Source organism: Anomalospiza imberbis, chromosome 14 (genome assembly GCF_031753505.1).
Source record: "Anomalospiza imberbis isolate Cuckoo-Finch-1a 21T00152 chromosome 14, ASM3175350v1, whole genome shotgun sequence".
NCBI classification, from domain to species: domain Eukaryota; kingdom Metazoa; phylum Chordata; class Aves; order Passeriformes; family Viduidae; genus Anomalospiza; species Anomalospiza imberbis.
The window spans coordinates 1617353-1826686 of record NC_089694.1 but is presented as its reverse complement, the minus strand read 5'-3'; the positions used below and the strand labels follow the sequence as shown (position 1 = coordinate 1826686).

The following is a 209334-nucleotide window of genomic DNA, read 5'->3' as shown; positions in this document are numbered from 1 at the left end:
TGGAGATGGAGAGTTAAAGGTGAGAGAGTATTGCTGTTAGCCTGGTAATCTCCCACTGCCACATTTGTGCCCTTTCCTTATGCCAGAGCTGGGGACACTACAGGTGAGGACTGGCTCAGCACACTGACCTGGCAGAGAACTATTGATTTGTTTCCCCTTATTAGTTTTGTATCACAAAATACGCTAAGGCTGCTGAACAAATCCACTTTGCATGGATAAAGTGAGGGAAATACAAACCACTGCCACCCTGAGAGTCACCTCTTCTTACACTAAATCCAGTCTAATGTGTGTTCCTGGGGCTGAGCCTCAAACTCATCTTCAGCCACTTGCGTGATTAAAAATAGACAATTGTGCGTGTGCAGGAGAAGATCAGAGTTTGTCTTGCTTCTCACTATTTTAGCACATGCCATCTTCATTCGTTTATAAAAAGGACTAAGTGGACAAGCAAACAATTCTGATTACAAGTTGCAGAACTTTGCTTTTCACAAGTAAATTCAGTGTGAGCAATATTTAAGGAACTAACAGACACAAAAAGAAGAATAATTCAGAACAAACCAAAAATGTCGAAGAAGAGCAGATCCTTGTTTTCTGCAGTATTTTACACAGTCCCATCTGCTGGAACTGTGCTGAATGACAGGGATGCATACTTGACTTCAGAGCCAGGTTTTTCCCGCGGAGAAGATAAACATGTAGTTGATTTCAGTGAAAGTTACTAAAGACTCTCAAGTTAAACCCAAATATTCCATGAACCGAAATCAACATAGGGAGTATACCAACAACATCCCTGCTGAGTGTCATTCTTCTCATTCCTCAAAGCTGCAATACCTGCTTTTCAAGGTATTGAACTCAGTCAGTCTTTTAACCAGCGTGATGAAATTATATAATAGAATCAGTTTACATACTAAATAACTGCATCATACCACTGGTTTATCTCCCTTGAAAGAAGCTGTTTAAATCATCCCACTGTTAGCTCCTGTAAAAGGATGCACTTGTCCCTCTATTGTCCCCAAAAACGGGCTTTCGTGGAGTTAGCAGAGCCATGGAGAAACCTTTGGTCCAGATGTGGGGATGCAAGTCCCTCCATACGCCCCCAATAAATGACATGTGCTACCCACAGGGCAGAACAGTTACATACGAAGTAAAAATCCATCTCTTTCTAGTAAGTGAAACTATTATTAATGTGCTGAACAGGCAATGACCATGGGTGAACATCCCACAAGTTTTTAACTTATTCTTCCATTGAACAATTGGAACAAAGATTTCATAACATCATCTTTAGCTTTAATCAGGCCTTTTTTTTGTCCATCTGCCTGGAAGCTCTTCATTAGCATTACTAATACCTTCACCATGTGCATTATTTCCATTAAAATGAACTTTATTTCCACCCAGAAATCTGCTCCTTGAAGTATGGGCTATGGACAGAAACATTTCACTGATAATTATTTATTCCCTGCACTGTAGAATTCTTATTTGTTAGTGTTTGTATCATGTACAGAAATTATAAACATTGTGATAGAGCTTTCTTTGCAAACAAAATAAACAAAGTAGGAAAGTTCCCAGCCTGACCATTAAATGCCCAGTTTGGTTCTGTCGTGCTTTGAGTGGCCCTGGGCAGCTATAGACATGTGGTTTGTTAAGAAAATTGCTGTGGTATTTAGTTTTTGTGAAAAGCTGTGAAGATGTACAAAAGCAGGATAAACAGAAATGTCTCTAGAGCTGAATGTGGTCAAGGGAAGCCTTGTAGTAAACGAAAGGAGTTTATTTTGAACTGTTCAGTCATGTTTGAGAAGCAAATTGTGCTCTGAGATACGAACATCAAAGGATATTTTCTAAACAATTTGGGGAAGATGCCACAGCAAGATAAGCTGAGAACTCAGCCATGGGGCTGTGGGGAGATGTGCAGAACAGAGAGGAAAAGCCTGCAAGGGGAAAATAAAAGTCCCAGTGTGGAGGTTTTCAGTTTCCTTCTGCAGAACTGAGGGCAATGACAGAATTGCACTGTCAGAGACAAACAAAACAGAGGTGCTGGGTGCCTGAAACACCAGAGATGACAGACAAAGAGTGAAAAATGAGTAGCTTTTACTGAGACCTTGAATACTCTATTTAAATCCACAGTTACTGTTGGGATTTGACTCTAAATCAAAAAGACGTATTATATTGTTAAAAATTGTAAGGTAGGGTAGCACATATGAGTAATAATAATTGTATGTTTAAAAACTGAGATACAGTGTTTAGTGGCAATGCTAACTTGTTTTTTTTTTCTCTATACAGATCATCTCCAGTTCTTTCAAGCTTGGAAGAAAATTCATAAAGTATGATGAGACATAAATGTGTTTTATTCACATTGAGCAGTTGTGTCCTAGGATATAAAATGTTGGGAAAAAAATAGAAGTACTAATGCAAAAAGTTCTGATTATTCTATGGAATAGAATATTTGAAAGGTAAAGGAAAAAAAGAGAATAAATTATTAACTAATTACCATTACTTCACATATCAGCAGTTTGCTTAGTTTTTCTTGTGGGAAAAGTCCAAAATCAAGCAAAATAATTTCTTGTAGTTTTTACATTGTCCTCTGTAATAATCCTGCACTATTTTTTATACACTCCTTGTTTCTAAAAAGCATGAATGGAGCAAGAACTATGTTTTCTTACTGTTCTCTTAAAACCTGAAAGCAGAAAATCTTTTGGAGAAGATAAACCTCATTGGGATCTAGAATTATAGACTGAGGGGTCAAAATGGAGAAAAGAGTGGCAAGACAATTCACCTAAATCAGTTCATTGCTTCAAGGAGGGGAAAGGCTTGTAACAGAGAAGTAGCACTTTGGAAAAGATAAACCTAAAAACTGTATTGGTATTTTGTTTCCTAGGTATTAGGGGAGCCTGGCCTGGAGTAAATGAAAATCTCTAACGAATTTTTTTCAGATTAAAACAGTTATTCAGTTTGATGAAAAAAGAGCCTTGACACAAGTAAACTTCATATTTTTACTGTATCATTTAATAATGGTAGAGCTTGTCCAGCACTAGATTTTAAACCTGAGCTGGATTTAGTCAGTCAGGTTGAACTGGAGGTTTGCTGTAAGCACAATTACCTCCCCAGAATATTCAACATGAAATCTTTCCTAAACAATAGGTGGGAAACCCAACTTCCTCTTCCTACAAGGCAAAACGTGTAAGTTATCTTGGAACTGAGAAGTTTAAGGCCATATAAATGAGCTGTGGTGCAGCCACCTCACAGCTGGTTAAAAACAAACTGCAGCCAGGGACAATTAACCTTGCTCAAGTGTCGTCCTGAGCCATTTAAAGGAATGTTCAGAATCAACCATGGTTTTAATTCACATCTGATAAAATGTCAATGGAAGAAGTCTTAATGTACCTTCAAAGCACTAATACATTTCTTACATGTGTGATAGTAACTTCTTGTGGCTTCATTTACAGAAACACTACAGACTGTTCAATTATTGCCTCTAGAAAGCCAGGAAATTATGGTTTAGATTAAATAAAGTTTTAGCAAACAAATAATTCTTTGAATTATCAGTGAGTGGATTTTCTGTGGATTTGAGTTTGCAAATAAATAATATTTATTAAGTAGTCTAAGAGAGCATTGTTTAAAAAGTGAAGTAATTTTGTCAATAGAGACTATCTATTCATATGCAATTAACGCTCTTCATTTATTTTAATTGCTTAGCAGTTAATACTTCTAATCCTATTTTCCCACCTGTTAAGATAAGCTATTCAACCCCATGCTTTTCTTGTTATTTACCACATTCTCATGCACTGTAAACAAGCTTAGACTGATTTCTGTCTGAAGATAAATTCAGGAATTTTTAAAAATTCCTAAATGTAAATCGATTCCAACTATAACTGCAAAAAGGAGGAAGAGACAGGGGAGTAAAAACTGACTGCAGTGATGACAGTGATCAAGGAGAGAGAAAAGCTTCCAGCTTAACAGGAGCAGGGGAAGGACTGTGGTGTGTTCTCTGTGGTACAGTGGTTGTGCTAATGACATAGAATTTCTGGATGAAAGGCTGGGAATGTACTGCTGGGTGACTTAGCAACATATTTCCTGTTTGTGGTTAAGTTAAATACTGAGTGTTTTCTCTTCTGGTAGTATACAATTACTTTTTTTTTTTTTTTCCCTCCAGTGCAGTTAGGACAAAGACTACAACACTGTTAACTTTCCTCTTCAGTTCTAGAAATGTGGAGACCAGAACATTTCCCAGGGACTGAAAAGTGAATCGCTGCTCTGGTGATCTGTCAATTGCGCTTTTCAAGCAGAAGCCTATGCCTTGTCTGGCAAATGGAAATTCTACCACTGAATTATGAATTCTCATGCATCCAGAACCATTTTCCTTTTCAGATGTACTTGGAGTGAGTGCCTTCTGCAACCTTGCATGACTGAACTTTTGGTCTGTTTAGAGGGAGAGTGTTAAGAGCTGTAAGGTCTCATATTGCTGGGTTAGCCAGCCATCCTCAAAGGCCTACTTCATCAGTTCAGACAGAAAATAATGCACGTTTAGGGATGCTCGGAATGCCTCATGCTTATCAGTGTCTGATCATTTTGCTGTCAGGTAATTGTGTGATCTCCGTGAGCTGCTGTGGTTGTGTGACTGAACGGGACTGAGATTACACATAAGGAGAAATGTCAGCACCTACAGAGCAGCGGCTTTTTGGAGTTAGATGTTTGCAGTGTTGTGAAATGATATTTGTAATAAATAAATAAATAGTTCGGAAATCCATTTGCTTCAGAGATGAAGCCAAGTTAAGAACACTTTGTAAAACGACTCATTTCCACCCTCAGGCCACACTGTTGCTCTCAGAGTTGAGCCAAAATTCTGCATTGCAGTGTCTGCCAAAATGAGGTTTGTCTGCCTGCCTTAGGCAGAGTTGTGGTTTTCTGGAGGGTTTTTTGTTTGTTTCGTTTTGGTGTTGAGGGGCTTTTCCCCGTCAATTTTTCCTAATTGGGATAGCTACGTTATTTCTCTTCGCTCCTTTTGTTTGGAACTACCTGCAGAGTTTATATGGTCATAAAGGTCCTTAGGTCATACATGGAATATTTGCTTCTCAGTCCTGGAAACTGGAGTGCAGTGGGGGAAGAACACTAAAATGCAGCAGTATGACTAAAAACAGTTTCAAAAAGAAAACAAGAGGCTTTAACTTCTGCTGAGGAGGCTGTGAAGTGGATCTAATGACACTTGATCTACGGCAAGCTTTTCAAAAGCAGGTCTCCAGCAAATCCTGGAGCAATGTTTTGTACAACACAAACAATTTTAAGCCACAGCTGAAATCTCCAAATGGAGGCTTGCAAAGCATTTGCAAATCAGAGTTAAAAAATGAAATAACTCTGGTAAGCAAGCAGCCATCTGTCCCAGGAGAGCAGGCAAACCCAGGAAGGGGAACTAAGAGCAGCTGTGGGATGACTTTCCATCACATGATGCAGCTGCAGCCTGATGGTTGCACATCTTTTCTCCATCACTCAGACAAGGGTACATTAATTACAATGTACCAGCACTAAACCAGCAATCCCCCTGTGATGTTTTCAGCGATGTGTGGTGTCCCCACACCTGACTTCAGTGTTTTTTTCCCATGTTTTGCTAATATCAGGAATGTGATCTGAGTTTTACTCCATCAAAACTCAATTAACTCAAGGCCTGACTGTACATTTGCTCAGTTTTCTCGATTTCTCACATGTGCACTTGCTTTCACTCACACCACAAATTATTTTTGGCATGTTGTGCCAGCTGCTCCTGAATCTTAGAGGTCAGTTAGTGTACAGGTTTTACTGAAGAACACTTGGCTAGTGCAGTATGAGCAGCATTGTGGCAAATTTAGAAAATTTGAGGACAAAAAGTTCTTGAGCACTTAAGAGTTATGCTGAACAAACAGTGCTACAGAATTTGGTTTAAAAGCTCTTAAATTTGTGCACACAGATGCCAGGCTGTTGGAAATTCTTCTCTGTTTTCTCTGAATGTGGACTGACTGAACTTCATGCTCCAGATATGGGTGCTGCTTAATACAGAAAAATAGAGACAGCAGAGAAAACCCAAAAAGGTCATTAGAGCTAATTGAAAAGAAGAAAAAAACCAGATTTGAACATTTTTTTAAACTAACCATTGCTAAACCGTTGCTGTAGAATGATATCCTATAAACTATAAATGGATGTAGTTGGAAATAACATTACATTGCCTGACATTGCAAACAAGTGTTTAAATTAATGATCTTGATTAATTTCATAATTTCAACTTAGGTATAAGATGGCATCATAAACTATGTCCAAATAATTATTGTTAAAATCATCAGAATGAAAAAAAGGAAGATTTATACAGGAAGGAAGAGATGAATCTCAAAGGAAATTTTAGAACAGAGAATCTAGACGGAGCTGGCCTATTTTATAACCTCCTAACTTCTGCTGCCAGGATTCCAGTTTGATTTCAAGACACCTGCCAGTTTTAGAGCTGTCATTTATTTGAAAGCTGATATTGTCAGATTTTATCAACAGGTTTTCATTGCTGGATTTAAAAGATAAATATTTCCCCCAGTACTCAGGTAAGCCTCAGAGAGTCGCAAGAAATGCAGAGAGCCCCCTGAATCTCGGGCTTTGCATCACTGTGTATGTGTTAGACAGAGATCAGAAATTCACTATTCTGTCTTGTTTGCCTTTTGGGACTCTCTCCTAGAGGGCAATAAACGGATACATTTCTATCTGAACATGAACTCCAAAGGACTGCCCTTGTCCCACCAAAACAACAGATCATGATGAGGTTCATGACTGCTTTCTCAACATAATTTAGCAGGTGTAGATTTAGCTATACCAAGACAAAATGTGTATTTTTCTTTAAAAAATAACCACGGTATTGCAATGAAGACATCTGTCAACGTGATGCCTTTAATAACCAGACATGTGACCCATGATTTTCCTGTCCATGCTCATACAGAGCATCCTGAGAGTCCTTCAGCTGACACAGAGAGGCTTGGCCGAAGGGATTCCGGAATCCACAGAAACGGTTTAAGCAATTTTTCACTGTTGCAAGCCATGGGCACGGGTAGATGAGTCAGATATCGTTCAGCTTGGAGAAGACAGAGGCAGCTTGGGCTGCTCGAAGCGGCCTTCCAGAACCTGCCGGGAACTTTCACCAAACACCGGGCAAGACAATTTACAAGAGCACGTAGTGACAGGACACGGGGGAATGGGTTCGAGCTGGAAGAGCGAAGGTTCCGATTCCGCATTAGGCAGAAATCCTCCCCTGTGAGGATGGGGCGGCATCAGCACAGGCTGGCCAGAGCAGCTGTGGCCGCCCCACCCCTGGGCGTGCCCAGGCCAGGTGAGACGCGGACTGCAGACACCTGGGCTCGCGGCAGGTGCCCCCGCCCGGGGCAGGACGCGCTCTCCACGGCCCCTGCCAGCGCCCCGGGCCGTACCCCGGCCCGTCCCCGTCCCCGCTCCCGCTCGGGGCCGCTCCGAGCGCCCCTCAGGGCTCCGCCATTTGCTGCCGCCGGCGCAGGGCGCAGGCGCGCGCCGCCCGCTCAGGCGCGGTGGCCCGGGCGGGCCGTGCGCGTGCGCGGCGCGGCAGCGGAGCCGCCCCGGGCGGAGCGGGCGCGGGCGCGGGGGGCCCATGGGGCCGGTGCGGCCGTGAGCGCTCGGCTCGGCTCGGCTCGGCTCTGTTCGGCCCGGCCCGGCCCGGCGGCAGCCCCGCGGAGCCATGGACGGACACGCGGCTCCGGGCGCGGGCGGCGAGGAGCCGCTGAGCTCCGGCAGGATGAACGCGAAGCGCGGCGGGCGCGCCGCGGAAGAGGAGAGCCGGAACAAGCCCAAGCTGGTGAGCGCGCTGGGAGGCGGGCGGGGAACGGCCCGGGCTCGAGCCGCGGCAGCAGCAGCAGCAGGAGGGAGCGCGGATGCGCCGCTTCCAGCGGGGAATGCGGGACGAGGGGCGTGGGAGCCTTTCCGGGGATTAAGCGCTCCGCGTTCGCTCCCGCCGGGGCTCCCGGGGCTCCTGCACAGGCAGCGCCCCGAAGGGCCGGGCCGCCGTGCCGCCGTGCCGCGCTCGGGGCCCCGCGGGTTCCCGGGCGGTGCCGAGCGCGGGCGGCCGAGCTGCCACGCTCGGGAGGGGACAGCGCCGGGGACAGCGCCGGGGACAGCGCCGGGGACAGCGCCGGGACAGCGCCGGGGACAGCGCCGGGGACAGCGCCGGCGCTGCTCCGCTGCCGCTGCCTCTGCCCGCTCCGCCGGCAGAGCCGGGCGCGGCCGGCTCGGGCTGAACAATCCAGAACGCCGTGATCGTGATGCAAGCCACGTGCTTGCCAACGGAACCTCTCACTTAATGGGAAAATAATGTGAGAAACTGGGTGGTGCCTTACGGTTTTTTTTAAAGTAAATCCTCTTTAGGACTGCAGTCTGTTCATTATGGCCACGCTCTTTGATTTTTTTTACTGGCAGACCTGATAAGTCCAAATACACGCGGAGTTCAAGGCAGCATCACTGGGTTGTATCCCAGTTCATAAATGCTGCAGTAGCAAAACCAGCTGCCGTGACAGTGTTTACCTTTGATTGTTTACACGTGTTAGTTGCACGTGTGGGATCAACCCTATTTAGCTCAGTTCTTGGTAGTATTTCCAAGAGCAACTGTGTAGCAGACACTTAAAACTCCCTGACTCTTCTCCTTGGAGAGAGTACTAAAGTTGCAAACTTTATTTAACCTGTTGCAAGGGCTTTCCCCGATGCTGGTAAAACTAAGTCAGTATTGAAGTTTTCTCACCGTGTGTTCCTTTCAGTGAGTATAGAGCTTTTAGATAATCAGCCTGACAACTGCAGTTTGGGGTTCTTGTTTGTTTGGGGTTTTTTCTTGTTTCTTTTTTTTTCTTTTCTTTTTTTTTTTTTTTTTTTTTTGTTGCTGCACATGAAGTTAGCCTTTAGGGAAGTTGCTACATATATAACATTGAGGCATAAAAAGGTTACTGAAAGTTATCCTTGTTTCAGAGGATGACAGAAGCATGAATGGCTTGAACTGTGCTTGTATTCAAAGTGACAAAGTGTATCTTGGCAAAAGATAAGCAGATGTGGTGTCTTGTTTTGTTTCATGGTGTTATTGGAAACAAACTCATGTTTCCTTGCATAGGATAAACTTTGTATAAACAATACCTTTGGATGTGTTTATAGTACCTCTACTATTTCCTGGTAAAATACCGAAGGCTGCCTGGAGATTCCTGCAGGGAACTGATTCAAAAATCACTTAGGGAAGTGCTTCTGTTGGAAGCTGTGAACATAAATTTGAATTTTGCTCTAGCAGAAGAGAACTCTGTTCTGATAGAAACACATAATTTGAAAAATCAAAGTGAAATGAGCTCAAAATTGGATTGAACAGAATGACTATTTCCATTGCATGGTCTATTCAGTTATTCTAGAATCACTAGAATAAACTTTCATTGTTCCATTGAGTGGAAAAAAGAACATTATGTTAATATTTGACTTCATTCACGGCAGTGTGCTTTTGTTTCTTGAGGGGGTGGATGATTGCAGTCCAGCAGCACCCTGGATCAGAGCAGGGATATGTTACTCAAATCAGAGCCTTCTGAAAGATAAGTTTTGCCCTGGGTAAGTGACTGGCCTTTGATGATATAATTGAGTGAGTGGGTTGAATAGGAAAGCAGATTTTTTTCATTCTGGACATGATGTGCACAAATAGTGTATAAACCTGTCATGAACAGAGATTTACTTTGAGGGAGAAAAAAGTGTGGGATTCAGGTGTGCTTTCAATTGAATTGAGGTGACTGCACAGACAGATTTACCAATTATTACCATGGGTTTGTAAGGGAAGAACAAACTGTAATCAGGGAAAAGCTTCATCCATTATACAGGAGAGGAATCCTATGAAGTTTTTGCTGACTTTATTTTGAATGAGGAATTGCTTCTGGGGCTGGCAATGTCTTCAGGCACTGGGAGAGCACTCTTACTTGCGCCTCATCACTGTTCTCTTCTTTGTGCAAGATAAAGGTGTGTCTGGGACTTGTGGCAGAGAAGCCACACTGTTTGTGCTGTGCTGAGTTGTCACTGAGCTCATATACAAAGTTCCTCACAGCTGGGTGTGGAGATTTTCTTGGTTCATCTTTGTAACTTCCAATCCATCGGGTTTCACTGGAGCTACAGAGATGAATCAACCTGCACTCCCTGTCATGTGTTGGGTGTAATTCAGGGAGCTCAGTGTGCTGACAGGAGTGTGCCTCCTCCCAGAACTTATTTCACACATCAGGGGAGTGCTGAGCAAGGGCTTGCTGGGAGAGGGTGTGCAGCTACACACAGAGGAGAAAGTATTTTTGGTTCCTGGCACAGCAGCTGAAATTAGACAAATCCTTGGGAAGAAGTCCAGAGGAATGATTTTTATGTGATAAAAATGGCTCTAGGTGACAGAGGGCTAGGAACTGAAGTCATTATCCTGAGGGAAGGGAAACTAGAATAGGAAGGTGGAAGTTTTTGGTTTCCCTGTTCTCTTCATCTGAAACTAAAAGGTGTGCAGTGCTGCTTGGCCTGTAGAAGTGTAGTGGTTTGTTTGGGGGGGTTTAAGGGCTGCAGCCTGATCAGTGGCACTTTTTCCTGGTGGACAGGAAGTAGGACTGGCTGCTGAGAGAGAATCTGTGCTGGCAAGGAAAACAATGCTTTAAAGTATTTCTCTGAAAGACAATTGACTATATACACACACAAGTAATAAAGGTGAGCTGTGTCAGAACTACTGATTCCTTTTTTTTCTGCTTTAGGTAGTTGGGAGAGGTGTTCAGGTTTCATACAATTTGTTGAATGTGACTGAGCTGCACAATGAGAATTTAGTTCCAGTTTTTATAGTAGTGTATAAACTGGATTACTTTACTAAAGTTTGATTTCAGTGTTAAGAGCACCTGGACTCAACTGCTGCTGGGGAGCTCTGGGTTGGTATTTTAGGGTTTTCTTTTCCTTTTTTTTTTTTTTTTTTTTTTTTTCTGGTTTAAGGACTAGAGGTTGGAATAAGTGCTTGGTATTTTTTTCGTCATTTTTGTTTACAGTGAAATGGGCAGAAAAAAATCTAGATTATTTTGGCAAACAGTCATCTGATCTCACATCAGCCCTGAGAATAGGCTGGCAGGCGGTGGCAGAGAGCAGTTCTGTGGGTTTGGCAACATGCTAATTTGCTTGTTTTAAAGCATGCCTCTTCTGCTAGGGCAAACAGACTAAATTAAGGTTGTCAGGGAGATTGCTGGGATTCCTCTGTTGGTTAATGCTTAACTCAGATGTTCTTTGCTCTCCTCCACGCTTCAGTCACATGGGGAATAGATGATTCTGTCAGGGACCTAGGAAATGGGAAGTGCTTGAGAGTGCCAGCTCTGGTGTAGCTTACCAAGTTGAGCATCTTTTTGGTTGAGAAGTTGAAGTCAGACTTTTGACAGAAGTTCATGGCAGAAGAAGGGGAGACAGAGGTCATAAAAAGGAGCTGGAGAGGAGACTAAAAGGGGAAGATGGTTTAAATAATTTTTTGGTCAGAGACACTGAAATCACTGTTTTTGGAGGTTTTCAAGTTCTGAACCTGGATAGAGTCTTTAGCATGCTGATGTGAATTTGGTGGGTGGCCCTGCTTTTTGGGCAGGAGTTTGGGCTGCCCTGAGAAAAGAACATGATCCTTTCAAACATCTGTGGTTCTGTGAGTCAGCGCTTGAAGAGAGGTGCTGTAACAGGATTTGGGGTGCTCTGGGAGTGTTAGAGAACTGCCTAACTAGAAATTAACATGGCCAGTGGTTCTTAATTCCAGTTAATATCTCGTGTCACTTTAGGATTAGCAGAAGCACGTGGTGGTGAGAGCCATGCTAACACACTCTGCTTTACCCCCAGGTTCCCTCCAGGTCTCTGTGGGAGCTGTTCAGGGCAGGATTCTCCACTTCCTACAAACCACATTTCTGAAAGGGGCTGCCTTCTGAGTGTGATGTGGCCTTTGAAATCAGATTAGGAGAAAGATGTTGTGTAACTTGCAAAACAAATTATTAGGGGAAGAGAGAGCTCCTTTAATTGGAGAGCAGGTGGATTTGGTGATTCACCCAAAGAGCATCTCATATTTTGTTTTAAAAGCAGAAATTGTTTGTGCTTTACCCTGAAGTCTTTTAAACCCCCTGAGCTTTGAGAAAATCTAGGAACTCAACATTCTGACTAATGTGCCATACATAACCTGGCATCAAACACTGGGATAAAAGTTTTTATGAAGTCACATTAAAACAGAAATAAGCTGTGTGTGCTTGGGAGAGGTTTCCCAGCTGTGTTGCACCACCCATATCAGTGCAGGAGTGGAGTGATTTAAATTGTGCTTATCAATCCCTGTCAGACAGACTGTGTGCTGCAGGACCCGCCAAAAAAAAAAAAAAAGGAGTGTTCTTCTTGGATGACTCCTTTAGATATCTGTGTACGGCATACGTGAACTATGAGTCAGGTTGAGCAGAGATTTTTGGCAATCAAATCAAATGTCTTACATTTGAAATCATAGTGTCTGAGTGAAATCTGTGCATGCCTGCAGAGAGTTCTTGTTTCAGGTGTGTGCTTGAGGAAGAAGTGCACCAAAATGCTTGTGTTCTAAAAGAGTCTTGGTATTACTAGATCAAAGTCAGGATATTCCAGCAAGTGAAGTTGTTCTGGGGTGACTTTATGATGCTTGTATCCCCATTCATCTCTTTAAGCCAAAAATAAGTTTTGCACCTTTAAGACTGGTCCTGAGAGTAAAGAGGGGGGAAGAAGAAGCACACAGTTTTGTTTTTTTTTTTTTTTCCCTCCCAAATTTGCCCTAAAACAGAACAGAAGTTATCAAGGGTGCAACCATTACTGAAGAGTAAAATTCATGTCTCATGGAACTTGTTGTTGCAGTGCTGCTGACATGGGAGGGTAGGGCAGGCTTGGTGCTGATGTAAATGCTGGAGCTTTTAATGGGAATTGCTGTTGACACTGTGTGAGGTGATAGAGACGGTGATAAGCCCATCTGTGGTAATTAAACTTCCTGAACTACTCCTTGTAAGACAAAACTGTAGAGCACTTCTGTACACTACAGGAAGCTTTGCAAGCAGAGCAGATTCCACCCAGGCCGAGTGAAAGGCAGCGGTGAGAGCTGGCAGTGTGCACAGCACGTGGAGGTGGTGCTTTCTGAGACTTTGGGCAGCATGGTGCTCAATGTTCAAGTGTTCAAGGACGAACTTGGGTTCTGGTGTCACAGGTAGCTGGAAAGCTTGCCAGTGACCTGGGATTGCTGGTGACCCAGCAGAGGAAAAGATCTGCCTCTCCCCTTGCAGTGGGCTGCAAGTTGACTGTGTGTTTTCTGTGTCACTTGCAGTTCTCCAGAGGCAAACAATAAAGCAGTAATGGCTAATAACATCCCTCTGATTCTTTTCATCCTTGTCCAAATTCAGAGTACAACAAGCAATGTCATTTGCTGCTGGAGCAACTGTCAATTTCAGTTTGCTCTTCATCAGTTTGCCTGTTCAACCTTGAAGCACAAGAAGTTAGGAAATTACTCAAATGAATGGTTTTAGCAGTTGCTTACAGCTTTTATGTCATTATTCCTTACATTCATTATGTTTGAAAAAAATAATGCAGTAACTTTGTTTAGGAGGAAATAAGGGTTTTTTCTTAAAATCTGCTATGATGGTGGAACAGATCATTTTGAGAGATTAACAATTAAAAAACCTTCTTTAGTGTAGCAATTGATAAAGTTCCAGGTAGACAAAGGTAACTTGCCTTAAACTTGCATGTTGGTTTTGTATCAAACTGACCTTCAAATCTTGTGAATGAAGTGGTTTTTGCTGCAGCATTGGAGGAGTGAGCACCCCAAGGATTCCCACTTGCACCTGTAGCTTCCTACCGGGTAGATAGGTGGGATGTTTGTGACAAAAGTAGCATTAACAGCCTGCAAGGCAAATATGTTCTTGTTTCAGGTGTATGCTTGAGGAAGAAGTGCACCAAAATGCTTGTGTTCTAAAAGAGTCTTGGTATTACTAGATCAAAGTCAGGATATTCCAGCAAGTGAAGTTGTTCTGGGGTGACTTTATGATGCTTGTATCCCCATTCATCTGGTTAACCCAAAAATAAGTTTTGCACCTTTAAGACTGGTCCTGAGAGTAAAGAGGGGGGAAGAAGAAGCACACAGTTTTGTTTTTTTTTTTCCCTCCCAAATTTGCCCTAAAACAGAACAGAAGTTATCAAGGGTGCAACCATTACTGAAGAGTAAAATTCATGTCTCATGGAACTTGTTGTTGCAGTGCTGCTGACATGGGAGGGTAGGGCAGGCTTGGTGCTGATGTTCAGGTAAATGCTGGAGCTTTTAATGGGAATTGCTGTTGACAAATATGTTATACCTGGGAACAATAACTTGTGTGGGAGAAAGGCGTGCCAGGTAAAGAATTGGCTTTTTAGGGAGTGGTATGGGCTCCAGCACTGTCCCTGCTCCCCTTGGTGCTCTGCTGACGAACCTTTTGTGTGGCAGTGGGACAAACAAGGTCATGAAGTGAACCTCTCAGAACCACTCCTGTGCTCTTTGCTCTTCTTTGATTATTTGCAAGAACCAATGAGCCTGGAGTTGTGGCACATTATAACTCCTCCTAGCGTATGATTTGTCTAAAGTTCATCCACCAGTTCCATGGAATTGTGTCTGCTTTTCAGCCCTCCTCTCCTGATCACTGCTTAGCTGGGCATGGTGTGATAGCAGCACAGATCTGAGAAGGATCTGCTGTGGCAGTGAAATGATATTGTGATGTACATCATGATCGAAATCATGGACTCTTCTGATTTTTAGAAATGACAAAAAACCTTGGAAGTTCAATTCTGGAACAAGCCACACATGGGAATTTTGTGGTTTGCTACAGCTCCTGAAGGTTTTTGGTTCACCTGGGTGTGGTAATATTTGGCCTGAAGGTGTAGTGCATAGTGTAATCACCACACCTTCTGTGTTGTGCGAGGCAGAATGTTCTGAAGAGTTTCTAATGGATACAGGCTCCTCCCATGTAAACAGGAAACTGGGGAGAGTGAGGGAAGGCTTGTGTTCACTTCCTTTGAGTGATCCTCAGAGAAAATCCTTGGAGACAAGAGGGTATTGGAGAAAATGATGAATGTGGTGAATGTCTGATGTGTCTGCTGCCTGCAAGTGTTCTTTGCATAGTGTTACTAGAAATATTTTCAGTTTGTAACAGTTTAAACTTGTTTCAGGGGTGGAAAATGTTAATGTAACAGTGACTGATTAAAAACAATGTCATTGGAAGAAGTACTGCCTGGTATTCCTTAGTGGTTTTTGTGTATGTGTAAATATATATATTAACACACTTACTGCTGCCCTACTTAATGTAGAAATATGAACTTTTCTTTTTATAACATATTTAGTTTGTCCCTTTGTGTCAGAATAAATACAAAAGAACTTGCTTGAGGATTGTGAAAGTTTGAGTGTTGCTACCTCACAGTTTAGAACAGGTTTCTAAATGAAAAGTTTAAAATATCTGGGGAATAGTGCTGTAGAATTCCAGCCCCTGGTGCTGCAGCACAGTTGCTCTTCAGCCAGGAGAGCAGCAGCTGAAATTTTAGGTTCCAAAGGCTGAGAGAATTACAGGACTGGTGGGTGCAGGTTGGTTTGAGGGACACAGGCCGGTTCTTTGTTCAGGAATTAGCTGGTCAAACATTAATAACTTTGTCATGGCTGGAGTCACATAAACAAACTGCACCATACTACGTGTGCAGGCATGAAGATGAGAAAAAATAACCTGAGGCCTTCAATGTCCCGTGGACACCTTTTTGTCACAGGTAGTTGGTTATGTGTTCAAGGTGGCTCTATATAAATTCAATCCCCTCTCAGGGATGGTGGAACAAGACAAAATAAGTACTTGGTCAGGAAAAGTGTTAGTTCTGCAGTTCATTACTCCTTCTTAAGATGGTAAGAGCTAATGATGGTTGTTATAATGACCTTTAAGGATGCCTGTGGTTTAGTGTTTTTAATGAGTGTAGCTTTGTCAGGAACAAATACCAAGCCAACATGAGATTCATTAGATTCTAGCCCCTAATAACAGAATATAAGCTGTCAATTCTTATGCAGTATAAAGTTTTCTGCCTTCTTGTCTGCATTTTGGTTCTTCGTGTTCTTTCTCTTGCTGTGAATTATTTTTGTCTATTAAATTTGAGTAACTTCTGAAGTACTTTGGTTTCATAATGGAGCTGTGCTGGATGTTTGCATTTGTAATTGTGCGAGTACATGAGTAGATGAGAACTTGACAGTTATTAAGAGTTGCAGTGGTTGTCTGTCCCAGTTGTATTAGAATAGGGAAGAATTTCCATAAAGAAGAAAGAAGACAACAGCACATCAGGTTGAGAATAAGCACTGCTGCCATGTATGTTTGAATTTTTGTGCCAGCCACATTTAGTGGGTGAATGAGAAACAAAAGGTTTGAGCAAAAGGCTGGAACTCAAGGGGTAACCCCACCTTTGATGGCCAAGCTCCACAGCTGCCACAGAAGTCAGCTCACTGCCATCCTTCATCCCTGCCCCTCTTGGGGAGCTACACAGTAGCTTTGCTGTCTCATTCTGTACACGCTGAAGGAAATTCTACAGTAACAAATTCACAGCAGTGAATTTTGTTGTCATCCTCCAGTTCATTGTAGCTTGGTGGAGATGTTCCCAAACTAGAAAGGTGAAGAGTGCAGCACAAGGCTTTGGTAAAGTTTCTGCCTCTACACCAGAAAGGCAATTTGCATTTTTAATATGCATTTATCTTTGAAATTCAAAGCTTGGGTGGATAGGGCAGGCTTCCTAAATCCATTAAGGTTAGTTTATAGTGTTCTGTGAGTCAGACTAATTGCTGAATGCCTTCTAAGATAAGCAGTAGTCCCATCAGTTAACATTTTATATTTCAAAAGAATTGTTTTGTGAGAAACCTTTATACAATTCATGTGAGTGTTCTGGGGTAGCCAAAGCACATTGAGCACTTTAATATTAAAGAGTAACATTTTTTTTGTTTTTGCTTATCTCTTTTAGCAGAAAATTAGATTCTCCATAATCTATGACAAGTTTCTGTAATTGTCCTGAATTCCAGTTTCTTCTTAATAGGGACCCTCACCTGTACTAAAGTCAAATGATACAATGGGATTCCTCATTATTAGTACAATGTAATTCCTCCCTGTTCACATGGTGCTTCATTTCCTACTTCCCCAAAGGACAAATAATCTTCTAAGGATGCTGTTATAAACAGGAAAGAATAGGGAAGAGAACAGGAAGACCTCGAGTGTGACACAGCAGCTGTACATTGTTCAACCCAGTACTCTTTGCCTGTTGAGTTATGTTATGGTCCATGCCTGTGGAAATTATTTAACCTTGAATTTCAGTTCTGTGAGGAAAAGCCAGAGTTCCCTGCTATGACAGCAGCACTACTCATTTTTCCAAGTTTTAGTATTACATCATTTATTATTAAGGGTGAAAAAAGTGGCTTTACCATCAACTTATTGTAATGCAGGGATCAAATACTGCTCTGATTAAGTACTTGCTCTTTACTAGTAGGTCTGTCTTGGAAGACAGACAACATTACTCTAAGAAGTTGTTGACATGATCCCTGTGACCATGTTCCAAGTCAGCTGGGTACAGACAAAATGAATGTTCTTCACAAGGAATTCCAGCTCCTTTGGCTCACTGCAGCCCTTCTGCTGCCAGTTTGTTTGTGGGCTGTGTTTTGGTTGGTTGGATTTTCTTACTACTTACAAAACAACCCAAACAAAGCAGATACACATGTATCACTTTCTCAAAGTCTATCTAAGGCAATCTATTCCATTCTCAAGGAACTGCCCAGTATCCAATGAAGTTCTTGCAGCTTGCTGTGGGTGTTCTGCTTTATTTTAAGTGTATCAGTCCTCTCCCAACAGTTGCATTTTGCCAGTTGAACTTCTCAAATGGTTTTGTAGGAAAATCCAAATGGAGTCTGACACTTATTTCTGTGTTTACTGTACCCACAAGAGCAAGAGATGTTCTACACAACCACCAGCATGCAGTGAAAAATCTTACCAAAGCTATCTCTGCATAGAAGAGAACAGAAGTTTACAGAAGCTGAGCCTCTCCCTGTGCAGGGCTATTGGGCTGTCCTTGCATGCACTGTCATAGAAGAAGCAAGTAAGCTGAAATAAAAAAAAACGTGTGTAAGTATTAGAGTGAAGAAATTTCTCAAAGCAGTTTCTGCTTCAATTTTTAAGATCATTTCAAACCAGCTCTGTCAAATCAAGTTGCTCCTCTTGAGAGAAAATACTTAGGTTACAACAAAAGATTAATTTCAGGTTCAAGATGTGTGATTGTGGTTAAAAGGGTAAAAACTAAGATTGCAGTTCAGTCAGAGCAAAGGTGAATCTTGTCACGATGAAAAGGTGTCTCTTGAGGAGGTGAAGCATAAAAGGAGGCCTGTTTCACTCCTCTTCACTGGCCCACCTCAGGGCTGTGGAACAGCTCCCACTCAGTCCCAGCAGCTCCCCAGCGTGTCTGGATGAAAAGCTCAGCACCTGCACCCAGGAGGGCCAGGAGCAGGGGCCAGAGGTGGGCAGCAATTCAGTGCACATCGAGTATTGCTATTAGAAAAACTGCTTTGTGCTGCCCCGGGATGGAAGCAAAGAGCTCAATCCCACTGCTTGCATCTCAGCATAAAATTGAGATAAAGTCTGCTCTTACTTCAGGAATTGTTTTGACATAGTTTTTCCAGTTTAACTATTCCAGAATATTTCAAAAGCACTTCACAATAATATACCAAAAAAGCAATAGTTCCCTAAAAGCTCAAAGCTCAAGTCAAGCACATTTTTGAAAAGCAGCAGAGATCCAGTGCTGAGCGTGGTTCTGCTAGGCACACTTTGCAGGAGAGCAACTTGGCTCTTTCCAAAGTTTAATTTGTATAAGTTTTAACAGCAAACTGTTTGTTTGAAGTGAGGAGTGTAAAAGCTGTAGAGCATTCTGAGGAGAGACTGTTTTGCTGGAATGAAAATCATGCTGTCTCTAATGAAAAGCATGCTGCACCTGCACAAGGCACTTTTTCAAGATGCTGAAAGCGATCCTGTGGTACAGGATCCCCGGGGAGCAGAGCAGGACCCAGGTCCTGGCTGTAGCAAGGGCTGTGTGGGGAGCTCTGCAGTTGTGCAGCTGGGTTGGGAACCCTGCTGCTCCTGGCTGCTGCCCTGGCTGCTGTGGAGGCTTGATGGGAAGTGTTTGGATTTCAGCCGGGGCTCTGGAAAATGCCAGAACTTCCTTAATCTGCCCCTGCACTGGCAGATGTTTCTGCAGTTGTCTGACCTGATCTGAGTGTCCTGCTGCCACCCTTGCCCTGTCTCTCACACCCTGCAATGTTGTTGGCTTAGACTGACATGGACCTGCAGCTTTTGGAAAAAAGCTTATCATTTTCTTCTGTTTTTTAAAGCTTACTTATCAATGAGCACCGAGAAACCATTGTCTGAAACAAACTTTTCGAAACAGTGATGGCAATTTGAGCTTCAAATTATATATGTGTATATATATATATATATATATATATATATATGAAAGTTAGTTCAGATGTCTTCCTCAACTCCTTTTGTATCTTCAGTTACAAAGCTGATGAAATTGACTGTTTGTTTACAGTGATTTTTTTTTTCAATTTCTGAATTAATTTGCTTTTTTATAAAACCTCTGCCCCTGGCATTTGTTGGGGGAGTGTCTGATATGATCCCCATGCCTCTGGCACGTGTTCCCTCCCCTTCTGTTTGGGAGCAGTGTTGAGGCATCTCCCAGCAGGTGATTAAGGATTGGTGCCCTCTGCTGTTAATGATTTACCAGCCTGGGTGACCCTCGGGCTTTATTTAGCATGAGGTATTGTCAAACTTATTTCTGGAACATTGCTCATTTGTGGATGGTCATTCTCCTGGGGGAAAAAGTGGAGAAATTGGGCAGAGCTGGGAGGTGGTGCCCTCCTGCCCTGACTCAGGGATGCCAACAGTTCTCCATCTGCATTTTGGCAGCCCATGCATCCCTCCGTGCTCAGGCTCTAGGTTAAGCCTTAATTTAAAACGTTGAATAATGCACATTCAAGGAGTTTGTGAAGCAAGCAGCTGCAAGGCAAACAAGATTTTTTCCATATGGTGTCATATAGCCCAAATGTAAATGTACAACAATAGTAACAAAACCATTGGTATTGCTCAATTCAAGTGTTTTTGAGAAAGCAGATGGATTACAACAGTCATTTCAAGGTTTTTCTGAAAGCATGGTGAATGCTCCTCAAAGTGTGAAAAATAATATGCTAAAGCAAACATTAGTAATAAAATTAGTAAAAATATAATTCACAAAATGTCAGGTATACTTCATCATGGGTAAAGATCTTGAAAGGCCTAAATGGGTGTGTAGTCCTGGTTTCTGCACATCAGCTTGTATAGCTTGGGTATCTTTTCACCATTTCCTAGGTGCCTTTTGAGAATTAATTGCAAAACTGAATATGTTAACAGATGGTTAAATTGTCTAATGGGAACATTATTCATTCTGTGAACTGAAGAACAGAGGTTGTAGGAGTGAGTTCTATTTTGTGACTAAGACCTCAATTCAAGGTGCAGACAACCTTTTGTACTTCAAATATTAACCGGTTTGGGGTTTGTCTCTTTAAACTCCCTGGGGTTCAGGTGCTCACATGGAAAGTTATTCCTTTCCTGCTTGTATGCAAATTAAAAAGCTCCTGTCCTTGAGTGGAGTTTTACTGTGGCTTTTGCAGGTGTTGAAGTCGAGGTAAGTTTTAGAAAACAGCAATATCAGCTCAGTTCAAACCAAAAAAACCAAACAAAAAACAAAACAAACCCCTTAAAACATGAAAGTTGAGAGAAGGCCAAGTTTCTGGTTATTGCCCCTAGAAAATGAGCTTTGTGGGAGCAGTGGGAGCTGCTCCCTGAGCTTGCAGCCTGGCTGCAGAAATGGGTGTTCCAGCACACCACGGCTTGCCTGGGCAGTGGAGTGAAAATTGCTGTTAAGTTTAGAAGTTACCCAGCTGATCATTGTTCATTCTGCATGTGGTGATCTGGGAGTTACTGCTGACTTGATTTTTGTGGTGAGAGTGAGATTCCTGAGCATAACCATTAAGAACATGGCAAAGTAATACTTAAATATAATCAATCCATGTAAACGCACCTCAGTGTGCAACTCATGGGCAGCTTAAGTGGTTTGGAAGGTTTTATTAAAACACAAGTTAGAAAAAGGTATAAAAAAGTAGACTTGCTGTGAGTTTTGTATTAAAAGTTGATGCAATCACCTCAAGTAATTGAATTCTGTGAATGTGGCATTGTTGCTGCTGTAGCCTGCATTGTTTGCATGAGGAAGCAGTGATTTCTGCATCAGGAAATGTAGTGATCCACAAATATCTTTCTACTGTTTTCATGTGCAAGATTTCAATTACTCTGGATATTAACTTGGCTGAGACCTTTTGAGATAAAGGAATTGTCTGGTGCAGGTGCATTAGTATATGCTATTATTTTTGTGTGCATTACTGTCATATCTGTCTGTACTTATGAAAGTAGCCAGATACCCAGAGTAAACTAAGACTGGGAATAGTGAATAGAAAATGGTATTAACTGTTGATGGACTGGAAAAGCTGTGTTTGAAAGGGAGAAGCTTTTTTAAATCATCTAAGTACAGAACTAAGTCAGTCAGTAGGAAATAGTTCTTCGGTAGAGCTGCTGAAGAAATTCTGTGGTTTGTGTTGATATTATAACTAGGAGAGAGAGGTGATCTACAGCTGTCTTAAACTGTATATGTATTAATAGGTATAAATATAAATTTGATATCCCTTATCTGCAAATGTTTCCTCAGATTTTTGTGAAGCAGTTTCCCTTGGGCTGCTCCTGCAAACAGGGACTCAGTGTCTTTAACAAGCTAGGAAGGTATAGATTTTTGTCTTGTGTTGCTCTGGCTGTCTCATAGATGGCAGAAAGAATAATGCTAGAGGACTACAGAATCTACAATATCTTAAATTTCCTTCTGGGGAGGTAAACTACTTTTGGGTTATGTTCTGAAATCAGCCTGGAAGTGCGATTTCTTTGTTAGTGCAAGAGATTGTCAAAATTGTGTGAGGATCTGTGGCTACAGAGCTGCCTTGACTTTGCCTCCAGCTACTTGCAGTGTCTCTCCTACCTGTTAAATGTGCTGCTTATCTCGAGTGGCTGCTGGCAGCAGTGGAGCTTGTGCACCAGAAGGATATCTGGGAAGAGTGTTTGCAGGTCTGAAAAAATGCAGTGTGCTATCTTGTTTTAGTAGTCTGTACTTTGCCCAGAGCAGTTTGAGTGACAAATGCAATATAAGTGTAGAGATGGGGTAGTTCTGGCAGAGATTGACAGTACTTAAATGAGAAAGGGAAAAAAGTTCTCATACAAGTAGCTCCTAAAATACATATGGAGTTTCAGAACTTCTTGCTTGCCTGGCTGTCTCTCTATTAAAAACAGGGTTAGGCTTTACTTAATTTTTCTCTGTAATCTCAATTAAAAGGTTTATTTACCAGAGTGGTGAGTGGACATCTTAGTTTTACTTTCAAGATGATAAATTCCATACTAAGTCCAGGTGAGGAGAATACAGCAGAGGTGTAAGGAAGGGCCTTGAGATGTGGCAGTTTGGAAGACGAAAGGTTTTTTTTTTGCAGATGTCTGTGCTGGGTTAGGCTCAGGTGGAGCTGGTTCAGAACAGCCCATGCGGTGCTGTGTCCTAGATTTGTGACCAAAACAGCACTGACAGAAAGAACCCCAGTGCTTCAGCTTCTGCTGCACAGCCCTTCCCAGTGTCCAGGATTTCTGCTTCTTGTGAGCTCTCTCCAGGAGCAGGGTGGGTGCTCCGGAGGTGGGGACAGAGCTGGGACAGCTCATCCCCAGTGACCGAAGACATTCCAAAACTATCACATCATGCTGGGCAGTAAAGGCAGGGCTGCAGGGGGGAAGGGGCAGTTTTTCCCAAATCATCAGGCTTCCCAAATCATCAGGCACTCAGAAGCTGGGAAGGCATTGGCCTGCTGATGCCAAGTGATGGCTTTGTTATTTGTTTCTTTATTTTCTTTATTCCCATCAGTTATTACATTGTCTTTATATCTCAACCATCAAGTTTTTCTTGCTTTTGTACTTCTGATTGACTACAAGATCCTACTGGGAGGGGATGAGCAAGGGGCTGTGTGGGGACTGACCTGTGAGCTGGGGTCAGTCCTCTCCACTGTCCCACGGGTTTCTGAATGCTTCTCAGGTTCTGTCCCCCCATGAGTTCCAGACCTGAACTCCTATTCATGACTGCTTTGTGGCAACTGAGCAAAGTTCATGAACCAAATGCTTCCTCGATAATAGTGACTGTTGATACTGGTGCAACATGGGTGGCTTTTTCGGCCCTGAATAAAAATGTAACGCTGGTGATTGTTGCCAGCAGGATTTTCCTGCTAGGGAAGAAGTGAGGGGGCAAAGGGAGCGAGGGTGGTTTGTGCATCATCCGTTCGGTGGCTTCAGCCAGTTCATCTGCAGGCTGCCGTGACTCAGTGGCCCCGAGCACTTGGCAGGAGGCTGCAGAAGCTTGGGCACGGGAAGGTGCCCGGGCAGGGCTCAGCTCTGAGCTCAGAGCCCCGTGGCTCTGCTGACGCACTCCAGTCCAGGAGTGGGTGCTTGTTTTGGAAACCCTCTGGAGAGCCCTGGCTGCTCCTTTGTGCAGTACTGGGGCTGCTGCAGCTCTGCAGGCTTCGGGTGCATCAATGCCATACCCAGAGGATAGGGTGCAATGGCATCCACCTTGCTTTTTCACAGAAAAAATGGACATTCCATGTCCACTGGCCTGCAGTTTTTTAGAACACTTAGTGGAATTTCAAATGCTTTTTAATGTTCAATTACATGCAATAGACTCCTTTATTCTGAAGCAGTAGGTAACACTGTCTTTTTTTTCTTTGATTTGTGTGTGTTGTTTTTTGTTTTTTTAATAGAATATTCAAATAAAAACTTTGGCAGATGATGTGGTAAGGTCTTTGTAGCATCTTAATTTGCAATGGTAACTCCACGCTGCATGCTACTTTACTCAAATGTTGTGGACAAAATAACATTCTTACAAGGATATTAAGCACTAGACTTCAGAAAGTTGAATGATTGTTCCTAAAGATCTTAATTTGTGGCTTCAGTTGAAGAAGATTAATCTTGATTTCTATTTGGAGAAATTCCCTTAAGCATTTGAAATACTTCAGTAATACTGTGGCTATGTTGAAACTGTTACTCAACAGCTGAAGTGTTATTTCTCTTGACCTTCTCTTTACCAGTAAATGGTCTGCAGTGGCTCTTCAAAGTTGGTTGCCACATGACTCAAGTGGAACCATTTTGGGTAATAAATGTCTACTGAATGCCAAGGACCAAGTGTGTATTCAGTAGCACTAACTTGATACAGCTGAACACTTTGAAACTGGTACCAAAGTATTGTTTCAGAAACTTGTATCAAAATTGTTTTCATTAAAATTGCAACCTTATATTGCATATTTAAAATAAAGCCAGACTGGTTCTTTAGTTACTGACTGTCTGCACATCTGAAATGAGGAAATGGTGCCTGGTGATCACATAGGAGATGCCTTTGTGTCTTTCCAGTGATCTCACCAGTGCAAACTCATCAAAAAAATTTGTTATTAATAAGTTATACTTAAAACAGATGACAGTATGGTGAAATTGGATCTTAAATGACTTTTGTGACTGTTGAATGGTCAATATAAAACTGCATTTGGCTAATTTTGGATACTGCCTTTCAGGCATTGTTGTATCCTTAGCCTTTTCACTGGGTTATGCCCTAATTTTAGTTTCCAAAACTGCAATTTAAAGTCTTCTAATAAGATAAAAAATGGATTAAAGTAATGTTCTTTTTTTGTAAAAGACATTAACAGTATCCTTGTAGGTATTGTGCTTCTGTCCACAAATATAAAAATATCTAAGGAACAAGAAAACCCCTGTACCACTCATCCCTCAAAAAAAAAAAAAAAAAAAAAAAAAAAAGTTCAAAAGAAATTCAAAGGGAATGCAGCTTATCTAGGGACACTTTCCTTCAGAGATTTAAGGTAATCTCATGGGATCTCAAAAATAACAACAAAAAATGAACAACAAAAATTAATAAAAAGAAACAAAACAGAGAAATAATCTTTCTTCTCCATACTCCACAGCTCTTGCTCTAGTGTCTCCACTCTGGACTCACTAATCTAAAATGAATTAAAATTTTTGCAAGCAAAGTCTGTCTCCATCAGACATTTCACACCTCAGAGAGGTCGTTTTGTTGTAGCCAATGTAAATTTTGGTTTACATGTTTTGGTGGAGATGGCACTGACTGCTGTGAGTGATCCTGGTAACCCTACATAAGCTGCTGTTAGATGAAAGCACATCTTCATAAGGCTGTTGAGTGCCTGAAACAGATACAGGAGTAGTTGTGGATGCAAACAGTCCTTTGAGGAAAATTGCTATATGCATGATGTTCTCAAATTGAACATATATATATATATATATATATATATATATATATATAAATACAGATATTAAATCAAAAAATTCAGACTTGATTCAGAATAGAGTTCTATGTTACACATACAACAAAAATGGCCTTATAAGGAAGGTGCTGGTTATTTCCAATATTAACCCAGTAACTGAGCATGCTTACAGCCCAGGAGTGGGGACTGGTGTCAGCCCTAACCCGAGAGCGCCCTGGCAGTGTCTGGCCGTGTGTTTAACCATGGGTGCCTGCTTCTGTGTGAGCAATCCTTCACCTGCCTTTCTAAAGCTCAGCACTAATTCCAGGAGTTCCTCCTCAAAAACTCTTCAAGGAGTTATGAGCTATGCTTGGAGCATTAATTCCTCTACAAACTTTCTTTTACTTTAGCAGGAATTTTTATAAGCCTGATGAACTTGTGAGTACCTCCTTCCCCTCTCTGCCTTTTTCAGTTGTCTTCCAAAGACTCAGAGCTCTTCAGGTGAAGGAACATTGGACATTACTTTTGTGGTACCATATCTATTCACTATCAGGATAATTAGTAATGGGAGAAGATGAGCTGACGATTTTTGAAGTGCTAAGAGTTTAACCTAGCTGGCGCAATTTTAGATCAGTGAGAACTATTTAAATCCCTTCTGCATGTGACCTATCCTGAGTTTACCTTAGATGTTATTGTCTTTCTGTGCAAAGTAATCTCTGAATATTAGAGTATTTTTACTTACAGTTCAGTTTAACTCTGCTGCTTGAATTAACTAAAAACATGTGCACTGCTGCCATGCAATTGGCTGCTTTTCTCTCTATTTCTGCTTATTTTTGAATGTCTTTGCAGCGTGACAGAATCACAAGCTTCAGAAAATCAGCTGTGAAGAAAGAGAAGCCTCTCATTCAGCATCCTATTGACTCTCAGCCTTCCATTAGTGAGATCCCACATGCCCAGGCACTTGTTGATGAGCGCTGCATGAACTTATCAGAGAAAGAAGTTATGGATCTCTTTGAAAAAATGATGGTAAGATGTGGGTATGGGGAGAACTGTCCTGTTCCACTGGGTAGCTCTGCTCTGTTCAGTGCAGCTGTGAATGTCTTTTGAAGGATTGGATAAGTGTTAATTAACTCTTGCTTGATTTGCTTGTTAAGGGATTAGTTTTTAACTTTTCCAAGTAATGGTAATTGAAGCAGACAATAGGTCTGTCTCACAGACACTAGCAGTTCTGTGACAAGGCTGTTCACCAGCAGTGATTGCGGCAGCATTGACTGCTCTTAGGTGCCAGTCTGAAATTACTTTGACTTTTAATGGCAAGCCTAGTCATGACTAGTAATGACTGCATTGTGTTTAATCAGTTATTAAGTTAAAAGAAGTGTCTTAATAGATTTAATCTAGCGGAGCATTTTGACTTTTAGGCTTGTTTGAAATCCATCAGTTGGAACAGTTTATCCTCTGCTCCTTCCACAAGCTACTAATCCATGTAATAACAGCCTTCTGATTAGATAGTGCAGGAATGGTGTCCACTGTGATAAGATTTCACTAAAAACACAGGAACATCTCAAGAGTTGGCACTTATGCATCAGCTTGAGGTTTAGAATTGTTGTACTTGTCCTCTAGTTTTACTTCTTGAGCCAAATTTCACAAATGTTAACTACCCTTGATGCGGTTTAAATTTTGGCTAAGTCTCAAAAACAATGAACACTTGAGGTGACAGAATTAAATGAGGAAATCAGGTAGGGCAAAATCAAGCACACGCAGATAAACTGGAAAAAGTCACTCCTGTTTGTTTGAAAATTAATTGTTTAACACAAGTAGCTTAAAAAAAGAACAAAGACTGCTAAAAATCCTGAGATGTGTTCCTGATGTCGTGTGCTCTGGTTCTTTGCAGGAAGACATGAACCTGAACGAGGAACGTAAAGCTCCTTTACGAGACAAAGACTTGAGCACAAAACGTGAGATGGTTGTCCAGTACATTTCTGCAACTGCCAAATCCGTAAGTACTCACCCAAGGAAGGAGCTTAGCTTGGACTCTTATGCTTTTCAAGCTTGAAACTTGATTTTTTTTTTTTTGTCTGGATTTATCTAAGAGGGGTAGGAGAAAATAAATGTGTACTTACCAACACGCTTCTGAATGCTTGCAGCTGCATCTGAACAGTTAGTTTGCATTTCCCTTGCTGGGCGATGTAAAAATTTGATCCTTTCTTGGAAACCATAAGGAATTGCAAATCCAATGATGTAGTGTCATGGATGGAACCTGAGCATATTTCTGTGCAATTCATCTTAAAAATTTTTGGTACTCAAAGTTTCTTTGTGGTTTCAGTAGCGATGTATGTGCTACACTCTTAGTGAAAGGATGGTCTTAAGACCAGTTCCAAATTATATTTTAAATAGAAAAAATGTTTTGACTTTTCATTGATGTTGATTATTCTCTGTAATTTAATTGATTTATTAACCCTTCATGCAGAATTTTTGAAGTCTGTCTTCTTTGGGGTGCAAGAAGTGTGAGGAAATTGCTGGATACCCCAACATTTTTGGGGTGGAGAAATACAATTTCAAATAGTGAAGAGCTGCAGTTTATTTTCTGTAGTTGAACTGTTCACACTAACTAGTTATAAAATACACCAGCAATGCTTTATGTGTGTTAAAAGTTTTGACTATGGCAAATACAGAAATAAGTAAAGATTGTGTTGGTGTCTGCCTAAGGAATCTTTAAGCATGAACTACAAGCAGTACAGTTGACTTGTCCCTTGTTAACCTTGAAAATCATCTCTGCAGAGTTCACTTTCAAAAATTAAGATGACAATGACATGCAATTATTATGCAAATGCCTTGCATGAAACATTATAAACTTCAGCGAGGAGAAGTTTGTGTTCTAATGGTGATGAAATGGTAATGAAAATGGTGATTTAAGTTCTGAGAGGAGTGATGTTCCTGCTTGAGTTCATCTTAAACAAAATCCAAAGGTCTTTAGTGTGTGCTGGAAGGAATCCAGTGCTTTAAGCATGGCCCAACTAAATGTACAAATTACTGGAGAATTATTCAAGCTTATGCAGTGAATGTTATGAACTATGAACTAGACTGTTTTTGGGAGCTGTTAATTATGCTTTGTGAGGTTTTTATCTTCACTTGATGATCAATATTAAATCTGGAATTTTTCTTAGTATGCAAAAATACTTTAGTGAAGCAGCTGAAAGTGGAAGTAGAAATGGAAGTATTTGCATTTTTTCCCAAAAAGTAGTTGAACCATGGTGATGTCTGTGATGTACACTGCAATTGAAATGTAGCTGCCTCAAGCCCCAGAACTGTGCAGCTGAGTAAGGAAAGCATGGCTACCATTGCATGGCTCACTGCTGAAATTCTAATGCATTGCATTGCTCCCCATGTGTGCTGCAGCATGGGAAACGTAACAGAACTGGGAAGACATTTGTCTAAATGTACTAATAATTTAAAACCAGGTCATCCTAAAAGGTCCTCGTACATGAATGTGCACTTTGGGCTTAAGTCAGTACTAGTGTGGATGTTTTACACATTGCAAAGTGTTTTTCCTAGAGGAAAAGCCACTCCTATTAAAGTTTGTGTGCTTCAGTACGTCCTCCTTGCAATTGAATCACAGCATTTGAATGGAATCTTTCAGAAATATACATTATCTTTCTGTAGTGTTATCCTAATTTAACTTCTAAATAGCTAGCATCTTGATCGTTAAGAAAAAAAATTAAAATACAGATGTTAATTTTAAATGTTGATTGGGATCTTACGGTGGCACCAAACCTCATTTTCACTTGTAATTTCATCTTCTGTTCACTGCAACTACTATTCTGCTCAATGAATTCAAGCTGTAGTCAATCTTTACTGCATCATGAATTGTCAAACTTTTCTTTCTTCAGGACTGTCTTCCATGAAAATGCTGGTTGCATTCAAAATTATCTGTCTTTAGATTTTCTACCTTTTTCTTTTGTCACAGATAATTATTTGTCTTCCTTTTTTACACTGAAACTACTTGGACCTTGTGCTTAGAGCTCACAAAACACATTTAACAGTTGATGTGACTTTTCCTGCAGTTCATTTCATGTTTGTTTTAATTAGGCTTTTGAGCTCCCTCCCTTCATGTGAAAATATCACTCTCATTTGCTGATGTTGTCTTAACCAAATTATTTTAAATTTGGTGCTTCATTTTCTCTGCCTGTGTGCTGTCTGCAGCATGTTGACCATGCTTTTCTGAAACACTTGTCTTCAGAGCTCTGAGAAAGGAACTTTGGCTTTCACTGGGTGAAGACAATTTTCCTTGGGTATGAGGACGTGTTGAAACTGATGAGCTGGATGCTTTCATGGGAAGTGATTTTCTGTGCTTCTCATTCCTTCTCTCACTTGAAGAGAAAGATTGTTGGCCATGGAAATTATACCTGAGAACTGGTGAAGGATTGAAATTCCGTTTCAGATCTGAACCCGGTGACATTTTGTGCTGTACTGAATAGTTGAACATGGGTGAGAGGAGAAGAGATTGTCTGGTGATGGCAATCCCTTCTTGTGCTTCTAGAGGAAGCTTCTTCAGGAAGAGAAGTGTTGATTGTGAAAGACTTGCAGGGACTTTTGTTTCTGAAAGAGTTCCTAAAGGAAAAATGGAAAAGAGTAGGAAATGAAGCAGGTAGAGGCTGAGCAGAGACAGTCACATTCAGATCTCAGAACCAAAGCAGCTGGTGATCAGATAAAAGTGGTTATGCAAGGAACTGGCTGCTGTCAGCTTGCAGCAGGTGAGCTGAGCAGGAGAGGCTGGAGCAGATGTCCGTGCTCCTGGTGTTCCCGGGGCGTGGGCATTTGTGCGGGGTGACAGAACAGGGCACAGATGTGCTGCCTGCCTGCAGTTTCCTCTGGGGAAAGTCACCTTTTTGTTCATGTATACAGAGAGATGCTGTTCCATGGTAAAGAGAAGATGGCATTCTGAAAATCACTGTTTAATTATCCATGTAATTAAAAGCATCCATACCGAGCAGTTGAATAAAAATGTCATGTGAGATTTTCTGAAATGCAAGTTGGAGTTATAACTGTAGGCTATGTTTTTGATTAGAGAAACTTAATTAAATTCAGTGGTGACATCATCTAAACAGATCAAAAGCTCCATAATAAAAACAGTTGTTACACACAGAAAGAAGTCAGTATGCCATTAGTGTGTTCTCAGTGTCAAATGTAAAGTATCTGACCTGATAATTTTAACAAATGGCATATTTAATCTTTCAAGATGTAGCTGTCAAGACAGGTATTTAGTTATTTGTAGGTAAATGTGTCAAACACTGAAGATTCAGCAGCAAAACATAAGAATTTGAAATAGTTGCTCCTGCTGTAGAGCTGCTGTTTTCCTGTCAGAGAAGCTGTAGCCTCTAAACAGGTGATAAAGTAATAAAAGAATGTAACTACTACTAATGATTAAACACTGTGTGTGTTTAAAAAATGTGTGTGCAACTACATCCTACTAAGTACTGTGCTGTGTTTATTTATGCATTATTGTTATCTTTTTTACACAATAACCTCTCTTGGCTGACCACTGCATGCAGATAGTCGGAAGTAAAGTTCCGGTGAGTACGAACATGAGAGTTTTGTTTTTTCTTCTGAACTTCCCCTTAAAGAGATTAGGCTGCAATATTTTGGACTTCTCTCGGGGTTTTAAAAGTTCAGTGGGCACAACTGAATCCTGGTTTTATCAAAATAATTGTCAACCACCTCAATCATGTTTATCTTACCAGTATGAGATCATTGCTTACACCTTTGGGGGATTTCTTCAAGTTTTCAGGAGTCTGTTACCAAATTCAAACTCACTGAGCTCATCTCTTCATTGTGAGCAGCAAATATAATTTAAGCTTGTCTTTTATTGAAGGCAGGCACTTGAAATTTTAAATTGACAATATTTGGCTTACTTCATTCTGTTTAGATGTGGAATTTTTTTTATGTTCTAATTGTTATTAGTCATAGCTTGTCTTGGAAATGCCACCTTCAGCAGATCAATGTGACCATAAGATTAATTTAGAGGATTCAGGAGGTCAATATGTTTAAGATGAGATCACTGAGAGCATAACTTTTCTCTTATTAAGGACTCATCTACATTTTATGTTGTTTTCATTGAATTCAAATATTATAGACAAATATTTGGGACTTAATTTATTGGAGTGAGTTCAGCAAGTGTGTTTCCTAGTAAACAGGATTTTTTGGGAATAATTACATATGGATTTCAAATAGTGATTGAAAGCCAAGATGCTCTTTTAAATTATGGATGGACTTTATTTTTGATTACAGCCAAAACAGGCTTTTCAGGTACAGCAAGGCTTGGTCATATTCAGTAATTAAATTCCATAGTAGAGGTAATAGAGAACAATCTGTGACTTAAAACTGTCCAGTCATTGCCTCAGATGTAGTAAGGTTTTTCTCCTACATACTATATTCTTGTATATTTTTGTCTTGGCTTTGTTTTATTCAGTGGCCTTTAAAGAGACTTTTATGTTCACCAGTACTTTTTAGTTTTGTGTACACTATTCTTCCCCTAATTGAGGAAAATGTCTTCATTGTGCTTATGCATTTAAAAGTATTTGATTTTTGAGGGTACAAATTATTAATTTTCCAGTTCAGTGTGTTAAAACCAGTTTCAAATAATCCCTGCTGCTGTGTAATTCCCTTTTGGTGTGAATTAGCCTGAACAGCTGCTTTGTGAAGAGGTTATTTTATAAAGCAAGCTGATATTCCCACAATGGGTAGGGGGGAAATTCTAAGATGTTTTCTTCCCCATGCCTTTGAGTTCAGGGTCTGATAGAAAGCAAGAACAGCTCTGCATTGAAAGCATGTTTTTGTGCAAATAACTTGCTAAATACTAAAATAAGAAATGCTGTGCCTGGAGTATGGCTTCTGCATATTATTGCTTAACGAGCGCTTGCACCTCCGTGTGCTTCTTCCAGGATTCATCCTTTAGGGGCTCTTGGCTTCTGCCAGCACGTGGAGCTGTTTCCTTGAAGATTTACAGGTCCACTGTGATCAGGGAGGAGAGGAATTTTGGGATGTTCCTGGTAGTGCTGTTGGGTTCTAGAGATGGCAGAGAAGAGGTTTCCCTGTTCATGGAACTCGGGAGCTTGAACTTACTGGAGTTTGACATGGGATCCTCAGCACTGGTGGTGCTGCTGTGTGGTGCAGGCTCTCGTCTGAGTTGGCACCAGTGAACCATTCTCTGCCTTAGTTGTAACACTGAAGGTGACCAGTCATGAAGGAATTTCTAAGATTTTCATTCTTAAGCATTGGTTTTATCTCTGAACATTCTGATGTGGGGCCCAACCCTCTTCAGTTTCTTTCTACTTCACTTTTGCTTCCATCTTTATTAGGTGTTCTCCTGTAAAACATTTTTCACTGAGACCTTACACCTCAAAGTAAATGAGAAATGTTTGTAGTAAAATCTGATCCATATAAAGCCATAGCAATTCTTAAAAATAGTATTCCAGTCAAACTCTCTTTGAACAGGGAAATAAAAGAAGTAGCACCTGGTTCAGCATTTGAGTTAGCATGGCTAGAGGTGAGAGTGGATTGAGACTGAGACATTGATTGCAGGGAATAACAAAAAGTACTCCTGGTAAGCTGAAAATTCTCTGAAAGATTTCAAGAATGGATTTTTATGAGCTGTCTTGAGTGACCATCCATTTTGAAGAGGGAGGAAAATAAGGAAGAGGACTTGATTCCTTATTGCTGTGCAGTTAAAGGTGCCTTTTCAAAGAACCAGTGAAGAAATGTGCCTGTCCTGCAAGCCATGGGGAAGGAGCCTTAGCAGAGCACGCTGCCAGTTCTTCTGTTGATCTATTTTTGAGAGAGTTATGGCTCTTCTGAAAATAAGGGACTAGGCAGAGCAGAGGGGCTTCACCAATGGCCTGGATGGCACAGAAAGAGGAGGCAGCAAGATCCCACCCTGGTTTAAATACAAAACAAAGAGTAGCAAAGGCTTCAGTCCAGAGTAGAAGTCTGAACTGGAGGCTCCTGTGGAGCTTACAGCAGACTGCAGTGGAAGGACAAACTCATTTCTTGGGAGAAATCACTGTGTTGCATTCTGGAGTGCTGTTCAGGGTCTAGCTTAACAGGCAATGGCATTGACTGAAGTTGCCATTGTCTCATCTCTGTACATTTTGTGGCTCTCAGCAGCATTTCTGTTCTCTTCTTTTGCCATTTGGAGAATGGCTGAAATGACAAAATTTGTGCCCAGCTAGATCTGTACTGTGTAGATGATGTGCATTAGTTACACATAAAATCTTTTCTGATTCCCATCCATCCAATGGGTAGGGTAAAGCTGTTTCTTTTTCCTAGTTCTTTACCTTATGGTCCATCAGAGTGATGATTTTTCTGAATTTTGATGATTTTTGATGTATTAATCTGATTTACAATCAGCTCCTACTCCTATAAATAAAACCTCACCCATTTATTCCTTTCTCTTCCAGTGGAAGAGCATCTCTTTGTTTAGGCTGTTGATGGTGACTGATTCTAGTCCCTTTATATCCTTCTTACTCATCTTTGCCTTGCTCCTGTGATGTGATGCCCAGCTGAAGGTGCTTTGCATGTCAGCAAGGAACATCTTCAAAGCTGACACAGTGCAGAGAACCCTGTTGTCTCACTCTGCTGTCACAGTCTCTCCTGGTTTTGTTCTGAATCTGAAAGTATATTGTGAACTCAGTTCTGGTTTGTGCCTTCAATCGGGCTAGGTCAAAGTCTTTAACTTAAATTTAGCCAAGTCATTTTGTCATCAGCCATACTTAGTGTATTTTTGGAAAATGACTGGTAAGAATTTGAAGAGAGCAAACCAAAAGCTTCATAAGAAGTGGAGCTGTGTGAAAGAGAGACAATTGGAATATTTGTGGTGGAAGTGATACAATTAAAACCAAATGCATATAAATCCTCTTCTAGGAAATGCCTTTACATCCATGACATCTTTATCGGGTTCTCTTCAACAGGCCCTTCAGAGCTAAGGAGCTTTAGGAGCTGCAAATGAATCAAAACTACTCTTCTGAGATAAGCCTGCTGCAACTTGTCAGAGCTGTGCAAAAGATTAGTTGCACCTTTTGGAAAAGTGTTTTGTCTTGTTCAAGGGTTTGAGTGCTATAGCTCTAAAAACTCACATTCAGGTATTTAATAGTGAAATACTGTGTAAGTAGTTGTTCTTCTGTAGTGGCACTTCAGCAGGAGGGAGCTCTTTGTCAAATCTCCCGTATGATTTTTTTGCAGCAAACAAGATCCTCTAGACATCTCTATTAGGGGTCAAACATGAACTATGGTACAGCAAAAAATTGGCTCAGGAAGTTGCATGAACTGGGTTTTTTGTATGTCTCTCTTTATGATTATTTCCAATACAGTGTTGTGAAGTAGAAGTACAATACACTCATTAAATATGTTAATGCAGCTGAATGATGGAATTAAATTTTAATATTCCATTTGTAGTACATGGACTTTTACTCAAAGAAGTGAAAAAGAGTCCAGCAAAAATAGTTATCTTTGTAATTTAAAACCAAAAATATTAAACACTGAGGACAAATTTTAATCAAGTTAGCTGTCTTGAATGTACTGTGATTTGGAAATTCATGTGGAAATACTAGTTTCTGTTTTATCATCTAAATACTGTTAATCACTAGAACACTCAGCAGCATTCTGCCTTCTGTGATAGGGGGGACTAAAAAACAGCAAGCACGAAAGTACCCTGTCCTCACAAGAATATATCCATGAACTGCGGTCTGGAATTTCAGATGAAAAACTTCTTAATTGCCTGGAGTCCTTGAGAGTGTCTCTAACCAGCAACCCAGTCAGGTAAGCAGAGCAATTTCTGCAGTGGTTTTCATCATGCTGTTTTTGCTAAGCAGGAGAGTTGTGGGCTTTGGGGTTTTTTTTGAAACCAGAGTAATTATGCTAATGCTTGTTGACAGGAGAGCAGTGTTCTCAGCACCCTGGATCAGGAGAAGTGAAATGTTTGCAGCTGTCTGCAATATCTCCTCACCTTTCACTGTGGCTTTCAGCAATTTGTACTCGTTGGAACCGTTTGCTTTCATGGCTGGTCAGATCTTTTGGGAAGTGAGGCCAAAAGTGGAGCCTGTGAAGGGATGCACAATCAGTAACGGAGAAATAGCTTTGAAAGTTCTACATTTGATTGAGAAATAATTAAAAACATTTTTCTTTGGGTTTTTTTTCCAGCTGGGTTAACAATTTTGGACATGAAGGTCTTGGGCTTCTGTTGGATGCATTGGAAAAGCTTCTGGACAAGAAACAGTAAGGACCTGGATCATTTGAAGGGAGGGATGGGGAGGTTGTGAAGATTTTCCTTATGTGATCTTCCTCTTTCCTTTCAAGGCAAGAAAGTATTGATAAGAAGAATCAACATAAACTTATCCAGTGCCTCAAAGCATTTATGAACAATAAAGTAAGTATTATTTTAAATTCACAGACTTCTGTCATGTTTGGGTTTGAGTTCAACATGTATATAACATGGTAAATGTTGGAGAGGGAAGGAAAGCTCATATATCCAGTGTTTAACTCTTTGGAAATACAGGTCTTAAACTAAGTGTAACTTATGTTGAGAGTCTCCTTCCTGAAACTTTCTGCATTTTTTCTTAATTTTGTTAAATATTACTGATTTTTGCAAGTAAAATGTTTGATAAAGAGAGGATGATAGTATAAATTTAAAGTGAATTTGGAAATGAATTACTTGGAAATTGAAAAAAATAGCTTTCCAAATTCAGATTTCAATACAGGATTGTTAATATAAAATACTTTTCACCTGATTTAAATTGAGTCACATTTGATATCTTTTTAGCTGCAGTTTTTGAGTTAGTAGGTCATGGGTAAAGGGTTAAGTTGTATCTGATTTGTTTCTGAAACAGTTTTCTCAGGTTTACAGAGTATGAGTACCTTCTAGAAGCTGATGTGTGAAACTTGTAATTTTGCTTTATTCATAGCAAAATCTGAAGTCTTATATTTATGTATCCTCCTCAGCAAATAAAACTGCATAAAAGTTACTTGTGGTTACTTCTGCACATTTAGAAAAATCTCACAGAAGAGCTTGTCCAATGAAGTGGAAGAAAAGCAGATTTTTCGTACTTCTGAGGTGTTTCAGATATAGACAGAAAATAAAACCTGGCTTGTCTTTTGGTGGGTACTGATTTGCCAAGGTCCAGGTGTCCTCCTGAGGAGCTGAATCTCTGTCTGTCAGGAGAAAGCCTCCAGGGCAAGACTGGGGGCCCTGGCCTGTGTGCCCCAGCAGTGATGGCCTGGGGTTTTGGTGGGGTTTTGGTGGGGTGCTGCCAAACCCCTCTGGGAGGGAGGGCTTGGGAGAATCCCTCAGCTCTTATGTTGGTGATGAGTTCCCAAAGCAAGCACAGCCTTTTCACCATGAGCTTTTTGTTTCTCCCAGTACGGTTTGCAAAGGATTCTAGGAGATGAAAGGAGCCTCTTGCTGTTGTCAAGAGCAATCGATCCAAAGCAACCACACATGATGACTGAGACAGTGAAAATCCTTTCTGCTATCTGCATTATTGGAGAGGAAAACATGTGAGTGAGATATTGAAGCTTTTTTTTTGTGCTTGTGAGTTGCTAATTTGGACACAGGTGAGAAAAGTTGTCAGTGAAACAAATGGAACCTGTTAAGTCTTTAATAATGTGGTTTAAAATTAAAGATAATTAAAGACCTGTTAAATAAAGAAAATTAAAGACCTGTTGCCTTAATTAAGTATTAAATCAGAGAAGATCAAATGAGCAGAGACCTGCACACTGTGGCTGAAGTGGAAGGTGTGAAAGGACAAATCACCTTTCTACCACAGGAACCAGGAGTTTACATTTACAGCTGGGCTTTGGAACAGTTCCACTCAGAGTTATTTAGCCCTTGCCCATGAGATTTTTAAAAAAAGGTGATCACTTGGCATATGTTTCCTGTAAATTCACCACTGTGTTTATGTAGTGAAGGTTGAAATGGGCAAACTTCGTGTCTTCTCTGCAATAAGTGGATTAAAACATTCTGATTTCTGAAAGGACAATTTATGAGAATTTCCAGATGTTAAACATGTCAACTGTTATCAAGTGCATAGTCTTGCAGAGGGAGGGATTTTTAACCCTCATTGGTTGTTTCATTGCTGAAATAACAATCCAGAGATTTAGTCACCCCCTTTTTCTTATTTCAGCATGAATCTTGTAGACATTTATAACACTTGGTTCTTGGATTGTTTTCAGCTGTCTGTAGATAAATGCATTTAAACTCTGTCAGTGCACTAAGCCTTGAGTTGTGTGAGTATGTTTAAAATGAGCAAGTTGGCTGTGCTGTGCTCTCCTGACAGTTTGTCTTTCTCTTAGCCTGGACAAGCTCTTAGGTGCTATAACCACAGCTGCTGAGAGGCACAGCAGGGAGGAGCGTTTCTCCCAGATTGTGGAAGGCCTGGAGAACCACGAGTTCATCCAGCTGCAGGTGAGTTTGTCTTTGTGTGCTTCAGCTGAAGGGCTGAACACTGTGTGTGGCTTGGTGATCTTTAATTCACGCACATCTTTTAGTGCTGTGGTCAGTAAAAGAGGAGAGATAAATACCAGTGGCCTACTGGTACTAGATTTTCTTCTTGTTAGTGGTGGGAGGCCAAGGAACTCACTTCTTGTCCCTGAAATAGGATTAAGAAATCTTGACCTTACTAAAGAGAGCAATTAGTGATATTTCTTCCCTTGGATGCCAGGTGTAAAGCTCAGGTAAAAAGGTGTAAAGCTCAGGTAAAGCTCTGGTGCTGGTACTTTAGGCAGCAGTACCTGTGGCCTCTTAAATATTCAGATATATGCTAATTATGGCAGGTGTAGCATGGGGTGTGCCCATTTTTGGCAGGGTTCCTTTTGGGATGAGTGAAGTGCAGCAGGATATTATTGGTACTTTTGTCACACTGTGTGTGTTCAATGTGTGCCTCTCACCAGCCACTAGTGCCTCTCTGAGAGTAACCTAGTGAGCTTTCAAAATTATTTTTATAAAAAAATAAAATAATCTGTGCCAGTGGTTTTTACTGTCATGACTTAGATCGTGTTCATTGCTGCTTATGTGCCCATGGATAGGGGTTTTTATGCTCCGTGGGTACCAGAGTTTTGGTTGGTGTTAAGATGCAAGCTTTTTTTCCTTGGGATTGGTTGAGTTTTTTTGGTACTGCCATTTTTGCATGGAGGCCAAGTGGCTGAATATCCTAATTAGGGATGACTTTGACTTATTACCTTCTCATTATACAGTAGTTGTGCACATTTTGTACTAAAATTTATTTTTCAGCTACCTTGGCTGAAAGATGGAAAAATACAGGCAGAGCAGGTATCCTTGGGATGCCTTTTTCCAGTCTTGGCTCAAGTGCACGTCAGCTGTAGCTGCCCTAATGCTGTGTTTACCATCAGCACCTCTTGTTTCAGAGCTGATGAGCTAATGATGGCCAATAAGTTTCTATAAATGACATTCTAATCTTAATAGTGCTATCACTGAAGAATTCATTCTGGAGTTGTCTCCCACTCCATGACCTTGTTGATTTAAGGCAAACAACAGCCACCACCCCCCATTCCTGCCAGCCTCCTCCTCCCAAAGCTCACTGATACCTCGGTGAAGGCACAATTGCAAGACTCATTACCTTGGTTCTGACAAAATCCTTCTTTGCTGGGAATGTATTAGCACAAACCATTAAGGCAGAGTCTCTCTGGCAGAAGCAATCAGAGCAGATGGCACCTCTTCTCTCTATTAATTTCAGATTGGACATGTGCTTTGGCTTGTTAAGTCATGTCATAGTAGTAAAATAACAAGAATCATTCAAGCAAGCACGATGATACTGCATTATCTGAAGATGCAGCTCTATCAAGAGAGTGCCTTTGAAAGGGTGTTTTAATAGAAATTTGAGACTCCATAAAGTGTTCTATTAAGGCTAAATAGTGAATGTAATTAAAACAGGAAGGTGCTTTTTATCTGTTTTTTTTCCCTCTGCTGCTATTGATTTTTTCCCCTACTCTAAAGCTACTTCTATTTGCAGTTAACATCTTTTACCAAACTTGGTATTTCCCTTGAGTCCCATTTTAGTCTTTTAAAGTGGATCAGCACTTTTGGCGTTGTGCTGTTGTCTACCTGTTTTCAAATAAATCAATTAATGTGCACAGCTGTTCAATTAAAGCATTAGCCACTATCCTGAGACCAGGCATTTTGCACAAATGCTCTGCAGGAATGGAAAAAAACACCTGGTGATGTGACTAATTTGGGTATGGGTGTTTATTGGGTGGTTATGGTGTGGGGTTTTTTAAGTTTTTAGTTATTGTAGAAACAGTTTGTTTTCAAACTGGTGAATGCTGAGGAAACAGAGAAGGAGGTACAATGGGCAACTTTAGTTTGGGAATAACTAGTGGCTGATTTCAGGGTGTGAGGCCCTGGCACAGGGTGCCCAGAGCAGCTGGGGCTGCCCCTGGATCCCTGGAAGTGTCCCAGGCCAGGCTGGGCAGGGCTGGGAGCAGCCTGGGACAGTGGGAGGTGTCCCTGCCATGGCAGGGCTGGCACTGGATGGGCTTTAAGGTCCCTTCCAGCTCAAACCAGTCCATGATACTATTCTGTGATGATCATTCTTATGTCTCTCTTTTCATACAGTGGAAGCATCCTGATATAGAAACAGAGCAGTATTTGATGTTGCTAAAATAAACCCAAGTGTTGCATGTGAGCTGCATAATAAATAATTTCCATCTCTTTGGTTTTATAGTTCAACTGAAACAGTGACTGAAGGATTGATTTCCATTCTGTGTTTCTGATTACAGGTAGCATGTATGCAGCTCATCAACGCCCTTGTTACATCTCCTGATGATCTTGATTTCAGGATACACTTGAGAAATGAGTTTTTACGTTGTGGCCTGAAGAAAATATTGCCTGTAAGTCATTTGTGTCCAGGAGCTGATCACTGTCTGCTGTGAATGTTGAAGATAGCCAAACTGTTTAACCAGGACAGCAGATGGGAAGGATTGGGGGTGCAGAGGGGTCAGATTATCAATCCAAATCTGCTTTCAGTCTACAGAGAAAATCCAGGTTTTCATGAGCTGTATAAACCAGAATAGTAGTTGAAACAAGTCAATATATTAGAAATTAGATGAGGGTAGCCAAATTCTGCATACTGAGCTCAAAGCACATGCAGTGAATGTGAATCTGGCTGTGGAACCAATCTTGGATTAATTTATTTGTAGATGTGGTTCCTGTCTTTTTCTGTAAAATCTGTTTCTCTTTAATCTGCCTGCTGAGAATGCATTGGGACATTTTAAGGAAAAATCAAATCAGAAATTCATTCTGAGACTGCATGTCTGTCTTCATGCAGCTGCACAGACAGGAATATTTCTGACTTGGGGAGAGATTTGTAGCTCTTAGCCAAGAAACCATTCTGATGCTTACATCAAAAATAGGTGTATTTAAGATACTCATCACTTTCTTACAAAAGATGAGATTATATTTGTCTGAAGCATAATTTATTCTGCTATGACTTTTAAGATGTGAAGTTTCAAATTGTCAATTTGTCAGGAACAAAAACTTCAATTTTTGGCTCATTCAGCCTTGAGACACTTTCTGATGTGTGATGTTACTTTTTCTTAGGGATATTTTTAAGGTTTATATCATGTAGATATATTAACATGATCTACTGGCTTTTTTTGTTGTGGATCATCTGAAAGCTTCAAGAACTCAAGATTTTTTGGTTTTGTTTTTTTTTTTTTTTAATCTGTTGAAAGGTATTTTATAAAATCAATAAATGCTTAAACACTTTGGGAATTGGGGATGGATTAGGTAGCAAAGAAACTCAATTGCAACAAATCCTGACATGATAGAAAACTTGGGAGAGTGTACCAACATCTGCCATGCAGATCTGAGTGTAAAAGTAATTAATATTTGGTGATAACAGTCTATTTTAAGAATGTTGAACAGCTAATGTGTTGAAAAAGAGTCAGGAGGGGGATCCAGAGCTCTGGCTTTTAATCTGTTCAGATTCAGAGCTGCCTGCTCTGCTTTTCAAGCACTGGAATTGGCACAAGCTGCTCCTGTGCTGGGGAGCACACATGGCTGCACCCAGCCATGACAAATCCAGCTTCCATTTCCATCAGGGAGAGCATTCCCATCAGTGCATGGGAAGGAACTTCTTTTATGTGCTTTGCCTGGTAGGAAGCTCAACTTGGTTCATCTGGGAATTAGGACAAGTGCTTGTATTTCTTAAAAGAAAAAGCACATTTTCCTCTGCTCCAAATGCTAACTTGTGTGGGGTTTTTTTTCCTCCTCTCTATTTCTCCTTGTACTATGGATGCTTTAATGCCATGCTCTAGGTTAACTGAGGAACAGAAATTGTAAGCAAGTCTTCTTTACACTTCTTTAAGCTTCTGAAGCTCATGTCAGTTAATGTTTTGAACTATATCTATTGTGGTTTTTTAATGGAATTCTGACATTAAAAAGCAGAAACTGCTGTATCCCACTAAGAGAAATGGATTCAGCTGGAAGTCTTGTTTGTTCTGTAGCCCATACCTGCTCTGTGAGCTGATATTTTGCCTTAGTTTTTCTCAGTTGAATCATTATAATAAAGCCCAGGCACTGGGTTAAAACTCATTGCTGTTCTAAAGGTTAATTTCTTATATTTCATCATGATGCAGTCCTTCAAGGGGGGGAATTCTTGCTTTAAAAAAAAGGAAAAAATTAAGATACACTCTACCTTGAAAAACAGGCCTTGAAAGATAAGGAAAATGACGAGCTTGATATTCAGCTGAGGGTGTTTGATGAGAACAAAGATGAAGACCACTTTGAACTGTCACATCGTCTCAATGATATCAAAGCTGAAATGGAATATCCTTTAAGGAAATGCTGTTATAACTCGTGTCGCTTCAGAACTTTATTAAATGGAAATTACAGTGCTCTATGTGCAGGTTATTTGTCTCAGCTGTGTGTCTTACCAGGGGCTTTGTCAAGCAGATTTCTCTCCAGTTGCTTTTTTTGTTGGAAAATATTTGGATAATTAGTGCTTAAATTTGCATGTCAAATGTAAGTCATTGGGAACTGAATTAATTCTTCATAAATAACACTTATTAAGCTAAACTCTGGATCATAATACATGAAGAGATAAAATTATACCCGTGGAAGATCATAAGTTTGAAGAAAAATGAGTTTTGATAATAAAAGGAACAAAATTTCTTGTAGGTTCTGAAACACTACAGATGTGTGCCTTTTCTAGCTGTGAAGGAGCAGGAAATTCCAGGTTACCTAAGTTCAGAATAGCTGCTTGCAGGTTTTAGGAGGAAGCAGAGGGAGGTAGAGGCAATCAGTGGGAGGACTATAAAATCCCCTGGAATGTTGTTGTTTTGCAGAACAGGTAATTACAAGTAAGGGTCATCTCTAGGAAATGAAAAAGATTGACCAGTGTGTGTTTGCAAACAGCCTGGCTGAGCTCAGAGTGGAAACAAAGCTTTGTGTGAAATATTTTTACAGGATTCTAAAAGATGAAGTCTATAACTGTCTATGACTGTTCTGGTTCATAATGAAACATGCCCTAACTGATAAACAGGGCACAGAAATTCCGTGCACAATTTTAGTGGAAAAACAGTATTTACTGCTAAGAATAGGAGCTCAAAGTGTGGAGGGGTTTTACTTGAACAATATGGGGGATGTCTGGGGAGCTGTGTTTGGGTGGGGTGGCTGTTCTGTGCTGCAGCAGGGTTTTTTGGGCTTCTGGTTTTTTTAAGTTTCTGGGTTTTTAAGTACTGTTATTTTCTTAACGATGCTTGCACTGATGTGAGCGAAGTATTTCATCTGCTGTACAATATGGTGAAAGATACTTCTTCTGAAAATTACTTCTTGTCAATTCTCCAACATTTCCTCCTGATCAGGAACGATTACTATGTCCGGTGAGTGCCAGCTGCCAGGCTGGAGTTTTTCGGGGGAGTAGGGGCAAGAATAGAAATTAACACCCTGGTAAACTGAGTAGCTCATGCCTAAAAAGTCACTCTGAGACTGATGTTTTATTTATCTTTCACTCCATGTTAGTGATAAAAAGATCTTGGTAAATATAATTGTGTTTATTTCAAAGACCTGAAGCTTGGCCTAACACCCTCATCCCAAAAACCTCTTAACTCATTGGGCACTTTTTCTTTATTCAATTTGATACCTTCATTGCTTCAGAGAACATGGAAGCTGTACAACTGATAATTGAAAATACTCCCACATGCCTTGGATCTGCTCTTTCCAGTGTAAACTTCTCTTATGTGCAGCATGGTGTCATAGCAAGGTTGAGGCATCATATCCAAAATATTTACAAATAAGAGTTTGAACTTGATACTTCTTCTGGCATTTGTAGAATTCAGATATTAGGGGTTAGTTGTCCCCCCTCCCCAACTGCATAAAGGCTTGTTCATGTTCTTAATGCCTTGTAAATGTTTCCTGTTGCAGACCTCAGTATTACAAGATCATAGAAGAATGTGTGTCACAGATCGTGCTGCACTGCAGTGGCACGGACCCAGATTTTAAATACAGAGGAAGGATGGACATCAATTTTACACATCTTGTTGGTTTGTACTGTTTAAGCAGTTTTACTTTGTGTTCTTCTGTCTAGCCTTACACTGATTGAGAATTTTGTCAGTGGTCTGGAAATATGCATGTAAACTACAGGTGTACTTGTGGAGTACCAGACCAATGCTGTAGCCTTTAATGAAATGAGACCAGGTCAAAAAATAAAGTGCCTGTTGCTTTTGTGTCATGGGCTCCCTGGGTAATGATGGTTGGGAGCACCTCAGAGCTGTGATATGTTGGACTTCACTTGTGTGTGGTATTTTATTTAAATTCTAGATGCCTGTGTGGACAAAGCTAAAGTAGAAGAGAGTGAAAAGAAAGCAGCAGAATTTTCCAGGAAGGTAAGTCCTACTCATGGTGTGGAGCAGAATCCTGACAGGAGCACAGTCAGCTTGTTTCCCAGCTGAAACTGAGAAAGAGTGGCTCTCACAATTCCACTTGTTGCTCTCCTGTCCTGAAATAGTCTTAATTAAATAACTTAAGTGCAGGTATAAGCTTAAAAAAAATGAATGAATGTGCTATATTAGCTGCAGTAGGCTGAAGTTCATGTATTATAGAGATGTGTATTGAAATAATTCCAAATTTTGGTATTTTTTTTGCTGGTCTGGTCTATTAGGCATTTTCAGGCCAAAAAGCCTGAAAATGTTCTTGAACATGATGACTGTAGATTTAATTTTTAATGAATTTCAGCTTGCTGCAATAGATGTATACTCCAGTTTGGTTTGAGAAGTCTGCAGTGTTCTCTTGGAGGGAAAAACCTGTACTGAACAGCTGGATCTGGGTGGTTCTCTGTCATTGCCTTGTTGATGGAAGAAATTGTGGTACCAAAAGTGAACATGTTAAAAAATTCTGCTGAAAAACTTTCAAGTGCATCAATTGCTCCAGCTCTGATAGTGTTCAAAGAATTCCTGCCAGTGTAGGCTCTGGTGTGGCCATAACTGGACAAACTCTCCTGTGCTGGTTAAATCTTTACAGTTTGATGAAGAGTTCACAGCTCGACAAGAGGCACAAGCAGAGCTGCAGAAACGAGAGGAGAAAATCAAGGAACTCGAGACAGAAGTCAAACAGCTCCGGACCCAGGTAATGACAAAATATCGCATTAAGTTCCACAGCTGAGTTGATTTTTTTTGAGAAGGAATTGAGAAGAATTTGCCTCGGAGTAAGTTGTTTGTCTGGAGTTCAGAATGTCTGCTATAGGTGTATTGATTTGGTTTGCAGCCAGCATAAGTTACTAAGGGTAGTTAATGGAGGTGCTTTTTACAAATAGTAGTATGTTCAACCTGCCCTAGCTACCTGCTTTCTTGAGAAAAAATTCTCCTTAGCCTATAAAAATCTTGCATCCAGCCTGATTTTTTTTTTTCCCTGCAGGTATTTGTTTATGCTTTCACATTGCTGCTTCTGTATCTTTTGCAGAAAGTTTTTGTTTTGGAAGTGTTTATTTTTAAAGGCTTTTGGGTTTATATATATTTTTTACTCTTACACTTTTATATAAGCCTTTTTTTATTTTTTTATACCAGCTTTAGGTTTTAGACAGGTCATTTATACCTTTTAGGAACTAACAGATATTGTGGTTTAATGCTTTTGCCTCAGTCTGGTTTATTTTGTACTCCTTCAATGCTAGGCAAGGTCTGCCTGTTGCTTTTTTGTCTTTTTTTTTTTTTTTTGCTGTCTTGAAGCCTGTGATCTCACTTCCTATTTGGACACAAAGGTGGAGACACAGGCACTTCTGTTTTTACTTCCTTCTTGCCAATTTTCATGTTTGTTACAAATTCCTACAAGCCAGTGTTACACTGAAATGTGACAGTGTGTTTTAATGAGTTCTCCAGCAATTGTTGCATTACAACTCCTGAGCCAAAGAAACACATTGTGCCTTGTGCAAAGTAAAAATGTACTTTGAGTCCAATGAATTGTTAATCCTGTTTTATTGATTCTAACACAGTTCAGATTATCCAGACATGACAGGGCCTTCACAGTAATGCTGACCGCTGGTTAATTAACCATGTAATTCTGGTATCTGTTCCCTTTTCTAGTGTTATGTTCCCCACAGAATATGACGACACTTATTTTTAGCTGCACTCACCCCTCTGATGGTTTGACATGCTGCTGTTTCTCTTCCTTATTAATTAGTAAGAATTTATTAGAATGGATATTGTGATTACTCTTCCTCTCACCAAAGCAGCACCCTCAGACAGATTCAAAAGCCAGCAGGACAGGTTGTTGCACACCCTGCATCCCTCCAGATGTCAGAATTGCTATGAACTGGTCCTGTGACCTCTTACACTGCAATAGCTGCTCCACTGATTGCTGGGGAAGATTTTCCAGCAGCAGATGAGTGTTGTTAAAATTCAGCATGGTTATTCTCATCTCTGATGCCCCAGCTTGCCGGGGTATCCTAAGTGGGATAAATGTTTTGTGCATTGGTAAGAAATAAAATGCTGTTCTGTTCACTTAAATGTTACTGCTACTATTAAATTTTCTTTAAAATTGAAACAATTTGTTTTTATAAAAATGCTAGGTTATTCAGTTTACTTGGCAGCTTTATGGTACGTGGTATAATCTATTGTTATTGTTTCTCATTTAAATAGGAGAACAGTTGCATTTCTCACTTTCTTGAGATGCAATTGGCTAAAACCATCCTGGTTGGTTCAGCTTCGTATCAAACTGCCTCCTGTCACTGCTGAAAGGAATTCCTCTGTTGTGTTCCAGGGTCCAGGCCTGAAAGAAGTCCCAGGACTACCTTCAGCCCTCCCGAGTGAGAACGTCCCACCATCTCCAGCGCCTTCACTCCCTGGTGGAGCCATCCCTCCTCCTCCTCCTCTCCCTGGTGCAGCAACAATTCCTCCTCCTCCTCCCCTGCCTGATGGAGCAGTAATTCCTCCTCCTCCTCCCCTGCCAGGTGGAGCAGTAATTCCTCCAGCACCTCCCCTGCCAGGTGGAGCAGTAATTCCTCCAGCACCTCCCCTGCCAGGTGGAGCAGTAATTCCTCCCCCCCCTCCATTACCTGGTGCATCCCTTCCCCCCCCGCCCCCTCCTCTGCCAGGTGGAGCCATCCCACCGCCCCCTCCACTGCCCGGTGTTCCCCCACCTCCTCCTCTACCCGGGGGAGCAGGGCCTCCTCCTCCTCCTCCTCTGCCTGGAGGAGCAGGGCCTCCTCCTCCTCCTCCTCTGCCCGGGGGAGCAGTCCCTCCCCCGCCGCCTTTCGGGGGGCCCCCGATGCCACCCCCTCTGGGAGGGGCTCTCTTCGCTCCCTTCCCGATGGTGCCAGCATTGCCACACGGGATGAAGGAGAAGAAGAAGTATAAGCTGGAGGTCTCGATGAAGAGAATCAACTGGTCAAAGGTATGGCAGCAGGTGTGGGGATGGTATCCTTCCCCTCCTGCACTGCACAGAGGGGCTCGGTACTGTGTAGTGATGGATTTTTTAGTGAGATTCATCTTGGCAGAGCTCCTTGTTGTACCAAGTGTCCCAGGAAGCCAGCTTACATTGTATCAAGTGCAGTGAACATCAAGAGCAGCTTTGCATCGAGTTGTATCTAAATATACATTGATCTCCAAACTATTCTAAAGCAGCTTTCACACATACCTAGCAAAGCAAACCAACTTCAGCTTTTTAAATTCGTGGCGTTTAATGTTGCTGTGAGCTCAGAGATGGCTGATATCAGGCCTTAATGTTACTTGTTGATTATTTATCCCAGATATTTATTGGTTGTTCTCGGTTAGTGATGTGCCGGAGCAGGGCTGTGGCCACTGGGAGGAGCCATGGGACTGCTCAAGGGAAAGGTGTGGGCATCATGAGCTTCCAGTGTCTTAGCTTGATTGTATTTAATCACATTTAATTTTTAAAATCATCTTAAATTCTAAGCATTACTTGAGCAGTAAAGTGAAGCACAATCTTAAAGCAGTTCCCTGTTATTCCTTGCCTCTCAGTATATCCAGTCCCTCTAACAGGAGAAGTTGTACAAACATCCAGGTGTGTGCTGGGGTGTGTTGTTTTAAAACCCCTTCTGGATCAGTGGAGCCACTGCTCCTTCCATATAAAGAAAATTCATGTGGAGTATTAGATAATTGCAGCTGTTCTCAAGACTAAATCATTGCCTTCTAAAGTTGTGGTTGGCAGTTTTTTAGTGGTAAAAAATATGATAGATATGTTGATGTTTGGTGTAGAAAAAAGTACCAAAATCACCAAATCATCGAGGCAAATGAAAGGACTTTTATGTATTCCATGTTGTGTGGTTCCTCTAAATTCTGAGTAAAAGGCTTTGAGGTAACAAAACAGCAGAATAATCCCACCAGTCTTGGAGGAGGAATCCAGAAGGTTGAGAGAGAGCCTGTGTGGAGATGCATGGCATGCCAATTTATAATTTCTTTTGGCAGAAGAATTAAGGCTTCAATGATTTGAAATGATTTCAAAATATTTGGAGATGTGCTCAAACAATCTTAAAGTGTATCTAAGGGTTGTAGTTTAAAAACAGGCTTTCAATATATTTAACTAGAATGGTACAAAACAGCCTGCCATGTTTTTAGAATATTAATTTAAATAAATTTTAAAATCAGTTTGAAAATCTTTACTTTTTCTGTAATTCTTATAAAATAATCTACATAAAAGGATAAGAGAGAACTTTCCTTCTTCATTGTGGGAGGAGGAATTAAGTGTCTTGGGGAGAAAGGACAGGATCAGGATGCACTGCAGGAGTTTTGTAGCTGTGGGACATAGACTGCTGTCCTGTAAGCATGGAGAGAAGCAGGCTTTTATTTCATAATACATATTGGTAATTGCAGCCAATGTCATTGTGATCAGTTCCATTGGGTGTTTGTGGGAATGATTTCTGAAGTGTCTCTGTGAACACTGGCTGTGATGATGGGAAGGAACTGCAGATGGACGCTTTGCTTAAGTGCTCTGGGAACAGTGCCAGAGATCTCCTGCCTACTGAGAAAGTGGAAAGTCTGTTTGAGCGTCACTTTTAAAGAGCCGTCGTTTGAGAAATAAAATTCTTACTGTTTAATTTAGTCCCCTTTGCTGTAACTGTTTTCTCCATTAGTGTTGGATTAAGGTAGTTTTTTAAAATGTCTTCCCTGGAGCTGCTGGTAAAGCAGGGCTGAAAGGTGGAGGACCAGGGTTTTGCAGGGAAATTGGAGTGAGGCTGACAAATGCAGTATTGCTAAATTCCCTGCATATCATCTTAAAGTTAAATAGCCCTTGGAAATTATCTGGCATGTAAACAAACTTATAAACAATAATTAATAATGTGTTCAAAGCTGTTAGAGGAACCTATTTTGAAAACAGAGCAGCAGTTCTGAGTCATACGTGAAGAGTCAAGTTTTCTTTCAGCTTCTATATTGCAGAGCATTTTCTTCCTTTAGTATAGAGAGTGGAGAGCTCATCCTGAGTCTCTGCAAGGTCCCCATGGCCTGTTCATTTCCTGGTAAGTTGTTCCGTACAGTTCTCAGCTAGCAGGGAAAAGAAGTGCTGAAGAGTTGGGGAACTCTCTGGAAAGTAATCAAGAGAGAGCTAGAACACTTTGAAAGCCAGCTGCTGTTATTAGTTCTGTTTGGAAAACTTGCTGAGTGGGAGAAGTGCAATAAAGGCCATTTGTGGCCAGAGGGCAGCTCAGCTCACCGTGCTTGTGCAGGAGCAGCAGGGAGAGAACATCCCAGACCGGGGCTGAACTTCATCAGCCCGATTCTCACAGAGCTTCTGTAGCATTTATTTTAACTTGGCTGTTGAAAACCCTCCTAATTGACTCTGGAGATGCTGTTTTTCTTTCAGATCGAGCCTCAAGAAATAGGAGAAAACAGCTTTTGGGTAAAAGCTGAAGAAGATAAATTTGAAGACCCGGAGCTGTTTGCAAAATTGGCACTTACCTTTGGAACCCAAATGAAAGGTACGTTCTTACTTTGCTCTTTATTGTGCTTTTATTAAGTTTAAAACTGTGTAATGGCAGTTTCTTTTATGCTTTGTGCAATACCATGGAATTCATTTGATGGTTTTATAGCAGGAAGATGATTTAAAACATATATTAAGCATAACAGTCTATTACAAGAATTGCTCCCCCTTCACTTTACAGCATGAGGAGAGGAACCTTTTGGCAATAATACCTTTTAAAAGTTCACTGTGTGTTGCAGACTGATGTGAGTTTTCTTTTAATGAAATTATAATTAAATTTACATTCTGATCCTAAAATCATGTTTATTTACATTATTATTCGTAGCTGAGAATTTCTAGGATAAGAACAGCAATTTTTACTAACACAGTGTTAAAAAAGATTAACTCAGGAAGGGCTCTCAGAGGACTGTAATGAACTATTTCTTGAGCAGATTCCTTGAATTATTTCTGAATGTGTTTTTTCTCTGTGTCCTTTTGAAACCTCTTCAAAGAGTTGGTCATGGCTGTGTTTTTCATAAGATACATTCATATTCCTTTCAGTCGTCAGTGAATTTAAACCCTTAGAATTCTCCTTTTGCAGCACGCCTTGGAACCACTTTCTGGTCTAAATGTTCAGCTATTCCATGCAGTAATTTAACATTTTTTCCATGCCCAAGTTGGATTGACTCTTGGTTCTTAGTACTGCAGGGAGGTTAAAATGATGCGGAGTTGGTCACTTCCTTTGGTGTGACAGGAAGACCTTTAAGGGAAGGAATGCCCAGCAGCAGATGACAGAATGGCATGAGCCCCTTCTTAATGAAAAGGACAAGCTTCTGCCTTGAGCTGAATTCTTTCACCAGAAACCTGAAGAAATGTTTCAGAATTCCTGAAAAGCTGCTTTGTTAAAAATGCTGAAAAAACCCTCTTGAAATGTTGACATAGCTGACAGTTTCCAATGAGAAGAAATTTTTGTTGACATAGTTGTACAGTTGTAAAACTAGGAACAACAGAAACTCCTCAAATAGCTTAGTGTGCTGATAGCCTTGCAGATATTTTTCCTTGTTTGGTTCTCACTTAATGTTTGTAGAAAATAAGATGCCATAGCAAAGGATGCACATTAAAAATGCTGCTGCACAATACCCAGGTTATGAAAATCTTACTTGGCTGACTCCTGCAGAAAGGCAGAGCTGTCTGAGTTCAAAGGTTTTTTAAACTTGAGAACCTACTGGAAGTCAAAAAGACTCTTGGAGCATTTAGTTGCAGCACAGACCCAAAGAATTGCATGCCAGAAGCAACTTTTCCTGCAGCTGCCATCTGCAAAGGGAAACACAGAATGATGTTCACTTTTCTTCCTCCCTTTTTACCTTAAGCAGCTCCATAATGTCCCCAATGCTTATTTCAGGCATCATCTGGGATCAGCTTTCCCTCTTGCTTTATTCCCATTTCATGAGGTGGTCTCCAAGTACTTTACAGGAGAGTGATAAAAAGCCAAATAGAAATGCATGTGATATTCTCTCAGGAGCACAGTCAGCATGTAAAACACACAAAGGGATGAGTGGAAGCACACTGACAATTGCCAAAAGCAGTTTGGATGACTTAGTGTTTACTGTCTTGTATTCTGTGGAATTTTGGAATGCCAGTGGGAATGGTAACTGAAGTAAAAGAAATGGTGGTGTGCACATTTCTTCAAGATTTGTGATTTCTGAGTTGCAGCACTGAAATTTGATTAAACCTCTGAATGCTATTCATGATTCTTTGGTACGATGAGAAAAACACTTGGGGAATTTTTCTCATGTAAGGTGGTTTTGGTTTAGGGTACTCCAAAAATGACTTAAAGCTGGCTATCACTAAGCTGTCAGCTGCCTTGCTGTTTGAGTGCTGTCTGCTCTAGAGGAATGCAGCCAGAGCTGAAGGGGTGTGGTACTTCTGGGGAGAAATATTGTTGTGAAGTTGAACAATAATTTTTGCTTACTATATTATTATCCAGTGTAGTTATACATCTCAGGAAACCTGGGCTACTGCTTTTTGATGGAGTTGGGCGTGTGTGTGACTTAATTCTGTTCAATGTCCTAAAACCCCCAACAACTGAAATTAACAGTTTAAAATGCTAGTGTTCTTGTCAAGAACCTACTTAAATCCTCAAAATCATTTCAGCAGGTCATTTTATGGCAGGCACTCTTTTACCAAACTTTGCTTTTGTCCCTTAGCTGATAGGAAATTTTCTCTCTGGCCACCAGCAGAAGGGAGAGCCCCAGCAGCACTGTCATGTCTTCAGTGCTTGCTGGACCGTGATGTCAGAAAGCTCCTATTTAATCGATGGGATGGTAAATCCATGTAGAATTGAATGCTGCAGTGTCTCCTGACAGGTGCAGGTAAAGGCTGCAGTGCTGTGACTCTGCAGCCAGGTTGTGACACATCCCACACTCAGGACTGTGACAATACTCAGTGCTGGGCCTGCTGCTATCCAAATCATTTCTCACTGGTTGATTGATGGTCTAATTGCAAAACACTGCAAAGCAAGTTAATGCCTTCTCCCTAAAGGATCATGTTAATTTCTGCCTCTTGTAATTTAGGTTGTGTATTTTGCCAGTCAAGAATGATAGTAGTGCTCTGAAGAAATTAATTATGTGTACAGTAGGTCTGTAAAGGTAGTAATTAGTACATAATAGTCTGTAACTACTGGGATTGTTCCAATACAGAATTCATTATCCATCCAACTTGCCTCAAGGGAAAACTTCTCCATCAGGGTTCTGTTGCTTTACAATTAGACTTTTAAACTACAACTCAACAATCATTTTCATATGTTTTCAAAACTGAAGTAAGGTCTTAATAGCTGAGTTGTGTTTTTCACATCATGGGAATTTGAGTGGGAAGGGACAAGAGAAAAGACAAACTTCCATGTAAGCTGTAATTGAACAAAACATGAACAAAGTGTTCAGGTTTTGATTTTCTATGTATAATGTATATGATATGTACCTAAATAATGTGTATAATGTATATAAAGAATATATGATAGATCAGTGCACCATTAAACTTGAAAGAAAACTCTTTGCATTCATTTGCATTTGGGACTTGTAAATACAAGGAGCAGCAATTAGTACTTTTAGAAAAATGGCTTTGAGTTTGCTATGCTGAGGAGCCCAGATCTAATTCATCAGAGAACTTCAACATTTGCAAGCTTTCAGTGGATGCAGCTGTGGGCAGATTTCCTCTAAGACAGCTGCATTTGTAGGTGTGAGGCAGCAGGACTCAGCTGAATGCAGAAATCTCTGCTGTTAAGCATGGCTGTGTTGCACTAGCTCAGCTACCTATGCTGCTTTGTCAACAGAAAAAGGAGGAGAAACCTCTGGACTCGCCAGGAATTTGCTTCAGGATTGCAAACTGCAGGTGGCTCCCTTGGTCTGCTGATGATTCAGGCTGAGTTTGTTGGGTTCCTTTCCCTCCTCAGCCTCTCCCTTGCAGAAGGGTGGGAATGCCAAGCAGAGGAGGATCAGCTGTGCAGCGTAGGGTCAGCCGGGGCTGTGTGGCTGAGGAATTTCATTTCCTTGGGTTGCGCACATAGGTCATCACCCTTCATATCTGTTTCACACAGAAGTGCAGCAGATTGGTTTGTTTTCATCTCTGGATGTATTTGAAATGGTTGTTTTTCAGCAACAGAATAAAGTACCATAAAGAAGGAGTGAGTTATTAGTTTACTATTTTTCACTTTCCTTTTCTTCTCCACTGGATTTATCCAGTAGGTAAACTCAAACTCAAGGGTGAAAAAAGCTTTGCATGGTTTAAACAAGCTGCTGCCTGAAATTAACATCTAGCATAGATTTATGCATGTGTATCTCTGTATTTTGATATATTTTATATACATTTTTTAATTCTTAAATCATTAGAGTTATTTTACAGTCCAAGTTTTCTCTCCAGAGCATCAAGACCTATTTCATTCATCACTGGACAGCAGGAGTGATATGAGTATAGTGTTCAGAAGGGTGTAAAAGAAAGCAAAAGTTCCAATTAGGAGAAAGATTGTAAATATTATTTCTTAACCTTTTATTTCAAATAACATTTTAATGCACTCACCTTTCAATAACTTAATTTCTATGTCAAAGGCAGTTTGTAATATGGAGTGACTAAGAAAACATAATTTATTTTGAAAAAAATATCCTATGTAAAATACATGTCCTGTTGGTGTGACCTACTAACTGTAGTTGTTTTCATCATGTGACAGTGAATGAAGAATACCCCAGATAAAAATCTAAATCTAAATAATAAATAAATAATAATTAATAATAAATAATAAATAATAAATAATAAATAATATCTATTTAGACTTTTTCAGAAGTTAGGTTCAGTGTCAGTTGTGCTATTTTTGTTTATTGTCTTCTTCTCCTGTAAAATTTTATATAAATAACACTTTCGGAATGCTCTTGCTTTAGGGTTGGGCAGAGGCAGGAATTTCACTGCAGGTCTCAGTGTGGCACACTTGGATTGTGTCTCTTAGGACTCTGCTTTTCAAACTTTGTGCTAGATTCCTAAGGGGGAAAAATCAAGAGGGATGGCTCAGATGGATGCAATTTTCCTATCTCCAGTTTGTTGTTCCTGGAACTTCTTTCTTTGCATCTGCAGCAGAGTTGGAGTTTTTTCAGAGTATTGTTGTTCCATAAAAGGGTTCTGAGAGAGAAGTTTGGACATTCTTAATCAGCATTACAGAAAGAACTGCAATAATTGCACCTTCAGAAAAACAAATGCAAACAGCCTGTGTGTGAATTTAATTGTATTCAGATGAAGAGACAGGTGGGAAGTAGTTGGAGGTCTGGGCTGTTTGAAGGCTGCTATCATTATTCATGGATTGCTTGCAGGTACAGCATAATGTATTCCCCACAATTCCTGGAGCAATGGGGTTCGTTTCAGAATCAGCATTCTGTCTGTTCTGAATCCAGGTCAGATGCTCTAACGTGGAGGCCATTCCTTCAGTTTTACTCTAATTGGCAGTGCTTAACCCTTTTGGAACATCACTGGGACAGGTGAGAGCTCCCTACTGGAGGCTTGAGGAGCAAGGATCTGAAATGAGGAATCCTGCTGGTTCCTGAGTGACTGCAGTAGTTCTGCAGGTACAAACTGATTATCCACCTGCCTCGTCAGTGCCACGTGGCAAACGGAGATGGGAGAGGCTCTCCTGTGTGTGTGTGCCTGCTGCAAGGCCGTCTTTTGGTTAAGAAATCTCTGGCTTTGAAAAACTTCTGAAAAATATTAGTGACAAAGCCCCTGCTGCTCAGATTTTCTGCAGGTTTCAATTAGTAATTTTGTTAGAAAGCTTCACCAGAAGAATTTAAAGAGAATTTAAATAGAATTGGAGTGGGGACAGACACGTATTGTCTAAAAAAAAACCTCTTCTATGTATTTATAACAATGTTGTGACTGAGTTGTCTTAGTAATGTGTTATATTTAAGGTGGTTGCTCACAGGGTTCTTGTATTAATTTGTTATACCTCAACTCTCAGAATATGAAAATGATAATCTTGAAGAGGAAAGATGGAAAAGCAATTGTGACTGTAAGGAAAAGCCAAGGGAAGGGTGAACTCTGAAAGGCATCGAGTTTTTCCTACAAAGGAAATGGGTTCAATGGGATTTTTCCAACCTTTAAAGTGTTGGAGGTCCCCGTTAGGGAAGCGTGAGAATCACTGCTGGTGACACACGGAGAAATGTTCATTACCCACACGTTCCAGGAGGCTGGAATTCCAGCCCACTGTGTGGTAACTCTGGTGGTTGTTGGTACCTTCTGTACCTCCTCCATGCCTCGTTCTTCTCAGGAGCTAGAGCTTTGGTGTGGATGAGCTTGCTAAAATCCAGCAGGGGAAGAAAGGCAGCTCTGCATTCCCAACTGTCTGATTGAGGCACGGTGATGCAGTGCTCAAATAAAGCCCAGCACATTTAATGAGAGCTGAGGACAGAGACACATGTACTGGCACTGCAGAGACAGGGATTGTGTACAAAGACTAATTAGCATGAAATATGAATACATTCATGAAGTAGTCTTGATCTATAATGCTCTTACAGAGAGTTTTTTTTTCTATGAAATCAATGAAAAAGAAATTCAGAAGTTGAATTGAAAAAAGAATCTGTGTTGAACTGCAAAAAGAAATGGGGTTTGTTTGTTTTTAAACAAATAGAAATCTATATTCCTAGAATAAAACCCCTTCTGTATGAATAAATAAAGAGATTAGACTGAGAAGAATGCTTTCTCTAATGTCAAAACAGAAAAAATAACCTGCAAAAGATGCTTCTCTTCAAGTATACAACTGCATTTTTCATGGGAATTTAGGTTAGATATTCTAAAAATCTATTTAATGTGAATCGAGTTACTCTCAACATGAAGTGTTCAAGGCCAGGTTGGGTGGAGCTCTGAGCAACCCTAGTGGAAGGTGTCCCTGCCCATGGCAGGGCTTGGAACAAGATGATCTTTAAGGTCCCTTCCAACCCAAACCATGCAGTGATTAGATGATGAAATCATTCTGTGGATTTGACAGCAATCCTTTGTTCAGTGAGCTGTCAGGATTATCCACCGTGGCAGTTCTCCTGGGGCGTGGCTTCTCTCTGTTGTGCAACAATTGATATCTGTAAGTGTACATGAAATACACTGCTCATGGGCTGGAGGTCACTTCTGGGCCTGTGTGCAGTAGCTCTGTGCAGAATGGTTTTGAAACCATTCCTTTTGCCCTCTGATGTGGTTGGAGCTGTAGATAGCTTTTCTGGCAGCTTCCTCAGTGTTGGTGAAGGAAACTCCAGCTGAGTGTTCCAGTGCAGGTTCTTCAGCTGAACATTAGCTGGGAATTCGTGACCTGAGTGAAGTAGGGGAGAATAAAAAGTCTTGTGGAAAGGATGGAGAGCAGACCAGCTACTTACCAGGACAGTTGGTTCTGACTATTAAATAGATTGTGCACCAATATTTCACTCTGCTGAAAACTTCCAGCAGACTTCTGGGAATAACAATGTATTTGCTTAAATAAATAAAACCCCACTGTAAACAAAGCCGTGGTTATAAGGAAAATTTATGGTCTTTCTTGTAAAACAGTTCTTTCCAGGCTGCATTAAAGAGCTGCCCCCTGCATCTTTCAGCAGAACAACTGTTAGCACATCCTGCACTTCCTCCTAAATCTACTTTCTATCAAAAGAAATAGAATGTGGATTTTTTTTTTTCCTGCAGAAGCATAAACTGACAAATGTGTCTGATTCATGGCCTGGTTTCAGTTGCTCACTGTGCTGACCTGCAGTGATTCTGTGTTTGTAGAAAAATGATGCCCTCTCCACGGATTTTATGTTTTATGTGCAAAACTGTTTTTTCCTTTCTTATTGCTGACCAAAAAACCCCAAAAAATGTCATCTGCTCTTGACATGGAGCATTTCTCTGAGTGATAGTTGCTTCACCTGTAATGCTGTTCCAGGCTGCTTTGGACAGAATAGCTGCTATTGCAAGAATTTCTGCCATTTATAGTAGAGCAAGGACAGTTCTGTTACCTACATGAATGAGGGTTCTTTGGAGAAAGAGACATTCAAAAGCTATCTAAAGGATTAAAAGTTAACAATCATGCTATTAAGATTCTGAATTCTTTGAGAAATTGAAAATACTAGGTGCATAGGCATTAGTACAGATAATAACAAATGTATCAGCTTTTTGAATTACTTATTAATCATCTTAAATGGATGTAAAGCCATAATTACAACTCTGTATATTGTGGGTCTTGTGCAACATGAGAAACTGAAATGTCCCTGAAACTTCTTCCTTTCAGGTGCTTTATTCTGTCCTGTCAGGTGGGAATGTATGTGATTATTGTAGAATAACTACTGAATAATTTCCCACTGGGAAAAGGCCGTGGCTTAAAGGGTTTCTAAAAGCAAGAAGTCCACACAGTAGAAGTCAGTGTGGAATTATCATTAAGTTGCACATTCTGAATGGGAGTACCTGTGGAGTAAATGTCAAGCATTCCTTTGACTTTTTTTTTGTTGTTTCATTGAGGACTTGGATCATTAGCACAGAGACACTGCCTTCTTAATGAATCACTCTAGCCAAATTTGGCTTGTGTTGGTCATATAAAAGGTAAGCAGAGCACAGGTGCTAAATTCAGGACGTCCAGTGGATCCTGCCTGCGCAGTGTGCTGAGGTGAGCAGTGGAGCCTGGCATTGCTGCTGAAGGTGAGAGACTGGGAGCTGTGTGTTCTGCACTATTTTTAGTCTGCTACCATGCAAGCAGCTTAATTTAGTACCCTGCAGGTCCCCTAGGACTAATGCTGTGATGTGGCAGTAATTTATCTTGTGTGTCTTGAAGGCAGATAATCATTGCCCGTGTGTTCTCTGAGCACCTGGGTGTGTTCACAACACTTTGGGGTACCTGGACCCCAAGAAAGCCTTTCCAAGGTAAATCTAGGGTGGTGGTAACACCACAACCATCCAAGGCTGACTTCAGGCTGGTTGAGCCCTGGATTTCATCTTCAGCAGGTGACTGAGAGCAGCTGCTCAGTCTAAAGAGTAAATACATGTTAATATGTATTAAATGTCTGCTGCTGGATGTACGCAGAATCGATTAAACAGAGATACTTCTCAGCTGCCCGCAGTTGATGTTTTTTCCAAGCCAGAGGTCACATCTTTACACACAGTAAAGTCTTCATTGTGTTTTGTCTTCAGTGAACTCAGGATCTTTCAGCATTTATAACCTGTGCCATTGCACTTCTCTGTATTTCAGACAGATGTGTTGCTCTGCAGAGTTTTAACCCTGCTGCTTCTGGTCATCCTGGTTTGCTGCCTCCTTTTTCTCTCATTGAAAGTCTCATTAATAGCTAATTTATATTTATTTCTCTGTGTTCTCAGAGACTGCCCAAAGGGGCAGACCCAAATGGTGCACGATCCACAGAAGACACAGTAAAGCACCCATCTGGCCATCACCCAGAAACGATCAGTGGCTCCAGCCCATTAGTGGGGGGCGGCTGTACTCAGATGTGGTTGTCACCAAATGCCTGCCTGGCTGTTTGTTTCTCAGGGTGACATCAGAATGCCAGAAACACTGTCCCAGGGTACCGGAGCTATTGGGATGACCTTGTGAAGGTGGTGTTAGTCAGAGTGATGGGGACAGTGGGCAGTGCACCGTCCCTGTGCCAGCGTGGGGCCTGTTCCCTCTGGTGGGGCTGCTCACCGCACAGAACTCTGCTCCAGGGGCTGCAGCAGCCCGTGCCAGCGTCGGTGCTGGTACAAGGTGAGCCTGGAGGGGCTGCTCACTGGCTTTATTTGATGCCATCCACCGCAATGCCACAGTTCTAAACGTTTGTTTATGGAGGACTAATTTCCCAGCATTTTATCCTTATTTCTATTGATCAGCTATCAAAGCTCTGCTTACCAGTCAACCTCATGGGGTGCTGACTTTTGCTACTGGAATTAATGGAATCTATTAAGGCAGATCATTTGCCAATTATTTTTAATATGATCCTTTTACCCTGTGACGCTCTGCTTTGGCCCTGATGCCTATGAAAGCTTCTTTTTGAGTTCTGTGGATTCAACATAACAATAAATACCAGCTAATCTTATTTTTTTTCTCCTAATAGGAGAATAGAATTCTTTTAACTAAACATAAAATCAAATTTCTTGTGTACTAAGTCAGTGGAAATGTAACATTTTATATTTGATTGTAGGGCAGAGTATATAACCAGGGTGGGCTACATTACACTAAAAAGTCAAGCTATTTGGAATTCAGTATGTTTATGTATTTTGCATGCATGTTTATTTAAAACCTTGTTGATAGAGAAATGCTTTAAAAAGGAAGAGAATACTAAAATGTCTGTTTGGACGTGTGTATTTTACTTAGTGTTTCAGTAGTTAGGATTGTTAAATGTCAGATATCAGAGTGATAGAAGAAATTAATTTATCACTTCATTTTTACTAACACTTTAGTGTGTTCCATTAAGCACCAATATCTAATTAACTTGACTGTATAAAAGGATTTTTGCATCTTGGGATGTTAGCTTCATAATTTGGAAGGTTCCTTTGGAAAATGTGATTCCCCATAAGTCTGTTTGTTTGTGAAGGTGAGCTTTTTATGGGCTTCATCAAGGGGAACAGTGGGTGAACTAATAATTCTATTTATTAGACTTCTCACAGTAATAAAAGAAAATGAGTTTGTTAGAATCTTGGTAAAATACGACAGCAGTTTAATGACTTTTTTTTTTGAGTCTTGATACTTTTTTTTTTTTTTTTTTTTTTTTTTTTTTTTTTTACTTTTGAGAATTGTATAGATAAAGAAACTCATCAGAATCTGGGAAATAATTACAGCTGTCCTGTCTCAGTTCGGTGGTGATGGTGGCCTGATGTCAGAGGAAAAAATATAGCTGGGCCATGTGGCTGTTGAAATTAGAAATGCTATTATCATGTATAAATATAATAGTTTACATATTTCTCTTGTAGGTAGAGAGAAATAATTAATTGATCTTTAAACCAGTGTAGTTAGAGAAGTAATAATTCCATCCTCCAATCCACAATCACCTTTAGAATTCTATAAATACCAGGTGTTTGAATAATACTGGGTCTTTTTCTCTCCTGAACTTACCAAACTTCTGTGTACTCATTTTGTGTCCATTAACAATACTTCATTTCAATATTCATGGGAAAACGGGAGAGGAGAGGTCATGGAAAAGGCCACTGGGTTTTATTCCAGCTTCTTACAGCACATCTCCCACACTGGAAATGGGGCCCACGGAGGGTATTTTCAGTTTAATCCTTGTTTCCCTGCTGTCGTTTGATCGCTGATGTTCATCTGTATTTCTGTGGCCATTTGTGTGTCAAGAATTGTCAATATTTGCTTTTACTGTCTCACAGAATCTTCCACAGGCAAAGCCAGTTGTGAAGTTGGGTGTGGGCGTGTTTGGGATTTTCTGTGTGTGCATGGGGAGAGGAGTTGTTTTGGTTGTTGTCTTTTTTTGGATTTTTTTGTGGCCCAGGCATCTCCTTGATGCTGTTGACAGCAAGGTGAAAGCAATTCCCAGTACAGAGTGGGTAATTAAGTCCACTTTGGCTGTACAACTTTGCTGCACAAGTTCTTGCTAGATTGACAATTAGACTATTTACAATCATTTTTAGGGCAATTTTAACAGAGCAAAGAATGTTTCATGAGAAATTAATAGTAGTCATTAAATTTGGTGGTCGAATAAAGTAGCAATCAATTATAAGAACAATTTATAAGAGTACAGATCCCCTGTTACTTTTTTTTTTTGCAAAACTAATTTGTAAAACTAAGTTATGATCTCTTTTATTCTTCCACAGAGCATAATTTGTTGGGTTGATGCCACTTCCTTCAGCTTGATTACATTAATTAGGCAAAAAACATACAAGATTGCAAGAGGTTCCATGTTTTTTCCTCCCTGGTAGTTTTATTTTTTTATCTTGAGAGCTCAGTGTAAGATTCACTTCTAGATCAATTGCTTGCTTTATAATAATTCTTTTTTTATTGCTGTACCAGGTATTGAGCTCTTCTGATTGCAGAAAGGACAGAGTGACAGCAGGAGTGCTTAATTAATTTTGCTTCAGGAATTGGTAACTGAGTGATTTTAGGTGAACTGAAAAATGCCAGGTGGCATTGGGAATAAACATGAGATCCCACAGCTGCTGCCTGAATTGACAGGAGGCGTGGCTGACATCTGCTGATGCTCTTGCATTTCTCTCTGGATATTTGGGAAAACTGTTTGCTGGTTGTCAAAGTTAGAGCCCAAATGACAGAGTGAAGCTGTAAATGCATTTGGATGCCAAACATCCTTAATCCCAGTTCATGGATTGTGTGGCACATGCTCTGCAGGATCCAGGAGAGTGTGCCTTCAGCTGTGAGAGCCGTGGCCTCTGCCAGAGCCTCTCCTCTGGGATCCTCTGAACGTTCTCTGTCACTGGATGCAGGGCAGGTGAGGGAATTGCTCCTTGGTCACTGCTCTGTTGAGCTTGTACTGTGGCTTTCTCCTTGCTGCCAGCACCAGGGCTCTGCTTCTCCAGGTGACAAGGGACAGGAGCAGAGGAAACGGCTTTGGGTTGCACCAGGGGAGGTTTGGATTGCATCTCGGGAAAAATGTCTTTGCAGAAAGGCTTGGCAAGCATCAACTCAAGCTGCCCAGGGAAATGGGCATGCTGGAGGTGTTCAAAACCACCTGGATGTGGCACTTGAGCACGTGGTGCTGAACGTGCTGCTGCTGCTTGGACTGCAGGATCTTAGAGGGCTTTTCCACCCCGAAGCCTTCCACGAGTCCATGGACACGTTTGCACTCGTTGATGACCAGCAGGTTGTTGGTGCAGTTTGGCCTGAGCACACAGAGTTTGTCCGAGTCCATTCTGTGCCTGCAGCCAGAGCTGGGGCACGCTCATCTGCTCCTGCAGGTGTCCATCTGTTCTTGCAGCTGGCTGCAGGAAGGTCAGGCTGTGCCCCAGCTCAGCTCCCTGTCCCACTCCCTGGGTCATCCCAGCCTGGGCATGCTGTGGGCACACCAAGGGACACCCTCGGGGTGGGTGTATTGCTGAGGCAAGAGAGCAACTGCAAATTTGAGACTGCTTTGTGTTTGACTTGCCTCCTTCTCCCCCTTCATTTGACTTTTATTTCCATTCCTGAGTGCCTCCAGGAACAGCATGGAAATGGGAGCCCGACTATCTGTGGCGTTCCAAGATGATCAATTTAGCCAGACTTGGAGAAGTTTTATTGTGTTGCAACAGAATTTGCTGCACTTCTGTGCTACAAATTACTTTCTAATCTTTTGGTGGCATTCCTTGCTCTTTATTTCATTTTTCTACCAAGTCATTTCACGTCAGGAGGTTTTCTTGGGAGGGGGAGTAAATTCAATGTAATTATTACTTTCAGCTGCTCAAGTCTACTCTTGTGTGTGTAGTTCACATCCCTTGCAACTGTATGTACACTTAATTTTTTTCTCCTACACTCCTGTAGCCATAGCTCTTCTCTCAGGTAGAGGCAATAACAAAGCAGTTAATTTCTTTTGTGTATTTACTTCTACTGCCAAATACTGGTAAATGCAATTGGGAAGCCACTTGCCAGATGGAAATAAGATGAAATTACTAATTCATTTCCCATGACAATATGAGGATGTTTTTGTTCGTTGTGTGAACAGACTTGACAGAAATTGGAGATTTCAGCTCAGGTTAAGGTAGGTTAAAGTTCACCTAAATAACTGCTTTCTCCATGCTGTAATTCAGTGCACTCCTTTTTAGCTCCCTTTAATTTTCATCCTCATCATATTCATGACTGACAGTTTTTGCTGTTAATTCTTTATTAAAATTATTCATTGATAATTTAAAGAAAGAAGGGAATTTCATATGAACTGAACATTTCAGCTTACAATAAAATGTTTTATCAGCTTCAATATCATTAAATAAAATCATGTATATTTCACAAAACTAGTCATGGCCACTTCAAATGTTACTCAGTCGCTAAATTAATGAGCAGGTGTAAAATGATAATTTTCAAGAATAATGTGTGCTTCCTTTTTTTTTTTTGCTACAAGTAAAAAAGTACAAGTACAGAAGTGCTGATGGTAGGATTTTTTCCTAATTAAGTCTCTAAAGTATTTCAACCTGTTTGTGTATGTTCTTTGCCATGACTATCACTAGCCTTGCTTAATGTGTTTTAAGCTTACATAAGGTTTTGTTGAGGGTTTTGTACGCCCTGGCTGGGTTTGGAGGGTTTCAAGCAGGGCACTTGCAGTGGGATTAGATGAGTTCCCAGCTGAAGGTCTCACTGAAGGCACAGCTGGAGCTGCCCATGCACTGGGAAATGTCAGCTCAACGGCAAACAATGCCTTGCAGCTTCTTGCATCAGCTTTTTCCCTCCAACACTGATAAACAAATGTATTATTGCTAACTTAATAGAGCTCTAAATTAGGAAAAAGTTAGTTATGTAGTGTTGGTGTTTATATGTGTGTGCTGAAGCTGGCACGGGCTCTCCTCTGGCTTTGTCATGGTGGCTCTCCTTCTCTTTCTCTCTTCTGTCTGTCTGAGGTCAGGTATAAAGAAAAGCCCACCCAATACCTTCTACCGGTCTAAACAGTGCGAGATAATTCTGCATGAGTGGCTCAGCAGAACACACTCACTGCTCCCGACCTGAGCTGACCTGTTCCTCTCAGTGTTCTGTTGCTTCATCAGCAGAGAATAAGGAAGGTTCCCCTCTGCTACACCTTTGGTTGTAAATTCTGACCATTTCTGGCATGGAAACCTGGGTATGGCAGCACCAGCTCTTGGTGCTGTCTGTAAGACTTGTTGGTTTGGAAAAAGGCTGATTTTGAATGAAGATCTAAGCCAGTACCATTATCAAAGTGCTGTAATGAATAATCACACACTGAGCTCCAAGTTCTGTATGAGGGAATACAGCTGCTTTAGCTTCCAGATTGATTTTTCATCTTGCTTTTCTGAACTGCCCTGTGCTGTCTGCTATAAAATCCTTCTTTCATCTCTCCCTTTGGTTCTGTGGCATCAAACCAAAAAGTGTCTTATTTTTGAGCAGGCGCTTGTGAAAGGAGAGCCTGACGAGGGGCGAGAGGTTGGTCAGCAATGGTGTATCGACTTCTGGAAAGTATCAAGAATCTTTTTAATTGAGATCATTATTTTTCCAAATTCCATAATCCGAGGTTGTGTTACAGTTGAATCACTGCTGAAATGGGTTGTGTGAGCAGAGCCTCTGGCAGAAGAGGGATGAGCTTTGGAGAGCTCTCTGATGCTCCATGTCATCTCAAGCATGGCTGGAATGGTGGTGGAGAGATTCTAGGAGCTGTCTCATCTAGAAATTTTACTAGTGTCTCTTTCTGCCAGTGAATTTGGGCTTGGTAAGATGGGTGTTGATGCTGTATTGGACTTTAGTGCAGTCACATAAGCATCTGGTTCTAGTGTTTCTCTGGTTTTTGTCAATTGGCATGAAGTGAACTTTGAAGTGTCATGTGTGGGAAGAGAGAACTTTTTGGGAAGGACATTTCCTCTGGCCCTTTTCCAGTAGAAAAAATTAATCTACCCCAGACATCTGATGTTTGTTAAATGGATGATCTATAAGTGTGGTGTTGCAGCCCTTCAGGCCCGAGCAGGTCAGAGTAGCCGTGGTTTGTTACCTTTGGAGTGTGTGATCTGCTGTGGTTTAAATGTAGCTCCTGATTTTACAGCCAGTACAGGAGTGCACCTGCACACAGGTGAGGAGGGGTGACAAGGGAAACTCCTTCTGTGCCCTGTACAGGCAGAGTTCCTGCTGTGAATTCTGCCTCAGCTCACCCTCTGCATGTCTGCTTATAAAAAATATATTGTGTTTAAACCCCAAACCACTTCTCCTTTTTGATACTGTAGCAGCTGAATAACTTAATACCTGTTTGGCATTGCCCTTGAACTCTTCTCACAGAGGTGTTTGTCACTTGCTCTTTCTGACTTGTGTGAATTACCACTGTAGGAAGAAAGTTTCCTTTCTGTGAGGTGCTATTTGGTAACAACACCATTTATTGCTCTTGTTTTCTTTTCAACTGTTACTTCTGCAGTCTGCAAGCCAAGGAGCCGGGCGTGTGTTTCGTGCAGGGCTGTCTTTGGTGCTCCCAGCCCCTGAGACAAGTCTGGGACCCTGTTTGTGGTGTGCAGTGCTTTAAAGACTCGATCCATGGAGGTCTGCAGGGTTTGACTCTTGGCAGATCGAGTTTGCAGCAGGTCACTCATCTTCTTGAGTCCCTCTTCTCATCTGTCTCAGCAGACACAAGGCCAGGCTTTCTCTCTGCTGTGATAGAACAGAACTCACAATGTTTGTTGCCTCCCCATGGGACAGCTAATTTTTAACTCTTGGGTGGTTTTTTGTTTGTGTTGTTGAGCGCCTGGTCTTATTTCCTTGTTTAATGAGAGCAGTTAGTGATTAGGGCCTGGTTAGTGGCTGAAGAGTCACTTTGGGGTTTGGAAGGGGCTCAGTGCAGCTGGGGGTGGCTGGCTCAGGGCTGGTACGAGCTCCAAGCCAGCTGCTCGTGGCCAGCCTGCAGGGAAGTGAAGGCAAGGGGAGAGCAAGTGTTGCTTTGTTGTTCAATCGTGTTTTTGTTCACTTTTCTCTGATTGAGGCTCTTCAGAGGTAGCTGGGGCTGAGGGCACTGCCTGGTACTGGCTTAGTTACTGCTGGCATGAACATGGCCAAGATAAAGTGATTATTCAGGGCTATAAGCCAGCAGAATTCCTTTGTGCCAGATGTTTTCCTGGTGGTAATGGATGTAAGGAGACAAATACCTGGTTTCTACATTCTTTTATTTTTTTTTTCTTATGAAAAAGATTGAAAATGAGGTTTTATGTTACTCTTCACACTAAAAATTAACTTTTTTTCCTTAGGAAATACCTGTAATTAAACCCATGATGGCTCATTACAGTGCAACAAAAAATAGTGCTCAGAGAACAAAACTGTATTCAGTCTGCTTGAAACTTCATCTTAATTTGACTTTCCAGTTTTTTCAGTTACTTTTGAATGACTTACAATATTCATTAAGTTCAATTAATGTTAAGCACATTAAGATTCTATTCCTTCAGTGCCAAATATGTTATGTGACATTTAAAAGGAAATAAATCCTTGTTAATGGGTTTACTTAATGCTTAAGAAAATTCTGCAAAAATTGACTGTTTTAAATTATGCAAAAAATCAGCTTATATTTTAGGTACTCCAATGCCACATTTCCTTCCATATAATTTAAAGTGCTGAATATAAGACTAGTAAATCTTGCTAATTTAAAAGAAATCACTCTAAAATATACACTGTTTTCTTAGTTTTGCTCTTTTCCACTGACAGCGTAAATAATTAATGAAAATATACCTTTGTTCAGTGTGATAAATATCAAATGATTTATGTTGTTGGTTTTGGATGAAGACCTTACAAATATTATTAATATTTCAGTAGAGGGCACTCATGTGCTTCAAGGTAACACCAAATCCCTGTATTTTTAAAAATACTTGCAGTGAATTGGAGCTGAAGTGAAATTTCATGGGGTTAAAATAAATAAATATTACTTGATAGAGCTTGGGAAAATTGTTCATTGTCATATTTTTATTTCTTGCTCCTTTCAATTTTGGACATCTCCTTTGTTTGGTTGGATACTTTACAGTAGGTGGAGGCAGTGCAGTCACTTTGCCTTGAACTGATTGTTAAAGATGTATTATTATGGCTTGCTAATGGACTTGCTGTTAGCTAAGATGGAACTGTTGTAATAATGAATAGAATTTAATAAATACCTTCCTTCCAGCCAAAAAGCCTGTAGAAGAATCAGAAGAAAAGAAAGCAGCCCAGTCAAAGAAGAAGATTAAAGAATTAAGAGTTTTGGATGGAAAATCTGCACAAAATTTATGTAAGTGATGTGAAGGGCAGTAGGTCAATGTCTAAGTAGCATCTACACCTCACTGTTTGTAAATTGTCTTTTTTTGTCTACAGGTGCAGTTGCTTTTTCTAAAAACTGCTGATTTTAACATGAGCCTTAAACTCCGTGGTGTTTAAATCCACGTTCTGAATTCACTATATAACTTGGGAAAAATGAAAAAAAGTAACATGGAAAAATGATTTAATGAGTTACTGGGGTTTCTGTCAGTTAATTCTCTCCATTTACTGACAAAATTAACTGCTCATGACTGGAAGTGCAATTAAATGATTGCTAATCTGGGCAGAGCACAGTGTGGGTGGGGTTTAGAGCCACTCCTGATTGTTCCTTCTGCTCAGAGCAGTGAAGGAATAGAGGTGCAAGGGGAAGGTATTACCAGATACAGGGGTGCAGGTACTGCTGCTACAAATGGTAACAAAACCAGCCCAACCTGCCTCTTTCCCCCTTAATGATGGAGGGAAATCAATCATTAAGAGCAGTAGAGTCTTTTATTCGAATCAGAAACACCATAAATGTCACTAGTCCAACTGTGCCCATGGCAAATAAGTGTGTAAACCCAAATGTGGACATTGTTTAGTGCCACATCCGTGAGCAGAAAATGAACTATGACACAGCTGATAGAAAATTTCAGATTTTGACAGCATGGATGCAGGATAATCAGCTGTAGTAGTTAGGCTGAATATAAAGCACTTTTTAACAATGTTATGCTGATCCATCTGTTAAGAATTCTTTGTAGTTTACTGAATGGGGCTCTCTTGAGATTTTATAACATTCTGAGATCAAATTGCTTTGAGAGCTCCATCTTTGAAGGGTTTGCATTATGTGTGTCTCTTGTATAAGTTCAGTTAACCTAAAAGTGGTAGTGTTAGGGCATTTTTCTTACTTTGCCCAGCTCTTCATTGCCACTTTGATGTGAAATCTTTTCTAGAATGTCACATAAATATCATTGACCCAATTGTAAGTGCAGTGCAGCTATTTATACATGGTTATAGAAGCAGTAATAATAAGGGATAAGAGATCTGTTATTGGCTGAGTAGGAATGCAGATGTCATTCATAAAGATAAAACTTTATTGGGAAGTAACATTGCATTTAAATCAACTGAGGCTGGTTTAAAAGTTAAAATTGTTGTCACTGATTCCTTTTTATAGAAAGGAAATTCATTATTAGTCAAACTGCAGTAGTGTGCCTATCTAGCATTTGTTTATATGGGAGACTCCTTAACTGTGAAACAGTTTAGATGGAGATGTGATTTTTTGGTTTGCTAGAAATGGTTTGCCTCTGTATATCAGTCTTTTTTGACCTTTTTGATTCTAATGATGTATTACTGAATTTCAGCAATATTTTTGGGTTCCTTCCGTTTGCCTTATGAAGAAATAAAAAATATCATTTTAGAGGTTGATGAGGAGAAGCTGAGTGAATCCTTGATTCAGGTATGTGAAAATGCCTCTGCTTTTGGTTGTAGCTCCTTTTCCACATGAAAATGGCAGGAAGGAGTAAGAATTGAAGAGTAGGACAGGGCATCAGCTGCAGGGTATCAGTTGTGTTTCCTGTTCCCTTGATTGCACTTCTGCTTTTGAATATGGCCACGTGTAGCACAAAAACTGCCTTTCAAAGACACTGTTAACAAAAGAATTCCTGGGAATTTCCCTTTCCAAAAAGAAATCTTTGAAAATTCTAGTGTTTCATCTTTGAAGAGATGCTGAAGATGATTCAGGGTGGTGCACAATGAAGTTTCAGGAGTCTTCTTGTGGAAGCAGCTCTGCCTGTCTCTAGTGAGAGATGAAACTCCCTGAACCTTTCAGGACACTGCTGCAACTCCAAACCTATCTGTAAATCTGCTCTCAGGCTGGTTTAGTCTCATTTTGAGCCCCAAATCTCTCAGCTGGGGAGTAGAAAGGATGGAGTACAACTTCTGTACATCCCTCTCTGATTTGCTCCCTCTAGGAGAAGTGTGCTCGTGGCCTCTGAGGAGTGAGAGTGCAGCACAGAACCATGGAAACCCTAAAAGTCACAAAGGTTTAGCAGCCCAGCAGTGCTGCTGTAGTTTTATTTAACAGCATACACAGATTCAGATTCCTGCTGCCACACTGGGTCTGGATTTATCCTTTCATCTTTCCCCTGTCTCCTGTTTGTACTTTCGACCCATTCACCCAAGGTTTTCTAAATTATTTCTTCCTTTTTTGGACCTGCAGAATGGTTATTCTGGGGACTCTGGTCTAAACTGAGTTGCCTCAGTATTTGAAAATAGGTGCAAAGCCCTAATTTTATTGAAGACTTGGTTTATTGATCAGAGATGTCAGATCAGATGATTGAGAAACCTTCAGGTTTAGTAAAATCAAAAATCAAGGAACAACCCCCCTTGGATAGCTGAAGTGCAGAGCAATTTCATATTGATCTCCTCTACTACAAATACCTTATTGTTTGGATTTCGACTGTGTAGATATGAAAATGTTATATATTAAATGCAATCTACACTTTGAAATGCAATATTTTAATGCATTGTTTTAAAAATATTATATATTAAATGCAAATCTACACTTCTTAAAGTGTAGATTTCTTAAAACAACTATTATTCTGTCTTAATATAAATATTATCATATCTGTATTTTGACACCTTAAGATCATAAAATAATTCACAATTTTCCTTGGGGACATGGAAAAGCAAATTGAACATTTGCCTGAATTCCTGTATATTTGCCATCCAAAAGATCTGTACAATTTTGGGTTGTTGACCTTTTCTTTGTAAGGTATTTTTAAGTGTACTTTGTGCACAGATATTTTGAATGTCTAATGACTGTAATTTTTTTTTTTGCTACTTTTGTCATGTTTTGCACAGACCAGTTATTTCTTGATTGATATTTAATGAGCAAAATGCAGCCATTAGGGCAAAAGGAGATTGTAGAGAGACAAAACTCCTTGATGCTGTCAGACCCTGAAAAATGATACTGTAACCTTTTAATACATTCTTCAAATCAGAGACTGCAGCAGAGCAGTTGATGTCTGTATTAAATAATTGCTGCTTTGATTTGATGTTTATATAATGTTAAAGCTGCGTAAATAAAATAAACGTCCCGTAATTTCCTCGTGCATTTCCATGTTGTGGTATTTTAAGCGTGTTATTTTTAATATCTTAGGTAGTTTAATGTAACAAATTTGATATAATGCCTTGTTTGTTTTAGAACCTGGTGAAGAATCTTCCTGAGCAGAAAGAACTCAATGCCTTAGCTGAATTAAAAGATGAATACAACGATCTTGCCGAGCCAGAGCAATTTGGAGTTGTGGTATGTATTAGTGCAAGGATTGATAACTGCACAGCTCCTTTTGGGCACATAAAAAGAAACAAATTTAGGAATAAAATCTTTTTGTTAGTGTTTTTGCAGGACCTGCAGTAGGGAAAAAAGTTCCTATTTCCTGATGAGTGGTAACCAAGAAATGTCTTTAATATGGGCAGGGCTGTGACAACCAGACTGGAAGCAGACCATCCTCAGGGTCCTTTCCTGGCTGCACCCCTCTGATTCTGTGATTCTGGGTGTTTTTCAGGGAGGAATTACAGTATAGCATGGCACTCAGGTGCCAGACCAAATCTTCTGTCTGCCTGTCTTGCCTTGAATGTAAACAGTTCTGAAGGACCCTCTGCCCTCAAGCAGATAAATTTCCAAGAGCCCATGGCAGACCCACTTACCCCACGGCATTGAGAACTCTGATAAATTTGTTTGTATCAAAACCTGTAAACAGCTGAAAGAGTTAATATGTCCATATCTGTATTTGATATGGATGCATGCACACACCTATAAAACATCTGTATTTATACAAACACAAACTTGCAAAATGGCTCAAGGAGAGGTGTGAATTTACCCTAGAATTAAAACTGTAGCTTGTGTTCTGCTCCTCTCAGTGCCTGGATCTGTTCAAGAGCAGGGCTGCCAGAATGGCTGGGGCCTCTCTTGGAAGGAAGTTCCAGCATTTGCAGAAATTCTTTAATCCGTGCCTGGGGGTGAGGGTGGGACATGAGTTCTGTGCCAGCCCTTGGGAATCACTTTCTGCTCCTGGTCTTCCAAAGAGCTCGGGAGTCTTTAGGGAAATGAGCTCCTGTTTTCACTTCCCTGCTCAGCCTAGGAGATTAAAATGATGATGAGAGCCTCTGCAACGTGCTCCGGATTTCTCCCCAGCTCCACAGGAGCAACGGGTGCTCTTGCTGGATTTTTAAGGCATTATGTACATTAAAATGCATTAAAACAGAAATAGAGGCCTCTTAAAAGACTTTCTTTCTAAAAAGCTCTGATTTGAGCATAATTTGGCTTCAGAAGTGCATTTTGAGTGCTTTTTTTTTAAAATTATTTTTCAGTTGGGGAAGTAACAGAATATGATTTGTCCTAATGAGATTTTTGGAGAGGATTTAGAAAATTAAAGATATCAATGGCTTCTTTTGAAAAACTCTAGCCTATTGATTTTTTTTTTTAAATAAATGGCATAAAGTTCAAAAAATCTTTTATTTCCAAATGAAGATGAGGAATTTTGATAGAAGTAGGATACATTACTTAGCCTTACTGCAAGAAGTAAAACATTGCCATTTATTGATCAGTAACAAGCTAAAAATCTCTATAAATACATATTAGCTGCTTTCTTTGAAGCGATAGTAGCATGCATATATATTTAAAATATAAACATATGTATTATGTCTTTAGACAGACCAAAACTTATCTATGAATGTGTGTATCATGATATATGCATATATTATATATTATTATATATATACATCTATTTATGGGTATATTCCCCCATACCTAGGGGGACAGAAGTGAGAAAGTTTTGTCAGACAAAGTGAGAAATTCCTTGGGGTTTGTGCAGGGAGAATATCTGGAGTGTGTTGAAGGGAAATGCTCAATGGAAGCAGGCAAGGTGGAGGTATTAGGACAAAAAAACCCTCTGATGTTTGGGAATTCTGTTCAGTTTCCTGCTTAAAATCAGCAAAGAAATTGGCAAAATTGTGCACAATGACCTTGATTGAAAGGGCTGTGTAGGCATTCTTCCACTTGACTGCTGTAAATTCCTTAGTGCTTGCCCCTGATGGTTCTGACTTGGCTCATCTCCTGCACTGCTCCCTCCTCCTGGCACACATCCCCTTCTGCAAAGAGCAGCCTGCCTCGTCCCGGCTGCTCTGGGTTCGGATGCTGACCCATATCTGGGGCTCCTGGGAGTTGGGGTTCCTACTGGAGGAATGCCGTCCTTTTCCTCTGCTCCTTGAAAAAGCCGGAGAAGTTCCTTTATTTCCCAGCAGTCCCAGTGTGGCCACTGTTCCACAGATTGGTGTTTCTGAGGGAACACTGACTAGAGGAAGTTGAGAGAGTTTCCAAGCATCTAATGCAACATTAATTAGCAAAAACTGCTTAATCAAACATCTCCAAATGGTGCTGTTTGCCTTATGAAGGAACCAAGTTTCCTGAAGCTTGTTTGCTTATTCAGCTTTACCATCTGCTTTAATAAAAACCAGTACTTTGCCTTATGGGTCCTGCTTCTGCCTTATTTCTAGAGGCCTCTAGCTGCATTGCTGGTGCTAAAATGCTGAGTTTGTTTCTGATTATGGTATCGTGGAACTGGCCATTAAAGTGGAAGAAATGCAGCTGAACTTCAATTCTTGACTGAAGTTCTTTTTTCCAGTGTGTCAAATTAATTTTGGAGTTTCTCATTAATAATAATCTTAACCTTGGCTTTAGGAATAGAAGATAGATTACCTTAAATAATATTTAAAGTGTGTCCCCTTATTTTTATGTAGATTTAGGTGTGTTAATTATTAAGATATGCTAATTGGATAATCACTTTGCCCATCAAATTTAATAAAGGTTGGAATAAGTTGCTTAAAATTCTTGTAGAAAAACCATACTTAGTAAAAGATTAACTTATTTGAAGGAACCAATTAACTTAAAATTCAGCTGATATGTAAATGAAAATTAGAACTGCATTTTCATTTAGATGAAATGTTAAAATCAATTATATATTCTAATTAGTTATTGGAACTTTTTGAAGTTATATCCTGGGATCAAAAAAAAGCACCACAACTTCCTATAAAGGAAAGTTTGCATTGATGTTGAAGTAGAGCAAGAAAAACAGATGAACTGAATCAGCTAGGCAGAGTTACCTGAGTTCTACACGTAAACCTTGTGCCCAAGAGTTAATTTGTTTATGATATGGGAACAGCTGCAGCTTCAGTAAGGAACTACATTTCCACTTCAGTGCCAGCTGAACATTTTTAGTGTTACAAAAGCATAAATTTGACTGCGGAGTTGTATAAACTTGCATCTTCTGTGGCTTTTTTTTCCTGTGTAACCAGTTCAGCTGTCATGAGCAGTCCTGGCTGGGAGGCAGACAAAGTGGGGAGAATTGTACAAGTTTATTGCACCTCCATTGGTTTAGAGTCATTCAGTCTTTTAAATTGAATTTATTGGCTGCTTGTTTTGCCTCATTGTAATTTTGTGAGCTGCTGCAGAATTAATCTTCCTAGAACGTTTCCAGCGAAAAAAGGCAACTTTAATATAACATAGGTAAGAGGCTAAGTTGTCTTAGTAAGTTGACAAATTTTTATTAGAGGAATGTCAGCTTTTTCTTAGGAAGTGAGGCAAATTTAATTGTGCTTTTTGCCTTTCTCCAATAGCCTTTGATCCTCGTTTTAATACAGAGCTTGAGAATTGAATGATGATAATAAAGCAAAAAGAACTGAATAAAGAACTTGATTAGGTAGAGAGTTCAGACAAGACCTTTATGAGAGCCCAGAAGGGGAAATAATGACATGCAGCCCATCACTGACAGTCAGCTGGAAAAGAAATATCCATTTTCTTGCCTCTTTAACAGTTTGCAGGGGAAGCCAGTGCTTGCTGTTCCATGCCCCTGTTGGAATGTTTCATTTCTTACGTGCCTTTGACACTAATTTTATTTAGAGCCTTAAAGAATTTGAGCTTTCCAAGTGAATGTAGGCTTTGCTCCTTACCTGACGCGAGGAGATCGCTCCAAGTTCAGTATGTGATCCCTCTTTCTCTGCCACTGAACACGTGGATTTAGGAACAGGCCCCCAAAAGGGGAAATCAGGGCAAGGTGGGGCAGGAGGAACTAAAATAGCATTTGTGGCCATCTTCTACTGATACCTAAAGGGCATTATGGGTATAAAAATGTTCTGGTTTTAAGGAAACAACCCACGTGAAACAGCTCTTAGGAAATTGTCAAGATAGTTTTAAAATATTATGTAGGTCAGGGAATGGAATTAGAACTTACTGCTGGGTTGCTGGTCAAAAGCTAATAAATGGTCAGTGTTCCATGACCCTACACAGTATTAAAGAAGAAAGGATGCCTCTCTGAAGTTTAAGGATTATTCTTCACAAATGTTTATGTCACACTCTCCTGTGGGCTTGTACGTGTTTTGTTGCACTCTGGTTTTGGGATCTAAAGCTTTCGACAATTTTTTTCTGTGCCATTTTGAGTAAAAACAGCAATTGGAGATTGTTCTACAAAAGTTAAAGCAAATTATGTGATTAATTTTAATTTCCATCTACTGCAGATTAGTGTAAGTAGATCCTTTCAAGGCAGATGTTTTCAGTATGATATTTTTGAAATGCAGGATGATTAGAAGAATAATGTTTCAAGACTTTCAATGATTTTGGCTTATAGAGGCTCAGAGAGAAATTTGTGACAATGGAGATTTATAAAAAAAGATCACTAGTTCTGCTGAAATGCTTCTTTTCTGATCCTTTCCTTTTCCTTGTTCCAGCCTGATCATAGGAATTGTTTGAGACCATCTGGAGCGCCTTCATGTTTATGTTCATTTTAGAATGAATTCATTATTATTCAGGCCACTCAAGTCCTTCCTGTGAAAGTTATTGCTGCTGCTTCTGGTAGCTGTTGGGAGATAGCACTGGTAGAAAAATTGTGGGTCTTTAAAGGACCATGGCCAAATTTTGGCCAACAGAGACAGGAGCAAAATCTTCCTGTTTTGCTGGTCAAGACCTGTGATTTGTCGCATAGCAAAGCTTTTCTGGCTAAGTGCTTCAGGAACGCCCCTGATGCTGAATACATTGGGGAAGAAATCTTTCTGTATTCTGCTAAGTAAAATGAGATAGATTTGGAACATAACCATTCTTGCAATTAAATTAAAAATTTCAAGTGGTTTAACAATGCTCAGTACATCTTTTTTTCCTAATTTAAATTCCTCTGGTGAATTACCGTGTGCTAAGTGGGAGGAAATAACTCTGATCACTCCTGCAAAATCTGACAGACATGGCCATATTTTGTTACCTAGCCTAGTGAATTTGGTCTTGGGGATTTAAATTAATGAATCAGCATTGTAGATTATTTTCAGAATCTCTGTTACAACGTCAGGATTTATAACCTCCCATCTTTTTACCAGAGCAGGAAGGAATGAGTGCTGTGCTCTCTGTGGCCCAAGTGCCCGAGACACAGAGGCGCTGGGGTCCTGGGGTGCCTGGAAGCACAAGGCAGGCAATGCAAACACGCAGAAGCTGTCAGCCTGCTGGCTGCACAGCGCTGGGGGTTTGAGCACGAGCTCTCCTCGTGGCTCAGCGTTTGGTGGCTTGTGTTTTGCTGTGACCCTGGTGCTTGCAGATGAGCTCGGTGAAGATGCTGCGCGCGCGCCTCAACGGGATCCTGTTCCGGCTGACGTTCGAGGAGCACGTGAACAACATCAAACCCGACATCATGGCCGTGACCCTGGCCTGCGAGGAGCTCAAGAAGAGTGAGAGCTTCAGCAAGCTCCTGGAGCTGGTGCTCTTCCTGGGCAACTACATGAACTCTGGCTCCAGGAACGCTCAGTCTCTTGGCTTCAACATCAGCTTTCTCTGCAAGGTAAGCTGCGGGCGCAGAGCCCTCAGGTGAAACGCGGCGCTCAGGAGGGAGTGCCCAAAGCAGGGAAAGCATCACTCACTGAAGTGTGATGTGAACAATTAATATGTTTTTTGAAAAATTTCCCTTATGAATGTATACCTGCAGGTCTGATTAACAAATCACAACAAAGGCAAGAATTTTTAAATATAGGTAAAGACAACAATACAAGTCTTGGACTATTGATTTTTCCAGTTGTCATTTCAGTAAACTGCAATGAAGAGCTAATGGTTTTAGCTCTTCCACTTAGAGCCCCCATGGTAATTCAACCTAAAACACCTATTGCTTTTGCAATTGCTTTATCTATGGACGTATTCAAACAAAATGCATCTCAACAGAATGCTTTGCTAGCTAATCAAACTGACTGCACCTCTGTGTTTGGTCATGGACAGGGAGTGCACAGGGAGCATTCCCACCAGTCCTTGGGTAATATGAAGGTGTCTTTATTTTTGCTCCTAAGGAACGTATTTCAGCCTTCAAGCTTGTCTAGCAGAATTTGGGAGCCTTTATTTTGCATTTTGTTATAATAACTCCTTTTTTAGTTATATAGGTATAATACAACTATAGTTATATAGTTATAATAACTCCTTTTTTAGACCAGTGACTATCATTTAGTGGACTTTCTGCCCATGGTAAGAGAATTTTATTATTTTTTTGAGTCAGCTGTCAGCAAGGTGGAAGATGTCTGTGTGCACACATCTATGTGCAAAATACACACACTTCATGATGAGGAATCCTAATGTGATGAATTCACTTTTCAATGCAACCAGAGTTTTCTATTGATTTTTTTTCTTTTTGCTTGTTTCTTGAGCAATCTTAAAATTAATTGCCTGTTTACTGGATGCAGTACTTACATTATCCAGTCTGAAAAAAAGAAGAAAAAAGGCAAGTATTGATCTGGGATAAATACTTGGTTTTGGAAAATAATTTTATTACTGTTGGTCATTTTGTACACAGAGATCTGTTTTGGATACAACTTTTATTAAAACATGATCAAGGAAATAAAATAAAGCACAACTCCAGCCTGCCCGGACTGAGCTAGAAGGCTAATGACTGAGGAGTAATTGCAAATCCTTAAGAACAGATTATCTCTGGATGTTATATTGCAGTGTATGATGTTACTGAAGATAGAAATTATCTACAGCCTCTGGTTGTACAGGTGAACAACCTTTGGCAGAAGGCAGAGAACTTAGTTTTGTTCAAATAAGAGACAGCAGCATCAGAATTCCTGGGATGTATGATGACTGGCCAGGGAGAGCAGCTATCCCTGTGCCTGCACCACAGCATCTTCACTGCCTGAGCATGGAATGCTCTGTGAAAACAGAAATACAGCAGGAGAAGTGCTCAGGCTGAGGGAGGCTGCTGCACTAATCCACTAAAGGTGAAGTTTGCTGTTTAACATGTCCAGAGGATCCAGCTGCTTTTTGAACCCCCAGTGCAGCAGGAGCCCCCTCAGGAGTTCCCAAATTCTGCTCTGTGGGAGTGGAACTGAAAGGAGAGAGGTTTGTTTTAGGGATGTGCAGGTACAGCTGCTGGTGCTGGGGAGCTGAATTCAAGGGAGGACCAACAGCTCAGTTTCAGTGAAGGTTTTGCAGCCTTCTGGCTGGATCAATGTGTGTTCATCTGGTAAGTGCTGCTATGATGCTTTTTGTTCATAGTGCAAATAGAACAAGGCAAGCTGTTTATCCAGTCGGAGCATTACTGATGAGGGGACATTTATTGTCCAGCAGCCCTTGTTCTGGGAAGGGGGGAAAGATTTCTAGGGTAGGAGAAGGTCTATAATCTCATAAAAATCAATAGAGAGCCTTTTTATAGCTGTAATAAAGTGTCACTCCAGTGATGGTTCGTACATAAATTTTTCCTTGCATTGGCTGCCAGTTTAACCCTCACACCTGAGAGCTGCCTCCACAAGTACCTGGGAGAACCCAACCCCATCCTGGCAGTGGGTTATGGTGTGACTGGCATGGGTTAAATGCTTTACTCTGTGTAAAGGCAGAGTTTTGTTCTGCTGGTGTTTTTCTGGCTTCCAGAATTAAACACCTTACTCTGTCTCCCTTGATTTGGGTGGTTGTGCTGTGTTGTGCTCTGTGTACCTTGGCCTTTAATCCTTTCCCAAGCAATGGATCTCATGGTTTTGACCCTCAAATTAATGCTTCAGCATTCAGCTGGAGCTGCTTTCTGCAGCCCACACTGATCTAACAATTTATTTCATTTATTTTTAACGGAATGTGTTATTTCCAAATTCCGTCTCTCGGGCAAAGAAGGGCGATAGACTCAAAACCTGTATTTTAAAATTTGAACACCACAGTGTTAAAAATTTATCCTGAATCATAGAATGATAGAATATTCTGAGTTGGAGGGGACCCACGAGGTTCATCAAAGTCCAGCTCCTGGTCTTATAAGCACAACTTAATAGCCTTTTTTTGCTTTTCATCCACTTGGCTGGAGTGTGTAGAACAGCAGAAATCAGGCTAAGCCATTAGGTTCTTTACAAGCCAAGAAACCTATTGGGCAAAATTACTGCAAGAAAAGATGAATATACAAAATATTGCATTTATATGCAAAAAAAAAAAAAAAAAGAAATAATGGGTGTGTTATTGAATATGAGTGTATATTGAATATGAGTGTATATTGAATACAAGTACAGGGTGTGAATACAGACACAACCAAGCTGCCACCTGTCCACTTCCTACCTTTCATTTCTATTTTTATATTTACATATTGTGTGCTAAGCTACACTCAAACAGCACCTATCTTATGTGTCATTATACCAGTGGGCTTAGGACTTGATTTTTAAAGGACAGATATTGATTCTAAACATCAAGAAGACCCATCTGCATCCATTATGTTAAAAGTAAAGATTAATATAGCAGAGACTTGTTTATGATTGGGCCAAAGAAATGAATTTGATACATTTGTTCAAGATCTAAATACTTGTTTACTACAAGGTGCCAATGCTGACTCTTGTTCTGATGCTGCTCTTGGTGGCAAAACATGTTCCTGTTGTAATTTGAAAGCAAAATAATTTTGTCCATTTAGAAAAAAAAGCGCTTTATCCACTTGATGATGTCAGAGAGATCAAAGACTGCAAATCCCACTACTGTTGTTCACAGACAAATTGAAATGCAATTTCTTTTTTCCATGCAGATGTTTAGCCAGTAAATCTACTATTTTTTTAAAGTCAGAAGAACTTCTGTGTATGTAACACATTAAAGCCCTTGAACTGCATACCATTACTGAGCATTGTTTAGTCTTTAATCGCTGAATTGGTATGAATTAAATTGCTTTCTTAATTGCCTAAATACCTTATATTTTTAAAAGCCTGTTTTTCCACTGCACTCATTTATTCCTAACAGGGTAATCCTTAAAGCTGAAAGGCCTCTATTAAATTGAACATCGATGGCAAGCCTGTCATGAGGATTATAGAATTAGAACTTCAAGTGATTTAGAGAATGAGAAAACAAATAGGAGATTTTACACACGCATTTATGTATTCTTCTTAAATAAATCCTTTATTTCATTTGTTGTGTATGTTGTAGCTTACTTCTGTGTAAGAACTGTACTAGATGAGTAAAATTCTGTTAAAACAATTCTTTCCAGATGTATTACTAATTCTCTGTCAAGTGAAGAGTGCTCCTCTCAAACTCTTACATACACCTACTCTGTCTTGCCTTTGTGAATAAGAGGAAATCACTGCTCCTGCTAGATCTTCCTCCAGCTCACACATCCCTTCTTCACATCTGCACAAAAATGGGCAAACTCAGAAATTTGGTCTTGAATTTCTTCTCTCATTCTCTTAAGTTCATGATGTTCCTTTGTCTAGACATGTGCACTGTGCCATGGGATTCAGCCATAAGGTTTTTGGAAACGTGCCACTGGTCCTTGATTCTAACAGCTAGTTCAGAGTTTTATTTTTATTTTTTTAACTAAAAAAACTCATTTCAGCAGTTCATGCACTCAGGCTAATGGAGAACAGAGTCTTATCACTTCCAAGAATACTGATTTGTTTCAGGCCACTAAAAATGCCTCTGCAGTTGAATGAAGAGCAAAAATAGACATTTACCTGTTACTTCCCATTGTGCACAGTTTTCCTGCAGCTTTTCATAAATGCAGCTGGATACATTACATTTCCTTTAGCTACAGTCAGGATTACCTTTGCTGTTTTGTTATTCTCTGTTCTGGCAAGGCAGGGTACATTTATTTTGTGTATCTCTATAGAATTGGTCTCCAGGTCTTTAGCCTAACACAGCATGGTTTAGATTTTGCTCCAAGAAAAAATAGTGGATTTACAACAAGGAGTTTCTTTAGTTTGACTGGTCAAAATGCAGATTCTGGCTGTTAGCATGGTGTCCAGCTATGCAGCATTTCAGGGATTCCTGTAGACATTTGACATTTATGGCATTAAAGGAATGCTCTAATTTCAGTTCTGTTTAATTCTGTACACAGCTATTTTTTACCTGGGGGATTTTGAACTGGCAATGCTAAAATCTCAGAACTTTATGGACTGTCTTCAGATCTTGTTCTCATAAAAATTAATCATTCTTGCTTAAAGTACATCATAGGGTAAATTCCTTTTGTAGTCCTAAATTATGAAGAATTCAAGACATTTTGTTTCTTAAATAACCTGTTTATTTGCAGGCAACCCATATAGGTAACTTTTTGCTAATGAGTTGAAGCCTGCAACATTCACTTTATTGAAATATTTTAAGAAATTTTTTTTTCTCTTTTTGTTTTCTCCTTTGTTCACTTTTTAGATTCGAGATACAAAATCATCAGATCAGAAAACCACCCTGTTGCATTTTCTGGCAGAAATCTGTGAGGAGAATTACCGGGACATCTTAAAATTCCCAGATGAACTGCAGCATGTTGAGAGTGCCAGCAAAGGTAAGCAAACAGACAGAGCACCTAAAGATAGCAGTAGTTTGCTTTGACATTAAATACTTCCAGCATTTCATCTGAGATTGTGGGATTATGTAACCTGTAAGCATTGATAATCCATGTGGATTGTGCTTTTCTGGTATTTATTGAGCTGAGAAGTCAGGAGGGAAAAACAGAAATAGAGCAACTCCTCTTCTTCTGTGGTAGGCTGTGAAAATAATACAGTTTATTTCAGTGAGGTGCTTTGTGCCAGCAGTGCAGGGATGGTGTTGAGTGTCCCATCAAACCTCTGAAGAGTGAGCTCTGAGTGGGCAAGGAGCCTCCACACACAGCATTCCTCATTTCCACACCTGCGAGGGAATAACACATAGCTATGCTATTTATTTGTTATTATTTATGCAAATAGATCTATTTATTTATGTATAAAATATATCAATATAAAATCTATCAATATATAAAATCATATATAAGAAATATGAATATTTGTTATTTATGCAAATAAATAGCTTGCTCTGGAAAAATCCCAGAGTAGATCTAGTTTAGCTGTGCTGCACTGGCCACAGTTAATGATTATTTTTGGTTGGTCAGCAGGCCAGGCTGGGGATGTGGTAGCTGAACTCGTCTGTTGGATACATTCTCATGTGGCACAGGCTGTGCTGCTTGGCACCCTTGTTGCTGTTTTCTGCTGAGGCAGAAGTAGGTGGTAGATGAAGATAACACAAACTTTTAAATTGCCCGTTTCATCAGAAGATAAATATAACTATTACTATAACTATAAATAAACATAAATATTATTATAAATATAAATATAATCATGGATATAAATATAAATAATATAAATATAAATATAAATAATACAAATACAAATACAAATACAAATACAAATATACATACAATTATACATACAAATATAAATATATTCATAAATATAAATATAAATATCATCACAAATATAAATATGACTATATACCTGGGGGAGCACGAGAACATGAAGGAAGATAGAGGTGAGGAGTAGCTGGCTGCACATTTCCTCCAGCCCTGTCCAGGTTTTCTCCTGGAGATTTTTGTCTCCTTTTCTCCAGTGCTAGCAGCCAGTGTCTCTCTTCAGTGCAGTGATTAGCTGTCAGATCCTGTGTTAATTCGGCCATCATTTGCTCTCATTTGGGCTCTTCTGGAGCCCCAGGAGCCGGGCAGCAGTTCATCCATCAGCCCAGCTTTGCAGGCTTTCACCTCACACTGCTTCACACTTCTGTGTCTGTCTTTACCTTACTTTATTTTTTTTTTTTTTTTGCTGTTTCTCAAACTTTGCGTGCACCTTTCCATGCTTTTTTCCTGCATATGACCTGTGTTTTATTTGTGTGGATTAAATGTGTCCCTGCCTCACTTTGCTGCAGGATGGATCATTCACTGAGTGCCTCTGGACACAATGGGGCTGATTTGGGATTATTGGGGTGTCTGTGCAGGGCCAGGAGCTGGGCTCTGTCATCCTTGTGAGTCCTTTCCAGCTCAGGATATTCTGTGATTCTGTGGGCTAACATATTAATTAAGTTATTTATGCAAGTAACAGTTTGGCATCTTATCTAAAGGCCAAAAATGTTTTCTCCCACTTGATAATTCTTTTCTGGAGGTGACTTTTCATCTTTTTCTTCCTTTCTTTGCAAAGTCTTCTGGTTTACCAGGCACTTTTGATGATCTTTTATGAATTTTCTTCTGTGGCTGACACTTGACCTTGCTGCTTTGAGATTTTTATAGTTTGCTTCAAAGCCTCTGATGTTCTGTAAGTTGACTTGAGGAATTAAACTGGAATAGTCAGTAAAGTTTAGTTAAGCTGTAGCATCCTAAACAGAGAAAACATATTAATGGGAGCAGAGCCTCTAATAATTCTGATGCTTAGAATACATACGAAAAAGATTTTATTGCAGTTCAGTTTGTTTCATCCTGTAAGATAAAAGCTGCATTTCCTATAAACAGCACTGACTTCCAGCAGAGCATAAATTCCTGTTCATTTTTAATGACCAAAGCTTCTCTTTCAGCCCTTCTTTGCTTTCTGGAGCAAGGCAGATTTTTGGCAGAATAAATGGGATTTGTGCAAGTTGCCTCAACTGCTCCCCGTGGTCCTTCTGGGGGCTGGTTAATTGTAATGTTCATCTGCTCTGTCACACGTGCTGCTTTTCCTGTGTAGGAAGGTGAAGTGCTTTGCCTGGAGGAGATTTGCACTTCCTATTTATTGTTGGGTGGTTTATAAACCAGTGGTTTTGGGGATGGACAGTTGGGTTCATTTTTCCTGTGGGAAGCCTCTTTTTGGAATAAATTGGCTGGATATGAGGATGCTGGCATCAGTTATTCATAAAATAGGAAGAAATCTACCAGCAATTATTATCTCTGCATGAATTTTAAATAAGGAAATATGAGCTAGGCAGGTGAGTGCCATTACTTGAGATGGATGCTGGTACTTTTTAGTCAGGAGACAGCCTCGTAGTCTGGACTGTGCATAACCTTCCAAATGCTGCACTTGGCATCTGCAACTTCTTTTCAATCTTGGCTGCGTATTCTCACTTCCATGTAAAGCAAAAAAAAAATCCTGTTCAGCTTAATTTTCATATAAGATTAAGGAACCAGCATCTGAACAACGGCTGATTTTTTTTTTTTTTTTTTTTTTTTTTTTAACAAAGAGCAGATAAAGCATAAAACTGGATTTTAATATGGAAAGGTCAATGGGATTAGATGAACTCCCCATGCATGTACTAAAATCTTCAATAATCTGATATTAGGTATAATAAAATAGTTGATCTTTTTAAAGATGGAAGATCAGCCTGCAGCTTTATGAAAAGTAAAAATAAATTAGGAAACAGTTTTATTCTGGAAAATACAAGCAAAGGTCAAAGTGATTAACTATCTAGAGATCATTGGAAAAGCTTTTCTTCCTGGAAGCAGACTGTGAAAGGAAAAGCAATGAAAACTCCCAAGGCTGTGATGCAGTGCATTGTTTGATGTCAGGGATTTCCTTTTCCCCCTTTCTCTCCTTTTCCCCCTTTCTTTCCTTTTCCTTCTTCACACTGAGTTCTTTGCTGATATCAAGGTGTGCCATTTGATAGTTCTTTTAAAGTGGTGTTGAAAGAAAAATCAAGTGAAAGGTGCCTTGTGGGGGTGAATTAGGTCTGTGCAGTGGACTGAAAAATACCAATATCAGCAGCACAGATTTGTCACTCACTTGGACACTGAAATTTATTTCATTAATTTGCAAGCATATGGTTCTGATGGTGGAGGCATCTCTCTAGAAAGGCCATTAGCAATCGAAACACTGGGGAATGCAAATATGTGTGTACTTTTTATTACAAATACTGTAATAAAATATTAATTTTGGGATTTTATACAGGTACTTCACTGTGATTTAATGGCATCATTTTAGAATGGGGGAAGTATTTTAAAACATCCTGTGGCACTGTCACTTTGAAGTACAGCAATTTAAAACCTGCTCATAAGCAGCAGCCGTTTTTCTGTCAGACAAAAGTTTTATAGTTTGTTGCAGCAGAAAAACCCTGGGTTTTAGCAAAGAGATCTGCAGCATTTCCACCTTGCAGAGTTTAAATTGCTGAAGCAGATTTTGCCCAATCTGTCTCATGAGTGGTGGAAGGCAGAAACCTCACAGGTGCTTCTTGTGTTGTAGTTCCAAGCAGCAATTTCTCCAAGGGATCCTTTTGGAGCCTTGCTAAGATTCTGGATTGCCTCACACTCTGCAGAATGGCTTAGTGAATTCTCCCAGCCTGTGAAGGCTTTGAGGATGTTTTTTAGTTGCCGTCTGTGTGTAATAAATGCTGTAGAGAGCTGTGGTTGTTCTGCATACTGGAGCTACATTTTGAAGTTATAATTTGGAATCTCCATTAAGCAGCTTTCTGTATGGCTTGCATTTTAAGGCTCTGCTCCTCTCCCTGAAGTGTAGGTATCAAGGGCAAAATGAAAGAACAGTCCAAATAACTCTCATGGGCTGTTGCTTATTAAAGAAATTAAAGCATTTAAGAATTTCTGGCTGTAGTTAAACCAATTCAGAAGTGAAGATTGCTTTAAATGTCTTAAGTTGTGTAATCCATTTAGAATTCCTTAATACAAGCCTCCAGAGAGAGGCAAAAGCTACAAAATGGCACTTTGTTCTTTCTTGTCCTGCTGATGTGTGGTGGAATTTGCACTTTGGTGGCTGTGAGGAAGGCTCTGGCCCCTCTGGAAGTGGGTCAGGCAGTCAGGGAGGCCAGCCTTCCGCTGGATGAAGTTGTCCAAGCTCTCTGTGAGTTCTTCTGTCAGCAGCAGGTTGTGTGACAGCAGCTCTGTTCCTCTCTGTGCCTTCCTTACTTTGTGTTTACTTGTCTCCTCTGCTTCTTTTGCAATTTCTTACACCCCTGCCAGCAGCTCTGCTTCAGCATGCTCCTTTAATGCATACTGATTCTGTAATTATAAGCTCAGCTTCTGAGATCTTGAAAGACATTTGTAATGAAACCAACATCAAAGTAGGGTGAGGTTCTGGAGAGCTCTGGAGGTGATATCCCACATTGCTGGGAGAGCACTGCTGATTGCAGAGCTCTTCTCACCCAGCAGCTCCAGTGCTCCTGGTTGTTCTTCTAAAACTGGGACATCTGTTTCCTAAAAGATTTGTAGTTGTAATGTGAAAAGTCAGTTCCGCTAAAGAAGTTCTGTTCTGTGGCATTGTCTGCTGTTTGGGCAGTGAGGTAAACGTGGAAGGCTGGGGGAAAGGCTGCCTGTGACAGGGGAGAGCAGGAGGGTGGCACACACAGAGTGCCTGAGGCTGAATCCCCCACTGAACTCCAAACCAGGAGTGCTTGGGCTTGTTACAAAGGGCTCTTCCATGAAAATTGTCTTCACCTCTCCTGCAGGTGGACAGGACAGTGACAGCAGTGCACAGGTGCTGTGTCTGTTTAGCCAGGGCAGGGAAGTTGCTGTGGCAGCCTGAAAAGGTGGAGCACAGCTGTGTCCCTGCCTTCTTCCCCTTCCCCTGCAGTGCTGGGAGCAGGCAGAGCCTCTGCTGGGCGAGGAAACCTCAGCATGCCAGTCAAAAGTGCAAAGGCATGTCACTATTGGACACCGAATGAGCACACAGAAGCTTGGTGAGTTCAAGAGAGGAAAAAGGCTAATTTTATTTCTGACCTCGCAATGTATAGAATCCCAAAAGTGGCAGTGGATTGGAGGAAGGAATTGCCACCTCTCCAACCACGCTGGTCAAACCAACAGTCCATTAATTCTCTCCTCCCACAAAGAAGAATGCAAAACAATCATTGTTTACATGAACAGTGTGAGAACTCCAGTAGAAATATGTAAATGTCAGAAGGCATAGAAAACTTTTAAAAGAACTTTAAAACTTTCAAAAGAACTATAAAAGAAAACTTAACACTTTTAAAATTCAGGGCAACAAAGGCACATCCATGAGTGAAATCTGTCTGTCAAAAATTCTGCTTTGAAGCTTCCTCAGACCAAATTCCAGTACACAGTAGCAGGATACAAACAAAACATTGCCATTTGGGCTGACCTGCTCTTACTCCTAAACTTGCAAATGTGCAGGGAAGATCCTGTCAGGGAAAAGGTCTGTTCTGCATGGTGGGTTGTTGTTTAGCACCAGGACTTTGTGTCAGAAAGCTTTCCCAGATTTTGGAAAAGGAGGATGATGACTCCTCTAGCTGGGTAAGGTGGGAGCTGTTCTTCCCCTCTGACCCCGAGGTGTTCAAACATTTATTGTCTTAACAAACAGAAACTTACTGGGTATGAATTGAGTAATCAATGCTTGGGATTCCTGCAGATTATGTACTTGCTCACCCGTTTCCCTCCATTCCTTTGTGAAAAACTCTTTCCATCTGCCCTCGGGCAATAAGAAATAAATAGTCATTAGTATGCTTACAATGTAGTTAGGGTACAAATACTGTCTAGACTTAAAAATCCATGAGTTAATTTGCTTCTTACAGACTTGCTTTTGCTTACTGAAGTAATTGATGTTGCTGGCTTTCACTTCAGAGCTTTTTCCAGCTGTGGACATGGCCATCCCGGTTCTGCATCATGATCAGAGACCATTTAAATTTCTTATGCAAGAGGCACTGCAGCTAATCAACATGTATCATTTCACCTCTTGTTGTGGGGAGGACTCTCAGTCTGATGCAATCTTATTTTAGAAGGGATTACTCTGACCTTTGGTACTGTTGCTGTATTAATGTAAATACAAAATGCTTAGCTTGACTACAGGGAGCAGCTAGTGCTTGCCATCAGCATGGGATTAACTGCTTGGAGCATTTTTCTGGGACCAAACTGCTCCAGCAGACACTCGCTAAGCCTTCCTTAGTGTGCAGACTGTGCAACTGCTTTCTCCAAAATGAGTGGATAGGATTGGTTTGGGTTTTTTTTTCAGAGGAGCAATTAATATAAGGAAAATAATAAGGTAAAGGAAATTATTGCCTTCCATGTCAGAATAACATTGTGCCATCTCTTCAGCAGCTGTGATTTTCTACTATAATTAAATAATAATATACAAAATAATCTTTTAATCAGTCCAAGATTTAATGATGCATGATTAAGTGAGTTGCATTCAGTACTTGTGCAGAGACAATACTGGTGGATCTAAGAGCTTGTATTGCTGTGTATTTTATTCCTGACAGGAATAATCTGGACAATACATTATTACACATCACTTTACCTTGTCTGTGATAGTTCTGTATGTTACAGTGATTCTGTAGTGAGTTGAAACACAAGTTTGACTTCTGCTCTTGGCTTTTTTCTTTGTCTCATAAATCCTTTTCTCACCAGGGTTTGAGGTACACACATTCAAGGTGCTGCCTTTCTTTCCACCTTTGAGCTGCAGGTGCTGTCTGCAAGCCAACCTTTTCTTAGGGCTAAACTGAGGGCCAGACTGACACAATTTGGCGCAAACTGAGAAATTTTGCTGGTGTTTTCCTCTCTTTGGCCTGGAAGATTGGTCCATATATAGGTTTTGGGGTTTATGTGGGTTTCCCCCAGGCTGACTGGGGAGAACACTGCAGTTCCTCCAGGCTGGTTCCCCCCCATCTGCAGGTGTTCACAGAGACTTTAGAAATTTAGAAATTTAGAAATATATAGGTTTTGGGGTTTATGTGGGTTTCCCCCAGGCTGACTGGGGAGAACACTGCAGTTCCTCCAGGCTGGTTCCCCCCCATCTGCAGGTGTTCACAGAGACTTTAGAAATTCCATCCCTGCCTCTTACCTTTGAATTCCTTCTGAACCTGCTGTCCAAGGATCCTCATCATTCCTTCCTGAACTCATTTATCCTCTGTCTTCACTGTTCCCTGAGTCAGCAAATTTGACTGACTTCTGAATTCTCAAAGTTTTCCATCTCTTGGATGCTGCCCGTCCACTTGTGGGTGGGAGTCCTCAGTGTCCTGTAGGGCTGTGAGGGTGGAGGTCCTTTACTGCTCTTGATCTGTTCTCATTTGGAAACGTGGCAAACCTTTGATCCTTGCTAAGACAAGGAAATAAATGGCCAGGCATCCTTTAGGTTGCTTCCCCTTTTTTTGGGGTCTGCTCGTCCTTGAGTGTCTGGGGCTTCCACACAGGGCTTTTTCTCTGGTGGGTTTTGCTGTTGGGCTTTTTTTTCCTTCATGTTTTCCTCATTTTCTGTACATGCCTCATGTTCCTACCTCAACATCAGTTATTATTTGTGTATTGGATTTAGCTGGTTGTTCTCTCTTGCTGCAGCATTAAGTGGAATAATATTGGAATGGCTGCTCCAGAGAGGCTTTGTCAGTAAGAGCCCTTGCTGCTGAAGGCCAAAGGCTGCCTTTCATGTCCATTTTTGAGACCGGTTCTGTTAAATGCCTAATTTTCCTGTGGAGTGATGAGCAAATGGAAGGTGAACAAGCCTCTGTCTTTGAGGAGTGCAGGGGACAGGCTGTTCAGGGTGTGCATTTTGAAATGGTTTCAAGGAAATGGCTTTGTGCTGCAAGTAGAATTTATGCTTTCATAAATTAAAACCTTGCAAGAGTTTGAAGAAATTTACATGAATTTCCCTGAAAGAAGAAGGTATTCATGTTGATTCCTTTGCACATTACTGAAGTAGTAAATCTCTAATAAAAGGGTTTATGGGAGGAAATGCAGATATTTTATTATAGTCTATATATATATGTTCCCTGTTCTGTCATCTTTTGAAATTTGTCTTGCAGAACAACAACTGCATAAATTATTTGAGCAGAAACTTGTACATTTGCCTGGGCCAGGGGGAGAAAAAAGTGAACAGAATTCCACATTCTACAACATTTTTTAGCTAATTGAGTGCGAGTACAGAAGTTAATTATGGGAAGCACCGCTTTAGGATGCAGCCTTCTTGCTTGGGTAGAGTTCCTCCCTGCTCTCAAAGCCAGTATGTTCCTAACCTGGGCCTTTCTGAGCTCAGTTTTATACAACAGTGTTACTGGAAACACTTTCCATCCATCTTAATCACAAAGTTCAACAGTTATTTGTCATTGCTTGCTGAATTTCTCGGCACTTTCGAATTCCAGACAAAAATAAACTTACTCTTGCTACATGGTCATGCATTTAAGTATTTTCAAATTGCTGCAAACAGTTAAACTCCGTGTTATGTTGCCTATTTACTTACCAGCTGCTATTCTTTTTATGAGCAGAATGACCATTTGCATCCTTCTCATTTATTTTTCAGTTCCAGCATTTTCCTTCAGTGCTGTTTGTCCCCCTCTGCAACTCCACAAAATAAAAATAAAACTCCACTCCATAAAAATATTACAGTAATTCAAGTTCTTCAGTTCAAGCAAAAATGTGTGCTTTGATCATAATATCAAACGATTAAACTAATGCAGCCAGAACCTAAAAGCTTTGATATTTGTGTTATTCAGAGTGCTTTAGTGGTTGATTTCAAGGTTAACTCTCAAATGTGAATTTAAAAGCTGCAAGGATTCTGTGGCCAATATAGATTCCCACCCCAGTTGAATTAAGCTTAAAAAACTTCCACTATAATTCTAGGATTACATGATTAGTAGTTCCTTTGGTAGCCAGCATAAAATGGATAAAATTGGAAATAAAATCAAGATAATGGCTGCTATAAAGGCAGCTCTGCTGGTGCCATATGTATTTGAACACGCTCGTGAAATCAGTGTTACGGCTGATGTGAGTCCTTACTTAGAAAGAACAGAAAATTGATTTTCTTCTGGGAGCAGCTCCCTTATTTACCAGATTTTTCATTCCTGTGTGCTGTTTTTCAGTCCATCGTGACTCAATTTCCTTCTACTATTTAACCTCATGTAGTCTTTTTTTTTTTTTTTTTTTTTTTTTTTTAATAGCGAGAAAATAGAAAAATAAATGGTTCTTTAGAAAGTACTTAGTGGAACTTTTGGGCAAACTGCTTTCCAGCAAAAGATAATAAAAATTCCTTAAAAAAATGAATCGTTTGCTTTTCTTGGCTGCACTGAGTGAAAAGTGTCTTGGGATTCTCTGCTTTTTCTTAAGAGCACTGAGTTGAGAGCTGTGCAAGAGGAGACAAAAATGGGAGAGAGGCTTGGGTAGCAAAAGGCAGCTTTGACTGAAGAGCAAGGGTTTGTCCAATTGTTCTGTGTGATAAAAACCAGCCTGGCAAATGGGCCTCCTGGATTATGCCATAAAAGTCAATATTTCCAGCTGAGATTGACGGAATTCTCAGCTGGACCAGGACTTTCTCTGCAGAGGCTCTCACTTTTCACCCAGGTCTGGAATTCCTCTGTGACGTGGGGTTGCTTCACCTCCACGATGCTGCTGTCATTTTTTGCTCGCAGGATGTATCAATTAGGGCTTGTTTGATCCAAATTGGCATCCCAGTGCTTTTCATTAGAATAGCTTGTCACACAGCAAGCAGGAGTTCTTTACAGTCCCCTCTTTTTTTTTTTAATTAGTGTGCTGTACTCTGAGTCCTTTAGTTCCTTTTGATTATCAGCAGCTCTTATTATTCAGACCTACCTTTGCTGTTAACACAGCTCTGGGCCCCAGAAATCAGTGTAACTTCAATATAAGAAAAAATATTTAATTTTTTCCCCCATGTCTATCCTTTAAATCATTCCTGCAACAGAAATGTATGTTAATAAGATCATTCATTTAACCAAGTACATGCATTACGAAGATGAAATCTCTTTGAACTCTAGTTAGTTTTTAATCTTTGAATTAGATTTAAAAGAATATTAGAAATAATAATATTAGAAATATTGGAATTTTTACCATAAATTTAAATAGAAATGGAATAATTTGAACTAATGGTAGAATTAAGTGGTGACATTTCAATGTTAAATATGATGATCTGGTATATTACAGTAGATATTTCCACTTTATTTTTATGAAGGGAAGGATTTTTTATTAGCTGTAATTCAGAAAAATATGAGCCTGCTTAATGGGATCATTCTCTTTCAGACTATTTATACTGACATTGTTTTTTCCTCTTCTGATACCCTTTCTGGAATCACTTTATAAACTCTTTTCTTGCCCTTAGTTTCAGCCCAGACTCTGAAGGGCAACCTTGACTCGATGAACCAGCAGATCCAGCGCCTGGAGAAGGACATTGAGAATTTCCCTAAAACCCAGGATGAGCACGACAAGTTTGTAGAGAAGATGAGCATATCCTTTTGGCACGTCCCCACTGGTGATCTGAGCATTCTGGTCCTCTGCCTGAGTACTTGCAGCACTTGAAAACAGGTTTTAAGTCTCTCTTCATGCATTTCTTGCAGAGCAGAGAAAAAGGCATCAGTGGACGTGGTGAATGTAAGCAAGCAGAGAACTGAGGAGAGCTGAAAGCATCAATAATCAGATTTTCAGGGGGTGCCCAGACAGCTTTCCTGAAGGAATTAGTTGCTGTGAGCAGCCATAACCTCAGTATGGGGATTTTTTTTTCTGTCTGAAAAGAATTATTGAATCAATTTTAGAAAAATACCAACAGCAAAGTTCATAAATTTATTATTTTAGCTCCGGATGTGTTTTTTGACAGACAGACTATTAATTTTGTTAATGGTTTTAAGCTACATTTCTAACATTTTAGAGGAATATTTGCATTTGTTTTCACTCTGAAGTGTTGTGTCCCTTAATTTCTGTAGAGAATAGGGACTGTGGGTTCTTTTAGCACTACCAAGTACGATCTGTGGGGGACTTTAATATGATGTCAGTCTAGCTTGTTTTTGTGTATCTAGCTTCCACTTTGTTCAAAAGTTTAAACAAGTCTACTGAAGATACAAGAAACTCACAAACGTGCAGCAAAGACTGAAAAAAAGCCCTTTAAAGAAAAAAAAAACAATTCCCAGGTTTTTATTGTGCTCAAATCCCAGCTCTGTGTGGAAATGCGGGGAGCATTTGGAGTGTGGTGCCGAGTCCAGGGCGTTTTGTGCGTTTCCAGAAGCTCAGCTCTTCCTGTGACATCTCTCCTCTCTTGCTGCAGCAGAAGGGGTGGCAGAACTCGTGGGTTTGGGGTGTTCAGAGGAAAGAAGAAGGAGGGGATTGATGTTCAGATGCATTCACAGCTGCTCATCACGTTCGGTAGGTGGATGTAATGCAGATTTCTCCCCTCTGCTGTGTCTGTGCAAAGTCAGATTTTTGCAGGATTTACCATCTGAATGGAGTCAGTGACAGAATTTCACAAGTAGATATTTAACATCTCCTCTGTATGGATTTATTTTAAGTTTCTGACAAGGCTGCTGGAAAGTAGCTTAAGGGAGACAGCTCCTGACTAAGTGGAAAATTGTTTCTTATTCCTTCCATCTTCCCTTGCACCTTGACTTACGTGCAAGGTTCAGGGACTTGCTGCTGGTAATCACTTTTATCAGTTCTGCTGTTAAACAAAGCTCATTATTATTTCCCTGAGCTTCATTCACAACAGAAAATCTTTCAATATTGCCCTGTAATTGTTCTGTGCCTTGTCACCCCATCAGTGGCTGAATTCTGTCACGTTGGCCCGACGTTTATTCATAAATTAAACCAATTTATGATATGCACCTTTACCACTGTTTTTTTTTTCTTGGTAAGTTTGACAGCTCTGCTTTCCAGGTTACAGAAATTGTTGTTCAGTTGTATTTTTGTTTTGCTGCCTGTGTGTTTACTCACAGACATGATTAGCATCACTCAGATGATTTGGTGAGGAAAAAGAGCCGAGTAGATAATATTTAACATTTTTCTCTCTGCAGCTTATCACCTGAATTTCTTAGAGAAGAAAAAGTTTGTCTGACAGTGCAAAAGAGGAAAAAAAAAAAACAAAAAAAAAAAAAACCCAAACTACGAATGTTTCTTTGTGTAGGCAAAAATAGGAGGAGCCTATGAAATGTTTGAAAGTGAATTATTCCCAGTGTCCTGGGCAGCCTGGCTTCAGTGCATGAGCCTTGATTCCAGTAGATTCCAGCCCCTGGAACCGACCCCCAGAACTGTGCATGCCTGCCTGCCTTTGGCAGCCCTGGCACTTGGGGGCCTGACAGCAGAGAGAGGCTGCAAGCCAGGAGCTGGTTCCACCTGGGCTTTGTGTTTGCATGACGAACAGATGACCCGATAAATGCTGTGCTTCTACTGCAGAAGTCATCTCCCTTCAGATCAAGTGATCCAGTTTGTTTCTGCTTATCACTGAATATCTTCAGGTTTTCTACACTCCCCTATTTTTTATTAGATTGAAGGATGATCAGGGAGGGTGTAAAAATGACACCCTAGTCTGCAGCATGTATTTCTTTGATTTCCTCAGCTGCCTGAAGATTTGTTGGTGATGGCACATCCTGAGATTAGAAAGTTACAGAATTTCAGGCTGAACATCTCTCTGAGTGGTTCAGAAAACTTGAGATGTCTCAGTAGAGTTTTAGGATGCAGCAATTATAATATTCAAGGCATAGTTTCTCATTCCTGTCATAAACAAAGCTATTTACCAGTAGTTGTGGATGAGACTTTCTGCAGAGGATGTGAGAGTGATACTGCTTGGAGTATCAGATTGATGTCGGAGGCCAGTGAGAAGAAAAATACCATTCATAATATGAATTTGTGATCCTGAAATTAATAGTCAAAACACAGAAGCAAATTCTGTCAAACAATTTAAGTAATCTTAGTTTTTCTAATATTTTTTTTTAACAAATAAGCTTTTGGTGCTGTGAGTGACAAAAAGATGAATAGAAATTCTGCCTGCATTTTCTTTTTTTTTTTTTTTTTTTTTTTTTTTTTTTTTTTTTTTTTTTTTTCTCCCTTGGTCAGTTTCTAAGCAAGATAGTTTCTCCCGTCACTTAATCAGTTTTTTATTCAGCACATACAGTTATTCATCTCAGTGCAGTGTGGCTGAAGAAAATAAAGGGATTAAAATAGTCCTTCTGTGAATTTCTTGCTATATTAAATAACTTAAGTGTGATTCCTGAAACAACTTTTCCATGATCTGATCCGTGACTGGAATTGTGTTTCACCTGCAGATCAATTTGTAAATAATTCAGCTTTAAATGGGAGAGGTTTCTTTTATAATTAGCCCTGCTGCATGCAGCACTGGGGAGTCTGATTCAACAGTTTAGAAAAGTAATTACAGACTATGCCAAATCTGGCTCTCACTCCTTGTTTTATTCCAGTGTTTGTGCCTCTAATTGAAGATCTTCTGTAGAGTGCAGAACTCTGAGTTTTCTGTTGGCTTGCTGTAGGTGTATACACGGATTTCAGTGATGTTAAAGCCTGGGTGTGTGGCTGGGGATTGAGAAAGGTGTTCACATTCATGGACTTCAAATGGAAATGTTATTAACAAAAATTAAAAACAACTGAATTGAAAAGCAATTTCAGAGGGAACAAATGGAAAGTTGTACAGAGTTAGCATTAATATTGATTTGGATCTATAAATACATGAATAATAAATATCACTTCTTTTCCCCTTCCAACTCACACACAAACTGAAGTTTATTCCTCTGGAAAACAATTTGTTCCTCTAGAAATAAGCAGGAGCTTTGAACGCTGTTCCAAGGGGCAGCAGGGCACATATTTGGTCACTGGGTTCATGCTTTTTGTTATCCTGCTACCTGGACAGGAATAACTTTGGCTGTGTGTGTTTTATGAAATACCTGACATGAATTTATTTCTCCAGTGTGTCCCACCTGAGCCTTAAACGGATTTTGTGTGGCTATTCTGCTTTTCAGCTGGATCATTTGCCCTAATAAGAGACATTAACATGCCCAAACTTATTGAAATCTTTTGCCTACCAGAGCAACCCATGCTGCCACGTGGGTTTTCTAACTGATTGCACACATGTGAAGAATTCAAAGCGTTTTTTTTTTAAAGAATTGCGAAATTAAGGGAATGATGAATGAAAGACCAAAAATTACTGCAGATAAAAAAATTCAAAGCACTGTGCATTCATCTTATCATTAAATGGAACAGCAGCAATTTGTGAACCAATTTTAATTTCCAGTAAGGAACACCATTCATTAGAAGAGAATCCTTTTTATGGAATAAAAGAGCTGCCTTCCTGACAGGCATGTATCCTGACCTGATGTGCATTTATGCTCCCTGTTCCATCTAACCACCATTACAGCCTCACAGTGAAATATGAGGGGTTTATTTCCTCACTTGATGCACTTCAGTTGTACAGAAATGATCTGGGGACTTTGATGCAGTGGGAACGTTCAGGATTTCATGTGCATTAAAACCAGCTGACAATTCCCTTGTGGATTTTTATAAACTTTTTGATCTCACTAGCTGCAAAAATGCCATTTGAAAAGAGTTTATTTGCAAGTGCAACTCTTGACTAAAGGAGAACTATAGTTATTTATCCATAGAAAATACTTTTCCTAAGTAATGTGTAGGGAGAGAAGTCTACCCTCCTGCTTCTTGATGGGGCATGGATTTTATTTGCTATATTTTAGGTTGATGTCACATCACAGGAATCATCAGAGTGTTTTCTTAGAGTGTTGAGCATTTCTTTAAATTGATTTCTTCTGCTTCCAGTTCAAAACAAGCTCTAAGGGGCAGGAAGCAGAAAGTTGCAGCTGTTTAAGATGAAACAATGATGAACTTGTTAAACCTTTAGGATTTGCTTAATATCAATAAATTATAATGAGCACCCAGCATAGGAGGAAACTTCTATTTGGTATTGATTTTCTAAGACTTTGTAATTTTTGCAGTTATTTGCATTTAAGTATGAGAAATTATTTCTTAGAAAACAAACTTGTGATTAATTTAACTTTCTATTAGCTTCATACAAGAAAACACCTGTTTTTTCCTTAATTAAAATACTAAGTGGAGGAAAAAGACTCTGCAGTGCCTATTGAAGGCACAGCACAGGAAAGTAATGATTTATTTACTGTTGAATCTGGTTTTATGAGTTTTACGTTTAAATGGAACATGTTTTAAGCAATAATTACAAGCCTTACAATGCTGCTTTGCAGTTAATTTTAGAATATAAATTGTTCAAGTTTCAAGGAACTTGTTGAAGCAGAGCCTCTATTTATTTGAGTGCCACGAATGCCATTATTTTTTTTGCCCTGCTACAGACTCGTGTCAATTTGAATTAATTGGTAATAAGTTAATCAAATGTTCTTCAGAATATCCACCTTGCACCACCTGTTCTGTAGGGTTTTATGCAAATTGGTTAGCATGAGCAAAGGAGAAAGGATCACGTGGGTGCTGTGCGTTAAATTTTGCATCTAGGATGCTCTGTTCCGGGTTCTTGGAGCTCTAGGACAGCCGGATTTGTGATTTGAGTATTAGATCTGAGATCCCAGCGATTTGCTTGGCTCTTTGACAGCCCCCAGTCTGCGTGCCCCAGATTTGCATTGTTTTGTATTGCCCCAAATGCAAGAAAAGAATCCCTAAAATGCACTTTTGAGGAGGAAATTGACAGTGTATCATCTTCTGAGAGGTTACATTTAAAAACTTTTTATCTCTGAACACTCGCCTGATATTTAAACGGGGCTGCCAAAGCAACCAAGGCACTCTTGATTTCACTGCTCGTGCTTGTAATTCTGAGAGGTGCAACTCAGGAGCTGCTGGATTTCATCAGCTGCCAGAAAATCCCCCTGCTGAAAGCACGGTGATAGTAGATAAAGAATTAGTTTGTACAAATAATCTGCTTTTCTTTTCCAAACTAGAGGCTCTTTTGGAAAATTCAGGGCATCGGTGAATAAACAGAGTTTTCCTTCTCTGTTTTTTTGCATTGCTAATTGTTTCAGCTCGTGGCATCTCAGCAGTTTGAATCCTATTGAAGAGCTGACCCTGCCAAGTTAAAAATCAGATTACAAGCAATTTGGGCTATATTTAGTTACTTATATTCAATTGACATTATTCAGCTTTAGGGGAAAAAACCACCAGTATTTGATGTTGTTGAGCTCCAGTGTACTTCAGCTGCTTACTTCATCTTTGGAGAGTGTGTCTCCCCAGCACATAAAGTGATCTGTGTGTGCAGTGCTGCTTTTTATAGGTAAAAGTTTGAAAGTAAGAAAATTAGTGTGTCAGAAATATGGCCAGGACCTTTTACAGTTAGAGGGAACAACATCAGCAACACATTCTGAAATGTCAGCCCTGAGCAGCCCAGCAACACTCACACAAACAATCCCAGAAGCTGAAATGTCTTTATTTGTTTATTTATTTGGAGAGCTTGTTGTTCACTGACAGTTGTGATAGAACTGTTGCCATTCAATTTGATTTCCACTGAGAAATGTCCTCTGTGGCATTTACTAATCCTTTCATTTACCTGATTTTTCACCCTGGAATAAAAGGAAAAAAAAAAAAAAAAAAAAAAAAGAAAACAATGCCCCCACTAAAAGAGCTTTGAAATATTTGCATGACTGGTGTCACATTTGGTGTGACTGGATGTTTGTCATGAAAGTCAATGGATATAATTGAGTTGAGGTGAGGTTAAGTGTTCTGGTTCTGCTGCAGATAAATATTCCAGACCTGCAGCTCATTACCCCGTGTGTTTGCTGGGATGTGCAGCAGGTGAATACTGTGAATCTTTGGACAAAGTTAACTTATAAAAATATAGTGCTGAAAAAGGGCAAATTATTTTGCTGTTCTGATAGAATGACTCTCCTTTTCTGGTCATGGCTGAAACCAGTTGTTTGGTTTTTATTTAATACACTAAATGGCAGTGTTGCTAATTATTGTCCCAAATAATCATATTTCTAAATTAGTGGGGGGAAAAAATCAATCAATTTGTCATGATCCCATTAAAACCTAATTTCAGAATTGCTGTGCAGGTTTCTACACTGGCCATTTAAAGGGAAATGCTTTTCCTTCATTTCCTCTTGTGCTTTGAGCATGCATGGTTACTAAGCTGTAACCCTGGCAGAATTAGATATTTCCCAATTAAAGATGAGTTTAACCTTGTGGAAAAACAACTTTAATCTCCTTCTGCTTGGTCAAGTCCAGTTTCCCTACTGAGAGGCAGGATAACATGAACATTTCTGTGGTGGGAGATGCCTGAGGAATTCAGGTTTCAGCAGTTCTAGCCTTCATTTTTCTGCCCTCTGCTTTGTTTATCCTGAGTAAATTCTAAGAGGGATGTGAGAAATCCTGGTGGAAAGGACTGTCAACCTGCCTTCTGCTAAATCTCAAAGTTTTAAAAGTCAGCCTGGAATCACAAGGGCTTCTTGTGGGGTGTGTGGAGCAGGGGGTTTATCTCGAAGCAGAGCACCACACCATCATTCCAAACCTGGAGCTTTGTTTTACTGCCCCTTTTCCTCAGCTTTAACGAGCCATGGTGAAGCTTCTGGGATCAATGTGGGTGGGTTTAATCACTCCAAGCATGAAATTCTCCTGAAGGTCTACTGAAATTCTGTATTTTCCTCTGTGGTGCACTAAGCATCCAAAGAATTGTTAGTCTGGTTTTATTGCAAACCATCAAGTAGCAGAGGTGCTGTTGAGATATTTCATGTGAATTGTTTCATTTGATGTAGTCTGCATGTTGCTCAGTGAAATGGAATTTGAAAAACTTTAAATTGGTCAGGTCTCATCTGGCAAGATTCCAGATGTTTATTTTTATCCTAATATGAGTTTTTTTACAGTACTCTGCTTGGTACCTGGATTTGTTCCCTTTATTATATGTATGTATTTTAATATCTTTATGTTCATTGTTGGGAAAAGAATCCTACCCAGGCCTGCATCATGAGCTATTCCATTCTTTTATGAAGAAAACAAGATATAAGCCAAGAGGGAGCTATTAGTAAATCAGTGTTTCAGTGCTTGACCAGTAATGTGAAAATTGTTGATTTGCTTTGAGACAAGCTCGGCCTCAGACTCCAAGCTGCCTTAGGGGTGTGAACACAGCCAGATGAGAGGTAACAAAATGTTCAGCAAATAAGGGACCATTCAGGGCCTTCAGGGGCCGCTGGGAAATCCATTTTTATCTGCCTGCTTCAGAGAGAGTCTGGAACAAAATTTAGTCTAAATTACCAGATAAAAAAATCAGTAAATAATTCCTGTACGAAAAAGCAAAATATGGAAGGTTTGTGGATCAGGAATCATGACCTAATAGTGTGAGGAAAAACTTTGGAGAGGTTTTTCTCCACTCTAATGGAGAAAAATGGAGAAAAACAGTAATGGACTTGTGCATCTAGGAGGATGTGGTTTATGGCAGGATAAATTGTGCACTGTCTGCTCTTTTTTATGAGGTAAAAATGCAGAAAGTCAACACAGTAGGAATGGCAGTGGTAACAATATGTTCCTCATAAAGTAAAATTAATTAATTGGAATATTTGCTAAGGGGTGTTCTTTATTTTGTGGTGCAGAGATGGCACTGTGAGAGGGTTGATTTCATGGGTTTATGTTTGTGGAGATGCCATACACCAGAGAAGTCAGGGCACTCTGAAAATTGCTGGGCTGGGAGGGTGGTGGAACCTCACAGAAATACCTGTGGGCAGGCCTGGGGGAGGAGGAGTAAAAGCAGTGCACAGAGACAAAAAACATGAAAGAAAAGTGTTAGTAATTCATCTTCATGAAAAATCCTCTGAGTTTTATAGGAATATTGAATCTGTGAACTTACCTAAAACCTTGTGTTTACATGCCCTCAGTCATGTCTAATAAAAGCTTTTGTAAACTTTCCCAGATGGTGAATTTACCCAGTTCAGCTGGATTTTCAGGGTCTGTGGGGACTCATTTTTTGTTACCTTGCTGTTGCTCTTTAAAGGGGTTTTCTCTCCTTGTTTGCCCCTTGTACAGAAAGAATTAAATCTCTTGTCTTGTCAGACTCAACAGTGCTGTTAAAAGAACTTTCCACTCCCTTTCCTATCACATAATATTTCTTTTCTTTATTTTTTTTTCCTCTTTGATCCATCTTAAAGCAAAGTGAAAATGCTCACCGTGTTCCAGGTGATAACTATAGGATTATTTAGGTATAATCTTTGCTTGGATTGAATTTGAAAAGCACCTAATAACGTGTCATGTTTTACTGCACAGTGTTCATTTCTCTTACAACTATTTGATGTCAGTAAAAAAAAAAAAAAAGATAAATCCCTTTGGAAAATGATCCTTTCTATTTTTACTGGTCTGGACTAAGGCAGAGTTTTCATAAAGTTAATAGTTTAAAATACAAGAACTTTGGAGCATTATAAATGAAAATTGTGTTAAGTAAAGCACAATATCAATTTCCTTTGACAGTTTATTTCTACCTTCAGATTTTCATTCCTTTTTACAAAGGGAAGCCCTGATATGAGGAGACAGAGGATTATATTGATTCTTTCATACTGGGTTGTAGTAAGAATTCTGTGAACAGACGTGTACAGATGTCTGTACATTCCATTGCAGTGGGAATAAGGAGGAAATTGGTGAATGTCACAAAGGGGAGGCAGAATGATGTGCAAGAGGTGTGACAGTCAAGAACTTCCAGTCCCCTATTTTTCTCATTTTTATATGTCCTGTAAATTGTATAGAATGGGCTTTTGTACGTTTAATTGCAGAGTTCAGATCAGAGATCTCTGCTGGATTTTTGGTTGAATTCCTAAGGTGATGGAGCCGTGCCCCAGGAGGGAGCCCTGTTCTGTTCTGCACCCTGAGACATCCCCTGAATTGTGCTGCAGAGCTGAGGAGGATCCAGAGAGGACTGGGGACAGGGAAGCAGGAGAGAATAAAACGAGCCCGTGTGGGCTGGCTGGGGACAGAGAGCTTTGACAGCAGTCTACAGCAGGTGGAAAATTATACAGGGCAGAAAATCACGTAAAGATTCCATAGAATAAAACTCCATGAACAGAAATCTACTTCTGTACATGTACCAGAGATTTAATGGCTCCTTGTTTGTGAATCATTGCCTGGGGGAAACTGGGCTTTCATCCTTAAATTTATATTAAACCAAGTTGTCCAGATCACTGAAAGATATTTTTTGTAAAGGATTGTGCTTCATTAGAGTGATAATCCATTAGAAATCCATTCCCTAATTATTGCATGCTTATTTTATAATCAGAAATTGAAGGGGAAATGCACTCTATAAATCCCTGGAGCTTCAGCTTTTAGATACCAAAATCAAAGTGCCCTGAGATTCTGCTTTGGCAAAGCTCTTGGTGTTGATGGAGCTGCTTTTTGCCCTCCACACTTCTCCACACTCCAAACAGAAACTTTTTTTTTTTCAAGGCTCAAGTGTTTTGGAGGGGAAGGATGTCACTGAGCACCAAGAGGTGCTGTGAGTAAAGGAAAGCTGGATTTCAGATCCTCATTGCCTGAGAGTCTGCTCTTGGCTTTTCCCTCTGCCCACAAGAGTTCTTCAAGGGATATTTTCAAGTGCCTGTTGTCTGAGATAGAATGTTGAGGGCTAACTTCGCTTTCCTGACTTTTCCTTGGTTTAACCCCAGTCACTGGGGCCAAGGCTGTTTGTGTGCAGGCAGTGGTGAGCTGCTAGCAAATAACTGCCCAATGAGTGAAAAATCCCAAAAACATGGGACCATGTCTGGAGGGGAAAGAGGAGTGGAGGGACATACACCACCTTCCTCAAATCATATTTGATGTGTGGTTTTACGTAGGCACCTGCTATTCAGAATACCACGTAGCTGCAAAAGAAATTCATTTTAGTGTAGACTTTCACTTTGATTTTCTCCTGTGCTTGAGTTTGCGAACATTTCATTGCAACAGTTGTTTGTCCTAAACAAATCTCAATTTGAATAAAGGTATTCTATGCTGGTTTTTTTCCTCAGGTGACATAAAATTCCTCCTTGATTTGGAACATCTGGGCTCTTGAAAGATTGTATAATCAGCAGTTTTTTCAGATTTCCCAAACTGAGAAATTGAGGATTTCTGCCATGGCAGCCCTAAAGGAAACCTAAAATTACAGAGGGGAATTTCTCTTTTCCTTCCCCAGCGTTTACCAAAAACTTTCTCTCGCTGAAGTAACCATCAGATCTGATTGAAGCTTGTGAAAAGCAGGTGCAGTGACAGCTCAGACATTAATTAAACCCAGCTGAAGTGAGGAAAAGCTGCATGATCAAAGAGAGGGAACGTGGCTGCAGCTTCCCTGAAAGATTCAGGGCACACCAAGCTGTAATTATTGTTTAAGGCACCGGATTGTGTGATCCTGAGGCAATAGAATATTTCTAGGAGTGTCCACCAGGCTTTTGCTGAAATACCTAAAAACTGATTTTTAATGTTATTAGAGCGTGTCAACACTTTGTGTTATTTGAAACAGTCACAACTAATTTGAATATAATATGCAAAACAAATTTTACAACAGCATTTCGTTTGTACAAGCTGCATTTCCGTTGTTTCCTTCTGGTTTTTATTCATCTAAAGAGATTTTTATCTAATTGTTCTCCAGGGAAGGGATGCTACAAATCCATTACTCTGGCAACATTTTCTGTCTGATATATGCTTGACTATCATGTTCTCTGTGTTGCCTTCTAATTAATGCAGGAATAGTGATTAATTGTTTGCCACCAGAAAATAAAAATGATAAATTTGAGTTTGGAAAAAAGCTACAAATGCCACTCTTCATACTGTTAGAAATGATTTAAAAATCAGTATATCACAACTGAGAATTAAGAGCTAGATGATTTTTTTGTCAGGCACTATGAAGGCAATTTCAAAGTTCTGATGGTGATGGCATCAGTGGAGATAAAGTGTTGGTTTTGCCAGGATGAAAGGTGTGGTTTGCTTTCAAGGGTTGTAGAGCTTTAAAAAACTCTCTTTAAAACAGGAGTATGGAATTCAGGAATTATTTCTCTATGACAATAACGGGAAGAAATTTCTGAGTTCAGCAACTGTTTTTTTTTTTCTTTGAATAATAAAGCCTACAAGTAGTTCAGGTTGATTTAGGTTAATGTCTAACTCTAATTTTGGAGTGTTTTTTTTTTTGTTTTTTTGTTTTTTTTTCCTTAAATATAGATAAGATCTTGCCTTTTCTCTAGCCTGTGGCTTTAGAAATTTTGCTTTCGGTGCTCTCTTTGGAGAGCCAAGTGCTCTTATTTATTTTTAAAGTTTTCTTTTTGCTACCACAGGAAATTCTTAATTTGCCACCTAAAGCTTGGAGCCGACTTTCCCAATTTGAAACGGTTCAGGTTTTAAGTTCTGTGGGGCTTTGCTCCTTGGACTGAATATTTTATAAAGTAGGCCCTTGTTTATCTGTTTTTGCCCAGAGACTTCCTCTGGGACTTTTAGAGAATTGAGCAATGCTCTTTGTGTCCTCGCTAACAGAATTATGAATAAAAAAGTAATATTGAAATGATGTTGACAAAAGCTTTCTCCTGTGCATAGCAATGCGGCGGAATCAATGGAAATTGTCTTTTCATTGTAGAGAAGTGTGCAGCAAAGTTAGGAACTGAATTGATTGCTTTGAGCTGGGAGGAAGTAAACACTGACAGATTTTTTAGTGCTTACCAAGTTGAAAGTTCTATGGCCATTAGGCACAAGTCAGCAAGCTTCATCTTAATTACCATGAATTAATTGTTAGTCTGAGATTCTGGGAGAAGGAGCAGGTCCAGCCAGGGTTGTTCCTGGATGGTTGTGACCTTTCTGTGCTTCATTCCCACAAGACAAAACCCACTGAAATCGTGTCTTACAATGAATGCGGCTGTGTTACATAATTCTGAGAGTTAGTGGTAATTTCAGGTACTAATGGAACAAAGAGGGAGGAAGAGCCCTCCTTGCTCCAAGACAGCTGAGAATCCACTGTTCCACTGTGGTTTGCTTTGTTTGGGTTTTTTCCTGAGCTGTTCTGTCAAACTCTGAATGATGAGGTAATTTGCTTTGTAATGAGAAGGAAATTCTCACACTGAGCTTTTTATGGTATTTTATTAAGGAATCTTTAAGCTTTTCAGAAGCACATGATTTTGTGCACACAGATAAAGCTGGGCTCCTGCTATGGCTCTTGGCTTCTTTGGGTTCTGATTTGGGTAGAGTGAAGTGTATTGCAATGAAGAGTTCTGCCAGTTTTTTTTTTTTATTATTTTTTTGTTTTGTTTTGTTTTTGCAAAGGCTTCCAACAGGAGGAAAAGATTAGGGATATAATTGTGATTCATAATTATCTGTGTATGCTCCAGAAGTCTTGGCTGCTGTGCAGTCACAGAGATGCATTATGGATGGAGTGAGTGATGAAATTGTTAGCATGTGTTTACATCCTGATAGCAGGTGAAAATAGAGCTATCAGTGGAAATGACTTAGTGCTATTAAAGCTGAATTTCTGTCTTCAGTTAATAAGTTCTGTTTGCATTGCCACAGTTCAATTCAAAGAATGCTCCATTATGAATGAGCTGGGAGATTAGAAACCAAGAGCTCCTTCATTAAAGATGACACCATTGACTCAAACTTTCTCTTCTAACAAGTTAAAACAGATATTTAGCCTGGTGGTTCCTCAAGCCAGAATCCTGCTCTGCACTGGTATGCAAGAAAATGTGGAAAAAACAAACTTCTGAATAAAGTACTTTCTGCTGCTTGAACAAGCACCTTTAAACTTGCTAGTGAAAAAATCTGGTTTTTGTTGTGGTTTGGAGTGGCCAGAGTGAAACCAAGTTTAGAGTTTTTAAATGAGCACTTGGGAAAGCTTCAATCTCTCTTCAGGAAAACTGTTGGAATTAAGGATTCCTATTGCAAAGTTGACCCACCTCACATTCCTCAGTAATTTTTTCATGAAACAGTGTTGGCACATCTGGCTGTGCTCCCCTGGAATCACTGCCTTGGCTGCATCACTGCATTTCCAGGGGATGTTTTAAACTAGTAATATTTTAGATGTAGGAGGGTTGGATGAAGCACACACAGTGTGACAGTAACTTTGTTAATATTGCATGCTCTATGACTGGGAACTATTGCCTTTACAGCTCTGCCTTGTCTTCTTCAAAATTAAGCACAGTTGAAATCCTCAATTCTCTCTTGGCTCACCCCGTTCATCCGTCTTGCTGACATCCCTTTGTCTTGCAGGCCATCTGTTAAAAATATTTCTTACTTGCAGTTTGGTACTTAATAGATAAAAAATAATAATGTTGAAATTACAGTGTCTATTTCTAGAGGGGTGCTTTAAAATATCTCCTTTCAGTAGCAGCACTGGGGTTTTTTAGTGCTTACTGTTGTTATTTGTTATGTGAGTGCAACATCAGTGGAGAGCTGGGAGCTCTGGCTCCGAGAATAGGCTGCAAATCTGGAATTGTCCAAGTATTTTTCTTTTTTTCGGTCATTTTTGGGTTTGTATTACATAATGTGAGATTGTTTTTAAAGGATCCACTGAATTAATTTGTACATTTATATTTCTTTTTGGTGAGTTGCTCACGACAGCAATCTGCTGACTCTAAGGCAATTTGTGTTTTTCTAAAATTTCTAGACTGTGCTCAATAATTCAGTAATGTGCCATTATTACCTATTTAATGTATTCTTGCCATTAAACTTTCATTTCCTTTTGTGCAGTTAAATGTCACCGAAGACTGAACTGCACCAGGTTTATCTTGAGATGAGCAGCTCAACAGTCCAAGCTTGAAATTCTAATCAAGCAGGTTAAACTTGTTTTCAATAAACTGAGAATGAGGTGTTGCCACTGCTGTGGCACTATATAGGCAGATATTGTTTCAAAATCTTGGTTTTATAAATTAATATCCATCACTGAGTGGGTTTCTGTTTCTAAATGAACTTCAGGAGCTAGCAGCTTTGCTCTTAGGCCACCGAGGCTTTAGTTGAGAGGATTGCTTGGAAAATTTGATATTGATAAAGTTTTCAGTCATACTTTTAAGAACCAATTTTTAACTGCTTATTTATGTACTCTCCCTGTAATATCCAGGTGGAATATTTGGCCCCTTTCCAATGGAAGGTATTTTCAGCTCTGTTGTGCTTGCCTGTAGCTTGTGCAGGGACAGCCCTGAGGTCCTCAGCAGCATCAGGAGCTACAGGAACGCTGTGAACAGAGCATCCACCTGAATTTCCATGCTTTATTCTGCAGTTTGCTGACTGCTTTCTGCAGGATCCCTTCTGGGTTTAGTCTAATCTCAAAAAGAAAGGGTTTTTGTTAGGATTTCTCTGTGTGTCTCTGGCCCCTGTGTGGTTTGCAGGCTCTGAAATGAGAGGGGCAGGTCTGGGGAGAGGCTGGGGCAGAGCTCTGCCCTGTTCCCCACCAGAATTCCCATGGAAGGAGCTGCCAGAGGGAGAAGCCACGGGCTGCAGGGTTTCTGCAGCTCAGGGAATCTCACATGCCCTTTGTTCTTCCATCAGCCTCAATCCAGTGTCAGCAGAGCTGCTTTAATCCTGGAGCAGATGTGGTTTTCCCAGGGATTTGTGACTTTGTGGCTCCAAACAACCCCACAGAAGAAAAGAGCAGACTAAATTGCACTTGCTTTGAGGCAAACTAGTATTTCCTTTAGTAGCTTGCACCCTTCCTCTATTTGCAAAATAATTGTCTTTTTTTTTTTTCCCCACAGAAAAGAAAGCACCACATTTTTCTGTTTAAAAGCATTATGTCAAACTTTTAATGATGGCTGCTGGGATCTAAGCAATCTCAGTCTCATTTCTAGGCTTCCTAAAAGAAGCCAAGACTTCTGTTGTTCCATGGCGTTTTTTGTTTTTCTCGCTAATAATTTCTCAAAGCTGTTTGTCAGTTTGCTGGGACGGGTGGGTGGATATTTCATTTGTGTAAGTTGGGTGAAATTACAGAGTTGAGATTGTGCCTCAAAAAGTGCACCTAATACAGGCAGCCTGAGGCATGAACTGTGTGGCTGGGCAGGAAAGAATCCACAGGGAAGAATTTTGTAATAAAAGGCAAAGAAAATGAGATGTCATACTGTATGATTTTGTCATTGGTAGTTATGCACATTTTACTTTTAAAATATGTGTGTGAGGTGGGGGACGTGGCTTCACTGGAGCAGTGAGACCATAGATTCTCGCAGCAAACTAAATTTCACTGTGTGTTTTCACAGAATTCATTCTGTAAAATTGTTCATCTCTTCAATTAAAGAGGCCTAAAGTATTAACAAATTTTATAGAGCAGGTTGTATTCTCTGTCAGTGGCAAATCTTCACCATTGGAAGGGGATCATTTAGTGGAAGTGTTGGTATGAACTTGCAGACATTAATAATATTAATTCATAAAATGGTAATTATAATATTACTAATAATATTAATTTATTAAAATGTCACATTTGGAAACATCTGCCCATTTTTCAGTTGTAACCTTTGTATTGAGAGCTCTTTCCTTGTGTACTATTTCCTTTTTTTCCTGGGGTTTTTTATTCCTTTCTTCGTGCTGCATTTGAGTCATTCTCCTTGACAAAACCTCACAGCTTTGCTGAGAGTGCCCGAGAACAATATGAAAAACTGTCCAACATGCACAACAACATGACAAAACTGTATGAAAATTTGGGAGAATACTTCACCTTTGATCCCAAAGCAATAAGCATAGAAGAATTCTTTGGTGATCTGAGCAACTTCAGAACTCTGTTCCTGGTGAGTAATACCTGCAAAATGTTATGTATTTTCTTATAGATTTTTTTCTCCCAGTTTTAATTCTTTCCTTGTATCTCTATTTTTTTGCTGTTATGCTTAATTTTATGTTTTGTTCCATGGCAGGAAATTGGGTGAAGCTTTCCAGAATTATGTAGGTTTTGCTCATATTGTCCTCTAGTGTGTAAGTTGACAGCTCAACTGTGGATAAGGTTGAGCCAAATTTAATTCAACTTTGATATTTTAGCAATGTAGTGAATCAGTTTTAATGGACCAGGGCAAATATTAAAAGTTCACAGTGAAGGATGGGTTTTTTTTTTGTTTTTGTTTTTTTTTTTTTTTTGTTTTTTTTTTTTTTTTTTTTTTTTTTTTTTTTTTTTTGTTTTGTTTTGTTTTGTTTTTTCATAAGGGGCAAAAAAAAATTACAAAAAAAATTAAGACTTTCTGCAACATTTTGATGCTGGCAAGAAGTTTTCCCAGAGGAAAAATATACTGAAATTCCTTTAATCTGTGGGATTTACTTAGAAAAAATAATAAGTCCTGATAAGAATTCAAGAGCAGTCAGATAAGACTGGGGGTAGGGAACCTCCCCAAGCATTCCCTGGAGCTTGCACACGTGTTACATTTGTGCTGCTCACATGGCTTAATGCCTCCCCAGCTTCTCCCAGTGCTTGGGTGGTTGGCTGAAGGATAACTCCAGATATTTGATAACTACTGGGGGCTCATTTTTTCCTCTTTGTCATTCTTTTATGTTCCTGCTAGTGGCTGGCTGTTGGATAAAGCTCCTTTCTTGTGCCATGAGCCACTTCAGTTTAGAGGTTCTAAAGTCCTCCAGGTCGCTGGAGTATCACAGGAATTTACTGCAGCATTTCCACAGGATTCTCCCTTGCCAGTGGAACTCGAGTCAAATTCAAGGCTGGAGAATAAAGAAAAAGCTGTATTCTCTTGGAGCTGCCAACTGCAGAGAAATTGAATAAAAAGTAGCAAGAAGGGTGGTTTGTTGTGGGTTTTCTTTTTTTTTCCTCTTTGCAGTTAAAGATCCACTGGATAATAGCATTCTTTTAATGTTTAGAACTCTTCTGAAGAAGAAATATTTTTTAGAATTTTCGTCCTTTATTCCATTGAAAGTAAACACAAATTTCCATTGTCCTTGAGGACAACTGCAACCTGATCCAAGACCCAGCCCAAAAGGATCAGGCTCCTCTCAAATAATGACTAATCAGTGGCCTGCAGCAAGATGCCAGTTTGTTCTTTTCCTTTTCTTCCCTTTAACTTGCTCTCTCACACTCTGAATCAAGTGGCCTGTAATGTTTTCAGGCTGTCACTTTCTGAATGTTTCATTTGTGTCGGTGGCAGAGGATTTACAAACATCCACCCAATCTGTCATGCCCACATCTGTAAATGGACATAAACTTCCTTTCAGGCTGATTGTGCTGTGGAAGTTGTATGAAATATGCACCTCAGCACTAGATTGGAAAATTTCCTTTTTTCTTGAAAAGTTTTCCTTTTTTCTTAAAATTTCCTTTTTGTTTTTTTTTTTTATCTAAAAACCCCATTTTTAAGTGTTTTAGATTTTGTTTGCTCTCTGGGCTGCCTTTTAATGCAGATGGTCTTAAAGTGGAATTTTGAGTCTAAAAAAACAAAGTTGTTTTTGAAGCAGGAAAAGGGATTTTTGGGTCTAGTTGCATGAAATGCAGAGAGGCTGTTTTGTTCAGTGGAGTGATATTTTTTTTATCTGGTAGACAGTTTTATCAGTGATGACTGCTTCCCTCACGTTTGTGTGAATGCAGCTCTTTGGATAAGGAATTAAATCTTAAAGTCCATTATAAATGTACTTTGAGAACAAGGGCTGTGTTCCAGTTTCAGGCAGTGCTTAAGCAGATGTAGTAACTGATCAGGTGGCAGAATGAGAGATGGGTTTGGTAAAACACCAGTGAAATAAATTGTCCTTTTGTATCAACACTGCTGTTGATTGATGGCTGCTGTGTGCCCTGCAGTGCAACATCCACAAAGTGAAAATCTCCCCAAAATGAGGAGGCACATTAAATGATCAGCAAACTGAGCACTCTTTATTGGTGCCCACTACTCTGGGCTCCAGGATTTTGTAAGATTGATGCCCTGAGCCAGACAGGACAAGAACATCTGTTATGTTGCCTTCATACCAAACAGTTTTTTCCCACAGTGGATTCAGTGTCCTGAGTATAAATGTACCTGTAAGACCCTTCCTTCTTCCCAATATTTGTTTATTACTTGCTTCAAAGGAATTTTCAAGCTCTGTGACTCGCGAGTGGTTTTTTTGGTGGCTTTTTTGAAGTGTCCCTGGAATGCAGCAGGTCATTTGCTACAGTAATACAACTCACTGAATCTGCAATACATAAATAAATACATAATAAACATCTGATTTACCGTGAAATACACTGCATAGTCAGGCTAAATTCCCAGCTTTCAAACTCATAAATTGAGTTTGTAATTCAGCAGTGGTTTAAAAGAAAGGCTCTATTTATTCATTGTTCTCTCTGGTTATTTGTCTGGGAATACACTTCATCCCTTCTGCCTAAAAAGTAACAGTTCTTTAATGCAGCCTGAAAGATAACAGTTTCCAGCTAGCAGGAAGCTGGGAAAAAATAAAGAATAATGAGCAAGAAGTATTTTCTTCAGCGAAATTTCCCAAGAGGTGGTAGCAGAAGTGAAATGCTGTCCTTATCAACAGGCAATATACAGCAATCCCTTCCTCCCCCCTGCCCCAAACCCAAAATACAAACCTTTTGTAAGCTCCCTCAGTTCTCACCTGAGTGTATCCATTCAGCTAGTGCTGAGCAGAATGGGTTTTAGTCATTATCCTGAACAAATGAGGAATTAGGGGTGGGCTAGGGAAGGATGCAGGTGGTGGAATTCACACAGGAGCAGTAACTCAGTTTATTTACAGGGGGTTAGTGCTGCTAGGTAAGTGCTTTATTCATGATGTAAAACACAAGGATGGAATTTCTCTTGGAAGCTCCCCAAAAGGTGCAAAAAATAAATAATAATAAAAGAAATTAAACTGAGTTCAAGTACACTGTGTTGGCAAGTGTAGAACCAACTGCCTGGTTGGAGTTGGGATTTTTTTCTGCCCTGAGTTGTTTCTCTCTTGAGGTGGCTGCCTTTGTGGATGGGGTAAAAGCACTGGATGCCATATTTCAGGGTAGAGATGCCATTGATTAGGGAATATTTTCAAAGGTTATAGGAAGAACATGGTCCAGAGAAAACCATGAAGTTAAATTTCTTAATCTTGAAAGGAATAGGATTTAAAAGTTCTCTTTAGTTTTTGTTCTGTTTTATATTCAGTGCTGGTAGCAGTGAGTCCAACTGAGAAATGTCATTATTTCCAGGCATTATCTTTGGAAGTTTGTAATATTTAAATGAGGATTTTGAATCCTCATTCCACTCTAAAAGCAAGGCATAGTTAGGGATTTTGGCTGAGGCAGAGCTTAAGCTGTTGAAAAGCTCTTGTGAAGCAGTGCCTTCATTACCTGCTCTGAGTGAGGCCCTTGGGGCTGATGCTAAGGCCAGGAGAGACCCTTGCACAGACGATGTGTGCAGGCTGCAGATGCCAACATCTGCACTTGCACGCTTCTGAAAAGCTCTTGTATGAAATGAACCTGACTTCTGCAAAATCTCCACAGTTTTGTTTCACATAGGTAATCTTAGGCTCATCATTCTGTTTGTTCCTATATGCTATTAAGATAATTTGATGATTGGAATCAGTATTTGTCTTAATTGTGATTTCAGATTGATCACTGCATTATTGCAGCTTCATTTAGCGTGCTGATGTTGGAGTCAATTACAGCTCATTCACTTCCTCAAGTTCAGATTTGCTTGCTTAGCACGTGTAGGAAATCCAGGCAGGCTAATGGAACTGGATAATCCTGTCAGAACACAGAGTGGAGCGTGAAGTGGAAGGTGTAAGAAACCTCAAGTTAAAAATTGCAGCTGTGGGAGCGTGTCCCTGCAGCATTGTTTTTTTTTTACATTTGTTATTTCTTTGCAGTGTAATGCCACACACCCTCTGCAGTGCTTCCTTCCACAGTCCACCAACCATGTCTCTCAGGAAGTCTGCAAAATCTTTCCAAGCCAGGCACTTTTATTTTGTTATTTAATTGCATTTGGTCCTTATACAGTACACTGGTGTAATTCTCACAGTCTCTTTTAAAATCTGTCAAGAATTTCTACCCAGAAACTTTGAAACCTTTCAGCAGGTCACATTCAAGGTCCTGCTATTAAAAAGAGTAATTCACTTTTTCTACTGGATTCAGGCTCTTGTATGAACAGTTCTTACAGACTTACCTTAGAATGAATTTTTGTTAAAAAGTCTAAAGGATTGTGCTACATGATGATGTGCCAAAACACTGATTTGTCTCTTCCTTGATCCAGAAAGATTGCTTTTGGAACAAAACAATAATTGGTCTGTCCTGGGCCTTGGTTTCTCTTTTAGGGTTGTACCCAAACAGACAGCATTGGTTTTCCTGGGGTTTTCAAGCTGTGTGTTTTTTTAAAGGCCATGATACAGCTTTGTTTTTGTGTGTGTACTTCAGCTCTGGGTCTCTGTCAGGAGCAACCTGAACGAGGTGAGAGTGTTTATTCTGCTATCCAAATATTGGTGGACATGAGCAGGAAAACCTGTCCCAAACCTGTCCACTCAAGGGCCATTTAATAATGACTCCAACTTACACAGTCGAGTAATTCAGCGGTACCAAGCAGCTTTTCATTGCTTCTGTTAAATTTCTTTGGTTAAGGCTGCAAACCTCCTGCCTGGGCAGTTTTAGGTGGTTTTGCAGCCAGCAGCAGACCCCTCTCCCTCCCTGGGCAGGCAGCAGCAGCTCCCGTTGCCCAGCCCTCAGTCTGCCCTGGCAAGCCCAGGACACTTGTGTCACTGGGGTGGCCCCGCTGCAGGAGCCACTGCCCACGCTCTGCTCTCTGCTCAGGGCTTCGCTGCCACCCAGCAGGAATTCAATTTGTCTGCTCTTGTTTAATGCCAGCTCCTTACATCTCTTTTCCATTATTTCATGGGGATAACAATGTATTTAAACGTGTTATCCTCCAAGGAACACCCATGAAAGATCTTCCTTTTACATGTAAACTGATTGCTCAATCTGCTGTATTTTAACTCTGAATTTCTGTAGATTAACTTCCAGATAATCTGACCAATGACTTCTGGCTGAAGGAGATTATTTTGCTGGAAGTTCAGCTGACATATTTTGCAGTTGCAAGGCAAATTTGGGGAAGGCCTGAGGGATCACAGGCAGCCCTCATTATTGGTGCATGACTGCTTTGTAGCCAGCTGCATCTTTAATATCCAGGGAGATTTGTGCATTACAGTTTGTTTTCTTTCTTCTTGTTTTTAATAATTTACCTTCGAGAGTCTATTTACAACCGTGTCGAAGTGTGAATATGTTTGTCTGTCAAAACTTAAGATATGTGCAGAATGCAAGAGGTGCATTAATTTTTTATTTGCTTCTTAAGGAAGCCAAGCTGTAAACTGGCAGTGCTGAGTACCAGAGCTGCACTTCAGTGAATCCTAATAAACACAAGGGGCAACATCAAACTATGTGCTTCCTCAACTAACTCACTTAAAAAGAGATAATATTCCTTGCTGAATCTCTTTGCTCTGCTAGGAGAGACAATAATTCAGTTTTGGTTTTATTATAACAAAGGAAACCCACTCAAACTTTCTCTAACTTTTAATTTGCTGTTGAATTAGCAAAACTGCTTGCCCTTATGCACCAACCAAAATAAGAGGGTCATGAAAAGCTCATCAATAAAAGGGGTTTATGCATTTAAATATTTCTGTCTGCTGAGATTCGCTCAAAAATTATTTCCCTTTTTGCATGCACTTACATGTTTTCAGAAGACAGCATCTAGATGAGTACTTTTCAAAATGTGTTCTAAAGCTGTTGAGAAGGCATTTATTCTTACCAGAGGATTGCTTCTGTGTCTGATTCCTGGCTGTTAGATTAGTTTACTTTTAATTGGAGAATAAATTGAGTTGTCTAGTAGATCCCTGTGAGCAGTAGTAAGTTCTTTGTCACTGTGGGACTGTACTGCACTATCAAAACTGTGGATTTTTATTCCCTCCTATAAAAGCAATGCCAATTACAGAGCTATTTTTATTTTTAGTCCTCAAACTGATCTTTACCTTATGGAGTAATTCAGCCTGTCAAACCACACAGAAAGGGGATCACTGGCATTTGATAGTTGAAAAAAAACCCTGCTAATCTGGACTAGCACTGTTCTGTATCAGAAGAAATCCACTGCAACTCAAATGTTTGGAAGAGAAAAGGTCTGGGGGAATATAAAAGCATGCCATGAGAGAGAAAAATAACCCTTTGCAGTAGAACTGTAGGAAATGGAACTGAAAGGATTGATATAATTCAGACAGAGCAAATGCTGTAGAAACCACTGTACACCTGAGTCAAAATTCTCTTTATTTACATTAATCATCCGTCAGTTTTGAGAAACTGTGATCAAATTTGTTAGCAATATTAATTTAAATATAAAGTATGCTTATAAATATAGATTAAAATAGATTTATTTTGCTTTCTGCACTGACTTTGATAGCAGGTGGGAGTATGTTCTTGCCAATGATTTATTTCCAGCTTTCTTCTAACTCTGACAAAATGTATAGCAGTAAATGACACAACAAATATGGAATGGTTAAGAGTCCAACTGCCTGATGGAGGGAAGTAACAAGCAAGTCCATTCCAGGAGGTGGATGGGTGTAGATAGATAAAAAGGGCTACTCTTACAGAGTTATCAGTATTTTCTTATATTGCTGTTCTTCAAGAAGATTATTTTTTTTTAAAATGTCTTTTTGTTTTTTTTTAATCACCACTGGGATCCATTCTGTTTTATGAAGTGCAGTCTGAATCTTCCTTCAGATAGATCTCATAGAGTTGGGCTCAAGGAGAATTTCCAGATAAAATAAATTTAGAGCTTGTTTAGTTGAGTCTGCTGTAGATTCCTGGTAGAAAATGTGATGGAATCCATGATCTGACACAGAATGTCAATGTGGCTACTGAGCCACCAGTGCAACCATGGCTTTTCCTATTTGCTGTCTCTCCTAAGTCTGGGGGCATTTCCTCCTGTTCCAGCCTGGGCAGCTGCAGTGAAATGAAGCATCTGTCAGGTGTGATTGAGCAGTGACAGAACTGTCCAAAACCAAAAGGGATAAGGCACTGGCTCTGCCCCTCAGTTGCCTTTTTTCTGGAAGAAAAGGTGTTTGTGGTGTTTGTGCTGCAGCTGGCTCTGTGGTGGGGCAGTGGTGCAGCACCTGGTGTCCAGAGTCTCTGCAAAGCAGGGCTGGGATGTGGTGTTTGACCTCAGGGAACTCCAAAAATGGCACATTGAAATGCTGCCCCTTGCTTGAATGAGTGTTCTGTATTTGGGAGTCTTTGATTTTTAATTTGCTGTATATAGCAAATATATAACCTGTTACCTCAGAGACCCCAGGTATAACCTGTTACCTCAGAGACCTTTTAGTCATAATCTGAAAAGTCAACTATTTTCCACTTCTTCTCCTGTGTTTTCTGAATTTTAGACATCTAGACTGGCTATTTCAATAAAAAAAAATTTTGATGAATTGTGTTTAAATTCTAGCACCTGAGTTTCAGCCACTTGTGATTGAATTTCCATCGTAGTGGACCCTTGGTTTCCTCCCCACTCATCCTCCTAAGAGCATGGCACAGGTTTAAGGTAGACTTGCAATCTTAATAGGGAAAAATACACACATGTTGCTGCTGAAAAAAAAAAAAAAATCCTTCATCATAAATGCAAAGCTATTTCAGTTTCCATTGCTCTGATCAATAATTCTCACATGTACAAATAATGTGGTGCACTGTGTTCCCTCCAAGGTTTCTGAGCAAGCTGCAAGTATTGGCCCAAGTCCCTGGTTTATTCTCCTCTCCTTTCATGTGAGCACAGTATCTGTGCAAACCAGGGACTTTGGTTTTCCTCAGTGTGCAGACACTCACATTCCTTTCCTCTAATGCAGGAGGCATTGAAAGAAAACAACAAAAGGAGAGAATTGGAGGAGAAAACCAAGAGGGCCAAGCTGGCCAAGGAGAAGGCAGAGCGCGAGAGGCTGGAGAGACAGAAGAAGAAGCAGCAGTTGATTGATATGAACAAAGGTAAGGCAGCATTTTTGGCTGAGAGATTATCATTAAAAAGGCAAAACTAAGTCAGGAGTAATAAACTGAAGGCTGTTTCTGATCAATATGAGAAATACTTGCTGACAGTTCTGAAAGCTGGAAAAAGTTCACTTTTCAAAGTGGAAAATTCTGTTTTGTTTCAGCCTACCTGGTCATGTCATTCCATTTCTGCCACTTAATGTGTGTAATGTTCCTCTCAAGGCGTGTTGTTGTGAATTATTGGCGTTTTTGCATTTGTTGCACTTAATTGATTTTTTTTTTTTTTTCTTATGGATTGACTTCCAAGAAGTGTCTTCCTTGCTTTGTTGTTAATTTCATTCTGTAAACATCTCTATAATCAAGGTATTGTGGCAATTAATGTCTTTCTTTTTGGGCTTGGGGGTCTGTGTTAGGATGGATGTTCTCCCAGTAGTCCTATTAGGGGCTGGAAAAGCTAGTTGAGCTTGGAGCCTGAGTACAGAGTGACATTTCAGCACCATAAAAAGCAATGTGTTGAGCTTGTCAGCTGGGAGAATATTGTATTTCACATGAGACCTCTGTGACAGAGAGGAAGGTAAGAAAGCAGAAGGAATGGCATGGGCTTGATATTGATGTTGTGCAGATTTCCAGAAGGTTGTAAAATAGAGGCTTTATTCTTTACCTGACTCCAGAAGGCAAGTAGAGGTAAAATTGGATTTAGGCAAAAGATCACTTGCAGTTTTTTGTTCAGTTTCTATGAGTTTGTGTTAACCTGCTAATCTGACCCAGCAATAAAAACACCTGTCCTTGTTATCCATTTAACAGGCCCTGCTCAGGGCTGATTGCTGCAATGGTACCACAAATCCTGTTATCTTTGGCCTTGCTTGCACTGGCACTGCATGGGATGTTCTGCAGCAGAAATTCTTTTCTATAGATGACAAACTTTTTTTATCAGATCATTTCAAGATTAGTCTAATTTCAGTGTAGCTATAAACAAAATGTAAAATTTAAACAAAGGGGGATGCATAAATACATCTTCTTTTCTTTGTGAAGTTAAACCAGTGAAGGTTTCTAATGAGACTTTTCTAATCCATTCTTTCAGCATATGATTGATATTTCTTTAATATCTGCCACCTGACAAAAAATGTCCATGGTAATAAGGACTCTTTTCTGAGAGTAGGACGAGAAGCAGTCAAACATCCCTTCCCCACCCTCCCTCTGCCAGGGTGCTCAGGAGGTTGATTTGAGGACACGGAACGTTTGGTGGGCTGGTGAAAGGTGAGGAAAGCCCCCTGGGAGGCTGTTGTCAGTGACCTGGGCTGTGCTTTGGGGCCGGAGCTCTCAGTTTGGACTGCAGGTGCCTCGGCTCAGCCCTGAGAGCACACCTCCATTTTTCTGCATCCCTTCCCTTTTCAAGCAGGTGAGGGGACACCACTCTGAGTGGCACAAATCATTCTGCTTTCCATCATGAAAGTCTTTTCCTATGAGATGATACAAGTAAAGTTCAGTTTTGCATTGTAGTCCTCTCTCAATGAAAATGCAAATATATGAATGTCTTTACATGGCCCTATGCACCAAAACTGCCATTTAAATAATGAATGTTTGGAAACCTGTGACACAAAGTTAGTTTAATACTTCTAAATTTTTTTTTTTTCAATTTGTAAATATTTTAAAACATCCATTTCACATATTACAGCTCTGCTGCTGTGGTAGGAGGAGGGCTAAGCCTCCATCCCCAGTGGATTCCATTACATTGCTATTCAATTGACTATTTTTGCCAAATAACTAATTTTTCCTTGATGCAGCTACTTCTGTGTGCTCACTGCTGCTTATATAAATAGTTTGTAAATTTGTCTAAGTGAATGTGACACAGCAGGCTTAGAGGAAGGAGGCAGATGTCCTCTCAAGCTGTCACTTGGACAAGGTGATTTTCACCCAAAGGCTCATTTTAACCTCACCCCCTCTCAGCTCTTTCTCTGCATCTCCCAGAGTCAAATTTGATCTCAGTGCTGCAGCCTTGGAGGTCAGAGCAATTGGCTTCCTGCCTTTGACAGCTTCTTGGGCTGTCCTAGAAGTATTTTTCCTGTTTTCTGACTATTCAGTGGCCACTGTTTTTTGGTCACTGGAGGATCCAGATTAGGTTAGTTATAATTAATTAACTTAAAATTCATATCTGTTTCTTGGTGTAACTATAGAAAAGCACAGTGTGGCCAGAACCAAGAATTGTTCTGAATATTTCCTAGTGATGAAGTAACTCAGGCTTTGCCAGTATTTTGAAGACCACTTTACTCAGTTTGGTGGTTTTGTGCTTTGTGTAACTGAGCTGCCATGTAAACACTACATGTCAACTGATAAAAAACCTGCTGAACATTCCAAAACATTTAAAGATGAATGCAAAAATATATTAAAAAAAAAAAACTCTATAAAAAGGAATATTCCAAAAAGATATCAAGATTGTTAGCATCAGGTGAAAAGCCCAGGTTTCCTGGTGAGGTTTGGAGGCACAGAAAGGTTTGTGCCTTGTGCACACACCCACAGAGCTGAAGTTTCACAGCTCCAATCGTGAGCAATTCTTTCTCCTTATGGGAGATGAACTGGGAGGAGAAGCCTTTCATGACTTCCACCTGATTCAACGTCTGCACAATTCTTGCAGCATTCCTTCTGTGTGCGTGTCTGAAGGAGAGAGAGAAGAAGAACTGGAGAATTCAGCTTCAAAGTGTCTAACTGCAATTCTGATGCAAATGTTATTTAATCAGAAACAGTTTTGCTCTTCATTATATCTGATTACCATGGCAATTAAAATCACCTTTTAACTACCAGTATTCGGATAAAAGATAGAATGAGCTTTCCCAGTCCCAATTAGTGTTGAATTAATTGTTTTGAAGACATATTAACATTCTCCCCTAATGCAGATGAAGATAATGCAAGTGCAGTTCTGTGCTGGAGGTTGATGGATATTCCTGCTTTCCCTTTCCAAGCACCCCAGAGAAGATTTCATGGGTTTTTTTACTCAGACTGGTGTGTTCTGTTTCCTTGAGCTGGTGTTTGATTTCACTGGTGCAGGATATAATTCCAGGGCTTGCTTTTGCTGCAGGTTTCTAATGATTCTGTTCTTTTGTGGTTGGTTTGTCTTCCTTCCACGTCCTTTAGCATAAGCAGAAATCCATACAGAGCTTATTACGAGTTGCATGTTATTTTGTAAATGTCTTTTTGGATCTCTCTATTGGCTGGTGATTGTAGGGGTACCTGGAGTGGTAAATCTTGGGTCTTATTTACATTATAAAGATTATTAGTTTGTGGTGCTGGATGTCAATGAGGCAACTGTTCAAATTCCTGTGGGAAGTCATTATTTTTCATATTGATGTTGATGGTCTGTTTGAATATGCTGCACACCTCCTGAAACCTGATATTCACAGAACAGAAAACAGATTGAGCTTTGCATTAGGCTTAAAGGTGAGCATCTACAGGTTTGAGTTTTCCTTCTCAAAGCAATTCTGCAGGAATTGCTAAAAAACTTTGTGAGATCTGTTTGTGCAGGAGTTTAAAGTGCTCTTGAGAGTGGGGTGAGTGTCAGAATTACTGAACTGCTGCTAAATGGGTCAGAAGCAGCTCAGGAGAAATGCAAATGGATGTGAGTATGGACAGGAAGTTAGAAAGAAATTACTGCTTGAAATTTAATCTCACCTTTAAATGTTTTGCTGTGGAAAAAATTGGTTTTGATAATGAAGATGGCCCATATGGTACCTTCTGATTGAGTTTATCGGGGGGAAAAATTATTAGACTGAAAAATCTGTGATTAGGATAATTGCAGGGAAGAAAGAAAAACTGGATTCCTTTCTCTTAAAAGTAGGTTTCTTGGGGACTATTTACTGAACAGTAGCAAGTAGTAACTTCAGGGAGTTTTCTATGCAAATTCAACTTTTCCTTAGAGAAATTATTTGTGTTTCAAAAAGAAGGTACTGTTATTAATTTTGAAAGTAGCCTTAATTTTGTTTATCTCAATGTAGCTGCTGTATAACAGGTGATATTTTTTGGGACTTGCAATGTGAAAAAGCATTGCAGAAATAATTATTGATCAGCCTTACTGTGAGGCTGGTTCAGGGATCAGGGTGGGACGGGCGGAGGGGCAGAAGAGCCCTTGGCTCTGTGTAAGGGCTGCTCAGGGATAAGAAAAACCCCCCTGAATTATCAACAGTTTCCAGTTCCAAAACACAGCCCCCACCCGCTGCTGTGAGGAAAATTAACCCTGTCACAGTCAAAACCATCATCAGTATTAAATTAGAAAAGAAAGTAAAAAGTCATCAAGAATGTGTAAGAACTCCCCTTTCCTCAAAATGTGTTCCCAAAACTCCTTTTTTCCCTAACATGTGAGAGTTGTTCGATAAAAAGGAACTTCTAAAACTAAATCATTAACCATGATAAAAGCATTGATGAGTTTGGCCTTCCTCATGTATCTGATCATCACAGAAATTAAAAGTAGCTCAGTACTGTAGTTAAAATGTAGCCTGGGAACTGCAGCACAACTTTATTTACAGGTGTCATTACTGAGGTATCACATGGGATTTTTGGGGTGGTTTTTTTGTTTTTTTGTTTTTTTTTTTTTTTTTTTTTTTTTTTTGGTGAGCTGCACAATTTTTTCCTTCCCACACAGAGGAAATCTCTTCCCTCTTGTCCCAGATAATTCACATTACAGCCTGGTAGAGGTGTGCTCCTTGCAGGAAGAGGCTCCAGGGGCCGTGTGGGGGCATCTCAGTGGGGCCACAGCAGACCTTGACCATTGGGACATTTTCTCCCAATAAATAAAAAAAGTGCATTTCAAGCATTGCTTTCAATAGCCTGCCTGTACAACAAAGCACATTTCTCTTCTTCTATTAATTTATTTAAGCCTGAGGTCAGGTTATCATCAACAATATTCTTAATTGGTGTGTAAGCAAGGCTTTGCCTTGTTTTGTAAACCGACATGAGTTGGGGGTTCACTTCTCAGTCACACTGTCCTAACTTGTTCTCCTCTAATTAAAAAGTAAATAAGAGGCACGAGACACCACTCTGCTGCAAGCTGCAGAGCAGGACTGCTTCCTGGAGATATTTATTATGCATGCAAAATGAATTTAGCAAATGAATAAAATGCAAATATATGAGGAGAACACAAAAACACGCTTTCCCAAAGACATTGAGAGCTGACCTTTTTAAGTGGAATATATTGCAATTAAAAATTCTGGTACTGGTTATGAATAAAAAGTCTTGTTTAAAAGTTTCTACAGGACACACATTAGACTTTGAAAAGTGCTTAAAAGTTCAAAGCAAAGCAGGGTAGTAAAAGATGTGAATAGAAGCATAATTTTAAAACCCTTTGGAGCAGCAGGAGGCAGCAGGTGTTACCTAATGTGGTATTTGAATGGACTCTTGCAGTAAGGGCCCAGATTTATGAAGAAAAATCCCTGTAAAATTCCTGTAAACCTTTGCCCAAATGGCTGTGCTGTGCAATACCTACACTTCTTATTCACTTAGGTGAGTTTGCAATCAGTATGTAATAATGAGTACAAGATGCCAGCAAAATATGCCTGTAAATATGTCCAGGTACTCCTGTAGTGAGCAGTGCAGACAGCCAGCAGGGAGGGCAGCAGATCCCCAGGAGCAGCAGCCGTTCCCAGCCGTGGCTCTGAGCTGAGGAAAGCTGGTCCACTGGAGGTGGACCGTGCTTGGCTGAGCCCCGGGGGAGTTTCTGCAGCCCGCAGTTATCCCAGCAGCTGGCACCTTCTGAAATACCACCCTCAAGTTCCATGTAGAGCCCTTTCTGTCACTATTTCTGCCTGACAAGCCTCATGCAAAGCTCAGGAGGAGGCCAGGCTGGGCTCAGGGATGCTGGCAGTTCAGGGATGCTGGCAGTTCAGGGATGCTGGCAGCTCAGGGATGCTGGCAGTACCAGGGATGCTGGTGCTGTGCTGCAGCTCGGCAGCCCCTGCCCCTGGAAGGTTTTTCTCTGTGCTCTGCTGGGACTGCCCAGGTTCCAAAGCACAGGAGGAGCTTGTCTTGCATCCTTCCAGAGGCTGCTTTGTGTGGGCTGAAGAAATTGTGCTGCCTGGAACATTCCGTGTTGGAATCCACCCCCTGGTTATATGAAAGCTTTTCCAGTTGTGATTTCTTTTCTGTGGATGCTGTAATCAAGCTGGTGCACCACTGCTCCTGGAGCCACGGGATCCTGGGTTTTTGTTGCTGTTTCTTTGGCCACCTCTGTAGATTGGAGGCCTTGGGCATTCCCTGTTGAAGAGCTCCTGGCTGGCCTGTGAAGTTACACATGCTCCTTCAGTTATTTCAGTTGATTTTGTTATTCCAAATCTTCTGCAGGTCAGGTCTCTTCAGCAGTGCAAGGAGCAATAATATTGTTCTATGGAAGAAGAAAGTTCTTTTGTCTTTACTATTACCATTGAAAGTGGCCCAAATCTGTTGAGTAGCCCCTGGTGTAAGCCCTGGGCCCTGCAGGAGCACGAGCGTTTCTGCAGCCTCCCAAAAACACACCCGAGTCTGGATCTCCAGGCCAGAGGGCACTATCTCAGTGTAACTGCTGCATAACAATTCTGTAGAACTTGCAATGTGAAAAAGCATTGCAGAAATAATTATTGATCAGCCTTACTGTGAGGCTGGTTCAGGGATCAGGGTGGGACGGGCGGAGGGGCAGAAGAGCCCTTGGCTCTGTGTAAGGGCTGCTCAGTGATAAGAAAAACCCCCCTGAATTATCAACAGTTTCCAGTTCCAAAACACAGCCCCCACCCGCTGCTAAAATTTGATTTAGTGTCAAATGCAAATTAAAACCAATGGGGCTCATAGTTAACACATCAATTCATGACTGAGAATCCTTTTGCAGTCCTCTTTAATACCTGTAGTGAAGCTGGCTCTTTGCTAAGGCCAATCAAAGTAAATTGCCAATTTTTTTTTGCACGTCTCCACACATTTGCTCTCTTTTAAATGCTTGGGGCCAACTTGGAGAAGAAACAATGAGGAAGAAAATTACTTGTTCCAGATGAAACTCCTGTCCTTGTGTACAATGAAAGACATCTAAAAGACATATAATGGTTATGTATTTTATTTCTGCTGACAGAAATGTTGGAAATAAGTTTTTAGTTTTCAAACTTCTGGCAATTTCTTTGTTTTTTGTTTGTGTCTATAAATTGCTGTGGGTGGTATAAAAATGACAAATGGAGGAGGTAGCTGGTACTGTGTGAAGAACTGCAGCAAGAACTATAGGGAAAGACTGAAATTTCTGTTGAATTTTATTTATCAGTTTTAATCAAGGCTCCCTGAAAATGAAGTTCTTTGTCCAGTTCCCACTTAACCACCTGAAGACTGTGATTAAGATGCACTGCTGAGATCAGACCTTGCATGAATTTTACTTTGAGGACGTAAAAATCTCATCACTCTGTCCTGCAGCTTCCTTAATAATGTGTTTTATGTTGTATATTCTGGCATCCCACAACCAGGCTGGCTTTTGGCAGTTGCAGTAATTAGCAGGTAGAGCAGCTCACTCAGCAAAAAAGTTGAAGGCTGTATAAACATTCATGAAGCATTGAAGGATTTTTGTCTTTTTTAATAAACTCTGCCAACTCTCACTTTTAATGAAGATTGAAGAATATTGTAATTTTTCTACACATTAAATATTCTAAGATATTAACTAGCTCTGGGTCTGCAGTCACTGCCATTAAATGTTTCAGACCAACTTGATGTGTATTAATTTGGACAACGTGTATTCGCAGAGCTTTGATTTTGAAGGTAAATTTAATACAGAGCCAACAACAAATCAATGAATAAGCATGGGTAGGATAAGAAGCACAAAGAAAAACAATTATGTTGTACAGTTTAGAGAAAATTCTGGCTTTGGATGTGAGTGGGAATTGAGAAAAGCTAATTTGCTTATTTGTTTTGCAGGAGCTCAGTTGTTTGAGGCTTTTAGATGGGAAGTAATTAAAACTGGTATTTCAGAGTCTTGTGCTGGTTCCTGCACTTGCTCTGCTCCCCTTGCTCTTACCCTGGAGAGAACTCTGGGTGTGTTGTGCAGTGTGTGTAGAATGGGTTCAGGTAGATGTATAATTTAAAGGTATCAAGTAGTTACTCTAATGATCAGCTTGTAGAAATCTGAACCAGGTTCTGTTTTAGGTCTGGATTGAGTCTAATAAATCTGAATGTAACAGAGAACCAGGACAGAACAGCTTATTCATTAATAGGCTGCTTTTACACTTGAGCATTTGAGAGCCTGAATGTGCATTTAACCTCCCACACTTTGTGTGAGTCAGAAGTTTTTTACCATAATGTAATTTTTTTGCATAAAGTAATGTTCTTCCCTTTCCCAGACGGAGAAAATTATATGAGTTTGGAGTCTGAGAGATGTGGATGAAATGCCCACCTACCTGCTGAGTCTAACCTATATTTTAGTTTTGGGTTATAACGCAGGTATGGGAACAGAAAGAGGCATTCATCAGTAGTTTTGTTACCTTTCAGTTCTTTGACCTCTATTTCTCATGCTGCTGTCAACTGTTATTAACAGACTGAAATGCAAAGGAATGTAAAGACTCAAATGTATAAAAAGAAGTAATTTTTCCACCCAGATTTCTATAATACACCATAAAGTCCAGAAATTAAAAGGCCGAGCGTTAGCTTGGATATTGAAAGAGCAAAATAAAAAATTGAGCAGAAGTAAAATTCAGCTGTTAAGAAATGTTACACCACTGACTCCCACTGCGTGATTATCCCCTCTCCATTCTCTCCTTATGTCACCTAAGACCATCCATGCTATTGATGTAATAGATAATTTCTCCAAAGATTTAGTGAATCATGAAGCTGGGAGGCATCATATAAAACATTTTCCGTGTACTGCAGTATCGAACTTTGTGCTGTTCAGTGTCATCAGATGCATTGATTAAATTGACCTGTTTCCACTTCAGAAAAGCCTTCAGACACCTCAGCAGCGAGGCAGCCATCGCTCAGCAGCAGCTGCCTATCTGCACGCTGAGGATGGCATCAATAATGCACAGGGAAACATCTCCAAGTTGAAAGAACAGTAGGGTTGGCATCCCTTTTGCCTGATGGACGTCACCCCCCAGCAGCCAGTGCCACCTGCCCTGCCAGCAGCCTTGCACTGAGACGTGCCTGCCTCTTACTTGGCAGCGCCATGGGAACGGGACAACACTTGGACTTCTGTTTCTTTCTAAAGTCTGCTTTCAGCTGCACTGATTGAGTTTTCTTTTCCTGCTGTTCCCAGAGGGTGACGAGACAGGAGTGATGGACAGTCTGCTGGAGGCCTTGCAGTCGGGAGCAGCTTTCAGGGACCGCAGGAAACGAACGCCGCGAGCGCAAGGTAAGGGCATTTCTGCCAGCTTTGGGCTACGGACGGAGCAGGCTGGAGTTGTTTGGCAAAGATTTGCCAGCAGTTTGCACTGGACACCGTTGGCTGCTGTTGGGCAGTGAGCTCCTGCTGAGTGAAAGCCCAGCACAGTCACAGATTTTTAACCTGCAGCCCCAGGTTACTGTGTGCTCTGAGGGCTCCTGTTGTCTCTGAAATGGCATTTAAACATCCCTGCACTAAGTGTGCTTAGTTCTTACATCTGTAAGTACAGTTAATGCATTGTAGGTGGTGCCATGAGCAGTATTAGGTTCTCAACAAATAATACTTTAAAGGTTCAGCCGATCATCATTTCCAAGCACTGCTCTTGGGTGTGTTCCGCTCTGGTAGGAACTTCCAGTCTTTGTAGTCTTAAAAGTCAAAATACATTAAGATAGCTTCATTTTCCTGAGGAAGATAATAGTATTGGACTGAACTTTGTCCACTTTACTGAGCAATTGCTTCTTCCTGCAAAGCTGATTTTGAGAAAATTTGAGAAGTTAATCAGTGGCCGTGTTTCCTTCATTCCCTTCTCTTCTTATGATATTCCAGTGGCACACACTTTGTGAAATGCATTTACTCTGCTTTTATTTTCATCAAAGCTCATGGTAACTGTGTTTTGCAATTTTTCATTTGAAACATGTCCTATAGTAAAAAATGCAGCCTTAAAAATCTGCAGTTGAAGTTACTTGGCATAAAATCCAAAGCTTGGTTTGGATATGTTTGGCAAAAGAGAGTTATGAATAAGCCATGTTAATCCACCTGATCCTCAGTGAGCTGGGGTTAGGTTCATGTTGGCTGATGAATTCTTTTAGAGGAACAGAAGAGTAAAAGCAAATTCCTTTTCCCTCTTTAGTAGCAAAGGTAGTGCATAATTATTTTTAATTTGCCATATGCATGATCTTGTGGGGAAAAAAAAAAGTGACTTGATTTGTTCATGCCATGAAGTCAATTCTGCTACAGTTCCAGGATCATTCTTAATTCAGGGCTTGTTTCTGCTCTCAGATCAGACGTGAAGGAACTCCTCGATCAAAATTTGTTTTTTTCCCTATCTTGAGAAGTATCATTTTGAGAGATGGTTTCTCTCTATTGTGATTGGAGGGAGACATTTGTCACCAAGTGGGGACAAAGCAAAGCTTTCCAGGGACCAGAGGAGATTGGGCAAAATCTGCTGCAGCTGAGAAAACTGAGAAGATGATTGAACCTGGGTCAAAACCAGGGATTCCTACAAAAATAAGGGACACAGCTAATAAAAAATCCCTTTGACTGATCTGCTTTATGTAGTTACTTTGACTTCTGTGTTTGGAATTTCATTGAGTTAGGTGATATTCCAGTGGGGACCTGGCTTTTAAATTTAAGGAGCTGATTGACTCTGAAGAACTCACTGTGAGAAAAGGACTGGGTCCTCCAGTTCCAAACTCTGACCAACTGTAAGTGTTCTGTAAGAGAAGAAGGCCATAAAGTAAAATTTTCAGGGGTAAGAACTGAGAATAAGATGCAGTAAATGTTAGTCCTGATCAAATATCTCATTGAAACTTTCATGTAAATTTTCTCATGTGGTTTAGAAACATAGGTGACATCTAGTGAGTGTCTACACACCAGAAGGTGCCTAAAAATGTGGCTGTGACATTTCTGAGCAGTGAACTACAGCATGAAAATCCTGGGACCACATTTACAACCTTCCACATCTCTCCTTCAGAAAAGGAGCAGTGGCAGTTTCCTCTTTGGTGCCACTCTGTCCTGTCGAGTTCCATCCAGTGAGATTGGAACAAACAATTAATTCCATGCCTCCTGTGGTTCAGTGAAAGGGGAAAAAAAAGAAATGAAAGGCCTGAAAAGAAGAGACTGGGGGATTTCTGGGCTTGCTGGGACGTGTGGTTGTGATTGGCAAATGGAATAATTCTGTCGGTGGGCAGGGAGCAGTGCAGGGATTTTCTGTGCGTTGTTAGAGCTGAACTCCTCTGGAGTCAGCCTGGGTTTGGGACACTCATGGCAAAAAATAAATAAAGGTGTTGCTATTTCCAAAGTTAGACTTGTCCAGCAAAGTTTTGGGCTTGAACTTGTCTTGGTTACACATTATGTTCTGAGAGGAAAATCCATTAATAGTTCTCTGCCTGTTTGGACACAGATCGCGTTTTTTCTGTGTCAGTTGTGGTTGTAGTTTAGCAAGCAGAAAAAACAACTTCTGCTTGCTTACTTTTTGTAGTTTTGCTAATTCCTTGGTAACAGGTGGCCCCTACAGAAAGGCAAAAAAAACACCCATCTAGACCCCTAAAAACCCACAAAGAAAATGCCCCCAAAACCACTGAGCACTACAGTAGGTTCACCTCTGTACACTTTTCATGTGTGTGCTCTAGATCTGTCTTTTCCCAAACTTGCTTATTCTGTTTGCATCTTCTCCTGGTGAAAATTGAACCCGAGGAGGTTTCACACCCTCACAGTGGCTGCAATCAGAAGATCATGGAAATTTAGCTTTTGTTGTGTTTTCTTCCAGTGGTTTCACAAAGGAAATTTAACTCAGAAGGAGCAATCTGTAGTATCACTTCTAGTGGCATTTTTGATTAGTTTGGCTCAAACCCCACAATTTTGCAAAAAAAAACCCAAAAAACCCAAAAAAACCCACAAAAAAACCCCAAAAAAAACCACAAAAAAAAAACCACACCAAAAAAAAAACCAAAAAACAAGCCAACAAAGCCCGTGTGTGTTCCCTGTGGCTTTAGGTGAGTGGGCTGGAGCTGGGAGAGATTAATTAATTTGGATAACAGAGCTCCAATTACTACAGGCTTACAACCAGCCCAAAGGAGTGTCATTCCACCTCTCCAATTTGCCTTTTTTACAGGGGGTTGCTGCTGTACCTTGTAGAATATTTGTGCTTACATGGTCATGCCTTTAAAATAATTTCTTTTAAACTAATTTCCAGTCAGATCCAGACTGGGTAGGAGGTGCAGAAGGGAAGAGAGGGATTGCTGAGCATTGCAGTACTCCTGCTGGGGAAAATCAGATGGTGAAGTGTACCAGACAGGTTCAGAAAAATAAAACCCGTGTCAAATTTGTTTCACTGCATTATGTTTGTTTGCTAAGCCTGGAAATGAAAAGCTACACTTTAATGGGTTGCATTACAACCCCAGACTTTTCCAGTAAAAATGGTTTTGTTATCAGGTCATGGAAGTAATAATAATAAATTCTTGCCCCCCTCCTCCTGTAAATAGTTTTACATTTCACTCCTGTGTGTTCTTGCTGCTGTAGGCTTCTCAATGTGCAAAAACATTGTGGGGTTCCTCTCTCCTGAGCTCTGTGCTCCACTTTATTGTTTCTAGCCACTGGATTTTAGGGAGAGAGATTGTCCTTTCAGTGGATTGCTTTGCTTAGAGAGCCTACAAAATAATAATTAGAGATCAGTTTCTAGAAATGTTGGTTCCTCTTCCAAAAATACACTTGCATTTTGCAAGTTTGCCAATATTGGTGTAATAAAGAACAGTTTTAGGTGGCATTTATCACAGGGTGCCATTAAAATCTGCATCCAGCACTGCTGCTGCACAATAATCCCTGCCCTTTCTCCTGGCCCTGGGCTATGAAATTATTAAAAGAAGACCAATTCAGGAATCATTTTTTTCTCTAAATTAGCTTAAGCAAATTTCTGCACAGAGCTAAGTATTCTGCTAAGGTTCTTTCTATGAAGTTTCTACGTTTTTTTTGCCATGGAATTTAATTTCTTTTAGAAATGTTAATAACCACTGCCCTCTCCCATATTTGCAAACTCTGGCAGCCTCCCTGATGCCCTGGGCCAGTGTTTCTGTGGCTCTCACTGCTGGGGATGCAGTGCTGCAGGGGACGTGGATGAAGGTTCTCCTGCTTCAGGTCTCAGTGTATTTCTTGGGGATTTCCTCTGCTCTCTTAGCACACATTTTGGATTGGTGTTTAATTCCTGCAGCCAAATCAAATCACTTGCTGCCCTGCCATTATTTCCATGCTAAAAGCACACCTTGAGAGGGAAGGGGAGACCCTGAAGCTCCCTGGTTCAGTCTCAGCATCTGATTGTGTCTTTGGTGGAACCATCTGAAGGGCTTCCCCTCCTTGTTTAACTTTTGCAAGAGGAAAAAGGAGTTGTGCTAATAGAGTGTTGCTATTTTTTAAATGATTTTTTCTAAAATTTTCATATGGCATTCAGACATTTTCATTTAATATATGGGTTTAAGGAGGTGGATAGTTTTCATTGCATCAGAATTCTAATAAAAGGTTATTGTTTTAGGAATATTGTGTCTTCTGCTTGGAGATACAGCTCTGCTTAAAGACCCACTTTTGCTAGTCTACCTTGCTAAACTGATTTTAATTTTGCAGTGATTATATTAAATAAAATCTGGAGGGTTAGTTGGGTTTCTGGGTGCACAGTTCTCATTTGCCTGAACCACATTCAAATAAAAACCTTCAGTCAAAGCAAATTTGCTTTCCTGAAAGCATTGTCAGTCATTCTGGATGTGACAGTTGTCTGAATGAGCTGGGTTTGATATGCTTGCACCTGTGAATTGGTGAGAATATCATAAATGTTAAAATGCAAGGGGGTGGGAGGTGCACTGCATTTGTGCTCAATAAAATGCCTTTCAGAGGAACAGCTCCTTAACATTAAATACCTGTTATGAAGTTGGAAATATCCATTTTGGGCCATAAAAATGTAGTCTTGAGTTTAGAAATCAGTTTGTATTTTAAACTTATTAAACTTTTCAAACGTTTTTGCTTTTAGGAGCTGGGTATTTAAAGACATGTTTGCTATGCAGTTGTGTAATGGAGGATTTTTGCTTACAGTCAGGTGTTGTGGACTAATGGGACTCACACATGATCCAAGTGCTTCAGAATTATCACATCTGCAATAACAAGAGCTAAACAAGATCACTAGTAATAAATTTACTCATTTTGCTATCATGGCACTATTGTAGATTTAAGTTTGCTTTTTATTTCTAAATATAAATGTGGGCACCGTTCAAATAGAATCTCAGCAAATTACCTGAGTCCTGAGAGCTCCATAAAGAGTCCCAAAGCTGTTTAAAAATAGGTATTTATGGTATAATCTATTTTTACTGTGTCTGCATTTTATCTTATGGCTTTTGTAATTAAAGGAGTAGTTAGATAATACATTTTCCTGTGGCCTGGCATGAAAGAAACAGCTTTAATATGGGGGGATTTTACTTGACAGGGGGAGGTGTCTCTGCCCACGACAAGGGGTTGGAAATAGATGATTTTTAAGGTCCCTTGACACGAAATAACTCACACACGGATGCTAGATGTAAAAGAGGGAAGAAAAGAACTAAAAAACTAACTTTCTTTTCTGACTCCACTATATATAGAATAGCAAAAGTGACAGTGGATTGGAGGATGGAATTGCCACCTCTCCAACCACGCTGGTCAAATTAACAGTCTGTTAATTCTCTCTACTCACAAAGAAGAATGCAAAACAATCATTGTTTACATGAACGGTGTGAGAAAATTCAGTAGAAATATGTAAATGTCAGAAGGCATAGGAAACTTTTAGAAGAACTTTAAAACTCTCAAAAGAACAAAACAACACCCTTGCAGCCCAAACCTGAATTCTGTGAGCTTTCAGAGGAATTCCAAGCAGGATGGAGTAGAAATGGACAAAAAGGGACTAAAGAGGCTTCAGCCTGCTCAGACTGGATGCTCCAGGTTTTTAGGTGGACACCACTTTCCTTGGAGCAGGCAAGGAGTGAAGAGGCTCTAGCAACACCTCAGGACCACAGACTGGGTGGACAGAAAGACAGAAATTCAGGAATTCTGTACATTTGCACAGTCGCTTTCACCTCTGTGGGTGTGTTACCCTTCTCTGAAGCATGTGCTGGAGATTGATTTGTTGTCTTCAAAACTGATTTTCTGCTCTTGGTATGCAGGGGATTGTTCGCGTGTTGACCTAGAGCATGTCAAGTGTTTATAAATGTTTGGGGAGCTCCACAGACACAGAGAAATGGCATTGTGAGCTCTGGACTTTGTATCCATTGTGCTGCTTTCTCTGAACCTGAGTTGTTGTTTGCCATTTGATGTATTCTTGTTTCCAACAGGAGGTTTTCCTGAACAAATGAAAATGTGCCATCAAGTGGCAAAGCCACGTGCACTTTCTGCCAAAAGCCCTTCAGAAAGTTATTGTGCTGTGTAATTGTAACTAATTACCTCAGTTTGTTGTTCATCTAAAGCATTTAATTACTTACCCAGGCTAAGGAGAGTTCTGTACCCCTTGCTTTTGTTAGTGTGCCTCAGAGTACATTCAGTGCAGTGGGAAAAGTTTTCCCTGTGAAGTTTCAGAACATTTGCCAAGTTTCAGCATTTTTAAAAATCAGCGCTGGTGTTACTTTACTCATTGAATTGCCCTAACATCCAAAAATAGGAAATTCTAAATTTTTATGCCTTTTGAAGTAAAAACCCACTGTCCAGGAGTGGTGGTGGGAGTTCCATGGGAGCACTGAGGAGTCTTCATTTGCAGCTTGTACCACAGAACATCTGAGCTTCAGACACATGCAGAACTGTGCCAGCTGCTCCAGACCTTCAAACTGAGTGTTGTTTTTAATTTTCAATTTCCGTACATATTTGTATTTACTTATATTTATTTCTTTAAAGTTATTCGTGTCTGTTTGGTCACGGGACTCTGCAGGAACCCAGAGCAGCCCTGGAGTCACACTCAGTGTTTGTTGTGGAGCTCCTTTCTCTTAGAGCTGATCTGGCACAGTTGCCTCTGAACCTCCTAAAAGCCCTTAGAAATCCAAAAACCTTTTTGAAGGTCTTGTGTTGTGAAATAGATTTATAGAAATAAAACAAAGCTTTTCCGAGAACCAGGGAATTCTTCCCAGCAACCAGATTTTTGAGTGATCCAGGAGGAGGCTGCCAAGGTCACGGAGCAGGATTTTGTACAAGTTGGAAGTCACTCACCATTCTGAATTTATTTATTTTTTAATTCACACTGAATCTAAAAACTGTTCTATTTTAATGAGCTGTGTCCTGCTAGATGGGAAGGCCTCCATTTCCAGAGATTGATAGCTGAGTTTTGTCTGCATCTTTATGCAGTAGCTGAAGTTAGAGGAACTTCTTTTACATGCACAGAAAGGATATTCATGCATTCATTTACCAACTACATGAGTAGTAATGAACGATATGCAAGGCTAGCTTCATTTGCATTTGGCCATTTGAATTTTCTTTGTCAGTGCTGACAGTGTTATCTGCAATTATTGTGGAACACTTCTATTTGAAAAATTTTCTCCCACAGTACTGTTTACTGAGGTAAAGCACATTGGCTTTAATATTTTAATATATATACATAATGAATGGAAAGGGAAGAGATGAAAATCACTGTTGCAGTGTGTGACTTGGGAGGGGATTAATTGAAGTGACATTAGGTCCAAATGGTTATTTTGTAGATAGGGAGGATTTCTGTTCCATCCTGTTCAGGGCACACGGTGTCGAATTGAGTCCCCCAACCTCAGCACGGAGCCACTGGCCCAGAGCTCTTAATTGTGCCTGTCATCTGAACTGTAAGAACTTAATTAGTTTCCCTCCTGCAAAGGCAATATTTACCCTATGGGTTATGATGTAACAGAGCAAACTGTGAAACTTCTCATTTCCTTGTGGCATTAGCAGGAGAAAATAAGAAAAACCCTCAAAATAACAATGCTCAGTTACAGAGTACTGATATCATCTTAGGCAATTATGTCATTCTGTGAGAGGCTAGCATTGCAGTTGTCTCAAATAATTTTATTTTCCTGACGTTTTTAGTTTCATAATCATAATAATTTATTTTCCTGACGTTTTTAGTTTCATAATCATAATAATTTGTTTTCCTGATGTTTTAGTTTCATAATTTTTAGTTTCATAATAAATAAATGTATTTTCCTGATGTTTTTAGTTTCATATCCTTCTAAGAGGATAAGTTGAAGATCCAGCCCAGGTGTGCAGTGGCAGAGGGACAGGTTGAGGCCAGCAGTGCTTTTGGAGCAGCTCTGCAGAGGAGGACACCACATGTGGGATGGGCAGTGCAACCTGAATTCTGTGCTTAAACTTCTGCTGGTATTATGGTGCTCCTTAGTGGTGTGCTACCCAAAAACAGAGTTTGGTCTTTATAGCTCATTGCAAGTGGAAAATGTTACGCATTTTGCGGTATGGATTTTGTGATAGCACCCCATCCTTAACTGGAATGCTTTTATGCTTCTAGGAATCTGGGAGAAGATAATTTCAGGGAGCTGGTTCGTGTATTGGCAGGTTGTTGGCTTGTTTTATCTGTGATTTTTTTTGCATTTCTCTACAAAGCATCTCTGGCCATTTATTCACACTATATTGGGCTTAGCAGACTGCAGGCCTGACTTTGCATGGCAGTGCACTCTGTCAGGTGCATTCACTGCTGAGCTGAGGCCAGCTGGGATCCCAGGAGCCCTGTCGATGATGCCTTGGGAAGGCTGACCTGGAGCAGAGGCTGGACAGAGCTGAAGAATAAAGCAGGGATTTGTTAAAGGATCTCCTCCATGGATCCACCCTGGGCAGCACCAGAGCCCAGCCAGGGCTGCACCCAAGATGAACCCCAATGGTCCCAAAATGCACGAGCGCTCCCGGGGGCTCTCCCTGTGATCAGCTCTGCTCCATGGGCACACTGGAGTTCATTGTCCCATTCCAGCTTTAGCCCATGCAGTCCCATCCTGCTTGTTTTTCTCTCTCCAGCCCACGTTGTTTGTGCTCCTGGGCTGAGATTTGGGTCATTTGTCCTTGGTCCCCAGCTGGAGCAGGAATTGTTTTGTCTCCCTGCTCTGTGCAGAGAGCTCACCATCCCCTCATATGAAGCCCAGACCCACACACTAAAGCAGCACAGAATCTGAAAAACATAAAAGCTAAAACCTGAGGCATCACTGAGACCTGGTCAATCATCATTCCAAACCCAATTTCCTGTCAGTATTTCCATTGCACTTCTGAAACTGCAGCACAGGTGGTTCATCTAATTATTGCACATTATTGCCTCAACATAATGTAGCTGAGCTGGTACATTTGTAATGTATGTAGCTCCAAAATTGCTCTCACATCCTGAGCACTATCCATGCTGGTTTAATTGTAGGACATTTGCACTGCTAGGTTGGTTCAGTTTCAATGCTGTTATACTTTAAAGGGGACTGCAATTAGCATGAAGTTATTTTTAATGATGACTAAAACCAGATGTGAGACATTGATGTCGTACATTAATAATAATTCTGATAGTCCTGTATTTTAGAGTAAGTAGTTTCAAATTCCAGAATTGCCTTTATTCTGTAAAAACCAACCTTAAAAGAGCTGGTTTTATTTAGCCATCCTCAAAACGCACTGCAGAAGTCAACCTTTGATATGGTTTGTTGATCTTCTCTGCAGAAGATCTCTGCATGTTACACAGCTGATTTCTCTTTTGGAGGAAAAACTGATATAATAGGCTTTGATATAAGATTTTGTAAGATCATTATCACTAATATATCTATTAGTGTGTGCATTAGCTCATCTCCTTTACCCTCTCATGGAAGTATATAATGTCATAATATTGTTATTTAAAAACTATATACACACTGTATAGTGCCTTCCAGATGGAGGCTAAAAATAACAAAGATACTAGAGTTCTTCCTTAATCTACATTATATTCACTTCTCATTTTCTCTGTGGTTTCTGTATTTTTTCCTTCCATTTCTTGTTGCATTGGGTATTTCTTCTGTTGGTGAAGAAGATTCTATTTAAATAATTATAAGGAGAGTCTATAAAATTTTACAGCGCTGTCTATGTGTCTGTAATTCCATGAATATATTACTGGAGTGGAATGTCACCCTTCCTGCATTTTTCCCTACAAATTTAAATTACAAATTAAAATAGACATACCACACTGAAATGGGGAAAATGTTCAGTCATTGTGAGGATGATTTTTTTTCATTTTAAAGGGAACAGGTTTCCAAAATAACATAATAGGAAAAAAAGCCATTATTGCCAGTATTCCCTCCGGAGAGGGAAAAATAATTCAGCTTGGAGGGCCACAGCATTTTCTGTTCTGTGATCAGGTTACATTGTCAGCTCAGCTGGCTTTAGGCTCTGTAAGAATTATGTCCAGAACAGGATGGGATGGAGGACCCAAAAGGTTCACAGAGCAGAATTTGAGTCTGAGAACAGCAGCAAATTCCATCATTACTGGGGGCTGATTAAAATCCAGCAAGGTGTTCAATCAACAATTTGGAAATTAATTATTTCCTTACAAAAGAAACAAAACAAGACAAACCATCAAAAAAAAAAAAAAAAAAAAAAAAAAAAAACACCACCAAAAAACAGAACAAGAAAAACCACCTAGATCTGATGATTCACTCCTGAAAAAATACATTATCATCCCTGTCAGGCATTCCAAAGATGACTGGCAATTTCTTTCCTTGTAAAATCTGTTCATTACAAGATGGTTTTGACAAAAGCTTATTTTATTTTTAAATCTACTTTACCAGAGCGTAAACCTTAAAGGGAGATTTACTAGAAGTTTCAATTTTTTACTCCTAATGGATAACCACTCAGAAGGAAGCTGGAATTATGTTTATGAATATTTACTTCCTGTTGAAATAATAGAGACACTATCACTGAGGAATGTACATTTCAAAGATCTGAAGGCAATCATGATTTTGTTTTAAAGGAGTGGCAGCTCATAAGTGAGCAGATGTGAATCCATTTCTGAGTTGTCCTTAAACTTCTTTGGAAAACCCCTTGGAATGTTGTTAAGGAGCCAGAAAGCTCTGTAGCACCGAGGGGGGAGGATTTCAGGAGTGGATGAACCTTTGTGAAGCAGGTTGAGCAGTTTGCTGGAATTGCATTTGTGCTAAACCCTGGCTGGTAGGGCAGGAGTGAGAGGATGGAGCATTCAAAGACCAAGCAAGGCAGTGCAGCACAAAGCCTGTTCTGGAGGAATTGCTCCTCAGTGCAGGGAGGTGTGGGAAATGAATCTGTAGGGAATTTTAGGGACTATTTGTAGGTTTGATGTGGCTTTTTTGTAGTTGTTCACTTACTAATTTGTTGAGAGTATTTCATTTTTTCTGTTTAAGAGGTTATTGATCTATTTAAATGGGCTGATTGGTTTTTTAGGATAACTTTAGAGTGGTAGGTGTTGATGTGGTGCCTGTCAAAAACTGATTTTTATCTTCATTTTTTATTGGGATAACACATCTTTCATACTGTGATGGGTTTCTGTACTATGAAGAGACAGATGGTTTTCTTTTGGGAGAGGGAATTATAACATCTCTGGTATAACATCCACATTGTAACATTGTATTATCTCACCCTTCACATAAAACTAGAAACAGAATAAAAGCTTTTAAAACCCCTCTCAGTTGTCCCATCTCTGGGTCAGAAGAAGGCTTAATCCAGCAGGAGGTGCTGTCCAAGGTCTGCAGAACTCTGCAATTCCATGCAGCCTGAGCTGGAGGATGAAGTGAAATTGTGGGAGAGAGAAGAGCAAAAGCCTTTAGTCCCTCCCTGCGGTCAGGCTGGCCCTGTGCCCTGAGTGCCACGTTTTGCAAACACGTCAGCATTTAAATGCCCACTGAGGCCTCTCTCTCTTGCCGTGTGTGTGAGAGCTCTGCCCACCTGCACAGACCTGAGGGAGAACCGTCCCGGAAGGCTTCCGTACACCCCAGTCCCTGGGGGTTCTGTTTGTCATGCAGAAGGGCAGAAGGGCTGTGGGGTTTTGCTTTGCTGGCGTTCCCAGGAGCATTTAATGCTCAGAGAGCTCCCTGAAGTGGTCTGCACAGCTCTCTGGCACTGCAGCTCCCCGTGCCGTCAGGATTGCTTTTGAATCATCACCGATGGCTTTCCAGACACAGCTCATTGCCTGCCCTCCTTGGGAGGGTTTGTTCTCCTGCAGAGCTCCAGCTCTCTGATTTCCTGGGGTGCTTTCAGACTTGCTTTGTCCTCACACCTGCCCTGTTATTTCCTGTCAGGATGAATACAGGGGAGATGAGTAATGGAGCATAAAGCACCTTGTGTTTCTTAAGCAATTTTCTTTTTGAAACCCCTTGGAGCACCACGGCTCCTGTGCTGAGGCAGTTCTCTTGCTTGCTGTCCAGTGCCTGATTTTGGAGCCCTTTTTGCCCTCCAGATGTCAGCAGAAACATCTTCCAGACCCTTTGAATTCTTGTGTGGGGCTGGAATCCCTGACTTAGAAAAACCTGTTGACATTTTCAGGGAAGCAACAGTTTAAACTGTTTAAAGTCTCTATAGCTGGAGGTAAGATGTTATTAAAAATAATAATAATTTTAATACCAACCCACAACCCAAACAAAACAACAACAAACCCACCCATAATTTTGTTTAGGGACTTCAGCTGCTGGAAGTGTCCTCTGGCCCTTGTAGTCGTGAATAGAGTTGGTAGCAAATTCAGGAGGAGTTAGAACAGGACAAAAATAGTTCAAATCTGGATGTGTCTGGTAATTTTCCCAAAGCACATCTCCCATGCCCTGCAGTTCCTTTGAGTTCATGTGCATTGAGGAGCAAGGAGACCAAAGTCATGCTTGCATATTCATGCCTTTGTCTCAAAGAGGCTCCTGGATGGTGGAAAAATGGAGAAATTATCCCAAAGCTGCCACGGGATCAAAATATGTCAGAAATGATGCAAGAGGATTTTTAAGGATCACTGAAATATCAATCTGAGAGAAAAGTTCCTGCAAAACATTGATAATAAGGCAGTGTTACTCTGAGAATTACATGTAGAGAAGTGTAAGAGAATCTGTGGATTTTAATTGCATGTTGTCATCTTTAAACATGATGGCTGCAACTTTAGATTGCTGAGGACTTTTAAAAAATGAACTTATAAAGGAACCTATAGAGGGTAGAGTACATTTGAAAAATATTGTTTGAACAGTGTGTGTTTTCTAGCATAAAATAACTTTTGTAGGGTTTAGGACTACAGAATTTGAATATGGCATAGCTTGCTGTAAATGAAAACAGGAGCTCTTAAAATGTTTTGAATTTGTTTTTTTTTTTACTTCCAAGGATTAAGGAGGTATAACGTAGAATGAATTTCAAAAAGGAATTAGGAGCTTCTAATTCGACTTCCTCAGACAATAACTGTCCAATCCTTTTAGACAGATCTGTTAAATTTGCACACATTCCCAGGTTCTGGTTTGACTTCACTGATGTTCTAAGGAGTGCCGTGAACCCAATGGAAGCTGGGATCTGCTCCAGCAAAGGATTTAATGGTCCAGTATTCCATTTATAAAATATGAACGTGTATTCCTTCCTAAACCATCTTTTTTTTACTTGCAAGTGAACAAAAGGCAGTTTAATCTCAAAAGAAGCCTCTGGATACAGGAAAGAAAAATAGGAGCTCCAGCTATTAGCAGGTTGTATTTAATATGGAAACAAGAAACACTTGTAGGAATGCTTAGAACTCAATTATTTGATTGTAAAAGCAGTGGCACATAGGGACTGAGCGTGAGCAAAAGTTCTGTTTAAAAAAAAAAAAAAAAGAAAATCTTTTATCTGGAAATCAAATTAACAGCTGGTGTTAATCTGTACAGATTGCATCAGGAATTGAAATGCAGAGAGGGCTCTGGCTTCTCTTACCAAAACCAGGCTGAGCAGAGTGTTTGACTGATGGGGGTGGTGCAGGTGTGACCTGGAGTGACAGCAAACAGCAGCAGCAGCCCGGGGTAGGTGAGAGCCCACAAGTGTTGTCAGGTGAGTGCAGCATCACCTGCAGAGGAGGAGCACCTGTGAATCTCGATTCAGCGCAGCCACAGCCCACACCTGCGGCTGCTCTGTCTTGTGGGAGAAGCTTTTCCATGGCTTGGAAGGTGTCGGAGCCCAGCACATCCCTCTGGCTGCCCTGGCTGGCTCCAGACCCTGGCAGGGGGCTCGGAGACCTTGGCACCAAGTCAAAAACACCTGTGGCTCCGATTTTAGTCCGTGGGAAAAGCTGTCAACTTTGTGTGAGGAATTACAAGCCACAAGGGTTTGAGTAGTGTAATAGGTGAATTGACACAGGGTGGAAAAGTAGAATTTTAGGGGTTTTAGAATGGGGTTCAAGGGGACAAGATGGAGAGATTTGGGCGTGTCCTGACCTCCTTCTCCTTCTCCTTGCCCTCCGTGTCCTGCTGTGATGGTGACACTTTTCTGTTGGTTTAAGGTGCAGACACACTGTCCAACATAAATGACAGATATTGGCACGTTACTGTAACCATGGCACACGGAGTTTTGGGTATAAAATGTGAACACTGCCCTGAGGGCAGACAGAATGCCATGGCCGACCTACTGGACAGAGCTCAGCAGGGCAGAGAGAGAATGTTCTAGATAAGGGAAAATAAACAGCCTTGAGAAGCCGACCCTGCGCATCCAGACTCCTTCTTTGGCTGCACGGGCTGGGAAACGAGGACTTTTACACTCCTGGGGTCATCCCAACACCCAGACCCTGAGAGGAAGGTTTGGGGTTTTCTGCAATGCAGAGAGAGCAGGAGGCTGCAATTCTCCCTCCTCCTTTCTGTACAGATATTCATCAGTGAGGAGCAGGTTCAGAACTCATCAGCTGGACAAAGACTCTCCCATCACATTTGTTGTTTCAAGTGCAGTTTGGGAACTCTCTCTGTGTGGCCAGAAGCAGCTGCAGCTCTCCTGTAGAACATTTCCTGCTCTGTTCTGAGAGCCTGGTTCACAAATGAGTGCAGGCAAAGGAGAACAGTCCCAGGAGCCACAGGCAGAGTTCCAGCCCTGAGATTTCTGCCTCCCCCTCAGCAGCCCTTGCACCTTCTGCACCACCCATTCCAGCAAAAACACGCTCACACTGCTGCAAACTGGAAGAGAAGTGTGGTTTTCTTATTTCAAAATGGTATTTTTTTTTGTTTTCTAACAGTCTTTTTGCGATCATAATTTTAGATTCATTTTTTACCAGATTTTTCTTACAGATATGAATATCTTTATAATGGACTTACCTTCAAGTGTAATTCCTGTTCCCCAGTATTATTCAATTTATATAAAACATGATATAAAATACAGAAGCGATGAAAAATATGATGTTTATGGGACTGTGATTTTGATTTCCACTTTCACCTCCTTTTTTCTGTACATGGATAACTCACAGAAATCTCAGAATATTCTGAGTTGGAAGGGACCTACAGGGATCATCAAATCCAGGTGTTAAGTGAATGGCCATGCAGGGATTGACCCCTTAACTGTGGTGGTTGTAGCACCTGGCTTTGACCAGCTGAGCTCATCTCTATTTAGATATATGTATATTTTTAGGGCTTTTTTTAAATGTCTATTTTAGAAAGGGCTTTGCCTTGAACAATTGGCATGAAAAGGTTGCATTTGGTGTTTTTTAAAGAATAAATCTCTCCCAACAGCTCACTGTTACTATCAGTACTTCAGGTTAAGTGTAAATACTCTGGGCTCTGGCTTTACCCTTTTGAAAATTACTTGCTATGAATTTACTGTAATGATGGGCTAATTAGTTAGAGTTCACTGAGTTTAGCTAAACACACAGTGTTTGATTTAGAGAGATAAGTCTGTGCTCTGTCAACCTTTTCAGACATAATCCTGCTCCCAACATTATGTGACAGGTAGTGAGGCCCGGGGATGTGCTGCAGAGCAGCTCAGCTCAGCTCTTCACTCTTCACTAGGTACTTATCTCGTGGAGCAGAATTCACAGCTGCCAGAAGGAAACCTTCCAAGCCTTCCTTCCCCAAGGAAACCTTCCAAGCCTTCCTTTCCTCCTTCCATGCAGCAGGAAATGGTTTGGGGATGGTGGCTGTAACTCACGTTGCTGTGTTTTGGGGTTTTGGTTGCTGTAAACCTCTCTTTGCCCTGTATATTCTGAAATACCTTTATTTAGAAATGCTCTGTTATAAATAAGACTCTGCAAGCATTTTTAGCATTTTGCATTTTCAGGATTATACAATTCCAGAAGATAGTTTCAGAAATATGTTCACAAGTGAGGTGCTCACACTTCACCAGACAAATCAAAAGCCCCGAACCATATTTAGCTCATCTGTGGCACCTGTGGATGCTTTTTATGGGAAGGAAAGTGATGAGCTGTTCCTGCTGTAGTTCCAGGCACACAGAAAGGTGCATTCAAATCAATCATTTGCTGAAGGCTGTCCTGTTGGTGGGGAGATAAAAGTCAGTGGAGCAGGGTGGTGGTGCTCGGGTTGCTGTGCTGTGGGTGAGCAGGGGCACTGGATAAAAGCAGCTTTCTTGAGACAGCATCAAAGCCCCCAGCAGCAAAACCCTTTTTGCTCTCAGCTGCTCGAGCAGCCTGACCCAGGAAGAACTTGCTCTTGGCCACAGATAAGAGCAGTTGTTGAAGAAAGAAACAAACAACAAAAGGACCCATAAATGTCATCCTGTACACAGAATGTTCTGACAGTTCGCTGTAGAAATCCTGTCGTTTTAGCAAATGAATAAATTGGAAGGGGCTCCTGGGAAGAGCCCTTATGGTTTAAGGAGAAAATGACACTGTCTGGATTCTGGTTTGCAATGAAAATTAATGAAAAAATAATGAAAATTAACATTCAGCAAGTGAATAACTGAACTAACTTGTACAAACTGAAAGCTTATCCCTTAAATATCTTATGGAGCTATAAGCAGGGAAAGCTGTGATGTGTGGAAGTGATGTCAGCAGAAGCTCTGGGCCTGGAAGGTTCCCAGTTTGTGTCCCAGTGCTGCCACTGGGGCCGTGTGGGTACCACTAGGTGGAACCATCAACCCTCCCTTCCTGCCAGGATAAAGCTCACTCCCAGCTCAGAGTCTTTCAAAAGACCCTAAGTCAAGAGTTTTTGGTTTGTGGTAGTTGTTTTTTTGGTTTTTTTTTTTGTTTTGTTTTTTTGTTTTTTTTGTTTTTTTGTGTGTCTGTGAAGGAAGGAATAAATTTCTGCCTGCTTGGCCGAAATTGTTTTTACTAAAATAGGCAATACAATCTTTCCTGTATGACCACTGGGATTATGTGCACTGGCAGTAATGCAACCTTGGCAGTGTTCTCACCCCAAAGTTTTTGGGTATGTGTCCCAGTTCCTGGCTAAAATCCCCTTTCACAGTATATAATCACTTCTCCAAAAATTAAGCCAGGCTTAATATCAATTCCATTCTTTGCTGGTTTTTGAATGAGCAGTATCAGTGATGGAGAGCCCTAGAAATAATTTTTTTGGGGTCACATGTAATACTTATATAATTTATTTCCCTTCTTAGCAAAATAATAAATGGTTTTTCATTAGGGAAAACATGAATTCCAGCCTATGATTGTGAGTGAGGGGTAAGATTTCTTGGTTTATTCTAATTTACTGTGTTTGCTTGCATTGTGCTATATTGTGCACAATCCTTTCCTACAGCGATCTTTCAGTAACTCAATTAATGTTGTCACAATTAGTGCTGTCACAAGGCCGTGCTCAGTCCAGCTGCAGAACCTGACACATTGCTGCACGTGGGGATCTCTTGTGAAATGATGCAACAGCACTAAAAATAATTGCACCTTGAAATTGGGAACATCAAGGAATGGAAACAGTCTGTCATTGTGCTTTTTCTTTCTTTCATTGCCAGCAATGATTGTAGTAAAAGATGAGCAGAAAAGAACTTTTATGGTGAGAATAGTTCCCTGTGTCTTATTTTCTTTTCCTTTTTCTGTCTTTGGTGAAGCAAAGGGGAAGCTTTTCATGTGGGGACCCACAGAATGCAGCTGCTGACAGCAGGGGGAAGAGTTTGGTCAAATTGCCACTCCACCAAACATCTATAAAACAAAACAAAAAAAATTTACGTTGCCAATGACAAATCCAAGCTGAAAGTTGGCCTTGCCTGTTGTCATTCATTGCCATTCATATTTAGGAAGCAGACTGCTGTGATAATTGATTTGATGGTCCAGCTTGAGTGGAAGCACTTCTGGGCATAGCAGGCCTCAGAGATGCCAAAAAAGAAGAAAAGGTGGGAATGAAATAATGCACTACTTTCTCCTCAGAGGCATGTGGCCCAGTTTTTGAGAACAGAAAAACATGCTTTAGAAGAAGGAAGAAAAAAAACTTAGTAACTCAGTAATAAGTACAAAAATGACCATATAGCCTCAGTCAGATAAAAATAGGCATTCAAAGAGAGACAATGAGTGTACATATTTTACTGGCAGGTGAATAATAGGAGAATGCTGTGGAAATAATCTGATTTTTAACGGACTCTGTCCAAGGGAGTACCTTTCTTGCTTCTTCTTTTTTGTGTAACAACAAAAGAGGCTCCCTTTCCTCAAAACACAGACACAAAATGAAAACCACCCAAAAAAACAATGTTTAATTATTTTTTTAAGCTTTCCAAGGAGGAATTGATAGTTCTGAAGAAGGGAAGGAATGCAATTATTGAATGTTAAAGGCAGTAGGTGTGCTTGGATTAGGTGAGCTCCCGTTGGGTTTATTTACCTCGAGCACAGGTGATAATGAGGCTTTTCCCTGTGTTTCTGGCCATGGGGCAGTGTTCACCCACAGCCTCCTGCTGCTATGAATAACTCAGGGCGTGAGTGCTAGCTGGGGGAAAAAGTAGATTAAAAACTTCTGTATTCAGTGCTTGACCTCTTAATCACAACTGCCAGCACCCTTTCATCGATTTAAAGACCCAGACAAAGCCAGATCAGCCGTGAGCCACTGAAACACAAAACTAATCAGAACTGGTTTGTCTTTTGAGTGATGCTTATTTACTTGCAAAACCAGTGTGGTCCCTCAACTTGCTGAACTCCTTGTATTCATAGTCTTGGAGCTTTTATCCAGGGCAAGGCAGAAGGAACTGAAATGCACCAGAAAAGATTGAAAAAGCAGAGCCGATGGAGGAGCAGGAGGTCGGGGGTGTGCTGCTCCAGGTCACACATGAGCATTACTCTGATTTTCAGGGTTTGAAGGACCTATCCTGCCTTCATGAGATGGCAGCTGGTGTAAGCACAGAATATATTCTACACTTAGAAAAGGGTCTGTAAAAACATACTCGTTTATTAGGAGAAAATATCAGATTTTCTTAGACGTCAGGACTTTTAAAATTCCTTCTTTATATATAGGAAGCAGAAGCTCAGAGTTTCATAAGCCATTAAACATCTGAAAGTGATATAACCCATGTGCCATTCTTCCTTTGAATTCTTCTTGCTTTCTATCTAGTTATCTATAAAATTCCTTTTCAAGTATCAAAACACTCCATTAAATTGATGGATAGGAAACATCACACGTGGCAGGTGTTAGGAGGAAATGCTGGTTGTGCATCTCACCAGAAGAGAACTTCTCAGAGCAGCCTTGGTTTGCAGTGATGCTGGAGTTCAGGTGGGATGCTTGTCTTGGTCACAGGTGGGGCAGCAAGGGACTTGAAGAGTTGTGGTTTGGTGGGAATTCGTGGAGAGCACTGACAGGAGGAATCAGCTGATGAGGGGAATGCCTGCATTAACCTGACTGCATCACTTCTAAATCCCTGCTGAGTCAGTCTGGATCTGCACACAGATCCATTTCTGCTGCTCTGAAATGTGTCAGTTCTCCTTGGTGTTTGTTGGGAAGTGTGTACTTCCTTTCAGGGTGCTTTGGAGACATTTGTGACAAATGACTGTAGTTCCTAAGCACACAGATCCTGGTCAGTTCATCGGAGCTGGGGAAGTGCTTCCAGCTGAGCACACTGCAGTAAATATTATTAGGCCTTGATTAAAAGATAATTGGTGTAATTTAGATTTTGACTGCAAATTCTGTGTGAGCCATTCTGTTGTAGTGGCAATGATTAGTAATTATTTTTATTCTATTTTCAAACTGGGTTTGAAAAGCACCTCCATGCTTCACTAAGTGCATGCTCCTGCCTCTCAGGCTGAACCTGCACCAGGCTGAGGCCAGAGCAATCCCAGGGAATGGTGCTGGGGCTTCCAGCTGGGGAGCCCTGCCTGCACGTGGAATATTGCAGGAGCTCACTGACCCCATGTGCACACAGGTGCAGCTGCTGGCCCTGGGAGGGGGAGCCTGGCACCAAGGAGTTGGGGAACCTTCTCAAACGGAGTGCATTGTCCACTCTGGTGTGTAATTTACTCACACAGTGAGGGTAGCACAGGTAAAACCCTTTGAAATTCCCTTCCCGTGCCATCTCCCTCCCCGTGGTGGTGGTTTATGTGTTCTCAGACCCCGGGAAGGTCTGGTCTGGAAGGGACCTCGAGGTCACCTCATCCCACCTCCTGCTGGCAAAGGGCCACACGCCGGGGCTGCTTCCCTGCCAAGCTGTCCTGGGTATTCCCAGTCAAGGAGTTTCCAGCCCTTGTCTGGGGCCTGTGGTGTTCAATTGCTGTCCCAGTGGATTTGGAGCTCACCCTGAAGGACCTTGTGTCCCTCTGCCTGGTGCTGACGGTGCCTGGTGGCCCCGGGAGCAGCACCGGAGCTCAGGTGATGCTCAGGGTTAGGCTAAGCCCAGTGTGATTGCCAGGTGTCAGACCACGGCAGGAGAGAGCTCCACGTCCTGTGACTGGTTAAATGTGCTTTCTGTGCTGTCACATCGTTTCTAATATTTCTAATAGTCATACGCAACTGCTGCATCATAAAAGCCACCCGTCCAAAGCTCTGCTCAAAGCAGAGATCAGCACAAAAGCACCTGATTTAAAAAGGAAGAAAGCTATTGGAAGGTGACAGCTGGAATTCCAGTGCTTAATCTGTGTAATTAAAACTTTTCTGAGGAGCAGGAAAAGCAGGTTGGACTTGAGGTAGTTTTAGGAGTTAATTAGCAAGGTCTTTTTGAATATTAAGAATGCCTTTGAAGGATAAAGTTTTAAAAAACTAGTTCAGGGCTTTCAAACAGCATAAATTAAGACAGAAACTTTCTTTTTACACATCCTCAAGATGCAGACAGAGTCATCCTCCCTAACGGTGCCATTTCCTTCCATCAGAAATGTAACCATAGATCCTCCTCAATGTCTGATCTTCATAAGGATTTATTAGCTTGCTAACAGTGCAGTGGTAATTTACCTGGAAATTATATTTTACAGGAGTTTTTTGCACATTCACCATTGCAAATACTGAAGTCAGTAGCTCTTAAGTCATAAAGTGAGTTTCTTCCTGGGCTGGGTACTGTGATATATCACCAATATTGAAAACAGCAGCCTGCATATTTCAAGGGACAGCCACAGAATTACAGAGTGCTTTGGGTTGTAAGGGAGCTTAAAAATCCCCTAAACCATCCCAACCCCCCTGCCCCACCTCCCATCAGCCCAGTTTGCTCAAAGCCTTCTTTAACCTGCCCTTGGACAGCCCCAGGAGGGGAGGAGGCAGCTCCAGCCAGTGTCTCAGCAGCCTCACCATGGAGAATTTCCTCCCAAAATCCCACCCAGCCCTGCCCTCTGGCACTTGGAGCCATTCCCTGGTCCTGTCACTCCATGCTCTTGTCACAAGTCTCCCTCCAGCTCCAGTGGAGCCCCTTTAGGCCCTGGAGAGGGCTCTGAGCTCTCCCCAGAGCCTTCTTTTCTAGAGGTTCTGCCTTTTTACAGGGGAATGCAGCTGAAAATACAGCCTTGTTTGTTCTCACACAGCTCTGGTGGGTTTTTGTAAGCATTTGCCAAGAAATAAAACTTAAGTACACTGAAAATTTGGGGCCATATCTCTTAAAACATATGGAGAGTATGGGCTTGTTCAGTTCATATTTTATCTGGGTTTATGCTTTGTTTTGTGAATGCACTCACTGTCACGGGGAAAAAGAGCTCTGTGTTTCTTTTACTTAGCTATGTGGGCAAAATTTAGAAGATGTACTTGACTTTCACTCACTTTTTATTAGTTTTGATGTACTCAGCCCTTACAGAATTTCTCACCTGTGAGCTGTTTTAAACAGCTGTTACAACAGCAGAGTGCATCTTGATATGAAACTAAATTAATCCACCTGGTTTATTACCTGTGGGTTTAGAAAGCAAATCAACCTCAGACTAATCTATCAACAATAAACAGATCAAAGCAGGACACACTCAGTGAACAGCAGTAAAGTTCTTGTGCTAGCTCCAGACATGGGGTAAAGAGGAGTGCACTGTTCTCTAGGTGGGAACTCCAGAGGAACTGCAGAATTTCATGGAAATCAATCATTCACAAGGCATTATTTAAGTATATTTTAGTAGAACATCCAGTCCATTGAGAATTTCAGCTTCCCAAATGTCCAGATTAAAAAAAAAAAAATTCAACAGGCTTCAAAACCACTCGATGAAGAGTCAAAAAATCCAGCTCTGAAAAGGAAGATGAAGGCATAAATTAGTATTTGAAGTTTTACCTCTGCCCGGTGGTGAATTATTTAGAAATGTTACACTGATTGCTTCATGAATCAGTACTCCTTAAAAACGTTCTAGAAATTTATAAACAGGACTGTCCAAAAGTCAAATGCTCTGCTTCTAGCATGAGGGAGCTATTAGGATTCCTAGCTAGAGGAAACAAATGACAAAAAAAAATAACAGGAATAACAACAAAACCCAAGCCTGAAGTTCATGATAAAGCAATGTAAAAATAGAATTTATTGGCAGTAGAGTCGTTCTCCAGCTCTGGGTGGGGTGGTGCTGGTGAAGAGGCACATTCCAGCCGTGGTCTCAGCTGTGCTCAGGTACCAAGGATGGGAATGTTACCCCCGGGAGCCCCAGCCCAGTTTGGCCCCACAGCTGTGCAGATTATTTACCAATTAAAAGGATGTTTGGCCTACAGAGAAAGCCTTCATGGTTTGCAGCTGAGGCGTGTTGCAGAAATAGTGTCAGGCATGAAATAATGGATTCATTTGTTCAGAGTTGTGAGGTTTATGGTAATACAGAAAGAAACAGAACCTCGTGGTGGAGCATATGTCACGTCTCCTCTCTGTTACACTTCAGCTTCGTTATTTGGGATTTTTGGATGCCTTTTCTTTGGTAATGTCTGCCTCAGAATCACAGAGAGTGACTCTGATGCTTGTGGTGTTTGTCAGTGTGCCCTTGCCCCGACTGCAGCAGTTTTCAGCAGGAATGATGAAGAAATGCTCCGTGGCATGTCACACACAGGAGCTCCTCAGACAGCATGTGAACGGAGCAGACAAACCTCTGAGGAAAAGGCTCTGTGAGCAGGGCTGATGTATTTAAGAACATATTTTAGACAACCTGTCTGTGGTGCAAATTAAAGATGTGAGGGGTAAAACACTTTTAACACAAACGTCAAAACATTTTATCATTCAAAAAGCACCATGTCTTTTTTATCAGTCACTACTTGATGCTGCGTAAGGGGGAACCTTCAGACCTTAAAAGTCATTTTTGCTGTGCAGAAAACGAGACCAAAAGCTCTGTGTATGCATAGATAATATACATATGTGAATCTGTGCTGGATTCTATATAGACAAATACACATGTGTCAAAAATTCTGTGCTGGCACCAATATTTCATGAAGCTATAAAATTTTACACTGACTCAAAGCAGACAGGTCAAGACTGGCTCTGCATGCAGAAATAACCCAAAATGTCCAATTATTTCTGTGAGAAAGTTAAGATGTAGTTTTAGTGTATAAACTTGTTTTAGCTGACTTGTAAATTTTCCTTTTAAGATAAGCCACATACTGCCTGTGGGTTTAGTGTCACCTCAGCATTTATCTCTGACTCTCATCATGCTTTGAAGAAAATGTTTAAATTACAAAATAATTATATCTTTAAATATTAGTTCAATTTGTCTTTATTCCTCATTTTCTACCCAAAAAGGTTCTTGCTCCTATTTCTCTTTTTGGCCATAAAATTTACTAAGCTGTTCAATTTGTGACGTTTTCCATTCAAGCTGTTTCCCATACTTGGTGATCTGACTCCAGCTCAGGTTATTGTGGGCTTTAGCCAGACTTAAATGAGTACAGAAGTGACCAAAAAAAAAAAATGCAAACCAAACCCCAAGGAAATATCATCCCAAATGTCATTCTTCTGTTGGGTTTATTTCTAATTTGGCTACACAGTGGGACAGGTAATGGCAACGTCTTCTAGCCATAATATTTATCTTTTTAACTATGTTTTAATTTCTTTAATGGAAGCAGGGGTTTATATCCTGGGACAGGTACAAGATAAATCCTGATGTGTGCTGAGCTGGCCTGTCTCATTTGTAGGGCAAAGATGGAAATTGTCTCTTGTGTCTGACGTGTCACTGCTAAACACTCAGGGCTCCTTGAGAGGAAATACTCGTGTCAGCGATGGAAATACGATTGTGTGCTCCAGGAGTTGTCAGTTGGTGTTCATCTGAAATACATTTTCATTTTAAATACATTTTCATTTTAAATACCTGCTTCTCAGGGCTTTGTTGGGGCTCCTGGAGCAACGCCCATGCCCAAGCTCTGCAGTCAGATTTAACCAAAGGCTTTTGCAGGTGACAGCAACCCTTTCAGTGTTTATTTTCCTGAGCTTCCAGGTGACAAGTTGCTATAAAATGGGCGAGATTGTTCTGAGGAGTGTTAGCAGGTAAACAGCTTTTTATTTCTAGTTAACCCAAGTTGTTTTTCTTCACCTTCTTCTGCCTTTAAAAGTGGTAAGAATCATCATTATCCTATAAGTAACCCCTCCAAAAGTTGAATATAAAAGTAATGAGATATTTATTTTTACAGCACAGGGAAAAACAGATATTCCTGAAGTAAGAAAATGCTTTTATCATCATGAAAATGGTTTTGTTCAATTTCACACAGCTTTAATTAGTGACCTTTCTTGAATAATGTGTTACTCATAGCTTTTCAATTTCCAGTTTCAATTTATCTTCACCTCTATTATTGACAAGGTAAAGGATATGAGAGTTCACAAAATGCAGCCAGTATTTGTCTGTCAAATGGAGTTCCTCCTTCATCAGAATATGCAAATACCTGAAATATTTTCACTTTTTTAATATCCTCTGATACTTTGTTTTCAATTTTTTGCTGAATAGTATGCATATTAAAAACTAAGAAACAGTAAATTAATTAAAAACAATCAAATTAGACAACTCAAAATTAATGATAATTTCTAGTGCAGATGAATAGAAAATTATTTTTGTTTTGTGTGTTTATTTCTGATGCTAACATGGCTCAAAGTAACTTTCCTTGTCATAACCCACTTTCTCCCAAGGACAAGTTTTTCTAAGGTGCAGAAAAGGATTTTTGCATCTCCAGACACCTTTTCATATCCACTATATCTCTGCTACTTCTAATTCTGCTGCTTTTACTTCTGCTACTTGTAATTCTGCTGCCTGAATTCCTGTACGAGTCCCAGGGTTGGCAGGAGAGCACTGTTGGCCAATTGAGTTGTTAGTCTTCACAGATATTTTTATTTACTCTTAATTATCTGCTGTTTGCAGTCACATATTTGTATCTGAAAAAGATATTTTTATCCACTACAGCCTGAAGCTGCTGCGTTGGGAATAATTAATAATAGTTGCTCGCATCTCTGACCATAAATTCTCAACGCCTCCCACAAACATCATTGAAACAGAGTTTTTCTAAATAACAAAGGATGATTTTAAGTGACTTCCCTTTTCTGATAGCCTTCATTTGTCACTCTACATCTTTCTCCAAAGTTCAGAAATAGCCAAAATAACATTGTAGTGCTTTGCTGTGTTTTGCTGTGACGTAGAGGGTGCAGTGGTGATGGATGATGAGTTTTAGAGCTGTAGTTCCATTGTCTGTAAATCTGGGAAGAAAAAAATGCCTCACCTAATATTTTCATTAGTAAAGCAGAGTTCACGATAGCAACCCCAGCACACTACTTGTGTCTTAGATCTTTTGTGTTTCCAGTGCATCTGAAGCTAGGTTTTTTCTTGGCTCTGCAGGGAGTGATGCTGAAGTGGTGTCCAGTTTCCCAGCTGGTTGCATAATTCATAGTCCAAATATAGAGCAAATCAGTGCAGATTTCTGACTCTGTTGGAGGAAGTTCAGTTTGGAAGTGATTTCCATGCAGATAAAGCTACGGTGGTCTTGTGATGTGTGTCATTTTATTCTAACAGATTTTCTAAAGGGCAGCGAGTTGTCTTTAAGGCAGTGTTGATTTTTTGAATATAACTTCAAAATTTATTAATTCAAATACACGAGTTGTTTTTTTTTTTTTCCATGCGGCTTCAAATATAGTCTGATTCTTGAAAGAGCTATTTTAAAGGAAGGTATGATTGTGACCACAAGGAGATGAAAATTGCAGTTCTGAAATAACGGCTTTGAGGCTTTTGGGGGATGGAGAGGTGGAAAGGAGCACTTTGGCTGTGCTGAGAGGCACTGATGGGGCTGCTCCATGGCACTGCCTGCTCTGCTCCCAGCAGAATTGTGCTGCTCTCGTCAAGGTGACTCAGAGAGTCACCCAGGGGCAGCCTGACTTCGCCATCCCCTCGCTGGATTATGCACAAATGAAAATAGACAGGGTCGTGGTATTTATGTTTTATAAAGCTGAGCACTTCAAGGCATCCTAATAAACTCCTCCTGAGAGCTCTGCTGGTGCTGCTGTGGTGGCAGCACATGTTTCTGATCCTCTGTTTTGGTCTTGGGATGCCTCTGGGAGTATCCTGGCATTTGCAGCATTTGCTCTGCACCTGATTGGCCAATATTTGGGGTTTGTGTGTTTGCCCAATATTTGGGGTTTGTGTGTTTGCCCAATATTTGGGGTCTGTGATGTTCTCACTGAGCACTGTCAGGGAGAATCTATCAGGGAACAGCCCTTTAGATACACACACACCCCTGGCTCTTCCCACAGGGACAGACAGCTTTGGGAGGGTGATATTGAGAGTTTGAAATTATCTGTGCCTTAGAGAATTAAAATTATTAGGAAAATCCATATTTTAGGCCGGAATAAGACATCTCACATTACCAAATGGACAATTTAACTCCAGGTGCAATGGTAGCAATTTGAAATCAGCCATTTGCCTCAGCATGGGAAATTTCTGATGTGGTTCATGCGTGACAGCTCCTTTTTCACTCAGTTATACTCAAAGCACTTAAATTATTCTAAAGAATCTCCAGACAAAAATGTTCAGAAAGCTGTAATTGCATCAACCGTGTACCCACTGCTGACCTTCCAATCTGCTGGAGCTACACAGGGAAAAGAAACCGACTTTGGGGACTGCTGCAGAAACTCTGAGGTCAAACCAAGACTTTTGTTTTCTGGGAACGTGGGCAAGGAGTTCATTTAGCTTAAGTGCCCTTTATGAAAAAGGAATAAGGTCACAGATGGTGCTGCTGCTCCGTAGCTGCAGGTGGATTGCAGACAGTCACTGCAAAAGAGCTTTATTCTCTTTCTGAACGAGGTATTTTGGTTAAACACATGGCCTCTGTTTTCCTCTGGAAGAGAAGTGCAGAATTCATGTGGAATGGAGATAAAGCCTTGGCTTTGCTGTGTCCTGTAGGTGCTGAGGCTGGGAAATCCATTCTGGGCTTCAGAGGAGCTGGGGACTAATGGCACAGTCATGAATAAAACCATTTTGTCCTTGTGGTGAATTTAGGATACAGAGCTGCCTGTCAGAAGTTTTGGAGGCTTGTCTACGTTGTTCAATTCTCTAAATTCCAAGAGATGATTGCAGGTGCAATACCTCAGCCTCAGGGCTGGCTTGCACATTGGTATGCATTTAATGTTTTCAACATAATCCAAACAGCCATATTAATTTGCATTTTATTATTTTATTTACTCTAATATCATGTTTCAGAAAAAATTGTTACTTTATTGGATCATCATCATCTTTTGAAACTCTTCTGCTGTAATTAACCACGCAAACTAATGAATTCTAAATTACATTTTCAATTACTCATGACTAAAGTTATCTTGAATTTTTTGAAAAATGGGTTTTTCCTCTGGAAAGATTCATTGCTTTCTCGGTGTCGTTGTGGTAGAGCTCTAGATTAGGGTAACTTGATTTTTAAATGTCAAATATAATTTACTGTTAGAAACATAAAGGGTATGTCTGTATTCTGAAGGAGAAAAAAGTCACTTCAGCATCATTTAATAGTGATGTGTATTTAAAATCAGCTTTTTACCAACTGGATAAAGTCTGGCAGAACAAAGGAAGTTGTTATGTACAAAGGAAGTTTTTAGGTACCCACTTTTGTATGGATGGATCTAGAATGTGTCTGCACACAGTGCTGGAAATAGAGGACTCTGCAGTTTGGCCACGGATCTTCTGGGAAGAAAAGATTCCATAATGCAGTATTTTCCGTAAAATATGAATGGCTTTGGAAACGTGAGATTGGCCTGTTGGTCAGGGACACCTCGGGCTGATGTTGTGTGTGAGTGGGTGGATTGACGTGTTCCGAGGTTCCAATAAAACAGCAGCACTGTGCAGTGAGGGGAAGGAAAGGAGGAACAGAGGAGAAGGAATTGAAACAGGGATTTAAATTTATTGAAGAACACGTAGGGAGTGTGTTTGAGGACTGTATTTTAGGTATTACTTGGTATGAGTTAGAGTTATTCAAAGTTTTCATTAACAGTCTTCAAAACAAAGAACTTTATCTGCTCTACTGAGATGAGAAAAGGCTTCTAGGGAAAGGAAGTTCCACTTTTTCCTCATCATCTGCAGAAATGTTCTGTGAACATTGAGCTCAGCCTGTTCTGTACGTGTATTTCCTTGAAAGTTAAAATAGGAGAGTGATCCTTTTAATTAAAGTACTCAAGATGTGTTGGGCCAGTCTGATATTAAAGTTGTAGGGAACGTAAGTCCAAAGGGAAATTTGGGGGTTGTGGTTCATTTAAAACCACAACAGCATCATTGTTAGCATCATTTTTCACTCCCACTAAAATTTACTGCATGGGGACAGCAATGACATCGATGGCACAAATGCCAGCATCTGTAACTCCTCCTGTCCCTGCTCTGGCATTCCAAACTGGGCTGGGGAGGGTGGCAGCCCAAGGGTCTGTGTCCCCTCAGAGGTGACAGTGAGGGAGCTGTGACCCTTTAAAGGTAGCAATGATGGGGCTGTGACCCCTCAGAAGTGGCAATGAGTGAGCTGTGACCCTTTAAAGGTAGCAATGATGGAGCTGTGACCCCTCAGAGGTGACAGTGAGGGAGCTGTGACCCTTTAAAGGTATCAGTGATGGAGCTGTGACCCCTCAGAGGTGACAGTGAGGGAGCTGTGACCCTTTAAAGGTAGCAATGATGGAGCTGTGACCCCTCAGAGGTGACAGTGAGGGAGCTGTGACCCTTTAAAGGTAGCAATGATGGGGCTGTGACCCCTCAGAAGTGGCAATGAGTGAGCTGTGACCCTTTAAAGGTAGCAATGATGGAGCTGTGACCCCTCAGAGGTGACAGTGAGGGAGCTGTGACCCTTTAAAGGTAGCAATGATGGAGCTGTGACCCCTCAGAGGTGACAGTGAGGGAGCTGTGACCCTTTAAAGGTAGCAATGATGGAGCTGTGACCCCTCAGAGGTGACAATGAGGGAGCTGTGACCCTTTAAAGGTAGCAATGATGGAGCTGTGACCCCTCAGAGGTGACAATGAGTGAGCTGTGACCCTTTAAAGGTAGCAATGATGGAGCTGTGACCCCTCAGAGGTGGCAATGAGTGAGCTGTGACCCTTTAAAGGTAGCAATGATGGAGCTGTGACCCTTTAAAGGTAGCAATGATGGAGCTGTGACCCCTCAGAGGTGACAGTGAGGGAGCTGTGACCCTTTAAAGGTATCAGTGATGGAGCTGTGACCCCTCAGAGGTGGCAGTGCCACCAGTGCTTTGTCCAGAGAAGGTTCTGCCTGTGCCCCGTGGGGTGGGCTGAGCTGAGCTCTCCTGAGCCAAAGTGCACACTAAACATCAGAACTGATTTCCTGCTCATTTTCCAGTCCTCTTGCCATGAGCTGGCAGCAGCTTGAGGTTCAAGCCTCTCTTGAATCGTGGGATGGTTCCTCCAAAGACTTTTTCCAAACTGACAAAGCAGAAATGGAAGATTGAGATGGGGAGGGCTTGGAAAGCAAAAGAAAGTTAATTACTTCCTGCAAATCCCAGGTTCCTCCTTTGCCACTGAAGATATTCAGCACTTTTCACAGCACCTTTTAGGTTTTACGTTGAAAACAGCAAAGAAATGGATTTTATGGGTAAAATGGCATCTTTGGGGAGCCCAGAAGTAGTATAAAGTTAGCATGAAGGACAACTCATTCACCTTTAGCTCAGTGTGCATTCTGCAACTCACTTAATGTGAGCGCTGTGTGCAAATTCAGAACTGTTCTGATACAGATCAAAAAATTACACGGATTAAACGCATGGTGTAAACGTGAGGAGAATGGCAGAGGCATGGCTGGAACCCTTTGGCCAGTGGCAGGTGTGTCCTGCTGGAAACACATCTGCATTTAGGTGAAATACATGATGACAGGGCAGAAATGCTGAAGGAGTCAGAATTGCAGTGGGGGGAAAGGAGATGCTGTTCTTGTCTTTCATCATCAGCCGTCATTTCTGCAGATGGAAAGAAGGTCTCCAAAACCTTCTGTCAATTGCTGTACAGACCAGTAAAGGCAAACAGCATAAAATCCAACTGGGCTTTGTGAAAGTTTCTTGGTATTCCACAGTGATAGGTTTTAAGATTTTTATGGAAGGCAAAAACTGTGAGATTGTGGTTGGTTTTTGTTCCGGCATTTATCATTTCTTAGCCCCTGACATGCTGGCAGCTGGGCTGAGGGAAGGTTTCTCAGCTGTTCTGGGCTCCTCTCCTGAGACATAACCTGCAGGACAGGACACCTTCCCACCCCTCTTGCTTCCATTGGATGGGAATTCCTGGGATGCTCAGGCTAAAACAAACAGATCTGGCATCAGCAAGACTGGGTTTTTTTTTCAGGGGTCAGATTAGCAGCAATCTCTAAATCCTGTTTCAAGTTTATACAGCTGTAAATTTTTGGGAATTTCAGGGGAGCATCTGCCAGGATTTTTCATTGCAGTCAGAATTCACTGGAGCTGCCTTGGAGCTCACTTTGGCTCTCGGGTGCTCTGGTGTAATCCTTCACTCAGTGCTCACAGAATTGCTGCCCTGGTTTGTGTTTTTATGGTAATTGCACCGAGGAGAGGCAATGTTCCATCCATCGCAGAGGTACAGTTTTAATTGATTTGAAGTATAAATGTCAATAAACAGCGCAGAGAATAAAAGATGAGCAGTCAGGTTGGACACCAAGGGAAGGTTCTTCCCCCAGAGGGGGTCGGGCACAGGAAGAGGCTCCCAGGGGATGGGCACAGCCCCAAATCTGAGCTCCCAGAGCACCTGGGCCGTGCTCAGTCCAGGTTTAGTGTTCAGTAATCCTGCCAGGAGCAGGGAGTCACACTTGGTGATCCTTGCTGGTCCCTTCCAACTTGAACTATTGTATGATTGTGTGATTCTGTATATAAATAGATTGTCATTGGCTCGTTCTTGGTTTTACAGTGTTCCTGCTGCCAGAAAGAGCTCTGGGGCAAAAAAAAAAAGAAAAAAAAAGAAAAAAAATCAATGCACAGGCTGTACAGCTTCTGCATCCCCATTTTTCACACCACTGTTAGTTCTAGTGTTACTTCCCTGCAGACATGACCTGAAAGCTAAAAATTTACCTAAAAATCACTTACTGCATATCATTTTTACTAGGCTGAAATCACTTGCTCTGTGAAATTGCACAAAGAACATTATTTTAATGCATTATTTTGGCCTGATGGCCCTGGGTGAATAGATGCCTTGATCTTGAGAGCAATGTTGTCTTAAAGTGAGCAGCAGTGTTTCCACAAGGTCACTGGGTTAAAATTCTTCCATGTGTTTTCCCATTCCAGGCTTTTTTGGAGGAGTGCTTGAGGGGTTCAGTTTGTCTGTTTGATCAAAGCACAGGGTTAAAGCTCTGCAGATTTTAATGAAGGCCCCTTTTACCTTCTAAACCTTTTACTGTGCATACCAAGACAAAATACCAAGAGAAAAATACCAAGTTTTTGCTCTGGGTTTTCTTAAAAAATTAGTTACTGTTCCACAGGAAATGCCTAAATGGATATTCTGTATGAAGTTTACCTTATATATGTAAAATCATTTTATTTTGCCTGAATTATCATCTCAGTTTACTTTGTAATTCCTAAGGGTTATCAGATGATCATTAAATCTTGATTTTCTGTCAGGAAGAATTAATAATCGTGACTTCTGAATGAATTTAGAAGCAATAGGGGATTGGAGTCAAATATTTGAATACCATTTCAGTGTTAAATCAGTTATTCATATTTCAACTTGGGCTTACTGGTAGATAAAAAATGAATTCAATTCATAAATCCTCCTTTGCATTTGAATATTTTTATTTTTTTACCCCCACAGCTGGGTGAGGATTGCTGCTTGAGTGTTTAGAACATATTTTCATATACATTCCAGCACAGAATTTATGTAGCCGTGTGCATGCATCATATATGATGCATTTTTAAAAGTCAGCTGTGTAGAAGAAAATTAGAGTTGATTTCTGGGTGAATTGGTCAATTTAAGATAAGGAAAGCTCAAGTAAAGGTGAGACTGATATTGTGGCACTGCCCCACCAGGAGCTGCCCCTTGGGAGCTGCTTATTCTCTCTTTTGTGGTTACTTTCAATGGCTGTGCTTTCATTAATTACTCATTGCTTCAGTCCTCAATCACAGGGACCTCTGGAAGAAAATCCAGTGAAGCTGCCAACATTTCAGAGGTGTTTGTGGTCTGTTCCTTGCTCTGTGGATTTCTGGGTTGAGGCATCAGTGCCCACGGAGCCACAATGTCCCACAGCTTTTGTTGTGGCCAGGTCTGGCTCTGGTGGGCACAGAATATTCACCCAGCACGTGGCCTGCCTTTGTATGTGCCAGACACAGGAGGTCCCTTCATCCTCTGCTTTCTTTAGTCTGGTTTTTATTTACCTTACAAGCATTTAAAGGCTTCCCTGACACTCTAGGAAAACATTTTCCTCAGCTCTGCTATTCCCAATTAATTAATTTCTCTGCCTAGTTCTTCCTACTGTGACAGATTTCTGATCAGCTCCTCTAAATGCCATGGATTTCTCCCAGATATATTTGTGTACCTCTATGCACACATCAGCAGTGGACATATATTCCACATATTATGGATGTGTTACGGCTGTAGGCTTGGAGTCTTTACAGTGTTTTGAACCCATATGTCATCCCGTCTGTCCTTTGAAAATAAATCACATTTCTTGCCTGTATTTTGTTCTTCTTTCTTTGTTTAGCCTGAGCTTGAGGACACAATATTCATCTCTCACTGAATTTCTGAATCTAAATCATGGTTCATTTTCTGTAGCCCAGCTTCAAAAAGCCACGAACTAAAAGCAAAGATGTGTTGTGGATTCAGTCTGAATAAGTGTTTTAAATTCTAGATCTAATGGCATTAATTAATTAATTAATTAATTAAGTGGCAGTGAATCCTTTTGTGGATAACAAGCAGGTTTACTTTGAAGCTACAGGAAAACATTTAGTCAGAAGGTGAAAATCAGTCTGGTTTGCTATCATAAAAGTTAGTTTATCTTATTCTGTTTTCCTGTTGATTATAAAAAGTTTTTCTATAAAAATTAATGCTTATACTGTCTAGAATAAGAGCTGGTTTTAATAATGCTTTGCTGATTTATAGGCATTTTCCCCATTTTATCTCTAAGGCAAAGATCCTTCCTGAACCAAGGCTTCCTTGGCAGGTGCTGAAAGTTATTCCACAACTCAAGCAAAAAAATGATTGGGACAGTTTATACCAACCAGTTTATTCTTTCCTTGAAGTTGCCCTGTAATTCATTTTGTTTCCAATCTTAGCACATGTCATAAAAAGCAGAGCTGAAGTTGTGCTTCATGTTTTCAGACCACGCACACTTGAGAGACATCTGCCAATCACTCCAGTCCCTGCAGATCCCATCTTTGCTATAATGAGGCCACAAAAAGTAACAAAACAACACCAAAAAAGCCACCACATCACGAAGCAGTCTGATGGGCTTTTTTTTCCCCTTTGGTTTCTTTTAACTTCTGCATTTCCTTCTGTTTTTCCTGTGCTGGCTTTTCTCAGTTACATGTCGTTTTCCTCTCATAGACACATTCACAAATCAGTGACATCTCAAGGATTTGTCAAAACTTGCTGCTTTTCTTGGAATGTCCTTACTGGCTGTTACAGAGCAGATTCTGGCAGCCTTGTGGTGGAGTCCATCAGCAATCTAATTAATCAAATTAAGCAAGGAGAGCTAAGTTTTCCCAGTCTTCCACTTCCCCCTCCTTCACCACCCTTGCCCAGCTTGTTCTCTGGGTGTTCTGCTGAGATGATCTTGAGAGCTGATTTAGGGTTCTGGAAACCTGATTATGGCTGCTGAGGTTGTGAAAATAATATTAATCATGTTTCACATCTATTAAACTCCATTACTGGTAGTTTTGGGAATCCTAGTTCTACCCTATCTTCTGAGTCCTCAGGAAGGGGTGAAGATCCCCTGTCTAAAACTTTGGTTTATTTTTTCAGTATATGCTGTAGCCTGTGGGCATGTGTTAACTATTTTAAGAATGAAGCTAAATAATAGATGTTAATTTATTTTAATTTTGTACGGTTATTTACGAAGAAGTCCCACTGAAGGGTTCTGGCTTAAGCTTTGAACAGATTAGAAATGATAAATTGGCAAAAAAAGAGCCCTTTCCTTTTTGAAAAATATCACTGAAACAGGAGCCTTGGCATTTAGAACTGCTAAGAGCGTGGATGTAAATACTAATGACAAGCCCAAAATAACTAATGTTAATACTTATTATTTCTGAATGCCTCCATGTGCTTGCCAAGAACCCGTGAGTTGATGTGGTGTGAGAAATGTTTGAAAGGGCTTTGGGGATTCATCTCCTGCAAAGCTGCCCAGCTCCTGGCCACCCCAGCCCTGCATTCCTTGGGTAGAATAGTTTTTTTAATTCATGAAAGCTGCAGGTGTGGGCTGCTGGCTCTTGTTTTACCTCCTGGCTGTGCCCAAGAACGTTTGACTGGGGTTCTGTGATTTTTGCTGTTAAGTCCTTTCCCAGCCCTTCACTTCACAAAAGCTAACAAGACCAAGTCCCTGAACCTCTTTGTAGCCCACAGGAAAGTCATCTGTCTCCAGATCACCTGAAAGAAAAAGCAGGAGAAAACATCTTCACAGGCTGAATTTTCTTCCTTTCTTACAGACACAGCCTGTATGACCTGAATTCATTTGGGGGTTTTGTATCAAAAGTAGATTTTGCAAAGGCAGGGGATTGGAGACAGAAGAATCAATGATTTTAGTGAATTTTCTGAATATGGGCAATATTAGTATCATAGATTAAACATCAATTCTGTAGGATAAGAATTAATGTCTGGTTCCATCAGCTGTCAGTTACAGGCAGGAAGCTTTTTAATTGCTTAAAGCCAGGCTGGATGATAAAGCCATTTTCAGGGAGAAGGAAGGAAAGACAGCTTAATTTGTGGCTAAACTACAAGGATTAGACCCAGCATATCCAGGGCTAAGTGGTTTGCTTAAATGCTGACTCTGTGTTTGACCTGGGATTTTTTAAAGATACTTAGTGAGATTTTCAGCACTGCCGAGATGAACAGGAAATAATTCTGCCAGACATCTTTCACTGGGAGAGAGGGAGGGATAAAAAACCTCCATGCTCTTATCCATTCTCCGGAGCTAGGGTGGAAATAGGGGTGGAAATAACATTGCTGCTTCTTGTCAGGGGCTGGCATTGGGAATTTTTGGGTGATGCAGGGATCATGCTGCTTTGCTGGAATAATTTAGACAAGATTTGAGTTTTTGGAAAGAATCCTGCTTGTTCAGAACAGCTTCTCTGCCCCTCTCAGCATTGGTACCCCCCCTCCATCCAGTACCACGCTCAGTCTGTTTCTCCATTTATCTCCTCCATAAATTCCCCTTTCTTTCCTGCAGTGGCTGGATTGTTGTAAAGCAGCTTGGGGAAAACCAGATTGTACCTGTGGATTTAGCTGTTCTGTAAGTTTACTGTTCAGTTAACTGATGTTTTATTTACAAAAATAAGAGTGCTCTGCATTTCTTACAGGCTTCTGAGCATATTACTGGGACTTGGTGGGGTGTAAATTATTTTTCTCAGTGCCAAATTGGTGTGAAGACCCTCCCTTTCTTAGTTTTTCTTTTTTAGAAAGCTGACGGGTTGTTGGTGACACAATTTAATATGCAAAACAGTCTTCTCTCTGTCATGGATCTCACCAGATAGCTCTTGGCAAAGTGCAGTTAGGATAAACCTGTTAAATATCCTCACTCACACAAAAATCATGAACCCCTCCTGGTTGCCTTTCTTTGTTTTGCAAGGATTCTGAAACTTTATATCACATTTTCTTATTACTCCCTAAAGAGGTGCACACTTAGCAGCAGATTGAACCTTTTGTACTTCATCTTGTGAAGCAGAAATAAATCACTGGAAGTGAAATTATTTGAAAAAATCATTTGATTACGAGCAAACTCAGCAGAAACTGAGAAAAAAAGTAACTCAACGGTGTACAAAGTCAGAATAATCTATAAGTGTACATAGATATTTCATAACAAAATATTGCAGGGTGCTGTTAATGCCTTGTTAAAGTTGAGAGGTCTGGAGGTGGCAAATGAGAATGGAATGAATGTTGTCAGCAGCACAAAATGCTCCCCTGATCCTCCCTGCCTCGTCTCCAGGGGATGGCCCTGGACAAGGAACATCCAAGGAAAAGTGGAAATTATGTCAGTGCTTAGAAATCTTCCTAAGGAGGAAGAATTGCTATCTTGTGTAATAATGTATTTTCAGAAAATTTAGAATGTGCTGGAGCCATATTGCTCTATATAATTACCCTAAACCTGACTTCTCTGTTTGAAAAATGCTTTGGGGAAAGTGTTGAAAATGGTTCAATATTACATTTCATTGCTTTTTAAAGGAAAAAAAAAAGTTTTGGTTCTTCATTTAGTCAGTTTATCAGAACTCCAATTAATACTAATTTTATTGGGTTTTGGGAACGTTTTTAGACCTTTATCTTTCTACTCAGGTTTCAGGTGGCAAAGATTTTTGAAATGCTCTGAGAGTGAGGTTAAAACGCTAAAATTTGCTAGATTTAGTAGTGTCTTAAGTGTTGTCGTTCAACTGCAAAACCATAATTGTTTTCAGCTGCCAATCCAAGCTCAAAGACCCATATGTGACCAGAAATAGAGTGAGAACCATTTTGACTGAGTTACTGCAAAGTTTCTGAGTTTCCAGACATCATACAAGTAGTCATTACCTATGCCAAAGAAAAGCCAGAAATCCTGGATATCAGCTGTTTATCATTTTTCCAGTGAAACTTTGCCTGTCAAAAGACATAAGTTGGTGTTCCTCTGAAATATACATTTATGTACATATATATAAACTGATTTTAAATTATCCAGAGAGTTTTTATTTCACTTTTGGAAGGTCCCTTCTGTGCCCAGGTTTGTTCATGTGGGTGAGAATGCAGCAGAAAAGGGATGATATTTTAAAGAGGAGAGGTTCACAGATCTTCCAGCCTGATGCATATTTTTTGAAGGCACCCTGCTGGACTTCTCCTGTTCAAACTCTTGAATCATTCCCTATTTTAAGGATCTGCTGTGCCCTGAAGGTGTTGTGACATTTTCTAATCCTTCCTGCTGGACTTTGCAGATATTGAGGCTTTCTCATGCTGGGCTGGACCTAAAGAGCATAAGGCTTGGGTTTGAATAAGAACTCCAAACAAACCAAGTAAATCAAATTGCAGTTAGCACTCTGACTCTTTTTTTACTGGCATTCCAAGAGTTTTTAACTGTGTTCTTGTAAAAAAGAATTAAAAGGCGTCTGAAAATACTTTGCATAGTTAAGAGTATTTATCTTCCTTGGATTTTTCCCTTCTGGAGTGAGATATCATTTCCAGCCCTCTGCAAGCATGCTGTTTTATGAAATAGTTATTTGCCTTAAACCGAGTCAGTAGAATTCGTGGAATATAAGTAGTCAGATTTGCATAGTTTATGGAAAAGAAATCTCTGTAACAAACTTTGTAGTAAACCTTTTGAAAATATTTCATCCACAGTTTGCTTTGCTGCTGCTGCTGAGTAGGAAATTCCAATATCACAGCTGTGAATTTCATAGAATTAAAACAACCCCATATTTTAAAAAGTCCCCATCCTCACAGAAAAGTCCCTAGAGATGGCTTTCTGTATCCAAAGCTAGAAAACTTGCAAGTCAAGTTGTTAAGATGAAATACAAGCTCTTTTATTTACTATTTCAGTTTTTTGCTATTTTCTATTGGATGATGAGGTTGCAAAATTGGAGGAGTTTGCTGATCTCTTTTTAGGTTTTTTTTTTCCAGTCATGATAAACAGCTGATTAAGCATTTTTAAGAGCATTAAAAATGTATTTTTTTCCCCATAAGTTTATAAAATTGTTTCCTTGAGCATCCAGTGCAAAAGAAGTACTTGGACAGCAGCAGGAGTTATCATCCAAGTGCAGCAAAGTCTCAGCCCTGTTTTACAGAAAACCCTGTCTGAAACATCTGTTTAAAGAGGATACAAACAAAAAAGGTAACAAGTCCTTTGATCAAGCGTTTAATTGAACAAAATGGCCTTTTCTGGTGCACAATGGACAGGCTGCTCTTGGTTTCCACTGATTTGGATTAAAAGCAATCGCAGTCCCTTGGCTTTGGGAGCTCTGGGAAAGCTCAGGGAAGGTGATGGTTGAAAGGCCACCGTGGCCACCGTGGCCAGTGAATCACAAAGAGGTGTGAACTGTTAACACCCTGCCTTTGTTATTCCTGAAGATGAAACTAGTTCGAGCGTGAAAAATATTCCCTAGGATGAAATAGAAGGAGCTTGTAGTTAAAAGTGTTTATGTACAGCAAAACATAATTCTAAAGGACGTTACCAGCTTTAGGCAAAAAATAGCTGATGGATTAATGTGATTTCAGCGGCACTAAGGATGTATTTTCCTAATAATTTCATCCAGCAGCAAAATTTGTGTAAGTTCCTACTCCCTCCCACCCCAGAGAGAAGGTCTTGACTGTTTTCTTGCACCCAAGTTCATCATTTCCTTGTCTGTATGGTAAAACCAATTTTGGAGTGGTGCTGCAAACGAGATCTCTGAACTGGAACAAAACTGGAAAGAAATATAATGTTTATTTTGTGGCACAAATCGTTCCTTTCAAGTCTAAGGGCTAGATAAGAGGTGGTGGGGGATCCTGAAGTCTCTTCCACGTGAGAGTGAAGAAGATCAGCCAGCAAGGCTCACCCTGATGAGCCAGGCAGGCTCTCTGTGTCCAGCACCTGCTGGAGGCCAGGGTTTGTCCCCACACTGCTCACTTTTGTGCCCTCTCAGCAGTGAGGGACCTGTCCTGAGCCTGTTCTGCTCCCCCAGACACAGCCAAGCTCCCCTTGCCTTATCCCTCAGTCTCACTTCAGCCTGGAAAAGGGTGAGGAACAATTTGAGCCCCAAACTCCTCCTGGGTACCTTTGTGGGAGGTGTTGGTGCTGCTTCCCCTGCAGCCCAAGAGCATGTGAATATATTTCTTCATTCTTTACATCCCCACCTGTTGCGGGAGCTGAAGGAGGGGCCAGGTTTAGTCCCTCTGCATCTGGAGAGAAAAAACCTGAGAGAATTTGGAGCAGCAGATGAAATAGCCCTCCTCAGATACAAGTGTTGATAAATAGAAACTATTTTTAAGCTATTTAGGGACACCTTGTTGCCCTCTCCCACCATTAACTGCTTCTATATTTTTATTCTTTATTTGAACAGAAAGGGTCAAATTCTGCTCTATGTGAGCACAGGGTTCTCACACTGAATCATAATGGAGTTGTCCGTGCTCAGCCAAGAAAGAAATTAGACTCCTAAGTTCTTAAAAGTTATTATATTTTACCTCAGAGCCTGCCATGTATAGTCTAAATTACTTTCTTGTATGAATTATTTTAATAAGCAACAGTTTCACATTCACATAACCTGCACATGCAAATAATATTGATTAAAAGTCACTTTCAGGATGGAGTTATTCTCAGTTGGTACAGAGAGGTAACAGGTGGTGGTGAGATCATCCTGCCAGGCTGGAACAGGAGCTTTTCTTTCATGTCCTGTGGTAAAATGCAGATGGGCACAGAAAACCATGGCCTGTGCCAGCCGGCCATGCAGGAGTGATGGCGTTTTAAGTTTTCTCATAGCATATTCAATTCCACTTAAATATTGCAAAATGCTGAATTGTAAATGTTAACCTAGCCATGAATAAAAAATGCTGATATTTTATTTAATCAAAAAAAAAATTATGGATATTCTGCCTTTATTGTATTATTTAAAATATTTCATTTTACTTGTAGGCTACAAGTTACTGCAGAGTGCGTTTTATATATATATTTATATATAGTGAGAATATTTTTCTGATGCATAAAAAATACAGAAGACTGACTTTTGCAGGCTACAAGGAATATTGCCACTGTCTGGGTATGGAGAAAAATCAGTTTACATGAACCAGTAGGAAATACCTGCTTTTCAGGAGTGTTACCCAGCTCCTGCTTTGAAAGAATTTCCCTTTTCTCGCTGTCTTTGAGTTCATTGCTGTCACGCTGAGCGCAGAGGACAAAGCAGTTGTGCAGGAGATGTGGCTGCAGTGTTGGAGCTGCTGGCAGAGGAACCTGCAGTGGAGGTGGGGTGATCCTGATGCCTGGAGCAGAGGCTGGGCAGAGTTAAAGAATAAAGCAGGGATTTATTAAAAGGCCTCAAAGAATGCACCTTGGGCAGTGCAAGAGCCTGGCTGAGGCTACACCCAGGCTGGACCCTGGGTCAGGAGTTTTCACACTTTTATGAGTTCTGGTCCATTTCCACATTGGGGTTCATTGTCCAATTCCAGCTCCAGGTGATGCAGTCCCACCCTCCCAGGTTGCTCTCCTCCATCCCCTGCTGTTTGCACTTTTTGGGGCTGAAGCTGCAGCGCTGTCCTTGGTTCTGGGCTGGAAAAGGATTGTTGTGTGTGCCTGAGCTGTGAGAACTTGCTAAAACACTTTATATGGAGCTCAGAGTTATTCACCAGTGCAGTAGAGCCTGGAAAACACGGAAGCTGAAACAGAAGGCATCACTCCCAGCCAGGCAAAGCTGCCCGTGATGCCTTGGAGTGGCTGCCTGGAACAGAGGCCGGACAAGGTTAGGAGAATAAAGTGGGAATTTATTGAAGGCCCTCTGTAGCTACACCTGGGGCAGTCAAAGCCTCCCAGAGGCTACACCTAGGATGGATGAGGAGTCACAAATTGTTCAGACAATTACAAGTTCGGTTCATTTACATGCGAGGGGTTAATCCTCCAATTACAGCTGCAGGTAATGAAGTCACATAGCCCCGGTCTGCTCCCCCCAGTTCTCTTTTGTTTCAACTTTCAAGGCCTGAGGCTGTCGGGTGTCCTTGAATTCCAGGCCTAGAGGGATTATTTTGTCCGACCAAAATGTGAAGACAGTAACTAACACTTCATATGGAGTTTAGAGTCATACCCTAATGCAGTACATGATTTGAAAATATAAAAGCTGAAATCCTAAGGCATCATCCTTATGCCACTCTTTAATAAAATATTGTAGAGAATCGCTGGCAAGCTTCCCCTTTGACTTCCATCTGTCAGCTTCTGATCGGAGCTGTGGAAGGGATTGGTATTGACTTCTGTCAGGCAGTTTTGGAGAGGAGGTGAGGAGCCTTTGTTTTGTCAGATGGAATCCTGCCGTGAGCGAGGGCTGATGTCAGGCAGCGCCTTCAGCCCAGGCTGCTGCTGCTTCCCCACCACTTCCCTCTTCCCTGAAAGCCCCACACTGGATGGGGAGGTGATGGCAATGTGGCTGGACAGGAACACGCTCAGAGCAGGCTCACAGCAGGGTCAGCAGCCCCTGCAGCTCCTCAGGGAGAGCAGCGAGGGCAGGGAGCCCTGGGGTGTCAGCCCTGTTCCTTTGGGAACAGATGCAGTGGGATGAGGGATGCAGGGAGCTCTGGGGTGTCAGCCCAGTTCCTTTGGGAACAGATGCAGTGGGATGAGGGATGCAGGGAGCTCTGGGGTGTCAGCCCTGTTCCTTTAGGGTGCAGTGGGATGAGGGATGCAGGGAGCTCTGGGGTGTCAGCCCAGTTCCTTTAGGGTGCACAGGATGAGGGATGCAGGGAGCCCTGGGGTGTCAGCCCTGTTCCTTTAGGGTGCAGTGGGATGAGGGATGCAGGGAGCCCTGGGGTGTCAGCCCTGTTCCTTTAGGGTGCAGTGGGATGAGGGATGCAGGGAGCGCTGGGGTGTCAGCCCAGTTCCTTTAGGGTGCAGTGGGATGAGGGATGCAGGGAGCCCTGGGGTGTCAGCCCTGTTCCTTTAGGGTGCAGTGGGATGAGGGATGCAGGGAGCGCTGGGGTGTCAGCCCTGTTCCTTTAGGAACAGATCCAGTGGGATGAGGGATGCAGGGAGCCCTGGGGTGTCAGCCCAGTTCCTTTGGGAACAGATGCAGTGGGATGAGGGATGCAGGGAGCTCTGGGGTGTCAGCCCTGTTCCTTTGGGAACAGATGCAGTGGGATGAGGGATGCAGGGAGCGCTGGGGTGTCAGCCCAGTTCCTTTAGGGTGCAGTGGGATGAGGGATGCAGGGAGCCCTGGGGTGTCAGCCCTGTTCCTTTGGGGTGCAGTGGGATGAGGGATGCAGGGAGCCCTGGGGTGTCAGCGCAGTTCCTTTAGGAACAGATGCAGTGGGATGAGGGATGCAGGGAGCCCTGGGGTGTCAGCCCTGTTCCTTTAGGGTGCAGTGGGATGAGGGATGCAGGGAGCTCTGGGGTGTCAGCCCAGTTCCTTTAGGGTGCAGTGGGATGAGGGATGCAGGGAGCCCTGGGGTGTCAGCGCAGTTCCTTTAGGAACAGATGCAGTGGGATGAGGGATGCAGGGAGCCCTGGGGTGTCAGCCCTGTTCCTTTAGGGTGCAGTGGGATGAGGGATGCAGGGAGCCCTGGGGTGTCAGCCCTGTTCCTTTAGGGTGCAGTGGGATGAGGGATGCAGGGAGCCCTGGGGTGTCAGCCCAATTTCTTTCAGGACAGATGCAGTGGGATGAGGGATGCAGGGAGCTCTGGGGTGTCAGCCCTGTTCCTTTAGGGTGCAGTGGGATGAGGGATGCAGGGAGCTCTGGGGTGTCAGCGCAGTTCCTTTAGGAACAGATGCAGTGGGATGAGGGATGCAGGGAGCCCTGGGGTGTCAGCCCAGTTCCTTTAGGGTGCAGTGGGATGAGGGATGCAGGGAGCCCTGGGCTCCCTGTGCTCTTCATATTCAGAACCTATCACTGTCTGTATTCCTTGTCCTGCTTTGTAACCTCCCTGTCACCTCACTTCCAAAGCAAGTACAAATTGTACGAGTGGAGGTGTTAAGAGGGGAGCTGGGAACAGGACATTTTCAATTTCATTATTGATGAAGAATACAGCGGATTAGCACCAGACAGATCTGTTTAAAATGTGAATTCATGGGTTTTTTTGCAGTGTCACACGCTTTTCCTTAGCAGAGAATTAGTAGGGACAATTAAAACAGGGAAACACAGCTTTCACATCAGCAAATCTGTCCTCTCTGACCTGAAGTGGTTTTTGAGTAGAGGTTCTACTTCTACTTTTGGACAACTACTAGAAGTGTGTATGTAGTCATGAAAGAAGAATCACAATCTCTGTGTTTTGAGATTTGGATTCTTCAGTACTGAAGGAGACAATTAATTTACTCTCTGAAACTTGTTTCACCCTTCTGATTCATCAGCTAAATATTTTCACTATGCAGGAGAGGTTACAAATGAGAAGTTCAAGGGAAAAAAAATCTGAATAATTTTTTTTTTTTGCCAAGGATCTCTCTCTCTTTTTCTTTGTTACTGTTACTTAGTCCTGACCTTGCTGGATTTGACACGTTCGATTCTCACGTGTCTTATTCTTTTCTTTGAGTTGTTTTATGAAGTACTTTCATTTGTCTCATTTGGCTTAAAACAAATCATACGTTCATGTCCTAAATGTTTCACTAGTCAGAATAATTAAGTTGATCAGGTCTGGGAGCATTGGAAGGAGAATAATAGGGTCACTGAAGCATTCAGGCTCTAATGGGAACCTGAGTTCATTCAGATATCAAATCTAATAATTGCCTTACACCTGTACACACTCTCCCAGTGAGCGAGGTCACATGAATGGTTTAGTGCTTTCAGTACTGTTTCGAGGGAATTTTAGTTCTGGTTTTAAAACATTGAGCTGTTCTGACTTTTTTCAACTTTGTTCTTGTTTTTATGTATCAGTTGTAGCTTAGCTGATTGCTCATCTTTATGCACAGGGAAATACTTTCATGTGACAGTCTCTTATTAAAAGTAGAATGTGATTAATGTATTGCAAACCAGATTTAATAGCAATCAAAAAAGTAAGAAGACTATCATCTGAGTTTCACTGCTATCAAACAATTTATTAGCCAATTTAAATGCACTGTATACAATTTAGCAGTATTCAAAGGCTGAAACTGAGTCTGTAGGTGATTATGTGTACAGCACAGCAGAAGGATTCTAGGGATATTCATAGCCATGATTGCTCCTTGAAAAAGGCAATTTCAGAAGAATGAGGTAAAAATCAGTATTACTTTGTGAGATTTTATGGGAAATGAAGCAATAATTATAACTCCTCAGTCTGACTAAATTCTGTGATAAATCTCCATGAATACCGGTGGCACAGGCTGTCATAAAAAGTCGAGAAAATTTTATCACAATCAAGAATAAAAAAATACTGCCTAGGAAAATGACAGCTATTCATAGCAGGTTTCAGGAAATTCCAGCCTCAAATGCTGGTCACAGTGCTGCTTGTTATTGGAGGGGATTTGAACTGATGCAATCGTTCCTCTTCATCTTCTTTTTATTTTCCCACCTTTATAAGTTTACCTCTCAGCTGAGAATTCCAACTGAAAAAGAAATGGAAAATGGCTGTATATGTGCCTGCATTGTGCTGACATGAAGGCCTATTTTTCTCTGTAATTTTAAAGGCCAATTACCCTTGGAGGAAAGGAGAAAAATAGATTGATTTGTCTTGTAACCCCTGAGGCAGGCATGTGTTGTCTCCTGCTAAGGCTTTTCCAGTGCAACTCTTGTGGAAGAGCTTTCAGTGCACATCCCAAGTGGTGCTATTAACAAAGAAAGCAAAGGCAAATTAAAATATTAAACAGATCATTTGAAGGTTTAAGGAATCATATCTTACTGGGCCAATTCTTTCTTTGTTTTTCGGGTGGTTTGGAAATCTTAAGGCCTGGAGTAAGCAACAGCGAAATTTCCTTTAAACTGATTACTTGAAAATAGGGCTTACAAATCTATTTTTCATCCTACAAATACTGAACTTCAGCTCTAAATAGGGTAAGTATTTATTTCTTTATTGGAATTATGATACAGATGGCCAGTATGCTCAATTTGGGTTGCAGCAGTGTGACTTTCATTGTGCTGCCACGCTGGATTGGCTGTGGTCACAGCTGGATTGCGCTGAGCTGGTAAATGTCATCACACATGCCATTTAGCATTAAAACTTCCCACATTATTCCCTTTTAAAGCATTTTTTGTGTCTAACACACAGGACACAAATAAATGGGTTTTCTACTGATGTTCTGCATTTTCCTTCGGCTCAAAGGCTACAATTAACAGTGCCCAGCAAGCTGGGTCTGAGTGGCAGCACAGAGATTAGACGTGGCTTTGTTCCCTTTTAATCTGAGTGAAACTCTTTTGTGGCAGGGCTTAAATTCTTTAACTCTCTGTATTTTAGACCTGCTTCTGTACTACAGCGCTGCTGGGTATTAACAAATTTATTTAGCAAGTTAAAGAGGATCCAAAGAGCCACATATCTTCTCCATGAGAAATTGTTCACACGGAATAGTCTGGAAACCTTAAAATGAAGGTGCTGTGTGTTACCTAAATGACTTAACAGCTTTGAAGGCAGTATTTCTGAACAGAACACGACACTCCTGACTCCTGCAGATAACTCAGGAGATGTGTTTCTGCTTTTTTTTCCTGAGGAGGAACCATTCAGCCTTCAGAGACATCCTTTTAAGTGCTGCAGTTCTCCTTAGTGCTTTTTCTTCCTCCTTATTTCTTCTTAAACCTTTTCTTTCCCCCTCAATGCCTTACAGATCAGTCTATTTGTAAATATCCCAGTAACCAGGAACATATTTTTAACAAATGATGTCTTTATAACTAATGTGTTCAGCTGTGCTGTCTTGATTTTGGGGGCTTAAAAAAAAAAAAAAAAAAAAAAACACAAAAAACATTTTGTCTTTTAGCCTAAGGGTAAGTTTCTGTTTCTCGATCATAACATTTATAAACACAGGCTATCACTCCACTTTCACAAGAAAGTCTTGACCTAAACCAAAATAAACCAGGATTTATAGAATTTGGCCTTACAGCTGCAGGGTTTGCTTGAAATCTTGATGTTTTCTTTGAAACTGATGCTAAAATAACCTTTTTAGCTGGCATTTAACTTTGATTGTCAAGAATTTGAGATTCTGTTTAGCAAAAAAACCCCAAAAGCTGAGAACAGGGATGTTGGATCACTTGATCTGTCCTCATTTTTGGTTACAGAAATATCAAATCCAAGTGAATGTCAGATGCCCTGGTGTGATGGTTGGAAAGAGCCACGGTCAGATTTTGCCAGGCATGTTCAGGTTGAAATGAGTGGGTTAAATACTTAATGATTAACAGAAAACATGGTAACTGTACCGTGTCCCTTAACCCAGTTAGAAAAGTGGTTTATTTGCTTGTTTCATCTCTTGGCAATAAGGACCTTTTGAAAAGAGCTATTTCAGCCCCTTTTCTGCAGTGTCATTCCAGTTGTATTTCTCCCATAACTGATTTTTACCTTATTGCTATTTTTTTTCTCTATAGGCCATACATTCTGAAAGATCAATTTGAAATCAAATCTCACAGAGATGGAGTGAATCTGAACAGAATTGAGGTTAGGAGAGCCATTTTCTCTCAAAAAGGGTTTTGCTCCAGACAGCGACAGCAGTTTTGATACTCTTAATTTCCTTTCCTGGCTTTTTTCTCAGTTGGGATCTCCAATAATGTCAGAGGGACAGGCCAGGCAGTACCACAGGCAGTGTTCAGCTGCTAAAGAGGTGCTGGGTGTGGATGGACTTCCCTGCTGGTTTACTCTGGGTCAGTTCTGCTTCTGCCTGAGGCTTTAGCCATTCCATTTTCCAAAAAAATTTACCTTTCATTGTGGGGAAGCTAAAGGTGATGAAGGTGCCTGCAGTCCATAAAGGAAAATAATAATAATAAAAGAAAAACAACAATAATAAAATTAAAACTAAAACAGATTTTTTTTTAAATTTTTATTTTTGACTCGGGTTGTTCCTTCAAGTAGTTGGCAATGTGCTGTTACAGCAAATGATGAGTTGGCTTCAGTTTTCCCTGTGCTTGGGTAGCTCCAGGAGAAAACTGGAGGCTACTCAGGCTCAAGTGAATGGAATTTAACCTAACTTGTCACTATTTTAATCAGCGACACTAGAAAATATTTGGAAATCCTGATCAGAAAAGAGTGATACTTGTAAATTGAAATTCTATGGAGTAAATGCCAGTGTCATCATTATTACAGATGAAGTGTTTGGTCCTTGGAATCCATCTGTTGTGGCACTTTATCCATTTAAAACCTACTAAAATGAGTCTCTTCCTCATTTTTTCATCATTCCACACCTGTAGGAAATTGTCTTGCTTTTCTGGCTGTTTTCCCTGCTTTACTGCTGCAGTGCTTGGGACTGCAGGAGTATTTTTCCTTTGGTTGCTCATGAAAACAAGATGTGTTTCAGTAGGATTTCCTAGTGAACAAGATTTTACATGAATGAAGAAATAAATGTTTGATGTAAAGGCTTTCATTGATTCCCAAAGGCACGGGCCATACAAATTCCCTTACAGCACGCATTTCTGTCTCTTTTGCATAGGCAAAACTCTTTCAAAAAGATGAAATTTTAAATATTTTATTAACTGCTGAGTGTTCTACCTTCTTGCTGTGATCATTTTGAAGGCAAGTCAAACCAGGACCTCCTTTCTCTGAGCATTGAACAGTTTTTATTATTATTGTCAGCTGTGGAAAGGTCAGTTCTTTCACCTTGGGGAGGCGATTTAGGAGGAGTCAAATCAGGTACCAAGCCCAAGGTAGCAGTTTGTAACACATTTATAATTTTAATATCAGGGCTGAGAGATAATGATAGAAGGGAACTTTTTGTCTTGTTGCAGGATAATGCAAATTCCAATCAGGTACCTTTGAGGTATGGTTTTATAGACTCTGTCATTTCCATTATCAGATATCTCGGTGTCATGACCAGTCCGTTGGACTGCACAACATCTCTATTAATGCTAGCATTGATTGCTCATAAAAAATAGGGTTTATAATTAGGAGTGCATAAAGTTACTACCTGGAAGAGTGGATAAGGAGAAAATGACATGAAAAAGTCACTTAATCTTAGTACTGCAGTTGTGCAAAGTGCCATTTATTTTTCTCCTCATATAACCGAGTTCTGTGTTGATAACAAGCTACTGAGTTCATAAATCTGTGGCAGCTATTGAGATTTCTCTTTTAATAACAGAGCTAATGAAGGAACATTAAGGAAAGGAAATATAGATTCTGCAGGGTTTATTCCCATCTTGGTACTATGCTGAGTGCAAGACTTGAGCAAGGAATTGTTTTTATAACAAAGTCCATCTGCTTTTTGCAGGGTCACCATTGCATTCCAGGGTATTGTGTATTAAAAAGGAACTGCTGATTTGATTCCTCAGCATTTAATTCTATATTTGCTTCATTTTCATTTGATCCAGCTAGCTAAACGATGGAGATTATTTTGTGATATAAAATCTGCTTTGTTTTCCATTTTAATCCTTGACTGTTCTACCTTTCACTGCTCTAAGAAAGATCCTTTCAGCAGATTGAGAGGCCACTTTGAAGGTCGTGTGTTCACTTCCGAGCTAGATTATAATGTCTGTAATGGGAGCAGGGTGGGTGTGCCCTGCTTTTAAAAGAAATGGACTTCTAAGATTAAAGTGAGAAATACAATTCTCTCCCTGTGGGGTTACCCAGAAGGCCTGGCTGGTACACACAGAACCCATGATCGTGTTTTCTAGTCATGTTTGCATGTTTTCAAAGTACACCTGAGCCTTTGGGTAATGATTTTTCTTTTCATTTCATTTCAGCTACTTTTAACTTACTCTCATTTTCCCTCTCCATCTCCCCCTAACAAAAGGAAATAGTTTTGCCATTTATTGATGTTATAGTTGATTTTATGCCAGAATAGTCAGTCATGTTTATGAGCCAGACTTGCTTTGTGTTGTATTCAATACAGTCTGTTACATAGAAAAGGTAAATACAGATGTTGGAGACAGCTGAATGTGCATGTTGAAAGTGATAGAAATTTAATGATTTTTTCAAAATTCTTGCTCAAGTAACTGAAATGCCAGGCCAACCCATTTTCACAAGGCATCAAGATATGACACTATATGAAAATATGAAACCCTTTGTTTTAACTTAACACATAACGTACTAAGAAAATACTTCATTATTACTTGAAGAAGGAAATAATTTCTTTTTTTTTTTTTATGATTTTGTTTTGTGGTTTTGTGTTTGCCTAAAGTCCCAGCCCAGCTTTGCAATTGCATGATGGTAAAAAAACTGAAAGGAGAACATCTAACCCAAAAAAAAAAAAAATTTAAAAAAAAAAATCAACAGTTCTTAGACTCTGTTAATCTGTTTTTAGGCTGCAGCGTTGATGGGCTTGAAGGCAGCGTGTTGAGGGCCACTGAGAGCAGGTATCACTGCACCCTTCGCTCTTGGAGGAGCAGCAGCACATCGGAGCTGATGACTTCCCTTTCTTTGTGCTTTAATTGCCAGCTCTTAGTGACACTGCAACCAGCCTAGAGATTTATTCCCATGCAAAACAGATTGACTTAGGGTAATTTGAATACTTTATGCACGGCTAGGTTCATTAGGAAAAGGAGGCAAGGCAGAACTATAAAAAGAACTAATAATCTTGCTAAAGGAGCCGTTCATTCCCCAGAGCACTGGAGACATTGCAGCAGCAGGGCGAAGGGAGGCTGAGCGTGCGGTGTCCACGGGCAGCCTCTGTTCCCTGTCCAGGAGCAGATCACACAGCTAGATGCCTTTCTTTGTCTTCTGTGATGCCTCCCGTTTCTGGCTCTGCTGGCTTCGAGCAGGGCCTGAGCTTGGAGGGGGCTCTGGAGGTCACCACTGCGGCCAGCCCGGCTCCCCGGATTTGTCGCAGCCTGGGATGGAATATCCCTGAGGATGGAGCCTCCAGCCCGGCCTGGGGCAGTGCCCAGCGCCCCTCGGAGTCAGGAGGAGCTTCCCGCTGGTCAGTGCCTGGGGCCGGCTGGACACCAGCGGGCAGAGCCGGGCTGCGGCCCCTGGGCTCCCTCCCTGCGGGTGCTCACAGCCGCTGCTGGATCCCAGAGGATCCCTGCTCCAGCCCTTGCCAGGCACCGGAATCCACCCAAGACCCAGCTCCCCCAGCGGGGGTGTACCCCAGAGCTGAGGATGCCAGCCTGGTCGGGCAGAGAGAAACGGCAGCCGTTTCTCACAGCGGCTTGTGAGAATTTACAGGGAGCTGTAGGAATGTGAGAACTTGTTAGTCTAAACAATCCGCAGGTGGTGTTCTTCCACTTTGTTCTTCTGTTCTTCTCAAGGGTGGTGTGTGAGAAAGATGTTTTTATTAACTAGCCAATCCGGTAGAGCGTATGGTATCGGTCTGTAGAAGCTGGAGGATCCTTTGTATTAAAGCTTCTTTTTCTCCTCCTGCAATTCAGTCTCTCGAGCGCTCTTGTGTCATTCTTGGGGCAAGGGTGCCACAGCGGTGTTGTGGACCCAGCTCTGTGCCCAGCCCTCAGCATGGCACTGCCAGGGGCACCGGCTGCGCTGGGCTGGGCAGGCAGAGGGAGCGGAATCTGTTGGAAAAGCTGAGTGCCTGCAGTGTGCCTGGCAGGTGCTTTTGCTTCTGAAGTGACTTTGATGCCTGAGGGTTGGAGCTTTTCTATTTTTCATGCATTTGTGCTCCTGCAGCTCTTCAGTGTGTAACTCTAAACTCCATGTACAGTGAGAGCTGCTGCTGTCCCATTCTGGGCAGACACAGCAATCCCTCTCCAGGCCTGGCAACCAAGGACACCTCACTGCCTCAGGCCCCAGAGATGTGAACAAAAGTGAGTTTGGGGGAGCAAACTTGGGGTCAATGACTTCATTACCTGAAGCTGTAATTGGAACACTAACCCCCAGAATGGAAATGGACCAAACTTATAAAAGTGTGCAAACCTGTGACCCGTGGTCCATTTTGGGGGGCTTTGTCTGCCCCAAATGCAAACCTGTGACCCGTGGTCCATTTTGGGGGGCTTTGTCTGCCCCAAATGCAAACCTGTGACCCGTGGTCCATTTTGGGGGGCTTTGTCTGCCCCAAATGCAAACCTGTGACCCGTGGTCCATTTTTGGGTGCTTTGTCTGCCCCAAATGTACCTGAAGGCTCTTCAATAAATAGAAATGCTTTTTATTATCTTAATTCTGCCTGGCCTCTGTTTTTAGCTAGCCCCAAAAGGCGTCAAGTTCTTTATGATATTCCAGCCCTGTGTAAAAGTCCCAGCCCTCTTTTGGGACATGCTGGTGCTGCAGCAACGTAGGGACAGAAATGCTGCAGAGCAGCACCTGAACAGGACATGGGGGAAAAGGTCAAAAAGAAGCAGCCACAAAAAAAAGGAAAAGAGAAAAAATGTGCATGGCAGGAACTCATGGTCAAAAAGAAAGATGCGAACCTGCAGAGCACTGAGTGGGGGTTAATATTCTGCCCCTTTGGGTGTGTATGTCTGTTCATGGCTTTAAAATTTTATTGTAAAGGCATTTAGGAGCATGGCTGGTACTTGGTGATTGTTTTCCTGTGATACAGATGTATTTATTATTCATTGCAATAATTACTGTGTAATATTTTATACTAAAAGTTGTTCACGTTGCACAATCAGGAAATGCTTAGGAAGTGGCTGATTTAACTGTTCTATTTTTAACTCTGTACCAAATTATAGTGAGAGGTGTTTGGGCTTTTAGGCTTGGAGCATCTAGCAGGTTTTCACCACTGCACTGGTCAGTGCATTCTCATGAAACTTGAAATGCATTTTCCCAGAGATTCTGTGCATACATTATTTATAAAATTTGTAAGATTTTACCCAGAATTGTATTTATTACGTGCTGTTTCCAAGGGGACCGTGTTTCAGGATTCTCCTAATGCTTTTATCACCCAGCTTCTCTGATCAAGAAAGTAATTTATTGCTGATTGCAGAACTCTTGAACTCAGTCTGGCAGCTGCAGTGTGAAACTTCTCTGATCCAGTCTCCTACTCACTTATTTACATATCATTCAGAATGATTTTCAGGGCTGTTTGAAAACCTCTTGACATTGCATTATCCGTGTTTCAAACCTTGTGGTGATTTGTTTTTTTTCTCTCTTTTTGTTGCAGATAACAAACGAGTAACTTTGGAAAGGTCTCGTTCTCGACACAACGGAGCAATTGCAGCTGTATGATTCTTCTGATGCCAAAGAATTAATGAATTGTTTTATTTACAATGAAATGGATGTGCTTTGGGAAGAGTTTGTCATCCAAATTGGCAATGATCATAAAGGAATACTGGGATTGATTAAATGAGATGGTGTAAGAATATGTAATTTTAAAGCTGTTGCTAAAAAAAATCCACATACTGTATCTTATTACCCCAACTACCAAGATCTGTAAACAGTGTTAAACAGTAGGGTATATATCTTATTTTCTTATGTTCTTTCTTTTTTTTTTCATCCCTTTTTGTTTAAGCTGGCAACTCACATGAAAGGAGTTGGGGATTTCTAGGTTATGTTTTATATGGGTAAGAAAATACACTTCTGTTGCAAGAGTACAGCTGTGGATTCCATTTGCAGTTCTGATTTGAACATGAAAGGAAAAATAATAAAATTGTATGTTAATAAATTCAGAGATGAGCTGGTCTACATTATCAGAATCTTTTTTGTAACCATAAAAAAGCAACACATAGCCCCAGTGAGGTTGCTGAAAACCTTATCTCAGTGTAAAGCCTGGTGGATTCAGCTGTTTCAGCTGCCAGTAGGATACACCACATATCTACACTTTTGGTGATATGATGAGGTGTAGTTACTTATCACTGCTAAAAAGAAAAAAAAAAAGAAATAAAACAGAGCATAGGATTTTTTCCAAAATTATATCAAGGGCAGAATATGTTTTTAACTGTATCTAAGGAGGGGTTTTTCTAATTGTGCACTTATATATTCTTTATAAAGCTATTTGGGGGAAAGTATGATTGTCCTATTTTGATGATGCTAAAATACCTGTGTATAGGTTTTTAGAGACAAGCTACACGATGAAGTTTTTCAGAACTGCCTCTGAGTTTTTCCTCTGTTTCTCAGGTAAAATACGTAGCAGGGTCTCCACTGGTGGATTTTAGTGCTGAGAGTTCAGCAGCTACCGACACATTTCCTAGCTGGAGCACTGCCTAGCAGTGACCAAGTCTGATTTTTGGGAAGCTCCTCCTGTTCCCCTGTGTGTCCAGGCCCTTGCACTGCAGTTCCTCAGGTGAGCAGCTGCCACTGTTTGTCCTGGCACTCCCTGGGGAGCCACTGTCCCCTTTGTCCCCAGGGCAGTGGCCAGCCTGGCTCAGGCCAGCTGCCCCATCCTGGCCACTGAAGGCCCATTGCTCACCTGGAGGGGATGGAGGATTTGAGGTGGAATTCCAGTGGAACTACTGCATAAGTTGCTGAGCTATGATATTTTTAAAGAATCAGGATGCTCTGATCCTGTAGTAGCTGGCACTTGTTCTCAGATTATTAATGCTTATCACTGATTGATGAAATTATTGTGGATGATTTTATTGCCTGGGGTTAGGGGGAACTCGGGTTTTTTTAGTGTCTATAAAGGCTGTTTGGAAGGTGAGGTGTCAGTGGGTGCTGTGCACAAACTGCTTGCTCTGGAGGGACTTTGCTTCTGGGGCAGTGGATCTTTGCACTACTGCTTGGGCCAAGCATCTTTGTAAAGTAGATTCTTTTTGCTTCTCTGGTGAGATCCTCTTAAAACTATTGGAGTAGTTTGGGATAAATTCCCACAATTACAAACTGCATTATTGTAAGAAAAGATACAGCTTCTTTTCAATCTTGTATTGAATTGTATTTTTTTTTTCAAAGAATACAGGGGGTTTGCCCATAGCTCTAAACATAGGAATACCACTGAAGCCTAGTGAAATGCTTGCTGTCAACTAAACACTCTCCCTAAACTGTTTGGGGGCTTTAGGAACAAACTGAAGGGTTGTATGGTACTTCAGGACAAAGGAAAAAAAAGGAAAAAAAAAAAAAAAAAGCATGCCATAGGATTTTGTCTGCTTGTTTATCAGTAGGAGCTAAAAAGGATTCTATCCTGTTTCGTGCAAGGTCAACATCAGCCTTGTATTGAAGCTTCTTTAAATAGAACTATTAAATTTACACTTATAAAAATGTGCTTAATGTACAAAGCCAGTTTAAAGGATTAGGTTCATAATGTCTGTAAAAATCAATAGTGTCTTAGAATTCAGATTTTGAAATTAGCATTTTGCTGGGATTTACAAGAATTGGTATAATCTCTAGATGTGAAAACTCAAAAGCTCTCCACAGAATCTTTTTACGATAGCAGTAGTTATTAGTGCACAAGTTTTTCATTTCCATGGGTTTTTTTTTTTTTTTGAAAGCTCTGTGAAAGCTGGCTACAGATTTTCAAGAACCAAATCTTAGGAAAAAAAAGGCAAATCCAAAATAACAACATCATCTGATGCGTCTATTTTACTACTATTTTTTTCATATTTGAAACATTTATATAATTTAATGGACATATCTGTTAGAAGGAAAGTGTCTTTCAAAGGAAAACTAGTTTAGAAGATAATTTATGTAAATATAGGGTGCTCATATTTATGAAGTCTAAAATATTTTCTGAAATTGATGCTGGTCACTTTGTCTTTTGATAGTTTTTCAGTCTATATTAAATTGCAGATATTTTTAATGTTTTTATTATTGATCTAATTTTCAGAGGTGTCACATGTTTATCTAGAAGTGTAGAAGAGTAGCACCTTTTTCAGAAATGCACTTGCCTTATTTTCTAATTTTAAAAAAATGAAATATATCAGTTAAATTATATTTGTATTCAAAGTAATCCCAGAAAGAAAATCACTGGAGGGTTCATACATAAATTTCTTGCTAATTATGTTTCACTCTCTGTCCTCTGAGATATGACGTTAACAATATACCAGCACATCTGTTTGCATTCACATTTTACCAGTTACAAGTTCTGAGAGAGTTTTTTTTAATGATGTTACACTGTTTACATTTCTTAGTTTATTTAAGAGGAAGATAATTTTACCTTTGCAATGAATCGAACTCAACCTCCAAATGTCATGGGAATGAAATGTTTCAAACATGTACAAATATACATATCTGTGCTGAGTTCCTGGCTGTGCAGGGCAGAAATGGAAAGGCACTGGGCTCCTTCTGCCCCGGTTTCATGCAGTTTACTGAGAGAACAACCTGCCCTGTCGTGTGTGTTTGCCTGGGATTCAAAGGGATCCTTTCCCAGCACACCCGTGATGTTTGTGTTAATCTGATTATTTGGCTAAAACCAAAACAGGAGCAGTGCCTCAGAGGGCACTGGCAAACAGCTCCAGGGAGCGTTCCCAGGAATATTGTCACTTGTTCTGGTTTCAGCTGACTGTGGTCAATATGAGCTAAAATGATCTGTTCTTCTTGAGAATTGGGATACAAGAGCGTTCCCATAGTTCCCTTCTGTAATATGCAAAGAATCATGAATATCTGTATATTTTTGCATTTTTGTGTGTGGTATATGTACTACCTCAGACAAATGCTGTAAAAAACATAATATTTTCATGGTTTCTATCCAAGCCACAATTCATTAGTAACCTACTTTAAATTCATCCCACAACACGCCAAACTCTGAGAATCTGGCTGAGTTTTAGGTTTGGCTCTGGAAATCCTCCTATAGCTTTTGTTAAGGAAACTTTGCAGCGTTCAGCTTTCACATCCCTCAGGCAAACCCTGCTTTGATGGGTGACTTCAGCCCTTCCTACCCTGAGAATGATCTAGCTGGTGAATGTTTCCAACAGGTAACAGTTCTGTGGGAGCAAACTTCCCTGTGTATGTAAATTGCTTCTTTCCATTCAGCAAAGGCTTGGCTGAGTTCTACTTTGCTGTTTGCCTTCCAAGTGCTGCAAGGTCGGGCAGGACAAGTGCTGAGCAGTGTCCAGCCCACCTCTGATGTGCCATACTGTATTTGCAAGTTTAAACTCATTTTTAAATAAGTATTGTGAGAAACCTCTTCTTCCGCGGTGTCTCCGCACACGCCCACGCATGCACACGAAATGTAAATAAAAAATAATTAAAAAAAAAAAAAGAAATTAATCAAAGCAGATGCAGCCAAATGCCTCAGCTTCAGGTGTCTCCAGGTCTCCTAGTGCTGCTTTTGTGCTCCAGGGAGGGAGTTGTGTGAGCCTGTGCATCCTGCAGTCCTGCAAGCACCCACTGGTGTCACGGGGAGAGTGGGAAAGGAGAAGGATTTGTTCTTGGAGTGCTTCTAGCACTGTTTGAGGTGATACATATGCCACAGAACGTGAACAATAACCTAGCACAGTTCAGTCAATCTGCTACCATGCACCATTTGATTTCTCTTTTGGAAGTCATAGGACTCCTGATGCCAAAAAAAAAAAAAAAAAAAAAAAAGATTAAAAAAAAAAAAAGGTGACAAAACTCATGCATTTCTATTTTTTAAAAAGCTCTGTGTTTGTATGTAATGTTTAAAATAGGAATTTGATGAAATCACAGCCTGGCCATTGTTAATCCATGTATTCTGAAAACTGTAATAAAGATATACATACCATGATTCTGGTAGATGCACCAATGTTTTACTTGATTATCATGATTATTTCCTATTGAATACCATCACCTCAAAGCCTGGGTTTGCTGTATAAAATTGTCATGCTGAAATTACATTCCATTTTAGCTTACTGTCGTTTTGTGGCTTTCTGTCTTTTTTTTTCTCTGAGGTGTCAATTCTATTTGACTTGAATTTGGGGAACCAGGTGCCTTTTCCAATGAAGGAGAACTTTAAAAACCAAATAACCCAAAAAATTATATAATTTTAAAAAACCCAAATTAAATCATGGTGATACCATTTAATTTTTACAAAAATAACAATAAAAGGGAATCAATGAACAAATCCTATGGGTCCATATTTATTTTAAGAGGCTGGATTTCAGTACAGAACTTTTAAGCAGACATATAGTCAGACAGCTATTGCTGATGTTTTCCAAATTTAATTCCTTCCCAGAATGGTCTTATCAGAACAGAAACTTGACAGACTCTTCCCTTCAAAACTGTTAAGGATGTCACCAGAACTGAACTGCACAACAGTATAGAGAGATAGCACTGAATTTTACTCAAAATTCTAATTGGATTTAACCCTAATGAATATGATAATACAACTCTCCTTAAGTAACTTTTTATGTGTGGAAAAGATGTGCCCAGGGATGGTCAAAGGCACCACACACACACACACACATATATATATATATATATATATATATATATATATAAAAATATATATTAAAAATTCCCCCAAACCTTCTGCAAATGCCCACATAAAGGTTAAATTTTATATAAGCTTTGATTTTTGAAGCATTATTAATTGTGGTTTTTTTTTTTAATAATGCTAATTTCAATGTATGGGTTTATTAAAATGGTCATTGCTTTCTTTAGCACCCTGGGCATGCTGATAGAATATTTGTTGGTTTATGACATTAATGTTTGCATCTCATAATTACCTAGAAGTAGCTGATTCCCTGCCTTTAAATACTCATATTGTGAAACTTAGAAGTACACTTCATTGTGGTATCAGGTAGTTAAAAATTATTTCATAAATTATTTTTTCACAAAACTGGGCATGGATTCTGTTTGGGAGAAAACATTTCCAAGTATCTCCAAGTTCCTGTGAATTTACCCAGGCACAATGGAAGTGTCTTTTGAGTCATCCCCACTATATTTGCACATCAGGCACGTAACAGCAGTGAGTAATCTGCAGTCATTCACAAGAGCATAACTTAATTATTACTTTATTATGGCAGTCCTACTCAATGGGATATTTAAAGCACGCACTGGTAGAAAAGAGCTCTCTCCAGTTGAGGAGAGTGGGAGACAAGCATCTGACTTCTGAATAGAGAGGGATCAACAAAAGGAGGAAGAGGGATGGTGCTAATCCGCTGTCAGTCTGAGCTCTCAGTCATGCTGGCAAAAATATCCCAAGGAACTTCCTGATTTACACATTTGGGAACGTTGGAAAGCAGCGTTTGGAATAACACATAATGCCACAAAGGACAGGAAGAAATAAGGAGGAAGAACAAAACACATACAAATCCGTGTTACAAAGTGATTTGTGTGAAAGGCGGTGTTTGACCAAGTAACGGAAACACAGAAAGGCCGCTAAGAGAAAACCAATGGTGGCACAGAGAGGCCAGGTGCTGAGTTAGGGAGGGGAGGGAGCCAGCCCCCAGCACCTGCTGGGTTTTACCACCCAGCACAAGGCGCTGCCCAGCTCCAGCCAGCAGTGCCAGAACGTTGGTCCGTGAGGGTGATGCTGCTGCCCAGCCCCAAGGTGCCCGTGGGGAGGGCAGAGGGCTTCACTCACCCCTCAGCCAGAACTGCCTTCCAGACATCTAAACTGCATTTTGGAAATAGGAACCATCCGTTCTCTTCTTGCCTGCTGAGATTTGGTGGCCATCCTCAGCACGGCAGTGACAAAATTGAGTGCAAACTCTCCCTGCAAAACTCAGACAAAAGTCCCCATCCCTAAAGTGGAGTGTTCTCTTCAGAGATCACTGGGGAACTGCCTTAAGCTTAGAAAACAAGCTTCTCTAATGCAATATTGTACAATATATAGAGCTGAAGTTAATTTAAAGGATCTTTCTTAACTATAAGGTGGAATTAGATACCTAATTTTTAAAAATCTGGAATCAGAAGAAACTGCTTTGCCCCTGGAATAGTTCATTTATTGCAAGACTAGCACACCTGCTGAAGTGAGGGGCTTAGTGCTCTTTTCACTTGGAGTTTTTCCAGAATGTGATAGCCATCAACTGGAGCAGACACAACTTACAAGAGTTGTAAGTTTAACTCTGCTAAATATTTCAGCAGAAATCATTTCAGGTGCTTCTGGGGGCTTTTTGCATCTGCCCTTGTATTTTCTTCCTAAATCATTTCATTTTGGTAATCTGACTTGTACAGCAGCAGCCATTTAAAGAAGCCCTAAATCACAGGTAGTATAATCCCTGTTACACAAAGGAACAACTTAAAAAGGACAAACTTCATTTCTCTGGGTTTCAGTGAACTCTGTCAGGGAAGTGTTGTCTTTTGCCATTCATTTGTGTTTGCCTTGAGCTCACCACGTGTTTTGCCCTGTAAAATCTGAATATTCCTGATTCCTGGATTTGGAAAAGGACTGACACATAAAAGGTCTCTTGATCTGTTCCCCTGTGTAGCCCAAGAAGTGATTCAGGCTTGCAGCTCTTTATCTGTGAGCCACACAGGCTCTAGTCTGAGGGTCCAGCTTAGCTGCCTGGGAGGCAAAATTTAAAACACCAACTGCAAAGTAAAGAGAACCTGGAGGGTGGCAAAAATGCATCTGTTGGACGCCAGCTCTGATGTCTTGGTCTGGTTGGACTGTTAGAAATTTTTGGCCTTTCAATAAAGCCTGTTTATGCATGTTATTAAGATATCTGATAGAAAAGTTCTGCCAGGTTTAATTGTAGGTATTGCAAACTGCTAGGATTATTCAGTGCTCAGGTCTTTGCTGTTGCTCAGTAACCTCCCCAGTAGTGCCTTTCAGCTGGAGCCAGAGTGATGAACACTTGCAGTGAGGAGAGGTGCGTTGATCAGGGAGGTGGGAACTGAAGGAGATGAGCGGGGGAAGCTTTTAATGTAAATTCTTCTGTAGAGCAAAACTATATTTCTACATGTAGTGCCTTGTATAATCAAGGAAGCAAATGATATAAAACAGGTCTTTGATCATGAAGATGTTTTCCCTGCAAAGTATGCTACTTTTCCTACATTAATATCCTGTTTGCTCCTAATGAAGGCAGAGCCTGCAGTTTTTGTTACAATCCAGTACCAGCACAGTCATAATTTTCTTTCATTTTGATTTTCATCAGATTTCTTTCATGAGGGATCAGTTGCAGGTGCCTGAGTCTAGAAAGGAGCAGGTGTGAAAGATCAGGTACAATCTGATGGCTGATTTAAACCAAAAGGTTTCTGTTGAACCTTAGATTTTGTCCACCTGTGAAGCCAATTTTCTTTCCACTCTGTGTTTTATCTCTGTTGGTTTGTGTCTCTCCCCACCATTTCAGGGGCTGCCTTTGCAGAGCAGAAAATTGGAGTTCTTAGTGAACATCTGCATTTTCTAAGTGGAGAAGCAAGGAATGTCCAACAGAACAGGTGGGAAAATTTTCTAAAGACACAAAATTCAGCATACTGAAGCAGGGAAAGGAGATCCTCCTGGTTTTCCTGGCAGCAGTCACTTCACTCCTACAAGCAGGATTCACCCAAGGAAGCCCTGTGGGCCAGGATGTACTGTTAGAACATCCTGCACTTGTCTCTGCTCCCTGGAAAATGGCTCTTAGCTGAGCTACCTGCCTGAGCAGGGCTCCCACTCTGCTGGATTCTCATCCATGAACCTTCCTGTGCTGCTCTCTCTATGGGCTCTTTTGCAATGTGCTTTTCTCTTCCCCACTCTCCAGAATCATTTGGTCAGTGTGAGCTGGTTACAGTGGGGAGAAACAGTTTTATGGCCATCTCTTGAGGAGGCAGCATTGACCAGGGGATGGACAGACAGGAGTGTCATTGGTTTATTGATGCAGCACGCTGGGAAATGGAATATTGAGCCCTGAATGTGAGGATTTTTCCTCAGTGCAGGGTAAATGTGTGTGGGGGGAAGAGTGGACGTGTGCTGCTCTGTCAGGGAGCAGTGACAAGGACTGCATCCCTCCCTGGTGCAGGGGTGAGGGAAGCAGAGGTTTGTGTTTTGCTTGTCCTGGCAAAATGTAAATTCATCAATCTGTACCCACCCAGCAGCCTGTGATGGCAATAATTGTTTTGGCCCCGATTCATTTTAACAGTGCTGGAATTAAAATCCAATCTGTTGACTGTTGGTTTTCTCTCCCCCAGAGGAGGCAGCCCCCTGCCAGAAAACCTTCTGAGAAATGAGGAAATGAATCTCATTCTGCAGGTGGCAGGGTTAAATTTATCTAACTCCACCATCTCTGGGCTCACACCTAAAGCTGGGCCCAGCCATTCTGCAAGACAACAACACAAACACCCAGCACAGAGGCTGATTAAAAACTTTTCCATATAGCTGGTAGCTGGATGCAATTTAGAATATGAGTTGCTATACTGAGATGCTGAAAACTGTAAACAGTATTTGCATTTTGTTATGAATGTTTTGCATAACTTTAAGGATGTTTTCTTTATCCCCAAGTGGGTCTGTTTTGAGCCCATAATGTACTGTGAAGTTCCAGCAACAGAAAAATTTGTTGAGCACTAACAGGCCGGTATCACAGCAGACGTAAGAGTGTTCAAGCAAAGAGTGTTTTGCATCAAGAATGTGTATATATTTGCATTTTTGATGCAAAAAGCTGCTTAATCGGCACTGCAAATGGAGCCCATAACTGAGGCAGTGCAGGATTCTATGAAATTGAAAAGTTCTGTATAATTTCTGAAAAACAAAGTCTATTTTGCACAGCTCTAACTTTGGCTAATATTTAAACCAATTTAATCATCAGTGAACTAACATGGCAGAATCACGCCGAGCTTCTTTATCACTGTAAGTTTCTCTTGTCCCTAGCTCTGTGCAGTGTGCTTTCCTTTAAACATTTTTTAATTAAACATTTATCCTCTTTAATTGCTAGGAAAAGAAAAAAGTGCAGGAAGATTGAGATCTGAATTTTAAACATCCTCATTCTAGGTGTTTAATTCTCAGTTTTAAGGGAGCTGCACTGGGGGAATCTCAGCACAAGATTCCTCTGGAAAGCCAAAGCTGAGGTTTTTCATCCCAGTCACAGCTAAGTTGCCTGTTTGGGATTGCACTCTGTGATTACTGCCCCGAGCTCATTTAGAATTCCAGAGTTTTATTCCCAAAATCCTGACTTTTGAAAACACTATTTTATCCAGAATGAGTTCTGTTTTCTAGTACCTGGGACTCACCATAAACTGGTCCTCTGAGTTGGGTTCTACCTGAAAAAGGGAGTGGCCTCCATCTCAGAGCAGCTTTTCATCCAGTTAATTGTTACTGTCAACAGTTAATTGACAGTATTAGTGTATATATATATATATAGTACATTGTATGATATGCCTTATTATTATGCAATAACAAGGTAAATCATATAATTTATTTCTCATGCAATCCTTCTTGCTTGTGTTGATTGTTTTTTATTTTAGTGAACAAGTGTTTCCACTATCAAAATTCCACCACACATTCAGTCTTGCTGGAGTGACTGGACGATGCAAACTGAGCAATGATTTCATACCCGGTGCCAAGCTCATCTCCCTGAGCTGAGGAGGTGGAATAGGGGTGTGGAAACTGGCCAGGACTCCTCCTGCAGGTGGGTGATTGCCAGTTGTCTCAGTAGCTGACACAAAGAACTCCTTGCTTGGTCTCAGAAAATAGGGGGGGAAAAGGAGAAAAGAAAAATCTCCATTTTTTGAAACTGTGTTTAAAACAAACCTTGAATTTCAGTATAGGATCAGAGGAAATATGTAATTTTAGGTCAGTAGTATGGTTGTTTCTTTTTTCTTTTTTGAATTGACATTATTAAATTAAAAGGTGATCCTTCTCTCACAGAGTAAGAGAGAACTACTTATTCCTTCTATAAGCAGAATTTCTTGTCTCAAAGGCTTAAGGTATTTTGTAAATATTATAACTGTATGAATACATTTTGAATTCTGGGCTGTGACTGCAGCATTTCTAGACAATGTCATTAGCCTGAACAGGGAATCTCAGTCCAAAGCCAGGATCTTGTCTGTAAGGTATTTCCACTCTTAAGTGTAGTGCAGAATGTCAATGTCATTCCAATTAGTGCAGCTGATTGCTATTAAATTTGTTTTATTTGACACACTGCAAGATTTTGCTTCAAGCCAGATGTTTTGTACACCATACAGAAACACCACATCATAACAACAGACATTAAGGCTAGTGGCAGACAGGACCTCTAAGAATTGTCAAAGAAATCAACTTTTATAATTTTTGCAGTGTTTCAGCTCTATTTGCTGCAGCAATGCTGACAGATATTTTAGGACAACACAGGGGTGTAAGCCACGCCATTTACATTCACGTGTTCCTGGTTTGCTTGGCAGTAATATTAATTTACTTTGCCATGTAAGGACATTCATTTTTAGCACTTCACTCATTTGTCATGGTACATTCACTGCCTAGGAAATTGAGAGGATGAAATTTAAAGGAAGATTCTTAATGTTAGTCCTCTTCTTCTTACGTGGCTTCTGAACTGGGCTTGTAAGGCTTTGGAATCCCAAGGGCGGGGCAGTTCTCCTTCCCTTCCAGTGCGAGTGCTGCATTCATCCTGGGGTCACAGAATATTCTGGGTTGGAAGGGACCCACAGAGATCATCCAGTGCAGCTCCTGAGCCTCCAGGGGCACCCCAGGTGTCCCACCAGGGGTCCCTGAGAGGATTGCTCAGTGCTGGCAGGGAAGCATTTGTGAAGTGTCACTCCCTGGGCAGAGAGGGATTTCCTCTGTTGAAGGGTGAGGTGCAGGGACAGAACCCCGAGCTCTGGACAGGTGATGTTTGATCTTTACCTGATCTTCACCTTCCCCTTTCTGCCATGCAGGGTCTCCACCCTCCTGTCTGCTGCTGGGCAAATCCTCAGTGCTCAAACATGCCTTGGGTGCCCTAGGGGAAAATATTCAGGGCAGATTTAGAGAACCCAATGGTTTGCAGTGGCAGCTTTGCAGTTTTGCAGGAGATGTTAAAGAGTGAATGGACTGGAGACTGAACTGCTCTGCTCTCTGCCATTACTGGCCATGAAAATTGAATAAAAGATGTGCTGGCAAGGCACTGGGGAAGGAATGGCAGAGGAGGAGGAACCCTCCATCAACACTGCCTGTTTTTATATAAATAAACCTTCCTGCGTCTGCCTGTCAGTCACACATCCTCCACTAGATTCACATCAGAAACATTTATGTATGCCTAACTTAACATTTTACCTTGCTACAGTGCACTTGTATTGCAGAACAGGGCTCAGCTCATCCATCTGAGGTTGGTGGGTGCAGTAACAGCAGCAGAGAACCAAAGGAGCTCCTCACACATGTAAACACAGCTTTTCTTCCCACATCAACCCAGCAGTGCAATTACACTGCTCATGGGACAAGTGACAGATTTCCATCTGCATGGCAGATTCCTTGGGCTCCCTTTCAGGCACAAACCTGGGTACCACTTCCATTACAGGGAGCCAGCAAGCTTCAGGAATTCCTTGGTAACAGAAAATGTTCTGGAGTAGAATGATAGCAAACCCTTTGAGGGATGTGAGAGAAGGAGGGTATTAAATACTGAGAATATTTATGTAGACATATTTATAAAAATAATCCCAGAAAAAGCACCTTTCTGTGTCTTGAATGTCACAAGAGGAAATTTTCGGAGGATACATTGCAATCTCTACATGCTTCCTGGTATATTATTTATTACACTGGCATTTGGGGAATTATTATTTTTGTTTTCGCTTGTTGTGGCTCTCAAAACATGATGGTACTATCCACATTTTCAATCAATAACATGACATTCTCAGGCATCATTTCTCTGGGATCCAGTGATGGCCAGAATTTCAACCATCATCCTGAAATATCAACACAGGACTGCTCAGCCAAGTGAAGCATTACTTCCCTTTCCTCAGATGTTCAAACCAAACTGCATAAAACAGACTGGTCCTTTAGGAGACTTGGCTCAAATTAGGACCCAGAAAAGGTTCTCATAGTTCAAAATTAGTTTTAATAAATTCCTGAAAAGAACAGAAAAAGATCTCACAAGCTGCAGAGCTTTTTTTTCTCCTCATGAGACTGTACTACTGCCGTATTTAGCTGGGACTAACAACTAAATTAACAACTAAAATTAACTAGAAAACGGAAAGGGGGATGGAATATTCTCAGTCTGGAAGGACAGTACAGACCTGAAAAGATTTCTAGGTACTTTTAAGGGCACAGAAGAGGCTTTTCCATGCAGACATTGACCCCTGGCATGTCTGAGCCTTGTTCTCAAGCACAGCTGAGTCTGTGCAGTGGCACCAGCAACCCATGCTCTAAGAGGGGCTGGGCTCCCTTGCTGGAGCTGGGCTCCTGGTGCTTGCAGAGATTTTGTTTGCATTCCATTTCACCAGGGTGAGGATGGTCAGAGGCCAGGGGAGGGCAGGCGCTGGGGAGCACTGGTGATATTTGCACAGTGCACTGTAGCTGCTGCTACAAGGGAAATATAAAATTGTTTAATGGTGCCAGGAGACTCCCGTGAAAGCGAGAGATGCAAGGCAGACAAGGAATCATCCCTCTGGGAGAAGCAAGAGTTCCCTGCCCACTGGAACCCAGGGATGTGAGGGTTACGGTTTGTTGGTCCCTCCAACCGTGAGGGGTGTGAACTGGAAGAACCAGCAGGAGCACAGGGAGATTAAAGCAAACAAAACCCTTCCTCATGCAGCTGATCCACAGCTTTTAATGGAGGTGATATGTGGATGGAGCAGAGCTGCACCAGGAGCTGCTGTAATAGGGGTAATATATCCTGTAGATAAACCCAACAAAACATCCTACAGAAAGCATGCACGGTCCTCTGGGATTTCATGCTATAGCTTTACGGACTTTTCAAATGAATATGTATTAAATCTAGCACATTAAATATATGTCTAATTACTTGTATTTTTAGTGGCTGTTGACAGAATTTATTCCAGCAGCTCTATTTACTCATGTATGAGAGAAAAGACTCTATTATCTACTGCTTGCAAAGTCTACATCTGTTTTTGTTCCATTCTGCTGCCATGTAGCTTTAGCACAGCGAGCAGGAGTTACTTCGTTCTGTCAGAACACATAATCATCCCAGGTTAATTCAGAATTTCCCTTCTTTCTCCCAGCATTACCCTTTTACATCCATTGCTTCCTTTGTTTTGGGTCACTGGGCCAGGCTTTCTGTCTTGTTATCAGAGTTTTACAGTTCACAGTCTGAAACCCCTCCAGTTCTTAACAGATGCTGCAGGCAGGAGATGTTTAACCACTGCTGCTGCACAGGTAAACAGAGCCGTCGTGGCAGGAGGTGAACAATTGCATTCCCAAACAGAAATGGCACAGTGAGATGTTTTACTAAGGCTCATCTTACAATTATCTGAGGTTTAGAAGATCTACAGTGTCCCTCCATTGTTTGCCTTCTGTTGTCCCTGGGATTTCAGTCCCACTGCCTTTAGAGGCTCTAAGCAGATGCACCAAATAACTAATATTGCTCTAAATACTGCACTGGGCAGAACTGTGTATCAGGCCCTTCTGTTCATCAGTCTGAACGGAATTATGGTGACGATAAAGTCCTGACCTTTTGGTCTAATACAGACTTTATCCAACTGGGATATCAACCACATTAGTCAATAGATAATGATGAAGAGGAGGGTGTATATTAAAACTCAAATTCCTTGTGAGTTTAGGAGCCTATTCCTGGTTTGAGGTTTTATATCTCAGATCAGAATCTTGGAGCTGAATTGCTGTGTCATATGTCTCAATAATCATCACTATTTTCCCTTAATGCACATCTAAAGAAAGATGTATTTCTGCTTCCTGCTATCTCCTTTCATGTAACTTGTGGCCCTATCGTTTTCTCTGGGAAAATAATCTTCCCAGAAGCAGGAGGTAGCATTATCCTGGCTCTGTGTTAGCATTCCTCAGAGTACTCCAGGCTCATGCTCATGTTTCCCACTCCATGGAATATATTTATTCAACACCTTTTTTTTTTTCCCTTGCTGCAAAATGTACAGACAATCCTTTCAACTGCTGAACTGCTGTATTACAAGAGGCCCCAACCAACTTGCTTTTACTCTGGCAAGCTGCTGTGCTTGCTGAGTTTCCTGCAGAGCATGATAATGCATGTAAAGCATGGCCAGGAAAAGCCCACTGGGAAGTGCTGCATCCAAGGGACACGCAGGAGTGGGTTTGGATGTGATGCCTGTGCTGAGCCTGCCAGCCCAGAAAGAGGCAGCCTTGAGTGTGAGCTCCTTGTGAGGATGAGGAAATGCAGGATTTTACACACTGCAGACACCCCAGTGATCACCGCTGGTTTTGAAGATAGACTTAAAATTCAAACTTTCATTTTATCCATGAACTAGGACAGATTTCATTTCTGCTGGTGAAATTGTTACAGTCAGAGAAAACAAAGCTGATGCCACTGTGGCAATGCTGTGTCTGCTCTATAAATAATCTGGAAGTGCTCAAGGCCAGGCTGGATGGGGATTTAAGAAGCCTGGAGCAGTGGAAGGTGGCTGTGTCCACAAAAGGGGGGTTGGATTAGGGGATCGTTAAGGTCCTTGCCAATGATTCTAGGAATTTTAAACTTTTGTGTACCTACTCTGGCACCTTTCACATTTGTCACCCATGGGAAAAATGTGAAATTTAACTACATTTCTTGAAGCTGAGCTTGGTCTCCTCTTTCCCTGATTTTTGTCATAGCATCTCTAGAAAAAGGATGGAGGAAAAAGAAGAATTTACTGTTTGTCCTGAGTGCTCTGAGTAAAGGAGAGCAGCCACAGCAGGGCTGTGCCTTGCTCACTTCAATCTCCAGTCCTGTGTCTATTGTTCCACTAAATCTTTATGGCAAAACTTCATATGCTTATCTGCTTGATTAAGTATCCACTATCTTCTTTCATCCTCATCATTAAACTGACAGTAATTACACCAAATTGGATGCGTGACCTCTGAGTGTTTGCCCCAGTAAGTTACCAGAGAAGGACTGCTTACACTTTAATCCACTTTCATCAAAGTTACAAAGATTTAGTTCTCCCAATACAGAGACAGTGATTCCCATCAGAAGAAGGTGCAGATAATTGCCATTTATTACCTGCAACACAAATCAGGTCTGAATCCCCTGTCTCTGTTGGCATGAAAAATAACCACTACTCAGTGGAGCAAAAGGTGGTGACCCAGCAGCTAATGAAGTGTCAAAATGAAGCCAGCAAAAAGGATTGACTTTCAAAGTCAATGAAATGGACAAGAAAAAAAAAAAAAAAAAAGCTAAATATTTTATATGTTTTAGAGGATTATCACTAATTGGGTTCCTTCCTTTTTTTAATTTGCTCTTGTTAATTCAGTCCTGCAGAATAGGCTCATCTAAACCCAAATATTTTTGTGGAAAACTAACATTTTTGTGTATCGTGTTGAGAAAGCTTAAAAATACAGGCAACCCCCCCTATTATTCAAATAGAGAGCTCTTCTACTTCTCTGCTTCTGTCAGACTCCCAGTCTCAGACAGACCTGCCTGTCTCCTGGATGAAGTCAGACAGCCCTGCTCCTGTGCAGTCAGCCCCCAGATCTGACAGGCTGTGGCGTTACTGCAGGAAACCCCAGCTCTGCTTTGTCTGGAGGGAATGGAGTCACACCCTGCTTGTTTTTAGCACAACAAACAGGAATAAATGTCACTCCAACCACTTCTCAGGTAAATGGCTACATCTGTATTTAACATTCTGACCTCGATGCAATTGGCTCTAATCAATCACTAATTACTTTCAATTTAAACATACATGAGAACTAGTAAAGTGCTGCTCTTTCAAACCTTTCTCTGATGGAGCAGCTTTTATTGGAATTATTCCACAAGAAGCTATAGTGGCACAGGTCAGTGTCTAGGCTACTTTTTCAAGAAAACAAACGAATTAAAGTTTAGTGGCTTTATCTGGAAACTGTTTCTACAAGCTGTTACAAAAGTTTTGTTTGCTACATGGCAATTTACTACTTTAGTTCCTAACTTGCATCAGTTGGCACATAATGAGATCAAGTGAGAGCTCAGCCTTAAGCTGTCTGTCTGTCAGCATATTATCTGTTCTGCCATGGAATAGGAGCTAGCAGAGCAGCTTGGATAAATCAGCTTTTGCAGTTGTCATTTCCTGCTATATGGGGACTTTATGGTGGAAATACATTGTCTAGATTAGGCATGGATTGATAGCTGTGCTCTCCAGGAATGATGAAGAAATACCAGAGATGATCATTATCCACAGAGGCAGCTTCTTCCAGCCAGTCACTGCTCCACCTTCCATGGGAATAACTTTTTTCCATCTCTTTCCACAGAGCTGAGCTCGTGTGAGAAGCAGTGAAAAATTCCATCTGTGAGTGCTTTTGTACCAGGCTGAGCAGCTGCTGGAACAGAATCCCTGAAAGCTCTGCCGTGGCTGGACACAATTCCTCACCAGCTTTAAGGCAGCAAGAAGGCAACATCAGATTTCATTCAGCAGGAAGCTGAAGGGAAGGGTATGAGAAATAAAGAATAGAATTCAGTGTCTGCAGAGCAGAGTGAGGTGCTGAACATGTCACAGGACTGGAGCAAAGGTTAGAACTGGAATGTACAATGCTGTACAAATCTCAGCCCCAGTTTCAATCCCAGTGCATATCAGAGCAAGTTGAGGATGCTGTCATTGGAATGGAGGAGTTGGAGCCCTCTCCTTTTCCTGGCTGGCTCTGGCAGGGCTGCTCAGAGTGCCCGGCTCAGGAGCCCAGCAGCCACCAGGGAGCCCTGACCAGGAGCTGTGTGAGCCATGCTCTGTGGGCTCTCTGCTGAATTGTCACACCTTGAATTGTCACACCTTTTCTGTTACAACACTTCATTCCTTGTAGAAAAGACTCAGAAAAAAAAAAAATCTATTAAAATACATTTCTCTTAACTTTAAAGGTATTTCATATTGGCACTTTCTGGTTTATCTTGATGTATCAGACCAGATCTTGTAATGTCTCCCTTTCCAGCTGTCCTGCCTTTGAACCCATTTGTCTGAAGAGCTGGAATTTAAGAACTTCTGTTCTTTTGACCTCCTAGTGAAGGCAACAAAGCCCACTGACAAGTTTGTCTGCAATGAAACGTGCTGATGGTGAGGATGCATTAGGTTACTAATGCTGTGTATATTTTATTATACCAATAATTACATGGAAGTCTGCACCTGCCTGTCTATATTCAGTTTTCACACCTCTGGGACCCAGAAATGCTGGATGGACACAGTCCCTGTTCTTTAGAGCACTGGCTCAGGTAAAAACGATTCAGTGACTCCAAGGAAAATCTGATTTCATAGCTGTCCATAAGAATCCTTTGATTTGAAAATGCTGTTTTTCCATATGAGATAACTGAAGCATGAATATTTCCACCATGATAAAGATGAATCAGCTTTCCCCAAGAGCATCTCCAGACCCATTGCAGTCTGTCAATCCAGGGCTTTGCTAAGCTGAGCCTGCCACTCCTGCCAAAGTGTGATCTGGTTCTGAGATGTGGCATGTGGGCACTGAGATCAAACCTTCCAACTTATCACTTACGAATTAAGCTGGGATTGAACATCAGAGGCATCAAAGTGTTTCTTGCCCATATCACAAACTGAAGAGATTTTTATAGTATTCTGACAAGGCACAAATATAAGAATCAAATCAAGCAAAACTTGTAAAGGAGTAATGCAAGAAATGAAATCAAATGCTGTAGGAGCTGAAACTTGAAGTGCAGGGATTTGATAGGAGCCTCTTTTGTACTCATGTAAGAATGAAATAAATACTATCTGGCAGCGTGTGTGGCAATGTGCTGAGAAAAAACAGGGAAGGTGATCTCTAACTCAGGATGATAAGATTCCTGACCCCATTTCTGCAAATGCTGGTTGTTCACAGTCCGGGAGCTATTGTTATTTTTGTAATGCAGATGTGAACCAGGTAAAAGTCTTACTTCAATTCATTACTACATTTTCACTGCTCATCTGGGAGCACACTGGAAAGCTGAACTCCCACCTGAAGGCCCCAGTTTTGCAGGTTCTTCCCCAGGTGTCAGGATTTAAATGCAGCCAAGTGCTGTTGGCTTTAACACCAAGCAAATGGAAAGACTTCTGACCCCAGTTACCACCTTCGTGCTGCTATTGGACTTGACAATATTCTTATATTCTTGTCTCCACAGAATTCGTTCCGGCATCTCTACAGAAGCAGAGCCTGCCCTACACATTGCAGCTTGAAGTAAGTTTTTTTGTTTGTTTACCTAATTCCCACTAAGCCTTTGAAAGGAAGGAAACTGTTGGATGCTATATATAGGAATTATTTCTCTCCAAATAAAGTGCAGCTACCTGTGGACTCAACAAAGCAGCTGTTTAAAGATCACACTAATTTTTGAACAAGGAAAACAAAACGTGATTTCAGGATCTTTGTGCAAGTCAGCAACATCTGTGTTTAATACAGCAATCAGGCAGTGCTTTGTTTTTGCAAAAGTACAGGATTCAGTTTAAACCTTGGGGATTTCAAACTAATCAAATTAAAGATCAAGCCAGGGACTGATGCCTTAAAGGTGGATGCTGATGTAATTTTTTTTAATAGAATGCCATTACAGCTGGGAGGAAGCAGGGAGACACGCTCCCTTGTCATGGTGCTTTCTGTGCAAACCTGCAGAAGTGACATTGAAGCCATGTTCAGACTTTGCTGAGTACACTCTTCGAGCAGTTTGGGGGGATTTGTCAAACTACTGCATTTACCTCTCTGGCAATCAGTAAGCTTGGATGCTCCAAAGGATGAACTTTAGCAATGGCCACTTTTGCATAATCAGCACTAAACAAATGCCAGCACACAGCAAAAATGGATTTGGCTTATGTAGGAATGGTAGAGATAGCATGTGCATGCTAATTATTTTAATTTTCATGCACTTGTGCTGCATTTTCCCATTTCCCACCCTACTGAAGATGGTCATAATGCCATCGTGGTGTAGATGAGGAAATGGACAAATAAAAAGAACAGTTAAATTATTCTTCAATTACAGAATCATGTTTATCAGTTCAGTAGCTGCTTTCATATTAAATGTTCCTTTTATTTCCTTGTTGTTAAACAACATTTAAATATTGTGAAAGATTATGAGTTGGGAAAAGCAGCACATTCTTTACACCCCTTCTATACTGCTAGAACATTATTGAAAATAAATCAGAGAATTCACTTTGCTGGTATTTGGTTTAAGGCTTTTTTCTTTCAATTAAAATAAACATCTTAAGTGAGCTGCTTGCCACCTACAGAAGAGTTTGCAATATGTAAAGGTAACATTGAAAATAAATAAAGCCTCAATTGCAAACTCATTCAGGCTGTGATTTTTCTCCTCAGAGCAGCCCAGCCCCTCGCTGTGCATTCCAACATGCAGCCCAAAATGTGTTTATTTCCCTGCCTAGTGCTGGGGATCATTTCAAGCCCATTAGGTCAGACCTGGAGAGGGATCGTTCAGAGCTCTTGAAACTCCCAAGAAGAAATTACTATTTTGGTCACACTGAGGCTTTTGCCTCTCCCCCTTCCCATCTGTTTTTAAGTGTCTGGATGCTCCAGTCTCCCTGTGGGAAGGTGCTGAGGGAGCTGCTCATCATCGGGTGGTGACGCAGAGGAACAAATGTCAGGGGAGAGCTCGCTCTGCACCCCCAGACACCAGGCAGGGACACCAGGCAAGGTCTGGGCTCCTCATTCTCTGCTGGGTCCCGAGCACAGCTCCAGCTTTACTTCCAGAATGCAGCTTTAATGAAGAGAGTTTAGCACAAGCTTTATATTTAACTTCCTCGTAATAAATTATTCTGCTGCCTCTGAAATCTGTGGAAATAGGATGTTATTTTTAATGGGCAGGAAGATATGATCCATGTTTTCTGGTAAGATTCCCAGAGTCTGAAATGGGTTTGGGTTGCTGGAAAATGCCATTTGAATTTTACCTTTTCTCTTAAAGATTACAAAGAGCAAACTTTCTTTTGAGCATACATCAGCTGATATGGTTTAAGTTTTTTCTTCATTCATAACAGTGAAGCAGAATGTCTGGAGGCCATTCTTAAAACACAAATAATGTTAAATAGTAACTACAGAAATGCCAGCCAAAGAGGGGAACCTCGAGATGGAGTTATTTTTTTAATAATATAGTTTAAGTAGGATTCCATATTTGACTGGAATGCAGTAGAATTCACAATTTTATATGCATCTATCACAGTTGTAACCACAAATATATGGACACAACTTCAATCTTGTGCACAGAACTGTAAAAACTTTTTCTACAAATCCAAGTCCTTTACAGAAAAACAATTCCCCAAAAACAGGAATACTCATTTTTTAACTAATTAAATCAAGCTAAAGCAAATGTTGTAGATATTTATATTTGAATGTTGATAGTGTTTAAATATTTGCTTTTCAGAAGGCATTTTGGTTTATCTAGCTTTCTATGTGTATTTTTTTTTGTTTTGTAATCTATTTGAATATTATTGAATTATCTATTGAATATTAATATGGAAACCTTTTAATAGCTCCACATTATTAAAATTTTGAGGTTTCTCTCAGATTTCCATCCATTTTATTCAAAATGCAAAACTGATATTGAATTCCATTCTAACCCAAAGTAAATATTATCTGGAATTTTTCCATTTTTCCAGTAAACTCAATCAACATGTGATATAACCTTGCTAACACATTCAGAATTTAATTTTGTGTACACAACAAACAATACTTGAGCAATGGTATCGAGATTTTTTTGTGCAAGTACTTTAAGGCTTTGGTTTCCTGGAGGTTGTTCACATATAAATTCGAGTTGCAAAATTCTAATAATCACTGAACAAAACTGTGCAAAATCATTTAGATATGATCTCAGCTGATTGCCACAATTTGATGTAGTAAATACCAAATGCAAACCTATAATTTCTTTAGGTTCTGACACCTTGTCAATACAAACTCGTCCCAGCTTGTGGTGGCAAGGCTCAGTTTGCTCACGGAATGCATTTTTCTGATCTGATAATAAACTACTGCTCACTGGAAGGTATTGGAATCTTACAGAGAAGCATGAATTTGAACAGAAGGCAATTTCTATGCTGCTAAATGTGAAATCATAATGTTTTTGCTACATAAACCAAGCTTATTTCACAGCACAGAAAAAAATCAAGCAAAAACCATGATACACTGAGTCACCAAAGTGAATCAATCTTTAAGAAAGCCTAAGGTGTTAATTTAAAAAATCTGCCTAAATATTTTCTGCATAGAACTCATTTTTTATACGCCGCGTATAAATGGCGGCTGTTCTTCTCAGAATAAAATCTTCTTTTCTTGTAATTCCTGGGTTGTGATGATGTTTTACAGCCAGTTCTGCAGCACACAAAGATGGGAAGAAGGGCGAGGAAAGGAGAGCTCTGCTCAGGAGGTTCTGTCCAAGATGTGGCACCCAACCCTGGAGGTGTCCAAGATGCGTCACCCAATCTTTCACTCAAAGCAAAGAAACCCCCAGACCTGCAGAGGAATTGGCAGCTGGAAAAGCTGTCTGGGGGTCAGCAACAAGGATTGATAATTTTTTACCATCTCATCCACTGCTGGGACCAGTGCAGGAGGAGGAAAGTTCCTTTCCCTGGCGGAGCTGGAAGGCGCGATTAGCAATGCACGGCAAGAGGGGAGCATCACATCTCTGCAGAGGAGTCTGTTGGAGAGTAATCATCAGAGGGCTCACAGGGCCAGCTCTGTGCGGAAAAGAGAGAAAAAAACAGCATTGAAAAAAAGAAAAAAACAGCATTGAAAAAGAGAGGAAAAACAGCATTTACAAAGTTCCTCCTGTTGAAAGCGTTGAGTTTGAGTACCTGGAGTTTTCAGCTCACTTAAATTACACCCTGTGAAAAACACACAAGAGGAGCTGGTTTAAAGCAGATTTTCTCCATCAGGTGGAAGATTTAACTCCTTAGCTGGGCAGTGGGAGCATGATTGTCCCATTCTACATAAATCAGGATCAGGGATACCAGCAATGGCTGGAACACCTGGCCCAGGCTCATGGCAGAACAAACTTCTTTCCTGAAAAGGAGAAGGTTTCACTCCTGTGAATCAGGAATTCTTTCAGGGTAAATGTGATGAGACAGGCAGTGAGATTCTTTTTCATTTGCAGAGAGAGAGCAGTGGATTCCTGTATATTTTCAGAGAAGTAGTGACGTGTAGAAATACTCTGCATTCCCTGTGCCCTATTTCTTGTCTGCCTTTTAAACTGGGGATCCCAAGAACACAGATTGAGATAAGCAGAGCAGAAAAAGTGGCTTCCTCTGGCAGAATTTGGCCCAGAACATGAGATTTCCATTCTCATCTCCTGTGGTGGAGAGGAAGGTAGACATTTACTCAAGTCTGTAACATTAGATGTGGGGGTTTTTAGGCCTTGTTAATAATTTTGGTGTTTTACAAATGTTTTGAATTAAACAAGATTACAGGGGGAAAAAATCCATTCTAATTCAATCAAATTAATTTTAAATAGATTTTATATTAATTTTTTCAGTGTCAAATTTATTACCTTTAGAAGGATATGTAATATAGCATAAATTGCAGCTCGTAATAAGGGGTTGGAGTAACGGTGAAATGAGTTTTTATTTTATTAGATTTTACAATTATGAGAGTGATTCATTTCTTCTTTAAAAAGATTTGCTCCTTTACTTGACAAGTCAGTGTTTATGAATGAAACTTTTAAATTTAGTTATCATCACACCACTCTCAAAATCAATAAATGCAGATTTTTATTATGAACAGTATTTGTGCTATCTTTAGCCTTATGACATGGAAAAGAAAGAGAAATTTGAGATTGGTTGGCTCCTTTCTGCTCCGCTGGATGAAGCAGAAATTCTCTCTGTTCCCAAGTGCATTGACCAACACACAAATTCCATTTGTTAGGAAAACCTTCCTTTGGCAGCCAAATTTCTAGGATGCAGGCACACAGCCAGAAGGAGATGTGGTGGCTGCCTTTGCTGCATTTGTGCTGTTGATGGGACAAGGCTCAGCTCTGAGCTGCAGCTGCTGCTCAGCTGGAATGCAGGATTGCCCTAGCCCTGACTCCAGGGGTCCACGGCAGTTCAAACAAATTTGGGCCATTTCAAGTCCTAACAGCAGCTCGGGTGGTGTTCTCAGGGTGCCCCAGGGATGAGGCTTTGCCGTGCTGGAGGTGAGCTGGGGGCTGTGTCAGATGTCTCCTGCCTTGCCTGAACAGTCGTTTGCTCCTTGCTCTTCTTAACCAAGCCCTCTTTGTTCTCTTCTCACTGAGCATTCTTTATTTTCTCGCCCCACACCTTACCTGTGCTGTCCCCTCCTGGTTTTTGGGACCTTTCAGGGCGCTCATTTCTTCTGCTGCTTCCCCTGCACAATCTGACCTTTGCCCTGACCTCAGCATTCCATTTTCCAGCTTTAGGGAGATGCTGACCACTGCTTGTTGAACTCAGGTTATCAGAGAAGGTGGATCTCCAGTCAGGGCTTTAGCTTATTTCTAGAAGAGGAATTAATATTTTTACCAATTTTCCCTTGTAGATTCCTTAACTCTCCATAAAATACTCTCAAGATTGGATTCACCAGCTCTTGCCAGGCCACAAATTACTGCAGATGAATAATAGATGTTCCCCACTCCTGGGTTTGCCTCTCTTGCCTCAGCCTGGCCCTGCTTCCAAGTGGCTGCTGAGCCTCTTCAGCTGCTGATGAAAAGCAAACAGCCACCAAGGTGGTGAGTGGAACAAATTCATCATCCATTCCTCCATTCCAGGGATGCCTTGCATTTTTGAAACTATTTTCATTCCTTTTGGAGCCTGGAGACTGCTGAAGTAATAATAGCTTACCCTAGGAGCAGATTTCTTAGTAAACACTATACCTCTGTGAAAAAATAGCTATTATTGTGTTCAAAAGGAAGCCAAGGAGACAGATTTATTGGATTTGCTTTTTTTGGTTGGGTTTTTTTTTTTTTTAGTTGATTGGTTGCAGTTTTTTTGGTTGCTTTGTTGTTTTGTTTTGTTTTTTAGAATTCTAAATACTTGTTTCTTCACTAAAATAAATAGAATTTGGGGGCATTTTAATCCACCCATTCCAGTATAAATGAGTGTGATTTGCTGTTTCTGGGTAACTGTCATTGTCATTAGAGATGGTTTTTTGTTAACTAGATGCTTCATAACACAGCTTGCATCTCTGTATCTCACAAGCCAAAATTACAGTCTGCTGAGTAGAACTCTCACCTGTGCTTTACAAGTCACAGATCTTGGTGAGGAGGAAACTCAAGGCCTATTTTGGAACTCCTGTCTGTATTCTCCCCTGTAGCTGAAAGGACTCACTGTCAGCAGCACCTGGAGATCTAAGAAAAGCATTTCTATTTTGATACCTCCACACTGAGGTATCAGATCTGGGAATTTCATGCTTTGGGGATACTTATGCTACATGTAAAAATAGGTGAAACCGAATCAATATTATGAAAAAAAATGACATTTTGTCCATAAACATTAGTGGAACAGTTTAAATATTTGGTTTCACACTGCTCAAGCTAGTCCGTGCAGCCTCAAAAACCAGCGCAGAAGTGGCTGATGGCACATAAAGTAATCAGTGCATTTCAGGCACCCATAATCATGATCCTCTTTCACCTAATTGGGCAGCCCCAAGTTTCTTCCCCAAACTTCAGTATTGATCTGCAAAGGGAGAGGCAGCAGTGACATTAATACCATAAATAACAGCTGGTGTCACTAGCCAGGGACAGCTCACTGCTGCACAGCTCGTGCTGCTCTGCATGTTCAACCCTTCAGCAGCCAAATCAGACAGCAGCTCATCAATAGCTACAATTGATAAGGCTTCTTACAGGTTCCAGTTAAAAATCAGCAAGGATTTGGCAGCAGTTAAGTGCCAGCTGTCTTCTGGATTTACTGATGAAGAGACTCTTTGGTGGTGATACCAAGTGTTATCTAGATCAGTTCTCTTTGTTTGCTAAATTGGATGATAAGGCCACCATAAGCAAAAAAAAAAAAAGTTTGTAATTTTTTTTTAATAAGAAATGCAAGTTATTTCAGTCCCTTCTTCTTGCAATAAGGAGTTCACAAGCAGGCTGCTGAGGAGCCAGTGTGATCTCCTGGATGTCTGTGGATGTCTGAGTGTGCAGCTAAAAGGTGCTGCCAGTGTGGTGTTCTGTAGCTCTTCATTATAAGATGCCTTTCACACCTCTGATCAGCTGAGAGAATTCTTACATTAAGTCTAATTACTGCAAGTATTCCACACCAAAGCCCCATAATCTCATTAATTCAATAAAATGTCTTTCTGTGTGAGCACAGATCTATTCACAGTTACAATAAAGAAGCAGAGAAGGTATTATAGATAAAAATGGATAAAAGGTACAGAGCAAGTCACTTCCTTTGCTTGCAGTTTGATTATTTTGAAAGTCTAGAAAAAGATTTAAGGTGGCCTAGATGTTGAGAAGTGTGGGGAATCTTGGATTCTTTTGAAGGATCTTCAATCCTTTGGATTTTGAAACCACCTCTTGACCATTATTATTTTAGGAGAATGTTGGAGGCCTGTTACAGCTGGAGTTGTGAGTTATTGCAAGGTTAGAGCAACATGCATATTTTGGGTATTTAATGGAGAACCAAAAAGATGACTTAAATTACAGGGCTTCTTGTGAGTTCTTGTCTATCAACCCAGAAAATAATTTCAACCTGTCAGGGAAAAATGAAAACTGGAGTCCTACTCAACAAGGTGCAAAATTGTTGCTTAATGTAATAGTAAATAAGCTTATTTTGCACTGTTATTCAGGATGACTGATTTGCACTGCTATTTAGGATGATTGGTTTCAGTGCAAATGAAATATTTTTCATTTTCAGAAAAAAAACCAATCCAAGTATATTTTAGGTCCTTTATGCAGATAAAATATCTGGGTGAATACATGGGGGAGAGAGACTTCCACTGAACTTGTTCCTGGGAAAGCAATTTTCCAACAGCAAACACAGATTTCACAGAATCACTTATGGATTTCTGGAGCTCTTTCCAGGGGAGGAATTTTTTAACTGAAAAGGCAGAATGCACAGAAAGAGGGAGGTTTTTTGGTTTCGTTGAGAATGCATGATTGCTGATATTTGCAGGAGAACTCAAGGAGCTCATTCCCTGGTGTGCTTTCATTTTCTTTGCACCAAGACAGAAAACTCTGGGAGTTGGGAAGGCAGGACAGTCCTCACCTGCCAGGTGGAGCAGAGGACGGTCCAGTTAGCTGACCAACCATATTCCAACAGGCTCTTCCACTCCACTAGAACTTCCAGCGACCCCCGAGGTTCATTGAAAGGAAAAGCAGCCCTCAGCAGCCCGGTCTCTCCCTGTTCATATTCCTGCTGCTTTTGGCCAGGGCTTTGATTGCTCCTGCAGCAAGGCTGGCCTCGGTGCCCTGGGAGAAGCAGAACATGGATTGGCAGATTTAATGACAGTCCAAGCTGAGACATTTCTCCTTTCCCTACCCACACAATCCCTGGCACCTGCAGTCTGTCCCTGAGTCCTCTTCCTCCCCAGCACAGGGACACTTTGGGTGTCAGCAGGCAGCAGAGTGAAGTGTCACAGCTGTCAGGATCCCCAAACTCACACTGACAATTTGTGCTCTGCTAACCAAATCCGTGTGTTTCCAACTCATGTGTTTCAAACCCTGCTATTTAAACAGAGCTGCCCGTCTTGTCCCTCACATCACTGTCCAGAGAGCTGGACTGTGTTTTCTTGTTTATATTTTATTTGAGAACACTCGGGTATGTCTTTTAGAAAGAGTAGAGCTTAAACGTTTTGATTTCTTACAGAAGTTCTGATTTCATCTCTCATCTCCAACTTATAAAATTATCAGTACAAAACTTCAAATAACAAAAAGTGTGGAGGCACCTGGGCAGGAATTCCCCAGGAATTTGGAATGTGCTGAGTGATTTAGATCACTGACTCCAGCCGTCTCTTGAGCAATTACACCGTCCTAATCCCTGCAGCTCAGAAGTGGCTTTGTTTCTTTCATGTTTTCTGCTAATACCACTGCACAATGCCAGCAGGCAGTGTGCAGACGCTGCTTTAGCCTCTGCCTCCTCCTGAAGGGAATTTTTCCCCTGCTCAAATGAGAAGTTCTGCTAGGGGTGGTGTCTGGTGCTCTCCCTTTAGCCTGTGTGACCTGCAGCACAACCCTGCCCAGCCAGGGCCTTTGGGGCTGTGCAAGGCATAAAAGCATCTGCCAAATGCAGGCATGGACAGCTGGGCAAGGGAAAAAAAAGGAAGGAATTCCTTTCTGTAGAGATTCTTCAAATCCTGCCTAGGATTCCTTGCACCTCTGCATAAAGCAGGGTTTGCCTGCTGCTATCCTCTGCTGGGGAGTCACGACCTTGTTTTCCTGCGTCTCCAGAGACGCAGACAGAGCCTTACCTTTGGATGTGGTGCTAAGGAGCAGGCTGGTTTTAGGAAAAGAGAACTACGGGAGACCACATCTTTGCTAATGAAGAGTTTATTTGCATGTGCTAAGGAAAGCTTCACCATCTGGTCTACTGTCAAAAAGTTTTCATTTTAATCTATTCTCTTTTTCTAGGTAATTTTAACACCAACATTTCTTGTAAGTAGAACTGAAGGATTTTCTATTCCCTGCCAGGAGGAAAGGCTTGTGCTGCCACTTCAGGTGACAGCCTGGGACACCAGCGAGGCTGACAGAGCTCTGACCTTTCCTCTCCCCTCAGCCTTTGGTTTTGCCTGCTAACTCAGTTAAGCTCCTTTGTAATTGGAGTGCCCTCGATGGAGGAGAGTTTCTGCAGTGTTTGATGTGGGTGTGTGACAGTACAAGTGTTCCCAGCATTTGTGCCAAAACTGAAGTTCCTCATTTGCTGCCTCCCAGACCGTCCAGTCAAGGGTGAAGAACTCAGGCACAGCCCAGAGCAGACCTGTGAGAGAGACATGAGGAGCTAGAGCTGAATGGGCTTCTGTCTTCCCTTGATGGCTGTTGGAATCAATTTCCATCCTGGGACTTAGAAGTGATTGGGTTTTTGTTGTAAGTGGCCAATTTCTGAAAAAAAAAAAAAAAAAAAAAAAAAAAAAAAAAAAAAGAAAAAAAATTTCTCAGGAGTTTTCAATCTATTTTTAACAGCTATTTAACAGATTCATTTTATAGAGAACATGAGTGGGTAACAGTCACATTTAGCTACTTCTGATGCAATTTCTCTAGGAATTAAGCTGTGCAATCCTGGCTCCCCATACTCACCTTAAGCCTGCCTGGGAGCTGAACTCGTTGTTGTGACTAACTGAAGGGAAGCAAGGGAGTTGTTCTTGAGAGCCACAAGACTTTATTTTACTTATTTATTTTACCCAATTTACTAACTGGCGAGATGAAGTACAGCAAAGCTACAATGCCACCATTTTTGTCAGTCTGTAATTAAGTTGTTGTTTCCACAGACAATGGTACCATATTTAATTTTTAGTAGCTCTTTAATTCTTTGTGACCCTAAGAATTTTCTCTCTGCTAACAATACACTGTAGTATATTTCTGTTTATTTCTGAGCATTGTTCAGTTTCCTGTTTTGAAATAGAATCCTATTAATTTATCACTTATTTTTCCAGAACTCATTACTTATCTTCTTCATTCCTCATCTTTGTTCAGCTCCTGCAAATACATTTTTACTGCATAATGCTCTCATTTGATATTTCATTCAACACTTCTATGTAAATGACATGACATTTTTCCTTTTCCTGCCTCTGAATCACTGAAGATTTTCTCAAGTGCTTTTGTCCTAAATGTATGTTATGGTCTCCATAATTTTGTGTTTATTACTGTGCACCCTTCAATCACAGTTTTATAGTTGACTTTACTCTTTATTTTTTGTATTACTTTTCCAACTGCAGTGCTTTCTGCTTCCACTCCTGTTTTTGACACTATAATTACTGTACAGACCTGACATTATGTATTAGGTTCCTTTAGTATATTATTTTATCTACTTTTAATTCTCATTTTTAATTTTGTTTTATTAGTGGTGTTTTCCTCCTGTTCTGGCAACTGCACAGCATATTCTGATTCTACCACATCCTTCCTCATCCTGCCCTGTTTCTGCTTCCCTTCCCCACTGTCATATCCTAGCTGATACCATCTTGATGAATAAATTATCAAGATTGTTCTACAAGAAATCTGTCATGGGGTATGTGACCTCTTTTAAATCTGAGATTTAGCTCTGAATTCCAGATCAGTCCTACATGAGCTGCTCTGATGGAAGTGTGCAGGAACGGGTGGCTGGCAGCTTCTTCTGAAGCCTTCCTGTCTTTGTTCTGCTTTCCCATCCTTCTATAATTTATCATTTTAGGACACAGTAAGTGACTTGGAAAAGGATGTTTTGCCCCAGTTATAGCTTGATTGAAGTCATGTTCTAACAGCTGTACTTGGAATATTCTAATATTACATATTAAGAAATAAACACACAGGGACACATGAAAAAAGTGTGGGTTTTCCCTCCACCTTTATTCTTTCATAATTAATAAATGGTGGAAGTGTCAAATTATGATTATGATAATCACTTCTAGATTTTAGTTGAGCCAGGGGAAGGTAGAACTGGAAGCCTCTGTTAAAACATTATCTGAATATTTTTTCAAACGTTCTAGATTAAGGAAACATTTGTATTGTTTGGAGTTTATTAACACCTTAAAGTACATCCTTTAGCAGTGAAACAGAAGTCCCAGTGGTGACACAGTGAACTTTCAAGGAAAAACATTCATTTTAATGTTTTCTGTTGTGAAAATGGTGCAGTGATCTCAGACTTTCCATGATGGTAAGAAACATTAAAAAACAACAAAGTAAAAACAAATTGGAAAAAAAGATGAGTGGCAAACAAAGTTTTTCAGTTCTGCCTTCTCCAGGCTGCTTCTGAAAGCACCATGATCAGCCTGATATTTAATCCCATGTGCTGCTCTTTCAAGTGGGAAGTTTTTCAGCCACTTTTCTGCCTCTCCCTCTGCGCCACAGCTCCTCACAGTGTGGGGGCCACTGGGGGGTGAGGATGATGATGATGAGCTCTGCCCTCTGATGATGCCTTGTTGTAGCTTTTCTATTTTTCAGACTCTGTGCTGCTTTAGTGTGTAACTCTGAGCTTCATATTGAATGTCAGCAGCTTCTCTTCACAGGGTAGGGAGACAGAGCAATCCTTTTCCAGCTTGTCCAAGGACGCCTGGTACAAGCTCCAGGCCCCAAAAAAAGTATAAGCAAGGGAGAATTGAAGAGAGAAAAACAAGCAGGATGGAAATCATAACCTAAAGCTGGAACTGGACAATGAACTGCAGTGTGCAAATGGAGCAGAGCTGATCACAGTGAGAGCTCCCGGGACCATTTGGGTTCATCTTGGGTGCAGCCCTGGCTGGGCTCTGGTGCTGCCCGGGGTGGATCCATGGAGGAGATCCTTTAATAAATCCCTGCTTTATCCTTTAACTCCGTCCAGCCTCTGCTCCAGGGCAGGCTCCCAAGGCCCCTCTGGTGAGGGCTGTGGTTATTGGGGTGCACTCAGGGAGTTCTGAACTCTGCCACCAGAGTGAAACCTTGCAGGGTGGTCCCAAGCCCAAGGCAGTCTCTGTTTAATAACTGACAGAGGGGTGGGCTGTTTGGAGACCCTCTCTATAGTCTGTGCTGGTGTCATCATGGTGTACAAGACTGGGATTAATTGAACTCATTAGGTCCAGATTAGTGCTGCATGCACTAAGTGCATCTCCTCTCTGATAATATATTCACTGCATATTTAGTCATATGCATAAAGGGTTGAAATCAGCATTCTCTGCTTTATATTTGTGACTTTCTAAATGCAAGGGGGGCAAGCACAGTGATGTCCCCAGATGTGAACAATCTAGTGTCCTGTCCTGAGGAATTCTCAGACTCAAAAATGGAATATAGAGGGCAAACCTTCTCTTTTATTGTACAAAGGAAGATTATTTTTATATAAGAGTATTTTTATATATTTTATATATTTTTATATTTTTATTTATTGGGTATAAGGAATGAGTGAAAAACTGATAACTAAGTGAATTCCTAGACTGAGAAAGGGCTGAACAGCAAAGAATTCTTACAGATTTTCATTTGCTTTGAAAACTGTTCGTTAGACTCTCAGTGTAGCTGTAGTTTATGAATTTGTTTTACATGGGAGTTTAGCAGGCCCTGCACGTGTCCCAGAAGGTGTTCGGGGCACTCAGGTGCTG

At 40.7% G+C, this 209334-nt stretch overlaps 1 protein-coding gene across 5 annotated transcripts; it reads left to right on the top strand.

Annotated features, from left to right (window-relative positions):
• The first annotated feature begins 7554 nt into the window (after positions 1 to 7554).
• Positions 7555 to 182154, top strand: DIAPH2 (diaphanous related formin 2). 5 transcript variants are annotated; one of them, XM_068204546.1, is made up of 28 exons: positions 7555 to 7813; positions 23936 to 23968; positions 26291 to 26467; positions 27333 to 27437; positions 30991 to 31011; positions 35112 to 35251; positions 35633 to 35707; positions 35789 to 35858; positions 36849 to 36985; positions 37781 to 37896; positions 40227 to 40333; positions 42154 to 42272; positions 43211 to 43327; positions 43869 to 43987; positions 44265 to 44329; positions 44964 to 45068; positions 46695 to 47327; positions 49755 to 49869; positions 67097 to 67198; positions 68562 to 68656; positions 70406 to 70507; positions 75834 to 76073; positions 80864 to 80993; positions 91474 to 91599; positions 107631 to 107794; positions 115818 to 115953; positions 125183 to 125278; positions 177571 to 182154. In XM_068204546.1, exons 1-28 carry the CDS (start codon positions 7697 to 7699, stop codon positions 177633 to 177635), a joined length of 3627 nt encoding a protein of 1208 aa, XP_068060647.1. In that variant the 5' UTR covers positions 7555 to 7696; the 3' UTR covers positions 177636 to 182154. The 5 variants fall into 5 exon arrangements, with proteins under 5 accessions (XP_068060647.1, XP_068060650.1, XP_068060648.1 ...); XM_068204549.1 differs by lacking the exon at positions 177571 to 182154 and adding an exon at positions 126308 to 126510; XM_068204547.1 differs by lacking the exon at positions 30991 to 31011.
• The last annotated feature ends 27180 nt before the right edge of the window (positions 182155 to 209334 follow it).

Bases quoted from the DNA above. Each gene is read 5' to 3' on its own strand.
- DIAPH2 (XM_068204546.1), top strand. From the start codon at position 7,697: ATGGACGGACACGCGGCTCCGGGCGCGGGCGGCGAGGAGCCGCTGAGC. The intron at 70,508-75,833 runs GTATGTATTAGT...TGGTGCTTGCAG, and splicing joins CAGAGCAATTTGGAGTTGTG to ATGAGCTCGGTGAAGATGCT. The intron at 125,279-177,570 runs GTAAGGGCATTT...TTTTTGTTGCAG, and splicing joins ACGAACGCCGCGAGCGCAAG to ATAACAAACGAGTAACTTTG.